Source organism: Monocercomonoides exilis (assembly GCF_001643675.1).
Source record: "Monocercomonoides exilis strain PA203 chromosome Unknown scaffold30-1206723, whole genome shotgun sequence".
Lineage (NCBI taxonomy): Eukaryota > Preaxostyla > Oxymonadida > Polymastigidae > Monocercomonoides > Monocercomonoides exilis.
This window is the reverse complement of record NW_027150575.1, coordinates 989,790-1,200,000: the sequence shown is the minus strand read 5'-3', so window position 1 is coordinate 1,200,000 and position 210,211 is coordinate 989,790. Positions and strand designations below refer to the sequence as shown.

At 36.1% G+C, this 210,211-nt stretch overlaps 43 protein-coding genes across 43 annotated transcripts; 19 read left to right on the top strand and 24 right to left on the bottom strand.

Annotated features, from left to right (window-relative positions):
- Window positions 1-9,131: 9,131 nt before the first annotated feature.
- MONOS_16092 (uncharacterized protein) lies at window positions 9,132-10,262 on the bottom strand (the record flags this gene model as incomplete). Its single annotated transcript, XM_067869004.1, has 1 exon — window positions 9,132-10,262. The coding sequence occupies one exon, from the start codon at window positions 10,260-10,262 to the stop codon at window positions 9,132-9,134; it is 1,131 nt and encodes a 376-aa protein (XP_067725256.1).
- A 6,852-nt stretch (window positions 10,263-17,114) lies between these two features.
- Window positions 17,115-18,571, bottom strand: MONOS_8155 (uncharacterized protein; the record flags this gene model as incomplete). The annotated part of the gene is made up of 3 exons (XM_067878541.1): window positions 17,115-17,210; window positions 17,400-18,140; window positions 18,218-18,571. 3 exons carry the CDS (start codon window positions 18,569-18,571, stop codon window positions 17,115-17,117), a joined length of 1,191 nt encoding a protein of 396 aa, XP_067725255.1.
- A 1,428-nt stretch (window positions 18,572-19,999) lies between these two features.
- On the top strand, window positions 20,000-20,831 carry MONOS_8156 (uncharacterized protein; the record flags this gene model as incomplete). The annotated part of the gene is made up of 4 exons (XM_067878542.1): window positions 20,000-20,006; window positions 20,177-20,226; window positions 20,418-20,698; window positions 20,813-20,831. 4 exons carry the CDS (start codon window positions 20,000-20,002, stop codon window positions 20,829-20,831), a joined length of 357 nt encoding a protein of 118 aa, XP_067725254.1.
- A 5,916-nt stretch (window positions 20,832-26,747) lies between these two features.
- On the top strand, window positions 26,748-30,200 carry MONOS_8157 (uncharacterized protein; the record flags this gene model as incomplete). The annotated part of the gene is made up of 1 exon (XM_067878543.1): window positions 26,748-30,200. The coding sequence occupies one exon, from the start codon at window positions 26,748-26,750 to the stop codon at window positions 30,198-30,200; it is 3,453 nt and encodes a 1,150-aa protein (XP_067725253.1).
- A 4,866-nt stretch (window positions 30,201-35,066) lies between these two features.
- MONOS_8158 (putative ARID/BRIGHT DNA binding domain) lies at window positions 35,067-40,076 on the bottom strand (the record flags this gene model as incomplete). Its single annotated transcript, XM_067878544.1, has 3 exons — window positions 35,067-35,134; window positions 35,248-39,469; window positions 39,531-40,076. 3 exons carry the CDS (start codon window positions 40,074-40,076, stop codon window positions 35,067-35,069), a joined length of 4,836 nt encoding a protein of 1,611 aa, XP_067725252.1.
- A 2-nt stretch (window positions 40,077-40,078) lies between these two features.
- Window positions 40,079-51,046, bottom strand: MONOS_8159 (uncharacterized protein; the record flags this gene model as incomplete). The annotated part of the gene is made up of 1 exon (XM_067878545.1): window positions 40,079-51,046. One exon carries the CDS (start codon window positions 51,044-51,046, stop codon window positions 41,249-41,251), a length of 9,798 nt encoding a protein of 3,265 aa, XP_067725251.1. The 3' UTR covers window positions 40,079-41,248.
- An 853-nt stretch (window positions 51,047-51,899) lies between these two features.
- MONOS_8160 (uncharacterized protein) lies at window positions 51,900-54,903 on the top strand. The gene has a single exon (XM_067878547.1). It carries the CDS (start codon window positions 52,087-52,089, stop codon window positions 54,640-54,642), a length of 2,556 nt encoding a protein of 851 aa, XP_067725250.1. The 5' UTR covers window positions 51,900-52,086; the 3' UTR covers window positions 54,643-54,903.
- A 2,245-nt stretch (window positions 54,904-57,148) lies between these two features.
- MONOS_8161 (alpha amylase) lies at window positions 57,149-59,396 on the bottom strand. The gene has a single exon (XM_067878548.1). The coding sequence runs from the start codon at window positions 59,386-59,388 to the stop codon at window positions 57,427-57,429; it is 1,962 nt and encodes a 653-aa protein (XP_067725249.1). The 5' UTR covers window positions 59,389-59,396; the 3' UTR covers window positions 57,149-57,426.
- A 124-nt stretch (window positions 59,397-59,520) lies between these two features.
- On the top strand, window positions 59,521-62,080 carry MONOS_8162 (uncharacterized protein). Its single transcript, XM_067878549.1, has 2 exons — window positions 59,521-59,714; window positions 59,774-62,080. The coding sequence occupies exons 1-2, from the start codon at window positions 59,527-59,529 to the stop codon at window positions 61,881-61,883; spliced, it is 2,298 nt and encodes a 765-aa protein (XP_067725248.1). The 5' UTR covers window positions 59,521-59,526; the 3' UTR covers window positions 61,884-62,080.
- A 131-nt stretch (window positions 62,081-62,211) lies between these two features.
- Window positions 62,212-65,569, top strand: MONOS_8163 (uncharacterized protein; the record flags this gene model as incomplete). Its single annotated transcript, XM_067878550.1, has 3 exons — window positions 62,212-62,259; window positions 62,330-63,064; window positions 63,197-65,569. The coding sequence occupies 3 exons, from the start codon at window positions 62,212-62,214 to the stop codon at window positions 65,555-65,557; spliced, it is 3,144 nt and encodes a 1,047-aa protein (XP_067725247.1). The 3' UTR covers window positions 65,558-65,569.
- Window positions 65,570-68,505: 2,936 nt separating this feature from the next.
- On the bottom strand, window positions 68,506-76,851 carry MONOS_8164 (uncharacterized protein; the record flags this gene model as incomplete). Its single annotated transcript, XM_067878551.1, has 1 exon — window positions 68,506-76,851. One exon carries the CDS (start codon window positions 76,849-76,851, stop codon window positions 68,506-68,508), a length of 8,346 nt encoding a protein of 2,781 aa, XP_067725246.1.
- Window positions 76,852-81,011: 4,160 nt separating this feature from the next.
- Window positions 81,012-81,604, top strand: MONOS_8165 (uncharacterized protein; the record flags this gene model as incomplete). Its single annotated transcript, XM_067878552.1, has 2 exons — window positions 81,012-81,021; window positions 81,102-81,604. The coding sequence occupies 2 exons, from the start codon at window positions 81,012-81,014 to the stop codon at window positions 81,602-81,604; spliced, it is 513 nt and encodes a 170-aa protein (XP_067725245.1).
- A 3,139-nt stretch (window positions 81,605-84,743) lies between these two features.
- MONOS_17773 (uncharacterized protein) lies at window positions 84,744-86,398 on the bottom strand (the record flags this gene model as incomplete). Its single annotated transcript, XM_067870726.1, has 4 exons — window positions 86,313-86,398; window positions 86,125-86,195; window positions 85,567-86,057; window positions 84,744-85,508 (listed from the first exon to the last, which is right to left on the bottom strand). The coding sequence occupies exons 2-4, from the start codon at window positions 86,192-86,194 to the stop codon at window positions 84,744-84,746; spliced, it is 1,326 nt and encodes a 441-aa protein (XP_067725244.1). The 5' UTR covers window position 86,195; window positions 86,313-86,398.
- A 1,921-nt stretch (window positions 86,399-88,319) lies between these two features.
- Window positions 88,320-89,850, top strand: MONOS_16075 (uncharacterized protein). Its single transcript, XM_067868985.1, has 2 exons — window positions 88,320-88,613; window positions 88,676-89,850. The coding sequence occupies exons 1-2, from the start codon at window positions 88,369-88,371 to the stop codon at window positions 89,640-89,642; spliced, it is 1,212 nt and encodes a 403-aa protein (XP_067725243.1). The 5' UTR covers window positions 88,320-88,368; the 3' UTR covers window positions 89,643-89,850.
- Window positions 89,851-89,879: 29 nt separating this feature from the next.
- Window positions 89,880-93,775, bottom strand: MONOS_16076 (kinesin, unidentified; the record flags this gene model as incomplete). Its single annotated transcript, XM_067868986.1, has 5 exons — window positions 89,880-92,037; window positions 92,235-92,387; window positions 92,523-92,604; window positions 92,758-93,652; window positions 93,754-93,775. 5 exons carry the CDS (start codon window positions 93,773-93,775, stop codon window positions 90,007-90,009), a joined length of 3,183 nt encoding a protein of 1,060 aa, XP_067725242.1. The 3' UTR covers window positions 89,880-90,006.
- Window positions 93,776-98,745: 4,970 nt separating this feature from the next.
- Window positions 98,746-99,328, bottom strand: MONOS_15297 (uncharacterized protein; the record flags this gene model as incomplete). Its single annotated transcript, XM_067868163.1, has 2 exons — window positions 98,746-99,128; window positions 99,202-99,328. 2 exons carry the CDS (start codon window positions 99,326-99,328, stop codon window positions 98,746-98,748), a joined length of 510 nt encoding a protein of 169 aa, XP_067725241.1.
- Window positions 99,329-99,712: 384 nt separating this feature from the next.
- On the bottom strand, window positions 99,713-99,973 carry MONOS_15298 (uncharacterized protein; the record flags this gene model as incomplete). Its single annotated transcript, XM_067868164.1, has 1 exon — window positions 99,713-99,973. One exon carries the CDS (start codon window positions 99,971-99,973, stop codon window positions 99,713-99,715), a length of 261 nt encoding a protein of 86 aa, XP_067725240.1.
- A 2,010-nt stretch (window positions 99,974-101,983) lies between these two features.
- MONOS_15299 (uncharacterized protein) lies at window positions 101,984-102,968 on the bottom strand (the record flags this gene model as incomplete). Its single annotated transcript, XM_067868165.1, has 1 exon — window positions 101,984-102,968. One exon carries the CDS (start codon window positions 102,966-102,968, stop codon window positions 102,162-102,164), a length of 807 nt encoding a protein of 268 aa, XP_067725239.1. The 3' UTR covers window positions 101,984-102,161.
- A 107-nt stretch (window positions 102,969-103,075) lies between these two features.
- MONOS_15300 (uncharacterized protein) lies at window positions 103,076-104,334 on the bottom strand (the record flags this gene model as incomplete). Its single annotated transcript, XM_067868168.1, has 2 exons — window positions 103,668-104,334; window positions 103,076-103,486 (listed from the first exon to the last, which is right to left on the bottom strand). The coding sequence occupies exons 1-2, from the start codon at window positions 104,292-104,294 to the stop codon at window positions 103,076-103,078; spliced, it is 1,038 nt and encodes a 345-aa protein (XP_067725238.1). The 5' UTR covers window positions 104,295-104,334.
- Window positions 104,335-104,405: 71 nt separating this feature from the next.
- On the bottom strand, window positions 104,406-106,601 carry MONOS_15301 (uncharacterized protein; the record flags this gene model as incomplete). The annotated part of the gene is made up of 5 exons (XM_067868169.1): window positions 104,406-104,735; window positions 104,884-105,281; window positions 105,456-105,591; window positions 105,916-106,343; window positions 106,385-106,601. The coding sequence occupies 5 exons, from the start codon at window positions 106,599-106,601 to the stop codon at window positions 104,406-104,408; spliced, it is 1,509 nt and encodes a 502-aa protein (XP_067725237.1).
- Window positions 106,602-107,934: 1,333 nt separating this feature from the next.
- Window positions 107,935-108,444, bottom strand: MONOS_17772 (uncharacterized protein; the record flags this gene model as incomplete). The annotated part of the gene is made up of 4 exons (XM_067870725.1): window positions 107,935-108,131; window positions 108,199-108,260; window positions 108,387-108,397; window positions 108,442-108,444. 4 exons carry the CDS (start codon window positions 108,442-108,444, stop codon window positions 107,935-107,937), a joined length of 273 nt encoding a protein of 90 aa, XP_067725236.1.
- Window positions 108,445-108,816: 372 nt separating this feature from the next.
- Window positions 108,817-110,640, top strand: MONOS_15302 (uncharacterized protein; the record flags this gene model as incomplete). Its single annotated transcript, XM_067868170.1, has 1 exon — window positions 108,817-110,640. The coding sequence occupies one exon, from the start codon at window positions 108,817-108,819 to the stop codon at window positions 110,638-110,640; it is 1,824 nt and encodes a 607-aa protein (XP_067725235.1).
- A 4,866-nt stretch (window positions 110,641-115,506) lies between these two features.
- Window positions 115,507-116,264, top strand: MONOS_17771 (uncharacterized protein; the record flags this gene model as incomplete). Its single annotated transcript, XM_067870724.1, has 2 exons — window positions 115,507-115,513; window positions 115,966-116,264. 2 exons carry the CDS (start codon window positions 115,507-115,509, stop codon window positions 116,262-116,264), a joined length of 306 nt encoding a protein of 101 aa, XP_067725234.1.
- A 662-nt stretch (window positions 116,265-116,926) lies between these two features.
- MONOS_16319 (uncharacterized protein) lies at window positions 116,927-117,247 on the bottom strand (the record flags this gene model as incomplete). The annotated part of the gene is made up of 1 exon (XM_067869233.1): window positions 116,927-117,247. One exon carries the CDS (start codon window positions 117,245-117,247, stop codon window positions 116,927-116,929), a length of 321 nt encoding a protein of 106 aa, XP_067725233.1.
- A 1,912-nt stretch (window positions 117,248-119,159) lies between these two features.
- On the top strand, window positions 119,160-120,137 carry MONOS_16521 (uncharacterized protein; the record flags this gene model as incomplete). The annotated part of the gene is made up of 1 exon (XM_067869426.1): window positions 119,160-120,137. The coding sequence occupies one exon, from the start codon at window positions 119,160-119,162 to the stop codon at window positions 120,135-120,137; it is 978 nt and encodes a 325-aa protein (XP_067725232.1).
- A 3,773-nt stretch (window positions 120,138-123,910) lies between these two features.
- On the top strand, window positions 123,911-127,163 carry MONOS_12881 (uncharacterized protein). Its single transcript, XM_067865539.1, has 3 exons — window positions 123,911-124,271; window positions 124,346-124,584; window positions 124,660-127,163. Exons 1-3 carry the CDS (start codon window positions 124,016-124,018, stop codon window positions 126,913-126,915), a joined length of 2,751 nt encoding a protein of 916 aa, XP_067725231.1. The 5' UTR covers window positions 123,911-124,015; the 3' UTR covers window positions 126,916-127,163.
- A 242-nt stretch (window positions 127,164-127,405) lies between these two features.
- On the top strand, window positions 127,406-130,912 carry MONOS_12882 (uncharacterized protein; the record flags this gene model as incomplete). The annotated part of the gene is made up of 3 exons (XM_067865540.1): window positions 127,406-127,442; window positions 127,507-127,626; window positions 127,683-130,912. The coding sequence occupies 3 exons, from the start codon at window positions 127,406-127,408 to the stop codon at window positions 130,535-130,537; spliced, it is 3,012 nt and encodes a 1,003-aa protein (XP_067725230.1). The 3' UTR covers window positions 130,538-130,912.
- A 53-nt stretch (window positions 130,913-130,965) lies between these two features.
- On the bottom strand, window positions 130,966-133,672 carry MONOS_12883 (ltriacylglycerol lipase; the record flags this gene model as incomplete). The annotated part of the gene is made up of 6 exons (XM_067865541.1): window positions 130,966-132,012; window positions 132,278-133,039; window positions 133,110-133,162; window positions 133,216-133,294; window positions 133,364-133,560; window positions 133,618-133,672. 6 exons carry the CDS (start codon window positions 133,670-133,672, stop codon window positions 131,320-131,322), a joined length of 1,839 nt encoding a protein of 612 aa, XP_067725229.1. The 3' UTR covers window positions 130,966-131,319.
- A 141-nt stretch (window positions 133,673-133,813) lies between these two features.
- Window positions 133,814-135,005, top strand: MONOS_12884 (putative pre-mRNA-splicing factor cwc25). Its single transcript, XM_067865542.1, has 2 exons — window positions 133,814-133,966; window positions 134,084-135,005. Exons 1-2 carry the CDS (start codon window positions 133,830-133,832, stop codon window positions 134,898-134,900), a joined length of 954 nt encoding a protein of 317 aa, XP_067725228.1. The 5' UTR covers window positions 133,814-133,829; the 3' UTR covers window positions 134,901-135,005.
- Window positions 135,005-137,182, top strand: MONOS_12885 (chaperonin containing TCP1, group II (cytosolic)). Its single transcript, XM_067865543.1, has 4 exons — window positions 135,005-135,694; window positions 135,759-135,911; window positions 135,975-136,088; window positions 136,246-137,182. The coding sequence occupies exons 1-4, from the start codon at window positions 135,056-135,058 to the stop codon at window positions 136,963-136,965; spliced, it is 1,626 nt and encodes a 541-aa protein (XP_067725227.1). The 5' UTR covers window positions 135,005-135,055; the 3' UTR covers window positions 136,966-137,182.
- Window positions 137,183-137,357: 175 nt separating this feature from the next.
- Window positions 137,358-140,172, bottom strand: MONOS_12886 (uncharacterized protein). Its single transcript, XM_067865544.1, has 4 exons — window positions 139,945-140,172; window positions 139,264-139,878; window positions 138,431-139,133; window positions 137,358-138,124 (listed from the first exon to the last, which is right to left on the bottom strand). Exons 1-4 carry the CDS (start codon window positions 140,162-140,164, stop codon window positions 138,046-138,048), a joined length of 1,617 nt encoding a protein of 538 aa, XP_067725226.1. The 5' UTR covers window positions 140,165-140,172; the 3' UTR covers window positions 137,358-138,045.
- Window positions 140,173-141,407: 1,235 nt separating this feature from the next.
- On the bottom strand, window positions 141,408-150,593 carry MONOS_12888fu12889 (uncharacterized protein; the record flags this gene model as incomplete). The annotated part of the gene is made up of 1 exon (XM_067865545.1): window positions 141,408-150,593. The coding sequence occupies one exon, from the start codon at window positions 150,591-150,593 to the stop codon at window positions 141,408-141,410; it is 9,186 nt and encodes a 3,061-aa protein (XP_067725225.1).
- A 5,784-nt stretch (window positions 150,594-156,377) lies between these two features.
- On the bottom strand, window positions 156,378-157,711 carry MONOS_11452 (putative N-acetylmuramoyl-L-alanine amidase CwlA precursor; the record flags this gene model as incomplete). The annotated part of the gene is made up of 1 exon (XM_067863983.1): window positions 156,378-157,711. One exon carries the CDS (start codon window positions 157,709-157,711, stop codon window positions 156,737-156,739), a length of 975 nt encoding a protein of 324 aa, XP_067725224.1. The 3' UTR covers window positions 156,378-156,736.
- A 663-nt stretch (window positions 157,712-158,374) lies between these two features.
- On the top strand, window positions 158,375-158,984 carry MONOS_17770 (uncharacterized protein; the record flags this gene model as incomplete). The annotated part of the gene is made up of 3 exons (XM_067870723.1): window positions 158,375-158,740; window positions 158,800-158,900; window positions 158,975-158,984. 3 exons carry the CDS (start codon window positions 158,375-158,377, stop codon window positions 158,982-158,984), a joined length of 477 nt encoding a protein of 158 aa, XP_067725223.1.
- A 1,367-nt stretch (window positions 158,985-160,351) lies between these two features.
- Window positions 160,352-171,415, bottom strand: MONOS_11451 (putative dedicator of cytokinesis protein 3; the record flags this gene model as incomplete). Its single annotated transcript, XM_067863982.1, has 4 exons — window positions 160,352-162,240; window positions 162,423-170,771; window positions 170,861-171,292; window positions 171,398-171,415. The coding sequence occupies 4 exons, from the start codon at window positions 171,413-171,415 to the stop codon at window positions 160,849-160,851; spliced, it is 10,191 nt and encodes a 3,396-aa protein (XP_067725222.1). The 3' UTR covers window positions 160,352-160,848.
- A 176-nt stretch (window positions 171,416-171,591) lies between these two features.
- MONOS_11450 (putative ribosomal protein S3Ae) lies at window positions 171,592-172,875 on the bottom strand. Its single transcript, XM_067863981.1, has 4 exons — window positions 172,863-172,875; window positions 172,682-172,751; window positions 172,520-172,623; window positions 171,592-172,406 (listed from the first exon to the last, which is right to left on the bottom strand). Exons 2-4 carry the CDS (start codon window positions 172,741-172,743, stop codon window positions 171,772-171,774), a joined length of 801 nt encoding a protein of 266 aa, XP_067725221.1. The 5' UTR covers window positions 172,744-172,751; window positions 172,863-172,875; the 3' UTR covers window positions 171,592-171,771.
- A 36-nt stretch (window positions 172,876-172,911) lies between these two features.
- Window positions 172,912-178,301, top strand: MONOS_11449 (uncharacterized protein; the record flags this gene model as incomplete). Its single annotated transcript, XM_067863979.1, has 5 exons — window positions 172,912-172,981; window positions 173,183-173,877; window positions 173,989-174,330; window positions 174,510-176,540; window positions 176,692-178,301. The coding sequence occupies 5 exons, from the start codon at window positions 172,912-172,914 to the stop codon at window positions 178,096-178,098; spliced, it is 4,545 nt and encodes a 1,514-aa protein (XP_067725220.1). The 3' UTR covers window positions 178,099-178,301.
- A 56-nt stretch (window positions 178,302-178,357) lies between these two features.
- Window positions 178,358-179,697, top strand: MONOS_11448 (uncharacterized protein; the record flags this gene model as incomplete). Its single annotated transcript, XM_067863978.1, has 2 exons — window positions 178,358-178,489; window positions 178,552-179,697. 2 exons carry the CDS (start codon window positions 178,358-178,360, stop codon window positions 179,695-179,697), a joined length of 1,278 nt encoding a protein of 425 aa, XP_067725219.1.
- Window positions 179,698-180,278: 581 nt separating this feature from the next.
- MONOS_11447 (uncharacterized protein) lies at window positions 180,279-181,954 on the bottom strand. The gene is made up of 4 exons (XM_067863977.1): window positions 181,880-181,954; window positions 181,708-181,735; window positions 181,144-181,640; window positions 180,279-181,070 (listed from the first exon to the last, which is right to left on the bottom strand). The coding sequence occupies exons 1-4, from the start codon at window positions 181,898-181,900 to the stop codon at window positions 180,561-180,563; spliced, it is 1,056 nt and encodes a 351-aa protein (XP_067725218.1). The 5' UTR covers window positions 181,901-181,954; the 3' UTR covers window positions 180,279-180,560.
- Window positions 181,955-182,110: 156 nt separating this feature from the next.
- Window positions 182,111-182,390, top strand: MONOS_11446 (uncharacterized protein; the record flags this gene model as incomplete). The annotated part of the gene is made up of 2 exons (XM_067863976.1): window positions 182,111-182,178; window positions 182,240-182,390. 2 exons carry the CDS (start codon window positions 182,111-182,113, stop codon window positions 182,388-182,390), a joined length of 219 nt encoding a protein of 72 aa, XP_067725217.1.
- A 4,806-nt stretch (window positions 182,391-187,196) lies between these two features.
- MONOS_11445 (putative metacaspase-like cysteine peptidase) lies at window positions 187,197-190,424 on the bottom strand. The gene is made up of 2 exons (XM_067863975.1): window positions 190,268-190,424; window positions 187,197-190,185 (listed from the first exon to the last, which is right to left on the bottom strand). Exons 1-2 carry the CDS (start codon window positions 190,404-190,406, stop codon window positions 187,496-187,498), a joined length of 2,829 nt encoding a protein of 942 aa, XP_067725216.1. The 5' UTR covers window positions 190,407-190,424; the 3' UTR covers window positions 187,197-187,495.
- A 187-nt stretch (window positions 190,425-190,611) lies between these two features.
- MONOS_11444 (uncharacterized protein) lies at window positions 190,612-195,791 on the top strand (the record flags this gene model as incomplete). Its single annotated transcript, XM_067863974.1, has 2 exons — window positions 190,612-190,717; window positions 190,770-195,791. The coding sequence occupies 2 exons, from the start codon at window positions 190,612-190,614 to the stop codon at window positions 195,029-195,031; spliced, it is 4,368 nt and encodes a 1,455-aa protein (XP_067725215.1). The 3' UTR covers window positions 195,032-195,791.
- A 3,248-nt stretch (window positions 195,792-199,039) lies between these two features.
- On the bottom strand, window positions 199,040-208,296 carry MONOS_14776 (uncharacterized protein; the record flags this gene model as incomplete). The annotated part of the gene is made up of 1 exon (XM_067867605.1): window positions 199,040-208,296. One exon carries the CDS (start codon window positions 208,294-208,296, stop codon window positions 199,270-199,272), a length of 9,027 nt encoding a protein of 3,008 aa, XP_067725214.1. The 3' UTR covers window positions 199,040-199,269.
- Window positions 208,297-210,211: the final 1,915 nt, after the last annotated feature.

Genomic DNA, 210,211 nt, shown 5'->3' with positions numbered 1-210,211 from the left:
GTGTCGGTGGGATGAAGGGGAAACCCATGGATTGTTGCACTGCAGCCAAAATCTCAACTTTTAATTTTTCATCAAAATTACAAAATCTGTTCATAGTACTGACTTAGTTTTTTTCAGCCCAATTCTGAAATAACCGGTTCTTTTTTTATTTTATTATTTTTTCTCTTATATCGCATTATTACACACAACACACAACTAGCACACTGGTATAATATCTCCCTCCAAATCATTCTTCCCATTGAGATATAAATTATTTTTTATTTTTTCTTCATTGACAAAAATCGATGGTTATTTTGATATATAATGCTATGTAACTTGCCATACACTTATTATGGATGAAAAACATGACTTATAAACAAAATACAAATTCATAGTTTCACTAATGTGTTGTATCAAATCACTCAAAAATACACTTTTCTTAGGACTTCTTACAAAAAGTGATAATCGAAGGTTCTTGTCAAAATTTGATGTCAAAATGATACTAAAATTATGTACAATGTGTTGATGATAACATGTGCTAACCTCCAGCACTTCCATCATGCACAGTTGGTCCCCTAACAATAACCAAGAATAATATATCGCTTATCTCTCAGGGACCCCCGATGAAATTCGAGGGTTAGGCAAATTTTTGCCAAAAATGACTGAAAAATCATAAAAAATATTTTTTTTTCCCTGGATTCAGGAATGATAAATTCCAAATGGTAGTCAATAATAGAGTAATACCACACTCCATAACCCTGACATAGTATCATTAATACAAGTTTATTCTATAAACACAGGCATGTCTTAATCTTTAAGACAATCATTTGACTTTTGACTGATATTTCACTGAAAATCAAATATCTTCATATCTCATGATAGAAAAATTGATTGATAATTTTGTGATAATTAATTGTTAATATTTGTTGGGGGAAAAAGGCGAATTTCAACACCCTTTAACTGCAACCTATTTTTGATATTTTTATAAAAAATATTTTTATTAAAAAATGAATATTTTTAGGTTCGAATAATAGCAATATATTAGAAATTTGACACATAAAATCGAATTTGAGAAGGAGGTGTCGGTGGGATGAAGGGGAAACCCATGGATTGTTGCACTGCAGCCAAAATCTCAACTTTTATTTTTTCATCAAAATTACAAAATCTGTTCATAGTACTGACTTAGTTTTTTTCAGCCCAATTCTGAAATAACCGGTTCTTTTTTTATTTTATTATTTTTTCTCTTATATCGCATTATTACACACAACACACAACTAGCACACTGGTATAATATCTCCCTCCAAATCATTCTTCCCATTGAGATATAAATTATTTTTTATTTTTTCTTCATTGACAAAAATCGATGGTTATTTTGATATATAATGCTATGTAACTTGCCATACACTTATTATGGATGAAAAACATGACTTATAAACAAAATACAAATTCATAGTTTCACTAATGTGTTGTATCAAATCACTCAAAAATACACTTTTCTTAGGACTTCTTACAAAAAGTGATAATCGAAGGTTCTTGTCAAAATTTGATGTCAAAATGATACTAAAATTATGTACAATGTGTTGATGATAACATGTGCTAACCTCCAGCACTTCCATCATGCACAGTTGGTCCCCTAACAATAACCAAGAATAATATATCGCTTATCTCTCAGGGACCCCCGATGAAATTCGAGGGTTAGGCAAATTTTTTGCCAAAAAATGACTGAAAAATCATAAAAAATATTTTTTTTTCCCTGGATTCAGGAATGATAAATTCCAAATGGTAGTCAATAATAGAGTAATACCACACTCCATAACCCTGACATAGTATCATTAATACAAGTTTATTCTATAAACACAGGCATGTCTTAATCTTTAAGACAATCATTTGACTTTTGACTGATATTTCACTGAAAATCAAATATCTTCATATCTCATGATAGAAAAATTGATTGATAATTTTGTGATAATTAATTGTTAATATTTGTTGGGGGAAAAAGGCGAATTTCAACACCCTTTAACTGCAACCTATTTTTGATATTTTTATAAAAATATTTTTATTAAAAAATGAATATTTTTAGGTTCGAATAATAGCAATATATTAGAAATTTGACACATAAAATCGAATTTGAGAAGGAGGTGTCGGTGGGATGAAGGGGAAACCCATGGATTGTTGCACTGCAGCCAAAATCTCAACTTTTATTTTTTCATCAAAATTACAAAATCTGTTCATAGTACTGACTTAGTTTTTTTCAGCCCAATTCTGAAATAACCGGTTCTTTTTTTATTTTATTATTTTTTCTCTTATATCGCATTATTACACACAACACACAACTAGCACACTGGTATAATATCTCCCTCCAAATCATTCTTCCCATTGAGATATAAATTATTTTTTATTTTTTCTTCATTGACAAAAATCGATGGTTATTTTGATATATAATGCTATGTAACTTGCCATACACTTATTATGGATGAAAAACATGACTTATAAACAAAATACAAATTCATAGTTTCACTAATGTGTTGTATCAAATCACTCAAAAATACACTTTTCTTAGGACTTCTTACAAAAAGTGATAATCGAAGGTTCTTGTCAAAATTTGATGTCAAAATGATACTAAAATTATGTACAATGTGTTGATGATAACATGTGCTAACCTCCAGCACTTCCATCATGCACAGTTGGTCCCCTAACAATAACCAAGAATAATATATCGCTTATCTCTCAGGGACCCCCGATGAAATTCGAGGGTTAGGCAAATTTTTTGCCAAAAAATGACTGAAAAATCATAAAAAATATTTTTTTTTCCCTGGATTCAGGAATGATAAATTCCAAATGGTAGTCAATAATAGAGTAATACCACACTCCATAACCCTGACATAGTATCATTAATACAAGTTTATTCTATAAACACAGGCATGTCTTAATCTTTAAGACAATCATTTGACTTTTGACTGATATTTCACTGAAAATCAAATATCTTCATATCTCATGATAGAAAAATTGATTGATAATTTTGTGATAATTAATTGTTAATATTTGTTGGGGGGAAAAAAGGCGAATTTCAACACCCTTTAACTGCAACCTATTTTTGATATTTTTATAAAAATATTTTTATTAAAAAATGAATATTTTTAGGTTCGAATAATAGCAATATATTAGAAATTTGACACATAAAATCGAATTTGAGAAGGAGGTGTCGGTGGGATGAAGGGGAAACCCATGGATTGTTGCACTGCAGCCAAAATCTCAACTTTTATTTTTTCATCAAAATTACAAAATCTGTTCATAGTACTGACTTAGTTTTTTTCAGCCCAATTCTGAAATAACCGGTTCTTTTTTTTATTTTATTATTTTTTCTCTTATATCGCATTATTACACACAACACACAACTAGCACACTGGTATAATATCTCCCTCCAAATCATTCTTCCCATTGAGATATAAATTATTTTTTATTTTTTCTTCATTGACAAAAATCGATGGTTATTTTGATATATAATGCTATGTAACTTGCCATACACTTATTATGGATGAAAAACATGACTTATAAACAAAATACAAATTCATAGTTTCACTAATGTGTTGTATCAAATCACTCAAAAATACACTTTTCTTAGGACTTCTTACAAAAAGTGATAATCGAAGGTTCTTGTCAAAATTTGATGTCAAAATGATACTAAAATTATGTACAATGTGTTGATGATAACATGTGCTAACCTCCAGCACTTCCATCATGCACAGTTGGTCCCCTAACAATAACCAAGAATAATATATCGCTTATCTCTCAGGGACCCCCGATGAAATTCGAGGGTTAGGCAAATTTTTTGCCAAAAAATGACTGAAAAATCATAAAAAATATTTTTTTCCCTGGATTCAGGAATGATAAATTCCAAATGGTAGTCAATAATAGAGTAATACCACACTCCATAACCCTGACATAGTATCATTAATACAAGTTTATTCTATAAACACAGGCATGTCTTAATCTTTAAGACAATCATTTGACTTTTGACTGATATTTCACTGAAAATCAAATATCTTCATATCTCATGATAGAAAAATTGATTGATAATTTTGTGATAATTAATTGTTAATATTTGTTGGGGGGAAAAAAGGCGAATTTCAACACCCTTTAACTGCAACCTATTTTTGATATTTTTATAAAAAATATTTTTATTAAAAAATGAATATTTTTAGGTTCGAATAATAGCAATATATTAGAAATTTGACACATAAAATCGAATTTGAGAAGGAGGTGTCGGTGGGATGAAGGGGAAACCCATGGATTGTTGCACTGCAGCCAAAATCTCAACTTTTATTTTTTCATCAAAATTACAAAATCTGTTCATAGTACTGACTTAGTTTTTTTCAGCCCAATTCTGAAATAACCGGTTCTTTTTTTATTTTATTATTTTTTCTCTTATATCGCATTATTACACACAACACACAACTAGCACACTGGTATAATATCTCCCTCCAAATCATTCTTCCCATTGAGATATAAATTATTTTTTATTTTTTCTTCATTGACAAAAATCGATGGTTATTTTGATATATAATGCTATGTAACTTGCCATACACTTATTATGGATGAAAAACATGACTTATAAACAAAATACAAATTCATAGTTTCACTAATGTGTTGTATCAAATCACTCAAAAATACACTTTTCTTAGGACTTCTTACAAAAAGTGATAATCGAAGGTTCTTGTCAAAATTTGATGTCAAAATGATACTAAAATTATGTACAATGTGTTGATGATAACATGTGCTAACCTCCAGCACTTCCATCATGCACAGTTGGTCCCCTAACAATAACCAAGAATAATATATCGCTTATCTCTCAGGGACCCCCGATGAAATTCGAGGGTTAGGCAAATTTTTTGCCAAAAAATGACTGAAAAATCATAAAAAATATTTTTTTTTCCCTGGATTCAGGAATGATAAATTCCAAATGGTAGTCAATAATAGAGTAATACCACACTCCATAACCCTGACATAGTATCATTAATACAAGTTTATTCTATAAACACAGGCATGTCTTAATCTTTAAGACAATCATTTGACTTTTGACTGATATTTCACTGAAAATCAAATATCTTCATATCTCATGATAGAAAAATTGATTGATAATTTTGTGATAATTAATTGTTAATATTTGTTGGGGGGAAAAAAGGCGAATTTCAACACCCTTTAACTGCAACCTATTTTTGATATTTTTATAAAAAATATTTTTATTAAAAAAATGAATATTTTTAGGTTCGAATAATAGCAATATATTAGAAATTTGACACATAAAATCGAATTTGAGAAGGAGGTGTCGGTGGGATGAAGGGGAAACCCATGGATTGTTGCACTGCAGCCAAAATCTCAACTTTTATTTTTTCATCAAAATTACAAAATCTGTTCATAGTACTGACTTAGTTTTTTTCAGCCCAATTCTGAAATAACCGGTTCTTTTTTTATTTTATTATTTTTTCTCTTATATCGCATTATTACACACAACACACAACTAGCACACTGGTATAATATCTCCCTCCAAATCATTCTTCCCATTGAGATATAAATTATTTTTTATTTTTTCTTCATTGACAAAAATCGATGGTTATTTTGATATATAATGCTATGTAACTTGCCATACACTTATTATGGATGAAAAACATGACTTATAAACAAAATACAAATTCATAGTTTCACTAATGTGTTGTATCAAATCACTCAAAAATACACTTTTCTTAGGACTTCTTACAAAAAGTGATAATCGAAGGTTCTTGTCAAAATTTGATGTCAAAATGATACTAAAATTATGTACAATGTGTTGATGATAACATGTGCTAACCTCCAGCACTTCCATCATGCACAGTTGGTCCCCTAACAATAACCAAGAATAATATATCGCTTATCTCTCAGGGACCCCCGATGAAATTCGAGGGTTAGGCAAATTTTTTGCCAAAAAATGACTGAAAAATCATAAAAAATATTTTTTTTTCCCTGGATTCAGGAATGATAAATTCCAAATGGTAGTCAATAATAGAGTAATACCACACTCCATAACCCTGACATAGTATCATTAATACAAGTTTATTCTATAAACACAGGCATGTCTTAATCTTTAAGACAATCATTTGACTTTTGACTGATATTTCACTGAAAATCAAATATCTTCATATCTCATGATAGAAAAATTGATTGATAATTTTGTGATAATTAATTGTTAATATTTGTTGGGGGAAAAAGGCGAATTTCAACACCCTTTAACTGCAACCTATTTTTGATATTTTTATAAAAATATTTTTATTAAAAAATGAATATTTTTAGGTTCGAATAATAGCAATATATTAGAAATTTGACACATAAAATCGAATTTGAGAAGGAGGTGTCGGTGGGATGAAGGGGAAACCCATGGATTGTTGCACTGCAGCCAAAATCTCAACTTTTATTTTTTCATCAAAATTACAAAATCTGTTCATAGTACTGACTTAGTTTTTTCAGCCCAATTCTGAAATAACCGGTTCTTTTTTATTTTATTATTTTTTCTCTTATATCGCATTATTACACACAACACACAACTAGCACACTGGTATAATATCTCCCTCCAAATCATTCTTCCCATTGAGATATAAATTATTTTTTATTTTTTCTTCATTGACAAAAATCGATGGTTATTTTGATATATAATGCTATGTAACTTGCCATACACTTATTATGGATGAAAAACATGACTTATAAACAAAATACAAATTCATAGTTTCACTAATGTGTTGTATCAAATCACTCAAAAATACACTTTTCTTAGGACTTCTTACAAAAAGTGATAATCGAAGGTTCTTGTCAAAATTTGATGTCAAAATGATACTAAAATTATGTACAATGTGTTGATGATAACATGTGCTAACCTCCAGCACTTCCATCATGCACAGTTGGTCCCCTAACAATAACCAAGAATAATATATCGCTTATCTCTCAGGGACCCCCGATGAAATTCGAGGGTTAGGCAAATTTTTGCCAAAAATGACTGAAAAATCATAAAAAATATTTTTTTTTCCCTGGATTCAGGAATGATAAATTCCAAATGGTAGTCAATAATAGAGTAATACCACACTCCATAACCCTGACATAGTATCATTAATACAAGTTTATTCTATAAACACAGGCATGTCTTAATCTTTAAGACAATCATTTGACTTTTGACTGATATTTCACTGAAAATCAAATATCTTCATATCTCATGATAGAAAAATTGATTGATAATTTTGTGATAATTAATTGTTAATATTTGTTGGGGGGAAAAAAGGCGAATTTCAACACCCTTTAACTGCAACCTATTTTTGATATTTTTATAAAAAATATTTTTATTAAAAAAATGAATATTTTTAGGTTCGAATAATAGCAATATATTAGAAATTTGACACATAAAATCGAATTTGAGAAGGAGGTGTCGGTGGGATGAAGGGGAAACCCATGGATTGTTGCACTGCAGCCAAAATCTCAACTTTTATTTTTTCATCAAAATTACAAAATCTGTTCATAGTACTGACTTAGTTTTTTTCAGCCCAATTCTGAAATAACCGGTTCTTTTTTTATTTTATTATTTTTTCTCTTATATCGCATTATTACACACAACACACAACTAGCACACTGGTATAATATCTCCCTCCAAATCATTCTTCCCATTGAGATATAAATTATTTTTTATTTTTTCTTCATTGACAAAAATCGATGGTTATTTTGATATATAATGCTATGTAACTTGCCATACACTTATTATGGATGAAAAACATGACTTATAAACAAAATACAAATTCATAGTTTCACTAATGTGTTGTATCAAATCACTCAAAAATACACTTTTCTTAGGACTTCTTACAAAAAGTGATAATCGAAGGTTCTTGTCAAAATTTGATGTCAAAATGATACTAAAATTATGTACAATGTGTTGATGATAACATGTGCTAACCTCCAGCACTTCCATCATGCACAGTTGGTCCCCTAACAATAACCAAGAATAATATATCGCTTATCTCTCAGGGACCCCCGATGAAATTCGAGGGTTAGGCAAATTTTTTGCCAAAAAATGACTGAAAAATCATAAAAAATATTTTTTTTTCCCTGGATTCAGGAATGATAAATTCCAAATGGTAGTCAATAATAGAGTAATACCACACTCCATAACCCTGACATAGTATCATTAATACAAGTTTATTCTATAAACACAGGCATGTCTTAATCTTTAAGACAATCATTTGACTTTTGACTGATATTTCACTGAAAATCAAATATCTTCATATCTCATGATAGAAAAATTGATTGATAATTTTGTGATAATTAATTGTTAATATTTGTTGGGGGGAAAAAAGGCGAATTTCAACACCCTTTAACTGCAACCTATTTTTGATATTTTTATAAAAAATATTTTTATTAAAAAAATGAATATTTTTAGGTTCGAATAATAGCAATATATTAGAAATTTGACACATAAAATCGAATTTGAGAAGGAGGTGTCGGTGGGATGAAGGGGAAACCCATGGATTGTTGCACTGCAGCCAAAATCTCAACTTTTATTTTTTCATCAAAATTACAAAATCTGTTCATAGTACTGACTTAGTTTTTTTCAGCCCAATTCTGAAATAACCGGTTCTTTTTTTATTTTATTATTTTTTCTCTTATATCGCATTATTACACACAACACACAACTAGCACACTGGTATAATATCTCCCTCCAAATCATTCTTCCCATTGAGATATAAATTATTTTTTATTTTTTCTTCATTGACAAAAATCGATGGTTATTTTGATATATAATGCTATGTAACTTGCCATACACTTATTATGGATGAAAAACATGACTTATAAACAAAATACAAATTCATAGTTTCACTAATGTGTTGTATCAAATCACTCAAAAATACACTTTTCTTAGGACTTCTTACAAAAAGTGATAATCGAAGGTTCTTGTCAAAATTTGATGTCAAAATGATACTAAAATTATGTACAATGTGTTGATGATAACATGTGCTAACCTCCAGCACTTCCATCATGCACAGTTGGTCCCCTAACCCTAACCTAACCTAACCCTAACCCTAACCCTAACCCTAACCCTAACCCTAACCCTAACCCTAACCCTAACCCTAACCCTAACCCTAACCCTAACCTAGTTTGAGAGTAATTGCTCTCGCACCTGTTTGCACTGACATAAGGTACATCGCCGCCTCCATCTCTTTTGAGTCAAGAACATTGGGAATAAAACTTATCACCCTTTCTACATCAAGCAACAACGCTGGCTCCCTCTCCTTTCCTCTCTTTTTTACCTCTTTGTCATATCTGAGGAAGCGAATCGCATCATTCATAGCAGCAACTGTTTTCTTGTTCAACTTTCTGCTTCTTTTTTCAATACTCATTCTTTTTATTGAGGGGACAATAACGTGGACAATGGAGGTGAGTGAATACTTGCACTCCTTTCCACAAAACAGCACAAACCCTCTGGCCACATTCCATTCCAACGGCCACACTTTTCTTTCAACTTTCTCACACCACCTTTCCAACAATCTCCCTACCCATGCATGTTTCTTAACCGTAGAAATTGACCAAAGTGGAGCTGTGCTCAGATACTTCATTGCTCCCTCTTTTCCAACTCTTTCAAGCGCAACATCCATTCTGGTTGGTCTTTTGAACTGGGAATTATTTTTGGATTTCTTCAAATCGTTCTCATTCTCAGTTGAATTACTTCCTGAAGGCATGCAACTATTTGATGGAATGTCACTTTTGTTATATTGTTTATCAACACATGCAACACACTCTCGGTGATCATCACATTCTTCACTAATATTTGCTAAAATCTGGTTGATCGATTCGTTATCTAATTCATCAATTTCATTATCATCTTCTTCGACAATTTCATCCTCCAAATATTCAGAATCATCATAGGGCTCCATTAAATCTCCTTCTGAATCGTCCTCTGCAGTATCTTCGCTTTCGTCATCATCCTTTTTTCCGCAAGTCTTTTGTTCTTCCGGCAGCTGCGTTTTATAAGTGTCAACAAAAACTCTCGTCATTGTTGGTGTCATCACAACATCAACCGATTTCGTTGGCTCATTGACTTGGCTGTGTGTGCTTGCTGCGATTGTTGAATGAAATTCTGGTGTGCCAAACGATGTTGTTTTTTCTCCAAGATTTTTTCTTAATGTTCCTGTTGATGTTCTTTTCAGCTCACATCGCTTTTTCATATCTGGTGTTCGTGTCTTTGAGGGAGTTAATAACTGTTGAACAAGGTTGATCATTTTTTTGGCTATTTCTTTTTTACTCACAAATTCGTCATTAATTGAAGAAGTCTTTGTTTTCTCCTCATGATATTCTTTCTATTTACAAGAAAGATAAAACAGAATTAGTAATTCATATCAAAATAACATATAATGTTTGCCTGAAGAGCAAACCTTTTCTTTTTCATTACAAATAGCTGAGTTTTTTGAAGGTGTCGAAATTTGTTCAGATGATTCCTGTATGATATTTATTGTTAAATATGTGTTGAATTAGCACACAATAATTCTAAAACTTTAATGTTGAAGGAAACAAACTTGAGATTGAACAGGTTGAACGAAAGATTGCAAATCGTTTTGAATGTTCTGAGATGAATTGCTTTTCAAATAAGACGATGCAGAAATTGCATATGCTGGAATTAATAAACTCATTTGTAACAGCAATCAGTGAATGTCACTCGATACGAATATAAAAAAATTCAAAATCAGAAATTAGAAATATTTATTATGGTACACATGAATATGATGTAAATAATTGACGATAACAAAAAATGTGTATAATATTGATTAATGAAAATTATTGAACATGTATCAAATTTCAAAATTCTTTAATTCATTCAAAAAATGCAATTTAGCCGGGACCATCGGGTTGTGAATTGAGTAAACCCTAACCCTAACCTAACCTTAAAATAATCACCAATATTACAAATATTGACTATATGCGTTCATAACTCTCAAGAAACGAACTGATAAATGTGTGAAAATCAAGAATATAAACTGGATATGAAAAAGATAATAATTTCATTGAAGTTGTTTGAAAAAAATTCATTCAAACATTAAACAAGCTTTCATTCGATATGAACACTTTTATTAATAGCACATTGACATAATACCAGATTATTATTTGTCAATAAAAATGAAATTATCCACAGTATTGAATAGAAGTGGGTCAATTTTTTTTATCAACATTATCAAAATAATAACAGAATAATTCTCAGTGAAATCACATTTCCAAAAAACTTTATAATTTTAACTTTCTTCTCAACAATCTTCCGATTCAGAAATTAAAGCATTATGAACATCATCTTCCAAATATTTTAGAACTTCAGGAGTAATGTTGTCGAAGTCAACAATGTTTTCTATCTTTTTCATTTTCTTTTGAATATTTTGAACACGGTCACTGCAGGAATTAGCAGATCTGATCTTCTATTCTTCGCTAATTTTATCAAAAGTTTTTCCTTCAAGAACTCCACTTATTAAAATATCATCTTCAAATCTCGCCCACTTAATTCCAGATGAGCATTTCATAATTGGGTTTATCTCTCTTTTTTCTTTGACTTTGATTTTTGGTGTGAAAGATTTCACCTCCAATTGAATCCTTCCATCCAAAATATCTGGAATTGAATTCAAAAACTGATATGCTTGTGATTCAATATCACAACCTCCTTCAATAAATTTGTTTGATATGAACTTCATGCAAGTTTGAAGTATTGTTTCATTTTTGTTTTATTGTATGTGATAACGTTGAATGTTTTTTCTGGCTGTCATTTGCTGATATTTTGATAGAAAAAATTTGGATTTGCATGTTGAAACAATCAAATTAAATTATTTGCTTACAAATAATCTGAATTCATCCATAATGCTCTCCGCTTTCCATTCGATTTTCTTTATGTTAATGTTATGAAATATGGCTGATTTTTTTTCCAGTTTTGTTCAGTGGGAACATTTGACTCCGAAACTTCATTTGGAAAATCAGTAAAGTTTCTTTAAATAAAGTTTATATTGTTTTGATCATTCGCTTTCCCTCCAAGGCGCCTTTTTGCTTCATGATTGCACAATTGAAAGCAGTTTCCAAAACTCTTTAATACTTTCCAATATGGGTTATTCTTTTTGAAAAGTCCAAAACGTATAATTTTCTAGTAAATCTGAAATTTATTATTTTGCTGAAATTTCTGTTTGCACTCACGAACCTTCACTGAAAAGTGAATGATGGCATGGTCAAGTTTGAACATCCATTTTAGTGTAGTTTCGTGAGTGTAAATATAAATTTCAGCAAAACAAGAAATTTTTAATTTATATGGAAAATAAACATTTGCGACTTTTCAAAAAAAAATACTCAAATATCTCGAATTTTAATAACTTATTGCAGCATTTATACCAAGAATACAAAGAACAAAATTGTAACTTTTTTCTTTTTCAGCTTCACTTTCAGTCGGCTTGAACATCGAATCTCTTGTCACAAATTATTTTTTTCCCTTAAAGAAATGAGATCCAAGTTCTCCCAAATTCCAATTGTCGAATAAAATCAAATATAATCCATTAAGGATTTTTCTATTCTCCTCCAACATCCATATCACGTTCAGATTGTTTTTTCCTTTGATGTAACCTTCAACGGTGACACAGTGATCATCATTTCTAATGCCCTTTCCGTATGCCAAATTGATTGTGACTTTGACAAATGATGAACCGTCTTTGGAAAACACTCTGGCAATATCCCGCAGACGAATTCTGGAGCATGTCAGACTTCTTGCATACGTGTCAAGAGCAAAAAGAAACAGAGAAGCCTCTCTTGGCTTTTCCACTGTTCATTCTGGTATACAAGAAAGGATTTTTCAAAGTCTCGAACGATTTGTGGTTCTCAATACTTGGAGACGCTATGAAACTTCTCCAGCTCATCGTTATCTAACATTTGATCACTTTGATAAATAATTTCATCAATAACAAGCAATGCAGTCTTTCTGACTTTATGCGAAACAAACTCTTTTGTTCGATACCATGAAAAATATTTTCTATGACGGATGAATTAAATCTCTCGAACTTTTTATTGAATATCCAACTGCAGCTCCAAACAGTTTGATAAAGCCGTACACAGTATACATGTTAAAAAGTCAAGGCTCATGTTTGAATTTTCTGCAGAAGGAAATAAACACGGCATACAACAAAACTTGTGTTTTTTTCTTCTCCTTGCTAATTGGAAAGCCTGTTTGAAGATAAGGTTCAAATGTTTCTCTGTCAAATGTTCGCAATACCACAGAAAACAAAAAAGGGGTTTGATATACACTTCTTGGGGAAGTGTCACAAAAATATTTACTAGCTGGAGAATGCAAATTCAAAGATTTCAAAACTTCTCCTGTAACATCATTAATATTCATGTATGATAATGGTTCATTTATTTAATTAATGTTAAAAAATGTTTTATTATGTATTTGAATAACCTGATTTCAGAAATTCCATGTTTTGGAAAAATATAATTTTAAACTTCGCAATTTTCAGCAAATGGGGAAAAATATGGATTTTCAAGCATTTTTTGCGTACGGCATTGAAAATTTGCTTCACTCATAACTTTGTTTCACCTTCTCAGATTTCAAAATACATTTTATTTTCATATCCGAAAACAGGTATCATAGAAATAAAAAAAAAAAGGTATTGTGACATTTCACGAAAGTCAGAATATGGACCTATTATAAATGTGTTTTTTTGATCTAAATATGTCAATGAAAAGTGCATAAATGTTCGATGAAAATGCATGAAGTTATATATTTTGCACCATTTGTATTGCATTCTTTTTTTAAAAGCAAAGATTGTTTTTGGTTCATGAGATTAGTTGATATCTTAGCTGATTTTTCTCACATCAAAAATTGATGATGACAGATTTAATTTATAATTCGAATCAATTGAATTGTATGGAAGTTGTTTTGAAGAAGTGATTGAATTATCAGATAATTGAATTTTTTGTTGATGAATTTTATTTGAAGAGGAAGAAGAATTGCTAATTTTTGTTGATTGTTTATTTTCAGTTGAAGATGATGACGATTTTATTTGTTCTTTATTGATAATTAAATTTGCGAATTTTTTTAATTATCGAACCTGTAAATTTTTTTTAACAAAGTTCTTTACCCTTTGATAGATCTTTTATTTCTCCATCATCTTTATTTTCACAAATTTTTATATTATCAATTTAAGAAACTGACAAATTTTTTGAATTATTTTTATCATCAGATGATTTTTTTTATTTTTTTAAGTTATATTGTGAGGTGTGAAAAAAGAATCATTGTTGGAAATAAGATCTTTGTTAAAATTGTCTAAGGAAGAAGAAGAAGAAGTTGAAGAAGAAGATGCAAGCAATTAAGTTGATTGATGTTTTTGATAATTGTATTTTTTTGATGTTGATATAAAAAATAAATCATTCCGAGCACTTTTTGAACATTCTTCATTCGATACTGCATCATTCCGAGCAACATTCACTTCATTATGTAAGCTTGTGGTTCCAATTCCATCATTGATCATTAATGTTGTTTGCATGCAAGGAAAAAACAGCGATGAAAAAGATGGCAAATTGCTATTTGTTTCTTCATTGCAACAAGCATGCGGCACTACAGAATACAGCTCTCCGTCTTTTGATGACATTTTATTTTGATATAAAAAAAATCACCAAAAAAAAATGAGATCCCTAAATGCAATGAAGAAAAAAATTGTTTATGGGAAATTTGATTTTTTTTAAAAAATTAAAATTTATTCAAATTTGAAAATATCAACATAAATATGAACAATATGATTGCAATGATTTGAAAAATTAAATAAAAAAAAATAAATAAATAAATCGAAAACATTTCTCGCGAAGCATTCGGCCGAGAACCAAAGTCGAGGAGATAATGAGCGAAGCGAATTTTCGACGAGACTTAGGATCGCAGGCTTAAAGCAAGTGAGTATTTTGAATAGCTTGCAATGACACAACTATCGCAAATTTTTCCCCAAAAAACGAACAACTAACCCATTCATTTTTCCGATTTTTTCCTTTTTCTCTCATTCCCCACTCAAAAAAGTCATGTTTTTTCAAAAAAACGACCTTCTTTTTTTTCATCATTTTTCACAACTTATTTTTGTTTTGAAGCTATTTAGAACCTCTATCCATCCCACCATGTCTCAACAGTCGCACACATCACATTCTCTCGTTATGATTTTATTTTGCTTTCTCCTCTCTCTGGCACATTCAAAAATCCTCTTTTTTTTTGCACCAGAGTTTTTGTCTCAGGACAAAAACGAGCGAGTTTGTTGGAAAAAGTGAAATGATATAAACACAAAATTTTATCTTAAATAAAAGTTTTTCTGAAATATCAATCGAATAATTATGAAATTATGATTCGTTTTCTTATCTGATTCATACAATTTGGCAAAATTTTTCCGTTTGCACTCTCATTCCCAATCCTCGCCACTATCCCTCCAGCCCCGCACATCAATTGCAGAATAGAAGCGAGTGGCGTAGTGGAAGGTGTGTGGGGGTTGTTCATCATAGTCAAAAAGAAACGGGATCGCTCTAGCGAACCCAGAGATTTTCTTGTTTTTGTTCTTATTTTTCCATCATAAACATGTCATTTTTGACTTTTTTCTCAACAAATCCAAAACACCGAATTTTTCTTTTTTTCGTTTTTTTTCAAAAAAATTTAGTAAATACATGGTGTAGCGCTGGTCACATCCCCACCATTCGCTGAGATTACTTTTTCTTTGTTGGCTAAAAAAAAAATAAAAATATATATCTTATTCACATCACAATCAATAATGACACACTCTCATTCTTGTCTTATTTGAACATTAAAGCGTAAAACAATTGAAATGTTGAATTACACACGTTTCAAAGATTCAAATGGAAACAAATATGTTAAAGAAATATTTGTTTCAATAACAAGTTGTGAAGAAATTATTTTTCAAGGGTTAAACAACGAAAATTTAATAGAAAAGGATTCTCACATTTGATAATATTAACCATTTGTTAAATGAAGTGATTATCATAATTCCATATGGGAAAATATTTTTGAAAAGTCGCAAATGTTTAATTCTCAAATAAATCAAAATTTTCATATTTTACTCAAATGTTTGTTAACACAAACCAAATTTCACTAAAATGAAATCCATTTCTTTATAATGATAATTCAAACATTCATGAGAAGATTCATGAGCTGTGACAGAAATTTGAACAAAGTTAGAAATTTTTGATTTTTTTTTGAAAATTAAACATTTGCGACTTTTCAAAAATTAGTACCCATATTATGAATATTTACATAAAAAATTTTTTAACTTACACATTAGTTATTAAAATTTCTTATCAATTTGATAACGTTAATCATATAAAGCTTCCGAAATAAGAAGTTTCGTGATAATTTCAAAAGAATATTATCTTTCAAGATAACCATAACAACTTTTTTTTCATCTATTAACAAGTACTTAAAATCTTGCCAAATTTCATGAAATTGAGTTCTCCAAAACGAAAATGCATTCCTCATTTTATAACAATGTGTTTTCTTCATTAATATATTTTTCTTCATTGGTATTCATTTTCTCGAAAAATAGAGCCCATAACCACTTTGAAAAAGTTTAAATTTTGATCAAGAAAAACCAAAAATATTTTTTCATATAAATTTAAAAAATGTGAATAATAGGTTCTGATTTTTTTTAAAAAAAAATTTGAAAATTGATGATTGGACTTTCAAAGATGAAGAGAATGAATAAGACAGATTAATGATGAAAAAAGAGATTAAAAATAGAAGAAGGAGAACCAATTAAAGAAGAAGAAGAGGAAGAAGAAAAAGAAGAGGAAGAAGAGGAAGAAGAGGAAGAAGAGGAAGAAGAGGAAGAGGAGGAAGAAGAGGAAGAAGAGGAAGAGGAGGAAGAAGAGGAAGAAGAAGAAGACGACGAATAAGAAGAAGAAGAAGAAGAAGAAGAAGAAGAAGAAGAAGAAGAAGAAGAAGAAGAAGAAGATGAGGAGGAGGAGGAGGAGGAAGTTGTTGTTGTTGTTGTTTTTGAAGAAGTTGTTGAAGGAGATAGATGAAGAATAAATTGGAATTGTACGTACCAATAAAAAAGACTCTTTTCGGATTGTTATCAAATTCTTCCTCTCTTCTTCTTCTTCTTCTTCTTCTTCTTCTTCTTCTTCTTCTTCTTCTTCTTCTTCTTCTTTTGTTTCCTTTCTTTTTCTGACTTAACAAAAACAATTTCCGAAAAGTCAGAAATAGAAAAAGCGCTTTTGATTCAAACATTTACAAAATAATCAGAAAGATTCAAAGATAATTTGAAATCATAACTAAATGTGAGGCTAATAAAATCGAATATTTTATAAAAGCTGGTGATGGTATCTTCGTATCCTTCTTCCTCCAGCTTTTCAAAAACCTTCCTTTTCGTAGCCTTTCTTTTCGCTTCCTCTTTTTCTTCTTTCTTCTTTCCATCCTTTTCATCTTCCTTCTCTTCTTCCTTCTCATCATCTCTCTCTTCATCCCCCTCATCAAACTCCTCTTCTTCTTCCTCTTCTTCCATTTCATCATCCTCCTTTTCTTTCAATCGACTCGAAACAAACATAAAGTAATGTAAGCTTTCGCATGCAAAATCGTCATCCAATGTTGGCCTCTGAATCTCCTCCAAAACAGCATCAACTGCTCCTCCTTTCAATAAGATATCAACTTTCACATCTCTATTTAGTACTGCATTTCTCAAGGAATGAATGCACTTGTAACTGATTTCTCTTTTATTTTCTCTTGCTGCTCGAAATAACTGAACAAGACTGTTGATAAGTCCAACGTATTCTTCATTCCATAATTGACAACATAAAAAATAAATCTCAAGTGTTTTGAACCATCTCCGAATAACTATCACTTCATTCGCTTCTTCTTTGCTCATTTCCTCAAATTTATTCTTCCAATTTAAGCACTTTGTTAGCTCTTCCAGTTCTCTTGCTGCTTCTCTTGCAAAGTGTAATTCATTCACAATCACTTCATTCAAGCTTTTGTCTTTGTAAAATCTGTCTATCAAAAATTGCCAAGAAGATTGATAGGCAAGTCGAGTAGGATTGTTATGTTTCTGATGACATTGGATAATCTCTTTGATTTCAATCAAGAACAGTTCATTTCTCACTTCCTAATAAAAGATAAGAAAAATACAAATAATAACACATTTTAATTTTGCAATCAAGCAATCAAGCCAGCTCAACACACTTGAAATTGTCCAATACTTGACAAAGCCAACAAAGCCGTTTCCACTTTTTTTTGTGCTTCTTCGTTTTTCTCCTTGTTCAAAGAAACTTTCAGAAGACAGGGAACGCAAACCGGAAATAGATTTGAAGAAGCCCACCTGTTCAACAAAAAATAGCATTCGCAAAGATCAACAAGAAGACTTTCTTCGTTTTCCTCATTTTTCTTTTCTTCTTCAATAATCATCTGTTCGAATCTTCCTCTCAGCGAAGATGCATAAAAGCATGGATCCCACACGTTTTTCAGCACATTGCAATATCCAACATGTTTCAGCAGCAAAATTGTATTTTCCATTGACATTTTCTTTTCTTCAATCATTTTGTTCATTTTGTTTAATAGTTTTTTTGTGTAAATTGATATAAATTCTTTCAAATTCATTCCATCAATCAATCCATTCATTTCTTCAATTTTCTTTCTCTGCTCATCTTCATTGCAATCTTCAAGCTCAGAAAACAACTCTTCAAAAAAATTTATTTTGACGGAAAGCGCTGAGCATTCAAAAAATAGAAAATATGCACAAACTTGAAAACTTATTTGCAAGTGATTGCTCCTGAACATCATCATTGGATTTATCTTCATTGCACATTTCCATCCTGCCTATTATTAGCAAAGATCAACTTGCAGCAAAATATCAAATGAGAAACAGAAAAACAAAAACAATATTGTCGAAAATTAACAAAACAAAGATAAAGGCCAAACTCAATTCCTTTGTCTAGTTGAAAAAAAATCTATGTTAAAAAAGAAATCACAAAGAAGCCAACGATAAAGGCTATTTTTAGCAAGCAAGAAAGAGTTTTATTTCTTTCTGATCGATCCAACAGTAATTTATTTTTAGGATCTTTAATGAATTTCAATGAAATTTTTGAACATGTCGGAAAGTATCCCACATGTCTGGAATTGAGTATTAAAATAAAAATATCTATTTTAACATTCTGAGCAATATGAAGAAGAAGCGAAAAAACTTTGAAAAGAACAAAACAAAGAAGAGACAAAAAAGCAACAGTTTATTCATTAATCGTGTATGTGCTTCAATGCCCTTTTTAAATTAAAACATATTTGTATTTCAATTTTGACACTCACATTTAGAGTTATCTGGAAGCTTTCCTTGTCAGAAATGATTTTTCCTGTTATGTCAAAGTGTTTGCTGATTTCAGTGAATGTTTCAAATTTAATGTGTTGAGAAAAGTTATATGATATCGGGATAATTTTGTTATTTGTTCGTGACTTGAGTGGGCCATCCAGGCTGAAGGAAGATTGATGGAGGAAATCAAGCTTTCAACAATTCGCAGTTTTTTGATGAAGCTCGTGAGCGTGATAATTGAATGCCTTTGGGACTGCGTCGACGCAACATTGGGCTGCATTGTTGATCGGGCAATGAAAGAGATTTTATTCCAAAAGGCTTTGAGGTTGAGCGAAGATGAAAGAATTCGAGATGGAGAAGGAAGATAAATATAACATGCGGAAACAAGCACGTTCGGGATTTCGAATTCATTTCAACATATTTCTCGTTTAATGGTGATGCCACTAGAATTGTATTTATCGGTAAAGACACTTGTTACGTTTTCTGGAAAATCATCATTTTTGGTTGCTTTGATGGTTATAATTGATTCTCCAATATCAGCGTGAATTTCTAGACAAAGACTGAAACAATTCAAGTGATGCCGAAGCGAGCCCGGCAAGATAGAATAGACTACGATTGAGGTATTTGATGTTATTAAGGTGTGTAATCCATTTTTTGTAACATTTATGCATTGTTTTATAAAAATTAGAAAGAAGGAAATCATAAAAATATTTAAAAATTACTCAAACATTTTCAGCAATGATAATTTAATGTTTTCAATTTTTTTTTCTCTTTTTGTGTTTCACATATATTCTTTTGATTTCATTCTATAAAAATAAATGGCTTGGAAGAAATTATCAAAGATAGACTGCTTCAATCAGAGAGGCAACAATATGAGCTTATTGAAAAATGGGTATTGCCTCATTTATTAATGCATTTTTGATGAAAATTTCTTCTTTTTCTTTCTTTTCTTTTTCAATTTTTTGATTTATTTTTTATTTTTAATATTAATAATCAATTTATCTAACATATAAATGTTTGTAATTAAAAATATTCCACAACTAATACTTTCTTTCTTTCTTTCTTTTCTTTCTCTCTCTTCAGGTCCTCTTCAACACCATCGGGGACATCCTCCAGTCGCTTGTGAAGACACTCGCCCTCATCGTCCTTGTTCACCTGCGTTTCTGGCAGCATCTGCCTTTGAATGCACCTTCTTCCTTTCCTTCCATCCGAATCATTGAATCACTCAGGGCATCGCTGAATGGCATTCCGTCGATGTTGAATAGCATCCGGCTGGACAAGACAAACATTGAGAGAATGGAGATGCTGCTGCAGGCAGATGAGTCCCCTGATAGATACGAGGAGAAAGAGAGAGAAGAAGAAGGGTGTTAATGTGTATTAATTAGACTGTTGAATGATTTTTTTTTTTTTTTGATTTTTTTTTTTTTTTTTTTTTTTTTTTTTTTTTTTTTTTTTTTTTTTACGATGCAATAATTAAGAAATAATAACAAAAATTAATTTACTTATTTTTATTGAATGCTTTATTTGAACAAATCTTTTCATATAATATCATTTCACAATTTCTACAGTTAAAAAGCTAATTTTTGCCATTTCGTTATTCAATTTTATTTTCTATTTTTTGCAACAAAACTGGATATCAATTATTACAAAAGATAAGAAATCTCTGCAATGCATAAGCAAATAAATAAATAAACGCTTTGAAATCATTCAAAAAAAATATTCACAAACAAATAATATTCGTTTTGGTAATCAAAATCTTAAAAAGAGAATAAGGCTTGCCTTTGGATCTGATGGATTTGCTTGGAAAAAAATTGCGAAACTTTATTTTCCATTGAAGAATGCATCGAAGAAGAAAACAACTTGAAAGAAAAAAAGCAAATTCATATGAATGGAATTTCATCTCTTGGATCAAGAACAATAAATGCAAACAAGGTGAGGTCAATGGTCGTTCAGGCAAGAAGAAAAAGAGCGAATGAAACAAACATTTCTTTTCCTGGTCCACAAAAACAAGCTGTGGTTCAACTGCATTTTCTATTCTCGTTTCAGCTTTCGAAATGCTAGCTTGCTTAAGAGCATGAAATAGCAAAGCTGTTCGCTTGTCTCGCTGAAGCACTTTATCGAAATCAGTGTGTGTGTCGATGATGGGTATTCGCAAAGTCCTTGATGTTCCAAATGTTGAAGGCATTCAGTATCCGAAAGTGGGAGAAGTGTGGTCTGTTTGCTCCTGCTAATTGGACCGTTGTTGGCATGGCGCAGTCAGCTGAGTGTGAAATGATCAGCAAGCAACCAAATGGCAAAGCCTTCATCGCGCTTTCGAGAAAGCAGTCAACGATTACGAAAATAGTTCCTTCGAACTCCCTCTCTCGACTCATATCTTTCCATTCATCCAATTCTCCCAACTGTTCCCACAAAACTCTTTACATCCACACACATCGCTATCATCTCAAAAACATCTCCCTTCTGATCTCTCAAATGCATTCGTTTATTTCACGTGTGTGTGTTCACATCGCACACATCCGCCCTCATCCAAGATGCTATAATTCTGAAGCATTTGTCCAAACCAGTAATTAGAATTTTTTAAGATTCAGCCAACGTCTCATTCCTCAGCCAGTCTCGGAAGAGCCCACACAGATGCTGCAATGACCACTCCCTGAGGAGGCAGAGCCTCCATCCTCTGAGTGATGCTTGTTCAACATTTCCTTTTTGCCGCACATGGCAACAGATGAAGCATGATTGTTACGAAGAAGCTGGCGCTTCTACCACACATCCGCCCATCATCCATTTTCCAATCGCTTTCTTCACCATCCCATCTGCAATCGGAAATACAATGAATTGCACCCTCTTTTCAACATTTCCCATCCCAAAGCGATGAGTTCCCATTTAAATAATCTGTCATATTCCAGGGCTTTGGAGTGATTACAGATGGAAATATCTTCGCCACCAATTGAACAATATAAAGTGCCCTCATACAGATGCCATTATTCAAAAAATAACATGATATATTTTCTATCTCATCAAATTTTCAAAAATTATCAGACAGAATTCCTAATTATTGCATCTCACCATTTCCAGCTCTTTTCATATGAAATAATATTTCAAATTCAATAGAAAATGTTCACTCTCATTCTCGATCCATGAATAAATATTTCATTTCGAAGATAACTTTTTGATCAAAGAATCCATAACAAATAAAGCAAATTGGCAAAACCTTTTTAATCTTTTAATAACCAACAAAAAATGCAAATGAATAGAATGACAGTGTGAACGCTCATATTTTTATGACAATTTTGAAATTTAATTATTCTCCAATTTCATCTATACAAACATATGCGAATTCAATGCCAATATGAAAATATATTATTTTCTGAATGCAATATTTTTCGAAAAGCAGACGAGGAGTGTAACAAAAAAACTCAGTGGTTTGTTTCAATGTTGCATTTGAATTGTTGAAAATTTGATTTCTTTCAACATTTTTTTTTCAGAATTGATACATAAATTGGAGGATAGCACTGACTCCGGGCGCAAACATAAAATTGAAGAAATGAATGGACTAATAAATCATATGTGTGAAGAAGAATTCAAATCAGTTTTCACGGTTATAATGTTCAATAAAACTGGTAAAATGATTGAAGAAAAGAAAATATCAATGGGAGTTGCATTTGAGTTATTGAAGCACATTGGATATTGCAAAGTGCTAAAAAGAATTTGGATCGACGGCTTTGAAACATCTTCGCTGAATAAAAGATTCGGACAGATGATAATTGAAGAAGATCAAAAGAAAAAAGGGGAAATGAACGAAAAACTTTTGATTGATCTTTGCGAATGTTATATTTCACTGTGTTCAAAATTCCAGACGGAGTTAATATCAATTTGTATTCCAAATCTTCTGAAAGTTGCATCGAACAAGGAGGAAGACGAGAAAGCACAAAAAGAAGTGGAAATGGCTTTGTTAGCGATTAGCAACTTTGGCTTATTTGGTGTTAGCATTTCTTTTTCATTATAGATAGTGTTTTATTATCTTCTTCTTCTTTTTTGAATAGAAAATGGATTATAAACTTTTCCTGAACGAAATCAAAGAAATCATCAAATATCATCAGAAACAACACAATCTTACTCGATTATCTTTTCAATCTGCTTGGGAATTCCTTATAAACCATCAATGGTTCGACAGAAGCTTGAAGGGAGAGATTTTGAATGAACTTCATTTTGCGAGAGAGGCAACAATAGAATTGGAAGAGCTGACAAGAAATATTGATTGGGAGAGAAAAAAGGGAGAGGAAAAAGGAAAAGAAGCGAAAGAAGAATTCGTATTGATGAGATGGCTCCGAACGTTGGGGACTTTCCTTTTCTACTGTCGATTGCAAAATGAAAAATTTTTTGTGATTATTGAAAGCATTGTGCAAGTGTATCGAGCAGCAAAGGATAATTACAGAGAAATTGGTAAAGAATGCGTTTGTTCATTGGGAAATGCAGTGAGAAACAGAGCAGTTGAAATTGATGATTTGTTGGAGAGTGGGGCTATTGATTCTATTTTGAAGGAGATTCAGCAAACAACAAATGAAAACTTCACTGTATGTATTTGTTTGAAATTCTTTTTGAAGATTTCAGAAAGGTTGAAAGGAAACTCAGACGATGAAACGGAAGAAGAGAAAAGAAAAGAGATGAAAAGGAAAGTGCTTGAAAAGATGGAAGAAGAAGGATATGAAGATGCCATCACCAGCTTTTATAATATATTTGATTTTCTTAACGAAAAATATCATGATGCATTATCGTTGAATATTTCGGATTATTTTGATAACGTTTAGCCAAATTCGTTTCATTTTGTTCTGTGACTCAAAAACAATATTTTCAATTTTCATCATTTCACAAAATTACAAAAAAAAAAGATTGAAGAATTTTTATAAATGTTTTATCGCCTTTTTCAAATAATAAATATTCACAAAATCCATTTTTTTTTTCCCCATCAATAATGGTCATTGAATATCAGTCTTCAATCTTCTTCAAATAGATTCATTTTTTCATGAAAATTCAATTGTTCAGTTATTTCCTCTTGAAATTTTCGGATTACTCTGATTTTTCTCTTTCTCATCGCATTCTCGATGAATTCGAGAAGAAGAAGAAATGAAATGAAAATTCTTGAGAAGAAAACAAGAGTATCAATAAAGAAATGATTGTTGAAGAATGCAGATACCAACTTCAGAGAACCTAAATTAGCAGCAAGAATGGCTAAAAAAGAAGCCAATCCAATGCTCCAATTCGGAATGGGAATGACTGATGAAGTTATTCATGATTAATTGATCTTCTCATTCTTCTCATTTTTTGTGCAGTTTTTCATATCTCTTTATTCTTTTCTTCCCCATTGTACCCCTTTGCTTTTCTCTTCATTCCTTTTATCTCCTCTTCTTGAATAAGGACACTCGTTACATTCATATCACCTCAAAATGCAATTCTTCAATATCTCAGTCAAATTTCATTTCTTTCTCTTTTTCTTCCTTTTTCTTTCTGTAATTTCCCATGCATCACTAATGACTCATGAAATAATCCAAAAATCCATTCTTTCAAACCTGCTTTTTTCTCAATACCAATACAAATGCAACGCATTCCTTCATATATTAAACTTTTCTTTTGGGTTGATGAAAATGAATTGAAAAAACGTTGCGAATGAATCCATAACATTGATGCAAATAGTTGATGCATTCAAAGAAAAAGTCTTCGTTTGCCTTTTCCCATTAGTTCTCCAATATTTCTGTTTTTATAAACATTCAAAATGCAGAAAAAGAAGGTGAAGAAGAAGAAGAAGAAATTCTGTGTGAAACTCTCATGATTTCCTTGATGATGATAATAAAAGAACAAGAAGAACGAAGAAATATCAGTTGTGGAGTATCTAATGTTTGTTGACAGTTTGCTGTGAAGAATTTGAAACAAAACGTGTTTTTGTAAAATGGTAATGAAAAAGATGAACAAAGATGATTTTGGACGAAAGAGATGAGCTTCAAGAGAGAGAAACATTGAAAAAGAAATCAGCAGCAGAATTGACAGAAGGATGAAATGTTGAAGAATAAATCAGTGAGTGGGAGAGTTTATTGAATTGCCGAAGAAGATGAAGATGAAGATTTTGAATATATAAACACCATGTGATATTCAATGAACGCCTTCTGCTTCAAGCATCCCACAAATTGAATTGTGAATAAAATAGTTGTTCTGTCAGAACATGATAATAATTCTCCAAAAATACACTCATTGAAAAGAAAGTGCCAAATCCATTTCTGTGAAAGTGACTTGTCTCTCTTTTCGGTTGGACTGACTTTCTTGTCTTCTCTGCGTAACTATTTTATTCTTTTGTCATCTTCTCCTTGTTTCATTCATCTGTGTTGATGTGAATGTCAGAAACGTTTTCCAAAAAATAATCTCCAAAAGCGATGTCTTTTAGAGCAATGCTCAAAAGGAATGGACTTTGTGCAGATTCACTCAATTTTTGCTCATTCCGAATATAAAAAAAAAGAAGACGAAGCTAAAAGAAATTGTCAAAAAACTGTAATTGGGAGCAAATGTGAAAGAAGCGAAAAAAGTGAAAGACGATATGAAAAATCTTTCTCTGATGGCGCGGCTTGTGACAATGTTGTGTCAAATGAATGAAAATCAGTATTTCTTTCACAATAAAACATTAATCGGAAGTGAATGTTGCATTGTTCAAATTGAAGGAATAAATGATTCGAATGTTAAAAAAATTAAAATGTTATGAAAAAAGGAGAATAATTAAAAGAAGAATGGCATGTTCAGATTTCAATATCGATGATGAATGAAAAGTTATTAAAATGATGTGTTGAGTTGAATGATTGAGAGTCACATTGAACATGCTGCTTTGCACAAAGACAAAGGCGAAAAGAAAGAAATTTCATGTATATAAAGCTTAACAGAGAAAAAATTTTTTCTCTAAAAAAAAATTATGATTTCAATGACAAAGCAAAAATGGCTCATTTTTATCATATTGCAGAATTCTTGTGTTTCAAAATGAAAAAGATGATTTTGTTGTTAAACTTGTGATGTTGAAAGTATTTCTGTGGATGTCTCATCTTTCAAAGGGAAAACATAAACAATGCTATGCTGAACTATCCCACTTTGATACCAAATTAAAGCAGAAGCATTATTCAATCTCTTCTGTCTTTCAACTCCAAATCAGAAATTTTTATTGAAAAAATTTGCAATATCAGGTGATTCTGAAACTTTTCAGCCAAACAAAACTTATTTCTTCATTTAAAATGGACAAAAAAAATATATTATTGAGTTTCTTCTATTTGAAAACAGCGAAGCAAACTGTTTTATTGTAACATTATCAGTACAATTTCAACTAATGGAACTTTTCAGAATGTGAACGTTTCATTTGCTGATGTGACAGAGAGAAGTCTGATATCGATGATGGAAGAGGAAAGTCAGATGAATAGGGAAAAGAAGGTATTTTTAAATGGGAACAGACCTGTTCTGAGGGTTGTTGGGTGTTCATTTGCGAACATCACGAATGAAAGGATTGGAGCGAGTGTTGTTGATGTGGGGTCATTTGAGGATGGAGTGGAGTGTGTGGTGGATGAGTGTTCGATGTCGAGTTGCAAGAGTGGTTTGAGTGATGAAGGTGGAGGAATGAGAGTGGTGCTGAAGAGTGGGGAGTCGGTGTTGAAAGTGAATGGGAGCACGTTTTCGATATGCAAGTGCTCGAGTGAGACAGGGTGTGGAGGAGGGCTGTTTATTGATGGATCTGACCCACATGCGAATTATGGTGATGAAAGTCAGATTCCATCTCTGAATTTCAAGATTGTGAATATCTTGTTCAGGCTGAACGAGGCATTTGCAGGGAAAGACATATTCATCAAGTGTTACTCGTTTGCTCGACAGATCAACGAAACACTGTTCACACTGAACTACATCCAGGAGTCATTGAACTCAAACAACTCCATCTGTGGGAGGGATGTTTGGAGCGAGAGAGATGTTGATCTGAATTCGCTGATCACATTCTATTATTCGGCACAGGTGTTTGTGAGTGGGAGAGGGAGTGATGGGAGGGGATGTGGTGCACAGAGCAATCCGTGTGTGAGCATCGACTGTGGGGTTGAGCACATCGAGGAAGGGGTGATGAATGCGATTCTGATTGATGGAGAAGGGTTTGTGAGGAAGGAGTGTGTGATTGGAGATCTGGTTGTGAATTCATTGAAAAAGACACAGGGGATTGTTCGGTTGAACTGCAAGATTGAGAAATCAGGTGAGAAGGATTGTGTGATGGAGTTTGTGAATGAATGTTCAGTGGAGAGGTGCTCATTCCAGCTTGAAGATGGATTTGAGTCAGCTCACAGGTATCTCATGAAAGTGAAGAATGGAATGACGAAAATACAAGAATGCAAATTCTTCTCTTTTTCAAGAACAGTTGAGTTCATGAAATTGAACAGTTCGATTGTGAGTGTGGAAAGTGGAGAGCTGAAGATATTTGATTCGGCATTCAGAGATATTCGTTCAACAATGTCGGTGCTTTCATTCCATGAAGAATCGAATGTGACAATTGTTGAAACAAGAATATCGAATATCAATTGCGAGGGGGATGTTGTGAGTGTTGGAGGGAAAGCGAAAGTGGAGATGAAAGAGATGGGAGTTGAGAATGTGACATTGCTGTTGGAGGGGTGTGTGATTGGGATGGATGATGCTGAGCAAGATGTGAGTGTGCTGAACAGCTCATTCGGAAAGTGTGTGAATTCGGTTGATAAGGGAAGCATGATGCAGATCAAAAATTCCAAGGATGTGAGGGTTGAGATATGTGTGTTTGATGGAGAAAAAGAAGATGAAATTGTCAATGAAGAAAACAATAGAAAAGAGGGATTATGTAAATGGAATGGGTCATTGGTTGATGTTGAGAAGAGCAATGTGGAGATGAGGGAAACAACAATCAGAAATAGCAAGGGAGGTGGATTGTGGGTGAGTGGAGGGAGTGTGAAGATTGAAAATGGAATGTTTGAGAACAACAACCCATCGATTGAGGGATATCCATCAGCTCGAAGGAATGTGATTTGTGAAGGGAATGGGGAATTGAATGTTGTGAGTGTGAAAGGGGGAGATGGTTTGTTGCCAAACACATCGTTGTGGATATTGGATGAAGGATGCGAATTGGGAGGGATAGCAGCTGAAAGAGGATCATCATTTTTCATCCCTGTTTTGGAAGAGGTGAAGAATATTTCTCAGCCAAATGGGGATGTGGAGTTGATGATTGTGGGAAAGTTGTTACTGCCATGTGATTTGTCAGTGAAGATGAGCATGAAAAATGGGGATGAAGAGGAGATAGTGAGAAAGGAGATTGAAGAAGAAGGGTTTGTGTCAGAGAATGAGATTCACACATTTATTACATGTTCAGAACTGGAGAAAGTGAGAGAAGAGACAGTAGTGAGTGTGTGGATTGTGTTTGGGAAAGCAGATTCTCCTTCATCAACAGAGCCATATATACTGAAGAACAGGAGTGAAAGTGTTGGAAAAGGAGATGAAAGGATTGTTGAAGGAGGGAAAGAAGGGAAATCATCATGGGCTGTTTTTTGTCTGATATTTGTTGTTTTGTTTTTGATTGTTCTGATTGTTGCTGTTGTTATAGCCGTTCGGTGGAGAAAGGCAAAGAATGAAGCGAAAGATTTGAGAGAGATTGTAAATGACACAGTGAGGAAGGATCCAAAGGCATTTGAGATGGTGACGATGGAGATATCTCCAGAGGAGCAGTGGAGGAGAGCAGAGAGGGAGGCAGAGAAGAAAAATGAAGAGATGATAAAAAAGAGGGTGTATGAGAAAAGCTTGGGACATTCAGAGTCATCTGAGTATTTGTTGAGTGAGTGTAGCTGTACTGAATACATTTTGGGGAGAGATTCAGACAAGATTCCTCAATGGATGCTGGAGAAAGTGGATGAGAAAGAAGAAGAGGAAACAAGAAAGAGAACACCATCACCATCCATCTCATCCACTTCAACAACTGATTCAGACTCAACGTTTGTTCGAAGAGAAGATCTGTGCCCAACCACATCGTCCATGTCTAATCTGGTGGATGCAATACCCTGTTCGTCTCCTCATGAGAAGCTGATTGTGGATTTGAGGGATTCGCTGTTCATGTTGCTTCATGGAAAGAATAAAACAAAGGAGATGGCAATTGGCACTTTGCAGGAGAGGGAGCAAACAGCTGCACAGATCCTGTTCTGGGTGGCCAATCTGGCACTCCACTCGTTTGATGAGATGGAAAATGGATTATCTTCTCTTTCCACTCTGAGCCCTCATATAGTACTATTTTCTGAGCACATGGTGATCTGCATCGTGATGCGCTCTGACTTCTCATCTGATGATAGTTCAGACACATCATCCATCTCTTCATCAACTGTTGTGACATCTGCCAGTGACAATGATGATGATTCTCTGCCCTCGTCTGCCTTTGAAGATGATGAATACAACAGAAAAGAGTGCCTGAGGTGGATGGCACCAGAGCTGCTGATCAACAAGAAGATGGGGGCAACAAAGGAATCTGTGGCATTCTCGATTGGGATGATGCTGTGGGAGTGCCTGACCCTTCAAATTCCATTTGGAGATTATGAGGCAGATGTGGCAGGGCAGAAGATTGTGAATGGGGAGAGACCTGATATCGCAGCAATAAGTGGAAGCAGTTTTACAGAAGTGTTGAAGCAGTGTGTTGGGGTGGAGGCATCAAACAGGCCTTCGCTTGTCTGGCTGAAAAGAGAGTTTTTCAAACATTTTCCGAAAGATGCAGTCATCATGACCGTGTCAGATGCCATCGACTATGAAGGAGATGATGAGCCTGGGAGTGCTGTTGAAGACACCAGTGTGACATGGATTTCATATTGATATTAAGATGGGCCAATTTTTTTCAAATTCAAATGCACAGGGTTAAAAAAAGAGATGAATTGAGCAAACACAAATCCAATAATTCAAATTGAAAATCATAAAACATATGAAATCAAAACAACAGGATTTTGAAAGGGAGAGAATTTGGCAGTTTCGTTCAGAGATTATGAATTTATTATTTATGTTGTTCACAAACAGTATTTTGGATTTATTATTGTTGGGGTTGAACATCCTCAACAAGAAGAAAAAGTATTCGATCATATTGAAAGTTTTCTTTTTTTTTTGAAATCTGAAGCATTATTCAAAAGTGTGTGAATATTTATCTTCACTTACATGAGAAAACTTGTTTTGAAAAGATCTTCTTTATTCAATAACGTTATCCAGTGATGGCTTAATAATTCTTTTTCTTTGTTTGGAACGAAAATTTTCATCTCTTAAAATAACTTCAGAGAAGTGACTTGAATTGCTTACGATTCAAAATACCGAATTTGATTCTTGCGTCAAAAAAAACAATGATGTTCGAGAAGTATCGGGATTTCATTTAAAATATCAATTCCTTTCATAAATAATTTCAAAAAATTGTGAAATAAATTTTAATGGGACAAAATTTTTTGCATTATGAATTTTGTTCCACCACATTATTTATTGTATTTTTTTTCGATTTTTTTATTATTATTATGAATGGGAATGAAAGACTTCTCAAAGATATGATTGAGAAAATGTTTGGCTCAAATCGTTGAATATTTCATAAGTGCAAAAATATAGCCTTGTATGTCACAATTTCTTTGAAAATATTATTATAAATATCAATTTTGAGAATAAACTCTTTATATGATTATTTTTTTAAAAAAACAAATCGAAAGGGGAAAAGCTTTTAATAGGACAAATTTCGCATGATGGCTGCAATTCATTTATTGTTGCTCAATATTTATCTGATACACTGCAATGATTTGAATCAATTCAAAACAATTATAATATTTCACTTAATTTTTATCAAACGCAAATGAACAAAAAAATATATTAAAAGAAGAAATACTTTCATGAAAAGTCAAAAAAAAATTTAAAATGGTATCGAAATAATCTTCAGATAGTATTTGTATCATAAACAAAATACAAATGATATTCAATTTTTTGCTTTTTTCAAAAATACTTTTTGATATGTTTGTGTCGTAATTTTCTACAATTTTAAAGTGTAAAAATTTTCAGTGAAATTGAAATTAAACTTTGTGCAAAATAACAAACATCATCATGGACAAGACCAGGGAAAGGGACAAAGCCCGGGAATGCATTATTAATTGAGTTGTTTTTTATTAATTAATTTAACTTTTTGATATCATAAAAAAGAATTGACAAAAATAAAATATTTATTTGAAAACAAACGCTCAACCAATGTTTTTTTAATAAGTTTTTCTTAATTGTGGCAACTAATGAACATTCAAAATCCTGATTGAACAAAAATATTGGCTGACGTGAGACACTGTGAAAATCATTGAACAAACTGTTGAAAAAATTCTTGCTATTAATTGCAAAACAAAATTGAATGAAAAGGATAGATACTTTAAGCAGAAATCTTATTGTTTTCCCCTATTTGTTTCTGAAATTTGTTTTCATTGTTGATAATCCACATTATTTTTTCATTGATCTTTTCAATTATCTACCATTTTCCATTGATTATAATTTTCTATATAACGAAACCAAAAAGAAATCTGATCTTTGAAGACTGTTTTTCAAGGCCATTGCATCACTTTATTGATTGAGAGGCCTCAGCAAACACTCAAAATATTTTTGTCGCCTTGTGATGGTGTTATTGTGAATAAAAAATTGGTATTTATTTTGATATGATTGTGTAAAGACGTAATTATCATTGGATTTTCAATTACATATTTCAGTTTCATCATATTTCAACATTCGATCTGAACTGATTTTTTTTAGTTTTTATTTTGACCAACAAATATGAAAACCATGTTGCAATCTTTGTCGAGGATGCAAAGAGCCTTTCAATGTCTATCGATTTCGGTTTTTCCATTTGAAAAGCATGAATTCATTTTTTAAACTGTAAGGCTAATTTTTCGTTGTTTTTCGTTATTTCGCTGTTGTCATCTTCATTTCGATTTTTTCGTGTCATCTCATTCTCGGACTGATAACATTAGGTGTTAAAAGTTCAAAGATAATATTTGAATATAAGTCAAACAATTCAAACAATGTCTTAGATATTTATTTTTTCTGTTGAAGGCAAAAGAGATTTGTCACAGTTATGAGTTTCTTCTTGTTCCTCGATATTGAATAAATATAGCCTTTTATTATGCTATTGATCTCTTCCCTTCTTCAATGAAGAGATATGCCGATATAGCTAAGATGGAGAGACCATAACAGAAAAAATAATTTTTTTTGAGAAAAATATCTTTTCTTGAAAGAAAAATGTAAATTTTTTTAACTTTTGATTTCATTAAAAGAAACTTTGCTGTTGCGAAAACTTTTGAAAGTTCCGATGAAGAAGGAAAAGAAAAACATGTTGCAAGAAAAAGCAAACATAATGACTTTGTGATCCTAACAATATTTTTAATTAATTCTGAAATTTCATATTTTCAAAAAAAGATAGCATCGAAAAATTTAAGAGAAATAGGAAAATGACAGCTATTTTCAATAACAATTTCATCCACTCACTATTTCTTTTTTGAGTTTAACAATAGACATTCCAGAATTTTGTCCCTTTCCCGGGTTTTGTCCATGACAATAAGTTCAATAAACAAAAATAATAATTTTTTTCTTTTTGATTTTGAAAGAAGAGAGTGAATACTGCATTCAACTCACTTTCCAAAATTTGCTGAATTTATAAACTTATTATTTGCCTTTTTTTGAGAAATAGTGTGCTTTTTATTGAGATGAAAAAAAAATTAATCGGAATTCTTCACAAATTTTTATTATTCAATTATTCATAATAAAAAAATAAAATAAAATAAAAATAAAAATAAAAAAACAAAAAAACAAAAAAAATTAAAAATAAAAACAAAAACGTAAATGATATGAAAAATAATTAAATAAACAAAAATCGTTAAAATTTTCACAGCTTATATGAATTGTTTTTCATTTTATTGATTTTGGGAAGCTTTCTGAGAATATGAAGATTTTCGAACTATCAACTTTGCTTCAAATGTTTTCGAGACGATGTGCAACAATTATAGGCTAATGAACAAAATACGATCTGGAACAACATTTTCCTTCATTGAAGATGTGATGATAACGTGTTTCGTACAAAGTTTTCACCTTTTGATTGCTCGCGGAAATTGCGGAAAGAAGAATACACTCTTTCAAGTCCAGTTCTAGAATCCTGGTCTATTTTAAATGAAACCAATTGTATTTTTCTCGGGTTTCAAAAAGAAACACTTAATTTTGAAAACCATAGTCTAAAAGTTTTTGTTTTTTCCCAAATCAACTTGTGGGGGAAGAATTCTGTTACAAATATTTTTTTTTTATCTTAAAAACAAAAAATTTTATTTCCCTTATCAAAAAACTTCTATTCTAATTGGGTACAAGATAAATCGAATCAATTCAAAGCATATTGGAGTGTTTGCTAGTCAAATTTATATTTTTTAACTGTTTATTGATTTAATTGTTGAATATCATTGATGTCAAAATAATTGTTCAATCCATTATTGAGAGGGAAATAATATTTAGATTCATTCAAAAAAAAGTTTCACCACTTAAGAAAAATAAAATAACATTATGAAACAATTTGCGATAATGATGCGATCATCTGTACTTAATTTTGTTCACCATCATATGGCTGATCCTTTTTGAAATCATTCTTTCGTTCGAGTTTTGATCAAAATTTTAGTCTCAATGGGATTTTTTTTAAAAAAACAATTTCTAAGAAATGTTATCATGTGATGTGTCCATTAACCGTTGAAGTTCTTTTTTTCTCAATCCCATTGAAATAGATTTTTTGATCAAAACACGAACGAAAGAATGATTTCAAAAAGGAACAGCCATATATTGTGCAATAACCCTATTTTTGGCATTGGTCAAAAGATTTTTGATGAAGAATAATTTTTGGTGCATAATTAAGAATAAAAAATTCCTAAGACAATGGTCTCCATTATTCTCAATCTTTGAACTTTTATATTTTAAATTGTTGACACTTTAATGACTCTTCAACACAAAAAATTCAAAAACTTCGATAAAAAAAGATTTTCCAATTTAAAAATCATTCTTTAACTCAACATCAATAATAAACACAAATTCAAAATTTTTCAAATTTTAAATTTCTTCATTAAAATGGTCGTAACAAAGTGGAACGTTAGAAAAATTTCAAAAATTTGCAAAGCCTGAGAAATCATTTATCAAAGATATCAAAGAAAAACTGCAAAAAATGACAAAAAAAAAAAAAAAAAAAAAAAAAAAAAAATTAAATTGCAATCCCCAATATTTCGCAATCAAAAATTGGGCTTAGAAAAAATCATTTGAACGCAGCGAACAACACATTTACCTTTATTCTTTGAAGAATCTTTCCATTCATCAAACAAAAAATCAACAACATTCTTATTTCTTCTCAGAGCAGGTCGAAGCATTGGAATCAAAATTAGTAAATTGCTGCACACATGCAAAGCAGATATCTCAATTCTTTTTATATCCCATCGCCTTATCCTTTTTTGTTGAATAAGCTCTTTTTTAATCCTTCCAAAAAGTAAAGAAATGAAACTGTCGAGTACGGAAACAGAAATAACTGATAGAAGTGGTAACAAGAGCTGCATTTTACGACATGTTGAATTATTCATTTCATCAGACGATTCAGAATTTAGAAAAGATACAAGCGCATTTAGTGAATTTTCAAGGCAAATAAGACCCAACAAAAACTCTTCGCCAACATCACTTTCCAAAATAAGCAGAACCAATGAAGCTATAAAGCAAAAGAAACGAAAAGATGGTTTCTTTGTCTTTATATCGTTTTCAAATGAAGAAGACAAAAAATATGATGGCATTGCCGTTTCATCAAATTTTGTATTGTTCCAAAATTGATCGCTAACAAATAAAGATGCATTATTCGAACTCTCAGAGATAGATGCAAGAATGGTGAGAACAGAAATGAATAATTCACCAGTACGATTGAAATGGCATGGCGTAGTATTGCAGTCGTTTGAAAATGAAGTTATCGTGAATGATGTGCACAATGAAGAAGATGGAAGCTCAGCCGACCTCAGACAATCATTTGAAGCTTCCTTGTCAAAATGAAGAAGAAGTGTTTCTGCAATTAACGAATGATAACAAGAAGTGAACGCGTCTTCAATAGAGATACTTGGAATAAGTGAAGCAGCTTCCACTTCATCTGCAGTGCCTTTGCCGCAGCTTGAGGAATCATGAATATGTTGAAACTTTGAGCTTTTTAATTTTCTGAAATAAATTTCGTGATTTACAATATCAATCAATGTATCAACAAAAGCTCGAGAAATAGCTTGTGGTAAAAGTGATAGTTGAATAAGAGATGGAAAGCAAAAATGATCGTTTGATCGAGCAAACGGATGATTTGGTGTGCGTGAAGGAGAAGGAATAGAGAGTAGATAGAGCAAGTGAAGCAGTGAAGTGAGTAGTGGATGTTGAATTGGGAAAGAGAAATGAGGATGAGGATGCTGAGTCTTTGCAGAAAGAAAAAGCATCTGATCTATTGATGAAGTGGCAATCTGTGAAATGTGTGGGAAAGATGAAAATGAAGATATAATCGGGCCAAGATGATGGAATGCACTTTCTATCCAAAGCAGAGACACAAACAAAGGAATGACTGTTTGTGCAACTGCTGGGTGATGTGCAATAACAGACTGCATACGAGAAAATTCTGTGCAATCGAGGAATGATCCTTCAGATACAAAAGAAAGCACATAATCACGAAATGATTTGAACTTTGTTTTTTCACTTTGATCCTGCAACTTTGCTTCTTCGTGCTTGTCGTATTTGTCTGGAATATAAAGATACGAGAGAGCGCGCTTCAGCGTATTTGACTGATATTTTGTATCTTTAACATTCTTTAACAATTCCGGTATTTGCTGTAGCTGGACGCCTTGTTCTTCAATCAGAACACATTCTTTATCAATCTCTTGGTTTTCAGTTAGTTTATCTTCTTTTTCGTTCTTCCAGTCGATCAGCTCGTCTTTGTCTTCATTCAGCTCAATTCCATTAATCCTTGCGACGTTATTCAATCCATCCTTTGCAAACGCACTTAGCTGTGTCTCGTTCAGCGCATCTTTCCAACACCACTCGTGTTCGGCTGAATCAACCTTTTCTTTTGCAGAAAAGACTTCATTTTCTTTATCGTTGGCAAATCTAACAGGCGCCTCATTCTTTCGCATCTTATCTTCTTTCTCTTTCTCCTTTTCCGCTTCTTGGTATCTTTCTTCAGTGAATATGCTCTCATCTTCTGAAGACACTCGAAACGGTGCGAGCTCCAAAAGCCAATTGAACTTTTCCAAACGCCTCTCGACTTCTTCCTCTTCCTCCTTGTGGAGCAGCTCCAACGCATCGATCATTGCCTCACAGCACTGATTGCTCAAACAAAGCAGAGAACGACAGCAAATACACTTTGTATTGGGGACACTTTCAGTGCATGTTGTGTAAACACGAGAAGGATCAGAGGAAAAACCATCAGATGCTTCCACCGGATCGGAATAGCTGTTCACACCCAAAATAGAAGTGATATCAAACTGCTGTGAATGAGATGAGGAATCGATGAAAGTGCGTTGGATGGTTGACTTTGCACATTTGCATTGAGAGCCAAACATTGCCATCGAAAAAAGCAGCTCAATAGGCGAAAGACACTCAGAATTTGATGTGAACAAATCAGATGAAGAAACAGAAGAAATAGAAGAAGAAAGTTCATTTGAAGGAAGAGAAAATGAAATGTTACGAGGAAAACAAGAAATATAACGCGAAGGTGATAAATACGAAGAAAAGAGCAATTTTCTTTTCTGCATCCATTTTTTTCTTTCCTCTAAAGAATCAAGACAAAGCAAATTTGAACTTGTGATGGAATTGTTTGAGTTTTGAAAGTTGAAACGCAACTGAAAATAAATAGGGCTTTTATCTGTATCCATAGCAGGGTGTTTGAAGAATGAAATTGAAGACATGTTGTTAGCATTGCTCGAAATATCAGAATTATCAGTGTTAATTGGATTATCAGGAATTATTGAACATTTTGAAGAAGAAGAACATGAATCAGAACTTGATTGCTTAACAGCAACACTGCTTTGCTTAGAACTTGCAATCTGAGACGAAGACGAAGATGAAGTGAATGAAGAAGAAGAAGTCGAAGGCGAAGTTGAAGGCGAAGGTGAAAGCGAAGGAGAAAAAGAAGCTGAGATTGAAGTGGTTTCAGTTTCAAGAGGTTGAAGTGGAAGAGGAAGAGGAGGAGGTGACGAGCAAGAAGTTGAAAGAGAAGGAAATGGAGAGGGAGGAGTTGAAGGAGAGGGAGCAAAACCATCTGATGATGCTGTTGAAGTGGAAAATTGCGACTGTTCGGCAGATTGTGCATTTTTATTCAGAGGAGGACGGCGAATATTCAGATGAATGCGCACTTTCAGTTCAGAAGATTCCGCTTTTGTGGGACTTGACTCGTCTGCTGGCTTCAGATTTCCCTGTTGACACAGCTGCGTCTCAGAATGAACTGTTGAATGAGTCTGTTTTGAGGTGGAAAGCTTATCTGGTGAATGGTTGGAATTCTGCGATAGAGGCGACGAAGTTGATTGAAAAGGGGATGAAAGGGAAGATGAAGATGGCTGTTCGAATGGAGAAGATGTTGCAAGTGATTGAGGCAACGGAGATAAGTCCCTTCTTTTTGGTGTCTTTTTCTGATCGCTTCTTTCTTTCATCTTTTTTCCGATTTTTTTGTTGTTAACTGCTTCTTCTTTTATCTGATCGTTCTTTGCTGTTTTCATTTCCTTTTCTTTTAGTGCTTTCTTCTTCGAATCCAACATTTCTCTGTGTTTGTCTATCAATTTCCCAAATGGCTCGATAAATGGCATAATTTTTTCGTACTCGGATTTGTGCGGAGAAGATAGCAGAGGCAGATTAACAGAAGCAAAAGCAGATGAATTCTCAAAGAGAACTTCAGCAGAACGGCTATTTGAAACGCATTGGGTGTGTGTTGAAGGATACTCATTGAATTGCTGAGAAGACAATTGATTGGATAAGACGTTCTGAGTTAGTTCAGAAGGAGAATGACGCATTCCAGGAACAAAATCTTGCGGAATATGCAAAGCAGATGAAATGTGGGAAGAAGAAGAAGAAGAATATATATTTGATGATTGAGCATTAGAAGATGGCATTATTGAGAGTTCGCCTGTGTTTGTGTCAGCAATCAAAGGAAGTGACGAAGGGAATAAACTTGAGCACGCATCAAAAAAGACCAAAAATGGTGGAGATAATTGTTCAGTTGCATCTTCTTTCTCGCAGTTCATTTCTTCTATTTTTCCTTTCCGTTTACTTCTTTCTTCATCTTTTACTGGCATATCATCGTCTTTATTTTCAAATTTTTCATCTTTTGAGGATTTGAATTCTTCTTTATGCTGATCAATTTCATTGAAAGCGCGCATTTTTTTCGTTTTCTTTGTTTCTGCTGCTAAACTGCCAAATTCCTCTTGATTCAAAACATCAGTTAAAAGCATCTCTTCGCAGGAAGTTGATGCGAAATGAAACAAAGACAGATCGCTTTCTATTGCATCGCTGATGTATTTGTTATTGAGCATATTTTGGAAGAAGTCTTCTTTTGATTTTTCGTATAAAAAGTTTTTTTCTTCTGCTTTTAATCGAAAAGAGTTCAAAGTTTTCTCAGAATTTTGAATCAGTTTCTTGTAAAATTCACATATAAGGTTTATCTTTTGTGTAACAAGATCAGACAGTTCATTAAATGCTTTCGTTGAATATTTTGCAGTTGCCAAATAGCTTTGGTCTTTCAAAGCAGATCCGTCTTTTTCTTCAATAATGGTGCATTTTGATGAACGGCATAACGATTCAATTGACTGATTGAGTTGATCATTGAGATGTATCACTTTTATTGGAATTTGAAATTTTTCTTTCTCCTCATTTTTCATTGAATAAACATATTTCTCTTTCCAATCGATCCATCTTACGCGGAAATCCTCCCAATGTTGATATGAAATAGATTCAATGTTCATTGCCATTGAAGACCATAACAATGATAGCACAGCACCAAAATCGTTCAAATGCGTTAAACTTCCATCGACAGCATTTCTAGAAGAAGATCTAATTGTGCGAAATAAACATTCCTAGTTACAAAAAATGTGTTATTAAAAATGTTAAATAAAAACTATATTAATATTTGCAAACAAGATCTTTTTCTTCTCCTGTTTCAAACGCAAATGAAGCAATTTTTTTCTTAACGTTTGTGGATGATTGCATTGCAGGAATTCTAAAGAAACTAAATGTCTTTCGAGGGCGAGGAAGAAAACTTGTCAATATCTTATTCAAATGAGAGTCATCCATAACATCAGAATCCAGTGTGAATGTTGGTTGAGGATTCGGAGATGTAGATGGAATTTCAGGTATTCCTTGATCAAGTCCAATGGACAAGTCATCTGGAAGAAAATGTATTTTCACCCTTTCAAATGGATAAAGAATTTGTTTGTAATGCTTACGAATAATATAAGGGCTTGACCCTATTATAGGAATATCTATTTCTCTATTTACCTTTTTCCAAAGACGTTTCACACTCACTTCATCGTAACCTCCATTTTTCTGAACAACTTGAAAAAGTCGAAATAGATCAAGTTGTATTCGTGACATAACAGGAACTCTTGCAATCTTTGTTCCTCTTTTTTCATGAAACTCAAACAATGACTTTTCAAATTCCTCTTTGTTATTCAAAAAAGACATTTGAAAGAGTCCAAAAATTGTTATTATGGGCTATATAAAAGATAAAAATTTATAAAATGTATTTGATTTATGGAAAATTTGCGACTCTTCGCTCAAATAATTATAATTATAAATAATGAATGTCATTTCAAATAATTGAAAAGATGCAATAATGAAATAACATGAAGATAAGAATTGAATACATGATTAAACTCTAAATGACATTCTGTTGAAAATCATAATCAAAGAAAGGATTCTTTAACATCTTTTCACTTTATAAACAATAATAAATGAACATTTATGTTATAAAACAAATATTTTCCAAAAGTTACGAAAAAGAAAAATATTTGTATTGTACTAACAGATGCTCTTTAAAAAATACATTATTGAAAGAGCAGCAAGTCATTCAAAAAGAAAAAGAAATTAAGAAAAAGAAAAACATAGCAAAAACATAAATATTAACTGTGAAATGAATTAAATGCAGCGATGATTGAAGAAGGTGTTATAAAAACATATCAATTTGTTTGAGTACATATTTTCTAATAGCAAAATCACATACAAAAAAGAAAGAAAATTAATCGAAACCAACTTGAAATAAAGCAATCAAAAACTAATTAGAAAATAAATAAATATTTAATAATTATTTTTGGCATAAGGAACATATACACAGGATTGATGATATTCACACAATGTAAACATTGTGTTAAGAAGACATACAGAAATTTCGTGTAATCATCTCAAAAGCATCTCTTAAAAAGGAATATGAAACATCCACTCTTTTGCTCACAAGAAGGAATATAGAAGTTTCAAATGGAAAGAATGGAACAAGTTGAAGAAGAGGGTTCGATTGACAGAATGAAGAAAGAATGCTCACTCTTACTTTGGAAAAAAAAATATGCTCATAAAGATTAAATGCAGAAACGAAGCGATGAAAGGAAATGATGATGTCAGATCAACCGAACAGCGTCCACAAAACACTTTACACAGAAACGCTTATCAATCTATTCATTGCCATTCATATGCAGATGAAATATTTTGAGTGAGAAACTGTTCAGTTATCACATTCATTGAAACTTTAAAATCTGATAATTTCAACTTCAAATCAACAGAACATAATGATTTCACAAAGATATTCCTTCATTGGCTAATATTGTTCTTTGTCTTTATCATTTTCCTCTAATTCCTCTTCTTTCTTACAATCCTTCCCAATGCTGCTTGATGTGCAGCAGGCTATGCAGCTTGTGCAGATCTGTCTTCTCCTGCATGCTCGCATTGTCTGAGTCCAGATACTCCAAATACGACCTTGGAATATGCCCTGCCTTCAGATCCACCTCTCCGTCTATCTCTTCGCTCTCCATCTTTCCTGAAATGAGCGTCGCCAGCTCCTTGTCCATCTGCGCCACATGCTCCGTCACCCACATGTTGATCTGCTCCAGCACAGCTGTCACTGACCCTTTCCCCAGCGCCATCTGATGAATAGCCTCCAGCAACCCCTTCAGCACTGCCACGTGTTCTGTCTGGTGCATCTTCACGTGCCGCCCAATCACTCTCAGCCTCGCCATCAGCCCTTCCTCGTCATTCAGAACTGACATAAACCCAATCAGCAGCGGTGACAGCGCTGATGCAATCTTCAGCCGCGCCTCTGAGCCTTCCAAGTGCAAGTCACTCACTTCCTCTGCTGCCTGTGCCAGTTCTCTCGCCAGCACCAGCACATTCTGATGCGCATTGTCGAAGCGGGGCAGGTCTGCCGTGTGCTGCTCGCTCCACTCAATCACCCCGTCGTTGCTGGAGTCGTTGTTCGGGTCAAGTTCTTCGATCTTCAGCGTGTGGATGGCAACGTCTGCCAGCAGCGGCTTTGTCGGGAAGAGACACACGAATGCCCCAATAGACAGGCCAACGATGCCGATGATGAAGAGCACAATGAGAATTGTCCGGTAGCGAACAAGGGCGGCTGACTGCATCTCCACAATCTGCGTGTTGAACTTGTCCAGCCCTCCGTAAATGTCGAAGTTGACACCTGTGTTGATGAACTGGATTTCAGATGCATTCAACGTCACTCGCATTGCTGTCGTGTGGTAGTTCTCCTGCGAATTGGCATCAGAAATGTCAGAATTTGCATCGTTTGCAGCAGAATTAGGGAGAATTGTGATGTTTGAGAGGACAATGATGTGTGAGAGTGCTGTCTCAATCAGCCCTTCCAGTCCAGCGTATGTTCCTTCCATGCCATACAACCTGTCTTTTATGCTGCATTCCTCTGGATTGTCGCACAGACATGTTTGTGTGCCATACAAAAGAGACACAAAAGGTGAGCCTTCTTTCACAGTGCGCGTTGTGCTGAAGGCGTCGAGTGCTTCGTCGCCTGTCAGTTTTGTGCCATCTGCAAAAGCATTTCCGCCTTCATTCACTTTTCTGTTGACGCCGATGAAGAATGTCACCAGCTTCGACAGGATCATCTGCATCTTCTGCACATCGTGGGACATGTGCGACAGATCACTCCAGACAGGATTGGTCGACGAAGACACGTTGAACCCGCTCTTCTCATAAGACAGAATGGAAGGAGTGGCAACAGAAATGGCGATTGATGCCATCTGCGCCATCAGCACAGCACGATAGTCAGACATGAACACAGCATCGTTTGAGCTGATGACATCGTCCACTGCAAATGTGGAGAAGGCATAATAGACAGCAGACAGAATAAACACTATGCCCACCCCAAGCACCACACGCACATAAAAGCTGAATGGAATGAAAGAGGTCATCTTGTCAATCTTCTCCTTCATCTCCTCTTTCTCCTCTTCTGCTTTCTCCTTCGCTGCCTTTTCAGCCTCCTCCAAATACGCTGCCTTCTTCGCCACTGCATTCTCGTTGCTGTCTCCCTGCTGGTGAATGAGAGAGGAAGAGGAGCCAGCAGAAGACGAAGAATATGCCGTGGAGGAAGCAGAAGAAGAGGCAGAAGTGATGAGCGACGACTGATTGGCTGTTGTGCCTTGCTGAAGCGGACTCGGCTGTCTTTCAGCAAGACAAGACTTCGACTTCTCCATCGGATGAGAGAGGGTGCCCAACGGCACACGGGGCGAAGGGAACATCGCCGGCGGTGCAATCTGAGGAGACAGAGAGGCTGTTCTGTGTGGAGAAAGGAGGGGAGACGAGAAGGAGGCAGAGGAAGGAGCATTCTGAATGCTTTGGATGTTCTGCAGTTGGAGATTATGTGGGGTGGAAGAAGAAGAAGACGAAGAAGAAGTTGTTGAAGAAGATGATGATGATGACATTTGTGAAAGCATCATCTTCTTCTCTTCGGGTGAGAGAGATGCCATGTTTGTATTGGAAGTGCTGGGTATTGGCATAAACGGCGGGAATATTCCAAATCTTCCTGGTGTTGATGGCACAGACGATGCAAAATAGACACCGTTGGCTGTGTTTGAGCCTTGTGGGGGGATGAAAGAGGAGGGAGGGGCAGTGTAAGTGGAGTAGTTGGAGTAAAGAGAAGAGGAAGGCGGGACAGGCACGCCTGCTGCTTGTGTGTCTGCTGATTGGCGCTGTTTGTTCAGAATGTCCTGTTCTGTTGCTGAGAAAGAGCGGACGATTGGCTGGATGCTCCCGCTGGCTGTTCGGAAGGAAGGGAGAGAGGTGTTTGGGGCAGAGGCAGAGGCAGCAGCGATGTTTGCACCTGGGAGTGGGGGAACAAAAGGAGAGCCGTTCATTCCGTTCATTCCGTTCTGTTGGTATTGCATCATCATCATCATCTGCATCTGCATCTGGAGCTGCACTTGTGGGTCGAGCTGAGAAGGATTGAAGGCGAGTGAGTTGAATGAGAGTGGCTGCATATGCTCTGTGTCTGTTGATGTCTCATTTCTGTGTGAGGCAGACGAGGTGGGAGAGGGGCAGGTGGAGGAAGGATGACGAAGAGAATGAGACAAAGAAGAAGAGGAAGAGGAGGATGAACGAGAAAAAGAGGAGGAGGACGAGCGATAAGATGAATGAGAAACAGAAGAAGAAGGAGAAGGAGAGCGTGAAGAACGAGAAATAGAAGAGGAATTAGCAGAATGTGATGTTTCATCTGACCTTCTGTCAGAATGTGTGTTCTGTTTGGAATGTCTTCTCTTTCTATTCCTTTGGCTTCGATGGTGTCTTTCTTCTTTCTCTGCCTTTGAAACATCTTCATTCTGCCTTCGGTTTGTTCTTTTCTTCGACTGACTCTTCCTCTTCTCTTTCTTCTCTTTCTTCTTCTTCTCTTTTTGTTTCTCTTCTTCTTCTTCTTCTTCTGTTTTCGATTCTGCTTCTTCTTTTCTCTCTTCTTTTGCTTCGCTTTCATTCTCTTCTCTTCTCCTTCTTTTTGGCGATTTTTCGCTTTTTCTGCTTCTTTTGCTTTTATCTTCTCTTCTTTTCGATTCGCTTCTTCTTCTTCTTTTGCTCTTTCGTCTTCTTTCTTTTGATTTTTCTGCCTCTTCATTCACTTCATCATCATCGTTATCATCTCCTTCTTCTCTTTCTTTCTCTTTCTCTTTCTCTTTTCCTTCAATACTTCTTCTTCTCCTCCTCTTTCTTTCTTTCCCCTCCTTCTTTTCTTCCTTCTTCTCTCTCTTCTTTCTCTTCTCATCTGAATGTTCTGAGTGTGACGCTGCTGTTCTGTCACTCAGCTGTTTTAAGCTGTCTTTACTCGAACTTTCCTCATTTTCTGTCGCTCTTTTCTCATCCGAATTGGCTTTCGGTGTTTCTTCTTTCCTTCTCCTCCTTCCTTCTCCTTCTTCTCCTTCTTCTTTGCCTTCTTGTTTTGTGCTTTCAGAAGGTGAAAGTGCAATTTCATTTGGCATTTTTTCTGTTGCATTTTGTTTTGCATTCTTCTTTTTCTTCATCTTTTGTTCACTTTCGTCTTTCAGTTCTTTTATCCTTTCTTTCTCTCCTTCTCCTTCTTCCTCCCCTTTTCTTCCCCTTTCCCCTTCTCTTTCCCCTTCTTCTCTATTCTCTTGCTCCGATTTCTTTTCATCAAATGATTTTTCAGAGAAATAAGACACCAACGTTGCAGGTGTCACTGGAGGCATATCTGATTTCCCTGACTCTTCTGTCGCCTTCTTCTTCTTCTTCTTCTTTTTCTTCTTCTTCTTCCCTTTCGCTGTCGTTGCACGCACTTCCTTATCATCCAACACATTCATTCCATTCTCTTCTTCTGCCACCCTTCTCACTTCGTCTCCTTCTTTTTCTCCTTCTTTTTCTCCTTCTCCTTCTCCTTCTCCTTCCTTCTTCTTTTGTTCTGTCTCATCCACATTTCCATTCGAAACATGTGGAAATGCCACCAAAACATCCTCTTCCCTCTCTTCATTCCTGTTCAGCTCATTGGGAACAGCAGAAGACGTCGATATGACAGTGGCAGAGGCAGACGGGTGGATCATCTTCTCTTCTTTCTCTGCCTTCTGCAGGGGCTCGCTGTATGAGTCTGTGGTGACAGAATGATTGCGATGAAAAGAGCGAACATTTGTGAGTGTTTTTGTGTTGACTGCAGAAGTTGCATCAGAAGAAGTGTTGAGGGAGGGCAGAAGATGAGGCGAGAGAAGATATTTGAAGGGATTTGTCTCATTCAGATGGGCCATGGCATCAACTGCTTCTTCTGCTCCCCATTCGCTTTCATCGTCAAACAACAGAATTGGCTTCTCTTCTTCTTCTTCTTCCTCCTCCTCCTCTCTTTCTCCTTTCTCTTCTTCTCTCTCTTCCTCATTCATCCATGCCATTTTCGTTCTTTCCTCTTCCATTTGCTGTTCTTGTCTCATCTGTCTTTGTTGTTGTTCTTTCTGCCCTTTTCTCAAAAGTCGAATCGGGTCGTTTTCTTCCATCGCTTTTTCCTCTTCCTCCTCTGCCAGCAGCATCTGCCTCAATTTCTCATTCATTTTGACAGCTCTGTCAAATTCCATTTTGCACATTCTTTTCTGGCTGTTTGCAATCGACATTTCATACTCATCATTCTCTCTCATCAAACACAGCTCCATCTTCTCCATCTTCTGCTCATCTTCCTCTTCTCTTTCTCTTTCTCTCTCATAACCATTCCCCATCTCACTTCTTTCTCCTCCCAACATCTCCTCGTTCATCTCTGACCGCATCGTCAACCATCTTCTTTTCTCTTCTTCACTCAAATCTCCTTCAATCTTCCCCTTCTGCTGTCCATCGCTGTGCTGATAGGAATATCCACCTTGTTTCATTCTTCCATCTTGTCCCATCTGCCTATCAATATCTCCATCAGCATCAATATCATCACCAGAAGCAGAGTATCTTCCTCCATTCGCATGCACTCCTTTGCTTCCCTTTCGCCCTCTCTTCATCAGTATCTCTTCCTCAAAGCCAGGAAATGCCAATGGCGACTGCATCTTCTTCTCCTCCTCTTCCTCCTCTCCAGCCAGCCCTCGCTCTTCATACACTCCCATCTGCAGATATCCTTCTGATGTTGGCGACATCATCTCACCTGCTGTCAATGTTTCTGACTTGTCCAAAGCACAATTCTGTGAATTGTCTGTCAGATGCGATGAACTGTGATCATTCATATTGTTATTGTTGTTGTTGTTATTGATATTATTGTCACTGTTATTGTACTTTCCAAGTGCCCCACGCGAATTCGTCGAAAGAGGTTGGCTGAGTGTCTGTGACATTGTCTGCGATTGTGAGCGATATGACCCAAAGCCCATTTCAGCCTCGCTTTCTGTGCTGTTTCCTTCGTCTCTTCCATCTTCTCTCCCGTCTCTACCGTCTTCTCCATCGAAAAGTGCCTCTGTCTCGTCGCTGCCACTCACACTCACAAACTCCACTGGATTGGCACTCGTGTCCACAACACCGTTCCTCAGCTTTCGCTGCATGTGTCTCTGTGCATGCAGTCCGGAGTCTGACTTCTCATGCATCGACGTCACTTCAGTTGAGTGGTGGGTGTTCGTGTTCGTGTTTGTGTTTGTGTTTGTGTTTGTGCCTGTCAGCGAAGAGAATGTTGTTTCTGTGTCCAGCTGGTCTCTGTCTGCATCATCCAGCCGCTTCTTCACTTTCGCAATGGACTTCTTCGATGCCGTCACAAACGACAGAAACACTTCTCTTCGCGATTTCTTCAGCCTCTTGATCGTCACCACATATTGCATAGTCGCCACTAGCCCTGTCAGCAGTGTCACACTCAGCCCAGCCACAATATTGATCGTCTTCAGCAGTGTCGTCGTGTTCCGTGCATTTGCTGAGCCCAGCAGCGCAACAGACTTCAGCTGCTCTGTCATCAGAATGGGCAGATTGGAGGAGACATAGAGACAGTTGCTCGGGTAGTAGGGGTCAGCCAGGTCGTGGAAGATCCACTGGTCGTTGATGATGTTCAGAAGCGACGTCAACAGCTCCATCGAGCTGATCGGCAGCATCCACCGAACAGGCAGCTCACCTGCCGGGACAGAGCCATCGTCCAGCCAGAAGATGACATTTGCTGTTGAAAGCTCCAAAGCTTCGAACTCGTTCTGGTTTGTAGTCAGTCCGTACATCTCCTCCAGCCGCGAGCAGATCAGCTTCTGGAAATATTGCAGTCTTTTGCAGATCAAATCGACAGAAGGAACAAACTTCACTCCGCTCTTGTCGATCAGAGGGTTGTCGATGAGGAGGTAGTAGCGATAGTTCAGATACGCAATGTTCATAAAGGATGTTAAGTCTCCTGCACACGCCACGAAGTTCAGAGTGAGCGAAGATTGAGTGAAACGCTCAATGCACATCACAAACGTCAGCGTCCACGCCAGCAGCATGATCAGCATCATCGCTATCAGAAGCTGCAGAAAATGTGCTAGCACTTTCTTGTTGAGACTGTCGTTCTCCAAAATCGTACTCATCCCATCTGCTCTCTTCGCCCCATGTTTTTTGTGTTTATTCTTTCTCTTTTCTGCCTTCTTCTTCAGCAGCAGCACATTTGCCCTTGAATCCACCGCATTCTGCTGCCCTCCCTTCTGCCCTGCCCCTTGCGACTGCTGCGACACTCTTGAATAGTCATTCTTCCCATTCCCTCCTCCTCCACCTCCCATCCCTCCACCTATTCCTCCAACTCCTCCATGTATCTCACTGTGCAATGACTGCATATCAAATGAGTTTGTTTCCGTGTTCCCAAACAAAGTCTCCTCTTCCAACTGATTCGCCTGAATGAACAGCGCCTGTGCTGTTTCGTCGTCTCTATCGATGTCCCTCAAAAGCACCCCCAGTGTCCTCAGCACCTGAGTGGAGTCAGGATGAGTGGCTAGCAATTTAGTCAGCTCGTTGTGTGCAAGCAGCTCGTATTTGATTGCCTTGTCGAGAAAGCGCATGACGCGGTTGAGGTCGAACACCTCCTTCAGACACAGCTGGTACGTCTGCTTCAGAAAGGCCTTTGAGATCTCGTAGTGTTTGTGTGCATTCGCCAGTGACATCTTCAGAGAGACAGACGCCTGCATCGACATCCCACCCCCGTCGAGTGACGATCCTTCCTCGCTTATCCCTGCCAGATGCGCCAGATCATCAGTCGACGCGTGGTGACTCCGCGAGCTCGCCAGCGAGTTCCACAGCCCACTCCCTCCACTCCCACTCCCACTCCCACTCACCCCGTACACCCTTCCGGTGGAGCTGGATGTGGTTGTGGTGGCATTGGCAGCGCCGTCCATCCCTCTCCTCTCCAAATCCTGCATCATCGAATACACCACCCACCTCTGCACAATGTATGGGATGCACTGCCTGGCACTCCGCAGGTTGTCTGCACATTTGTATGTGTTCCCTGTGAAGTAGTGATGAACAAGCGCTGCTATCAGCCAGAGGTCGGTCGAGTCTGGAAATCTTTTTGTGCCGTGGCGGATGAGCTTCTCTGCAAAGGCGAGCACTTCTCTGTTCTTTGCGAGGTGTCTGCATGACAAAAAGCGGAGGGAGTGTTCCACTTGAGAGGAGGTGATGTAGCGGGGCAGCTGGCGAGGTGGGAGAGGAGAGCGGGATTTGGGGAAGAGAGAAGGAGATGTGCACTTTTTTGGGTGTGAAGAAGATTGCTGGTCGAATGTGGAAGAGAAATGAGAGATTGAATCAGCACCAGATGGGAGAGGTAGAGACGAAGGAGAAGAGGAGGAGGAAGATGACGATGAGGAAGAAGAAGCAGAAAAAGGAAAAGCAGGCTGGCCGTATGAAGGAGTAGGGCAAGTGATTGAAGGTGTGAGCGGATTGGGCACACGTGGTGTGAATGTCCTCTGCGCATTCAAAGGAGAAGAGGAGGCCATCAAAGAAGAGTTAACAGAGACGCCAGCAGCTGTTGTGGTCGAAGAGGCAGGCAGAACTTCGCCTGAACGCGGAGTCAGACCAGGTTGGTTTTGTGTGCGTATCCCTTGAACATACGAGGAAGAAGGGGGATATCTGTGGGACAGTTGAGATGTGGTTATGTTAGACACACCAGACACTCCAGATGCATTTGGCATGTTTGTCATTCCATTTTGTGTTTGTGTTGGATGTTCATTCTGCTTTATTGCATTGCGTGGGCTGGCTGTGATGTTCATCTTGTTCGATGTCTGCCTCAGTTTCGACTGCGAATTGGAATTTTTTATTTTCTGCTCATTTGGCTGCTGTTGCTGTTGAGGAGAAAGAGGCACTTTTGGAGAGGAAAGTTGAGTCTGTTTTGTTTGTACCGAAGAGATTTGTGGGGGAAATGAAGAATGATTGAGGGAAGAAGAGGAAGAGGAAGAGGAAGAAGAAGATGATGATGATGATGTATTCAATGGTGCAGTGATTGATGTGGAAAGAGAGGAAGATGGCTGTGATGAAACAGAAGAGTTGATGGATCGTTGGAAACCAGGCGAAATGGCTGAAATGACAGAAGAAGAAGAAGAAGACGACGACGACGATGATGATGATGATGATGATGAAGCAGAAGGAGAAGAAGCCGATGGAAGAGCTGAGGCTGCCGTTGCAGTTGTGTTGAATGGCTGAATGGGAGGAGAAGCAGAACGAGCAGAAAGCGTGTTTGAGGCCGCGAAAGGGGCAGAAATGACAGACGAAGGCGTTGCGAGAGGGAGCGGGGCGATGGGCGGCATTGGAGTGACAGGGGGCTCAAAGGAAGAGAGGTGGAAGGCAGAACTTGTGCGGCGGAAGGACGACTGAAGAGGCGTGTCTGAATTGCCATCGCATTCGCCTGCCTCTGCGAGTGGGTGAGTGTTTGCCTGTTCATTTGGATAGGAAGAATGCTGACTGCCAACTGAAATCGTCAGAGGCAGCTTTTTTAACTGCGATTGGAGTGCCGTCGAGGACAAAGGCACGTCAAAGGTGGTGTTTGCTTTCTCTCCGCTTTTCTCTCCTTTTCTGGGCACATTACGAGGAGATGAATAAAGTGCTGTGAATGCGCCTGCCATTCCAGTCGTGCCAGCTATTCCTCCTCCTCCAGCACTTACTCCTCCTCCTCCTCCTCCTCCTCCTCCTCCTCCTCCTCCTCCGATGCCTGCAAGTGCCAATGCTGCTGTCTTCTTCTCGTACATCTTCATGTTGGTGTCTGACAGAACAGTAAAGTCGTCTGTCTTTCCGTGCAGAATCGGGATGGCTTCTCCTTCTCTCATCGCCCACTCGTTCTTGCTCTTCCGCATTGTCAGCCAGAATAGCAGCAGCCCAACAGCAACCATCAGAACAACAAGCGCAACCCACACGCCAACCATCGCTCCGATGCCGCCGTTCAGCTGGCTGACTGTTGTATTCAGTGTGATCTCCCCAAACACGGCATCAACCACAAAGGAGAAGAGAAACACCACCATTGCCACGCCCATGATGGACATGTAGAGCGCATTGCCCATCGGCTTGAAGTAGGGCTGCCACACATACACGTACGCCTCAAATATGAATATGCAGAAAACACATATCGCTGAATTAACAGCGGGGATCTTCTGAGTAATCGTGTGGATAACTGACGTGCTGATAGACATGATGGTAATCATCACCTGTGCCAGAAGATACACCATCCCAGTGATTGTTGCAAAATAATTCTTTGTGTTTAATGCATAGTCAAACATAAACGTTCGAAAGAAAATACCGAATGAGACAAAAATAACTCCAAAAAGACTTGAAAAAATTAATAGCGTAATGTGAGATGCATCGTTGCATGTCAATGCATCATCACCAAATAAACACGAATATTGACCAAAATAAACGTTGATTGTAGGGATGTAAAAAATTGTTGTTTCGAGATTGGCGAATAAATAAATTAATCTGCAGAACCATTGAGCAATCAATCCTTCTTTTTTTGATATCAAAGTAATTATTCCATAGCCGATTATGGTAATAACAAATGGTACAGTAACGAGAATGAACATAACAAGATGAAATGTTTCGCTACTCCAACATATAGAAAAATCAAGATAACTATTTTTTTGATTGAAAAAGTGTTTATTTTGTTGATACAAACAAAATAATAGCATACGCAAAAAAGTCATGGCAGTACATTCTTGCATCTCCAAAAATAGGCCAGAAATTAGTTCGAAAAGAAATGCCTACAAGTTGAAGTGCAATTACAATAATTGTCAATATTTGAAAGGCATTATCTGCCCTTTTTTCCTATAAAATAAAAGTTTTTAACGAATAATAAAAAATGCTAAAAGCATACCCTGTGAAAAGGATAAAAACTTGAATATATCCTTCACAAAAAGAAAATAAAATCTGAGAGGCATTTACAAAATAAATCCAAACCATTGATCAAATCCACTAAATCTCACAACAGAGACTGTTCCTCTGGTAGATGCAGAGCTTGTTGTTGAACGACTAACAGACCTCTGTTCTTCGTCCACTTGATCCATCAGTTTTATTAAATGATCATATAATGTATAATAAAATTATTTGAAACAATTCTTAATATTTTAACTCAATTATCGTTTCTTGACTTTTTAAAAAGGAAATTTTTTGAAACTTCAATAGAAGATTATATTTGTTACAAGCAAAATTGAGGTGAAGTTTCAAACTTAAATCGCAACTGCACTTTATCCTGAAAAGCATATCAATAAATAGATTTTTGAGGAATATATTCATCATTGAGCAGTGCAGCAATAAGAATTACGCAATGATTTCAAGTTGTTTACGCAGAAGTGCATATTCAAGTTCTGGAAATGTTAATGTTTCTTCATCTTTTTTGTCAAGCTCGTTTTATCAATCATCTCAGGGTTTGTACAAAGAATTAACATCTCGGCAGTCTTTGCCATTTTATTTTGAAAAGGAAGTGCAAAACGATCACATTCATCATATTGAGCCAGTCAAAAAGGATGGAAATATTGACAATCATTCTTCATGCAATACATTAATCTTACCAACAACTTTATCGCACAAATCACTTTTAAGCAAATCACAAAATTGTGGCGTTTGTACAGAATCTGAAAATGAATTAATTTGTAAGACTTTTTCGAGTGAAAAATCTGATCTGCCATTTTCTTCTCATGGTCAAGCAAAGCTTAATTCGCATTCCAATTATAAAAAGGCAACAGAATTCGAGTCTACGAATCAGTTGCAACTCATAAAATTAGATACGGAAGTTGTTAACTCCAAAGAACAAGAAAGTGAAGAGTCTATGCTGCATAATCAAAAAGTCTGTTCATTTGTTGATCATAAAGAGAGGATGAATAAACCAGATTCAAACGATACTGATACAATTTTAGGATTTAATTTCTTTTCGGAGATGAAAAAGAAAGTTTCAAATGAGTTGTCAAAGAAAAATTTGCATGTGAATGATTCAAGAGAGCCAAAGTTTAGTCAGATGTCAAATAAGGATGACTGCATTCTTAGACATTCATCTCTTGGAGATTTTGAAGACAAATTCGAAAATATCCCAATTTTTTCAGAAAAGAATACAATAAGCATCGGAAATTCTGCATCGTATTTTACTTCTTTTGCTGATTCGGAAGATGATATAATGAAGAAACAAGAAAAGAAAGAGGATGTTGCTGAAGATGAAGAAGAAGCAGACTTCATTCAAATGATATGCGATTGGGAGCCCACCGAAAAGGATCGTGCGAAACTGGCGATTGACGTGGAAGTCGAGAGAGACGGAAGAAGAGAATCTGACTATTCGATGAGAGGGCAGATTGCAATGGCTGTCAAATGGCGAAGAGAAGACGAAGAGTTTTTGACAAAGCTCACTCAAATGCAAATGATGGAAGAGGAGCACATGAATGACAATGAAGAGATTGACGAAGGATGTGATACAATTAATGACATTGATTATCACGCGCAGGTCACTCAAGACATTCAAAGTTCAGATTCTGCTCTTCTGAAGCAGAGAATACGTTTGACGCGGGATCAGCTGAAGGAAGCGAAGAAGTTCTTCAGACTTTACGGGAAATGGGTAGATAAATTCTCTTTCTTCAGCGCAGAGGAAAAGATGCTTTGGGAAGCGGAGCGCAGACGATTGGTTGAGAAAGCGGAGAAGAAAGAAGAGGAATGGGCACACCGCAAAAGAAAGAAGGCGACGTTGGAAGAAATGAAGGAGATACTGAGGCGTTTGGAGGGAGAAGGAAGAAGAGAAGGAGGAGAAGAAGAAGAAGAAGCGGAAGACAGAACTGGTGAAATTGAAAGACTTCAGGAAAAAATCAAAAAGAAAGAGAGAAAGCTTGTGGAAAGTGAGAAGAGGAAGGAATTTTCAGAAAAAGAAAAATTCAATTATTATGAGACAATAAGAGAAGAGAAGAAAAAGAAAAGGTTGCTGAAGAACTTGAAACAAGAGCTGAAAGATAAATGCTTTTGCCCTTCATCATTATCAACTCCTCCTCCTCTTCCTCTTCCTCCTAATTTTTTTTCTACATCTTTTGATTCGAATGAGATGATGTTTGAATCTGATCTTTCTTCTTTCATCGCTCCTTCGTCATTCCCTTTTGTCGGTACAAACATCAATTGCTTCCCTCAACCACTCGTCGAATCAGATGAATGCCAAACTCTGCCTGCCATTGAAGGGCATCAAATATTAGACATTCCACATTCTGCATTGCAGCCATCATCTGATCGTCTATCTGCTCAAAACACATATTTGTCTTCTCCAAAGGAAGAAACTGTCCATTCACAATTTTTTGAACCTACATTTTCTTTGCAACTGCTTCATTCAAATGATTTTTCAACTAATTTTTGGGAATCAGAGGACATATCTCTTTTTCCTGCTGACTGCTCCTCAGCTGAAATTAGTCAACCTTCCCAATTTCAATCCTATCCTGATGCATCCTTTTCATCATCTGCTTCTTTGCAGTCAGAATGTCCATCGTTTAACTTTTATAATTCTGATCCATTTCAATTTGACAATGCTCCACTTTCTTGCCCTCCTCCTGGATTTCCATTTGCATCGTCTTTTGTTCCATGCTCTGAACAGACTGATTTCAACAGCTGTTTTTCCTCTATTCAAAATCCCTGCTCCTCAACTGATTCTTCTCAATTGCATCAAATTGAAACAAGTTCTGTGCATCCTCCTGGACATTCTTCTCATCATTATGATTGTTCATCGTCTTTCAACAGATCTTCAAACACATTTCGTAAAAAGAAGGCAAATCCTTTGACTCAGCCGATGACTTTCTCGCTTTCTTCTCTTCGCGGAAGCTCTTTTAATGTAACGCTCGCACCTGTTTCTTCAAATAAGAATTAGAACATCAAAATAAAAAATAAAAAATAAAAAAATTTTTTGTTATAATTTTTCAAATTTTTTCATTAATCATTTTATTATTTGCTTCTTTACGTTAAATTTTTTGTTTTTTTGAAATTTTGTAAACTAAAAAATAATTCAATTTCGAGAAAAATAATTCATTTATATAATTAATTGTATCAATTTCAAATTAAAAATTGCTCTTTCATTTATTATTTTTTAAATCTTTTTTTTTTTATTTTTATCATTCAATGGTCATAATTAGAATAAGTTTCAGAAAAGAAAATGCAGTAAATCTGATATGTGAATGAATTTTTTTGCAATAAAAATTTAATTTCTTTGTATCAAATAAGAAAACTTTACACGCATTCGTCAAAAGAATTCAGTTAATTAGACATCCAACTTGTTTGCAAATACAGTCTAAACCGGATATAATCACATCGGTTTTTGCACAACTTTTTGTGACTATATCCGATTGTGATTATATACGATGATGCTCAACACAGAAAAAAATAAAAATCAATTTTTGAAATAATGAATTTTGGGTCGAATTTTTTATTTTTGGAAATTCAACACAAATACACTTTTTTCACTAGCTTGATCAATTTATATCATGAATACACATTTTTTTGACTTTTTTGAGCACATTTTTGAAAAAGCGAAATTTTGAAAATTTTGATCAAAAAATCGATTTTTCATTGAAAAAGTCACCCATTATAATTAAAAATGTGATTATATATTTTCATCCCTGTGATTATATGCGATGAAAAATGAATGAAAAACAAGCAAAAAATGTCGGTGCATCGAAAAATGTGACGATATTCGAATGTGATTATATTCGACGTGATTATATCCGGATTAGACTGTAATTGAGTGAAAAAATGAACTGAAAATTGAGAACTGATTTTTTTTGAATCTGAGTCGTAAATGTTTGTCATTTTGAAAGATATAATAAAGAATAATATTCTCTTATAAATTCTGCATTCAAAAATACACTTTTATCTCTTTCTCTTTCTCTTTCTCTTTTTCTTTCTCTTTCTTTCTCTTTCCTTCTCTCTCTCTCTCTTTCTTTCTCTTTCTCTCATTTTTTATTGATTAATTATTTGCTAGCGTGTTTGTTTGTTTGTTTGTTCACTTGTTTGCTTGCTTTGTTTATTATATTATTATTCAATTATTCGAATAGTTAAACAGGGGAAAATAACTATTTGAATCTCAATATTTGATTTATTTTTGAAATCATTTCTTTTTTCTGGGTGTTTATAGACAAATAAATATATCTCTGAAACAAAAAGATTTTGTCTAAATTAAAAATCAAAACAACAGTTTTCATGGGTTAAAAGTGAGATTAACTGACAATAAAATCAACAAGAAATAGGGAAGTCACTTCTTCGTATACGTTTATCAAACTAAAGGGAATTAATCGAACATAAAATTCTTTCAGAATATGTTTGATATCAATTTTCATCATTCATTTTTTTAAAAAAAACTTGAACGATTAACATTGTCATAAAGGATCAATATTCAAAACAAATCTTCACAATCGAAATATGGGGGAAAATATGGGCTTTCAAGCTTTTTATGCACAAAGCATAAAAAAACTGCATCTCTCAAACATTATATAACTTTATCAGATTTTGAAATAAATTTGATTTTCACATCCGTAAACAGGCATCGGAGAAATCAAAACATATTGTTTTCCAACATTTTTCGAATGTCAAAAAATGAACTGATATTTATTGTGTTTTTCTGAATCACAAAATTCAATTTAAAGTGCATAATTTTTCAATGAAAATGCCTGAAGAAAAATATTTTGCCCCATTTTTTTTAAAAAAAATAGACAATGAATATGGATTAATTGACACTGATAAGAAACAGTTTCAATTGAAAACAACTTTGTCATGAGATCATCTCTTTAGTTGTCTTTCAAAACAATTGTGATTCACTTTTCTTACAAAAAAATTTTTTTCCTCTCCACAGATATGGGTGATTATTTTTGAAAACATAACTTTTTTTGGTGTGTTTGTTATAATGAAAATTCATTATCATTTGCTTAATAATTTTCTTTCAATATTTGAATGTTTATCTATCGTTTAAAAAGACAAAGTTTGATTTGAAAAAATATTAGAGGCGTCACAAAATAGATCTCTCACTTTTCAGAGTTCATTTGTGAATATTCATCACAAATTTTAAAACCGAATATTTTGGTAGATAAAAAATTTAACTTTTAAAATAATCATCCATATGAAAGAATCAAAGAATCAACACACCGAAATAAGTTTTGTTTTCAAAAATTTTCTCCAACAAATTAACAACAAAAAAACAGGTTGCCAATAATTTTCTAAAAAAAAAAAAAAAAAAAAAAAAAAAAAAAAAAGAGAAAAGAAAGAAAGAAAAAGAAAAAAGTGAAGAAAGAGAATAATATGGAATTCTAATTTAGAGAAAGTCAATTAATCTTCTCTTGAATAAACAATCTTTGTAATAAGACAATTCTTTTTCAAAAAAAAATCTAATTTTTAAGAATTTTCGATAAACTTTTTATTTTGAATAAAAAGAAAAAATCATTCGTAAGAAGAAAAGGTTATTCTATTTACATAAGGGTGAACTTTACTTCTTAAAGAAAAAAAATAGTTAAAACTTACATGGGATTGCAACAGAAAATGAAGAAAACACTAAAACAAACAGCAAAAATTATTAGCTAACTTAAAACTTCACAACTAAAATTAAAAAAATATTTGATATCAGAACAAAATTATAAAAAATTCATTATCTATTTAATAATAAATATATTTAAATATGCATCCATTTTCTCATTGCATTGATAATTGCAGCATCTCTGTGTACACGAGTATAGTCAGTTCCTTCATATGCTTTTGCATTTGGATTATAAGCACGAGCATATCTTCTTGTTCTACAACCATCGCATGTCACTTTGCATAATCTACAATCAGACTTCCCATCTGGAACTGAAGTTATGCGCCCATCAAAGTAATACGATGAAAGAACCATTCTAATGGGATATTCATTATCATTATCATTGATTTCATAAGGATCTTCAAACAGTTTCACTTCATAATAGCGATGCTTGTCAGGGGTGCATCCATTCCCTTTCACTAGAACACATCCTTTGTCATTCAAAGATCTCGATGATGAGCCATCGCTTTGCTGATCATGATCGTCATTTTGTATAACTTTTCTCCATCTGCTGAGGGTTCCTTCATCGTTGTTTGGTTCAACAGGATATCCACTCCACCAAATCTTCACTTTATCAATATCTTCATCGCTAAGTCCAACAGCCTTCATTTCTCTTGTCAGTCCAGTTGTGTATGAATACTCAGAGTCTCTAACAAGGAGCCATGATTCTCCTCCTGTCAGAACTTCCAGCCAAGTGATCCAATCTTCTGTAATATTTCCTCCGAGGCGTGCCTTGAATTTCGCAAAAATTGCTGCCAAATCCTTTGGATGAATATGCTTGGCTGCATCAATACGGAAACCACTAAATCCAATTGAAATAAGATCAACAAAGAAATCGGCAATTCGTTGTCTGACATAATCGGTTCCGGTATTAAGATCTGAAAGACCCACGAGCCATCCCGTGTTCAGATTATTTGGATCGGTCCAGCGATTCAACGCCTTCTCGCAGTGAAAGTCCATTGGACCATACGGCACAGCAGGAAACTCCAAGGCATTGTTTGGCCGACCATTATAATCATTAATTTCATATGTGTATGAATGAGTGTAGAAAGGAGACATATCTCCGTTCTGTGCAGATGAATTCTTTGGATACCAATAATTGCAACCTGCTCCTGGATTACGATGCATGGACATATCATTTCCTGCTCCTGCCATGTGATTAACAACAGCATCTGCATAAACTCTCAATCCAAATGAACGACATTTGTTGATGGTGTTTCTCAAATTTGCGCGAGATCCCATTCTTCCTTCAAGACGATAAGATACAGGTTGATACATAAAGAACCAAGGATTCATTTCAAATTCAAATGGTTGCAATGACATTATTTGCTCTTGGTGAGGGAATAATTTAACTCCAAGATATCCAGCTTCCGCAATAAACTGGCATTCTTTCGCAATGTCTTCATCTGGCCATCCAAATAATTCGACAATTGCTCCTTTTTGACCATTTCGATAATCACCTTTTCTTGGTCTTAAAGGTTGGACGTTCCACAAGAAATCAATCTCGTCTAACTCCAATTTTTCTCCAGATCTTGCAGTAACAATAACTTTCAATGGGCGCTTGTATGATGTATCGTATTTCTTTGAAGGACTTGATTGAATTTGACCGTCAAAATAATAATACAGAAGCATTGGATTTTTCGTTTTTGTGTAAATTGTGACTGTGCACTCAGTATGATCAGCGTTGTATTGCAGTTGTGGATAACCTTGTAAAACACTCATATCTTGGAATCCGCCTGACCATCTTGAGTGGTTTCTTGGTGGTGTGTTCCATAAATTATCTTTCCATTTTTCGTCCATCTCTCCTTCCATTTCGTGGCATGACAAAAAAGGATGAATTTCACAACCAGGTAAGTCCTTTGACGATTGCTGAAACGAAGCATGTCTCCTAACCAAAGGAGAGTGCAAAACAATCAAGGGCGCAACAATGGCAATTACTGTCAAACAAACAGCAGTAATTATTGATAAAATTTTGGTAACTGACTTTTTTGAAGAATTCAACATTTTTTTAATCGGAAAAGAATTTTTTGATGAACTAAAATAAGAGCAATAAAACATTTAAGAATAAATACCCTTAACAAAAAATATTGAAAGAGAGAATAATCATAATAATTTTGAATATTATTGAAAATAAAAATAAATGATGAATTTAAAAAAAGCAAACAGAAAAAAGGAACTATTCCCAGAATATTTTCAATGAATGAAAAAAGTGTAAAAGAATTTTGTATAATTGTGAGTAAGTCATTGGTACTTGAGCCTGATAAACGATTATTAAAAGAAGATGATATTTTGACAAAAGAAGATGAAAATGATTTACTTTTAAAAGCATCTATTAAACTGAGAAATGCATATGCTCTTTATGAAGAAATGCCAATCACTCTTTTGTTTGCTCATAATAATCATCATTCGGATTTTCATGTCATTATTTGATTATGTAATTTAGAGACCAAACATTTTTAAGGCGCATTTCATTTTTTGTGGATCATTTTTCACAAAAATGTAGATTTGACGAGCAAAGGTTTTATAAAACAAACTCAAACATTTTGTCTACATTTGCACAAGCAATAACTAATTTATTCAGCAAGGGAGGAGGATATTTGGAAATGGCTTGGTCTGCTTTCTTTCCTGAAACATTTGCCAGAATAATATCAGACACTAACCAGACTCGGAGCTTATGTGTTGCCCTTTCTCTTTTTAATTCAATAAAGACAAAGAATAAGCAGATTTTTATGTCATTTACCCAGAATGGACTGTTTGTTTTGGGAAAGTTGTGCTCAAATTGCCTTTCTTTTGAAAGAGAGATGCGTGATTATTCTGCATCAAAATTACAGTTTTCCGAAGGCATTTCGAAAAATTCTGCTGAACAGTGCCTTTCTTTCACTGTTTCTCTTCTTCGATTACTTTGTGAAGAATCATTGCTTCTTGGTATAGTTTTTCAATCTTTGACTGCTTATTATAATCAAACTGTAGATGCAGATGAACATCTAATTCAAGCCATTTATCCGATTATGACAATAATTGAAGCGATGAGCGTATACAATGGCAGAAACATCGAAAGCGATACAAAAGATAATGCTTGCCCTTCCGAAAAGCTGGATCTGAAAAAAGAAGAAATCAATAAAGTTTCAAAAAATGATGATACAAGAGAAGAAGAAGAAGAAGAAGAAGATGGTGAAGAATCTCTTGAGTCAATTGTTTCAATGTTTCCAAAGCGCGAAGACAGATTGCATTTGTTTGCAAGCCTGACGATGATGATATCAGCAGGCGAAAAGAAAGGAATGGACATTTATGAAGTGTCTCTATTGGCAATGCTCTTATCGATAACTTATTCACTTTCATGTGCAGCTGAGCCAGAAAAGAAGGAAAAGGAAAACATCAGAAAAGAATTTCCCCAAAGTGAAAAGGAGAATATCGCGAAATCTTCAAAAGCAGGTCAATCTGAAGCGAACACGTTTGATCCTCTTCACGAAATGGCGCTGAGCAATTTGGATGTCCACATTCTGCAGCTTCTCTATCGCTCCTTCACTCTTTTCCCTCCGTCCCACGGGTCAGTCACAAGGCCAGAAAAGCAGGCAAAAGTGGAAAAGTTGGAAGCTCAGCTGCAAAAAGGGGAAGAGGAGCTGACGCCGTCTGCAGAGCCGATTGAAGACGAGGCAGCAAAAGCGAAGAAGCAGCAGCTGATTGACAAGATGGAGCCAGAAGCTGTTGGAATTGCTCCATTGGCAGTGCAGCAGTGGAGCGAGTGGGTTGGGAAGGAAAAGGAGAGGGTGGCGACGATCAAAGAGGAGAAAGACAGACAAAAAGGCAGCGAAAAAGAGAGAGAGAAAGAAGATGATTTGAACATTCTTGTTGTCTCAGAACCGCCTCAGCCGCTGCAAAACACAGAAATCTTTCCAAAAAAGGAGGACTGCTGGCCGCAGCTTGGATTTGTGAAGAAGCAAACAGGAAAAAGCGAAAAAGACGAGAAGGAAATGAAGGAGAAAGAGAAAAATCCCAAAAAGTGCGATTTTGGTTTGTTTGATGAAAAAGAGCCACCGTTCTTCAGAGAAGAGAACGTGAAAGAAAAAAGAGGAAAAGCCCTTTCATCAGTTGCATCAGAAGAAGAAGAGAAGGAGGAAGAGAGTGTTCCCCCGCTGCTTCTTTTGGGCTATCGAAGTCTTTTGCTGAAGATTGTGGGGAATATGTGCTGCTCTTCTGCTCTGAGCACAGCTGAAAGTGCTGCTCTTATCGACGAATACAACAAACTCTTCAACTCTTCGTCGTTATCTTTGCAATCATCATCATCATCATCATCATTTACTTCTTCTTCTTCTGAGTCATATTATCCTCTTCATAGATTTCTCACCTGCTCTTCAATGAAAATGGCCTTGCTTCATCCATTTCCTCTTCTCCTTGCTCTGTCCAACCACGATGACATCAACCCATTTTCAAGAGAATTAGCAATTTGGACAATTCGCAATGCAACAAACAACTCTCCAGAAAGCAGAACTTCCTTGAGCCGAACTCTTGGCGTTGAAGAATCAGAATTAAAAAATGATCTGACTTTTGATTGAAATCTGCACGATTAAAGAACCACAATCAAATTTGGATAATTTATTAAAATATTTATTCGAATTCTGACCTATTTTTCATATTTAGAATTGAGATTGAGATATTTTTATATTTTGATCTTGCACGTTATTTGAATTCATGATAACTGAAGATTTTTTAGCCGATGATTGGCTGAAATCTTTGAAACAACAAATTGCTCAATATGATTTAAATAAATCAGAAAATTCATTAGGCCCACAAAATCCAGTGAATTTACCTTTAACAATTGAAGATAATTTTAAACAAACTTTATTGGAATACAAGGAAAAAATAAAAAATTTGGAAGCGTCAATGGAAGATGCTGAAATAACAATACATAAACAGCGCCAGGATTTAGAAGTATTACCTCAAAAATTTTTAAACTTCTTGAATTTCATTTTTTAAAATTTTCTTCAAATACAACTTTAAGGAAGCAAATAGAAAAATAAGTGATTATGAAATGCAGATTGAACAATACAAGAAAGAAAAGGAAGAAGTTATTAATAGAGCTGCGAATGTTACTGTTGCAGAATTGGAAAAACAAATTATTCATCACAAAGAGGAATTGAAACTTGCGCAATTCAAGTTTGATCAAAGAGCAAAGGAAATGGAGTTAAAACAAGAGCAAATTCTTGTTCGTCACCAAGCAGAAATCGAAGATTTGAAAGAAGAGCAAAAAGTTCAGATTGAAACAATGATGAATAAGAATTTTCAACAATTAAATCTTCTCCACCAGCAACTAAATGATGAAACATTAAAGGTTCGCTCACTAGAACAGGAAGTTGATAAGAAAGAGAATGAAAACAAACATTTAATCGAACAATTGAAAAGAAATGAAGCTGATTACATTTCCAAAGAACAAGAAAAGACTCGGATTTTTGAACTGACATTGCACAAAAAGGAAGAAGAATACAAAGAAAAGAAAAAGAAACTTGTTGAAGAGGCAATGAAGCGCGAAAGGGAATTGGAAGAGAATGAAAAAGCCAAGTACGAGCAATTGTTGATAAAGTTCGAAGCTTCAACAAAACGGACTAAGGAGTTGATTGAAGAAAAAGAGATTCTAATCAGAGATGCAAATGATCTGAAAGCAAGCCACGATAGTATTTTCAGTTTGGCCAATGAGCATGTTGCTAATCTCCAACAGAAGCTGAAAGAAAAAGAAAAAGTGTGGAATTGATGGAGAGGATAATAAATCTTTTTTTTCTTTTCTTTTCTTTTTCTTTTCATTTTTTTATTGTTAACATAAACTTGCTGAATGATTGCTTTTTTGTTGATTATTTGCTGTTTGATGAATTAGGAGATACAATTACTTCAACACCGCTTGTCATTGGCACAACAGTCAAACACTCAAAATCACATTCAGCCAACTTCTGATTCTCATCAGTCACCACCAGCCGTGTTGCATCAGATCAACCAAGAAAGCCCACATTCAGTGCAAACAGCAGACCAAAGCACAAAACTTGACATTTCACAAAAGAATGAGTTTTCTGAAGGCAAAGGAAAAAAATCGAAGCGGAATCCGCTGATCTCTGAGGCAGATGAGCGAAGACTGAAAGTGAGCGCATCTCCAACAAAAGCAACTTCCATCAAAGAAATGGCAGAATACAAAACAGAAGACGATCTATCAAAATCTAAAAGGAGCATGAAGGATCAACTTGTTATCGAAGAAGGCAAAAACTACAAACAGGAAGGGAAATCTTTGACTTTGCGAGATGAGAAGAATCAACACAGACATCGTCATATTCATCATCACCGCAAAAATAGCCACAGAATTCGCCATCGCCATCCAGAAAGAAAGGCAGATTTTGTGTCGCACAACAGCAAAAGGACACAAAATGAAAGAGGAGCTTCAAGAGAGGACAAAAATGAAGAGGAAACAACATTTTTCTCGCTTTCATCATCGACATCTCTATCAGAGCTGGCACTACTGAAAGAAGATGCAACAGACGATGATTCCTCAAGCACTTTGACGTCACATTCACATGAGCATTCATCAGATTGTAGTTCAGCTGGATCATCTTCTTCTTTATCTGCATCAACATCTTCTTCTTCCTCCTCCTCTCCATCTTCCTCGCCATCACTTCTGAAGGTTTCATCGTCAAATCTGTCCATTAAATCTGAAGAAAGCGAGAGCGATGCAGCATCTTTGCCTGACTTGTCTGTTTCTTTGTCGTCGTCTGCTTCTGTTGGATCAGAAGGAGGAAAAACGACAAAGGAATGCAATGATAGTGGGAAGGCAGTGAAGAACAGAGAATTAAAGAAAGAGAAAAAGAGGAAAGAGAAGAAGCAAGCATCAGAGCCCGGAAAACGAAGAAGAACAAAAAAGGCAACGAAAAGTGCAAAAACGCAAACGGAAAAGGCGAATACAAAGGATGCAACCGCAGCAGAACGAAAGAGTAAAGAAGATGCGAATTCTGTTGTTTCATCTTTGCAGTCTTTGTCTGTTTCATCTTCGTCTTCGTCTTCGTCATCTTCTTCAGCTGCCGCTTTGATTCAGAAGCAGTCTTCCATTTCAGACACTCCACACACATCTGACACTCATCAGCGAAAGCACAACACTTCATCACTTCACAATCAATCTTATTCTCCAGCCAAAGTTCAGCAAACTTCTGTTGAACTTCTTTCATCGCCTTCTTCATCATTACCATCAATCAGTACGTCTGTTACATCATCATCATCATCTTCTTCTTCTTCTTCTTCGCTTCCATCTCTTTCATCATCTTCACTACCAACACCTCCACCTCCACCACCATCCGCATCTTCTGTTTCTTCTTCATTGATCCCATCAACACCGTCATCACATTTCCAACAAGCTGCTGAGCGAATCTCGCAAACATCCGATTTTCATTCAGTCCAGTCGCAAAGCACGCCACTTTATCATCCGATGCAGTCAACACCGTATCGTTCTCAGAACTTGCAAGCAACACCGTCTGATTTCTCTCTCTCGCTCACTTCATCTGCGGTGTCAGATCCTTCTTTCATCTCTCCTGTCAACTGTGAGACACTTTCCACTCCCTCACAGTTTCTTCCTCAGCAAGTCGGCTCAGCTCCATTTCAAACAGCTGCTTCTGCTTCCAATGCACTCTCAAGCACTCCTTCTCAACTTCTTCCTCCGCCCACACATTCGCTTTCTCCTTCTCCTTCTCCTTCTCCTTCTTCACAGATGTCTTCTTTGAACCCAACTGAAACACCTGTTGTTTCCTCATCACAGCAAAGTCAACTCCCTTCAAAGCTTTCACTTCCTTCTTCTCCTTCTCCTTCTCCTTCTTCACGCCATGTCACAATTCCTGATCCTCTGACTGTTGGATATCCACCTCAGCTGCCACTGACTCGTCTTCAGCAACAATATCCTCATCTGTTCCCCTCACCCCAGTCTCAGCACAAGCTTTCAAATTCTTCTCAAAAGCAACGTTCTCAACAGAAATCTTCATCATTTCATTCTTCTCCTTTCTCTTCCAACAAACTTCCTCGCAATTCGGTGCGTATTTCTCGCAAACCAGTCACTTCTTCAAGTCCTCCTTATTCGCCTTTGCATCAAGGAGATAATCGAACACCTCATCAGAGAACATGTAAAAGTTTCAAGTCAGCTTCTCATTTTTCAAACACTTCACAGCGCGTACCTGGATACATTCTAAAGGCACAACTGCAATCTACCTAGATTTTGCCCAAATGTTAGTTTTTTTATTAAATTTTGAGAAGTGTTATGAATTAGAAAAATATTTCGAAAAATACTCTCTGAGAAGTTTTTGACAAGATATATAAAAGCGAATTGAATGGTATATGATATCAAAAATTGAAAGCCTCAGTTCATTTTGTGTTATCAAATATGGGCAAATGGTTCCTTAACCGGAACATCAGAATTCACTTAATTTTATGATATAAGTGATTGTCATTATTTCAAATTTATTAGTTTAAAATATCAAAGTGCGGAAATCATTCCGTGGAAAAACAGAATTTTTTTAGGAAAATAAAAAATTAAAAGATCCTTTTGAGATTCGAAATTTTTCAATCACAACTGAAAATATTGAACAAATAAAAGTTTCAGGTGGTATTCAAATGCAAAAAGCTTTCACACATATCAATATTAAAGGGTATTTCAAAAGATAATCTCAAGGAAGCTTGTTTTAGCACAAGTGTTGGTATATTTCACATAACTATTTGAAGTATCTTTATTGCAATCATTAAAATGTTGAAAACGTTTAAAAAGAATGCAAATTAATTGATTGTCACTTCTGTTATTTTTCTTGTCACTTCAGATATAGTTCCAATAAAAAAAGAGTTCCGCAGAAATAAAGAAACTTTTGCTCACAACTATGAAATACTGAATGTTTTTCAAAAAAAATAATTATGCAAACTGTTCAGTTTTTTTATCCATACATATTTTTCATCCTGACATTTTTTTTCATTTGCGTGTCTCATTAAATAAAAACAAAAAATAGAAAAATCATATTATACCAGGTTTGCAAACCAATTTAATGTTCATACAAAAAAAATTTTTTTTGTCAATTTTTGTTTTTGATGAAGATCTTGGGAATTTTAAATATATTTTTGATCATTTTGTTTGCTCGTTTTAACCGACTCTCTTTTTCTGTCAGTTTTTAGCTACTGGGCCATAAACCATACAATATGAAGTTTTATTATTCCAATTATTTTATGTTTTTTCTTATTTTTTCACGAGTTTTTCGCATTTCATTGTTTTTGAAGATAACTTCAAAAATCTGAAAATAATGAGCTTCACAATATTTATTAAATGTTTTTAGTGAGGTACATGAAATGATAACCACTTGCAGTATATATACACCACGTGAAATTTTTATTAAATATTGCTGTTTTAACATTACAAATAGATTTATCATTATGACAAAATTGCTCGTTTTGTTCTTGATTTAATAAAATTTGACAAATAATTTCGATTTGCAATGTATTTTAATATTATTTTCATAATATTTTGGTATTTTCATTGAAAGAATTAATAAAATTCGACTCATTATTTTCAGATTTTTGTAATTATCTTCAAAAACAATGAAATGCGAAAAACTCGTGAAAAAATAAGAAAAAACATAAAATAATTGGAATAATAAAACTTCATATTGTATGGTTTATGGCCCAGTAGCTAAAAACTGACAGAAAAAGAGAGTCGGTTAAAACGAGCAAACAAAATGATCAAAAATATATTTAAAATTCCCAAGATCTTCATCAAAAACAAAAATTGACAAAAAAAATATTTTTTGTATGAACATTAAATTGGTTTGCAAACCTGGTATAATATGATTTTTCTATTTTTTGTTTTTATTTAATGAGACACGCAAATGAAAAAAAATGTCAGGATGAAAAATATGTCCGGATAAAAAAATCACACTATATCTGCTGTGAAAATAAGAAATACAGTCAAAACCGGAAATAATCACATTTGCTTTTGGATAGCTTTTTGTGACTATTATAAATGTGTCTATTTACATCGTGATTGAATCTTGTTTCGACTAAGCATTTTTTTCATTGAACAGCATGATGATTTTGTTTGTCTGATTTGCTATTTTGAATGAAAATTAGTGTTATTTTCAAAACAAAAATATTCAAATAAGAAGAATGATTCTCCAAATGAGAAGATAACAGATAATATCAATAAAAAATCTAATTCTCTTTCAAAATAAGAACACATTTCACAGCCCCAAACCAATAAAATGAGAATGCTCATTTCTAAATTAAAATAAAAAAGAAATGAATAACAACAAATGATTCGAAAATTGTGAAAATAAAAGGAAATTCAAAAGGTGTTGATTTGATAAAAAAACTCAAAATCTTTCAATTGAATTACAAATTGAGATAAACTGAGTATCTATCGAACGAAAAACAAATTTCAACAAACTGAAAACTCTTTTTCAAAATCACAAACATTTTCAAAAACATAAAATTTCAATAAAAAAGGGAATAAACAATAAAAAGATTTTTCCAAAACGTGAGAGTGATTCAAAGCATCATACACACACAAAAAATTACAAAATTCTCTTTTACACAACAAAGCAACAGCTTTCACCTCCTTCGAATTCAATCACTTTAAGAACTCAGATTTTCATCATGAAATCAGTTCAAAAGAGGAGAATTTCTCCAACGCTAATCAGTTACAAAAAATAAAAGATATTCAAAATAAGAAAGGAAAAAATGAAAAATTTTCTATTGACTGACTTTACCCAAAAAGAAAAAGACTATCCAAATACCACAAGAAAGATTGTCATTCATATCTCTCTTATCACATCTCCAACAAACAACTTTCCTCAATTTCATAATAATCAAGAAATTCACAACCAACAAAAATGGCTTCAAATTTCATCAAAAGAAAACTTTCAATACAAACGAAAACAAACTCTTCTTGTTGAGGCTATTCAACCCCAACAACAATAAATCCAAAATACTGTTTGTGAATAATATTAAAAACAAATTCATAATCTCTGAACGAAGCTGTCAAATTCTCTCCCTTTCAAAATCCTGTTGTTTTGATTTCAGATGTTTTTGGATTTTCGATTTGAATTATTGGATTTGTGTTTGCTCAATTCATCTCTTTTTTAACCCTGTGCTTTTGAATTTGAAAAAAGTTGACCCATCTTAACATCAATATGAAATCCATGTCACACTGGCGTCTTCAACAGCACTCTCAGGCTCATCATCTCCTTCATCGTAAATGGCATCTGACATGGTCATGATGACTGCATCTTTCGGAAAATGTTTGAAAAACTCTCTTTTCAGCCAGACAAGTGAAGGCCTGTTTGACGCCTCCATCCCAACACACTGCTTCCACACCTCTGAAAAGCTGCTTCCACTTATTGCTACAATGTCTGGCCTCTCCCCATTCACAATCTTCTGCCCTGCCACCTCTCCTTCATACTCCCCAAACGGGATTTCCAGAGTCAAACACTCCCACAACATCATCCCAATCGAGAACACAACTGACTCCTTCGTTGCTCCCATCTTCTTGTTGATCAGCAGCTCAGGCGCCTTCCACCTTAGGCACTCCTTCCTGTTGTATTCATCATCCTCAAATGCCGATGAGGGAAGGGAGTCACTATCATCATCACTGTCACTGGCAGAAGTTACAACTGTTGATGATGAGAAGGATGATGAGTCTGAATCATCGTCAGAAGAGAAGTCGGAGTGCATGACAATGCAGATGACCATGTGTTCCGAAAATAACACAATGTGAGGACTCAGAGTGGAAAGAGAAGATAATCCATTTTCCATCTCGTCAAATGAATGGAGTGCCAGATTGGCCACCCAGAACAGGATCTGTGCAGCTGTCTGCTCTCTTTCCTTCAGTGAGCCAATTGCCATCTCCTTTGTCTTATTCATCCCATGAAGCAACATGAACAATGAATCTCTCAAATCCACAATCAGCTTCTCATGAGGGGATGAGCAGGCCATTGCATCCACCAGATTCGACATCGATGAGGTGGTTGGGCACAGACTCTCTGGTCGGATAAAAGTGGAATCTGAATCAGTGGTTGAAGTTGATGAGACAGATGGTGAAGGAGTTCGCTTTCTTGTCTCTTCTTCTTCCTCTTTCTCATCCACTTTCTCCAGCATCCATTGAGGGATCTTATCTGAGTCTTTTCCCAGTATGTATTCAGTTGATCCACTCTCAGATAGAAGATGCTCAGATGACTCTGAATGAACCATCTCCTTTCCATTCATTCTCTTCTTCATTCTCTCTTCATTCTTCTTCTCTGCTTCCTTCTCTGCTCTTCTCCACTGCTCTTCTGGAGACATCTCCATCGTCACCATCTCAAATACCTTCGGATCCTTCCTCACTGTGTCATTAACTATCTCTCTCAAATCTTCTGCTTCATTCTTCACCTTCTTCCATCGAACAATAAATATCACAGAAACAATCAAAACAATTAATAGAATAACTGCCATGATAATAACAATCAACAACAAATGTGATTTTCTTTCTTTCTCTCCTTCAACAAGTTTTTCATCTCCTTTTCCAACACTTTCACTCCTGTTCTTCACAATAACCGAATCTGTTGATGAAAGTGAATCAGCTTTTCCAAACGCAACGCACACACTCACTTCTGTCTCTTCTCTCACTTTCTCCCATTCCGAACATGAAATAACCGAGTGAATCTCATTCTCTGACACAAACCCTCCTTCTTCAATCCCCTTTCTCACAATCTCCTCTTCATCTCCATTTTTCATGCTCATCTTCACCAACAAATCGCATGGCAGAAGCAGCTTTCCATGAATCATCAACTCCACATTCCCATTTGGCTGTGTTATGTTCTTCACCTCTTCCAAAACAGGGATGAAAAATGATGATCCTCTTTCAGTTGCTATCCCTCCCAATTCGCATCCCTCATCCAATATCCACAATGATGAGTTATCTTTCAACCCATCTCCCCCTTTCACACTCACAACATTCAACTCCCCATTCCCTTCACAAATCACATTCCTTCGAGCTGATGGATATCCCTCAATCGATGGGTTGTTGTTCTCAAACTCTCCCTTCTCAATCTTCACACTTCCTCCACTCACACACAACCCACCTGCCTTGCTCTTCATAATCGTTGTTTCCCTCATCTCCACATTGCTCTTCTCAACATCAACCAATGACCCATTCCATTTGCATAATCCTTCTTTTCTATTGTTTTCTTCATTGATAAACTCAATTTCTTTCTCTCCATCAAACACACATATCTCAATACTCACATTCTTGGAATTCCTGATCTGCATCATCCTTCGCTTATCAGCCGAATTCTCACACTTTCCAAATGAGCTGTTCAGCACACTCACCTCTTGCTCAGCTTCTTCCATCCCAATCACACACCCCTCCAACAACAGAGTCACATTCTCAACTCCAATCTCTTTCATCTCCACTCTCGCTTTCCCTCCAACACTCACAACATCTCCCTCACATTCGATATTCAAAATTGTTGTCTCATCAATTGTCACATTCGATTCCTCACATAATGAAAGAATTGATCTTGTTGAATGAATATCCCTGAATGTTGAATCAAATATCTTCAGCTCTCCACTTTCCACACTCACAACAGAACTGTTCAACTTCAGTTCATCAGAAGAAGAGAAGAACTCGCATTTTTGGATCTCCATTGACCCGTTCTTCACTTTCATGATATAATTGTGAGTTGACTCAAATCCATCTTCAAACTGGAATGAGCACCTCTCCACTGGACATTCATTCACAAACTCCATCACACAATCCTTCTCTGCTGATTTCTCAATCTTGCAGTTCAATCGAACAACCCCCTGTGTCTTTTTCAATGAGTTCACAACCAGATCCCCAATCACACACTCCTTCCTCACAAACCCTTCTCCATCAATCAGAATCCCATTCATTACTCCTTCCTGAATGTGCTCAACCCCACAGTTGATGCTGGAACAAGGGTTGCTCTGTGATCCACATCCCCTCCCATCACTCCCTCTCCCACTCACAAACACCTGTGCCGAATAATAGAATGTGATCAGCGGAATCAGATCAACATCTCCCTCGCTCCAAGCATCCCTCCCACAGATCGAGTTGTTCGAGTTCAGTGACTCCTGGCTGTAGTTCAGTGCAAACAGTGTTTCGTTGATCTGGTGCTCAATCGAGTGGCATCTGACAAACACGTCTTTCCCCACATGTGCCTCATTCATCACAAACAGGATGTTCACAATCTTGAAATTCAGAGGTGGAATCTGACTCTCATTTCCATAATTCGCATGTGGGTCAGATCCATCAATAAACAGCCCTCCTCCACAACCTGTCTCACTCGAGCACTTGCACATCGAAAACGAGCTCCCATTCACTTTCAACACTGACTCCCCACTCTTCAGCACCACTTTCATTCCCCCTCCTTCTCTGCTCAAGCCACTCTTGCAACTCGACATCGAACACTCATCCACCACACACTCCACTCCACTCTCAAATGATCCCACATCAACAACACTCGCTCGAATCCCTTCATTTGTGATGTTCGCAAATGAACATCCAACAACCCTCAAAACTGGTTTGTTTCCATTTGAAAACACCTTCTTTTCTCCATTCATCTGGTTTTCCTCTTCCATCATCGAAATCAGGCTTCTTTCTGTCAAATCAGCAAATGAGATGTTCACATTCTGAACAGTAACATCAGCTGCACTTAGGCTGAACGCAATCAACCCTTTCAACTCTGAAATCAAACTCAACGAACACTTTTCAATCACAACACTCCCCCCATCCACCCTCATCACACAATATCCAAAACTTTCTGCCACTCCCCTCCCTGGGCCAAATGAACAATCTGAAACTGACAATAATGTGTTTGCTCCAGAGGATTCAATCAACACTTCATGATGGGTTGCGGTGGCTGGCTTGGTGAATGACACATTCACAAATGACAGACTCACATTCGATGAAATCATTGAATCTTTTGAAACATTCTCTTCTTCATCACTGATTGTCACACTTGTTCCTTTCTTTGTCCCTTCAATCACCACTTTTGGTGACTCTGAAATTGATGATGAAGATGAAGAAAATGAAGATGAAAATGAAATGGAATGGCTCAGCAACCCTGATCCCACGATGCTGATGTGGGATTCACCTTCATCAAGTGTCGGATATCGAAGTGATATCAAATGGTCAATCGATGAGCATGGTGCTTCTGAATACCCACACCCACTGAAGTCTCCTCCTTTCTCTCGAGAAACATACCCATCCCCACTCCAGTTCCTCCACAAATACACAACCAGTGGAATCACATATCCCTCCTCTCCTGTTGACTTCCTCTCCCATCCACACAACTCATCCAACGATCCCAACTCCTCTTCCTTTATTTCCCATTTCAGGTGCTCCTTGTTCACAATCTCTCTCAGATCCCATCCCGAAACAAACACATTCTTTCCTTTCCACCCATCACATCCCTCAAATGCCATCCCTTCCATCACAAATGTTCCCATCTCATCTGCCAGCTTCACAAACATCCCTCCTCCCATTCCTCTCCCTCCATCCCCAACATCCTCTCTTGGCACTTCACACAAAGAATATTTCACTCCTTTCATTTCCAACCTCCCTCCCTTCCCCACTGATATCTTCATCCCTCCCCCTTTCATCCCACTCCCCCCTGAACACACCGATGACAAATTGCATCCATCAATATTCACAATCCCATTCACACCCATCTCCACATTCAAACATCCTCCTCCTCCTCCAATTCCACCAACAACTTCCACTCCACTCATTCGACTGTGATTCATCTCCAATTCAGCTCCATTTGAAATAACAATTGGCGATTTCCCACTCATTCTCACTCCCCCTTCCATCACAAACCCATTCACAACCAACCATCCTCCCTCAATACATATCACGTTGTATCCAATCATTTCATCATTTCCAAATAAGACTGAACAGCTGGTTATTGTGATGGTAGATGATGAAGAGTGGATGAATCCACTTCTCTTCCCATTCATCTCTTCATTCAGCATAAATGACAAATGTCTCATCTCAAATGATTTTGTGCACTCAATAAGGTTGTTTTGATTTATCGATCCTTCATCCCTCACAACCACCCTCATCCCTTCTTCTTTCCCAGAAAGACTCAACTCAAACGATGCCACTTTCATCTCATTCTTTATCCATGATTCTGAGATAACTTCAATCTCATTCACATTGATGCTCGCTCTCTTCCCAACACAATAGTCAATCGTCAAACACCCAAACTCCTCAAACCCACAATGATTGTGATCCAGTGCCCTCTCTCCTCTCCCATCAACAGTCAACTTCGTTCTATATGATTGAAAATACACAAACAGCGGAATCACTTCCCCTTCTCTCTCATCCTCACTCCCACACAACTTCAACACATCCGATGGAATCGCACTTGAATCAAAAAATGAAAATGAGCTCCCATTCACTTTTGACTCCAACAACACTCCTCCACCACATTCAACAAACACATCCTTCCCATATGAAGCTTTGTTATCCTCTCCAAACACAAACAAACCCTCTCCTCCAGATTCCATTTTCATTGAACCATCCCTGCTCTCCATCACAATCATCATCCCTCCTCCTCTCCCTTCACTTCTCCCATCTGAACTCTCCACTGAACCCTTCGCCTCACACCCATCAATCACACAACTCCCATTCAAAACAACACTCCCTTCCCCCTTCACAACAACACTCATCCCTCCTCCTCTTCCACCAGCACACCTGCACCCCTTCACAACACACGACTCAATCACAATTATCCCATTCTTCCCCTCATCCCCTTCTGCCCCAACCACTCCACTCACCCATCCTCCATCTCCACTTCTCTTCTCAATGTTGTTCACCTCACATCCACAAAACACAACTGATTCCACCCCTTCGCCAAACTCAATCAGCGAATGTTCTCCAAATCTCAAGGTCTCTCTGATCACCAATCCCTCCACTTTCACTTTTCCCCCAATCACATTCACAAAACAATATCCAATGGAATTCTCTGATGAACAAACAACAGAACAGTCAGTGAGTGTGAGGAGTGTGGAATTGGATGAAATCAGAGATGATGATGATGCACCAGATAGAGCAGATGGAATGCAGAACTTGATGTTTCTCACTGAACATTTGCTCAGAACCTCAATCAGACAAGATGACTCAAAATTCTCTGGTGCTTTCACCCCAACCTCCATCCCTTTTGTTGCACATGAAATCTCCCATTCATTGCCATCTGTCATTCCAACCTCTTCAGCAAGCTCATATCCTGAATCCAATTCAATCTTCTTGTTTGTGTCGGGATATCTCACCTGCGCTGCATGCGTGATGGTGGCACACGGATAATAGTCAAACCCACAGAACCACGAGTTGTATCCACCCAGCCCATCCTTCCCCTTCCCCACATGTGCTGCATCTGGATATGAATCCAAATACACATTCAGTGGGAACAGCCCCATTGTTGTGTCACTCCGATCATATCCCACAAGCTCATTGTATTTTGAATTGTCACGCTGGACATCCAGCTTTTCTCTTGTTATTCCCCAGCTCGCTGAATCGCTCCCATTCACAAACACATAATTCCCTCCCAATGAGGCAGAACACCCTGAAAAGTCAACTGACACAATCGAGAAGTCAATCGAGTTGTCAGCCAGATGAAGCATCATCCCTCCTCCATATTTGCCACTTGTGCATCTCTTGATTGTTGTTGATGTTTCAACCCGCAACTTGCTTGAATCTGTTTCCAACTCAACCTTGATCCCTCCTCCACTGCCATTCTCGCACTCACAATCCTCGACTGTCACATTCTGAACAACAAATGTCTCTCCTTCCTTCACACTCTTTGCCACAACCACTCCATCTCCTTTCGTCACCTTCACATTCTTCACTTTCACATTCGCCAGCACGCTATCTCCAGATGTTGTAGCTGTCAAAAACAGGGCAGATGAGGAGGAGGAAGAAGAAGATAAAACAGGTTCAGAGAACAATGATTTTGAGACATTCATATTCTTGATCTCCACATCAACCATCGATAGCTGTGATAGTGGCACCACAAACACTGAAGAAGATATCACATATTCTCCAATATTGCTCGTGGTGATCACAACATCCTCCAATGAGAGTGACCCACTCATTTCAGATACCACAACCACACTCTGTGAAATTTCTGCATTTGAGTTATGATCAACCTTCAAACGGCTCATTCCCAGATGACCTGTTGACACACTGAACAGAGGACCTGCTGATGAAAGGGATTTTGTTCCAATCACACTTGCCTCACATCCTCTGCCCTTTACAAAAATCATCTTTGATCCAATCTCAATTGTTTCTGCATCCCTTGTGTGATTCCCTTCGGTAGGAGTGATTGTTAAGCTTGTTTGTATCTCGCACATCTCAAAGGCCTTCTTCACAGTCAGACATGAATACGTTTCATTCTCCCCACAGAGCTCATATGAGTCATTTCCATTCACAGAAACATAAATCGTCTTACACTTCAGCCAATCCTTTTTTAATGTTTGGTCATGCGTCCATCTCTCCGGATTCGAGAAATTAAATCCGTAGCACACTCTCTGGTCATCTGTGTTTGTTGTGTAGCATTCAAAGAACGGATTTCCTGAAACCATGTAATGATCATATCGATCACTGAACATCACATCATGACCGTATGGCGGATCATCAAAGCAAACACATTCAACGAAAACAAGGAAATAACAAAAATTTGTGTCATTTGATGCTGATTGATTATTTGGATCAAAACTCAGACCTCCACCTTCCTTTAATGCAGAGCAAAAAATGAATTGAATATTCCTCATTTCGAATGAATCAGGAGCAGTTCGACAGAACATTCCTCCTCCATTTGTACCTTTTAGTGAGCAAAAACTGAATTTGCAGTCAAACACACATGAACTTTCACCTTCCACATTTTCCACTCCAATGCAACTTGATGCTGAACCTTTAAAAATATCCAATCTTAATCCTCCTCCGAAACTGTCACCCTTGCAATAAAAAAAGACGCATTTACTAATTTGAGAACATGCAGAAATCGAGTAAAGGCATATTCCTCCTCCGGCCCAAGTCTGCGCAGTGCATGAGTTGAATAAATTGTTTTCAATATTCACTGACGATATATTTGAACATGCAATTGCTCCACCATCCCAATGAGCATAACAGTTGTTGAATGAACAACAAGAAACAAAAAGGGCTCCTTTGGCAAGATTAAACATATAAATTGCTCCACCACTTGAAATTCCGTCCGTAATTGTTCCATTTTCCCCAGGTGTTTTTGATCCATTCCATTCGCACCAAATGAATGAATTCGCTCCATTGAATGTTTCGTTTTGTCTATCTGATTTCAACGGAACCTCCGAAGTTCCTTCACATTTCACATTTCTTGTCCGACAACATCCAACAAACGAGGTGTTTGAGGCTGTCAAAGAGGCCAAGGGATTGTTCAGAGAGGGAACAATCCCTCCATCATACACATCGCAAACTGATGAGAATGAGCAGCTGCTCATCAAACATGAGGTTTGGGTTGATGTTTGATTTAAGGAAGTGGTTGGAGATAAACAATCCGAAGATGCTGTTGAAATGTTGAAAAATGTCAGTTGATAGAGGGATATGAGTGAAATGGAAGGCGACGAGAGGAATGGGGCAGATGACACACAAAAAGACGAGAAATGAGATTCACTCAACGAAATAATGGAAGATTTCGAAATGCAACTTCTGATTTGTTCAGAAGTGAAAAGAGGAGGAAATATATTCAAACCTTCAACATTTGGCTGAATTGAAATGTTCACAAATGAACCAAAACTCCCTTCCAGTTCTATCGGAGGAGAATTCTGCCCAACAAAAATAATGCACTTTTTCATCGAAACAATGCTTCCTTTTTTCGCAATGAGTATTCTTTTTGTTCCTTTTTCTCTCAAAACCAAGCCCATTTCCATGACTGATGAATTGAAGCATTCCAAGCAACCCTCAATTTCACTGAATTGACAAATATCAGCTTTCTTCAAAATTCCAATTTCTCTTCCATATTCTTCTTTGCTTTTTATTTCATCTTTGATAAAATCTTTTCCGTCAATTTCACTTCTCTTCATTTTTTCCATCAGTCTTCCACCATCTTCTTCATAATTAATAAAATCATCATTTGAAGGATTTTTGTTTATCTGAAGCATATTTTTATCCACATTAATCATTTCTTCTTCTTTCATGTTTTCTCTTATCAACTTTGAGTCTTCTTTAGTTGTAACAAGATTCATATAATGACAGAATGCGTATAACGCAAACATCCACAATTTTGTCAGCATTCTCACTCTGGCTCAATAAAAAAAGATTATTTAATTTTTGTGATTTTGACTATTTATATAATGGGTGAAAAAAATTTTTTCTTATGAAAATTTCTAAGAAATGGACATTTCATTTTCATTTGGAATCGTCATTAAAACATTTCTGAATTTTTCTTTTTTATTTGTTTCAGTCGATAGTATTTTGAAAATTGAATAAGACTTTTTTGTTCGAAAAATAATATTGATTGATTATAATGAAAAATACTTCTTGGAAAAAATTGAAAGATTTGAAAAAAACCTTGAATTAACAGCATTATTAAAATTGAAGGGATGCACTGAGAAGTGCATCAATATTTTTGTGGATGAACGTAATCTTGCCAAGTTCGATCTGCTTCTTCGACAGCAACACGGCCAAAAATGGAAGAGGGAATGACGTGTTCTTCAATGGCAGTTCTATAGCCCAATCCCCATTCGAGAATTGTGGCTCAACAACCCCAACACAAAGAGTGTGGAATCAAGGAACAGCTGATAATGCTGAATACAATGGCTGGCTCCCCCTCATCGCTCAGAACAAAATCGTTGCCAGCAATGGAACTAATTCTGATGTCTGTGGCAGACCCCAACAGACCCCATGTGCTACCATCGAATATGCCCTCACCGGCTTCATTTCCCTCTTCTAAGACGCCTCCCTCACCCTCCTCACCTCAACATTTGTTTCTCTTCAAACACTCACCTTCAGCGCTGTTGACACAAAAATCACTGGAAATGATATTATTTTTCTTTCTTTCTTTCCTTTCCTTCATTTTCCAAATTTGTCATTTTCCATATCACAGAAAACTCCTTTTTTCATATCACTTTCGACTAAAGAATATATCATCACTTATTTTTTTCAAAATCCTAAATGTTAGCTCAAATATAATTATTTCTTCGATATTTCTTCATCTATTTTCTCCTTTTCATCTAATGAAAATAATACTCTCTGCTTAAAGGAATCATCTATTTCTTCTCTTCAAATATCATTTTTTCAATCATTTCATGTGATTTTCTTCTGATTATATTCCCCTCAACTTTTCCATTTCAACTTGTCCGTAACTGATAAACTCAACTCCCTCATAGAACTGTAATTCAAATAAGCCTTTTCCTCAAAATCGCTTTTCCTCTTCATTTCATTTCCAACAATTTTCTCCAGTTTCGTAGATGCGAAATCTACCGAACGCTATTATTGGAATCCATCCATTTCATAAAAAAAATTGCCTCATTGTCCTTTCCTTTTCACTTCAAATGCTTCAGCTTCCAAATGAAAAAGCCAGAATTGACTCAGTTGTTGATAACGTGCAGACCTTTCTTTGCTTTGTGGAGAATCGCTTCCGTTGACATATAATTTCAGCTGATATTTTGTAGAGAATAAATATTTCTTTTGTCTTTCTGAATGGGAATGAAAGATGAGGCCAGTCGATGAATTCAATGGGAATTTGAATGAAAAGGAAATATAAATATTGCTGTTGTTCATCGAAGAAGATGTTGAAGAAGAAGTCGATTTGAATGAAAAGACAGATTTTGTACAGATGGCTTTTCATTTCCTATATTGCGAATGAAACATGAAATGAAGGCGTATTTGGCGAATGGACATCGACAAGAAGAAATGTGATTGTAGCAACTTTTGGTTCAATTTTTCCGTTATGCAGATTGAACTGTGCAAATGAAACAGACTGTTGATGCATTGATCCAACTTTAAGTGAAATGAGATCAAGAAACAAAGAAGAAGGTGAAGAAGAAGACAATGACGAAGTTGAAGATGGCACACTTGGTGTGAAAGGATAAATCGCAGAAGAAGATGAAGGAAATGAAGAAGAAGAAGAAGAAGAAGAAGAAAATGAAGAATTTTTTGATTATGTGATTGATGTGTCGATTCTGGCAATGAACATCTTTTGTTGAAGTGAGACTGTTGAGAATGATAGCGAAGGTGAAGAAGAAGGTGAAGAAAAATAGAAGATGTCAACTTTTCCAAGTCGCGTTGGGCGATAGATAAAACTGAATGTGTTCTGAATGCGAATGACCATCCAGCTCATGTGCTCTGACAAAAGAGTCGCTTCTGCCAAACACTCTCAAAATAAGCCAAATAAACTGCTTTTCTCTTTCTTGCAAACTCATGTTAAGCATTGTCAGGCTATGCATCATACAAAACAGATGGCAAAAGTCACGAATATCATCATTGAATGCAATCCAAACAGGGATAATCCCAAAACTTATGGTTCTTTCGCGAAATGAAAAGAAGGCTTCTCTTTCAATGGCATTCCTGTTCATGACCAATCTGTATTCATTCAAAGAACACCTTTAAAGAAAAATGAATGAAATAAAAAAATCAAACCATTTTTTTGGTCTTGAAATATTTTCCCATCTCCAATGGATTGGTAATTATCAGCCCAGCTGGCTTTCTTGTTCTCCAAAATTGTCTCTCTTCCTTCAAAAAAAACAGGCAACTGGATAACAAATGGCTGATACATTACGTCATTGAACTCACAGAATTCATTGTGAAACGGATTATGAAGTCGAGTGAAAATTGATATTCTCCAAATTAACTCCTTTTCAAAGCTCAATTCAACTTCAACTCTTCGCTGATAGCTTTCCAACTTGCTTCGTTCAAAAGGCAAACGAGATTGTTGTTGAGGCCTGCTGAGTGTTTTGCTCAACTCGTTTCCTCCATCGTCCAACCCTCAATTCCCTTTCCTTTTCCACGAAACCAAATTCCCAAAAAAAAATCTCACAAAACAAATCCTGCTCAAATGATATGTCAAGTGCACTGCTTTCCCTTCAAAATGAACAAGCGGTTCAAATTAATCTTTCTGAGATTCTCCTCGCTTTTTCTGCATCTTGTTTGAGTTATTTTTCATTCAAAATATTGAAGCCGATGTCGCACCATATGATTTGCAATATATAACCAAGTTCAAATTACATGCAATATCTTCCACCAATTCATTTTTCGCAAACAATATTGGAAAACAGCCACTCGCTCCTCCATCTATTAACAAAATCCCTGTTCTTCTGCAGTGCTATAACTCGCATGTGTGCATATGCAGCCGAAGACCTAACCAGCTCAAACATACTCTGGCTGCAGCAAAACATCTATCAAATATCATTTCTTATGTAATTAAAGGTTTGCCACCCTTATTTATTTATTCAAAAAGATATTTTTTTAATTCAACGATTTGCTTGTTTTGAGGCAAAAGACAAAGGCTGATGCTCAGGAGATTTTTGAGTTATTTTTTAAAGGGCATTTTGGCAAGAGTATTTTTATTTTTTGTTTTGAAAAATCTTCGAACATTCAGAAAATGTATTTTTTATAGTTTTGGACTCATTTTGAAGTTACACAATCACATTCATATGAACAAATGTTTCTGGGTTTGCAAAATGTTAGAAGAAATAGTTGATTTAAAAAATAAATGCTTCTTTTTTCTCTTTTGATTTTTCAATTTTTTTAGAGAAATTTTCGCAGTTGGAACAATTCACTGAAGCAGTACAGAAACGGAAAATTGAAGAAATCATTGAAGTTATTGAGGAACTGAATAATAATGAACTTGAATCAATTTTCAACGAAGAAATGTTCAACAAAATAGAAAAAATGATTGGAGAAAAGAAAATGTCAATGGAAAATGCAAGCTTGCTGTTGAAGCATGTTGGATGTTGCAAAGTGCTGAAATTAGTATTTTTTGATGAATTTGAAGAATCTTCGTTAAACGAAAGATTTGAGAAGATGATTAATGAAGAAGAGATGAAGGAAGAAGAAAAAAGAAACGAAAAGCTACTGATTGATCTTTGCGAATGCTATATTTCACTTAATTATCTCCACTCGCCAGAAATTATTTCAATTTGTGTACCCTGTCTCCTGAAAGTTGCAATGAGGAAAGAGGAAAACGAGGAGATTCAGAAAGAAGTGGAAATGGCTTTATTGGCATTAAGTTGCTTTGATGAATTTAATGTTTGAACAATAATGTTTCCTTTTTGATATTTTTCATTTTGATATTTTTGCATATTTTTTATATTTTTAATTAGAAAATTGAACAAAAATTGTATTTGAATGAGATCAAAACGATCATCGAATATCATCAGGAGCATCACAACCTCACCCGACTTGCTTATCAGTCAGCTTGGCAGTTTTTGAAAAAACGATTGCTCGATGACAAAAGTTTGGAAGAAGAGATATCGAATGAACTGCATTTTGTGAAAGAGGCTGAAAGAGAATTGGATGAGCTTTCAAAGTGTGTGGATTGGAAGAGAACAGAAGAGGAAAAGGGAGATAAAATTGAGAAAGAAGAGATTATTTTATTAAGATGGTTCAAAACATTAGAGTTTTATTTTCGCAATTGTCTTTCGAAGAATGAAGAATTTACCATGCTCGTTGGTTGTATTGTTCAGATTTATCGGGCAGCAAAGGAGAATAATGAGAGGATTAACAACTGGTGCATTAATTTATTGAGAATTTCAGCGAAAAACAGAGCTGTGAAGATTGATGCCTTACTGAAAGGTGGAGCTGTTGTTGCTGTTTTGGAAGAACTTCAACAGCAAACATTAAATCACACTATGACGAGAGAATATTTGTTTTTCTTTTCGAATATTTCAGAAAGATTGAAAGAAAAGAATAAAGATGAAATGGAAGAAATGAAAAGAAAAACAGCAAAAAGGAAGATATTTGAAAGGATGGAAGAAGAAGGATACGAAGATATCGTTGCAAGCTTTCATGGAGTAATTTCAATTAGCTTCAAATATGATCATTTTAGATTGTCATTGAATATTTCTGATTATTTTGTGAATGTTTAAGAAAAAGAAACTCACATTATTTTGTATCTCAAAAACTATCTTTTTCATTTTTATTCATTTCACATAATGATAAAGAAAATAATTGAAAAATTTTTATTATTTTATTTATTTTTTTTTTTTTTTACATCAAATTCTCATATAAAGCAATTCTATCATAATTGAATTCTCTCTCCCTCTTTCTTTCTCTTTCTTCTTTCTCTTTTACACAGAAATCTTTTTTTGTTGTTCAACAAATTTTTTGTTTCAATGCCCTTCACTTCCATTCCATTCATTGCCTGAAAGAGACAGAAAGCCAATTCATCTGAGTTGCATACTGTCTTTCTTGTCGAAATAGAATGAAGATGAAAAGAAAAATCACAATCATTGAAATAAAGATAGATAAAGTATGAACATGTGAGTAAGAGCGTGAAAATGAGGCAGAATGAAACGAAAAAGTTGAAACAAAAGATGAAAATAAACAGACTGAATAAAATGAATGAGATATTTTTTTTCCTGCTTTTTCCTTTTTTCCTGTCTCCTGCACTTGCAGGTAATGCGGAGAAGGCAGTGGAGATGGAGGAATCTGTTGGAGAAGTATATCGATAAATGTCATTCTGCAAATATCGTGTAATTCTGAAAAAAAAGTTCATCTGAATGATCTTGTGAAACGTGTTAAAAATAGTAGTTTGTATTCTCTTTAAATGGGAAATCGATATTTGGATGAAGTCAGAAAATACCATCAACTGCTGCTAAATCAACAACACACTTTTTTGGGGGGGAGCTCTCTTTAATGTTTTTTTGTGAACGTATCAAATCTGTTCTTTATTTCAATTGTCTGGTGCTTCTTCTCTCTTTCCTCTTCAAATCTCCTTATATTGGACTTCCTCGAGTTACTGCCCTGCCAATTGTGAAATGACCTTTCAATAATTATGCGTGCCTGTCATATCTCAAATAGCTTTCCTTCAATCAAACGACAGTGGGCCTTCACTAATCCGCAGCTTTCCTCCAAAGTTCACAATAACTCAATAAACTGAATTCTTTCTTTTCTCTTCTTTTCTTCGCCTTCGTCTTCGTCTTCGCCTTTTCCATTCCTGTCATTGCCTCCGCTGCTCGTGCCTTTCATCTCTTCCCTGCCCTTTTCCTTCATCAGCCAGTAATGACTCATTTTCTGTTGCTGTTCCAAATAAACCTGATACAGCCTATCTCATCGACCTCATCCGCTTATCTTGCTTCATTCAGCTTCTTGTTCGTTGTCTCTTTGTCTTCATTTGAATAGGTTTCTTAGCACTAAAGCCGGTCAACTCCTTGTATTTCCATTGCAGTTGGCAAATTTCACAGGCCTGTGATAAATGTTCTCTGAATCATCTGAAAACTTAAGCGCTTTTGACGATGTGGTTCATCACTTTTAACATATCAGCTGTGCAGAGCAACAAAAATAGAACACATGAGGAATGCATGAGCGTTGCTAATTACGTTCTTCTTCGAAGCCTGATGCAACTGGATGAAGATGTTGAATGTGGATGACGCAGATGATGTGATGCTACAGAGTTCTGAGAAGCTTTCTTCCTCTTTTCACATCATGCGTTTTTCTCCTTCTGAAGACATTTATCACTTTGAAGGATAAATTTTGTCATCTCTTTTGATTTCAGATAAATCAGTTGTCAATCGATAAACCTGTAAATTTTTTCGTAAACATACAATAGCAGTATTGAAAGGGCTCCCTGGCGAAACGAAATATTCGTGGAGCAAAAAAATGAAAGAACCAGAGAAGATGACACTCCATCAGACCAGAACGCTTGCTTAACTTTTAATTTTTTGTGTAAAGATGGACTTAATTGGAAGCAAGCTTGGCCACACTTTGTTGAAACTGAAAAGTTGAATATGAGCAGTTGATGATAATGATGGGAAACAAAAATTTGAGTAATTTAGAAAAGAAGAAGAAGAAGAATAAGAATAAGAAGAATAAAAAGAAGAAGTGATTGAAGAAGAAGAAGAAGAACAAGAACAAGAAAAAGAAGAAGAAAAGGAAGAACAAGAAAAGGAAGAACAAGAAAAGGAAGAACAAGAAAAGGAAGAACAAGAAGAAGAAGAAGAAGAAGAAGAAGAAGAAGAAGTTGTTGTTGTTGTTGTTGTTGTTGTTGTTGAAGTTGTTGAAGGAGATAGACGAAGAATGAATTGGCATTGTCCGTACCGATGAAAAAGACTCTTTTCGGATTGTTATCAAATTCCTCCTCTCTTCTTCTTCTTCTTCTTCTTTTGCTTCCTTTCTTTTTCTGACTAAACAAAAACAATTTCCGAAAAATCAGAAATAGATATATCTCATTATCTCAAATATTCACAAAATAATCAGAAATATCCAACGATAATGCATCATGATATTTTTCGTTAAGAAAATCAAATGTTTCATAAAAGCTTATGATGATATCTTCGTATCCTTCGTCTTCCATCTTTTTAAATAATTCCATTTCCACTTCTTTTCTTTTTGCTTTTTCCTTTTCATCATCCTCCTCTTCTTTCAATCGACTTGGAATTTTGCGAAAAGACATCAAGATATCAAATGCCGTTATGTCTTTCAATGTTTGTCTACGAATCTCATCCAAAAAGAGATCAATTGCTCCTCCTTTCAATAAGCCTTTAACTATCTCAGCTTTGTTTATTGCTGCATCCCTCAAGGAACAAATGCACCAATCGCTAATTACTCTTTCGTTTTCTCTTGCTGCTCGAAACACCTGAACAATTATGTAGATAAACTCAGAACATTCTTCATTCCACAACCGACTGTTCCTAAAGAAAAAAGAGAGTGTTTGCATCCATCTCAATAAAATTAGCTCTTTTTTTGCTTCTATTCCTCCATCTTCTTTTCCTTTCTCTCTCTTCCAATCAATGCATTCACTCGACTCTTCCAGTTCTCTAATTGCCTCTCTCGCAAAATGCAGTTCATTCACAATAACTTCTTCCAAACTGTAATTTGGTAGCCTGTATATCAAAAACTGCAAAGCAGATTGATAAGCCAATCGTGTCAGGTTGTGATGTTCCTGATGATATTTTATGATCTCTTTGATTGCTTTCAAATATTTTCCTTTGTTTGATTCCTATGTTAAAAGAATGGGGAAAAATAATAAATCAAAAATGAAAAAGTGGTGGACACACCTGATCATTATAATTGCTCAGAATCAACAAAGCCATTTCCACTTCCTTTTGAACTTCCTTGTTTTCCACTTTCTTCAACGCAACTTTCAGAAGATAAGGCATACAAATCGAAATCATTTCAGGCGAGCTGTTATATTCAAGAGAAATATAGCATAAACAAAGATCAGCAAGAAGCTTTTCATTCTTTTTTTCTTTTTTCTCTCCCTCTTCAATAATCATATTCACAAATCTTTCGTTTAATAAAGAATCTTCAAATTCTTCAAAAATAACTAATTTCAGTTCTTTGCTATAACCAACATGTTTCAGCAGCACAATAGCACTTTCCAATGATAATGTTTTTTTCTCAATCATTTGATGAATTTTGTTGAATAGTTTTTTTGTGAAAATTGATATAAATTCTTCCATATTCATTCCATCAATCAATCCATTCATTTCTTCAATTTTCTTTCTCTGCTCTTCTTCATTGCAATGCTCCAGTTCAGAAAACAATTCTTCAAAGGTGATTCAAAAAAACAAAAGATTTGTTCAGAATTATTCAATCCAAATAAAAGAACAAACTTGAAAACTTCTCGGTTTTGGTTAATACCTGTATTCTGTCTTCAGAAATATCATGACCTGACAAACTCATTCTGCTTATTGCAAAAAAATTTTCAAAAAGAAGGGCAAAATTTGACAAGAAACAAAATAAAAGATAAAAACAAACAACATTGATTATCTTGCGGTTCAAAAATGTTCGCAACACAAACTGTTAAATTTTTGCTTAATAAAAATGAATTGTAAAAGATATTGCGAAGAAGCCGCAAGTATTGATTGAATGAAGACAGAAAAGAAAATCTTTTGTTTCTTTTTGATCTTACTAATAACTTTTTGTTGGTTCGTTTTTTATTTATTTATTTATTTATTTATTTATTTATTTATTTATTTATTTATTTATTTATTTATTTATTTATTTATTTATTTATTTATTTATTTATTTATTTATTTATTTATTTATTTATTTATTTATTTATTTATTTATTTATTTATTTATTTATTTATTTATTTATTTATTTATTTATTTATTTATTTATTTATTTATTTATTTATTTATTTATTTATTTATTTATTTATTTATTTATTTATTTATTTATTTATTTATTTATTTATTTATTTATTTATTTATTTATTTATTTATTTATTTATTTATTTATTTATTTATTTATTTATTTATTTATTTATTTATTTATTTATTTATTTTATTTTATTTTTTAATTTTTTATAGAAATCCTATCAAAAAAATTGGAAACAGCAAGGATAATTGTTTGTATTGTTTTTTTATCATTTGTTCATCGACAAATACAGCGTGAAAAAGTTAAATACAAAAAATCTTTCAATAACCAATAAGAATTGATGAAAAATAATTTCCACTTATGTTGATAATAAAACCACTTGATTTATTGATTGTGAAAAAAGAAAAACATGATGAGATCAATTTCACAATAACAACAAGAGGAATAATTCTGACAATTTTCCTCAAAATATATCTCATCAATATTAACTCAATTGATAAACAAGTTTTTTAAAATAGCTTCATTTGTGCTCAGAAAAAATCAATGATAAAAATTACGGGGAAATAGGATTTTGAGTTTCTCCAAGATTTTCAAAATAATTTTCTCCGAGCACAAATAAGGAAGTTTTGAAAGTATAATATTTCAAATGAGCTTGTATTGATGAGATATATTTTGGGGAAAATTGTCAAAATTATTTTTCTAGCAGTTATTGTGAAATCGATTTTGAATAATATTATTTGCGATGTGGGTGATTATTTTTGAAAGAATATTTTTTCATTCAAAATTTTCAGTTCAAAAATTCCTCTTGAATATTAACCTTTGAATATTGAAAAGAGAAAAGACTTATAGAAGACATTTTTATCTTTGATTCGGAAATAACATTTGACAATAAAACAGTTGTGATAATAAAAACACTTGTCTGCAAAATCTCTTCCCAAAGGCAAACAATCTTTGAAAAATCAATTCCCGAAAATAGATATGTCCAAATTTTTTTGAAAAGTTCCTTTTGTTTAATTTTCGAATAGAATGAAATTTTCACATTTCGATCATATTTTTGTTTTCATTCACGAAATTTCACAAAAATGGTAATGATAGCATTATCAAGATATTGCTTTCATTATAGTGAAGTTTCGTGAGTGGGAGAAGAAATTTGATTGAAATATGAAATTTTTGTTCTATTAGAAAATCAAACAAAAGGAATTTCACAAAAAAATAAAGACATTTGATTTCAAAAATAATGACACATGTCCTGCATTTTTTGCGATATCTGTGTATCTTCACTTTGCAAACTCATTTGACATGCCAGACTTTCATGCTCTTGTCAATTCAAAAATTTTAATAATTGTTGGAATCTCAGAGAAATAGCATTTTGTGTTCATGGAATAAATTGTAACTGAAATCTTGGATGAACAAATAAAGTGGAAATGACACTATTGAATAACAAATGAGTTTGTAACAATGAGATATGTTCAGAGGAAAATTATCAGAATAATCTCTCTTGCAGTTATTAAGAAATCGATCTTATCCGATATTTTTTGCACACTCCCTATATTTATAAATTGTGAAGAAGAATGTTAACAGGCCTTGTGTTTTGTGAAAGAATTAGTAAGCGAACTCCAAATACATAATATTTACTATATATTATAGGAAAAATGAAAAATAAAATAAAAAATCTCAACCATATTTAGTTTATTTTCACCCATCATGAAATTAGAATTGTAGAGAAAAATGTTTTCCCATTTTCTTGGGTTTAATGATCGTATTTTTGCTTGTAGCACTTGTTGTTTTACCACGAAGCATTTTGGCAAATAATTTTGAAGATAATATTTCTTCTACAAACTTTGAAAATCTTGTAGATTTAATTCAAGATGATAATGATCTGTCTATGAGTAATCATTTTGATGGTCAAGCTCCAATTTTGATGCAAATACCAGATTTAATGAGCCTTTTCTTTGATGACTTAATGAATGCTGATGATCCTGTTTCTGATGTTTTATGGTGTATAATTACTTGTTTATTATGATGATAATTATTTTGATTTTTATCAATTTTTTAAACAGCGCTGGAAGAGCAAATGGAGCAAGAACAGGTTGGAGAAGAGGAGGAACAAGATATGCTGCAGAAAAAAACGGACTTATTGCTCCTGGTTTCGAAGGAAGTTGCTCTCCTCCAATTCCTCAGACTAGAGTAAATTTACCAGTAAATTTTCCTTCTCAATTTATTCCTTACTGTGGCAAGTCCCCCTATTTTGGTGAGTTGCCATATGGTTATCAAGGTTTATCCCAATTTGAGCAGCAAACTCCATTAACTCAGATAACAGTGCTGGAGTCTCCGCAAATTCATCAACAATATAAGCCCCAATCTATTGCCATTTCAACAGACGAGCCAGTTGCATCAGGATTAGCTGCTCCATATTCATTTCATAGGCCAATTGCTCAATATGATCAATCTTCTCCAACTATCATAATATCAACGCGAAACCCGCAAACTTCTCAATCATATCCAGCAACAACTGTAATAACTCCCTCTTCAACAACTCAAATTACAGATCCAATTTATCCAACCAGAACTTTCCAGCAATCTTCACTCCCACTTACAATTACCACATCAATCCCACAAACGCAAACACAGGAGACCAACCGTGATCCATTTTTAGGTTCCATTTCATCTGCAGCATCAGTACCAAATGGCTGCCTGCCCTATTCTCAGTCGCCTGCCATTGTGATCGAATGCACTCCATCGAGCCAGGCCCAGCCGCCTTGCCCTCCTCCTCAGGCCCAGCCGATCATCATCCAACAGCAGACACAGCAGCAGCCAATCCCACCACTCGTCCCGCAGCAGCAGTTCGCAGTTGTGCGGCAGCCTGCACTTCGACAGCAGCAGCAGCAGCAACAACTGCCTTATCAGCTCTATCTACCACACGCCGCTGAAGAAAAGGACGATGATGAGATTGTGATGAAGGCCTCCACGTCACGTGTTTCATATCGCCCGAAAACGCTCAGAGAAAAAATTGGCTGGTTAAGGTGAGAATTCTGGGATTTGCCAGCTGTATTTCATTCTTTCTGATTCGCTTTGCTGAAATGCTTCTGCTACCTATTTCAAGAGCCGTTTCAGTTTCTTTGTTTTATGCACACTTCACTTTTGTTTGTTGGAAGGTGGGGGAAAAAAATCAGTATTTGTGAAAGTCTGAAAGAAGACTTCCAACAGAACTAAACCAAAAGACATATTATCAACTAATTCATCACAAGTCTTTAGAGTTTAACGGAATTATATTTTTTAAAAGAAAAAAGCAATAAATATAACACTTTCCAGGACTATACCGGAAAAAATGAAATAATGAAGTGGATGTTTATCCGTGAAACGAGAATAATCAAAGCGAACACAATTTCGTTCATCCTTTTTCCTCTTTCACGATCATCCCGATTTTGTTCCGCACTTTCTTCACTCTGGCGCCAAACTCCAGCGAATTCAGCGTCTCGCCGAAGCAGCACATTTCAGGCGATATGTTCACAAATAGCACAGTTTTTGACTTCCCTCCGATTGCATCCTGCAGAAGATACGTCAGCCGAGAATTGCGATACGGCACAAATGGAGTTTGTGAAGAGGATGAAGAGGAAGAGGAGGAGGAGGAAGAAGATGATGATGACGGTGAAATGGAGGAAGAATAGGAAGATGAAGATGAAGATGATGAAGAAGGAGAAGATGACTGAGATGGTGAAGTGCGTGCTGAAGACGAGGCAGCGTTCGAAGATAGCGCAGCCACAACGTCTCCCAGAGCTGCCAGCGATTTGTTGATTGCCTGTGCCTCTTTCAGCCGCTGCCCAGACGATTGCGAGCGAGCTGTTCGTTCGCTGCCAGCAAGATCAACGAAGGTGAGCGATGAAATGGGTGTGATAGGAGAAGAGGAAGAGGAAGAGGAAGAAGGGGAAGGGGAAGGGGAGGACGAGTAAGGAAACAAAGGGTCGAATGGAGATGGAGGAAGGGAAGGAGAAGATGGAGTGATGATAAGCGAGGACACAGAAGCTGTTGTCGAAAAGTGCAGATCATCTGAATCGTCTTTGTAATCTCGCCTCTTCTTTCTCTCTTCTCCTTTTCTCGCACTTCTTCCTCTTCTTTCCTCGTCTGCTCTCTTCCAGTCCGCTTCTTCTTTCTCCATCTCTTTCCGCTGAGAGCCCAGCCAAATGGTGAAGATGGAGTGCGAGCGCGACGAGTGTGCATTCAGCGCTGTTTCTGCTTTGTGTCTGTTTCCTTCACCGATTCGCATCGTTTCAATCGCCTCGAAAGAGGACGAGACACTCACACGAACGCCGAGTGAGATGGAAAGAGGAGAGGAAGGCGGAATGATCGAGAGAGAAGACAAGACAGAAGAAGAAGAGGAGGAGGAAGAAGAAGAAGAAGAAGATGATGATGAAGGACGAGGTGAACGAATGTTTGTTGAATATGACGTGCTAGAAGCATTCGATGGAGAAGGAGAGCGGGCAGATGAAGGAGGAGGAGGAGGAGAAAACGAAGAGTACGAAGAAAAAGATGAAGGAGAAGAAGGAAGCACCTGGAAGAATGAGCGGGCTGTTGATTGAAGAGAAAGCGAGGTGAAAGGAAAGACGGCGGGAGAAGACGAAGGTTTTGGAGAAGTTGGAGGGAGTGGAGAAGAAAAAGGACGGAGCGACGAGAACGGAGAAGAAGGGCTTTGAAGTGAAGGTGATGGAGATGATGAAGTGAAGGAACGAGGAGAAAGAGAAGAGGAGAAAGTGGAAGAAGGCGATGATGAAGGGAAGGGGGAAGAAGAGGAAGAGGAAGAGGAAGAAGGCATATTAAGAGATGGCTTGAGAAGGTCGATTGTGTGCGTCAGGTATATTTCGACCATCGAGCACTGAACAACCCACTCGTTGTATGCAACTGGAGGGAAATAAGAATCTGAATCTGAAAATGCGCTTTCCTCTTCTCTTCCTCTTCTTCTTCTTCCCAATCTGCTGTGAATCCAATCATCGTTGCTTCTGCTATCATTGAATTCATCCTCATCCTCATCTTCTCCTTCTCCTTCTCCTTCAAACTGCCTTCCAAACTTCGCATTCTCCCTCTTCTGCTGCAGCGTCTTCTGCGCCTTCATTCTTTCTTCCCTGTTCTTCTCCTCGACCATCCGGAATATCTCCTCCATCGCCCTCGGCAGCACCCCTTCCTCTCCCTTCCTCTCTCCGCCGACGATTGTGAACGTCTTTCCGGATCCAGTTGGCCCATACGCAATGACACACCCGTTTGTCCCTTCGAAAGCAGAGGCGATGACAGGGAGAACAAGACTGAAAGCGCATTTCTGTGTGGAGGAAGGGATCGGAGGAAGAACACGGAAGAAGGAGAAAGTGCGGGTGCCGTTGGGAGAAGCGAGGTTGACAGTGTCAGAGGAGAAAGAGAGAGGGGATGGCGTGTGCTGAGATGGAAAAGGGGATTGGATTAGAAATAGAATGGGGAAGAAAATAAATGAGAATAATTTGAGAAAACAATTATTATAATTTGAAATATTTATCAGAAAAGGAAAGAAATTAATAAAAAAAAAAAAGAAAAGAAAAATAATTCAGTTTTTAAATAATCAAAAATTTTTTTCTCTCTTTCAATATTTGCACAAACCAGCGGGTCTTCCTTCAAAGTCGGTCTGCATCTCACAATCACACGAATGTTGCCCTTTCTTTCCTCAACAAGTTCTGTCTGCGCTTTCCTTTTCTGTCTCCACTCAGCTGCAAACGATGCCAAATGTGTGATTGTTTGGCGGTGTCGGTCAATCTGAGTTGAAGATTGCATCAAAATTGGAGGGTGAAAAAAATACAGTTAAATAAAAATATTAATGATCGGGGGAAAAATATTATAACAGAAATAAATAAATGTTATAATTTTTCATTAAATAAATTAAATAAAAACCATCATTTGCATATGCGCCACTTTTGTTTTCTGTTGAATTATCTGTCTGATTCTTTCTTCTGTCTGTGAAGGGGCAAGTGATCTGTATTGATAATCAAAAATAAATTTGAAGTTAAAAAAATAGAAAGAATGGACAAATAACAATAGACATTTCAAATAAGCATGATTCGATATATTTATTCCAAAACAAATCATCAATTAATCTTTCAGGAAAAAAATTCAAAAAAACACACACCTTATCATTTCCACCACTTTATCTGCATTTGCCTTCTCTCTTGCTTTTTCTGGTAAGTTTTGTTCTCCCTTCTCCATATTCTTCTCCATCCTTCTCTCCTCCTCCTCTTCTTCTCTCTTCATCATCTTGATAATTTCACATCGCTTTTCAATCTCCTTCTCCTTCCTGTCTTCTGCCTCGCACATCACATCCAGCACCTTCTTAATACTCCCCATTCTGCTCTTCTTCTCCCTCTCCCTCTTCAATCGCCCCACTTTCTCCCTCTCTCGCTCTGCATGCTCCTTCGCCATCTGCTCCAGCTCCTCCTTCCACTTCAGTCGGTCGTCAAGCCATCGGCTCTTCTGCTCCTCTGTCTCATTGCGCAGCTTTTCGTCCTTCTCCGCAAGAATCTTAGCGTAATTTTCCGGATAAACTCCAGCTGTTTTTGCTGATGATGGGGATGTTTGCACAATCGGATCAATCAATGGATGCGGAAGTGTGTATGCATCGTACGACCTATTGATAAAATCCTCAAGTGCTTTCTCTTTCTCTTCTGCCTCCATTCGAAGCAATTTCAATTCGCCTTTCAGCTGATTTAGTGCCAACTCTTCTTTTTCTTTTGTTAGATTATCTTTCAATCCTGTTCCCATTTGGCGCCCCACTTGTTTTTCAATGGATTTCTTTATACTTTCAGTCTTTAATGTTATATTATCTAAAGATTCTTTGCGAGATTTTTTAATTGCATCATCATGATTTGAAGTCTCATTTTCCAAGAACTTTGAATTATCTTCATTTTCATGTATTGGAGCTCCTTTTTCCTTTAAAGATGCAACAAATACAGGCGTTAGTCCATTCGTTATATTTTTGACAATATCTTCATCCTTAAGAAGCTGAGACTTGTAAGATAAATATATTTCTTAAAATGTTTCGTGTTAAAAATTTTTTAAAATAAGCACAATTATAAATTGCATGAAAAAGAAATAAAGAAAGCTCAAATTTTGTACTAACCGTACACACCTGATGCATCTATTTTTACCATTTGAGATAATGTTTTGCGAATTCTTTCAACATTCAATTGAGATAAAACACTTTTATTTTTTAAACTCAGCTTAAATGATTTATCATTCCAGTCTGTAGTAATATATATAACATTCTAAATTTGAAATCATTTTGAAAATTGCATTTGAAATTTCAATTCAAACTTCCATTGCATCAGTAGCCATTTATATATCTTTAATTATTATGCTTTCAATGTTAAAAGAAATGATTTGCAAAGTTATGCTTAAACCAACTCTGCTTTTCTGTAACTTAAAATATACTGAATATTATAAATATCAATTTATTCCTTATTATTCGCAATTTAAAAATTATCAAAAAAGAAAAAATCTCATTATGTGCCAAATGATCAATCTTTTTTCAAAGACCTCATGTTCATTTTCCAATTTTTATAATGATAAGTTTTTTCTATTGAAAGAAGGTGAATGGGAACAAAACGTACTGTTCAAAAAATAACACAAAGAAAGTTTTATTTCTAAAAAAAAGCAAGACTAAATAAATACAAAGCAATCAATAAAATTGAAACATTCATTTTCGATTCAAAATTCAAGCGATAAATAATCGCCTTTTTCATCAAAAAATCTATGATCAAACCCAAATAATACTATTTCTCAAAATTTCTAATTAGGTTTAAGAGAGGCTATTGGTTTCAATTCCTTCACAACGAGTGAATTAGGGTATAATATTAATTATAATAGGAACCTAAATCACTGATTAGGGTTTTATTTTTCAAAAAAGATAAAAAAACATGTGTTTTGTTGATTAAGAATTTCAAAAATGTGTCACCAATTCAATTATTTGAATTAGACGAAATTTTCCAGTAAATATATCCCACATGGACTTATAACTTATTTTGATAACGAACATTTACTTTTTTAAAAACATTTTGAACAGTACGTTTTGTTCCCACTTACCTGAAAGAATTTTATCCGGATTATTCTTTCCAACAGGCTTCGTTAACACATTTACTCTTTATTTTTTTATCTAATAACAGGTACACAAAAAATTATTCAAAATGAGAATTTTTGCAATAGAATTAAAAATTTTTTCATTCAAATTAATAATTTTTGCGTTCGAAATAAAAAAATTTCAAGCGAAATAAAAATTTTTGAATTCGAAATGAAAATTTCTTTTATTTTCACAGGAATAAAAATTTTTTGAAATTATTAAAAATTTCAGGAATAAATAAAACATTTCAAAAAATTTTTTAACGAACATGAAAATAAAAACAACACTAAATTATTTTTGATTCAAAAGTGAAAAAATGATTTTCACAAAATTTCTTGAGAGAGTGAACAAAATTTTGTTTGGTTTTGAGCAATTTTTATTTCGAATGTAAAAATTATTGTTTCGTTTGAAAAACTTATTAATTTGTTTGCAAATTTTCCATTTTGAACGCAAAAGTTTTCATTTTGTTTGCAAAATTATTATTTTGAATGCAATTTTTATTTTTTTGAATGAAAAAATTCTCATTTTGAATAATTTTTGGTGTAAGAGATTATTTTTGAAGTGGTTTTTTTAATGAATGATACAGATATCGCACAAATTACCGGACAATATTGATTTCTCTATTACCGCAAGAGGAAAAATTCTGACAATTTTCCTCAAAATATATCTTATCAATGCAAACTCATTTAATATACAAAACTTTCAAAATAGCTTCATTTGTGCTCAGAGAAAATTATTATTAAAATTTCGGAGATACTCAAAATCCTATTTCTCCGAGATAATAATAATTATTATTATTTTCTGAGTATAAACGAAGAAGTCATGAAAGTCTTGTATGACGTGTGAGTTTGTATTGATGAGCTATATTTTAAGGAAAATTGTCAGAATTATTCCTCTTGCGGTAATTGAGATATCGATCTTGTCCGGTATTTTCTGCGATATCTGTATATTGATAAATACAAAAAAACGAACTCATTCCTAATTCTTAATTCTATTTATAAACAAACAAACAATAGAATAGCACTTTCACAATAAGTTAATGTGGGTAGTTTTTTTTTTTTTTTTTTTTTTGTGATCATTACACCAAAAATAATTCTAATTCGAAAAAAATAATTCAATTTCGAAAATTAATAATACAATTTCGGAATTAATAATTCAATTTCGAAAAAAAATATTTCAAATTCGAAACGGAAATTTTTTTGATTTGTGGAATGAATAACTTGTGTCTGGGGTTTTAAATTCTTTAAATTTTTATCTCATCAGCAAATTTTGGTTATCAATAATTGAAAAATGTTGCATTTTCATTAAAAAATTTTCTTTCATTTTGAATGAAGATTTATTGATTGAAGTTAATTTGAAAAGGAAATAAATTCATTTTCATGTTTAAAACAGATATTCTTCAAAATTTTACCAATGTGACTATCACATTATTGAAAGAAATAATTCAATAATCGTGATTAAATTTTTTCTATTTTTATTTAGTTAATAAATAGAATGAATTTTTATAAAATTATTATCATTTGAGTGATGATTTTCGAAAATGAAAAAAAAAATTTAAAAATGGGTGATTATTTTTGAAATTAAAATTTTTCATTCAAAAATTTCTGTTTAAAAATTTTAACCAAATATTAACAAAAAAGCTCAGAGAAGTGAAAACACTAACAAATGGCATCATCATCTTTGTTTGTGCTTCAACTTCAATTATTAAAACAGTTGTGTCAAACGTTCCATTTTAAAACAAAATCATTTTTCAATGACAAACAACACTAGAAAAATCAATACTCCGAAAAAAGTTATGATTTCAAAAAGAATCACCCAAATTGATTTATTGATTGTTTCATTTTTTAAAAACAGTTTTCATAGAGTAATAAAATTTGATTGGTTTAAAAAATAACTTGAACTTTTCTGAAATTTATTCTCGAGAAAAATTAAAAATTTCAGTTTTTAATGAATTACGAAATTGAAATAATCATTTTCGAAATTGAATTATTCTTTTTCGAAATCGAATTATTAATTTTCGATTTTGAATTATTGATTCCGAAATTGAATTATTTTTTTTCGATTTTGAATTATTAATTCCGAAATTGAATTATTAATTATCGAAATTGAATTATTTTTGGTGTAAAAAAGATCAAAAATCGAAAACATAAATTCTATTGTGGTATTTTTTGATCAAAGAGATAAATTGATTATTCATGAGTATTTAGCTTTTATTTCTGTAAAAAATAATTGTTTTATTTATAAGTGAACCTCCTCGTCACCCCGCCAATGACGAGCTTTTTTTTCATGAGTGACTGACAAATTGATAATCACTTTGTCACTTTTTTATTTGATCAAAAGTTTTTTTTCTGCTTCTCAATCCATTCAGAAAATAAAAATATGATATCTTTTTTCATAAATATTTATTTTAAATTTGAAAAATAAGTCTTTTTTCCGAACTTGGACTTCAATTTAAAATTTTGGATAAGAATTTTGATCTAGTCAGAAAATGATTTTTATGATCGTCACTTTTTCAGATCTTTTATCACTTTCCAAGAATTTGTCACTTTCGTCACTGTCAAGTCACTTGTCAATTCTTATTGTAAAACATAATATTGGTTTCTCGGATTCGATAAATGGAGATTTTTTGAGCATAGATGAGATAATTGTGGTATTTTCAAACTCATTTATGCTTTGAACATCGAATGCAGTACCCATTGCTGCAAGCAATGATGAATAGATATTGGTCTTTTTTTAAAGTATTAATTTTGATAAATTGTTTTGTTTTAAAGAAGGTATTCATTATCATGAAAAAATGAACATCAAATGTGAATGAATTCATTGGAGAAAGGCAACAATGGTGCAGTGCGCAAGTAATTATTCTTATAAAGCGAAGGAGGAACACGTCGATGATGGTAATGTGAAAGACCTGAATTCTTTTCAGCCAGTGAACGGAGTCTATTTTTATGTTTAAGTTTTTGATAATAATGCATTTCGCAGAATATATAATACAGTGTTCAACTATTGATACTTTCGACTGATTTACAGCATCAGAGCACCTTGGTTAAACTTGTTCGGTCAAGAAAAAAAGAGCTTATTATTCTTCGTTGTTGTATTTATCTACTTTTGAAAAAATGAAATGGATAAATGCATGATTGATGAAGTTTCAAATAATCCTTACTCAATATTTTCAGAGGAAGTGATATCTTCAATATATTTTCAACATTTTTAAATGATCCAATCCAATTTCTGTTCAGCGAATTTTTTGATAATTAATTTTTTCAAGGAATTGCCGAGCAGTTGGGGAAAAATGTCAGAATTTATCAATTGAGATCAAGAACTGTTTGTAATAACTGTGACATTGTAAAAGAATCTTTTTTCAGATCATTTTCATTTCTTAATTAAAATAAACATACGAATTTTTTATGTAATATCTCATATTTTTTCTAAATGAAAATGATTTTCCTTTCTTCAGTCAATTATAATAATTCCACCTATCTCTTCTCCTGCGCTAACCATTTCTCTCCCGATGGACATTTTACCTTTTTTCGTCTTGAAGCAGCGCTATCTCCAAAATTGCACACGCTCTTCTTTTACAATTCAATAAGATGAGGTTTTTGACAGAGCTGGAGCTGCTTCAAAAAGCATACGCACTTCTCTCTTCTCTATTTCGACAAGCGCCAGATGAAGAATTTTCTTCAGAAGATTTGCCACACAATGAAAAATGATAAACAATGCTTCTTTGTTCTCAGCATTCAGCTGAAAGATGGCTGGAATCTGCTTTCGGATGTTGGAGAAGCTGATTATACAGAAGATGTGGACGAAAGAGAGAAGAAGGAAAATTCCAGATTGGAGTGTGTGTGGAGTGTTTGAGAAAGAGAGGTGGAAGAAGTGGAAGAAAGCGATTAATGCGGAGCGGGAGACGGTGGTGTTTCCAGAGAGATCAATGCAGATAGAAGGAAAAATTGGAATGCATGTGTTGAAGTGGCAAATTAGTATTAAATAGACTTATTGTTGTTTGATAATTCAATTACGAAAACGTAATAAAAAAAGAGAATCCGAAGATGAATTATTTTCGTTTAAAGAAGAAGAAGAAGAGGAGGAGGAGAAGGAAGAATAAGAAGAGGAAGAAGAAGAGGAAGAAGAAGAGGAAGAAGAAGAAGAAGAAGAAGTAGAAGAAGAAGAAGTAGAAGAAGAAGAAGAAGAAGACGAAGAAGAAGAAGAAGATGATGATGATGAAGTTAAGTTATGGTTATCAACTCCATTACCGTGTGCATTGAACCAAGGGTTCATCGATGCATTTTGATATGCATGAGGCAATCTTGGCGACTGCCGCATCTGCATCTGCATTTGTGCTTGCACTTGTGCTTGTGTCTGAGGAGGGAAGGCTGATACTGCTGCTGATACGGCTGGCGGTATGTGGAGCCTGCCATGCACATATTCCCCTTATTCCCCATGTTTCCTATTGGTTGAAACATATACTCAGCATTCCTCGGCACATTCTTAAAGACTGGTGCATAACCCACAATCGTCCCTTGCATCGGCTCTCTTCCGCGTTCGTAGTACCCTCCTTGCGCCCCTCCTCCATATGCTCCTCCATATCCTCCATTCCCTCATTCCCATTCACGTTTCCCTCTCAAATTCATCAACTTCTTCCGTGAGCGCTGCCATAACCGCTTTGGCTGCTGCTGCTGCTGTTACCGATTCATCATTTTGAATTCGCCATTTGTATATCTTCCGCCATCTTCCGTATTAAAGCTCTCCTTCAGCCTTTCCCTCTCTGTCACTCTCTATCTCTATATCTCTCACTATCTCTGTATCTCCCTCCTCTCTCCACACCCCTCGACAGCTACACCAACTTCCCTGGTCCTTTCCTTCCTTGCCTCGTACCCATCGCTGAGTGTGCAACAGAGCCACCCGACGGCTGCTTGGTGAATGCTGCGCCTTCACTGGACGTTCTTGCTCTCCTGTGCTTCTCCTCCAGCTACAGCAGCTACTCCAATTCAAGCGCCAAAGTCCTGTCCTGCTCACGCCGCATCGCCTTCCGCTTCTTCAGTGCTTGTTTTGTGTCTGATTCCTTTCTTGCAGAGCTTTTCTGCGCGTTCTCTTCCTTCGCGATCATCTTCAGATGCCGCTGCATCGCTGGCTGGTCGACTATCACACAGTGCTTGTCCAGCAGCGCATTGTGTGGCTCCATCTCCCTCTGACCTTCGGGGGGAGGACGATTGTACCATCCCTCCTCCCTCTTCTGCATCAGCTCATTCTCCCTCTCCTGACAATTATCTCACTTCCCATTGCTTCTGTCACTCCGCCTCTCTTCCCGGAGTTTCTCCGCTCATCGGTTTGGAGAAAAAATTTCAGAGCTTCGATGATGCTCAGGCTGCTCAAGCAGATGTTGAAGATAGCTTTTCACTTTCTTTCACTTCTTGCCCCTCTTCTTTCTCCTCTTCTCTTTTCTTCTTTACCAATTTCTCAAACAATTTCAGTATTGTTGATTAAAACTCTTCTTCCCCATTTTCACTCAAATATCCTTTGAGAAAATAGTAGAACAAGAAGGCAAATATTCAATAATGAAACTTTGAGGAACTGGTGTGAAAGAAGAAAATGAAGAAATCAATCTGTCATTACTGAACGATGACGTACAATTAAATGGATAGTTAAAAAGAATGTCTTTTCCTTAACTTGTGTTCGTTGCTATTTATCTTTTTGGGGATTATGAACTATTTCACCATGCTTTTTAACGTAATAAATGCTTTAAAAGCAGTAATTGTTCTATTTGGAATCCAGAATATATACATATATTACTAAAATCTATATTTGATGTAATAATCATTTCAATAAATCTCTTTTGAAATTTGACAGTATTTATTGTATTATTCTTTCGAAAGTCAAACGATGAAATTTAATTAATTTAATATGGGTCATGCAAGAGATAATTTTGTTGAAACTCTTGAGAAAAATAATATGAATCATTTTTATGTAATTATGCCAATTAACCAACCAACCAACCAACCAATCAATCAATCAATCAATCAATCAATCCTTAAAAAAAAAAAAAAAAAAAAAAAAAAAAAAAAAAAAAAAAAAAAAAAAAAAAAACAGAGTGACAGAGTGACAGACGAATGAATTTATTTTTTAGGGTGACGCAGAGGTTTATTTATAAGAACAAAAAACACACCTTTTGATTTTTTTGTGAAATTGAATATTTTGATCAAGTTTTTAAAAAAATAATGAAAAATCAATCTTTAAAAGGAAAATTGATATTTCTAAACTGGAAAAACAAAACATTGCTAAGAAAAAATTTAAAAGAAGAACAGAAAAGAAGAAAAGAAAACAAAAATTTTTTAACAAATTTTACATTAATTATTAATTTTCTTTTTTTTCCTCACCTTTGCATAGCCAACAAATATCCGTTCATTTTATTCTATTCATCGGATTCATCAAACAGAAACAGATAAAGTGGAATATTGGATTAACCCAAATTCAAAAGCTTGTTCCCTCACATTACTCTGAATAAAATTGTAGCAAACAATGGAGCCGATGCTGATGGCTGTGGTTAAACATAGCAAAACACTTGCGCCATTATCGAATATGCCATCAACGGCTTCATTTCCCTCTTCCAAGACGCCTCCCTCACCCTCCTCACTTCAATATTTGTTCCAACTCAAACACTCACTTTCAGTGCGGTTGACACAAAAATCACTGTATGCGATATTATTTTTCTAATTCTCATATAAATTTCTTCTAATTCTGATGGCTTTTCATTTCACTTTGCATTCATGAATTTTCATCTTCTTTTCAACAAGAGAACATATCATCGCTTATCTTTCGAGAAGTCTGATATTGGCTCAGATAAAAGTATTTCTTCCACATTTCTTCATCTAATTTTTTCTTTTCATCAAATATAAATTGAGCTCAAGAAAAAAGATTCATTGCTTTCATCTCTTCAAATAGAATTTCTTCAATCATATCAGCATGCTCTTCTAAATTTTCCTTTCCTTTTCATTTTCAACAATTTGCTCCAGTTCGTATCTGTGTAATCTGTAGAAGGCTATTTAGGAACACATCCATTTCATAAATGAATTGCTTCAATACTATTTCCTTTTCACTTCAGATGCTTGATCTTCAAAATTAAAAAAGTAAGATTCGATCTCCGTTTTCTGTTGAATTCCTTCTGCTCCGATTTTCTATGCTAAAAAAGAATCGTTTCCGTTGACATATAATTTCAGCTGATATTCATTTTTTGAAGAAGTTTTTCTTCGTATCTTTCTGAATAGAAATGAAAGATGACGCCTGACTCTGAATTTGAGGGGAGTTGAATGAAAAAGAAGGAGGTGAAGATAGAGCAGTAAGTGAGAGTAGAGAAAGAGAGCCAGGAGCTGCAGGACTAGCAGAAGATGAAAGTTTAGCGTGGTATTGCTGTGAAGGAGATAGAGATGTTCTCAGAGAAGGAGAAGATTGCTGTTGAATGTTAACAAGGACGAATTGACAAGTGATGAAGTGTAATGAGAAAGAAGATGAAAAGAAATATTTGCATTTGCAGCAAAATCAGCATCTGAATCAAAAGGCGCAACCAAATTGAGTGCAGGGTATTTCTGCATCAGATCCATCGCCATTGAATTCTGCAAAGCGGAGAAAGATACCAACTTTGAGAACGATAGCGAAGAAAACAGCTTCGACAGAGCATCTCTTCTTCCAGGAACACTGCTCTGACTGAATGTTCTAATCCCTTTCTCCTTCTGAAACAGCAGCGGTGATCCTTTCCCTGCTCCTTTCTTTCCCTTTCTGTGTGTTTCTTCTGCTTCCTCTTTGAACGGCCACCAGCCCCTCCACTTCATCCCTCTTCCTCTTCGCAGCTCCGCCCGACTCTGCCTCAGCCCGCTCTTCAGCGCGCTCATCAGATCCAACCGCGTTCTTGTCTGCCTCGCGTCGACTGCCGCATACACAGGCACTTTTCGCATCTTCCACACAAATTGCCCGTTCTCCTCGCTTTTGATTCGCACATAGCGGCAGGGCACATCCAGTTCATCGCTCAAATCTTCCAGGTCAGAATTCGCTAAATCATTCAACATGCAGTCCAATTTCCGCTCTCTTGTCAAAATTGGTGTTTGGCTTTCTTTCGCCTCTTGTTGCGCCTCGCTTGCCATTTTGTACTCTTTCTGGTTTGTCGGCGTGCCTGTCTCAAGGTGCGGTTGTAGTATTCCTTGGATGCTGCTGAACAAATTCTTTTCTTTTTTTTCTTTCTCCATTTTCCTGCGCTCCCGCTCTTCTTCTTCTTCTTCTTCTTCTACTACTACTACTTCTACTACTACTTCTACTACTACTACTACTACTACTACTACTACTACTACTACTACTACTGTATTTCCTGCAGCTTCATCAGCCGAAGCAGTTTATCTCTCTGATCATCTGATTCTAATGAACTGAATGTGATCTTCGCTTCTTCATCGTCCACTTTCCCTTTCTCATTCTGAAACTCATCTTGCATCGCCCTTGTCACTTCTTTGTTCAAATCCTTCATCCCCATCACACCCAACGTCACCCCTCCTCCTCCTCCTCCAATTCCAATTCCAATTCCAATTCCACCTCCACCTCCTCCAACAGCATGTGACAGCGGAGTTAAAGGTGCGCCAACAGCTCCTCTCCCCATTTCCATCTCTTGGCTGTGCACAATCAATGCACAACCTCCAACTCCTCTCCATCCACCGTCAATTCGCTTTCCTCGTGTTAAGTGTATCTTTCTAAATGCTCCTCGTTCTGAAATGTACTGTTTAGATTGTGGAAAAGGATAAGGTGGGGGAGAGGGAGTTGTTTTTGCTGCTTTTCCGATGAAAAAGGCTCGGACTTTGGCTCATTGGAACGTATTTCGTCTTTTCTGCCGTTTCTTATTGATTCTTTGGTATTTGTATTCTTTTCTGCTTCCGTTTGATTATCTTTGCTTTTTAAACAACTTCTTTGAGGTTGTTCATTGAATCCTCCAAAATCACTTTTTGATTTTCGTCTTTTCCTTCATCTGCATTGCCTTCAACTTCTTCCTTGTTTCCATTTGCATTCACAGAATTGTTCACTTCTTTCTCTTCTTTTCCGTCTTCTTTGCCATTTCCCTCACTTTTTGCAGCATTCACACTCATTCCTGGTCTTTTTATCGATTCATCAATCGGCGCTGGAGAAAGCAGCAAATTTGGCCTGACCATCAAAAGCACCTCATTCACAACAGAATCACGTTGAAGCTCAAGCGCCTGGTAATACCTTCGCATCAACTTCTGTTTCTCTCTCTGTTTGTGCCTCTTCTCTCTTCGCTCTTCTTCATCGCCGATGATGGAGCTATCGGAAAGGCATTCACTTTCTTCTTTTTTCTTCATTTCCTGCAAAGAATTTCTTCTAATCAATGATAAACTCTCGTTTTCTTCTTCTTTAACTTTATTTTCTTTTTCTTCATCACTGCTATCTCCTTCATTAGCAGGCTTCAATACCTTCCTCATCTTAATCATTTCTCTTGTCCTTTTTACCCTCTCTTCTCTCATTCCTTGCTTCTTTCCTTCTTTCTCTTTCCCTCTTCTCCAGATTCTCCGCATATCGCTCCATTATCCAAAACTCTGCAAACAGCGGCAGCGCCTCAAACACATCTGGTGGGAAAACAAAATATTGTCTTTTCCTTCTTCTTCCGAACTGCTGCCTCATCCTCCTCATCTGCTGCTCTTTGCCTGTCGGAAATCTGTTTCTGGAAGAGCGAAGCAACGAGGAAGAAGAGAAGAAGAAGAAGAAGAAGAAGAAGAGGAAGAAGAACGTGAAGCACCAGAAGCAGCAGCCACTTGCGCACAGCGGTTGAGATAGCGTAGGCGGAGGAGAGGATGCATTGCTCTTATGCGGCAAGCCATGACAATCTCAGAGCTGTGGGGTGGTTTTGGATGGAGAGAGAGATCTGTCATTGCTGGAGAAGATGTGGATGAAGAGGGGGAAGAGGAAAGTGAATGAGAAGAAGATGACTGAGGAAGAGAAAACAAGGAATCGTTGGTCTAAGTCGGAGATGCGCCTGCGCCAATTCCAGCAATTGAATGAGTCAAAAAGGTTTGTGTTGAATTTTGATTATTTTTTCTTTGGCCTTTGTCTTCTAGGAACATAAAATGAATTTTGAAGAGTTGCTTCTTGTGGCGGAAGGTTCACAGGAAGCGGCAGACGCGGAGCATGTTTTCTTTTGAAGCCTTCGATGATTTCATCAATTTCTGCTTTTTCTGCTCTTTCTTGTGAAGAATTCACTTCTGACTGTTCGGAAGAAGAGGAAGATGAAGATGACAAGTTTTCTATGTTTTCTTTCTTGTAGAATTTGACTGCTGCTGTTTTTGATAATGATGTTGAAGAAGTAGAAGTAGAAGAAGAAGAAGAAGAAGAAGAAGAAGAAGAAGAAGAAGAAGAAGAAGAAGAAGAAGAAGAAGAAGAAGAAGAAGAAGAAGAAGAAGAAGAAGAAGAAGAAGAAGAAGAAGAACATGATGAAAAACAAGAACAAGAATACTCACCACAAGTTGAGAATACAGATTCCGTTTCAATTGTTCCTTCTTTGCTATCTTATCCATTTTCATTCCCTTTTTCTTTTTCATCTCTCGTTTTCTTCTTCTCTGAAGCATACTGATGATGATGATGATGATTTCTGCATTGAAGTCTATGTTTATGTTTATTTCAATGAATATGTCTATGTTTATGTCCGTTCTGTTTCATCTATCTGTATCTACCACACAAACATTCGCCCACCGGAAACACGTCTTCTTCTGTTAAATCGTCTGTCATCATAACAATCTGCAGCCAAATACCAAATGCTCGTGTGTTTGCTGATTGAAGCTGAGAAGTGGTGAATGCTATGGATTGATGTAATAGTAGCTTCAGAACAGAATTTGGAGAAGAAGAGGAGGAGGAGGAGGAAGAAGAGGAAGAGGAAGATGAAGAGGAGCTTGAAAGTGATTCCGAACTGGAAGAGAAAGAAGAAAAAGGAATACTTGAAGAGTTTGATTCATTTTGAAGGTATTTTTCGACTTCTGTTTTGATTTTCGATAGCTCAAGAGCTCGTATCAGGTGTCTGCACACAGGAAATAAAGAGCTTTTATATGAACAAGGTGAATTCATCGCAAATGTCTGCAGTTTATTCAGCACTTTCATTGAACAAGTTTTGATCAAGTTCGAAATATTTCCTTCGGATTTACAAACAGAAAGGTTCTCAAATATGTTTGTATTACTCACAAATCTCTGCAGATTCGCCATTGCCTCAACAAACGCTGCTTTTGTATTCAGCGAACAACACGCCCGAGCCAATCTCACTAGCTTCTGAACGGAAACTCCTCTTTCACACAGCCACAATGGATCTCCAAAGCCCTCTCTAACAGCTCCAGCCACAAATTCCCTTCTGATCGCATCTGACTGAAAAGCAGACAATTCTCTGCTCGAAATGAGGCTGTTTGCAAGCGAACCGAATCTTCTTCGCAGAATGTCATCGCCATTGTTCAGTAATTGCTCAAAGAGAAAGTCGTCAATAAGATTGGTTGCATAGCCAGGAAAATCAAATGTGTTGATTGTGTGGGAAGATGAGTAGTTTTCGGGTGTCAATGCGTTGACTCCACATTCATCGACTGCCTCGTCTGCATCAAGAAGCTCCACCCAATCATCCAACAGCTTAAACCAGGAAATTTCTCTCGTTTCTCTTTCTCTTTTCCTTTTCCTTTTTCTCTCTCTTTCAGTTCTTCTTTCCATTTCTCCTTCTCTCTCTCCCTCATCGCTGTTATTCCTATCATTCCTCTCACAACATTTCCTTTTTTTCCTTTTCCATCTTTCCCATCATTCCCATTCTCATACATTCCAGTGAAAATAGCCAGCATCCTCTGCTCTTTGTTCGGCATCTGTTTGTTTCTCTGCCCCCATCTCAGTCTGTTCTGTCTCAATTGAAGTTTTCTTGTGTGAATGCTTGAAAATTCATTGTTTTCGTCAAAAAGAGGCGGAGGAGGAGGAGGAAATTCAGGTGAAATTGAATGAGAAAGAAGCTGTTGAGTGAAAAAAGAATGAGGGAGAGAAGGGATGTGTGAGAGAGAAGAGAGAGAAGGGAAAGAAGCAGAAAGCGGAGAAAGGGAAAATGATAAGGAAGAGGTGGAGATGGAAGGCGTTGACAGAGAAAGAATGACAGAAGAGAAAGAAGAAGGTTTGAGGGAGGTTTTGATGTTATGATGTTGATTAGGATGTTGATGTTGATGTTGATGATGAAGAAAATGAGAATGAGAAGAATAAGAAAGAACATGTGATGTGTTTAATGAGTAAATGCCTGTTGGATAAAGATGATGAATAGAACAGAAGAAGGGGAAAAGAGTTGAGTGGCGAAATGGAAATGGAAAGAAGAGGAAAGAGGAGAAAAAGAAGAGTATTGAAGAGCTAATGAAGAAGAAACAAAGAAGGATCTGCTGGTTGAGAGAAGACGGAGAATGAAAAATGAATAGAATGAAAGAGAAGGATTAGGCAGATGAAGAGGGTGGGGAAGAGAAAGAGAAAAAAAGAAGAAGCAGAAATTGATTGATATGATGTTTATATATTTGATGAAGAAGAAGATGATGATGATGAATGGATTGAATAAAACGATTAATTGTTGAATATTGAGAAGATGAGTGTCAATTTATGCCAACGGAGAAATTCATTGAAATTCTCTTCTTCTGTTTCTTTTTCTTCTGCAGAGATGTAACCTCTGAATCTTTTTCGCTTTCAGCTCAATCCTCTTTCTCTCTTTCTAACAATAAATACAAAGCACGCGTCAATCTCTTTTTCATTCCATCTTTTCTTCTTTAACTTCCCCTCTTTCACAAAAAATCTTCTTTCGTCAAAAATAATTCTTTGCAAAAGCCCAATGCCAAGCATCTTCGAAATATCTCGCATTTCATCTGTCCGTCTTTATTCTTCCTTCCTCGCCTTTCTTCTTCTTCAAAGCCATCTAATCCTTCTCTCTTTCAGCATTCTGAATTAAAATAATCACTTCAAAAAAAAAAAAAATAACAACAGCAGCAAACCTTCCAAACATTTTTACAAGCAATTTTCTGTTTTTTATTCTGTCGGCGCCTGTTTCCCTCCAATAAAAATTCATTATTCCTTCCTTTTTCAAGTGTTTCATCATCTGATTTGCCAACCATCCTTTCCATCAGTTGTTTCTCCATCAAGTGCATCGATTTCTGGTCCTTCTGAAAAATGTGAAATTCATGTTTTCTGCCCAGATTCCATTCTCATCATTGAAAAATGTCCTGTTTTTGCGTCTGAAAAGATCATCTCCAATTCCCTTTCAATCCCTTCACCCTGGGCACTTTCCATATGAATTCGCTCTCCCAACTCGATGGTCAGCCTGCATAACGAGATGTCCCGCTTTAGTTCATTTTCATTCATTTCCACCTCCTGCCCTGAAAACAACACAAAAACATTCAACATGTTAATATTCATATATAGAAAAATTAATAAAGACCAGACTGTTCTTCTTCTCTTTTTTGTCAACATACTCATTTCCATCACAAAAGGCTTTAACAAACTCTCTTCAAGACATCAAAGCATTCATAATAACTCGTGTTATCACAAGTGATTGCATTTATCTTTGGATCAAAACATTTTCGAAATGGAAATGAATAAACCACGTTCAGAATGCAATAAAAAGCAAAAACCCCTTTCTCAACTGCTTATGGGGATTATTGAAATGACAAATGAGTGTTCGACAACCATTATAGTCTTGTGAAGCTCGGTTATAATCAAGTTCTGTTTAAATCACAAAAAATCGGGAAAAAGCAGAATATTTAGAAAGTTTGAAGCATTCAAATAGATGGCCTTTTAATAATCATGGACAAACACAAACAATAAAAAAAGAGCAATATACCCAAAGAAAACCTTCGTTTGCTGAATTTTGAATATTTTTTGTGAGAAGAAAAACAATGCAATTGCAATATTGGGACAAACATATGTATTTTTTCTCTGATATAATAATTCTCATTTCAACTTTTAATATCAGAAAATTTGCATTAAAGAATGATCAAGTTTTTCATTCCATAATTTTTTTGTTTTATTATATTTCGGATCAAACTTAAAAAACCAAGCAACATGGGCAATAACTCGGAGGCGATAAAGCCACAGGATAATAAACGTCAACACACAAGAGCGATGCGATGGATTATGGAGAATCATACTGAACCACCTGAGAAAATAAGACATGATATTACTCTTGCTGATAGCACAGGATGGACAATGGCTATGTTCTGGATTGCATATGTCAAAACAGAACCTCCAGAATGGATGAGACATGAAAATGCGCAAGAAGATAAGCATGGATATACAATGGCTATGCATTTGATAAGATTTGCAAAAAAAGAGCCACCAGAGTGGATGAGACACGATATAACTCTTACCAATTATAAAGGATGTACAATGGCAATGTTGTGGATAGAGAATATAGAGACAGAGCCACCAGAATGGATGAGACATGATGCTTCGCTTACTGATAAGGAAGGGAGAACAATGGCAATGTTGTGGATAGAGAATATAGAGACAGAGCCACCAGAATGGATGAGACATGATGCTTCGCTTACTGATAAGGAAGGGAGAACAATGGCAATGATATGGATTTCACATGTCAAGACAGAACCTCCCAAGTGGATGAGACACGATATTACACTTTCTGATAACTACGGCAGAACAATGGCAATGTTGTGGATAGAGAATATAGAGACAGAGCCACCGGAATGGATAAGGCATTGCAATTCATTGAAAGATACGTACAGATGGACAATGGCAGATTATTGGAGAATATTTGTTAAAACTGAATTACCGAAATGGATGAAATTTGATGAAATATTGAAAGATGAAAATGGACAGACGGCGGGGATGAGGTGGATTATTGAGAACAAGACAGAACCGCCAGAATGGATGAGACACAACAACACGCTTGCCGATAAGTTTGGACGAACAATGGCAATGCTGTGGATCAAAAATGTGAATACAGAGCCACCATCATGGATGAGACACGACATTGCACTTCGCGATAGCAGCGGGGAGACAATGGCGATGCTGTGGATTATGGAGGCAAAAATGGAGCCACCAGTCTGGATGAGGCATGACACGACGTTTATAGACATGGATGGGTGGACAATGGCTATGATATGGATTATTCACGTCGGAAAAGAGCCACCCGAGTGGATGAGACATGGAAGTTCATTTTCTGATAAGAATGGACAAACAATGGCAATGCATTGGATAAGACATGCAAAGACAGAACCGCCAGAACGGATCAGACATAACATTACGCTTGGTGATAAAGAAGGATTCACGTTGGCGATGCATTGGATTCAATCTGTAAAAACAGAACCTCCAGAATGGATGAGACATGAAAATGCGAAAGAAGATAAGCATGGATGTACAATGGCTATGCATTTGATAAGATTTGCGAAAAAAGAGCCATCAGAATGGATGAGGCACTACATTACACTCTGCAACAAAAAAGGGTCAACGATGGCTATGCATTGGATTTACTATGTGAAGACAGAGCCACCAGAGTGGATGAGACACGATATAACATTTGGCAATAAGAATGGGCTCACAATGGCTATGTTCTGGATTGCAAGTGTCAAAACAGAACCACCAGAATGGATGAGACATGATGCTTCACTTACTGATAAGAATGGGCCCACAATGGCTATGATCTGGATTGAAAGTGTCAAAACAGAACCACCAGAATGGATGAGGCATAGAATTGCGCTTTCTGACAGGAACGGAAGGACAATGGCCATGCATTGGATAAGGGAAGTCAAGACAGAGCCACCAGAATGGATGAGACACTACAATTCACTTGAAGACAAGAGTGGAATGACAATGTCAGATCTATGGAAACATATTGTTGAGACTGAACCGCCACTTTGGATGAAAGGTTGAAATTATCATTTCATTTGTTAGTTTTAGGATATTGAAAACATTTTCGATGTTTATTCTGAATTAAAATTTTATCAAAGCATCGAATTTAGGTTCCGTTGCAATTATACAGAATCCATGTTGCGTTTCATGTTCTTTCTTTCTTTCTCTTTCTTTCTTTCTTTCTTTCTCTCTCTCTCTCTCTCTCTCTCTCTCTCTCTTTTTTTTTTTTTTTTTTTTTTTTTTTTTTTTTTTTTTTTTTTTTTTTTTTTTTTTTTTTTTACTGTATCTTCATATGCATCGATATGAGTCGGACTCTCTTCAATGTATTTCCATTTCAATCTCTTTCCTAATCCACATTTGTATTTTCATCTCATTTAACATTAATGGTTCACACTTCAATCTTTTAATAATTAATAAAATAATTATGATTACTATTATGATATTCGTCGTTGTAGTATTTACTGCTGCTGTTTGTTTATCAAAATTAATACACCAAAAATTAATCAATTTCGATATTAATATTTCAATTTCGTTAAAAAGATTTTTAATTTCACAGAATTTTTCAACTTTTCTTGATGATGAATATAATTAAAATTCAAGCGATCATTCAATCTTTGACGCGCTGTCACTTTTATAATAATTATTAGTTGATTGAAACAAATTACTTTTCAATTATTTGAAGATTATTTAAATTTCAAATATCGTCAATCTTATGACAAATTAAAAATGAATATTTCATTCTTTTTTGAATAACCTCATGAAAATGACTCTTTGCAGAAGAACATAAATAATATAAAAAGTGAAAATAGTCTTATCGTATCAAAATATTTGTTTAAACTTCTACATCAAAAATGATTCAAATACGGAAAAATATTATTCATTTTCGAAAACGAATTATAGTAACTTTCATAATAGGCGGACACTTTCCTAATGGCCGGACAGCAGCCTTTTCTCAGCAGCTTATGAACGTAGAATTTTGATTTTTTTCCACATCAATCGTAAGGTGAATATGAATATATGAAGCATTCTGAGAATACTTCATTCTTGTGTGTTCATTTTTTTAAAATTAATTTTGTTTTTTTATGAGAAATTCGGATAAACTAATAACACCGTGTTTCTCCGAAAAACAAAATAAATTTTAAAAAAATGAACACACAAGAATGAAGTATTCTCAGAATGCTTCATATATTCATATTCACCTTACGATTGATGTGGAAAAAAATCAAAATTCTACGTTCATAAGCTGCTGAGAAAAGGCTGCTGTCCGGCCATTAGGAAAGTGTCCGCCTATTATGAAAGTTACTATAATTCGTTTTCGAAAAATAAAATTTCAATTTCGAAATTTTTTTATAAATGAAAATTCTAATTTATCTCGTGAATGGATTTCAGAAAATTTCAAGTTTTTATTTAACCAATCAAATATTATTACTCAAATAACATATTTTTTAACATAAATATGAATCAAATCAATTTTTTGATTTTTTTCATTTTCGAAAATCATCACTGAAATGATAGAAATTTCAAAAATATTCATTCAATTGAATATCAAAATAAAAATATTTAAATTTCAATCACATTTTATTGAATAACAAAAAAAAGAATTTTTTCACCAATTATTTTTTGAAATTTCTTTGGTAAAAAAATTGAAAAACATCAATTTTTATATGAAAATGAATTCATTTTCTTTTTTAATTGACTTCAATTATAAAATTTTCAATAAAAAGGAACGAATTTTTTAAAATTGAAAAAATTTTATTTTTGACATTGATTTATTCTTTTAAGAAATCGTATTAATAAATTACGAAATAGAAATATAAATTTTCGTAAATGAATTATTTTTTATGGAAAATGTATTATTATTATTTTTCGAATTAGAATTATTTTTGGTGTATCAAAATCGTATATTATTTTTTTTTTCAGAAAATGAGTTATATGCATTGTTGAATTTGCAAAATACAAATATTTTTGAAATGTTCATAATTTGTTATTTTATGTGAAAAAAATATTCATTATTAATAAACATATAAAAATCAAAATCTTCTGATAAGAAACAGATTTAATGGGCAAGTGGGCAGATAACGACCGGAAAACGAAATTGACTTTCGTTATTTTATTAATTTGGGGGAAAATACAGTTTGTGCAAAAAATACCGGACATCGCAGAAAATACCGGACAAGATCAATATCACAATAACCGCAAGAAGAAAAATACTGATAATTTTCCTCAAAATATATCTCATCAATGCAAACTCATTTGAAATACACGACTTTCAAAATAGCTTCATTTGTGTTCAGAAAAAATTAATCATTGAAATCAAGGAGAAATAAAATTTTGAGTTTCTCCAAGATTTTCAAAATAATTTTCTCCGATCACAAATAAGGAAGTTTTGAAAGTTTGGTATATCAAATGAGTTTGCATTGATGAGATATATTTTGAGGAAAATTGTCAGAATTATTCCTCTTGCGGTAATTGAGATATCGATCTTGTCCGGTATTTTTTGCGATGTCCGGTATTTTTTGCACAAACTGTATGGTCTTTCAAGCTTTTTATGTTCGACATATAAAAAAATATTTTAATTGCCTATTTTCATTGTGTTTGATAAGTTTAACATGAATATCCACTTTTTTCGTCCGAATTATTCTTTGTTCAAATGTTATTAAACTTTTATAAGTTTTGATCATTTCCCACAAAAGATCAAAAACTTCATTCCTTCTCAAAAAGAAGAAAATATTAAATCCTCAATTTAGAAACTTATTAATTCTATTGAATATCACAAAAAAGATTCAAAAAGTTTGGAAATTAAGTTTAAGTGCAAGCATGAATAATTAGTGGGAAATGATCTATCAAAATATTTAGCACAATTGCCTGTGCTCTAATAAAGATGCAAAGAAACGTGAAACGAGATGAAATGAAAACTTATTTTTCTTGTATCACCATAATGGGTCGAAAGCGACAATCACAGCATTCTCTGTTTCTGTAATTGATCTTTTCGTTTTGCTGTCATTTGAAACATCTCATGTCTGCTCAAACAAAATACACTGCTGTCATCATAACTGTTTCAATTATCATCTTCCTTTTCTTCTTCAACATTTCTTTTTCTCATTTCCACAAATCTGTTTTCAATATATCTCTATTGCATCTTATTTTCATTTCATTGAAACATCAGACTTTTGCAGCTCACTATCCTTTCATTGCATGATGGAAATGTGATTATTGCGTTTGAATTGCTTTAGAGTCACCTATGTTTGCGAAGACATTTTTGTGAAAAGCAACAAAAGTCAAAGAACTTCAGCAATGTTCCCTTCTCTCTTCGCTCTTAGCTTTTTTCCTTTTATTTTTTCAAACTTCATGATCTCCCTTTTCAAAAGCTGTTGTCTGCTCCAATTCGGTTCACAGACAAAAAAGAAGTGAAGTTGACTTGCAATCTTTATCATCGACTTAATCTTAATTGGGACTTGCAATTGAATATTAGAATGCTTTGTCAGTGAATAAGGACTTCAATAAGAGTTATACGAGAATGACCGTATTGCTTTCATTGAAGGTACTTCAATCATTTTTGTGAACTTTTATTACAGATCAAGCATCAACCATTTAAACAGATCAATTAATATTTTTGTTGTTATGCTTCGCTGTTCTTCACAAAAGAATGAAACATTGTTGTTCAATGCATACCTTTTAAACAATGCCCTCTTTTGTTGAACTTTCTCCGCTTCTGTTGACAGAAGCTTCTTCGAGTGCTGATGATATTTCCAAGAGGATCTTTTCTCAGACAATATTGGATGCGATTCAATGAATCAAAAAACATTTTGGTCCAACGATATCGCTTTTGGTAACAGTGTAAGTGGTGCTGCAATCTTAATCTTGGAATGGCATGATTGTGAACTTAAATAAGAAATGATAATGCAAGAGGATTTCCAATGAAGCATAGAGAATAAGGTGGAAAAAGATAGGAAGAAAGAAAGAAAGAAAGAAAGTAATAGAAAAAGAATATGGGGGAAAATACGGACTTTCAAGCTTTTTTTGCACTAGTCATTGAAAAATTGCTTCACACATAACTTTATTTCACTTTCTCAGAATTCAAAAAAAATTTGATTTACATATCTAGTTAACAGGCATCATTGATATAATAACAAAATGTTTTGTGTCATTTCACGTCTGTCAAAAAATGATCACTGTTTTATTAAGTTTTTTGATCTCAAAAAGTCCATGAAAAGTGCATAATTTTTCAATGAAAATGCCTGAAGAAAAATATTTTTCCCCATATGAAGAAGAAGAAGAAGAAGAATGGAAAGTTGTGAATGAATGGTCACAGAACACTGGAAGTTTGACTCTGGTTGATAAGGACGCTTTTTTGTTTGCTGAAAAAATATGTGAGGATGAGATTGAAGGGAATGCAGTTGGAACTGTGGGAGGATCAAGAGAAGAGATTTGGGGAATCTGACTGCGAATGTGATGTTGTTGTTTGATTGAATGACGAGTATCATGACCGCTGGGGAGAGTCCTTTTGAGAAGAGGGAAAAATGGAAGAAGTGGAAGAGAGTAAAGAGTTTGTGTGGATAGTGAGTTGCGGAGAGAGAAAAATTTTGTGTGGAGCAGAGGCGTGCAGAAAAAGAGAAAAGAGATAAGAGATAAGAAAATGAGATGAAATGTCAGCGCAAACAAAAATGGGAATTGAAGTAGATAATTTGCATCAGATGGAATATTGAATCATTTTGGTACGTGGAGGGAGACAGAGATGATAGTCAAATTTGGAGCGCCTGTGAAGATTGTTCCGTTGAATATGAAATGTCAATGGTATTGGAGGATGAAATGCATGTTATAGGGCAAATGCTCTTCGAAAAATAGATTATTAAGTCATTTCCTCAGGTGAATAAGTTGATAACCTGGATGAAATGTTTATGTTTTATGGGAGCAGTAGATTTCTCGATGGATCCGTAGGAGGAAAAATCAGTTAAAAAATGAATGTCTCATCTTCCTTATAACTGCTAAAAGATTGTCTTAATAAACAACCTCATCCAATGCATTTCTGGTTCCGTCGTTTCTAATTGATACATTCCTTCTTCTGAATCTGCGTATTCTGCATCTGCTCGGACTCAGGGCTCTTCTAGCTGAGTTCACAGGTCGACCTCACTGCGCCAGGTGAGGCATTCATTGAGAGTGTTTCCTCAGCTGGCACCTGGTTGAGCTGCCGTCCCAGCACAGGTGCGTGCCTTCCTCTCTCCAGTGTCAGATCTCTGCTATGAAATAGTTCGACTATTCAACCAGCCAGAGCTGTCACGTGTTCCTAACGGGTTATATTTTTCGAACTGCCGAGAGCACAACATCACGTTTGACTTTGAGGGGAAGTGCGGTGTTCTGTTCCAGTTGGAGGCGCATCTCGAAGCGGGGTTGTGGGGTTTGTTGCATGCAAGCGGTCTGTGGAGCTTGCTGTTCGGACAGCAGCGCGAGTGCTGGAGAAGGTTGCAGTGAAGATGCTGCACTGTGCGTTTGTTTCTGTCCTGAGCTGGGAAGACAAGAAAATGATGGAAAAGCTGGTGTATGGAGAGAACGGGGCTGTGACAAGAGGGACAGCGCTGGTGAGGCTGGCTGGGCTAAGAAGTGGGCTTATGAAAAGCACGCGCGAGAAAAAGAGAATAGAGATTTGAAAAAGGCAGGTTTTAATGACTGGTCAAGCATTGCCGCTGCAGTTCCTCTGAAAATTCAATTTGATCAGCTTCAAGTTAGCTTTCTTTTCTTTTTTCTTTCTATCTTTTTTTCTTTTCCTTTTTTTTCTATTTCTATTCGTTGACGTATTTTTTGGAAACTTTGTTGATAGGGTCATCTTTTTATTGGTTCTTTTTTCTTTATTGGCACCAATAATTTTAGAAATGAAAAAAGTTAAAAAAAATGATGAAAATGATACAAAATTCGAATCAATAACTCTTTTCACTTATCTTTTTCCATTTTCAATTTCAAAGGGGTCAAATTCATCACTTGTTTCATCGTCATCTTTCTTAATTTTTCTGAATGCTCGTTTCACTTTTTTCTCCGAAGGCAATCCTTCTTCTTTCATTTCCTTTTCTTTATCTTCAATTTCTTCAATTTTCATCTTGTTTTTTTCATTATATTCATCCCATTCATCAAGAAGCTTTTCTTTTGTTATTTCTTTTCCGAAGAAATCGAAACAATGAGAATGAGAAGGAATGAAGTATTGAGAAGACTGAGGAAGTTTCATTAGCACAGATCCAGATCCATTGCTGAGGACCCCGCTGTTGATGAAGGTTTTTTTGATGACTGATGGGGTGAACGCGGTGTGCAGGGCTTGTGGTTACACATATGCAACAGCTGTTCTTTTTGAAGATGAGGAGGTGGATGATGGGGAGCTGTATCTGTTTGAAAGCTCTGACTTCAACACTGCAAATACGCATCTGTCCAGCGGCTGCGATATGTGTGTTGTGTGTGGAACGAAGGTGATGACGTCAATTTCCGCTTCCTTGAACTGTCTCCATTCAGTTGGATCTGCGCGTGATGAGTGGAAATCCAGGAGAAAAAGGCAACGATGAGATTCTTTTGGAATTCGCTTTCTTCTGTCAATGATAGCTGGCAGCAGGACTGAAAAGGCGTATTTTTTGAATGATGTTTTGTCCATTAAGCCGTTTGTGTTTGGTCAAATGTCAAGAAACTGCGTTTACAGTGTTATCAGTTCTTTCGGAAGAGTTGCACTCGGCCACAGCACGACAGACGGAAGTGAGAAACCATCAGCAGAGATTCCACTTACGAAAGTTGCATTCTGCATCTTTTCTTCAGAGATATGGTATACCCGTTATGGATCCATCTTTATGAGGTCAATCAATATTATCTATTTATGAATATCTGATGGGTTTTATCATCTTCAATAATAAGTTGGATAGGCAATTAAAATATGATAGAGATCGTTTTATGTATATCTGATGGTAGTAGTCATTTAGTGTAATAAGCTGGAATAGGTGATGATAATAAGATAGAGATCATGAGGTAATTGCTGATGCTCTTAGGGGTTTCTCATGATTAGATATTCAATGATGTTCTATAAAGATGGAGTTGTTGATAGGTGTAATCGATATGTATCTATAGCTGATATACCATATCTCCGGGAAGGAGAATTAGCTAAAAGATCAACTGAAAGTGTTCGCAACGAAGTTGCTCAGGAGACTTTGTCTCCGTTCAAGTTGGTAAATTAATGGTGAAATTGTGTGAAAATTGATGTTATCGTTGATGAAATACATGTGTTGTATGTTGAACGTGTTATGTGTTGAACCTGTCGGTGTTATCGTTGGTGGAGGCGTCGAAGATGGTGAATTGGTGGTGAAAATTGATGAAATCGTAGGTGTTATCGTTGGTGTGATCGTTTGTGAAATCGCAAATAAAAATAATTGATTTTGTTTTTTTGTTTTATCGTAAATGGGTCGAAAGAAGATATACGCAACTGTGGAAGAAGCGAAAGAGGCTCAACAGAAACAAATTAAACAGTTTCAGGAAAAACGTAAAGAAGAAACAAAGTATTACAACGAACATGTAACTGAGAAACAGAAGAAATTGATTAAGATAGTGAGGAGAAAGCTTATCGAAAGTGATGAGTTGTTAGATGAGTTGATGGAAAAAGTTAATGGGTATTGCCTGTGCAGGCTTGATTGGGCAAAATGTGTTAATTGACGAAATATAACAGACTACACACGTTATTTGAATCGTAGATTAAATCAAACAGTAGTCACGATGGCATTATAGTTGATTGCCAACATCTATATTTTTCGAACAAATGGCATTATGGTGGATTGCCACATTGATGTTTTTCACTTGACTTGGGGTTTATTTTGGTGTATTTAGCTTGAAAAAGTGTCAACCGGTAGTCAGGATACCGAATTGTGGCAATATCGAGATGCTTGGGGAAGGGAAATATTAACTATAATCTCCGTGCTGGAAGCGTAGTCAGGTAGTCAGGTAGTCAGGATCTTTTAAGTTCATCTGAAAAGAGCTGCCAACATGCCATTTCTGCCAACATGAGCAATTTACCTCTAATTTACCATGATTTTGAGGGTTTTTATTTATTTTCGACTGAATCATCATTCTGCCACATTGCCACATGGTATCGTTGGTGGCACATATTATTTATTCGTTGGTGGCACACACTTTTTGTATCGTTTGTTGTTCCAAACAGATGTTTTGCCTGCACAGGATAAGCTGGTCAGGTAATGTGAGCGATTCTGTGGCGTGGAAATATTGAGTTAAATCTCCGTGCTTTTCACCTGCACAGGGTGCACAGGATAAATTAAATTCTCTAAAATATGTGGGCAAACGGGCAAACGGGGCAAAGTGGGCAAAATACATTTTCTGTGAAAATTAACTGTTCCCCGTCAAAGTTCGACATTAACCTCAACATCATTTTCCCCAAAATGTTCGTTTCAAAAATAATTCTGTTTCAAAAAAAATTTGTTTTTTTAACTTGAATAAAATTAGCAACCATGAGCAAAAGCATTACAGAAACAATCGTTAAAAACAGTCAAACGGAACAACTGCTTATTAGCATGGAAGAAAAAACATTGAATGAAAGAATTGATTCAAACGTTGTTTATTTTAACAATTATCAAAAGAATGATGGAGGCAGTGGCTCTGTTGTTACAGGAAGAGCAGTATTGGTAAACAAAGTGTCAAATTTAACTTTTATCGACATTGACATTAACAAATCGTTAGACGACGAGTCTAAACAATCTATAAGATCAAAGATATTAAACAAACTTGACGAAGACGATGCTGTTATTCAAACAGCTTCTGGGGGATTTCACATTTATGCAAATACCGATGACTTTTACGCCAACTCCAACAAAATGATTAAATGTTGCACTTGCGATGAATTTGATGTAGATATCATGACATCGTTGGATGAGAGCAAACGATCATTAATAGTATTACCAAACAGTAAAGTGCGTAAGGATCATCGATCAAAAACAAATGTTTATCAGCTTGTTAGAGGTTCATTTGACTCAGCAATTACACGAAATGTTAATGATATATTGAATGATCTCTCCTTGAAACTGTATATTAAAACATCTGATGAAATAGATAATATTGTTAAATTAGATAACGACAATGACAGCATCAGTGACGAATTAGCGAATGTTTTTGTCAACGGGTTGGAGTGTTTTGTCATTCATAACGATGGGGGAAATATGCCAATCAACAGAGAAGTCACGTTTTTCGCACTGTTTCAAGCGATTAATTCATTACCGAATGAGCATATCGAATTAGCTTTCGACAGAGTACAAAACAGTGACAATTTGACAGCTAACGCTCGTGATAACAATTATGTAGCAAAACAACGATACAGATGTTTGAGATCATCGCCATTTGTGTTAGTTAAGATGTACAAAATATGGAATAATGACTATTACACAAACGAGATATTACCGTTGCTGAGAAACGATATCAATGTTGAAAGACCATTAGATATGTCTGATTCATTTTCCATGACTGATATTCGAAGAAAAGCTAAGACAAAACAATAAAAAAAAGCTGATGATGTTATTAGTGATTTGTCGAGAGTTATTAGATTTATCGAAACAGGGTCGATGTTTATACAAAAAGATTTCAATATATTCGATAAATTTTGGGGGATAACATTTGTTACAGAAACAAATATGACACGTAACTTAAAGATGCTTAAACTGTGGAAAACTGAACATCAAACAACAACAGCATATGACATTCTACTATCTTGTTTGTTGAAACTAACATGGCAGGGTGTTATGTTTAACGCAAAAGATACAGCTAATGTATTCTCGATATTTCAAGGTTTCAAGTACAATTTTCGTGAAAGTGTTGATATGGACACAATCTCAATGTTTCTGGACTTTGTTCGTGAGGTAATTGCTGATTCCAACAACGATGTATATGAATATGTTATTAACTGAATTGCCAAAATTGTTCAACACCCTGGAATAAAAAATGAAACAGCATTGATATTGAAAAGTATTCAAAGTATTGGGAAAAACAGATTCACAGATGTTATATCTGAACTATTCGCTGGTTATTCAAGCAGAAATGTCACAGAAATTGGAGAATTGACTGGAAACTTCAACTCTGTTGTTGAAAGCAAAATGTTGATTGTTTTTAATGAACTGAAAAATTGTGGAGACGACAGACTGGCAAATTTCAATGCGTTGAAGTCTGTAATAACAGAAAACATTATTAGGATAAACGAGAAGAATCAACCTCGTAGAACCGCCGAGAATGTAGCTAATTTTATATTTGTGACAAACCACGCATTTCCAGTAAAGATTGAAACAGGTGATAGGAGATATGTTGTTCTTGCATGCAATGGTAAATACAAGAACAATTTCGATTATTTCAAACAACTATGTTCTTCATTCACGACAAAGTTTTATGACAATTTGCTCACATATTTGATGAACAAAGATCTTTCATCATTTAACGTTAGATCAATACCAATGACAGAGGCTAAAATGGATATTATAGAAGCGAGGAAAAAAGTCCGTTGGAAATGTGGATATGCAATCATTACGATGAGCTATGTGTTGGAATGAATTGTACAGATGCTCCCCTCTGCAAACCTGTTGAAATTAAAGATAGAAACTTCCAATTGCAACTGAAAGATAAATGTGAGCATAAACAGAAATCTATAAACGTAAAACGTTCATGGCATTATATATTGAAAGATGAATGAAAACTGTTGTACAAACAAACTGTATCTGAGGATGAAGATTATTAATAATCACAGAAATGCTACAGTTTAATTTTTTCACATTTTGCCCATTTGCCCCGTTTGCCCGTTTGCCCACATATTTTAGAGAATTTAATTTATCCTGTGCACCCTGTGCAGGTGAAAAGCACGGAGATTTAACTCAATATTTCCACGCCACAGAATCGCTCACATTACCTGACCAGCTTATCCTGTGCAGGCAAAACATCTGTTTGGAACAACAAACGATACAAAAAGTGTGTGCCACCAACGAATAAATAATATGTGCCACCAACGATACCATGTGGCAATGTGGCAGAATGATGATTCAGTCGAAAATAAATAAAAACCCTCAAAATCATGGTAAATTAGAGGTAAATTGCTCATGTTGGCAGAAATGGCATGTTGGCAGCTCTTTTCAGATGAACTTAAAAGATCCTGACTACCTGACTACCTGACTACGCTTCCAGCACGGAGATTATAGTTAATATTTCCCTTCCCCAAGCATCTCGATATTGCCACAATTCGGTATCCTGACTACCGGTTGACACTTTTTCAAGCTAAATACACCAAAATAAACCCCAAGTCAAGTGAAAAACATCAATGTGGCAATCCACCATAATGCCATTTGTTCGAAAAATATAGATGTTGGCAATCAACTATAATGCCATCGTGACTACTGTTTGATTTAATCTACGATTCAAATAACGTGTGTAGTCTGTTATATTTCGTCAATTAACACATTTTGCCCAATCAAGCCTGCACAGGCAATACCCATTAACTTTTTCCATCAACTCATCTAACAACTCATCACTTTCGATAAGCTTTCTCCTCACTATCTTAATCAATTTCTTCTGTTTCTCAGTTACATGTTCGTTGTAATACTTTGTTTCTTCTTTACGTTTTTCCTGAAACTGTTTAATTTGTTTCTGTTGAGCCTCTTTCGCTTCTTCCACAGTTGCGTATATCTTCTTTCGACCCATTTACGATAAAACAAAAAAACAAAATCAATTATTTTTATTTGCGATTTCACAAACGATCACACCAACGATAACACCTACGATTTCATCAATTTTCACCACCAATTCACCATCTTCGACGCCTCCACCAACGATAACACCGACAGGTTCAACACATAACACGTTCAACATACAACACATGTATTTCATCAACGATAACATCAATTTTCACACAATTTCACCATTAATTTACCAACTTGAACGGAGACAAAGTCTCCTGAGCAACTTCGTTGCGAACACTTTCAGTTGATCTTTTAGCTAATTCTCCTTCCCGGAGATATGGTATATCAGCTATAGATACATATCGATTACACCTATCAACAACTCCATCTTTATAGAACATCATTGAATATCTAATCATGAGAAACCCCTAAGAGCATCAGCAATTACCTCATGATCTCTATCTTATTATCATCACCTATTCCAGCTTATTACACTAAATGACTACTACCATCAGATATACATAAAACGATAATTTTGATTGATCTTTATAAAGATGGATTTTTAGCTGATAAAACATATCTCTGGAGCCAATAAATATCAACTGAGATATTCACAGAAATTCTTATCTTTTGGCTCTTGTATTTTGCTTCTATGTTCTGCTGGGGAGAAACCCAAATCCATCACACAATTCACTCGAACTTATCCTTTTTACCATCTTCAAACTGGAAATACATATTAATCCCTTTTATATAACATCTCTTCCACTTTCAATTCTCTTCTTTCACAAAAAGCATTTTTCCTCAAAAATAATTAATTGCTAAAGCCTAAAAAGGCTTTTTCGAAATAAATTAACTTTCATTAATTTTTCATTTTCTTTTCACACTTTTCTTCTTTTAATATTATTATCTCTGGTTTCCTCAGCGTATTCATAAATCAAAGTAATCATAATTGCTTTCAAAAATAATCACCCACCTAATACAAACATATTTTGAAAATAATATCAACACTTTGTTTAAAATGCAACGGTTTTTTCAACAAAAATTTATTGTCTCTTTTTTTGAGTTTATGCAATAGATTCATCAATTTTTCATCCAAATCTCTTTTCCCGCTAAGTCTCTATTTGAATTCGCTTTCCTTATTCGATATTCATCCTTGATTAAAAGAATATTCCACTTTGAACTAATTTTCTTCAATTTCATCCTGTTGCTCTGTAAGAAAACACACACATTTATTAGGTTAAACAACATAATGCAAACCGAGCAACTATCATTCAAAGTGAATGTGAAATTGAAATTAAATCATTTCTCAAATTAAGATTAATTATAAAAGTTCATTATCTTTTCAAAAAAAGAAAAATGATAAAGTTCATAAATAATTATTGAAGCCAGCTGAAATAATATATTGAAATAAACATTATGTCTTGTTATCTTCAAAATTAAGACTTAAGTTATAACTTTCCACTGACGAGAAAAAAATACTACTGACTGACGAAACCATCAATTTTTCAATCCGTCACCCAGGCTAATTTGAAAGTTTATTTATGTGTGGTTATCAAAGAAAATAAAACGAGAATAATGAAATTTTTTTAAAAAGCATATTTTGAAAAATTATTTAAGGTACAGATCATTCATCAGAAATTAATCGTTCATTTAATAACTACTCATAAAGTTATATTCATTGAGGATTTTCTATTTGTTCGTTATTTGAAAAGGCCAATATCTTGATGCGTTCTAAAAGATTTAATTTTTTGAGAGTATTCGTAATTGTTCTAATAACGATTTTTGTTGTTGGATTGCTGTTGCAATTTCTCGGAGTAAACAAAAGTGATGGACCTCTTTACAGAAATGTGGATAAAGCTGTTCAACGTTCGAGTTTTTCTCAAAAGCGCTTCAAGCTTTTCACCTTTTTTACTCATTCTTCACCTTCATTGTGGATGCTAAAGGATGCAATTCAAAAATTAGACGATCCGACTAATAAATGTATGACGTAAATCAAACACTTTTTTCAGGATTAAGAGCGAAAAACTTCGAAATTTATTTTTAATTTATTCCAGTATCTGTGAATCTAAATAGTTTCGAAAAACCGCCTGTGACAAATGCAAAAATTAATTACTATCTTGATTCTTTATCAACGTATCAATTTGGAAACCCCCACAGTATTAATCCTTCTTCGAAAAAATCTGATACCATCATAAGAATAGTTAAAGACAGAATTATTGAATATATCGGAGGAGATCTTATGGATCATGAAGTAATTTTGACAGGAAGCAGGGAAGCTGCATTTAAACTCATTGTATGAATTTTGTTTTTGCCATGCTATTTTTAATTTATTGTTTTTATCTTTTTTTTTATATAAAAAATTGAAAAGGGAGAAGCCTTTCCTTTCACCTCAGAATCCTTGCTATTAACAATCAAAGAGAAGAACTATGAAGACGAATTCATCAAATCGCATGCAGTCAGCAAAGGAGCATCTGTTTGCGAGTATTCTGCAACCGACTACTTGAAAGAGGTTGCTTCTCACTCCAAACAAAATATGCATTCAACAAAAACAGAAGCAGCGCTTGATGAAACCGAAGAAGATGAAAGTGAAGCTGAAGACTTGTACCATTTGTCCGTCCTTCCCATGTTTATCCCTTCGACCGGAGAAATCCTTCCACCGGAAGCGTTTTCGCGCGCAACGACTTTTCCTTCAGCAAAACGCATTGATTTGAAGAAGAACATCTCAGAGGTTGGAAAAGAAGCAGCAAAAACTTCAACAAAACAGCAAAATGAGAAAGAAGAAAGCGAGACATCTTCACTTGATTATGATAAAGAACAGAGTGAAAACGAGAAAATCAGCAAAAACAGGAATGCCAAAGAAAAGCGTTATCGAGAGCATTGCATTATTGCAGTAGATATTGAGCCCGAAGTTATATCACTTCCAATCAAAATCACTTCGCCTTATTCAGACACCATTCCCCCTGGAACACCCGAAAGAGCAGCGAAAACAGCAAAGTCAAAAACACAACCTGATTTGCATCCACAAACAGATTCAAAAACATCATCATCATCATCTTCTTCTTCTTCTTCCTCTTCTTCATTTCTCCCATCCTTCTCCTCCGTCTCCCTCACCCACCCCTTCCCTCTCAATGCTGACATCCTCATCCTCCCCCTCTCCTTCTCCTTTGGCGTGTCTCCTCTCCTCTCCTCGCTGTATGCCGTCGTCGCAAGTGAGTCTGCCCTGGCTCTGCTTTCATCAAGCAAGAAGTTCTTTGGCGGTGGGACAGTTTCTTTGTCACTGGCAGATGAGCACTTCATTCAATGGATGCCTCTGAAGTGCACACGCTTTGAGGATGGCACAGTGCCATTTCTGGATGCAGTTGGGGTGGAGTGCGGGATGAGGTGGATGGCAGATGTGGTGGAGATGATGGAGGATGCTGAAGAGATGGAGAGGAGGGAGAAGAAGGAGAAGGGAGGAGTGGAGAAATTAAAGGAGGAGGAGGAGAAGAAGAAACAGAGGCAGAGACAGAATCAAAAGGAAGGGGAGAAAAAGGAGGAGGATTTGATGTCATGGGAAGACATGAAGGACAAGATAGAAGAAATAGACAAGCGTGTTGGGCTGTTTTTTGATATGCCACCATACGATGATGACTTTGGAGATAAAGATGAATATGAATATGAATATGAAGAAGAAGAGAAAGAGAAAGAAAAAGAAGGGAAAAACAGTTTATTAACAGGAGAACGTGAATCAAGAGCAGAGAGAAAGGAGAGGCGAAGAGAAATTGAGCGTCTTCTTCTGATTCCGTCTGTGCGGAAGTACATTCGATATTTTGTGGGGGATGGGAAGAGAAGACAAGGCAATCCTTCTTCTCTTTTGGTTGCAGATGAGAATGGAGATGTGTCAGAGAGGAAGAGAATCAACCTCCGAAAGACGATGGCAGCTGTGTGGAAGCAGACAGATGCACTGCGCAGTTGGTGTGCGAATGAGATAGCAGGAATGCTCCATTCAAACAATAACCCCTTGTTTCGATTGCATTCTCCTCTTTCTTCTTCTTCTTCTTCTTCTTCTCTTTCTTCTTCTGTTTTGTGTGCCCCATTCATCACGGCCGATGTTCTGAAGAAGAATGAAGATGTTTTTGATCCAGCTGTGTTTGTGGCTGAGGCTGCGAAGGAGCACATCAGCATCGGATTGGTTCCACACCCAAAAACAGAAAAGAAAACGAAATGTTCATTTGCATCTTCCACATCACCTCTTCTCATTTCAGCTTCGGATAATTCTATTTCTGGTTATAATAATAATAATAGAAATAATAATTCTTCCTCTTCCTCTTCTTCCTCCTCCTCTTCTTCTACTCCTCTTTCCACTTCTGATGATTTCTCATTGAAAAACAAATCGTCTTCTTCTCCTCACATTACATCTCCAAACAGTATTAGCCATCCAATTCATTCATCTTCTCATTCATCATCATCATCTTCATCTTCTTCTTCTTCCTCTTCCTCTTTCTCTCTTTCTTCTACCACTTCCTCATCTTCAAATGAGCATTCTTCTGAAAGAAAAGCCATTCGTATTTCTTTTGGGGATCAAACAACATTTTCTGATGTCGAGCTGTTTTTGAGATTCTGCCGGAGATATTTAGATAAGTGACAATTAAAAACAAAATATTTTTTTTTATGAAAAAAAATTTATTTTTATTTTAATACAAAATGTAAATGATGTTTCAGTTCATGGACGTTTATAATAAGCATTTCATTTTTTCATTTTCATTTTCATTTCCAATCTTTTTCGTGTCAAAATTGTAATTTTTTCATTTTTGTTCGTTATCAAGGCTGTAACATACGGTTGAGTGCTTTTCTGTTTGATACTTCAAAATAGAATCCATTTTTTCGCGTTTATTTTTTGGTAATTCTCGTTATTTGTCAAATTAATAATTGAAAAAACTTAAATAGTGTAATATTGCCATGAAAAGAAAATCAACTTCAATTTAACTTACAAAAAGGTCACTTGAAAGTTCCAGCTTTAAATGGATCAAAATTATTTTTATGAGAAAATTCATTGGTTATATTTTTGATATCAAAGAACAAAAATTGATTTTTTCTTATGAGCACAAGATTTTATGTGATCCATAATTTTTTTAATGGATGAAATTAAAAATGACTTACTGAGAACAAATGGTATTGTTATAAATTTTGATTCAATTGATGTTGCTTTCCTATGCATTGCTTTAAAAATTTTTAGGTCTTCATCTTTTATTAGGAGATGCCGGATGCGGAAAAACTCGCTTTGTTAAAGAATTAGCTTTTTCACATTTTAAAGAAAATGTCCAATATATAGACGGGACGAAAATTTACAGAAAATGTTTGATGATAATTTATTTTTTTATTTCATATTTTTTTATTTGTTTTTTATGAAAGACATTTCTGAAAGTGAAAAAATCCTAAAACAAGCTTTTGAGAGTGCATTTGCCCATATAAGAATTTCTCCATCAAAAAAACATTCAGATTACTTGATTGTAATAGATAATCTTCACGCGATCTCTCCTTCTCACATTATGACACAAAATATTTCTATGATTTCAACTGATAAAGAGGATGATATGGAAGTCCTAGAAGGCAAAGCGCAAGAAACAATAGCGGAAAGATGCGTAACAGCACTGTTATGTCAGCTTCTCGATCAAACATTTCACATAAATCTCTCTCAAGCTCTCTCAACTTCATTTCAATCAATCACTTCATCCACTCAAACACAATCAAATGGGAAACCATCTTTTATACACGTAATTGGAATTGCTCCAAGTCTTGATTCACTCTGTGAATCGCTCTTGATTCCAACGCGCTTTGGCTTTATTCACAGAATTGATGGAACAAGTTACTTACACAGACTGAATATTCTTACTCAAATTTCAAAGACTCTGCCTTTTGATGAAACATCAGCTGAAAATATACAAAATGAAAATCAAAAGAAGAAAAAGAAAAAGAAGAAACCTGACAAGGAAAAAACATTTCTTTCTGAATCTTCTTCAAATTTCAATTGTTTGGAACAAACTTCAGAGAACACTCAGTCAAATACAGAGAAAATAATTCAAAGAGTAGCAGCACTGAGCATCGGATTGTCTGCCTCTGATCTCACTCGATTGTGCCAGGCAGCGCTTATCTGCTGGAAAAGGAGGACTTCTTCGCTTCATTCAACAATTAACATTACAAACGATGAAGGAATTGAGTCTTCAGAAAAAGAAAAGAAGAAAGAAAGAAAATACGAAAATAAAGATTCTCAAAATTTGCAGCCATTCGAAGGTCTTTCGCTTTCTGACTTCGAAAGAGCCTTTGAAGAAATAGCTGCAACAACAATTTCATTTCGCACCGCATCCACTTTTTCTTCCGTTTCTTCCGTTTCTTCTTCTTCTTCATTTTCTTCCGCTTTATCGTCAAACGCCTCGAAGTCTCTTTCATCCTCTTCTCGCTTTCCTCACCTGCTACGCGGGCTTTCCAGTGCCATTTCTGTCATCAACACGCATCTTCTTTCTCAGCTGTCTTCATTCGCCTCTTCTCTTCTCTGTGGCACTTCTCCTTCGTCTGGCTTGCTCATCTGCGGTCCATCCGGTTCTGGCAAGACAACACTTGCACTGGCAGTGGCAGAAGCAGCAGGAATGGGGAAAGTGCTGGAAAGCGGTGAAGAAGATAAACTTAGCGGAAAATCAAATACTTCTGTAAACTTTTCATCAAAAGCAAAAGAAGAACAAAGAAAAGAAATCGAATGGCTTACTAATGTTTTGTACAATCATCTGTGCAAAATGAAAGAAGAAAGGCGTTTGAAAAATGCTTCGTCATCTTCCTCTTCATCATCAAAAACTTCTTCTTCTTCAAGTCCTTCTTTCCCTTCTTCTGCTTCTTCTTCCTCATCAACATCAGATCCAATTCCTCCTTCTCTTTCACCTTTTATTCACACTCTCCTCCGCACCGCAGTCACCAACGCTGTCTCCCACCCCTTCAGCGGATGTCACATTCTCTCTGGTTCTTTGTCATCTCTCCTGTCAAAAGCAGTCGGAGACACCGAAAAGGAGATTCGGCGTCTGTTTTCCGCTGCCCAGCGCCTGGCTCCGTGTGTGGTTGTGTTGGATGACTTGGCAAATGTGGCAGGAGATGTGAAGAGCGACAGGAGCAGCACGAGAGCGTTTGGGAGGGCAGTGAACACGCTGTGCGGAGAGATGGACAGAGTGGAGAAAGCAAAAGCGGAGGAGAGGGAGAGGGCGAGGAGGATGGTGGATGAGGAGCTTGAGAGGTTGGTGGGGTGGATTGAAGAAGAGGAAGAGAAGGAAAGGAGAAGGAAACAGGAAGAAATGGAAGGAAAGAAAGAAGAAGACTTCAAATTGGGTGAAAGTGCTGGTAAAAAGGAGAATAATCCTTCGGAAATAGAAGAAAGAGCAGAAGTGAAACAACTTTCAAATCAAGAAAGCCCAAAGAAAGAAGAAGCTAAAGAAGAAGATCAAGGCAACGCAAAGGAAAGAAAACAAGAGACAAATGATACCGCAGAACAAACAAGTCATTCATTATATCCTCCTCCGATTTCATTCTCCTTTCTGAACTCGTTTGCCAAGCCTGTTGTTGTTGTAGGCACAGCCATCAGCAAAAGCAGCATTGACAAAGCGCTTAGGAGGAGTGGAAGGTTGGAGGTTGTGGTTGAGCTGGAGTATCCAGACGAAATGGCGCTGGTGCAGATTTTGGTGGATGCGACACAGAAAATGCCATTGGATGAGATAAAAGCGAAGAATAAGGATTCAAAAGTTGATGTGTTTTCAGCATCTTCGGCATCGTCTTCTTCTTCTTCTTCTCTATCGTCTTCTGAAAGAAAGACTATAAATACATCGCCAGCCTCTTCAGACTCACAAGAGTGGAGAAGATTTTTCCTCAAGCTTGTAAGAGGAGAAGCTGAAGAAGAGGAAGATAAAGAAGAGGAAGAGGAAGATCATGATGATCATAAGAAAATAGAAAAGGAGATAAATATTAAAACTGAATCAAAAGCTCAACTTGAAGAAGATAAAGAATCAAACAAAATATTATTTGAAAATCCGTTTTTGAAGCAGTTCCAAACGATGAAGTTGGAATTAGGCAGCACAAACAAAGAGGGAATGGTTGGGTGGTCAGGAGCTGAAATACAGAATGTTGCGAGAGAAGCAGCGATGTGTGCACTAAGAGAGGATGTGGATGCAGCTGTGGTTAAAAAAAAGCATTTTATCAGAGCGTATCATATTGTGAAGCAAAACAGGAAGTGACCGAAGTGATGAAGAGTTGAAGAGGAAAAAGAATATTAGTTAGATTTTTGCAAAGATATTGTGTGCCATTTAGATTGTCTTGAGGCATGTTTTAATAAAACTTGATAAATCAATCAGAAACTGTTTGGAAAATAATACAATCTTTAAAAGTAGATTCGGTTGCCTATTTTTAGCTGGGCTGAAATGTCAAGCAAAGTGGTATCTTTTTGAGCTTTTTGATTCTTGCCATGTCAAATGCATGTAGTTCAATACAAATCCTGTTGTTTTCAATAAAAAATCTGGAAGGATTTTGATGCATTTCTTCTTTTCATTCGCAGTTATTCATATAAATCACCTAACATTTTTTCATTTGTGATTAACTTTTGTGCAAATAGTTCAAATATTCACCATTTCATTTATTTGTTTTTAGAATATATTTAAATATTTCAAAATAAACATTATTCAAAAATCGCAATCCCCAGAAACACAACTTTTGGACAAAACAAGCGTTGCAATTTTCTCCGAATATCAAAATATTCTTTTTTTCTCTTTAATCCGCAAATATAACATAAAAAATCACTTATTAAAAAAATACAAAAAATAAAAAAAAATAAACATTGAAAAAGCATTTGAGCACCTTTCAACTTTCTAAACACCTAACGTATTACTCATTTGCAAGTGTCACTTACAATGAAGAAATAGTTAAGTGAACTAAACTTATTCAGTTTTAATGTGTATTTCGAGTGAAATAAAGGAAAGCCGTTAACTTCGCTGAGAATGCAAATTAAAGCAATTCAGTCAACTTAAAAGGAAGCTGAATCTATCTTGTTCGCTTCTTTCTCTTTCTCCTCTTTCTCTTCAGCCTTTTCTTCAGCCTTCTCTTCAGCCTTCTCTTCTACTTTCTCATTCTTTTCCATCCTCTCTTCCTTCTCTTCCTTCTCTTCCTTCTCTTCCTTCTCTTCCTTCTCTTCCTTCTCTTCCTTCTCTTCCTTCTCTTCCTTCTCTTCCTTATCTTCCTTCTCTTCCTTATCTTCCTTATCTTCCTTCTCTTTCTCTTTTGCTTCCCCCTTCGTTTCCTCTGTCTTCACCTCCTCTTTCTCTTCACCTTTTTTCTCCTCTTCCCCTTCTTCTTCTTCTTCCGCTGCTCCCAATTTCATTTCAGCCCCCATTTCATCACCACATTCCTCAAGTTCTTTCTTCACCTTTTCCAAAAATATCGCCTCTTTCTTCGCTTCATCCTCTTCTTCTTCTTCATCTTCTTCACTTTCCTCTTCATCTTCCTCCTCCTTCTCTTCTTCCTTTTTTTCCTCCTTCTTTTCCTCCTTTGCCTCCATCGATTCAACTGCACATTGATCAGAAGGATCTTGCAAATGATCTATCTGTGGCTGGTTCATCCGCTGTATCTCAACAGAATGTGTCTGATTGTTTGGATCGTTGGGGAAGGAAGCATGCACTGTTGCAATCGAAAAGCTTTCTGGAATGCTCAAAATGCTCCGCTGAATGAAACAAAAAAAGATAAAAAAATTAAAAATGCATTCATGAATTCATTGAAAGTGATACAAAAACATTGTGAATTGAACCAAACATTGAAAAAAAGATAAAAAAAATAAAAAAACAAATGCATTTATAAAAAATATACATTTCACATAACGATTTCTTTTTTTTTTTAAAAATACATAACATTTTTCATCCCAATAACACGGAATGGATGAATGAATAAGATGCAACAACAACATTCTATTCTCCCTCAACAGCACACACCACAGGGAACATCTCCGCCAGCTCGTCGCACAGCCTGCGCCACTTCTCTCTGATGTTTGCCTCCTGTGCCTCTGTGTTCCCCCTCCCTGTCATCCACCCTGAGAATGTGCCCCACCCAACCTGGTTCAGATGGTCTGCGTCCCAAACAGGAGGGTGGAAGAACTCGGGGAACCACGACGCAGACATCACAGACACAAACCCGTCGTTCTCTCCTTCACCTTTCGTCACCATCACACTCGCTGGCTTCATCACGCTGAACACTCCTTTCTTCTCCCGTTTAGCTGCAACCGCTCTGAAGACTATTCCACAATGAAGCTCAAAATCGCGCACTTTCGCATTGAATTCTTCACACAGCTCGGGAAGCAGGTCAACCACGCCGTTGGCATCGATACCTAAAAACTTGATGTTGCCAAGCTTTTTCACATTCGCTATGGCTGAGATATTCATATCGATATCTAACTTGGGATTTTTGGATTTTTTTTCTTTCTCTTTTTCATTCTTCTTTTCGTTCTCGTTTTCCTTTTTTGGCTCCAATGACTCCGTTTTATGTTCACCTTCAGTAGCTTTGGAAGAAGAAGATTCACTGCTGGGCTGACTGGACGATGACTTTTCAGGCATCTCTGATCTTTGAGATTCCATTTCTTTCTGAACTTGCTTCAACTTTTTTCGATATGACATTCCAATGGGCGTTTTGCTCAAAAAAAATTCAGCTGCCAAAGAGCCATGATGTGGAGTTGAAATAGTTGTCAAGCTGGCGATGTGCTAGAACAGAAATTATTGTTTCAAAAATACTATCAAGAAAAATATTTTATTTTTTATTTCAATTTCAAACTTTATAAAATCCATCATCACGAGAATTCCAAATCAAATGTCTAACATCAAGACCTGATTAAGTTTTCATAAGCATTTAAATAACAATTTGCAAAATTTAGAAAAACCTCCCATTGAATGACCTATAACATGAACCTTATCAGTATCATATTTTTCAAGAACTTTTTCGATGTTAACTCTTGTTTGCTTCATTAAAATCAATAAAGATAAAATTTTTCAAGATGAAAAAAAAAAATAATTGTAGAATAAGAACACCTGAGCTCTTTCTTCCACTGAGTTAGCAAATCCAACTGTTGAATGTTCAACTTGAAAACCATATTGTTCTAGATATCCCTTCATTCTTTTAAAGTAACTTAAATTCTCAAATGTCTTTGATTTATCAGTGCGTAAAACTTTCTGAAAAACAACATCAAAGCGAGCAATCCCAGGGCAAAGAACAATTGGATAAGTTCCTACATTTTAAAAAACAAATTTTATAAAAGAAAAAATATTTACAAAAAATCGTTAACTTATAAGAGGGATTTTTTTCTTTGTTGATGATTCATCATTGCTTTTTGTTGACATTTTTTTGGTAAAGATCGATAATAATCGAATATTTTTGGATAGTTGAAATTTAATCAATTTTTCAAATTAGCAATATCAATTAGAAAAGAACATCTGTTTTGAAAATCGAAAAATAAAAAAATATGGTAAAAAAATCAATTTAATTTTTTTTCACTTAATGATTCAATCAGAGACTTTTAGAGAGCATCGACTTCGACTTCGCTCAGAAGCAAAAATACCAAATATTTGGGCTCGATCGCCATCACCTCCTCTTGCTTTTCAAAGACGAGAAAAAGCAAAGAAAGCTGAAAAATTGTTTGCTTGATTTATAGAGATCTTGAAACTGATTACCATCGTATTTTCAAACAAATTTATACATTTGTAAATATTGTTAAATAACTTATATTCATAATTCTGCATTTTTTGATTAAGAAATAAAAAAGGCGAAGATTCTCAATTAGAACATAACATAAAAGAAAAAACCAATAATTCAAATAATTTAACGCAGATTGAACAAAATGATGCAATAAAATCTGCTTCCGAAGTTCATCCAAAAAAGCGTTTCGATGTTACGGAGAAACAGCAAGAAAATGATCAATCAGAAAAAAGTAACAATTCAAAACTTTATCCAGATGATAATTCAAAAGAATCGCACAATGAAGAAAAAGATGGCGGTGAAGATATCATTTCAAATGAAATAGTGTCTCCTCCCCCGTTGAGAATTAAGCAAAAACCTCTTGCTGTAAGTGGATATGAATTAAAGAGATTAGCAAAAGCTGAAGAAGAAAATGATGCTATCATTGGGCCCATGCCTGCACCTACACTTGCCAGTGGTGAACTTTCCGAGTCTGATTATGGTTATGGTCTTTTGGCTGGTGAAGGTACTGCAATGGCTCAATTTGTTCAAAAGGGAAAGCGTATTCCTCGAAGAGGAGAAATTGGATTGACGCCCGAGCAAATCGAGCACTTTGAGGCAGTTGGATTTGTGATGAGCGGATCGCGGCATAGAAAGATGAATGCAGTTCGTATCAGGAAAGAAAATCAAGTCTATAGTGCAGAAGAAAAGAAAGCCTTGGCTCAATACGAATATGAGCTAAAAATGGCAAAGGAAAATCGTACGCAGGCCAAATTTAGAGAGGAATTGGAAAAAGCTTACAATGAAGCAAGACAAAAGGTTGAAAGGGAAAAGCAAAGAAAGTTAAAAGAAGAAATGGAGCAAGACGCCGAAAGAGAAAAACATGTTATATAATTCACAATCATTTCATTCATTCATTTCATATATAAATTAGTAACTTTTATATTTTTAAGTATTTTCATTTCAACAAAATTATATTCAAATAAAGGTTAAGATCAATAATTGATCCTCAAAACTTTTAAAAATTCTAAGGAATTTGACGGTAAAACATGGCAAAAATTCCAATGCTTATTGATGAAACAGGGCAACCATTCATTATCCTCAAGGATCAAACATCCTCCGAGCGAGTCACTGGTATTGACGCTCTGAAAAACAATATCTTTTCTGCTATGGCGCTTGGTCAGACAATCAGAACATCTTACGGGCCTAGAGGAATGGACAAGGCATTAATTTCAAAAGACGGAGATGTTACAATTACAAATGATGGAAGAACAATTTTGGAATCAATGGATATTGATAATGAAATTGCTCGTTTAATTGTGGAATTAAGTATGGCTCATGATGATGAAGTTGGAGATGGAACAACAGGAGTTGCTATTTTGGCATGCTCATTATTGGAACAAGCAAGCCATTTACTGGATAAAGGTATTCATCCAATTAGAATTGCTGAAGGATATGCATCTGCTGCAGAAGAAGCGTGCAAGTATCTTGAAACTATTGCGGATACAATTGAATTCGACAAAGACCATATTGAGCCACTTTTGAAACCTGCCCAATCTTGCATTTCATCAAAAATCATTAATAGACAAAGCATGCAAATGGCATCTATTGCTGTGGATGCTGTGTGTTCTGTTTGTGATTGGAGTCGTAAAGATGTTCATTTCGATCACATCAAAATTGAAAGCAAGGTTTTTATCATTTTTTCAATTTTCTGTTCTCCATTCCATATTTTTAAAAATTATTTTTTTACAGCCTGGAGGGAGATTGGAAGACACTCAATTAGTGCATGGCATTATCATTGACAAGGGAATTTCGCATCCTCAGATGTCAAAAGTTATCGAAAATGCAAAAATTGCAATTCTTACATGTCCTTTTGAATGTCCCAAACCAAAAACAACATATCATGTGTGGATCTATCGTTTTTTTTCTTGATCATATTAAATTGTTTTATTATTTTTGTTGAATTAGTTGGAAATTGACACAAAGGAGAAATACGAGCGTCTTGCACAAGAAGAAAAAGAATATTACAGAAAAATGGTCGAGCTGTGCAAGAACAGCGGAGCAAATCTCATTATATGTCAAGTTTGCTTTTCTTATACTGTTAACTCTTTTGTGTCATGCTTATTTGTTGTTTTCCACCCCTCTCTCACTATTTATCTTTATTGCATTCTCTTATTTATATTTCACAAACAACATCATAACAATCCTTCTTCAAATTTCTTCCTCTGATGCAATATAGTGGGGATTTGACGATGAGGCAAACTATCTTCTGATGAAAAATGAACTCCCTGCAATTCGCTGGGTCGGAGGACCAGATATTGAGCTTGTTGCAATGGCGACAGGTGCCAAGATCATCCCTCGATTCGAAGACATCACACCAGATAAGCTTGGAAGAGCCGGAGTTGTTAGAGAAATGAAGCTTGGAGGCACCACAGGAGATGGCGAAATGACATGCATTGAAGGATGCCCATCCACAAAGACAGTGACAATCTTCATCCGCGGAAGCAACAAGATGATGATTGAAGAGACAAAGCGTTCCATCCACGATGCAGTGTGTGTCACTCGCAACCTTATCAGAGACCATCGTATCATCTACGGTGGAGGTGCAGCTGAGATAGCCATGTCACTCCATGTGCAGGAAGTGGCTGACCGTGAGAAGTCTCAGATGCAATATGCTATGCGAGCATTTGCCGATGCCTTGGAGAGCATTCCGATTGCTCTTGCTGATAACTCTGGGCTGGATGCAATGGCTGAGGTGGGAAGAGTGAAGGCCATGCAAGTTAAAGAGAAGAATCCATTTTTGGGTATTGATTGCCTGGAAACAGGATCTTGCGATATGAAGAAGAACAACGTGTTTGAGACGATGATTGGAAAGAAACAACAAATTCTGTTGGCGACACAGGTGGTCAGAATGATCTTGAAGATTGATGATCTTATCAAAGAAGGATCATCGCAGTAATTAAAACAAACTTTTAATTCCACTTTAAAAAACTTCATCTCACTTGCTGAAATTTAGTGTTCTTTTATTCTTCAACATCACTTTGCTTATCTTCATTATTCACTTCTGTGCATCTTTTTTGAACACATTACAACCATTCAACTCATATAGATTAAAAATCTATCAGTTTTTTCCTTTCATTTGCGCTTCATTGAAATTAAAATACTGAACATAAATCTTAATTTTTTGAGTGAATTTGTTTTGTTAGAAAAAATAAGTCCTTCAAAAATGCAATGAAACATTCTGTTTTTTCCTTTCTGAGAAATTTCAATAATTTTGTCTTATCCATGAGATTATTTTTCTTTTTATTGCTTTCAATGACTGTATTTTTTCTTTTAAAATCGCAAATCGACAGATGTCTTCTTTCATTCTTTCATTTCAAACATCCACTCCATAGTCACAAATTGCCATTTATACAAAAGTACTTTTTGAAGGAACTCGAACAACAGAAGTCAAAAAAACGCTTTCAAACTCTCAAAAACCGAGAACCTGAAAAAATGTATTGTAACAATGTGTAAAAGCTGAAAAGAGCATACATAAAAATTTGGTTGATAAATTGTGAAATTCAAAGATAAAGTGCCTTCCAACAAAAGATAAAAGTTTGAAAGAATTAAAATAGAGCAAAGAAAATAATCATTTGAAAAAAAATATTTGTCAACAGAACAAGACATAATTTGGTTGAAGCGAAGAAAAATCAGACGAAACTGAATTCTTGAAATGAAGAAACAAGCTCACTATTAGGGCGCATATAAAATCCCCTAAGCGTGCTCGAGCAGTTCAGATAGCTAAACAAAGAAAGGCTTTTTCTTTTTTTTAAATTTAATAAAAAATAACAAATAGAAATGTAGAAACAGCTGAATTTCAACTCTACACACACAATCGCACGAAATAGGAAGCAGCAGAAGACGAAGATAAAAATGGCAAAAAAAGTATTTAAAAAAAAGAAAAAAAAAGAATAATAAGTATATAAACAAGAACTGTTCAACCAGAAGACAAAATGAAGTAAATAACAATTGCATTATTTTTTTTAAAAAAATATGTTTATTTTCCATCTGAAGAGTCGCTATCGCTATCGCTGTCGCTGTCACTGCAGCTGTCGTCATCGTCTGGAATGATTGCTCTGTATCAATAGAAAATGCAATATGTTAATTATAAAAAAGGCGGTTTATAACAAAAAATGAAAAAAATAAACATGGGTAAAAAAGATACAAAATACAAATCACAGCACAATGTATATATTTAACAAAATTCTCTCATTTTGTATTACAAAGAGGATTCAACATATTTCATTTTCATTGTTTATCTCTTTCAAACGATTCATTTATTTCAATCTTTATCCTCTATATTTTTCTATTTTCTTTTCATTTTCCCCCCTCCAAAACAACAACTTTCTCATCCCTCCACAATCAAGTTCATATTCACACACCTTCTTCTCTGCTGCAAAACGGCATACAGCGAAGACGCCAGTTTATTCGCAGGCATCGTGTCTGCTGCCTTCGGCCGCTCGTTCGGCTGTATCTTCTTCAGCTTGCGGGGGTCGAATGTCTGAATACCCGCCAGGAAGCTGGAGTGCACGTCAGGCGAGACAGGAAGTGCTCGTCCGGGCTCCTTTGTGGTGGAGGAGAGGCCAGCAGCAGGCAGAGTAGCAGACGAAAAACGAGGCACATCAGGCTTTGTGGCTGGTGCAGGAGAGGTTTGTGTGGGAGAGGGAAGCGGCGGGGCAACGGGAACGCTGCCAGAAGGAACAGCGGATGGAGACGGGAGAGGCGGAGCAACAGGGATGGAAGAAGAGGCAGGAGAAGACGTGGCGGAAGGAAGCGGCGGGGCGACTGGAATGGAAGACGAAGAAGGCGTCGATGCGGATGTGTCAAGTGATCCAAAGCCAGCAGGCGGCTGCATTGGCTGGGCCGATGATGAAGGAGAAGAAGACGAAGAAGGAGCAGGTGACTGCGTTGGGGACGAATACGCCGACGAAGACGGGCTTGGTCTTCCGCCTGCAGGAGCGGGCGGAGCATTCAGAGGTGGTGGCCGTGTTGGCGCCCCGTTTCCAGTGAAGTGCTGCGAAGGAGACGGGAAAGGAGGCTTGCTCTTTGGCTGTGGCGGAGGCATGCGAGGAACTGGTGGGCCTCCTGCAGCCCAATTGAGGCATTCAAAACAGGCATGACGATTGCCATGTGTCAGAATGGCAGAAAAATATTTGAAGAATTTATTTCAAGCACAAATGAAGAAAATACAATTGAATATACATATTTTTCACACCTCCCACACTTTGGTTTCCGGTGCCCGCTGCACCTCCAATGCGTGGAGGTTTTGCAGGAGCTGAAGGCAATGCCCTTTGCGACGGAGGTCCTGGTGGGGCATTTGGCGTACCAGAAGAAGGAATAGAAGCACTTGCAGATGCAGCAGCTTTACTTGCTCTATGTTCCTTCTTTTTCTTCTTCTTTTCGCATTGCATCACAAGATCTGTATAGCGCATTGCATCCTCTTGTGACACTTCATCATCTGGTCCATATTTTTGTGAAAGCATTATGAGAAATGAAAATAAATCTTTGTCAGTAAGAAGATCATCATCGGTAAGACCACCAGATTTCGCCACTTCCTTTAATTCAGGTTTAATTCCCTGAATTGATCTCGTTTGGGAAGAAAATCCAAGCCCATGCGAAAAGTCTTGAGGAGCACCGATAACTATATCTTCTTTTTTTGATCTAAATCTACTAAACAGCCCTCCTTTGTTTTTTGGCTTAAACGAGCTAAATTCTTTAGCAAAGACCTTACATTCTTTTGGGTCAACAAACAATAATCCAAAGAAGCAATTGTCTCCAAAATAATGAAGGAATTGATCGTTTGAAGGAGTGAGCTTCATATTTTGGTAACCTTTGTTTTTTAAAAAGAAATTGATGGAATTGAAACATCAACTTATTATTGCAAAAAAATACAAACATTCATATTGATAAGTAAGAACAGGGGTTGCCGAATCTATGTTGATAACACCCAGAAATGGTAATTCATCTTTTCCAAATACACACACAATGCCATAAATTCCAGTAAAGCTCCACTGACTATTTTGAAATTGATATAAACGTGCTGCACCTCCAATTAATATATTATCGCTTTCCAAAGTTTTTTCAATGTCTTTTTTTATTGCTTTATCCCAAGACATTCTTAATATGTAAATATTGGTTAGGAGATGATCAAATTTTGCATTTTTTCACCAAATCGAAATTTATTTTGAAATAATCCTAAACATAACTATCTTTGGCTTATTGAAACAAAAAGGATATCAATGAAACCTAAAATAATCACTCCTTTTTGCAAATCTTATTATTCTTATTTCTTTTTAATGAAGAATCGTTATTGTGTATGAAACATGTGGATTAATTTCCTATGATGCTCTTATAAAAGAAAAAGGAAAAAAAAGACTTGACTTTTGAAATTAAAAGCAGATCCAATTTTTTTATTCTCAAAAAAAGTCTCAATTTTGCAATTGATACGAATTTTCGTTAAGGTTCTCCACAAAATAGGACTATCTTTTGTTCAAAAATACTCTTTTTAGAGAAAAATTTTTATTTGAAAGTTTCTGATCAAAATGATAATTTATTCTGCATTTTTTGTGTTAAAATTTTTTCTTACCAAATAAAAACTTTTCAACGAAATATTTTCCTGCTTTCATAAAAAATAGGCTTATAATTAACTCAATAAACTTCTGCTTTTTCTTGGAATAATTGAATTATGAAAAATAACTGATATGTTTTTTGTTTCAGTGAGCCCATCTTTTCCAAAAATTTCTTCTCATATTTCTCAAAAGCATGAAAAAAAGAATTATTTTGAAGTGTAATCTCTCACATAACAAACATGTTCAATGTCTGAGGGATATGTCCAAAATATACCAATCATTTGAAAATCTGGAAAAAAACATAATGAAAATTATGAAACTAATCTCTTCATTCCCAATAAAATACAATACTCAAATATACATTATCGATTTTCGTTCGAACTTTTAATTCACTATTTATAAACATCAAAAATAACATATCACAAAGGTGTGACAGCAATATCACAAATGAAGACGACTCATCCATTGCAACATATCCCTTGCCTTGTTGTTGCATCGGCTCCTCTTCCAGAGAAATGTTTGAACACAATGGTATATTGAAACACTTTCACTCAAAAAAGCAATAAGAGAGGAGAAGAAAAACAATAATAAAAAGAAATGAAAAAAATGAAAAGAAAAGAAAGAAAAGAGTTTCAGGCTTTTCATCCAATCCATTCATCATTCATCTGGTCTCTTCTGCTCTTCTTCATCATCGCTTTCACGCTCCAAGCACCACTGGATTTGCTCCCCTGAAAGATCGCTTCATTTCCTCCATTGTGAATTTACCATCCTCATGTCTATTCTGAGCACATCACATCTTCAGCAACTCTGATCCTCTGCTTTTGTCCTTCTTCCTTGTGATGCATTCTTCTGCTTCCTCCTCATCCGAGCTGTCTTCAATCTCGATTGCATCGCTCATCGTCATTGTTGGTCCGCCTCCTGGAAAGCGTGAAATGAACTGCCGCTTTATGTTCACAAGAGTTGGCCGTTTCGATGCATCGCCTGACAGGCACATCTCAGCATAATTCATCAACGGACTCCCTCTTCCCTCATTCGCACTTGGTCTCTCTCCATTCACAATCTTCTGCCCTGCCACCTCCCCTTCATACTCCCCAAACGGGATCTCCAGTGTCAAACACTCCCACAGCATCATCCCAATCGAGAACACCACCGACTCCTTCGTTGCTCCCATCTTCTTGTTGATCAGCAGCTCTGGCGCCTTCCACCTCAGGCACTCTTTTTTGAAAAGGCTCTCATCCTCAAATGCTGATGAAGGAAGTGAGTCATCATCATCATCGCTAGCAGATGTCACAACTGTTGATGAAGATATGGATGATGAGTCTGAATCATCAGAAGAAAGGAGATCAGAATGCATCACGATGCAGATCACCATGTGCTCGGAGAACAGAACAATGTGAGGACTCAGAGTGGAGAGGGAAGAAAGTGGATTTTCCATTTCATCAAAGGAGTGGAGAGCAAGATTAGCCACCCAGAACAGGATCTGAGCAGCTGTTTGCTCCCTCTCCTGCAGAGTGCCAATTGCCATCTCCTTTGTCTTATTCAGCCCATGAAGTAGCATGAACAATGAATCCCTCAAGTCAACAATCAGCTTCTCATGAGGAGACGAACAGGCCATTGCATCCACCAGATTCGACATCGATGAAGTGGTTGGACACAGACTCTCTGATCGAACAAATGTTGATTCTGTGTCTGAACTGTCTGTTGTTGAACGTGATGAAATTGATGGTGATGGTGTTCTCTTTCTTGTCTCCTCAACCTCAATTTCCTTTTCATCAACCTTCTCCAGCATCCAATCGGGAATCTTGTCTGAGTCTCTTCCAAGGATGTATTCAGTCGATCCGCTCTCAGAAAGAAGATGTTCTGATGATTCTGAATGTTCCATATTCGTCTCATACACTCTCTTCTTTATCCTCTCTTCGTTCTTCTTCTCTGCCTCTTTCTCTGCTCTTCTCCACTGCTCCTCTGGTGACATCTCCATCGTCACCATCTCAAATGCCTTCGGATCCTTCCTCACTGTGTCATTCACAATCTCCTCCAATTCCTTTGTTCTTCTCTTCTGCTTTCTCCATCTGACAACAAACAAAACAAATCCAATCAGAACAATAAATAGAATAACTGCCATGATTATAACTATTAACAACCAATAAGACTTCCCTTCTTTCCCTCCTTCAACAATCCTTTCATCTCCTTTTCCAGCACTTTCACTCCTGTTCTTCACAATAACCGAATCTGTTGATGAATGAGAATCTCTTTTCCCAAACACAATCCACACACTCACTTCCGTCTCTTCTCTCACTTTCTCCAATTCTGAACATGAAATAACTGAGTGAATCTCATTCTCTGACACAAACCCTTCTTCTTCAATCCCTTTTCTAACAATCTCCTCTTCATCCCCATTTTTCATGCTCATCTTCACTGACAAATCGCATGGCAGAAGCAGCTTTCCATGAATCATCAACTCCAAATTTTCATTTGGTTGAGAAATGTTCTTCACATCTTCCAAAATGGGGATGAAAAATGATGATCCTCTTTCTGAAGCTATCCCTCCCAATTCGCATCCCTCATCCAATATCCACAATGATGAGTTATCTTTCAACCCATCTCCCCCTTTCACACTCACAACATTCAACTCCCCATTCCCTTCACAAATCACATTCCTTCGAGCTGATGGATATCCCTCAATCGATGGGTTGTTGTTCTCAAACTCTCCCTTCTCAATCTTCACATTCCCTCCACTCACCCACAGCCCACCTCCCTTGCTCTTCATAATCGTTGTTTCCCTCATCTCCGCATTGCTCTTCTCAACATCAACCAATGACCCATTCCATTTGCACAATCCCTCTTTTCTATTGTTTTCTTCCTTGACAATTTCATCTTCTCTTTCTCCATCAAACACACATGCCTCAACCCTCACATTCTTGGAATTCCTGATCTGCATCATTCTTCCCTTGTTCACTGAATTCACATATCTTCCAAATGAGCTGTTCAGCACACTCACCTCTTGTTCAGCATCTTCCATCCCAATCACACACCCCTCCAACAACAATGTCACATTCTCAACTCCCATCTCTTTCATCTCCACTTTCGCTTTCCCTCCAACACTCACAACATCTCCCTCACATCTGAGATTTGATATTCTTGTTTCAACAATTGTCACATTCGATTCTTCATGGAATGAAAGCACCGACATTGTTGAATGAATATCTTTGAATGTTGTTTCTGATATCTTCAGCTCTCCACTTTCCACACTCACAATTGAACTGTTCAACTTCATATCCTCAAATGTTGTTGAAGAAGAGAAGAATTCACATTCTTGTATTTTCGTCATTCCATTCTTCACTTTCATGAGATAATTGTGAGTTGATTCAAATCCATCTTCAAGCTGGAATGAGCATCTCTCCACTGAACATTCGTTCACAAACTCCATCACACAATCCTTCTCACCTGATATCTCAATCTTGGAATTCAACCGAACAATCCCCTGTGTCTTTTTCAATGAATTCACAACCAGATCCCCAATCACACACTCCTTCCTCACAAACCCTTCCCCATCAATCAGAATCGCATTCATCACCCCTTCCTGGATGTGCTCAACCCCACAGTTGATACTGGAACAAGGGTTGCTCTGTGCCCCACACCCCCTCCCATCACTTCCTCTCCCACTCACAAACACCTGTGCCGAATAATAGAATGTGATCAGCGGAATCAGATCAACATCTCCCTCGCTCAAAACATCCCTCCCACAGATCGAGTTGTTCGAGTTCAGTGACTCCTGGTTGTAGTTCAGTGCAAACAGTGTTTCATTGATCTGGTAAGCAATCGAGTGGCATCTGACAAACACGTCTTTCCCCACATGTGCCTCATTCATCACAAACAGGATGTTCACAATCTTGAAATTCAGAGGTGGAATCTGACTCTCATTTCCATAATTCGCATGTGGGTCAGATCCATCAATAAACAGCCCTCCTCCACACCCTGTCTCACTCGAGCACTTGCAAATCGAAAACGAGCTGCCATTCACTTTCAACACTGACTCCCCACTCTTCAGCACCACTTTCATCCCCCCTCCTTCGATGCTCAAACCACTCTTGCAATTTGACATCGAACACTCATCCATCACACACTCCACTCCATCCTCAAATGACCCCACATCAACAACACTCACTCCAATCCCTTCATTTGTGATGTTCGCAAATGAACATCCAACAACCCTCAAAACTGGTTTGTTCCCATTTGAAAACACCTTCTTTTCTCCATTCATCTGGTTTTCCTCTTCCATCATCGAAATCAGGCTTCTTTCTGTCACATCGGCAAATGAGATGTTCACATTCTGAATAGTCACCTCATGTGCATTTGGACTGAAGGCAATTAACCCTTTCAACTCTGAAATCAAACTCAACGAACACCCCTCAATCACAACACTCCCCCCATCCACCCTCATCACACAATATCCAAAACTTTCTGTCACCCCTCTCCCTGGGCCAAATGAACAATCTGAAACTGACAATAATGTGTTTGCTCCAGATGATTCAATCAACACTGAATGATGGGTTGTGATGGCTGGCTTGGTGAATGACACATTCACAAATGACAGACTCACATTCGAGGAGATCATTGAACCATCATCAGACAAATCATTCTCATCTTCATCACTGATCGTCACTCCTGTCCCTTTCTTTGTCCCTTCAATCACCACTTTTGGTGAATCTGAAATTGATGATGAAAATGATATGGAATGGCTCAGCAACCCTGACCCCACAATGGCAATATGAGTTTCCCCTCCTCCAAGTGTTGGATATCGAAGTGATATCAAGTGGTCAATCGATGAGCATGGTGCTTCTGAATACCCACACCCACTGAAGTCTCCTCCTTTCTCAACTGAAACAAACCCATCCCCACTCCAGTTCCTCCACAAATACACAACCAGCGGAATCACATATCCCTCCTCTCCTGTTGTCTTCCTCTCCCATCCACACAGCTCATCCAATGATCCCAACTCATCCAAACTCATCTCCCATTTCAGGTGCTCCTCATTCACAATCTCTCTCAGATCCCATCCTGACACAAACATGTTCTTCCCTTTCCAGGCATTGCATCTCTCAAATTCCATTCCTTCCATCACAAATGTTCCCATCTCATCTGCCAGCTTCACAAACATCCCTCCTCCCATTCCTCTCCCTCCTTCCTCAACATCCTCTCTTGGCACTTCACACCCTGAATATTTCACATTCTTCATTTCCAAACTCCCTCCCTTCCTCACTGATATCTTCATCCCTCCCCCTTTCATCCCACTCCCCCCTGAACACACTGATGACAAATTGCATTCTTCAATGTTCACAACCCCATTCACACCCATCTCCACATTCAAACATCCTCCTCCTCCTCCAATTCCGCTAACAACTTCCACTCCACTCATTCGACTGTCATTCATCTCCAATTCAACTCCATTCGAAACAACAATAGGTGACTTCCCATTCATTCTCACTCCCCCTTCCATCACAAACCCATTCACAACCAACCCTCCTCCCTCAACACATATCACATTGTATCCAATCATTTCATCATTGACAAATGAGACTGAACAGCTGGTCATTGTGATGGTCGAAGATGATGATGAAGAGTGGATAAATCCACTTCTCTTCCCATTCATTTCATCATTCAGCACAAATGACAAATATCTCATCTCAAATGATTTTGTGCACTCAATAAGGTTGTTTTGATTTATCGATCCTTCATCTCTCACAATCACCCTCATCCCCTCTTCTTTCCCTGAAACACTCACCTCAAATGAAACTACTTTCATCTCATTCTTTATCCATGATTCTGAGATAACTTCAATTTCATTCACATTGCTGCTCGCTCTCTTCCCAACACAATAGTCAATCGTCAAACACCCAAACTCCTCAAACCCACAATGGCTCTGATCCATTGCTCTCTCTCCTCCCCCATCAACTCTCAACTTTGTTCCGATTGAACACAAATACACAAACAGCGGAATCACTTCCCCTTCTCTCCCATCCTCACTCCCACACAACTTCAACACATCTGTTGGAATCACACCAAAATCAAAAAATGAAAATGAACTCCCATTCACTTTCCACTCCAACAACACTCCCCCAACACACTCAACAAACACATCCTTCCCATATTGAGCTTTGTTATCCTCTCCAAACACAAACAAACCCTCTCTTCCCGATTCCATTTTCATTGAACCATCCCTGCTCTCCATCACAATCATCATCCCTCCCCCTCTCCCTCCCCCTCTCCCTTCTCTCCTCCCTTCTGAACTCTCCCCTGAACCCTTTGCCTCACACCCATCAATCACACAACTCCCATTCACAACAACACTCCCTTCCCCCTTCACAACAACACTCATCCCTCCTCCTCTTCCACCAACACACCTGCACCCCTTCACAACACACGTTTCAATCACAATTATCCCATTCTTCCCCTCATCTCTCTCTGCCCCAACCACTCCACTCACCCATCCTCCATCTCCACTTCTCTTCTCAATATTGTTCACCTCACATCCACAAAACACAACTGATTCCACCCCTTCACCAAACTCAATCACTGAATGTTCTCCAAATCTCAAGGTCTCTGTGATCACCAATCCCTCCACTTTCACTTTTCCCCCAACCACATTCACAAAACAATATCCAATGGAATTCTCTGATGAACAAACAACTGAACAATCAGTGAGTGTGAGGAGTGTGGAGTTGGATGTGATCAGAGATGATGATGTTGCTCCAGATAGAGTTGATGGAATACAGAATTTGATGTTTCTCATTGAACACTTGCTCAACACCTCAATCAGACAAGGTGACTCAAAATTCTCTGGTGCTTTCACCCCAACTTCCATCCCTTTTGTCGCACATGAAATCTCCCATTCATGGCCATCTGTCATTCCAACTGCCTCAGCAAGCTCATATCCCGAATCCAATTCGATCTTCTTGTTTGTGTCTGCATATCTCACCTGCGCTGCATGGGTGATGGTGGCACACGGATAATAGTCAAATCCACAGAACCACGAGTCGTATCCACCCAGCCCATCCTTCATCTTCCCCACATGAACTGCATCTGGATATGAATCCAAAAACACATTCAGTGGGAACAGCCCCATTGTTGAATCACTCCGATCATATCCCGCCAGCTCATTGTATTTTGAATCGTCATGTTGGACATTCAGCTTTTCTGTTGTTATTCCCCAACTCACCGAATTGCTCCCATTCACAAACACATAATTCCCTCCCACTGAAGCAGAACACCCTGAAAAGTCAACTGACACAATCGAGAAGTCAATCGAGTTGTCAGCCAGATACAGCATCATCCCTCCTCCATATTTGACACTTTTGCATCTGTTCATTGTTGTTGATAATTCAACATGAAGCTTGCTTGAAGGTGATAATAAATCAACCTTGATTCCTCCTCCACTGCCATTCTCGCACTCACAATCCTCGACTGTCACATTCTGAACAGCAAATGTATCCCCTTCTGCCACACTCTTTGCCACAACCACCCCATCTCCTTCTGTCAACTTCACATTCCTCACTGTTAAGTTCGCCAGCGTGCTCTCTCCAGATGAAGTGGCTGCCAATAACAGGGCAGATGAGGAAGAAGAAGAAGAAGAAAAAACAGGTTCAGAGAACAATGATTTTGAGACATTCATATTCTTGATCTCCACACCAACCATCGACAGCTGTAACAGCGGCACCACAAACACTGATGATGATATCACATATTCTCCAATATTACTCGTTGTGATCACAACATCCTCCAATGAGAGTGACCCACTCCCATCAGACGCCACAACCACACTCGGCGAAGAAGGATTTGCATTTGAGTTACAATCAATCTTCATGTGCAATAAATCAAGGTGACCTGTTGACACACTGAACAGCGCTTCAGTCGATGAAAGAGATTTTGTTTCAATCGAACTCTTCTCTTTGCCTTTCCCAATGACTGAAACCTTCTTTTCACCAATCGCAATCGTTGTTGCCTCGCTTGTGTGATTCCCTTCCATCAAAGTGACTGAAAGGCTCAATAGTATTTCACACATCTCAAACGCCTTCTTCACTGTTAGGCATGGATATGTTGTATTTGCCCCACACAGCTCATATTCATCTTTCCCATTCACTGAGACATATTGTGTTTTGTCTTTCAGCCAATCCTTTTTTATTGTTTGATCATACACCCAAGAACCTGAAAGATATCTTGCAAAGCATATTCTCTTGTTATCAGTGTTTGTGGTGAAACACTCGAAGAACGGATTTCCTGTATCCAAATAAAGACTGAAATAATCTGCAAATTCCGCATCATGCCCAAGTGGATAAGTTGCATCAACGCATGTGCATCCGTGAAATAATAAAAATAAACAATAACTTCCATTTTTTGGTAATGTTTCTCGACTTGGATTCAAACACAATCCTCCTGCCTCTTGTCGTGCAGAACATGAAATGAATTGAATGCTCCTCATCACAGACTGTTTGGTAGGAATATTAACGCAATACAATCCCCCTCCAACAATATTTACAACTGAACATGATACAAAATTGCAATCAAACATATATTCATTCTCTTCCATCCACTTTTCTTCCACAATACATCCTGATCCAGAAACCTGAAAATTATTGAGATAAATTCCTCCTCCATGGCTATAAGCTTTGCAATCCTGGAATTTGCAACCACTTATCCGAACACATGTTGAAATTAATACGGCATAAATACCTCCTCCATATTTTCTTTGAGCAATGCAAGAATTGAAAGAATTGTTTATTACTGTGACAGATTTAATGTTATGGCACATGACTCCGCCTCCATGTGCATATGCCGTGCATCCATTGAATGCGCAATGAGATATAGAAAGTTCTCCATTTCCCTTATTGAACATGCAAATTGCTCCACCATTTGAAGCATCATCTGTGTAATCTTCTTTGTTTCCAGCAGCCTTCGATCCGTTCCATTCACACCAAGTGAATATATTTGCTCCATTATCCGTTGTATTCTGTCTCCCTGGAGTCAACTTTCCATCTGTAGTTCCAGTGCATTCAACATTCCTTGTTCGACAACACCCAACAAATGAGGTGTTTGAGGCAGACAATGAAGCCAAGGGGTAATTGAGGGAGGGAACAATCCCGCCATCATATGCATCACAGACTGATGAAAAGGAGCAACTGCACACAAAACATGTGGTTTGGGTTGATGTTATGGTTGGAGATGAACATGCATCATTTGCTGTTGACATGTTGAAAAATGTCAGTTGAGAAAGGGATATAAGGAGAATAGAAGTGGATGATAGGAATGGGGCTGATGAGACACAAAAAGAGGAGAAATGAGATGAACAAACAGAAACAAAGCATTTTTCTGAAAACTTCTCTTTCGAAACTTTTGAAGAGAAGAGAGATGGAAATGTCTCCAAAAACACAGTTGAAGATGAACTGAGTGAAATATTCTTGAAAACCCCACAACCTCCAGTCAGGCAAAATGGAGACATTTCACTCAAAATAAAAATACCACAATCATCCAATTCAACAGAACTTCCATCCCCAACTTTAACAATATTTGTCTCATCATGTTGAATCAGCCCCAATGATTTGAGCTTCACTGAAGTATTAATAAGAACTAAACTTCCTTCAACCTCACTTTCTTCAAAATTTCTTTCAATTCCCCTCATTCCTCCTTCATAATGGAAATGTTCATTATTCAAAGTCTTGATTGAATTCTCTCTCCTAATTCGGCTGTCTCTTTCTTTTTTCATATTCGTATATTTCTTTGTTGATTTTTCTTTTTCTTCATTTTCTTCCATTCCACCTTCATTCCCTTCAACAATCATTTCTAACTTGTTTTTATCTCCATTCTTATCATTTGGAAGGAGATCAAACAAAGAGTTTCCCAAATAATCTGTATTTCTTTCAATCATTGAATTCTCCACCAGATTTGCTTCATCATTTGTGGCACCATTGCGCAGGCATTGCATACATATTATGCAAACAAAACAAAATATTCCTGATGTCATTGGAACTTATCCACACAAAAAAGACTCTTTTCTTTTTTTCCAGATTTCTTCTTTTTTAGAATGGGTGCAATAATAAAAATTAATGAAAAAATTGAAAACTTTTCCTATTCAATTGCAAAACAAGATAAATTATTTTATTCATTTTGAAATATTTTGAATGAATGAAATATTCATTTTCCTTTGATCATTTGAATAATACAAAATGATTGACTGAAAATGTTTATGTTTTGATATTTTCATAGATACAGACAGAAAAACTATTAAAACTCAATCTGCTTGTCATTACATTTGTTTTTCAGTCTCTGAGCGAATTTTTCATTTTTCACGTGAAGGGAAAGTTGGAGAAGCGATTTTCTTTTTGGAATTCATTTATCCAAGGAACAGATGAGGTTTGTGCAGTGAAAGTTTTTTGAAAATATCTTTTATATTTTGTTTTCTGGTATTTGTGTGATTTTTGCGTTTGAAGTTATCAGAGGCATTTTGGAATTGATATTTCTTGATTGTTATCTGCTGAAGCGTTGGATGGCTGAATTGGAACATTCTCGTCCAATGAGATGGAAGGTGTGGAATTGATTTATATGAAATATTTCATTGGGTGTTTTATTCATTTATTTGATTTCTTTTGCAAACAGGGCAGAAAATGATACAATTTGAGAAAAAAAGGAAAGTTGACAAAGGCTGAAATTACTGAAATGGATTGCTTTGAAAAGGACAAAGGCACTTAAGAAAAGAATGCGATTGGCAACGAATATCTTTTGAATGTTTGTTTTATTTGAATATTTTCATAAAAAATCTAATTTTGTTATTTTTCAATTTTGTTTTGGATTGGAAATTTCACATCTGATTGCATCTCCCGTGTTCCTATGCCACAAGGAAATGGAATTCATTTTCTCTGTTCCTGGCAGATTTCATTTTGGAGATGCCATTTTGGGGAAAAGATAGAAAGGCAGAAAAAAAGAAAAGCACGAGGAAATACAAAGAAAAGGAAGAGGAAAGAGGGGAATGTTGTGGAGGAAAAGCAGTCAATGGGGCTGAACCAGATTGGAAGGTATTTTTTGGGAAGAATCTGAAGAGGAGAAAGGCAAATTGCAAAGATGATGATGTTTTCTCAAAGAAGGAGAGCAGCCACCAAAGCGGATTTATTGATTTCAGATTTAATAAGCCAACATTCATCAACACCTCCTGAAAGAGGAAAGAAAGTTATAAATGTAAATCGATCGTTTTATTGGTTGATTTAACAGTATTTTGAAGGAAAAAGAAAAAGGAAGAAATTTTTGCTGTGGAAGTGTTTCTTCTTCTTTCTTAACCATTTCTTCAAAAAATGCCTTTAACATCATCAGCCACTTAATTCTACATTCTTCCTCAATTTCATCAACAGAACGGGAAATACCTTATATTTTTTGCATGCTTCTTCTTCTATTTTATTGCAAAATTAATGTTCGTTTATTTTATGGATTACTGGTGATTCAAGTCATTTAATTTTGATTGAGCAGCAAGGAAGATGAAGAAGAAGAGGGAAAGGGGGAACTTTCGATACTTCAAACATCAACTTACTCATTATCATTATCTATGTTTTTTTGTAGATTTCTTTTAAAAAAAATAAAGTTCTTACGAATCGATAAAAAGTATTCTTTTATTATCTTGAATAAAGCGATATTTGAATTTATGAAATTGAACCATTAAAGAAACAAAAATGGGACAAAATTTTTTCATTTAAGAAAAAATTAATGATTTGTTACAAAATTCTCCTACAATAACATTATTATAATTCTGGCATTGTTGCGCTATATTGAACAAAGAAATATTTTAAAGTTGAGAAAAATCCTTTTAAGAACTGTGTGGATCAAAATTCATAATGCAAAAAATTTCGTCATTTAATGACGAAATATTTTCCTTTATTTTTCATTGAGAAAAAGAGAGTTTCTAATTATTATCTTATTTGATTGAAATCAATAAACATTGAAAAACACAGACGTTTGAGACAAAACGAAGAACTTCGAGTTTTTTCATAGAATAATTATAAACTTTTGACAAAATTTTTGTGAACAAAAATCATTTATAAAACGCGTTCATTTTCAGAAATATGTGTGAGGTAAAAAGGAATTTTGTTATTTATTTCTATGACTCCTGTTTTCAGGATTATTAAAATGAACTATTTTGAAATCAGAGGAAGTTTTATCAAGTTTAGAGTGAAACAAAGATAAAATGATTTGCGAAAAAAAAAGAAAAGCCTGAAAGGTCATATTTTCACAGTTATCAATGAAGCAGTGTTTCTTATTTTTTCAATACTTATTTTTTTATTCATAAAATGATTAAGGAATCCACATTATCCCAAAGATTTTAATGGATAATATACTTTATATCACAGCCGTGACATATCTGTTCTTTTTAAAATAATCAGTTCATTTCAATGATGATCAGATAGTTTTTTGACAAATGGATGACTTGGAATTTGTATTCCGTTGCGCAACTTAATAGTATTTCATTTCATACAGTTTTCATAATTTTGATGAAACAAGCAGAATCAGTAAAAAATAAAAAAAATGGATAAAAACAATGTGCAAAATGTTTCAGTGTTCAGTTCATGATAGATCAATTTTTTATATGTTAGAGAGAAAAAAATGGTTTTTTCAAAATGATAGTAATTTTGAAAAAGCACTAAAGATAATTTATAAGTCCTAGTTTAATATTGAAATTTGGGCAAATTCGCATTATATCGGGCATCGAGAAATTGATTTTGATGTTAATAGAAATGTTTATTAATCAAATATTATTACATCTTCGATGTTAAAAATGTGAAGAAGTTTATCAGAATTGGTTTTAAATTTTTTTTAAATATTTTGATTGAGGGACAAAGTTGAAAGTTGATAAATCGAAAAAATTGTCAACAGTTATGTTTCATCCTCTATTCTGATGAATTTGCACCATCAGATAATCCCAAGATATCACAAAAAGGAATAATTAAGCGAATGATATGTAGAAAAAATGAAAATAAAGGAAGTGTTTGGAAGAATAAGAACCATAAACCATTCCATAAATGGAAGAAAAATCCTAACAACACGACCATTGCTTCACGACTTAATATTCTATTTTGAATAATTTTTTTTTTTTTACCCTTACCCTAAAACTTCACAAAATCCAATGAAATTGATTCGAACGCAAACCCTTTCCCTCAAACCACCATTGAAACGAAAATTTATTGTGAAATGATATCCTTAAAAAATATATTGGTTTATTAAACTGTTCCGAAACTGTTATAGAGAACCTTTTTCATTGATAAATTCACAAATTTTTTTTATAATGGGTGATTCTTTTTGAAAAGTCACAAATGTTTTTTTTCAAATATGTTAAAAATTTCATATTTTGCTAAATATTTTGTTAACAAATATCAAACTTAACCACAATGGAATCTATTTCTTGAAAATGCTATTTCAAACATTCTTGAGGAGATTTGTGAGCTGAAACAGAAATTTGAGCAAAATATGAAAATTTTGATATAATTGAAAATTAAACATTTGTGACATTTCAAAAAGAATCACCCTAATTGTAATTTTCATTAGTCTTGGTCTAGCCATTTTTGAACGTTGTCAGTTTTTCAATAACCCTAAATAGAAATTGACACGAAGAATGTCAAATTTTCGAGAATTTTTTGTTTTTGAGAAAATGTTTTTCACTTATTTATTCCATTTTTAAATGAATAAAATACATATTTTTGTAGGTTGGATGCAAAAAATCAAGTATTTGGGTTGTCCGATATAACGTGATTAAACCAAAATTTGGAAAAAAACGTTATCTTTGACGGATTTGTTTTTTTTTTTTTTTTTTTTTTTTTTTTTTTTTTTTTTTTTTTTTTTTTTTTTTTTTTTTTTCGAAAAAATAAAAATTGAAAAATTAACTATTATCAGTGATTGAAATGGGTGATTCTTATGAAAAATTCGCTGATAACAAATTCGATGGTTCATTGAAAATAAAAAAATTTTCATGAATTCAATCAACAAATTTGTCTTATATCGCACTCAGATAATTATTTTCGATTTGCAATGTTTTCATTCTGATCATATTCAAAGAGTCAATTGAATGAATTCTTGAAAATGATCCTTATTTCAGTGAACCTGATTATTGAACATTTGCGATTATTCAATAAGAATATCTTTTGCACCAAAGAATAATTAAAGTCTAAAGTTCGATAAACATCCATATTTCTTATTCTGCTAAAATTGAACACAATAATATCGGTTTTTGCACAACTTTTTGTGACTATATTTGTTTGTGCTTATACGCAAAATGTCTTCACAAAAAAATAAAAAAGAATAAATAAATTATAAAAATATTGAGTCAAAATTTTCCATTTTTGAAAATTTAACAAAAAATACACAGTAGATTTTGCCCAATAATTTTTTTATGAGAATAACAATGTTATTTTGACTATTTGATTTTTAATTTTGATATATCAATTAAACGAAATTTTTGATCAAAAAATTGTTTTTTTCAATGATTTTTCGATTATTAATTAACCCGTGATAAAACAAAATGTGATTATAAATGTTTTGTCCAGAGATTGCATGAAATGGAAAATGAATTAAAAAGAGGTGAAAAAAATGTTGGTGTATTGAAAAATGTTATAAAAATCAATATTGATAATATTCGATGTAATTGTGTCCGGCTTTGACGGAATTTGAAAATAATTAAAAAAGAAAAAAACTTGTTATTCAAATCATTTTTCATCTCATTTTTGTAATTTTAAAAAATTGCTTTTCAGCAATTTCAAAAACAGTTTTTGAACTTCATTCAGCTTTATTTTTATTTCAGATCAAATGAATATCACATATTCCTTAAAGAACAATCAAAAAAGTTTTGTTTGCAAGTTTATCCAATGAAGTATGACGAATTTTGTATCTTCTCTCTTCTTTCTCATTTTTTTTAAAAACAATCACGCTCTTTCTGATTTATTGAAACCATATGGGTGATTATTTTTGGAACTTTTTATTCGTTAAAAAATGTTTCGATTTCTTTGTTTTATTTTTCATATTCAAAAATGAACAAAGAAAAATGTTAACAAAAAAAAAAAAAAAAAAAAAAAAAAAAAAAAAAACATTTTGTTATTTTATTCATATCAAATATTTGCTTTTGAAACAATTGAATTGAATTTCTCATTTCAATGATAAATTGGTTTTCAATGAAAATGAACTTTTATAAAATCAACGCCCCGAAAAAAATTTTGATTTCAAAAATCATTACCAATTTAATCATCGAAAATTTCACGAAAAAAGAATGTCATTCGTTCACCAATCACCCGAGTCAACGAAATTATCTTCTCAATATCAAAAAACTTGGAAGTGATGCATGCTCCGAATAAATGGAATTTCAAAATTCATAACCCATTTGATAATATAAATTTTTAAAAAATCCTTTTTCACTTGTTTACAAGGCGTTTACGTTAATTATCTCCCTAAAATAAAATGGAATTTTTTTTTCTTCACAGTTTGGTCAAAGATTCTTCGATAAAACGGTGATTTTTCATCACAAATATTTTGATTGCGTAACTATTATTCAATATAACAAACAAACTTTCACTCATTAAGTTGTGCGATTTTAAGTTTGATGCTCTTCAATAAGACTTTTTTTAACTGTTTGGTTTTATTTCGCCCATACTATCATTGAATATCTTATTTAATTGCATTATTTCATATCACTTATTTGTTATCTTTATCATAAATAACCATATGTGCAAATTAAGACAAAACCTTTGAAATAAATATAATTCTTTAAACTTTCCGTATGTTATCTCGTTAATAAAATTAAAGCATCTCATATCAATATAAACATCAAAATAAACATCAATACAATTAAAAATTAAATAAAACATGAACTCTAAATGCTGTTATTAAAATAAGGAACAAATGTCCTTCTTTCAATAAAGCAATGAATAAAAATTCAACATTTTTTTGAAACTGTATTAAAAGAAATAAAACAAATTCAAAATAACATGAAAGCAAATAACAGATTGTTATTTTCATTCACATCATTTGTGCACCTTCTTCCAAAAATGACCAAATTTTCTTTTCCAATATCTTTATATTCTTTATACAGTTTCCAATGACAACTTACCAAATGTTGCAGGCTCTATTATAATACATTCTTCTCGATTCGAGTCCGTTGTACCCTCCATTCACTCTTCGAGTAACAGCTTCAACCGATGGATTAGAATCGCAAAGCGCGTTCATGCCATTTCTGTACCACCAAAATCCAGCAGAAGTCCATGGATAATGAACGGCAACGTAATCAACTCCATTCATTACTCCTTGATCGCCAATATAATTTGCAAATGCCTGATAGTTTGCTCTTCCTGTCAATTGAATATACCCACCTCCCTTGTACTTTGGACCATCTCCTGGCTGTGTATTTCCAAGATCTGTTCTTCCTTCATATGCCCAACCAGACGCCAATTCTTTTGTGTAGACCCCGCATGCTGATTCATGTGAGCACTGAGACAGAAAATGTCTAATTCTAAGAGATGTAGTTATTCCAAATCTTCTCAAGCAGCTATTTAAATCATTCATAACACTTTGAGAAGGATTCCATCCCAGTCTTCTCATTTGTGCAGTTGTTGCAACTTCTCCTCCTGGTGATGGAGGTGATGGTGGAGATGGTGGCGACGGAGGTGATGGGTTCTTCCCTGGGATTTTCAATCTCTGTCCAACATAGATCAGATTAGGATTTGAGATCCCGTTTAATGAGCAAATTGCTTGAACAGTAGTTCCATAACGACTTGCAATTCCAGATAAAGTATCTCCTGATTGAACAGTGTACCAAATATAATCGCTCGGAGCTGGATCATTGGTTGGGATTTTCAACTGTTGTCCAACATAAATTAGATTTGCATTTTTAATACCATTCAACGAACAGATCGCTTGCACTGTTGTTCCATATCTGCTGGCAATTCCTGAAAGGGTATCCCCAGATTTCACTGTGTATATAATATACCCATTACTTTCAATTTCCTCAAAAGCTCTTTCGGAAAAAATTGAATAAAACAGACACAACAATGTGAAAGTTATCATGGAAAAATTTTTGATCATGCCCCTTTCTTCAAAGATGATAAACAATTGTTAAGGGATTAATTGTCATTTACAACAGACTTGAAAACAAATAAATATAAACATATACGAAATTGAATCATTGCAATTATTTTTCGCTAATATTGTTGAAAAAACAACACAATTTTGAAAAACATAGTTTGAGTAATTTTATTAACTTTGATTCTCTTACAAACAAACAACGAAACAATGAGCTCTGTTGGTTGATTGAAAAGAGATTCTATTTTTTGAAGATCACTTGATGAACCATTCAAATATTATCAGAAAACAAAGTGTGAAAAGAGTTTTTTTCTTTTCTTTTTTTTTTAAAGAGTGGTTTTTTAATGTTTATGTTTTTGCAAATACAAAAAACAGCATTTACCGAGGAAGACATGCAAACCGAAAATATATTCTTTATTGGGGAGGAAGCAAAGTCGGTTTCTTCAAATGAAACTTTATCGGGTTGGTAAGAAATATCTGTTTCAAGGAGTAATACATTGAATAAGTATTTTTTCTTTGTTTGCAGAAACGTTTCTTCAACAGGAATATCTTTCGGATTGTGAGAAAAAATTAAAAATGGAAGATTTGAGCCAATATTTGAGTGAGGCAGATGAAAATAAACAAAATTATATTTGGAGAAAAGACATTCATAATTGCTTTAGCAAAATGGCGAATGAGAAGAGAATGCCGTTCAATGATTACGTTTTATTATTGAAAAAAATTGGATATTGGAAAGTGCTGAAAAATGAAACAAGTCAAAGTTATGAACTTCCTTTATTGAGTAAAAGAATTGAGAAATCCATATACGATGAAAAATTTAAAGAAAGAGAAGGGAACACAAAGCTGCTGGTTGATCTTTGCGAATGCTATCTTACAAATTATTCTTCTGATTTGTTTCAGATTCCAAATGATTTACTCCAAATATGCGTTCCTTGCCTTCTTAAAGCAGCTATGCTCAAAGAGCAAAGCGAAGAAGTACAGAAAGAGGTGGACATGGCCTTATTGAGCTTGGGGAATATTAGTGAGCGTGATGTATGTTCCTTTTGAGTTTTTTTTTATGGATGAAATTAATCTAATAAAAATTAAATTAGAACATTGGAAAAGAACTGTATCTAAACGAAATCACAGAGATAATCCAATATCATCAAGAGCATCAAAATCTGTCACATCTTGCTTATATGTTCGCTTGGAGGTTTCTTATCAATAGAATGTTGTGTGAAACGTCAAAAATGCATGAAATTACTTCTGGTGTAAATTTTGACACAGAGAAAAGTGAAAACCTTGAAAGCATTTTATTGAATAGGCTAAATTTCGAATCAGAATCGACCAGTGAACTCGAATATCTGACGAAATGCGTGGATTGGAAAAGAGTCGGCGAGAGTCAAAAAGAGCCAAAAGATCTGCTGATTTTAAAGATTTGGCTTTTTAACTTTTTCACATTTTATTGTTTCTCAACTACGTGCGGAAAGGAAACGGCCGAATTAATTGGAAGCATTGGAAGACTTTACAGACTTTCAAAGGGAAATCACAAAGAAATAACCGATTTTTGTGTTCGTCTTTTTGAGAGAATGATATCCAAAGGCGCAGTGAGCGTTGCTGATTTGACGAAAGGTGGAGCCATTGACATCATTTTGGAGACGTTTCTTCAAGAGTCAAAAGGAAATCAGGAAATTATTCTAAAATTAAGTTTTTTTGGTGCTCTTTCAGATCGATTGACAGGGCGTTCAATAAATGGACGTGCAGAAAAGATAAGTAAGATGATAAAAAGTGAAATATTTGAAAAATTGGAAGAAAATGGATATGAAGATGCACTTATTTGTTGGAACAGAAATTATCTAAAAAATTTTTACGTTTTTCCGGCACATGAGAACATAACTACATTTTTTGTTATTAAATAAACGAGTCAAATGCTTCCAGTAAATTCAACGGAACGCTTGCTCATCTTCGCAATTTCTATCTGTCTTATTTGATTTGAGTATTTATTATTTATATGAGATAATTCCTTTCTTTGCCTGCTTGTTTGGGCAGATAGTTTTAAGAATGTTGACAATCAGGAAAATGAGAATGAATTTATTTTAGTAAATAGTCGATAAATATGAATTGTTGTTTTATCAAAAACATATTCTTCATATTTTTTTTGAGAGTTTTTGAACGGACTTTATAAAATTTTTGAGTTTATTTTATCTTTTTTTTTTAAAATCATAATTAATGGAGTTTTAATAATTAAGACAATGATGAATTTGATATGCCAATTTTTTTTAAAAAAGAATTTGAAACAAGAAAATTTCAATAAAATCATGCTAATGAAGTGAATATTCTTTGGAACTGACGAATCAGAAGGAAAATTTGTTCAAAACTGTTTCGACGAATTATCTGGTTATGCTATTGAAAGATTTCAAGAGAGGTTCTTAAAAAATCGTTCGAAATACATAATTATTAATATCAATCCACAACAAAACAAAATGACTTATCACATGAAAACTTCTCTGCTATAACTTCTCTCTCTCTCTTTCTCTCTTTCTCTCTTTCTCTCTTTCTCTCTTTCTCTCTTTCTCTCTTTCTTTCTTTCTCTCTTTCTCTCTTTCTCTCTTTCTCTCTTTCTCTCTCTCTCTCTCTCTCTCTCTCTCTTTTTTTTTTTTTTTTTTTTTTTCCTCCCCCTTCGAATTGATTTGGAAATATCTATTATTTTATTTGAGCATTAGGCATCTAAAAATTATTCTTTATTGCAAAAGAAAAAAGCAGCTTTCTATTTCTTTAACAAACATTTTGTTTTAGTATTCACACAAAACATTAAACATGATAAAATTTATGAAAGCAAAAGAAATAAATTATAAAATCATAAAACATACATTTGAACATAAAATCAAAAAAAAGAAAAGCATCTTTCACATTCTGAATAACAAACATCAAAAACTGAGATACACATTCCATCAACATAAACCTATTATCTGCAACGGTTCTAATTTGAGGTGACAAACTCCAACAAAACATTAAAAAACAACATGAAAAATAAAAATAAAATAAAAATTTATTTACTCTTAAAATCATCATTAAACATAAGGTTATTGCAAAATACTCTTCAAATAACTTTTCAGAACTCACAAAACTCCAAAAAGAAAAAAGAAAAAAGAAAAAAAAAATCACCTTCGCGACTCAAACATCATCGCCTTCTCCTCCACCGACTCAATCAGCAAAGCCAGTTTACCTTCAAGCAGCTCATGCAGATTCCTCGCCGGCCCCGAACACACACGCGCATGGACTTCCATTGCCATCTGCGACATTCTGCACTGAATGCGCATCTCTTCAAACAAGTCGTCCAGCTGCATCTGCCTCACCAGCGGATCCTTCATCAGATACTCTCTGTCGCAGAAGTTGTCCAAGTACTTCCTCAGCCCTCCTCCCACGCCTGGATCGATCACCCCTTGCAGCAGCATCGTCAGCTTGCTCACAGGCGCTGTCTTAGCTGCATCTGGCGCCGAGTACACTTCTATCGCCTCTTTCAGCTCCCTCGTCTTCTCCATCACCGTCAGCGTGGCCGACTGGATGGGCGAGAAGAGGAGAACCTCCTTCCGCTCCACATGGAGCCTTCTTGAAAGCGACGGAAAAGTGCGGCTGGTAAACAAATATGTGCTCATCTTCTGCTGCGTCCGGAGCTCAAAGCCGCGCTGCTTGCCGCCAAGTTCCACGGTCTTCGTGCTGAGGAAGATGTGCTGCTTGAAATGGGAGGCAGCATCGCGGATGTACTTCGGAACAGACTCTGCTGGCTGCAACTGGGAAGAGAAATTGGATGAATAAGAGGAAGAAGAAGAAGAAAGAGAAGAAGAAAGAGAAGAAGAATGAGCATTCAACGAGTTTCTGTGGTTTGCAAAGAGAGAGCTGTTTGTGTAGTCGTCCACAAGCTCAATGTCCACGTCTCTTCTTCTCGTCGCACGGCCTCCGTTTGCTTCTGCTGCATCGTCGGCAACGCTGCTGTCTTCGCCATCGTCTTCCTCCTCCATCAGCTCATCTTCTGCATCGGTCTCTTCCAATTCTTCATCCAAATTGGCTGCCACATCACCTGTTCTTCCCCTTTCCCCTTTCTCTATCTCTTCAATTGCACTCGCACTTCTCTTGTTTTTGCTCTTCCCTCTTTTCTCCCCTTCTGTTTCCATCTCGTTTCCTTCTGCTCTTCTTCGCTGAGAGAGAGACAGGATATTGTCGTATCTGCTGGCAAACCTCTTTTCCCTCAAATAATCTTCCTCTCTCACTGCAACAAGCCCTCCTGTGATCAGAACCAATCCACACTCTTCGTCTTCCTCTGCCCCTTCTGGCACTTTCTTCGCCCCGCTCTCCACTTTCATCTCTTTGAACTTCTCCTTCATCGTTCGGGTGAACACATCCAACCGCACATTCGCTGGCTGCCTGTACACACACTCGCTGTTGTGCAGATAATGCTCTTTGAACTTCTTCCCTACAAACTGCACAAAATAGAAGTTCGGCCACAGATCGCGCTTTTGACTCACAATCTTCGAAAACAGCTCGGATTCGGTTGCCTGTAAAAAAAAAAAAAAATACAAATGGAAGATAAAAGAATTCAAACAAGTTTTTTTCAATAATGAGAAAAATGAGATAATCAACAACATAACAAAAAGATTTATAAAATAATTTCAAAAACAATAAAACATCAATATTTAATTTACATTTCTTTTTCATCAGCAAAAAAACAAACACATACCATCAGCTGAGCAACCATCTCATATTTCAGGCACTTCGTTCTCAGATGCTGCACAACCGGGTCGATGATCTCAACCCCTCTTTCCCAATAGCCCCCCAAATCACAACACTCCACCGCCTTCCTCACCAGCGCAAAATGTCTTTCTCTCGACGTCTGCGCCGGAAACGCTCCAAACGCAGGGACAGCCGCATCAGTCAGACTGAACGCCTCGCTCATCCAAATGAGGCATTCGCCACACTCTTCGTAGTTTCCCAGCTTCGTGTGCATCTCCAGCAGCTCGTTCTGATACTTCAGCACAAGACTCCTCCGCTTCGCCACTTTCAGCCGTGATATCAGCTCCAGATAGCAGTGCGCCATTTCGTCCTCTGCCACCAGCGGTTGTTTCAGCGCCTTGAGACACCGCAGACTCTTCAGCTGCTCCACCACTTCTCTGATGTTCCTCACCACCCGCACCACATCCTCCTCAGCCAGTCTGAGCTCCCCTTGCGTCTTCGTCCCTTCCACAACCGGATCCTTCGATGCCAGCGCAACAAACTGGGTGTCAAAAATCGACGTCAGCTGCTCTTCGGCTGAGACGGAGTGGCAGAGCTGGTAGATGCACCCAATCAGCTCTGGCTCCACACGCCGGATGCTTCCATTGTGCTGCTTAGCATCTTCACGAATGTACAAAGCAAGAAGTGTCTTGCTCATCGCATGCACCTTGCCGTAGCTGTGGATCGCCATCTGCAGCGTCTGGTAGATGAGTGAGTGGAGGAAGCGAGGAGAAATGAGATTTGTTTGATTGGATGGATGAGAATGGTGATACTTCTTCTTCTTGTTGTTGTTGTGGTTATGATTCTCAATACCTTCTTCTTCTTCCACCTCATCATCATCATCATCATCATATTTGTCGTTATCCTCTTCATCAAGATCTTCTTCACTATCATCGTCATCAATATTATCATCATAATCATAATCTTCTTCTTCTTCTTCTTCTTCTTCACTCATAACATCCCCATCCTTCTCTTCCTCCGATTCAACTTTCCTATTCCCTTTCCTATTCCCTTTCCTCTTCCCTTTCTCATTCCTTCTCTTTTCTCTCCACTTGCACACTTCCTCCCACAAATTGAACAGCAAAGAGCAAATTGCCTGTTGCATCAAGCAGAACTCACTGGCAATGAGTCTGTTGAAACTGGAGACAAGAATCCTTCCAAAAGGCAGAAGAGAAGTCGAAAGAGGAATACGAATAGAGTTATAAACATGTGACAATGCAAACACTGCTGGTGTGATGTTATTGTTACTGTTGATGCTATCTTTTGAGATGGTTTCGGTTGTTTCTTCAGGCAAATTCATTTGTTGCGTGTTTGGATTCTCAATTCTTTCTTCTTTTTCCTTTTCCTTTTCCTTCTCCTTCTTCTTCCTCTTTTCATTTGCAATAGTCAGAAAGAGGTGTTCGTAAGGGGAGAACAGCAATTGAAGCATCAAACGAGCATTTTGTGTGGTCTCATCAGAAATTGGATGATATTTTCTGAAGAAGGAAAGAATGAATGAGAAACGAGAGGAAAGAGAATGACGATTGGAGGAAGAGGAAGAGGAGGAAGTTGAAAGAGAAAGAGAAGAAGAAGAAGAATTTTCAGAAAAGGTTGGAAGAGAAAGAGAAAGAGGAGAAGGAGAAGATAAAGGAGAAGGAGAAGAAGATGATTGCTCCTCTATTTCTGACTCAGAATGAGTTTGAGGCTTTTTGTTCATCAATGGAAGCACCAGCAAATCAATCGGAGGGACATTTGCATTCAAAAAGGACTTAGCCAGCGAAGCAAGTGAAGAAGAAGAAGATGATGATGACATTCTTCTGTTTGAAGAAGAAGAAGAAGAAGAAGAAGAAGAAGAAGAAGAGGAGGAGGAGGAGGAAAAGGAGGAGGAAGGAAAAGTGAGTTGATCCATAAGAAGAGAACAGAAAGCGATGAAAGGAGTGGTGAAGGGAAGAGGAGATGAAGAAATATCAGAAAAATTATCGCTTAATGAAGAAGAAGAAGAAGATGATGATGATAACAATGATTGAGTATTTGAGGCATTTGAAACCAACGATGAAGTCTGAGATTGCACAAGAGAAGAAGGAGAAGAAACAAAAGAAGAAGCAAAAGAAGAACTGGAAACAGCGTTAATTCCACCTTCCTCTCCAACACACTCAGCCATCACCAAGTTATTCACATAGTCCAAAAAGAAGGCGATTTGATTCTTTGGAGCTTGTTCGAAGGCAATTTGAGTGAAAGAGACAAGAAGAGTGGCAAAACGAGACAAAGAGAAGGACTGGATGCGATTGGCAATGGAAAAGAGGAGAGGAGAGGAGGAGAGAGGGAAGGGAAGGGAAGGAGAGGAAGAAGAAGAAGAAGAAGAAGAAGAAGAGGATGAAAGAGAAGAAGAAAGAGAAGAAGAAGAAGAAGATGGAGAAGAATAAGTGGAAGATAATGATGAATACGCTTCAGATGAAACAGTGGCAGATTTATCGAAGTTAATCAAATGAGAAACATTTGATTGAGATTTCAAATGAAGACGTTTGCGTGTTGGCAAAGAGGAAGAAGAAGAAGAGGAAGAAGAAGAAAGAGAAGAAGGAGAGGAGGAAGAGGAAAGGGAAGGAGAAAGAGAAGAAGAAGAAGAGGAAGAAGAGGAGGAAGAAGAAGGAGAAGGTGAAACAGATTGAGAAACAGGAGAAGAAGGAGCGGAAGAAGATGGGGAAGAAGGCAAAGATGTTGAAGCGACTGAAATATGATCAGAAGAAGAAGAAGAAGAAGAAGAAGAAGACGATGCTTCTAATATAACAGGATTTTCAGTTTGATGAGAAATTATTGGAGAATTTAATGAAGAAGAAGAAGGGGAAGAAGAGGAAGAGGAAGGAGAAGAAGAAGATGATAATGAAGAATCTTTTGAGCTATCTGCAATTTCATTTCTTTCTTCATTGTTCTTGTGAATATCTTGAACAGGCAGTGAAGGAGGAGGGAGAGGAGGAGAAGATTGAAGAGAATGTTGTGATTGTGTTATGTTTCTGTTGTTGGATGGAATGGAAGGAGGAGGAGAAGAAGGAGAAGGAGAAGGAGAAGGGGAAGGGGAAGGGGAAGGCTCTTTGATTGAAGAAGAAGAAGAAGAAGATGATGATGATGATGAATCTAATGAAGTTGATGAAGAAGATGATGTTAATGATGATGATGATATTTCATCATCAATATTTTGACTAGTAGCAATAGATGAGTCATTAAAAGAAGAAGAAGAAGAAGAAGAAGAAGAAGAAGAAGAAGAAGAAGAAGATGATGATGATGATGATGATGAGAAAGTTGATTGGCGAGGAGAACAAGAGGAAGGAGAATTAGAAGAAGAAGAAGAAGGAAAAGAAGAAGGCTGCAAAACAGGTGAGTTATGAAGAGAATTTTGGTTTGAATTAGATTTAGAATGAGAATTAGAATGAAGCTGATGAAGAGAATGAGAATGAGAAGGAGGAAGAGGAGGAATAGAAGAGGAAGAAGAAGAAGAAGAAAGAAAAGAAGAAGAAGAAGAAGAAGAAGAAGATAAAGAAAGAGAAGAAGAAAGAGAAGGAGAAGCATATGAGACAGAACGAATCAAATCAGAAGGCTTAGCAAAACTCATTGTTTTTGATAGGCCGATTTTGGGGTGGAAGGAAGAAAGAGAATCTTCAGAAGAAGAAGAAGAAGAAGAAGAAGAAGAAGAAGAAGAAAGAGAAGACAAGAAATGCGAAGCATGTGACTGAACAAACCTGTTGTTCAAATAGAGAAACGGTTTTCTTTCGAACAAGGTTAATTCGCACAGATGAGGAAGCATCAGAAGAAGAAGGCGAAATGTCATCTTCAGAAACAGGAGATGCATCCAGCTCCATTCAGAAGGGAAGAATTTGACAGTCAAAAAGGACTCGAAGAGGAGGAGGAAGGCATCAGAAGGGTATTGAGGAAGAGGAGGAAGAGAAAGAAGATCGCAGTTGGTGCGGTAGGAAAAGGGAAGAGGAGGGTTGGAAAGAGAGTCAAGGAGAAGAGGAGGGAAGGGGGAAGAAGAAGAAGATGATGATGAGGAAGAAGAAAGAGAAAGAGAAGAAGAAGATGATGATGAAGTTATTGAAGGAGGAGAAGGAACAGGTTGATTGGAAGACCAAAGAGAAGGAGAAGAGAAGGAAGAAGTGAGAGAAAGAGGAGGAGAAGGAGAAGGAGGGTGAGAATGCAAATGAGAAGATGAAGGAGGAAGAGGAAGAGAAGGAGAGAAAACAGAAGAAAGACGAGATGAAACAGAAGAAGAAGCATAAGACATACAAGAAATAGGAGGAGTTAAAGAAGACGTTAATGGTATGAGAGAAGAAGAAGAGGAGGACGAGGATAAAGAAAGGGAAGAGGAAGAGGAGGAAGAGGAAGAGGAAGATGAAGAAGGAAAAGGCAACTGAACAGGGAAAGAAGAAGAAGAATGAGAAGAAGAAGAAGAAGAAGAAGAATCCAATGCATAAATCGCATTAACTCCTCCATTGTTGTTGTCATTCAAGCAGTCAGGATAGACAAACCCCAGCATTTTCTTCCTTCTCAGGAACATTTCAAGACTCCTGTCAGGAAGCAGATCAACAACAGAAATAAGAGCGGCCATCAGCTGTGCTTTCAATTGGGTGTGGTGCTGAAAGAAGGCAATTGGATCTTTCTCAAGCTCTTTCGCTTTCCGCTCTGCTTCTTCACGAAGACGCCAGTTTTCTCCACGCTTTTTGAATGTGTCGCTTTCTCTTTCTTTTTCTCTTTCTCCTTCTTTCTCCTTCTCTTTCTCTCTTTCCCTTTCCCTTTCCCTTTCCCTCTCTCTCTCCCTTTCTTTCTCTTTCTCTTTCTCCTTCTCCTTCTCCTTCTCTTTCCCTTCGTTCTTCTTCTCATTCTCATGCTGTGTGTTCCTCTGCTCATAAATCGGCTTCAGAAAACGGAAGTTGAACGTCCTTTCGTCCAGCGCAAGAACATTCAGCCAGCACAAAAGAGGAGGAAGAAGAGAAAGAAGCCAAATAACAATGTTCTCTTCATTGGATGCTGATTGAGATTCAGCTGTTTTGTTAGCTTTGGAATAAGAATTGGTTGATTGATGAGCGGATGAAGAAAAATGTGTTTCTTCTGCTTCTTTTGAATCATCTTTGCTTTTATTCTCCTTCATTTTCTTTTCCTTCCTTTTCCCCTTCCCCTTCCCCTTCCCCTCTTCCTTCACCACACCCCCTTTTCCTCTCAACTCCTCATGTTCTCCTCTGAAATGCTCCAGCCCCACAATCATCAGCAGCTTCATCAGAATTTCCACAGCCTGTGTCGAATACAACCTCAAATGCTCCTTCACAACTGCAAACACATCCCCCATCAGCTTTCCTCTGCTCGCTTTGCACAGGAAAAACGGCTGGTCCATCACAAGTGACACGAAATTCAGTTTGTCTGTGAAGTATGTCTGGTGTGTTGCTGCTGTCACTTCGTTGATCTTCAGCATCTTCTGCAGAAGCACATGAACTTGCCCTGCACATTCTTCTTTGGAGAAGATGTGCACAATCTCCGGAAGCGAATCCGACAGGCTTTTGATCAGAATCGACTGTGCGGCTTTTCGCAAGCTGATTGCGCTGCTCAGAAAATTGCCTGCCTCCCGAAGCATCTTCCCGTAGAACATGGTGCATTCATTGGGCATCCCAAGCAATGTTAGCTCATCGCTTGGTTCACTTTCTGAATATTCTTCTTCTTCTTTTTTGACTTCTTCTTCTTTCGATCTTTCTTTTGATGAATCAGATAAATTGGATTTCTGCTCAATATTTTGTTTGTCTTCTTCATTTGATAGGATTGCATTAACTTCTGTTTGAGCATTCGAACTTGCAATTTTTGATTCTTCATTCAAAGTCAAACAATTTTGTTGTTCCGTTCCTTCATTTCCACTCTGCTTTATCACTTCCAACTTTTTCTGTTCATCATCATCATCATCTTTCTCTTTCTCCTTCCTCTCCTTCTCCTTCTCCTCTTTCTCCTTCCTCTCCCTCTTCACCACCTCAATCCTCTCCATTCTCTGGTCATTCGACTTGTTCGTAAACATCAGCAGATACTTCAGCGACACAAACACATCCGTCGGAATCGTCGTCGTCGCCCGCCCAAACGACAGCTGCAGCTCTTCTTGCACACTCTGCACGAAGAAGATGATGAAATGCAAAATATACCGAAACGCAGTCGGGAAATAGAAGCACTCATTCAGATACTGCTGAATCGCGGGCAGATAATCCCTCCCGGCTTTCAACGGCTTCCGGATGAGCTGTGTGATGGCGTTGAAGGCAGAATTGCGCTCATCGGGCAGAAGAGACTCATTCGTCATGATGGAGAAAAGAGAGTTCATGACTATGCGGAGCACCCTCATCTGCTCGATGAGGCTGACGCTGTTGAAGCGGATCCAGCACTCTTGCTCTTTCTTCTCCCCAAGCATCGAACGAATGAATGGACTGACTGAAGAAGAAGAAGAGGAGGAGGAGGAGGAAGAAGAAGAAGAAGATGATGATGATGAAAACTGGTCAATGGAATGCTTATCGTTGTACGAGAGTATTTCCCAAATGTCGCGATGGTTTGACACTTCTGTTGATGCCATTGTGAAACGAATGGCAAGCGCATTAGGCTTTAATCGCTCCAAAGGAGAAAGAGAAGAAGAAGAGGAAGAAGCAGTGTTATTATTATTATTGTTATTGTTATTATTTGATGATGACAAGTATACAAAATTCGATGATGGCTGTTCATTCAAATAGCTTCGTGTCTTCACTGTTTGCTCGTCCCACACAAATGCATCCAGAAAATGCACTTTGTTCTGAATGAACGCTCCATTGGTGAAAGGTTTGATGAACGCATAGGCAAACGGCTTTGTCTCCTCGTTGTTCATCGAAATGTGCCGGAAAGTGAACAGAAAATGCACTTTCTTCATCAAATGGAAGGGAATGTGTGTGTTTATCAGCTCTTCCCAGAGGGGCGTGTTGTTGTGGTAGAAGACACAGCTGCGGTAGACGGCGCCTGGCTGAGAATGGACATCTTTGCCCACACAAACAGAAGGGAAGGCGATCTCTGCTGGCTTGCGGAAGAGGAGATGGGGAGAATGTGTTGAATGTGATGAATGCGATGAATGAGAGGAGGAAAGAGAAGGAGAAGATTTGTCATTGTTCTGAGTGTTCATTTGATTCACTTGCTGTTTGGAAGCTTCTTCATTAACTTTTTGACATAAATCTTGTTTATCACTTGCATTTTTCTCTTCTTTTTCTTCTTTCCCCAGATTCACCGCGGGCAGCAGCACATCCTTCGGAAACAGCTTCCCTTCGTTGTGGAGTATCTGCATCTCAATCTCAATGTTCCTCTCTGATTTCTTCTCTCCCTTGTCAAAATCGCATCTCAGCAGTGTCACATAACATGAATGCCTTCTGTCAGTGGGGTGTGCATATGGAGACAACTGAAGCTGAGCCAATGGACAAACAGCCGCATAGTCTGCCTTCATCGCTGCCGATGCTGCTGCTTCTGCTGCTGCCTCTGCTTCTGCTGATGTTTCCACTCCTTCCTTCACTTCTTTCCCCTCACATTCACCCCCACACGAAATCAGCACGAATGACACAGTGATCTGGTTGTTTCCCTTTATCGTGTCGCATCCTTCTTCGTGTGCCAGGCGGTCGATCAGAAGCGAAAGCGCCTCGCCACGTTGTGCTGCGTAGACTGGCTGGTTCCACAGGCGCAGTGGGCGGGAAAGAGCGCGGGAGAGATGGCCAAGCAGCGATGTGGAGGTGCCTTTGGGCTTTTCGGGATCAGAAAGATCAGAAGGGAGCTCGTTCATTGGGGATGAAGAGGAGGAAGAGGAGGAAGAGGAAGAGGAAGGGGTTGAAAGCGTGTTGTGGACTGATTGAGAAGAGATTTCCTTTGCTGGATGCAGAAGTGGTGGAATTGAAGAAGAAGAGGAAGAAGAGGAAGTAAATTGAAGAGATTTAGTTTGGTGTATCTGATTGTTACCATTCCATCCAGCATGTGACAAAGCAGTGCGTATTTCCTGCTGGCTCAATCTGCCCAGTAGAATCATCGAATACCCGACGATGCACCGAACAGGCTCTTTGTGCGCCTTTGCTGATTTTTTGGACTTTTCGAGGTTGACTTTGCCTTCACGCACAATTCGCATAAGCAGCGTCATGTCTGCCTCCAGATCAGAAGGCAAAAGCTCTTTAAACAGGCAGATGCAGTTGGATTCAATAGCCATCTGCCCACCTCCATTCCCGATTGGAGAGAATCGGAGGTGAAATTCTTCGGTGAATTGCACGTGGCGCTGGACGTTGGCATCAAATCTGAAGAGAGAACCGTAGATATCAACTTTATCGCAAAGCTTCACAACAAACAACGAGATTTATAAGACAATAAAAATGCAAAAAATTAATAAAAATATAAGTACTAATTACAACATGAATTGCACACTGCTAAAGATAATGAGTCAACCATCACGGCCAAGTGAAAACATGGTGGAACTGAATCCTTTGGAATTGCAGTTTGTGGCACAGCTTGAAAACGGTTGTTTTTAATATATGTCATATTTGAAAATGGAATGCGAGTTGATAGTTGTGATTGTCTTAATATTTGTGATGCAAAAGCACAATTGAAGATTTCCTTCACATCATCTTGGTCGCTTTGAATTTCTTCTTCATCTCCAAATGAAGAGGATGTTCTTAACCCTTGAGGTGGTAACTTAACAGTTAATGGTTTTGGAACATTGATGGACGCTGAAGAAAGCATCGGATCTTTTTGGAATGGAAGGAGCTCTGTCACGTTGTGAGAATGAAAATACAATTCTTGAGATAGCCCACATATGTCCAAAGTTTTTTTGGCTTGATCCTGAAGTTCCAGAACATCCTTAAAAAAATAACACCGAAAGAGACAGTTTTTAATGAATATTGTTGAAAAAAAAAGCAATAAAACAAGATTATAGATTTAATTATTAAATGCATTGTCTCAAACTCTAACAGTTTGTTGCATAAACTTGCTATATAAGTTTGCAACCTTTTTATTCGGTGAAAATTGCCAGAGATAAAATTGATATTATTAATATGAAAGATGGTATGGGCTGCTCAAAAAATAAAAAGCTCAAATTTTTTGTAAGACAACAACAGAAAACCCGAAAAATTAAATTGTTATAATAATAATAATTATTATTTTTTTTTTTAAAAAAAAAATAATTAAATTATTTGAAAATTCATCTTTCGTTTGTCATCCACAGAGGCTTTTGAAAATGTAGTTATGAAGTGCAAAATACAAACATGAATTATTGACTATTGTAAAGATGCTTTCAATACAAATTTCCATTTTTAACTAATTTAAAGTTATCAAAACATTTAAGCAGCAACCTGTTCTTGTTCTGGTTCCTTTGTTTCAGGAACAGCAGCAGCTTCAAGAGCAGCAGCCTGAGCAGCTTGTGCTGATTGTGAGTCGGAGTAGAATTCCAACAATTTCGACACATCCATCTTAGGTGCCTTGATAACTTTTACTTTGCGGATAAGAACATTGTGGAGCGGGAAAATAGTCTTTGTAACTTTTTCAATCTCTTTTCCCATTGATTCTGTCTGAAGCTTCACAACAACTCCGCGAAGATCACTTTCCTGGCATTGACGGCGGATGACTTCAACCATTTTCTTTCTGATTTGGCGAACTTTTTGGCCTTGAGCGTAGGCTGTCTTCTTGACTGATCCTCTCAAGTGACGTGTGAAGCCGATGCAGAACACGCGAAGAACGTATCCGTCGCTTGTCTTAACATCTGCATGCGCCTCAATAAGAGTTTGCCACTTCTTGATCATTGAGCGCAATTTGTCAGCTGTGATTGTCATTCCGTGGAAGTTGGTCAAGCAGTTGGCTCCTTGAACATCCTCGCATCTCAAGCGGATTTTGCGGAATTGATCAACATCACCACCCTGGTTAAGATCAGCAAGGAATGCTTCAAAAACGCGACCTTTCAAAGCATCCTTTGCAAGTTCTATTCGAAAGATTACAGAAAATTAAAAATTACAAGTTATATCCATAAAAAGTAAAATTTCACAAAATATGGATTGCTAAATGCTTCCAGTAATGCAAAGACTTAATGCACACTTGTTCCCTGGGAACGGTTGACAAATGTCTTTCCCAGAACACGGTTTGTGAAGCAATTTGGAACTTTCACTTCGTACCATTCCTTACGTGCAAATGGATCAACACTTTTTAATAATTACATGATGCATAAACTTAATAAATAAATAAGGTACATTTACATACACCTTCTTTTTTCCTCCCTTCTTTGTTCCTTTGGACAATTTCTTGTTCTTGCCAAGTGCCATTCTGTGGACTGTAAGAAAAACAAAAAACAAATAAATAATAAAATAAACGCATTTTAGCAATACAAATAACAAATTTAAACAGCCAATTATAAAAATATATCCAATAAAAGTGAACAAACAATATTATGATCTGAGTATATAATTTACTTTTGAAAAGGTAACCATAAAATGCCATTAAAAAGTGATAAAGTGACATTTTCGCCATCTTCTCCAGGAATTTCACATAAAAAGATAAATGGTGTGTTATATAATATTAAATGGAGAGCTGTATGTTGAAATGAATATGAAAGGCAACAAATTTGAAATATCAAATATTTAAATTGTATTCATTTATAATTTAATTTAGAAATAATTATACGTAATTTTTTCGGAAAAGAAATACGTAAAATCATTATTTTATATCAACATTATAATTTTAAACTCTGATTTTACTTTATAGGCAACGAAAGCAAGCAATCAGTAAAACTTATTCATATTTCTGTATCTTCAAATTTATCTCCTGAAAAAACGCAACTTCAACCAAAATCTCCGATTAGGCCTCACAGAGCTCCGCAGACGCATTCTCCAGCCCGTCTTTCAACATCGCCACCGCCTTTTTATCGATTAGCTTCATCTCCAAAGAACTCAAAGGAAGCAGATGAAGAGCCAACGTTTTCACCTGCAATAAATACCCACTCAAAACGAATAAAACGAGATGAACCAGCATATGAAATTCTTTATAAACTTCACTCAATGAAGCAAGCAGAATTAGAAAGAAAGAGATTGAAACAAGATGCAGAAGAAGAAGAATCTGTGAAGCAACCAGAATTTAACAAAAAATCAATAGAGATGGCATATAATAGAGGATCTCTTGAAGAAAGGATGGCTCTTTTTCTCCAAAAAAGGGAAGAAGAGAGGAGACGAATTCAAGAAGAAATGGAAGAAAAGGAGCTGAAGGAATTGACATACACACCTCAAATAAATTCTCGCTCCTGGGATTTGGACAGAAACTTTGATGATCTGATTGAATATGGAAGAATTGGAAAAAGAAAGTTAGAAGCGAGAGAGAAGGAACTTTTGAAGCAAGAAGAGGAAGAATGCACATTTACACCTCGGTTAGCTGCCAAAACTGATCGTTATTTGAAAAATAGAAAGGTGTGGCTATTGTCATTTAAGTGTTAATAATTTATGGGCATTTGCATGTATCCATTACCAATTTTTCTGACAATTTTATACTTGAACAAATAATTGTTTTTATTTAAAAAGGCCGAGCCAGTCGAAGACAGATTGTTAAAGTCACAAGAGATAGCAAATGCTGAAATTGAGCGGCAGCGAAAAGAACAAGAAGACGAGCGGCAAAGGCAATTCCGATCGACAATTCGATCGTTTTCTCCAACAGGAAAGCATCAGACAGCCGGAGAACGTCTTTATGAGCAGTTTGTATTATCTCAAAGGACATCGAGAAACGAATCAGATAGCGAAAGAAATACAGAAGCTGAGTATGGAGGCAGATTTAGACATGAAAGAGTGCAATCAGCCAGAGCAGGAAGAGGAATTGATGATGCATATGATTATGAAAGCGGAGACGAAGACGAGGAAAGATGGGTTGTATGTGAATGCTTCATTTCTGCTTTTTTTTTTTTTTTTTTTTTTTTAACTTGGATTGTTTCGCCTATTTCTTTCAACAAACATTATTTTCTATCCTTTTTTTAAAAAATGCATATTTTCTTTCCTTTCTCTTTATTTATTTATTTATTTCTTTCTTTCTTTCTTCTTTCTTCTTTCAGAGAGCCACTCAGCAATATGCCCTCTCCGAGTCATTTGTCAAATATCGTCGCTCTTCTGATGATATTTCCTCTCAGGAAAACTCTCGTTTTTCTCCCATATCTTCTACACGAACTCAGAAATCACCTTCATCCGCACGCCAATCACGTCGAATTACTTCTCCTTCTTCTTCTCCTTTTCGTTCCTCTTCCTCTTCTCCTTCTCATTCTCCTTCACTTTCAAATTCCTATCAAAACAGTCCATCATCGCCTCCACTTCGCACACGCTCCTCTTTCAGCCCTTCTCCTGCTCGTTCTTTGAACAGTCCATTGTCTTCTCGCCAATCACATGTTTCTTCTCCTTCTTCAAATTCATTTATTTCTGATGAAACAACTTCTTCCCCTGCCTCTTCTCCTCGAAATTCTCTACAAAAACACACAAAATTGATAAATCGCCCTTCTTCTTCTTCTTCTTCTTCTTCTTCTTCTTCTTCTTCTTCTTCTTCTTCTTCTTCTTCTTCTTCTTCATTTCCATCTTCATTTTCCAAAAAGCAAAACAAAGCACCTCTTCCAACAACTAACACACGCACTTCACTTTCTTCTTCTTCTTCTTCTTCTTCTTCTCAGAAAAACAGACATTCGACTATTCCACAATACAAAGCACCCACTCCACGTCACAATACTCGTTCTCATTCTTCTTCTTCATTCTCTTCTGCCACATCAAGAAAAGAGACACCTTCTTCTCTTTCTTTCACACAAACGCCAAATCGTCTCAGTTCGTCTCGTTCTGCTTCTGCTCGCCACAAAAGAAGCAATTCAAGCTCATCTTTTTCTGAAGCACCAAGATTGCGTTCTTCCATTTCATCATCATCATCATCATCTTCTTCTTCTTCTTATCGTTCTACTCGTTCTTCTTCATTTTCTTCTCATTCTCCTCATTCCTCTTCCCCTTCTCCTTCTCCTTCTGATTTTGAATCTTCAACTCCAACTTCTCTTCGCTCATTGTCGCGTTCTTCGTCTGTTGTCAGCTCGGTCAGAGGCAAATGGAATGACGAAGATCCAATTGAAGACAAGAGAAATGAAAGAGCTCAGAAAACACCTCAAAAACAGAAGAAAAACAACACAAATTTGCAGCCCTCTTCACATTCTGTGATTCGATCTAATGTTCATTCAAAGCAGCGTTCGAGTGTTTCATCAGCTTCCAGACCTTCCTCTTCATCATCTTCTTCTTCTCGTCGTTCTTCTCTTTCAGACAGAAACAAGACAAAATCCAAGAATTCATTCAATGATATTCCAGACGATGCTAATGAAGACATGCCATCATTTCTGCCAAAACCAGCTTCTCCTCCAAACAAACCTCCTTCGCCCACATCTTCTCCGATCAGAACATCTCCTTCTGATACTCCTTCTCCTTCTGACTCGCCTTTGCTTTCTTCTTCTTCTTCTTCTTCCTCTTCTTCTTCTTCTCATTCTTCTCCTGATTTTGATCGTCAGAGCAGAAGAAGCAGAAGCAACAGACATTTTTGCACAATCGTCTCTTCAGCCCTTTCACCTTCTTCTCCAAATCATTCGCTTCTTTCTCGTCGCTCACAAATAATTGAGACTCATTCACCTAATCGCATTCTTTCTCGTTCTCAGACACTTTCATATTCTCCAATTCAATCCTCATCAGAAGCAGCTAAAGATGAACTAGCTGCTTCATCGTCTTCGCTCTCACACTCCTTTTCGGGCACATCCAAATCTTTGCAGTCAGCTCTTCTTTCTCAAACAACTTCTTCTTCTCTTCTTTCTCCTCTCTCATCTTCTCGCTATCAATTCGTCACTCTTTCCAATCCACCTCAATCATTCTCTCAAAAATCGCCAAAAACAACAAACACGAAAAAGCCTGCTGTTCCTTCGAAGGATTATGTCTATGCGAAGAATCAGGATTGGCTGCAGCAGAAAGAAGAGTGGAGGCAAAGAGAACTGGAAACAATGGAAAAAGCGAAAGAGTCCGAATGCACGTTCAAGCCGACGATTAACTCGAATCCGAATTTGAGTGTTTTGAAGAAAAGAGTATGAAATCAGATGAATGAAATGCTATTTTTTTGATATTTGTGGAGATATTGTGAGTGATAAACACTCTTCTTTTGATTGATTTTGAGAGAATTCTAATTCAAAATTATTTTTTTTTAATTTATTTATTTTTGAATAAATAATATTTCAGCTATCAACAGCGTTGGAGTCTGGCAAAACAGAGAAGAAGACTTCAATTCCATCAAATGTCTCTCAAAAGATACCAAAATCGCTTTTGAAGCTGATGGAAGACGAAGAAAAAGAAGAAAAAGAAGAAAAAGAAGAAAAAGAAGAAGAGGAAGCGATGGAAAGGGAAATGAATGAAAACAAGAAAGCGAAGATGAGTTCTGCTTCTTCTCGTTCAATTCGATCTGAAGACGGAAGAAGAAGAAGAATTCGAAGTGCAACTTCGACAGAAAGAAACAGGAAGAATGGAAGGCCAACAACATCACCTGAAATTACCTCAAGAAATGGAATTGAAACGCCACTGGAAAGAAAAGAAACACTCAGGAAATCGCGTTTTATCAGAGCAAGCAAGACAAATGTGTCTGGAACACCTCAACGTGAAGGCATTTCATCATCATCGTCTTCTTCGTTGTCGTCGTCGTCTTCGTCTATCATTCGTTTTGAGCAGCGCAAATCTGCTCGAACGGCATCAAAAGAGCCATTAACATCTGATCGGAGAATGAAATCTCCACAAAAATCTGTTTCGCCTCCTCCGTCTTCGCATTCTCCAACCTTTACGCCTTCTCGAAGACTTCGCACAGATGTTAATTCGAAAATGTCATCATCATCATCTTCTTCTTCTGCTTCAGTTGACTTCAGAAAAAGAACTGAAAGAAAGCGAATGTCATCTCTTTCTTCTCCAAATCCATCTCGTTTTCGTTCTTTCTCTCATTCAAAATCCAAATATATTGAAGAGGAAGAAGGTCAAGAAGAAGAAGAAGAAGAAGAAGAAGAAGCTGTTCCTTTGCCATCTGAACAGCCAGAGGCTGATCCGTCTGCTTTTTATTCTTCTCTTTTTGCCTCAAAATCGCTAACAGCCCGAAGCAGCTTGCGGAGTTCGATACAAAATGAGGAGAAAGAGCAGAAGAATGAGATGCAACAGAAATATGGAACGAATGGGAAACGCTATGTGGATGCAAACAAAGCTTCGATGAACCGTTCGAGATCAGCAATTGGCTCAGCAGACAGTCAGATTTCTCCGCAAAAGACAATTCGATTGTCAGTTGCTCTTCCTCAATCTGATTCATACTCCGTTCAGTCAACGCATTCACACACTGCTTCGTCGTCTTCTTATTCACGCCACCTGCAGCCGTCTTCTCATCTTGTCAATGCCAAATTGACCAAAGACCCAGCTTCTCGAGAAGCACCTGCTCAGAATATTGAACAGCCTTTGACAACAAAAGATGAGGAAAAAGAAGCAAAAAGCACTAACAGTTACTCACTTATGCATCAAAAGAATGAGTCAAAGCGAAAGAGCTTTGCTCCTCCGCCTTTCCATTTAAGATCAAAAGTTGCTGGTTGTCTTTATCCACCACCCTCTCTTCCAGTTTAGCATTTTATATCTGTGAAAAATTTTAACCAGCAATCAACTAAATTTTTTTAATTTCAATTTGTTTCATTTGAAAGAAATTACGTTTTGTTTTAGAAATAATTTCATTTTTTAATAATCATTTCTGTTATATTTAGTGTAGTTCTAAGTATTTATTAAAAAGTGAATGTTTCGTTTCTCAATTTTTGATTGATCATTTCCCAAAATAATTTCATTTTTAGAAATTTAAACGCATTATTTTGTTTGACGAAAAATAACAGAGATGCAGTCCAACGGAACTCCTTCACTTTTAAGAGTGAATACAACTCCTGCACGAAAGAAAAAGAGTTCCTCAAAAATCGTTGTGTTTTTCACTCCGCATCAATCAATGGGATCTCTGACCAGAAGCTTATCAGTATGACAAATTATTTGCTTTTTTTATAAACTTCTTAAAAATTATTTGCCGTTGAAATATAGTCGATTCAAAAAGTTGTTGAGCAAGATGAAAAATCTGTGAAGCAATTGGAGACTCCTCGAATCTCTCTTGATGAAGATTCTGAAGAGCCAAGAACTTCAGATGAAATAGAATCTCTTATTCAATATTCGCAAACTTCGATTACTCCCCCTCTTCAACCTTCAGAAATGACAGTTAGTCCGGCTCTTGAGGATAGGACTAATTTTTATTTTAAAGAGAAGCCTATTAACACTCCAATGTCAAGATGTAGCACTGAAGAAATTATTCTTTCCAATGCAAATACAAAGGGGGAAGCTAATGTTCGATATGATGAACATAAAAAAGATGATAATTCAAATTCACTTCAACAAGAATCGATTGATAGTCAATTAATTGAGCAAAAAATCCAAGAAAAGCAACTCCAAAAAGAAAGAGAAGAAAAATATCAGGCGCTACAAGAAGAGTGTGATGCCATAAATGAAGAACTTGCGGCGATGCAAAAAGCTGATGAAGAAGAAATTCAAATTCTGAGTGAGAAAATTTCATTGGAAGAGAAAAAGTCGAAAGAAATTGAAAAGAAAGAAGAAGAGTTCAAAATTCAAAATGACAAATTGAAAGAAATGGAGAAGAAATTGGAAGAAGAAGAATTAAAAATGATTGAAGAAAGAAAAAGAAAGAGAGAAGAACGAAGAGCAAAACATCAAACTGAAATGAAAAAGATAAGATTTGATTTAAAAAAAGAGAGGAAAGAAAAGGAGCAAGAGGTCGAAAGAAGAGAAAGAGAAAATGAGAATTTTAGAAAAGCAATATTAAAGCAGGACACAACAATAAAACAGTTGTCACATCTGTTGGAACAAACTGCATCACAACTTTCTTCTCGTAGTTTTGGAAAAGCATCTCAATCATCAAAAAAGGAATTTTCACAAGTGGAAGATAAAAATAAATCGATTGATTTTGAAAATAAAGAGCTCAACGATAAACAAGTGGTTCAGTTTAGCAACGAACGTGAGAAAGATTACAAAGAATTCGTTTTCTCTGATAAAGGAGATAATATTGATGAAAATAGAATTGTCACGCCTTCTTCACTTCAGCCAACTCACGTCACTTCCAACACTCCTCTTCCATTACACCAAACATTTATAGACACTTCAACACCTCATGGTCAATAAAAGGACACACTTCACTTTTTCAAAATTTTCAGAAGCAAAAACTAATTTTCATTTTAATTATTCTTAATTAATTTTTTAACGAACGATTTTGATGAATCTTCTTGGAGGAAAAGAATGACTTTGAAGCAATTTTTGGAAAAAAATAAATAAATATGAAGAAATGATAACCGATTCGAATATTCTTGAAATGAAGGAGAAGAAATATCGATGTTTAGTTATTTGATGCTGCTTTGTGTTTTCTAAATTAAAACAAAAGAAGAGAAGATTCAAAGTGTGACATATGTTTCTTATTTTTATTTTGAATTCACAAGAAATATTTGAATTTGCAAAGTTTCGAAAATATTAATAATAATAATAATTAATATTCTTTTTTCACCTTTATGATATTTTTTGAAACAGCATTTTTTCTTTTTTTCTTTTTTTCTTTTTTTCTTTTCTTTCTTTCTTTTTTTTTTTTTGTTGTTGTTGTTTCACTTTATTTTGATGAAGAGGGATTTAAAACACACTCTTAAACGTATTAATGAAAATTAATTTTTGTACCGTTTTGCGTTATGATTAAAAAAGAGAAAATTGAAAATATGGAATTACAAAATGCTATATATTTCTTCAAATATTTACAAAATATGACTACAAATATTCGACAGTAAGTCAAAATTATTTATGCATACAAAAGGAAGCATTCCACAAAAGCTAATGATGACATTTTCGCAACCATCTTCTTCCACCTTATCAAATACTTTCCTTTTCAATGCTTTTTGTTCCTCTTCTTCCATTTCATCATCCGCTTTTTCCTTCAATTGCATTGAGATCAAATAAAAAATGTTCGAGATTTCACGTACCATTTCATCATTCAACGTTGGTCGCTAAATCTCCTCCAAAATAGCATTAACTGCTCCTCTTTTCAATAAATCATCTAATTTCACAGCTCTTTTTTCGACAGACAATACAATTATAAAAATGCATTTCTCACTAATTTCTCTGTGATTATCCTTTGCTGCTCGATGCACCTGAGCAATGATGCCGATAAGCCCAGCAAATCCTTCATTCCACAATTTGCATTCGGACGCGCAAATACCAACTTCATCAAGCCATTTTTTCAAAAGAAGTTCTTCTTTCGATTCTTTTCTTCTCTTTTCATTTTCTTCTTTTCTCCTCCAATCCACACACTTTGACAGATCTTCGATTTCTCCTGCCGCCTCTCTTCCAAAATGCAGCTCGTTCACAATCACTTCTTCCAAACAATTGTCAACCCAAAGTCGGTTAACCAAAAGCCTCCAAGCAGACAGATAGGAAAGATGAGTGAGGTTGCGATGCTCTTGATGATATTTGATGATTTCTTTGATTTCGTTCAAATGCAGTTCTTGCCCGTAAAACTTATAAGGAATAAGAAAAATTACAATAATATCAAAAAGGAAAATATCAAAAAGGAAACATTATAGTTCAAACCTCAAATTCATCAATGCAACTTAATGCCAATAAAGCCATTTCCACTTCTTTCTGAATCTCCTCGTTTTCCTCTTTCCTCATTGCAACTTTCAGAAGACAGGGAACACAAATTGAAACAATTTCAGGCAAGAGGAGATAATTAAGTGAAATATAGCATTCGCAAAGATCAATCAGTAGCTTTTCGTTTCTTTTTTCTTCTTTCTTCTTTTCTTCTTCAATAATCAATTCCTCCAATCTTTCGTTTAATGAAGATTCTTCAAAGAATAAGCTCCATATATTTTTTAAAACTTTGCAATATCCCACATGCTTTAATAGTACAAGTGCATTTTCAATTGAAATTTTCTTTTCTTCAATTATTTTGTGCATTATGTTGAATAATTCTCCTGTAAAAACAGAATCAAATTCTTCCACATTCATTTCATCAATTATTTCGTTTATTTCAATGATTTTTTGTTTTTGATCAATTTTCGTGCAATGCTCCAGTCCGCAAAACAATTCTTTAATAAAAAATAGAAATAAATAATAGAAATAAATGAGAATTCAAATATAACAACGAATACATACCTGTGAACTTTTTTATGTTTTTCGTCTCCTGCGCACATATTTTTTTATCAAAAAATTGAACATGAACGCAACACCATTTTGCCATTATTATCGAATAAGCATATATTTGGATAGAAGGCATAGATGAAAAATAAAAAACTCATAAAGATCATAGAAAAATATGCATTCAAACCGTTCCATCAAGCGTAGACATTTTCGACTTGTAATTTCTAAGAAAAAAAATTCTTAATCTTTTCTGTTTGTTGTTATGGTTGCAATGATCGAATCATTTTCTTTAAACTGGAATATTCCATTCACAGAATGAGAAATCCGTGAGTGAACATTACCTGTAGAACTAGAAATTTTATTTCATGTGGAGATAACAGACAATGGTGGAGATGCAATATTTTTGGAATCCTGTCTGATGATTATTGGAGATTGGATGGCCAAGGGGAATGCAACAATTTCATCAACAACACAAAAAGACATAATGTATGTAATTTATATTGTTCTATATATTGTGAAGATATTTCCATCTGTATCCTTTTCAAAGCCTGGGAATACGAATTATTGTTGAAATGACCAATCTCCGCTTTGGAAAGCAACACAATGAGAATGGAGCTGATTATTATATAGCCATTGGGAAACAAATGAAGTTACGCAAGACACATGATTTTCATAATTTTTTTTTGTTGCAAGAGTGAAAACATATTCAGCTGTCATATAAAAAAATGAAGATTTATGGATGGAATTCTGTGAAGAACAAAATCTACACAAAATTATATAGAATTCGGGAGCATACGGCAAAGGAGAAGCTTTTTTGGCAAGGAAAGTGGCTGGCAATATCGAGGGAAGGATATTTATCACAAAAAAGGCAACAATTCAATGGAAATATTGCAAAACAATCAGAATGGAGCTCGATATTACAACATAAAATATCATCTACTTCTTTTCTGCAATTCGAAGAAAAGGCTGATGCTTTATGAAGTTTTTATTGACCATCGAAGAAGACAACTCATTTTTCCTCAACACAGAATATGAAGGATGTCTTTGGGTTCTGGCTCAGTCATTTGTCTGACTGAATTTTTAGATAGAATTGCATGGCGAAACAAAAGGCAATGCTGTTTTCTCATCATTTGTATTAGGGGCATATTGAACAGGAAGGAGCAGGGGCGTTGTCATTTTGTTTTGATCTGCTTCAACTTCATCAGGACCTGGAGAATGCTTTGCAATCGCATTCATCTTCTTCTTCTTCTATTGATATATTTTTTGCCTTCTCGCAGCAGCACAGCCAGAGTTGGGATCAGCTGTTTCCCAAATGTTGAAGTCTGAGGCAAGACAGGAAATTCAAAGTTTGTTGTTCTTGATATTCTATCAACAATTGATTATTTTTTATTTTTTGGTATCTTTTATCTCCTGCTCTTTTTGCGATGCTTGGAAAGATGCGGATGAATTTTTTGTTTATCTTATCTTTTCACTTGAGGCACACGCCTTGCTGCTCGGTGATTGAGAGGCAGAGAATTGAGCAGAAACAGCGGAATGAGAAGAACAAAGGAGATTCTCTCTGAATCTGAATATGAGTGTGAGTATGAGGATGGGGATGAGAAAGGCAACAGACTTCATTTGCATCATGAAATGGTTGAATTTATACTCGCCTTTTTGGAGGGCAGTTAAATGGAAATGCTGTACTTGTTTTTTTGTTTCGACTGTTCTGGCAGGGGAAGAGGGAAGAAGGAAGGATTGGACAGAAAGAAAGGGCTGGCAGATGGGTTGATAATCAAAAAGTATTTTTTTGAAGATCCAATTTCAAATATTTGGAACGGAGAAATACAGTCACGGAGCATGTTTTCAATTCTGGGATATGCTTCGATTAATGGCAAAGCTTAGGCAAGAGAAGAAGAACCTTTGAACTTGTTTGATTTATCAATCAACGCTCATGAGTTTTGATTGCAGAAGTGTTTTTTCAAAATATTTCTATCAGACGAATATTTGGCAAAAGAAGAAAAAGGAGGAAAATATTGAATTGGAACAGCGAAAAGGACATTGCCTTATTTAAGGTTTTTTTCCTTTGTCTTATTTTTTTCTAATAAGAATTATTTTTTTCCATTTTCTTTTAACAATTCAATTTTAAACTGTCTGCAGGAATGCGGAGGTTGCTCAACAATGAGATGTTCATTCAGTGGATTGTCGGTGATGGCGAGTTTGGAGGAAGAGGAGAAGAAGCATCTGGAGTGGCAACACAGAAATAGTTTTAAAAGCAGTGAGCGGTGCATTTGAGGCATTTTGTGCTGGCAAAGCAATTGAAAAAGCTGAAAGAGAGAAAAAGAGGGGAAGGAACAGTTGGAAAGTGAGAAATGCGAGAAGAAGGAGGGAAGAGAGAAGGGCGTGATGTGTGGCAGGAACTTAACTGAAAGCGAGCGACAGCTGTCAGTAACTGGAATAAAAAGTTTATTGGTACGAAAAATTGCACTAGTGTTTTAAATCGTGGAATGTACAAGAAAAGCACATGATTCGTTTGAAGATGTTGGAGTCTGCCACAACAAAATCAAGGAAAAGCAAAGAATAAGTGAAAAAAGATGATGATGATGATGAAGTAAGGAGATCTGGATCGAAGAAAAAGCTGGAACGGGAGGATTTGGAGCCTTGACTAGAGGTGTTTGTGGTGAATGAAGGCTTGATGAAGTCGAGGGGAAAGGGTGATTATTTGTTTTAGGCGTGGATACCGAAGAGCTGGAGAAAGACATCCTTTCCCACAAAAAAGCACGAACAATCAACCTTTTCAACAGATACAGTGACGAAACAATTGATTTGGTTTGTATTACATTATTTAAAGAAAACAGAAGAAGGCGTTGATTAAGGCGAAACAATCAATGCAGCCGATAAGACACCCTGCTACTAATGATAGCACCATAGCTGACTCAGCTCTTGTGAAAGGCAAGAAACACTGAAAGAGAAAGAAAAGAAGCGCTCTTCTGAAGAGGAGTGGGTACACTGCAAGCTGGCTAGCTTCTTTCTCGACTGAAAAGCCAGAAGGAGCTCTGTCAGGAATCTCAACTGAGTTGACAAAGAAAAGGAAGGAGAAGAAACAGAGGAGAGCAGATAACACAGAGAATGTGAGATCCTTGGAGTCGTTGAAGCAATAGAATGCGATGCCAAAAGAAAAAGATGAAAAATGAGGAAAATCGAGGAAGAAAAGGAAGAAGAAATAAGGAATGGTCAGTGAGGAAGACACAATTTAATTGTAGAAGATTTAAAAGTATCTGAATCAGAGCTTCGCGAATTTCCTTTAATTCCTTCATGACTTCTCTGAAATTTTTTCAAAAGCTTTGAATAATAAATCAAAAATAACTTATTTTAAGAATTATTTGCTTCTGAGCAAATATCAACGCAAACCGTTGTTTATTTGATTAATATCTTGTATAATAATCATATTTTTCTATGGGTATTTTTGGAAATTGATTGTTTGAAACAAATGTTTTTTGATATTCAAAATCAATTTTTAAAACTTCTTTTCAAAAACATCACGAAACAAATATTTATGAAAGAAAATTGTTGATTAATTTTTATATTTAATTTTGTTCGGACTTTACAAATGATAGAAAGCATGTTTTTTCATGTTAATTGAAGTTCTGAAATTCTTCAAAAAAGTCTTTTGAATTTCTCAAGATTTGCAGCTAAAATTTTTTTTCTCTAACTTTAATCAGCATGCAAGTGATTATTTATGAAATCACATCATTTTTCTGTGTAAAGAATCTTCAAAGTTTTCTTTTCTTTGAAGATGAATTTTTAATTCAAATGAAAATTTAACTGCAATATAAAAAAGCTCAGTTTTTGTCACAATCCATTATTAAAGATTTTATTTGTGATTGTTACCGAACTTGATAATAATCGAAACTGCTTTTTCATAAAAAAAAATTTTTTTTTTGTTAACAACTTTTTTCCGATAAAAAAAAATTTTTTTTTTATGTTTATCGAAATCCTCCATTCAACAATAATATACTGGAAATAGGGTTTATTCCGGAACATTCAAATACCAAACAATATTATTTATCCCAAATGATTATGAAAAATTATGCTTTTCTGTGTTGTTGAATTAGTGCGGATACTTATTGATTAATTTTTTTTGAAAATTTCTTTTCCAAAATATTTTTTTGCAATTGAAGTTAATGATTGTCTTTTTTTGAATGTCTGAACTAAATTTGATCTTGAAAGATAGAATATATTCATTGATGAATCGTTCATTTAATGACAAAGAGAAAGCGCAGAATTTGTATTTTTCTATCCTGAAATATGTGATTTCACCAACATGAGGAATTCACAAAATAGAAAAAACGGGCAGAATGGAAGAAGGACACAGATATTGGATTTGTCCAAGATGCAGAAAAATCAATAGTTCCGTTCATGAAGGAACAGTATTTGATAATATGAAATAGCCTTTTTGAGTCACTCTGTTTGTGTTTCTATATCTCTAGTAAAAAATATCAAAAAAAAAAAAAAAATACTGTTTCAATGCTTTTGTCTGTGAATAGAAAAACAATATCTTATTGGGAAAGCGTCATGATGGACAGCTGCATTAAAATTTGGAACAAACGTCAGAAAAAGATTGAAGGAGATATGAACACTGACGATATTGAGTGGCATTATGAAAAAGAAAAAAGGAACAAAAATGTGGAAAAAAAAGATTATTTGGATTTTTTGGAGGAATCAATAGGTTAAATTGCGGATGAATTAATTTCCGATTCATGATGATAATTCCAGACAGAACCAAAGTTTTCACTGGTCTCAAAAATTCTGAATCACATCAAAATTCGAATAATGATTTATTCAGACGAACTGAAAGCTTTCCAATGTTTGAGTTCGTTTGGTTATAAACATGAAGCAGTCTGCCACAAGCTGGAATTCTTCAATAAAGAGAATTTGGATTGCACAAGCACAATTGAAGGGTTATGGAAGCATTCATGGTCATGTGTTCATCAGTCCGGTTTGAAAATATAATATCTTGCAGATCAGATTGCAATGTTTTTGGTTGAAAGTTCGTTGAAGCTTCAGTTTGAAGATGTGATGAAAGAATTGATCCATTGTGAACCTGATGAATTGATTGAAGAGGAAAATGAAATTCTTTAAGAAATGGATGAAGAAGAAATTTCAGATGCCGATGATACTTTTCGTGAAATTGAAGAAGATGATGATTTTGATCCGTTTGGAGCAGGAAACAGTAAAAGTTCGACTGAATATAGTCCTTCAAAATAATATTTCATAACGTTTTCAACTATTTTTTTTTTTTTTTTTTTTTTTTTTTTTTTTTTTTTTTTTTGAAAAATATTAATCTTAACAAAGAATGATTTCCTCGGTCGGATATTTTGGACAAATAAGTATTAAACTATGATAAATACTTTTATCATAAAATAAAGTGAATTCTGATGAACCGGTGAAGTATCCATTTGCAGAATTCTTATCATTTATATGAAAATTTAATTACTTAAAGTATGATATTTCAACAAAAAATTGAAGTTATTTAGGAAAATCATTCTTTGTAAAAATTATAAAAACTTAAAAAGTTATTGTTATTAAAACAAAAAATTATACACTTTAAAAAGTCATTTTTTTTAGATTTCTTTTCTAAAATAATGAAAATCATGACATAGTCGTTTCAACATTTATTCGATAAAACTTTTCATCATTCAGCCCAATGGTTAATATAATATTCAGATGCTTTTACAGATATGATTATTATACAGAAGACTAACAAGCGCCAATGTTTCATTCAGATAAATTTTACTATTAATTATAACAGTTTTGCTCATATTCTTTATTCAGCATCATCATTATCAACAATAATTGGATGAGAATACAACTCAGATGTTGACCCAGTTAATTGTATCGACTGATACTTCTTGATCTTCTTGTCCATGTGCTCCTTCAGCTCCAAAAATGTGGTGTGCGGCTTCTCCTTCAGCAGCTGCGTGAAGTTGTATGTGAACACACCCGACTCTGTTCCCTTGAACACAGTCTGCTTTGCAGTCTGGCTGTCTTCCGCAGAGCCGACACACACCACATTCATCGGAGGAGTGAGTCCGTGTGCGTCTGGCGGGATCTCCTGATCGAAGTTGAACATCGTCCCTGAGTGGCAGCAGTCCGTCAGCAGCACCACACGCGTCTGCGGATATTCTTTGCTTGTAATCAAACTGAACATGCAGTCGTCATCAACTGTCTCGTTCGTGATGCCCTGAATTGGCTCGATCTTCGGCACATCTGCCCCTGCTGCTTTCTTCTTCCTCGTCGAGTCATAAAACACCAGCACCTCGCTCAGCCCGTCTGCCTCCTTCCCCGTCGTGTCTGGTATCTGCGTGCCATGCCCTGAGAAGAAAGACACAAACTCCGTCTCCACATTGTCCAGCAGCCAGTCCATCCATCTGTAGTACTCGTGCGGTGTCGCATCGCAGAAGTACACCACATAATACCCACGTGCCAGAAACAGCTCCGCCAAAAGCAGTGCATCGCCCAAGGGACCTGCATCAAGCGTGTGTGGTAGGTCTTCATACGGGTTGATGAACAGAGCTGCACAGTGGTCGATGTAAATGTTTGGCGGAATCTGATCTCTGGTTATACGCTCCAAGTTCAGCGCACCCATCGCATCCAGCTTCTGCAGATACTCTTTGTACTTGCTCGTGTACGGAGCAGGTTTCGCCAGCTCTGCACAGAACTGCGCCCACCGCACCGTCGCCATCTCCTGCTCAATCGCAGACGGCTCGTCTTCTTCAGGGATGGACGTGATCTCTTCAGGAGGCACACCCAGCAGCTCTTCGTCGATTTCATTCAATTGTATCTCTGTCTCCTCAGCCACAAGCGTCACAATGATCTGGTCGTTGCTCAGCTCTTCATCGAAACAGGCAATTTGGAAAGAAGGATGAGTGTTAGCATTATCTTCAACCGACTCATCTTCGATGTCTTCTTCATAATCGGTTTTCAAACGCATTCCATTCTGTGCTAAGTCGCTGAATGAAGCAGAAGGGTTTTCTTTTAACAGATTCACAAAGGCAGAAGAAGGCGAAATGGAAGTGTCTTCAGAAGATTCAGAAGAGGAAACAGAAAATGCAGAGTGAAGTGAAGAGACAGATACAACACTTGGAGGGGGAAGAACAAGATGTTGATCAAAACGAGAGGAAGAGGAAGAGGATGATGATGAAGTTGAAGCAGAAGGCGAATGTGAAAATGACGAAGGCCCAAATATTTCATCGTTCATTCTGATGTCTTTGAACAGAACAAGACGAGTTTCAGGATATTCCTTTCGTACAATCAACTGATAAATTTCTTGATCATCGAGCGCTTCATTCTGAATGTTTACTCCAAATGATTGCCTTTCCTCACCAGCCATCCTTTCACCATCTTCTTCTCCATCACCTTGTCTGTTCCTTAGTCTCTTCCTCTGCTCCTCATTTGAAAACAGCATTATCTGTGTCATCTTTCTGCTATCTTCTCTGATATCCTTTCTCGACATCCTTTTATTTCTGAATGCATTCACATCAACTTGAGCGCCATACCCTCCGAAATAGCAGAAGATCTCATCTTCCACCGTCGCCATCAGCCAATCCATCCATTTCATATACTCCTTCGGCGTTGCATCGCAGAAGTACACAACTCGATATCCCCTTTCCACAAACAGCTCAGCAAGTGCAACCACATCCCTCACTAGCCCTCCGCTGATTTCCTCTACCTCGCCTTCTCTCGGAACAAAAAACAGCGCTGCACAGTATTTGATGGTGATTGGGGGAATCTGCTCTCGTCGGATTCTGTCCAGGTTGATTGCACCCATCGCGTCCAGCTGCTGCAGCTCTGCTATGTATTTGCTGCGGTAATCAAAGGGCTTGCTCAGAAAAGTAGCAATGCGCGCCCATCTTTTCTCTTTCTCTGCAAGCTCTTCGTCTGCTTCTTCATGCTCTTCGGGAAGAGAAGTTGGAGGAACATACGTTTCTTCTTCATTCAGATCAGAAAAGGTATTGTCATAATTTCCATACACTTTGCCTCCTATTTTTTCTCCTTTGCGATCGAGTCGATGAATATAATCAAGAAAATGATGCTGTCCAGACGCACGAATATCATTTGCCTCGGAGCTCTTTTGCATTTTATGCTTCATTCCATTTCTACGCCTTCTTGGACCAATTTTTTCATTATTCATAAATAACGTTTGAATGTTGCTTTGATCACTCTTTCGATAAAGGTCTAATGTTTGACGTGCCATAGATGCGTCTATGGCTACAGGAGATGAACGAGCATGATCCGGATTCATTTTCGGTTCACTTAAAGAAATAGATATTGTTCCAGTTTTCAAGGTAATTGTTTCAGCCAATGGCATTGAAGTCAATAACTGTTCTAAATCAATCTCGGCAACATCAATAAATATGTTTTCTGTTGGTTCATCACGATTCTTTTTCATTAAAAATATTTTAAGAGGTGCAGATAATTCGTTTTTGTCAAAAATGAAACTTTCGTTCCATTTTGCTGAAAGAACGATTTAGAAAGAGAATATGAAAAAGCAGGAAATTTTAATTGCGTGCAGCAAAGAAAAAATAACATAGCACACGATTTACTCCATGTTTTATTGTACTAATATATCTTTGCTTTCCAAGGCACAGAATGCAAAATGGATCAAATTCTCTTGCCTCTGCACTTGAAACAAGATTTTCACCTTTGACTAACGTTATTTCAACGTGGTTTAACATAATGTGAAATGAAAAAAATTTATTTTTGAAACAATTGGTCCCTTCATTTGAATATATATTGTTGACAAATAATAATCCACGGAGATTCATTTAAATATTTCTTACATTAAAACAATATGCAAATGAAAATAGAACAATGTTCAAAAAATACTCAAAATTTCATTGATCATTCTTATTATAATTATTATGAACAACATTGTTAAAAATGCTCATTTTTTTGTGCATTTGGATATTTAAATTAATATCTCGATTAACTGCTTGCCAGTTCGATGATTTGCAGTTTCCATCTATGATGAATTATAAAAAACAATGTTTGCTGATATTTATTTTTTCACTTTTTTACTTTATCAAACTTCTCTTTAGTGTGCAAATCTTTGCTGACCACACTTTGTTCAGATCGTACACCATTGTTTATTAATGATTTTCACCAATTTAATTTGCGAAATAGCAGCCTTAAACTTTCTTGCAGCTGTTCTTTTAATTCATCATCCTTTGCTGTTGTGGATGTGCATTCTGTTTTTATTTTGTGCAATTTTTTAGTAATCGATAGCGTACCGTTTTCCCACCATTTTATTGAAAATGGAGGCCAAGTCCACATTTCTTTTTTGAACTACACATGCTTATCTCCAAATAAAGTGGCATCAACGTCGTTTGCAAGAAGCATAAGTGAATTTTCACAAATTTCTTTGACTCATATGGATTTGTCACAAATGATTGAACCTATTGGACGACCTTTACTTTTTGATGGATGTGCTCTTGAAACAATTTTGAATGAATGCAATTTTAGAAATATTACTATTTACCAAGGTCATAATGCTCCTCAGGATCAAAAAAATGAATTTATAGGAAGTGAAAGAAGTTTGCATATTAATGGAGTGCAATTTTTTGGAGTGGATGATGCAATTTATGGTGGACTTAACTGGGGATTATTAGGAACTTCAAGTTTATTAATTCAGAGGCTATGTAGCGAACAAAAAGTTAATATTAAACCTGAAATTATAGAAGTATTAAATTCAACGTTTGAATCTTGCATTAGGCATTCAATAGCTGTTGAGCGTCTGCTTTCTTACAAACATGAATTCAAAGCGATGAGAAAAGATGAAATCGTTCCAGGCATTGATGAATCCCACGACAAATCAAAAATAGCATTTGACAATCGTCTGCCAAGGATATTATGTATCAATCAGACAAAGAATTCTGAAACGACTGATGATTCAGACGAAACTTTGTTCATTTTTACAGATGTAAGTTGGATTGGGTGCTTGGCTGAGGATATTAATGGAGGTTGTATATGCATAATTGTGAGTGGGATGTCAAAATCAGTGAAGATCTGCGGAGACGAAAGAGGGCTCAGAAATGAAGCTGGAAGAAATGAAGATGAAACTATTGTTATTTCACTCACCAGATGTTTATTTACGAATTGTTGCACGGATGACGCTTTTGGTTCAGGAGGAGCAATTTATGTTGCATCTTTAGATGCCTCTGAATCAAATTTCATCTCCTTTGAAGAAGAAAATGAAGAAGAAGAAGAAGAAAAGATGAACAAGGAGGAGACAAAACAAACGAATGGTATTTATCAAAAACAAGGAATTCAACGAGATAGAAGCAGTGATTATCATCAAGCTGCTGTTTCATACATCACCACAATTTTGCTTTCTGTTTCGTCCTGTTCTTTTATTGGCTGCAAATCAAGCAGCAGAGGAGGAGCAATATGTACGGAGTACATTCATGTGGATGTTGAATCATCTAATTTCACTTCGTGTTTGTCGTGTTGGGGAGGCGCAATGGAGGTGAAAGGGAGCTGGATAATAGAAGACGGCATTTCAGATTGCACTTTTTATTCCTGCCAAGCAAGTGTGTCTGGCGGTGCCTTGTCTGTGATGGACATGGAAAAGACACTTTTGATGGAGAAGTGCAAAATCAAAATGTGTGACGCAAAGCAAAATGGAGGAGGAGGAGTGTACATCTACGGGCAGTCAACAACAGCAACACCGATCTTCTTCCGCAGCATCTCGTTTGTGAAGAATACGTGCGGAAGGAGCAGTCTGGGCAGCGATGTTTACGGTGCAGACAACGGACAGAAAGTGAAGAAATCAAAGAAAGTAAAGAAAGAGCAAGCTTCTTTAAATGAAGACGAAGCATTCACTCAATCAGCCGCAACAACAACAAGAAGAAGTGAATCATCAGTTTTTGAATCATTGGATACACCATGCGAATCATGTGACGCCTCAAACAATCCAACAAGATCGTCCTCAAAGCCATCTGCCAGCACCTCAATGAAAGGCGGAGTGCACTGCGGCTCTTTCCTTTCGTGCACTTCGACCTCAGCTGAGCCTCGTGTAACTACTGTGTCTGGCTCTGTTGGCGATCTGTGGATGGCCAACGGCTTTGTGGGCTGTGGGGGAAACTACCCAACAAACAGAGAGGACTTTGAGAACCTGGTCAGCACAGGCGACTCGACAAAGAGCACAAGCTCAGCATCTGTCTTGTATTGGTTCAGGGAGCTGTGGTGGGTGTGGCCCGCAGTGATTGTGATGGTTGGGGTGTTTCTGTTCTTCTGCTGCGGCGGTGTGAATTGGATAAAAAAGGGGAAGCACACAGAGCCTGCTGGAGAGCACTTGCAGCCGAAGAGAGGCAGAGCAAAAGGAAGAGCTCGCTATGGTGCTGAGACAACTACAAATGGAACGAGTGGAGAAAGAGGAAGGCAACTCTCAGCAGCCAGTAATCCACGGAAGAAGAAGAAGAAGAAGAAGAAGTTGGGTCAGATGAGCACAACAGCAGGTATCTCATCTCATTCATCGTCGCAGCCGCACGGAAACATCAACAATGAAGGCAGCGACGATGAAGATGATGAAGATATCGAGCCAATTGTGGAAGTGGAGATCCATCTTTCCTCGCCATTGCAGTCAGCAATCACATCTTCGTCTTCCTCTGCATCTGCAAATTCAGTTGCTACAGATGCTCAGATGAGTGCAATGCCTTCGCTAACAGCGTCTGCCCGCAGTCGCACCGGATACGGCGCCTCGTCTTCCAGAATCTATTCACTTGCGCTTTCGCCTTTCACAACATCGCTTCACCATTCACATTATCAGACATTTCAGCCACAACAAAACCTTCTTTCGACTTCCTCGTCGCTCCAGTTTGTTCCTCCGCCGACGCCTTCTGCCTCGTTTCTTTCATCTGCTTTTCCTCAGCCAGCGTCGTCTGTGACATCACATCTGTCTCTTGCCACGCCCAGTTGCTGCACTCCTCCTTTCACCCCAATCAGCTGCCCACCGCCTTATTATTCAGTCACTCCATCCTCAACATCATCAGCTTCTTCTTCTTCTTCTTCTCTTTCATCGTCTTCAAACCCTTCCTCCTCCTTCTTCTCTTCTTCCACTCTCTTTCCCTTTGGAATGTCGCCAGTCAAACAGACACACAGCCAGGCATCTGTTCCGCCCACACCCCGCCCTTCGTCCTCGTCAGCCTTCGTCTATCATCTTCAGGACATTCCTGCAGACTCTTCATCTGCCTCCTCCGCCTCCTCCTCCACCTCTTCTTCTCTTCTTCCTGTCTCATCGCCCCCAACACCAATTTCTCGGCCTGCCAGTGAAGTTGTTTCGTTGTGCCTGACACCTCATTCTCCTCCACTTGAACAGCAACAGAACACTCAGAATGTGACTGTGGGTGCAACAGCATTGGCTTCTCTCTCTCACTTTTCAGCTTCTCCTTCTTTGGATGCTCCTGATTCAACTTCTTCTGCTTCATCATCATCATCATCATCTTCTTCTTCTTCTTCTGTAAATAACTCTCTATCTTCTTCTCAAAAAGCGTTAGAGAACGAGCAGTCAGTGATTGCTTCGTCTGCTGCATCGGAAAATGTTCTGCAGCAATCTCTAACATCGTCTTTTACACCAGCTTCTCTATCAGTTCTATCTCCTTCATCACCAACACGTAATCATTCTTCTTCAATTGATGATACTGTTGCATCTGAATCAACGTTATCTTCTGGAAATCCTTCACCAACACCAACATCAATTCCAATTCCCACACCTGCGTTCTCTTCTTCTTCTCTCTCTCTTTCTCCTTCTTTGTCTCCTCCATCATCTTCATCATCTTCATCCTCTTCATCCTCTTTAACATCTTCTTCTTCTTCATCCTCTTCATCTGATGAGCAGAACAATGAAAGAGCACCTTCACAGCCTCTTTCTCCAGTGCAAACACCTCTTCTCATTTCAGCCATCCGACAACGGAGCAGACACGCTCACACAAACACCTCCAGTTCCAATGGAAGAGACAGCACTTGCGACAACACAGAACGAAGAGGCATCGGAGAAATAGACACTTTTCGGAGAATTTCAAATGAGCATCGAAATGTTGAGGGAGAAGGGAGTGTGGCTGAACAAGGGCAGAACCATCAGCAACAACAAGAACACAGACACAGAAGAGGACAGACACAGCCAGCTTCATCCAGAAATGATTCTTCTTCTTCTTCAAATGCATCTTATTTGCACACGAACTCGACAAGTTTGGTACCTCATCAGCTTCCTCTTCCTGTTCCGCTGTCGTCCAATTTGACCTTTCATCAGCATCTGATTGCTGTGTTCGAAGACTACGACTCTGAGAGCGATGAAAACGATTGAATATGGATGAATAAAGACGAGATTAGATGATTTATAACCCTGATTTTGACACGTTTTCTTCATTATTTGGAATGCATTATGAGAGTTCTTTTATTCTTATTTTTGTAATTGTAGTGGTTATTTTGCTTTTATTTTTTCCCCCTTTTTTATCTTCTGTTTAAACAATAGCATAATTATTAATTATTTATTTTTAAAATATGTTTCAAAATAAATTATAATTTCTATATTTCAAAACATTTTTCGTTTTATTTTTTATTTTTTTATCTTTTTTAATCATCCGTTTCAAAATTTTTATTTATCATATTTTGGATTTTTGTTTCACTAACTTTTCCATTCTTCATCACAACTGTGTTTTATAAGTATTATTATTCCTCATTTATGTATGTTAAAGGAATGATTTGTTTATTTTTCAATGTTCTTTTCTTTTCTTTATTTTGTTCGTTCATTTATTCTTTTTATCTTATCTTATCTTTTCTTTTCTTTCATTTTCCTTTTCTTCCTTTTTATTTTTTGTTTACAAAAATAATTTAACGTTATATTTTCCAACTTGTTATCTTGTTTGCACTCTTCTGTTTTCTTTTATCTTCGAACGATTTTCTACAAATGTTTTATTTTTTGCAAATAAATTCTGCATTTACATAAATGCGTTCACTCATAAACATGATTTTTTATATGAACAAACGTTTTCTTTTTTCTTTTTCTTTTCTTTTCCTTTCCTTTCTTTTCATTTTTTTTTTTTGGATAATAAAGATCTGGACCATTCAAAAGGGTATCAAAGATCATTGAAGCGATTATTTAATTCATAGCCAATGAAAAATTATTGTTTGAAAGAGAAAGATTTTATTCTAACTTTTTCATGATGATTATTTCTTGTGTTATTGTATTTATTTACATAAAAGAGAAGATATTGCAAGAAAAAAATTGATAACAAAAAATGTATTTTCAACAAATTTGAAAATGTTACGGTAAAAGGAGATGATAGGGGAACACGAATTTTTCAAATTTTTTATTATAAACGGACATAAAACAGTATAAGAATCATTTATAAATTAATTAAAATTTAAGATCATCAATCATAAAAATTTCTTATTTTCTATCAAAACATTATGATCTAACCCAGTATTTTTTTTATAATTTGGGTTAAAATTCATAAATAATCTCAACATTAATAGATTAGTTTAGGTTCTAGGGTTAGCGTAACAAATCTTGGGTTTAGGGTTTATTCCCGTTCTTCTTTTTAGGGTTAGCACTCAAAAATAACATGAAAATTTATTGATCTATCCCATAAATATTAAGAATCATTGATTATTATTAATCAAAAAATTAGATGATCTCAAATTTTAATTAATTTATAAATGATTCTTATACTATTTTATGTCCGTTAATAATAAAAAATTTGAAAAATTCAATTTCCCCTATAATATACATTTACCAATGTTACTGAAAAAAGAAAATACTGATACAAGATTGATCCTTTTGATTTACAAAAGACTTTTTATGAATGTTTAAAAACAAAAAAATATGAAGGATTCAATGCTTGACGCAAAAACTGATATTGAAAGTCTCAAAATTGTATATTCTTGTTTAATTATTTATTCATTTTTTTTATATAATTATTCACATGTCCAACTAACAAATGTTAATGGTTATTTTGAAATAACCATAGGGTGATTTATAAACCCAGACTTTTTTTAAAATCCGGACTTTTTTTAAAATTCATATTTCTCGACGAGGTTCTAAAGTTAAATTAAAGTAATTTTCATAGTTATGAATTAGCATATAACACATCTAACCATATACAAATTTTTATTTATTGTGCTGTATTTATGAAGAAATAAATAATTTTTATTTATGAAAATCTGACTTTTGAAGAATTTTTCTATTTTAATAAAACGATTCAGCTCATCTTTTATACATACAACTTATTTTTTCTATGCAATAAACGATTTTGGTTATTTTTCATTTTCGGCAATTTGCTCTTTCCAACGGAATGAAAATCTGTCATTTTCAAAAAATCACGAGCAATGGGATTGCTTAAAAAATATTTTTCATAAGATGCAGGAGCTAGGAACTAAAACTAACCGTTGCATTAATTAATATAATAGTTACATAAAATTATCACAAAGTTGAAATTTCAAATAATTCAGTAAAGATTTCAAAATTGAAATTTGTTTATGTAATTGATTATTTTTCTTCTTCAGTATCTTTGAAAGTTGAATAATATTAATTTATTTGATCCCTACTGAATCATTAGAAATTACAACTTTGTGATAATTTTATGTAACTATTATATTAATTAATGCAACGGTTAGTTTTAGTTCCTAGCTCCTGCATCTTATGAAAAATATTTTTTAAGCAATCCCATTGCTCGTGATTTTTTGAAAATGACAGATTTTCATTCCGTTGGAAAGAGCAAATTGCCGAAAATGAAAAATAACCAAAATCGTTTATTGCATAGAAAAAATAAGTTGTATGTATAAAAGATGAGCTGAATCGTTTTATTAAAATAGAAAAATTCTTCAAAAGTCAGATTTTCATAAATAAAAATTATTTATTTCTTCATAAATACAGCACAATAAATAAAAATTTGTATATGGTTAGATGTGTTATATGCTAATTCATAACTATGAAAATTACTTTAATTTAACTTTAGAAACTCGTCGAGAAATATGAATTTTAAAAAAAGTCCGGATTTTAAAAAAAGTCTGGGTTTATAAATCACCCTAAATAAAAATGAACGGAAAAAAAAACTCCTGCATTGTTTTTGTAATGTCAGAAAAAAAACAAAAGAAATAAATCTGATTGGTGGTTTGCTGACTATTCTGTTTATTAAACAATAAATGAAATGATATAAACAAAATGAAATGATAGATATTAATATTAGGGTCAGAAATTTATCGGTACCCAAAAAATTAATCGGGACCTAAATTTTCTGGCTCACAGGAGCACTTTTAGAAAAAAATAAATAATAGAAAATTTCAGATATATTATAATAAGCTATTCATGAAAATATTTTTTAATTTTTTTAATTTTAGTGAAAAGATCTGGTGTTTTTTGTTTTATTTTTCTGATCAAAGACTTGCTCATATTTTCACGAGCTTTTTGTTCTGAGATTTTTAAGTGTTGTTATTGTAAATTAACTGAACTTATTAATGCTTTTGGTTATTTTTCATTGTTAAACACTTCGTTTTTTTATTATTTTTTCCATTTCACTAAATTTCGACAAATTGATAAATACATTTGAATAAATAAGTTTTTTCGTTAATTCAAAAGGGAAAATATGAAAACAATCAATAAACAAAGGTATTTAAAAGGATGAAAATCTTTAATTTTTAATGATCGAGATTTTTTTTAAAAAAAACATGTTTTTATATATTTTAGCATTTTTTGCTTCAAATCACATTCTTTCATTTCAAAATCTTTGTAACGCACATAACAATCATTTTTTCAACTTTTCTTTAACACGAAAAACCATTACAATTTCAAACTCTGCTATTGTTTCTAATTTTGTCAAAAAATAATGAAATGGAAAAAATAATTAAAAAACGAAGTGTTTAACAATGAAAAATTACCAAAAGCATTAATAAGTTCAGTTAATTTACAATGATATAGCTCAAAACACTCAAAACAAAAAGCTCGTGAAAATATGAGCAAGTCTTTGATCAAAAAAATAAAACAAAAAATTCCAGATCTATTTACAGAAATAAAAAAAATAAAAAAATTTTTCTGGCATAGTATATAAAAGTTTAAAAAAGGTTTCCTATTATTTATTTTTTACTGAAAGTGCTCCTATGAGCCAGAAAATTTAGGTCCCGATAAAAAAAAAGGGGATATGATAAATTACTGACCCTATCTTTGAAACAGCAATATGTTTTCTTGGTCGGATATCAAACGAAACCAGAGTACATAGGCATGACGATATTGCTATGGACATTATTCAATTACTATTAATTTTTTTCAAAAAAAAGTTAAAAAAGCCATCAACATATAAAAATGAAAGAAAAATGGTCTGTCAAACTGTGAGTTTTCGTTATTGCGAAAGTGATCGTCAGACCACATTTCACCTTCAAAAAAAGAAATGAAAGAGAATGTTACAACGCCAAAACCTTTCCTTTATGAGCTGCCATTATCAAATCCTTATTTGGAAGAAATTCGTTTGTTCCGCACTTTTGACTTTTCTTGTTCTCTCATTTCTTCTGGATCAAAAATACCACTAATCACCATTTTTAGTTTGCGTATCAACTCGTTCTTTCGCCCTCACCACGGATAGAGCTGCTCTTAATGCACCGCCCATTGCTTTCACACCTTTCTGAGTAGCACGCATAATCAACAGCATCTGACATTGTCATCATCATCGTACCTGCCGGAAAGTGCTCAAACAACATTCGCTTCAGAACTGTCAGCGAAGGCCTGGATACTGCATCCTGAGAAACGCATATGTTCATTGCTTCATCCAACTTGCTTCCAATCACCTTCTCCAGCTCTGGTCTTTCTCCATTCACAATCTTCTGCCCTGCCACCTCCCCTTCATACTCTCCAAACGGAATTTCCAATGTCAAACACTCCCACAGCATCATCCCGATCGAAAATGCAACCGACTCCTTTGTTGCCCCCATCTTCTTGTTCATCAGCAGCTCTGGCGCCTTCCATCTCAGGCACTCTTTTTTGAAAAGGCTCTCATCATCAAATGCAGATGAGGGCAGAGAATCATCATCATCATCACTGGCAGATGTTACAACTGTTGATGAAGAGATGGATGATGAGTCTGAATCATCAGAAGAAAGGAGATCAGAGTGCATCACAATGCAGATCACCATGTGTTCTGAAAACAATACAATGTGAGGACTCAGAGTGGACAATGATTGAAGTGGGTTTTCCATTTCGTCAAACGAGTGGAGAGCAAGATTAGCCACCCAGAACAGGATCTGGGCAGCTGTCTGCTCCCTCTCCTGCAGAGTGCCTATTGCCATCTCCTTTGTCTTGTTCAGCCCGTGAAGCAACATGAACAATGAATCCCTCAGATCCACAATTAGCTTCTCATGAGGAGACGAACAGGCCATAGCATCCACCAGATTCGACATCGATGAGGTGGTGGGATACAGACTCTCCGATCGAACAAATGTTGAATCTGAATCAGTTGTTGAAGTGGATGAGATGGATGGTGATGGTGTTCTTTTCCTTGTCTCTTCCTCTTTCTCATCAACCTTTTCCAATGCCCATTGAGGAATCTTGTCTGAGTCTTTTCCCAAGATATATTCAGTCGATCCACTCTCACTCAGCAAATGCTCAGATGACACTGAATGTTGCATATTCGTCTCATACATTCTTTTCTTTATCCTCTCATCATTCTTCTTCTCTGCCTCTTTCTCTGCTCTCCTCCACTGCTCCTCTGGAGACATCTCCATCGTCACCATCTCGAATGCCTTCGGATCCTTTCTCACTGTATCATTCACAATCTCTCTCAGATCTTTATTCTCATTCTTTGCCTTTCTCCAACGAATAGTCACAATGACAGATACAATCAGAACAATCAAAAGGATTATTCCCATGATTATAATAATCAACAGCCAATAAGACTTCCCTTCTTTCCCTCCTTCAACAATCCTTTCATCTCCTTTTCCAACAGTTTCACTCCTGTTCTTCACAATAACCGAATCTGTTGATGTGAGGGAATCAGCTTTCCCAAACACAATCCACACACTCACTTCTGTCTCTTCTCTCACTTTCTCCCATTCTGAACATGAAATAACTGAGTGAATCTCATTCTCTGACACAAACCCATCTTCTTCAATCCCTTTTCTCACAATCTCCTCCTCATCCCCATTTTTCATGCTCATCTTCACCGACAAATCACATGGCAGAAACAGCTTTCCAAGAATCATCAACTCCACATTCCCATTTGGCTGAGAAATATTCTTCACCTCTTCCAAAACAGGGATGAAAAATGATGATCCTCTTTCAGTTGCTATCCCTCCCAATTCGCATCCCTCATCCAATATCCACAATGATGAGTTATCTTTCAGTCCATCTCCCCCTTTCACATTCACAACATTCAACTCCCCATTCCCTTCACAAATCACATTCCTTCTGGCTGATGGATATCCCTCAATCGATGGGTTGTTGTTCTCAAACTTTCCATTTTCAATCTTCACACTCCCTCCACTCACCCACAACCCTCCTCCCTTGCTATTTCTGATTGTTGTTTCCCTCATCTCCACTTTGCTCTTCTCAACATCAACCAATGACCCATTCCATTTGCACAATCCCTCTTTTCTATTGTTTTCTTCATTGACAATTTCATCTTCTTTTTCTCCATCAAACACACAATTCACAATCCTCACATCCTTGGAATTTTTGATCTGCATCATGCTTCCCTTATCAACTGAATTCTCGCACTTTTCGAATGAGCTGTTCAGTACACTCACCTCTTTCTCAGCATCTTCCATCCCAATCACACACCCCTCCAACAACAGAGTCACATTCTCAACTTTCATCTCTTTCATCTCCACTTTCGCTTTCCCTCCAACACTCACAACATCTCCCTCACATCTGAGATTTGATATTCTTGTTTCATCAATTGTCACATTCGATTCCTCACAAAATGAAAGAATTGATTTTGTTAAATGAATATCCCTGAATGTTGTTTCTGATATCTTCAGCTCTCCACTTTCCACACTCACAATTGAACTGTTCAACTTCAGTTCATCAGAAGAAGAGAAGAACTCGCATTTTTGGATCTCCATTGACCCGTTCTTCACTTTCATAAAATAATTGTGAGCTGACTCAAATCCATCTTCAAGCTGGAATGAGCATCTCTCCACTGAACATTCATTCACAAACTCCATCACACAATCCTTCTCACCTGATATCTCAATCTTAGAGTTCAATCGAACAATCCCCTGTGTCTTTTTCAATGAATTCACAACCATATCTCCAATCACACATTCCTTCGTCACAAACACTTCCCCATCAATCAGAATTGCATTCATCACCCCTTCCTGAATGTGCTCAACCCCACAGTCGATGCTTGCACACGGATTGCTCTGTGCCCCACACTGCCTGTTGTCACTCCCTCTCCCACTCACAAACACCTGTGCCGAATAATAGAATGTGATCAGCGGAATCAGATCAACATCTCCCTCGCTCAAAACATCCCTCCCATAGATCGAGTTGTTCGAGTTCAGTGACTCCTGGTTGTAGTTCAGCGCAAACAGTGTTTCGTTGATCTGGTGAGCAATCGAGTGGCATCTGACAAACACGTCTTTCCCCACATGTGCCTCATTCATCACAAACAGGATGTTCACAATCTTGAAATTCAGAGGTGGAATCTGACTCTCATTTCTATAATTCGCATGTGGGTCAGATCCATCAATAAACAGCCCTCCTCCACACCCTGTCTCACTCGAGCACTTGCACATCGAAAACGAGCTCCCATTCACTTTCAACACTGACTCCCCACTCTTCAGCACCACTCTCATTCCCCCTCCTTCAACACTCAAGCCACTCTTGCAACTCGACATAGAACACTCATCAATCACACACTCCATTCCATGCTCAAATGATCCCACATCAACAACACTCGCTCCAATCCCTTCGTTTGTGATGTTCGCAAATGAACACCCAACAACCCTCAGAACTGGTCCGTTCCCATTTGAAAACACCTTCTTTTCTCCATTCATTTTGTTATCCTCATCTATCATCGAAATCAGACTTCTTTCTGTCACATCGGCAAATGAAATGTTCACATTCTGAAGTGTCACCTCACCTGCACTTGGGCTGAACGCAATCAACCCTTTCAACTCTGAAATCAAACTCAACGAACACTTTTCAATAAATACACTCCCCCCATTCACTCTCATCACACAATATCCAAAACTTTCTTCCACTCCCCTCCCTGGGCCAAATGAACAATCTGAAACTGACAATAATGTGTTTGCTCCAGAGGATTCAATCAACACTGAATGATGGGTTGTGATGGCTGGCTTGGTGAATGACACATTCACAAATGACAGACTCACATTCGATGATATCATTGAACCATCGGACAAATCATTCTCATCTTCATCACTGATCATCACCCCTGTCCCTTTCTTTGTTCCTTCAATTACCACTTTTGGTGACTCTGATATTGATGATGAAGAAAATGAAAATGAAGATGAAGATGAAAATGATATGGAATGGCTCAGCAGCCCTGATCCCACAATGGCAATATGTGTTTCTCCTTCTCCAAGTGTTGGACATCGAAGTGATATCAAGTGGTCAATCGATGAGCATGGCGCCTCGGAATACCCGCACCCACTGAAGTCTCCTCCTTTCTCTCGAGAAACATACCCATCCCCACTCCAGTTCCTCCACAAATACACAACCAGTGGAATCACATATCCCTCCTCCCCTGTCGTCTTCCTCTCCCATCCACACAACTCATCCAACGATCCCAACTCCTCATCCTTTATCTCCCATTTCAGGTGCTCCTCGTTCACAATCTCTCTCAGATCCCATCCTGACACAAACACATTCTTCCCTTTCCACGCATTGCACCCAACAAATATCATTCCTTCCATAACAAATGTTCCCATCTCATCTGCCAGCTTCACAAACATCCCTCCTCCCATTCCTCTCCCTCCATCCCCAACATCCTCTCTTGGCACTTCACACCCTGAATATTTCACATTTTTCATTTCCAACCTCCCTCCCTTCCCCACTGATATCTTCATCCCTCCCCCTTTCATCCCACTCACTCCTGAACACACTGATGAAAAATTGCTTTCTTCAATATTCACAATCCCATTCACACAAATCTCCACATTCAAACATCCTCCTCCTCCTCCAATTCCACCAACAACTTCCACTCCACTCATTCGACTGTTATTCATCTCCAATTCAACTCCATTCGAAGCAACAATTGGCGGTTTCCCACTCATTCTCACTCCCCCTTCCATCACAAACCCATTCACAACCAGCCCTCCTCCCTCAATACAAATCACATTGTATCCAATCATTTCATCATTTCCAAATGTGACTGAACAGCTGATCATTGTGATGGTTGATGATGAGGAGTGGATAAATGCACTTCTCTTCCCATTCATTTCTTCATTCAACACAAATGACAAATGTCTCATCTCAAATGATTTTGTGCACTCAATAAGGTTGTTTTGATTTATCGATCCTTCATCCCTCACAACCACCCTCATCCCTTCTTCTTTCCCAGAAAGACTCAACTCAAACGATGCCACTTTCATCTCATTCTTTATCCATGTTTCTGAGGCAACTTCGATTTCATTCACATTGATGCTCACTCTCTTCCCAACACAATAGTCAATCGTCAAACACCCAAACTCCTCAAACCCACAATGGCTCTGATCCAGCGCCCTCTCTCCTCTCCCATCAACTCTCAGCTTTGTCCCGATTGAACACAAATACACAAACAGCGGAATCACTTCCCCTTCTCTCCCATCCTCACTCCCACACAACTTCACAACATCTGTTGGAATCACACCATAATCAAAAAATGAAAATGAACTCCTGTTCACTTTCCACTCCAACAACACTCCTCCACCACATTCAACAAACACATCCTTCCCATATTGAGCTTTGTTATTCTCTCCAAACACAAACAAACCCTCTCTTTCCGACTCCATTTTCATTGAACCATCCCTACTCTCCATCACAATCATCATCCCTCCCCCTCTCCCTTCACTTCTCCCACCTGAACTCTCCCCTGAACCCTTCGCCTCACACCCATCAATCACACAACTCCTATTCACAACAACACTCCCTTCCCCCTTCACAACAACACTCATCCCTCCTCCTCTTCCACCAACACACCTGCATCCCTTCACAACACACGACTCAATCACAATTATCCCATTCTTCCCCTCATCTCTCTCTGCCCCAACCACTCCACTCACCCATCCTCCATCTCCATTTCTCTTCTCAATGTTGCTCGCCTCACACCCCCAAAACACAACTGATTCCACCCCTTCACCAAACTCAACCAGTGAATGTTCTCCAAATCTCAATGTCTCTGTGATCACCAATCCCTCCGCTTTCACTTTTCCCCCAATCATATTCACAAAACAATATCTAATGGGATTCTCTGATGAACAAACAACAGAACAGTCAGTGAGTGTGAGGAGCGTAGAGTTGGATGCGATCAGAGATGATGATGTTGCACCAGATAGAGCAGATGGAATACAGAACTTGATGTTTCTCACTGAACATTTGCTCAACACCTCAATCAGACAAGATGACTCAAAAATCTCTGGTGCTTTCACCCCAACTTCCATCCCTTTTCTCGCACATGAAATCTCCCATTCACAGCCATCTGTCATTCCAACCTCTTCAGCAAGCTCAAATCCTGAATCCAATTCGATCTTCTTGTTTGTGTCTGCATATCTCACCTGCGCTGCATGGGTGATGGTGGCACACGGATAATAGTCAAACCCACAGAACCACGAGTCGTATCCACCCAGCCCATCCTTCCCCTTCCCCACATGTGCTGCATCTGGATATCTGTCCAAATACACATTCAACGGGAATAGCCCCATTGTTGTGTCACTCCGATCATATCCCACCAGCTCATTGTATTTTGAATCGTCATGTTGGACATTCAGCTTTTCTGTTGTTATTCCCCAGCTCGCTGAATCGCTCCCATTCACGAACACATAATTCCCCCCCAATGAGGCAGAACACCCTGAAAAGTCAACTGACACAATCGTGAAGTCAAATGAGTTGTCAGCCATTTGCAGCATCATCCCTCCTCCATATTTCCCACTTGTGCATCTCTTGATTGTTGTTGTTCTTTCAACCCGAAGCTTGCTCGTATCTGTTTCCAACTCAACCTTGATTCCTCCACCACTCCCATTCTCGCACTCACAATCCTCGATTGTCACATTCTGAACAACAAATGTCTCCCCTTCCTTCACACTCTTTGCCACAACCACCCCATCTCCTTCTATCAACCTCACATTCTTCACTTTCATGTTCGCCAGTGCGCTCTCTCCAGATGAAGTGGCTGCCAATAACAGGGAAGATGAAGAAAATGAAGAAGAAGAAGAAGAAGAAAGATCCGTCTCGGAGAACAATGATTGAGAAATATTCATATCTTTGATCTCCACATCGGTCATCAACAGCTGCGACAGCGGAACCACAAACACTGATGATGATATCACATAGTCTCCTGTTTTGCTCGTGGTAATCAAAACATCTTCCAATGAGAGTGACCCACTCCCGTCAGACACCACAACCGCATTTAGAGAAGGACTTTCATTTGAGTTACAATCAACCTTCATGTGCAATAAACCAAGGTTACCCGTCGTCACACTGAACAGCGGTTCAGTTGATAAAAGTGCTCTTGTTCCAATTGCACTCTTCTCTTTACTTGTCCCAATGACTGAAATCTTCTTTTCTCCAATATCAATTGTTGTTGACTCGCTTTGATGATTCCCTTCCATCAGTGTGACTGATAAGCTCAATAGCATTTCGCACATCTCAAAAGCCTTCTTCACTGTTAGGCATGGATGCGTTATATCTGCCCCACAAAGCGGAGATGCATCATTCCCACTCACTGAGACATATAACGTTTTATCTTTCAGCCAATTCTTCTTTTCCATGTGCTGAAATTTCCAATTCCCCGAATTCGATAAATCATATCCGTATCGCACTCTCTTGCCATCTGCATTCGTTGTGAAGCATTCTTTGAATGGATTATTTTGGGACAAATAGAGATTATTTTGATCATAAAACATCACGTCGTGACCATATGGAGTGCTCTCATCTCTGCATTTGCATTCGTGGAAAAATAAAAAATAACAATAAAATGTATCATTTGGCGCATTATCTCTATTCGGATTAATCCAAAACCCTCCTCCGGAAGACAATGAATAACAATATAATAATTGAACACTCCTTATTTTGAAATCTATTGGAACTGTTCTGCAATACATGCCTCCGCCCTCGATTCTCGAAAGCGAACATGAAGTGAAGTTTAAGTTAAACACACACGCGCTCTCCCCTCCTCCACTTTCATCTCCAATACATCCTGTTCCCGAAACCTGAAAATTATTGAGATGAATTCCTCCTCCATCAAGCATTGCTGTGCAATTCAGAAATTCACATCCACTGATCCTTGCACATGATGAAATTGAATAAATGAATATCCCTCCTCCAGAGTTGCTTTGAACAGCACACGAATTGAATATGCTGTCTTCGATTTCAACTGATTTGATTCCATGGCACATTGTCCCTCCCCCGGCAAAATAAGCGTAACAATCGTTGAATGAACAATGTGAAACCGAAAGTTCCCCAGAATTGAGACTATACATGCGAATTGCTCCACCATTTGAAGCATCATCAGAAAAATCATCTTTGTTTCCTGTTGTCTTCGATCCGTTCCATTCGCACCAAGTGAATGAATTGGCTCCATTATCCGTTGAGTTTTGTCTCGCAGGAGTCAACTTTCCATCTGCAGTTCCTTCACATTTCACATTTCTTGTCCGGCTGCACCCAACGAATGAGGTGTTTGAGACTGTCAAAGAAGTCAAGGGGTTGTTGAGAGAAGGGACAATTCCTCCATCATATGCATCACAAACTGATGAAAATGAGCAGCAGTTCATAAAACATGTGGTTTGTGTTGACATTGTGGTTGGAAATGGGCAATCTGAAGATGCTGTTGAAATGTTGAAAAATGTCAGATGAGAAAGTGACATTTGTGAAATGGAAGGCGATGAAAGAAAGGTGGTTGATGAGACACGAAAAGATGAAAAATGTGATGAACAAACAGAAACATGAAATTTCTGAGAAATCTCTCCTTCTTGTGCTTTTGAAGAGAAGAGAGAGGGAAATGTCTTCAAAAACCCAGTTGAAGATGAACTGAGAGAAATGTTGGTGAACAGCCCACAACCTCCAGTCAAACAAAATGGAGATATTCCACTCAAAATAAAAATACCACAATCATCCAATTCAACAAGACTTTCATCCCCAACTTCAACAATATTTCTCTCATCACGTTGAATCAGCTCTAATGATTTGAGCTTCATTGAAGAATTCATCAGAACAAAACATCCTTCAATCTCACTTTCTTCAAATATTCTTTCGATTTTCATTATTTCTCCTTTTCCAAAAAAATGCTCATCATTCGATTTCTTGTATCGATTTCCTTCCACAATTCGGTTGTTTATTTCATCTTCCATTTTTTGATAATTTTTCTTTGATTTTTCTTGTTTTTCATCTTCTTCCATTCCACCTTCATTCCCTTCAACAATCATTTCTAACTTGTTTTTATCTCCATTCTTATCATTTGGAAGGAGATCAAACAAAGAGTTGTTGAAATAATCTGTATTTCTTTCAATCATTGAATTCTCCACTAGATTTGCTTCATCATTTGTGGCACCATTGCACAGGCATTGCACACATATAATGCACATAAAACAACATATTCCTGACAGCATGTGAACTTATCCACACAAAGAAGGCACTTTTCTTTTTTTCCGGATTTTTATTTATTAGAATGGGCACAATATTTTCAAAAAAATAAAGAAAGAAAGAAATCATTTTTTGTTTTTCAAAATAAAAGATTATTTGATTTTATATACTGAGATGAGTTTTGAATGAGTGGAAAATTCTTTTTCCTTTGATCATTTGAATAATACAAAATGATTGACTGAAAATGTTAATGTTCTGATATTTTCATTAATACAAAGAGAGAAGCTGTAATACTCATTCATCTTGCCAGAATATTTGTTTTTCAGTCACTGAGCGAATTTTTCATTTTTCATGTGAAGGGAAAGTTGGAGAAGCGATTTTCTTTTTGGAATTCATTTATCTGAGGAACAGGTGAGGTTTGTGCTGTGAAAGAATTTTGAAAGTACTTTTCATATGTCATTTCCTGGGATTTGTGTGGTTTTTTGTTTTGCAGTCTTCAGAGACATTAGGAATTGTTATTTCTTGATTGTTGTCTGCTGAAGCGTTGAATGGCTGAAATGGAACATTCTCGTCCAAAGAAATGGAAGGTGCGGAATAGATTTATATTAGATGTTTCATTTGGTGTTTTATTTATTTGTTTGGTTTCTTTTGCAAACAGGGCAGAAAATGATACAATTTGAGAGAATAATGAAAGTTGACAAAGGCTGAACTGACAAAAAATGGATAATTTTGAAAAGAACAAAGGCACTTAAGAAAAGAATGTAATTGGTAACGGATTTCTGTTGAATGTTTGCTTTTCTTGAATATTTTCATGAAGAATCTCATTGTTTTGTATTTCTATTGTATTTTGGATTGGAAATTTCACATATGTTTTTGTCTTCATTTCCTTATGCCACAAGGAAATAATAGTCATTTAACTCATTTTTTTTTTCAGATTTCTTTTTGAAGATAGCATTTTGGGGAAAAGACAGAAAGGCAGAGAAAAAGAAAAGTACGAGGAAATACAAAGGGAGGGAAGAGATAACAATGAAAAGGAGAAATAAGGGAGAGGAAAAGCAGTCAATGGGGCTGAGCTAGATTGGAAGGTATTTTTTGAGAAAGAATCTGAAGAGGTGAAGAGCAAATAGAAATGATGATGATATTTTCTCAAAGAAAGAGTTCAGCCACTAAAGAGGATTTATTGATTTCAGATTTAATAAGCCAACATTCATCAACACCTCCTGAAAGAGGAAAGAAAGTAATTAATACGAATGAATCACAATATTGGTTTATTTGACAGTTCAATGAAGAAAAGGAAAAGAAGAAGATGTTTTTGCAATGGAAATGTTTCTTCTTCTTTCATAATCATTTCTTCAAAAAAATATGCCTTAAACATCATCAGCCACTTTCTTCCACATTCATCCTCAATTCCATCGATGGAACGGGAAATTCCTCATATTCCCATCCATTCTCTTCTACTGTGTTATTTCAAAGTTAATGTTCATTTGTTATATGGATAACTGGTGATTCAAGTCATTTAATTTTGATTGAGCAGCAAGGAAGATGAAGAAGAAGAGGGAAAGGGGGAACTTTCGATACTTCAAACATCAACTTACTCAATATCATTATCTATGTTTTTTTGTAGATTGCTTTTAAAAAAAATAAAGTTCTTACGAATCGATAAAAAGTATTCTTTTATTATCTTGAATAAAGCGATATTTGAATTTTTGAAATTGAACCGTTAAAGAAACAAAAATGACGAAATATTTTCCTTTATTT

Excerpts from the sequence above, each read along its gene's own strand:
- MONOS_16075 (XM_067868985.1), top strand. The coding sequence starts at position 88,369 with ATGATCGTATTTTTGCTTGTAGCACTTGTTGTTTTACCACGAAGCATT. Across the intron at positions 88,614-88,675 it reads CCTGTTTCTGATGTTTTATG|CGCTGGAAGAGCAAATGGAG; the intron begins GTGTATAATTAC and ends TTTTTTAAACAG.
- MONOS_12886 (XM_067865544.1), bottom strand. The coding sequence starts at position 140,164 with ATGTCTTGGGATAAAGCAATAAAAAAAGACATTGAAAAAACTTTGGAA. Across the intron at positions 139,879-139,944 it reads TCTTACTTATCAATATGAAT|GTTACCAAAATATGAAGCTC; the intron begins GTTTGTATTTTT and ends TAAAAAACAAAG. Across the intron at positions 139,134-139,263 it reads CGGAAACCAAAGTGTGGGAG|GAGGCCCACCAGTTCCTCGC; the intron begins GTGTGAAAAATA and ends ATTGGGCTGCAG.
- MONOS_12885 (XM_067865543.1), top strand. The coding sequence starts at position 135,056 with ATGGCAAAAATTCCAATGCTTATTGATGAAACAGGGCAACCATTCATT. Across the intron at positions 135,912-135,974 it reads AACCAAAAACAACATATCAT|TTGGAAATTGACACAAAGGA; the intron begins GTGTGGATCTAT and ends TTGTTGAATTAG. Across the intron at positions 136,089-136,245 it reads CAAATCTCATTATATGTCAA|TGGGGATTTGACGATGAGGC; the intron begins GTTTGCTTTTCT and ends GATGCAATATAG.
- MONOS_12884 (XM_067865542.1), top strand. The coding sequence starts at position 133,830 with ATGATTCAATCAGAGACTTTTAGAGAGCATCGACTTCGACTTCGCTCA. Across the intron at positions 133,967-134,083 it reads GCAAAGAAAGCTGAAAAATT|AAATAAAAAAGGCGAAGATT; the intron begins GTTTGCTTGATT and ends TTTTTGATTAAG.
- MONOS_8162 (XM_067878549.1), top strand. The coding sequence starts at position 59,527 with ATGAATGAAAAAAGTGTAAAAGAATTTTGTATAATTGTGAGTAAGTCA. Across the intron at positions 59,715-59,773 it reads GAAATGCCAATCACTCTTTT|AGACCAAACATTTTTAAGGC; the intron begins GTTTGCTCATAA and ends TATGTAATTTAG.
- MONOS_8160 (XM_067878547.1), top strand. The coding sequence starts at position 52,087 with ATGATTTCAAGTTGTTTACGCAGAAGTGCATATTCAAGTTCTGGAAAT.
- MONOS_11450 (XM_067863981.1), bottom strand. The coding sequence starts at position 172,743 with ATGGCACTTGGCAAGAACAAGAAATTGTCCAAAGGAACAAAGAAGGGA. Across the intron at positions 172,624-172,681 it reads AAGGGAGGAAAAAAGAAGGT|TGTTGATCCATTTGCACGTA; the intron begins GTATGTAAATGT and ends ATTATTAAAAAG. Across the intron at positions 172,407-172,519 it reads CAACCGTTCCCAGGGAACAA|AACTTGCAAAGGATGCTTTG; the intron begins GTGTGCATTAAG and ends TCTTTCGAATAG.
- MONOS_11445 (XM_067863975.1), bottom strand. The coding sequence starts at position 190,406 with ATGTTAAACCACGTTGAAATAACGTTAGTCAAAGGTGAAAATCTTGTT. Across the intron at positions 190,186-190,267 it reads AATAAAACATGGAGTAAATC|CAAAATGGAACGAAAGTTTC; the intron begins GTGTGCTATGTT and ends TCGTTCTTTCAG.
- MONOS_11447 (XM_067863977.1), bottom strand. The coding sequence starts at position 181,900 with ATGTCTACGCTTGATGGAACG. Across the intron at positions 181,736-181,879 it reads TGTCTACGCTTGATGGAACG|GAGACGAAAAACATAAAAAA; the intron begins GTTTGAATGCAT and ends ATATGTGCGCAG. Across the intron at positions 181,071-181,143 it reads GTTGCATTGATGAATTTGAG|TTTTACGGGCAAGAACTGCA; the intron begins GTTTGAACTATA and ends ATTCCTTATAAG.
- MONOS_12881 (XM_067865539.1), top strand. The coding sequence starts at position 124,016 with ATGCGTTCTAAAAGATTTAATTTTTTGAGAGTATTCGTAATTGTTCTA. Across the intron at positions 124,272-124,345 it reads AGACGATCCGACTAATAAAT|TATCTGTGAATCTAAATAGT; the intron begins GTATGACGTAAA and ends AATTTATTCCAG. Across the intron at positions 124,585-124,659 it reads AAGCTGCATTTAAACTCATT|GGAGAAGCCTTTCCTTTCAC; the intron begins GTATGAATTTTG and ends AAAATTGAAAAG.
- MONOS_8161 (XM_067878548.1), bottom strand. The coding sequence starts at position 59,388 with ATGTTTTATTGCTCTTATTTTAGTTCATCAAAAAATTCTTTTCCGATT.